Source organism: Python bivittatus, unplaced genomic scaffold (genome assembly GCF_059951505.1).
Source record: "Python bivittatus isolate LINGU-HERP-01145 unplaced genomic scaffold, Pbiv_v1 ctg000700_np1212, whole genome shotgun sequence".
In the NCBI taxonomy this organism is placed as follows: Eukaryota; Metazoa; Chordata; class Lepidosauria; order Squamata; family Pythonidae; genus Python; species Python bivittatus.
In genome coordinates this window covers 37677582-37965939 of record NW_028277098.1, presented here as the reverse complement: position 1 = coordinate 37965939, position 288358 = coordinate 37677582, and the positions used below count along the sequence as shown (strand labels likewise).

General features: G+C 36.5%; 1 protein-coding gene and 1 pseudogene across 3 annotated transcripts; one reads left to right on the top strand and one right to left on the bottom strand.

Annotated features, from left to right (window-relative positions):
- Positions 1 to 45762: 45762 nt before the first annotated feature.
- On the top strand, positions 45763 to 270087 carry PDE4B (phosphodiesterase 4B). Of its 3 annotated transcripts, XM_007424888.2 has the most exons (16): positions 45763 to 45804; positions 47244 to 47473; positions 204656 to 204850; positions 207214 to 207250; positions 209272 to 209342; positions 210966 to 211015; positions 239105 to 239217; positions 256742 to 256835; positions 257885 to 258063; positions 258874 to 258972; positions 259127 to 259291; positions 260660 to 260759; positions 261726 to 261880; positions 261988 to 262110; positions 265045 to 265227; positions 268077 to 270087. In XM_007424888.2, exons 1-16 carry the CDS (start codon positions 45763 to 45765, stop codon positions 268440 to 268442), a joined length of 2202 nt encoding a protein of 733 aa, XP_007424950.1. In that variant the 3' UTR covers positions 268443 to 270087. The 3 variants fall into 3 exon arrangements, with proteins under 3 accessions (XP_007424950.1, XP_007424952.1, XP_088009875.1); XM_007424890.3 differs by lacking the exons at positions 45763 to 45804; positions 47244 to 47473 and adding an exon at positions 104482 to 104717; XM_088153749.1 differs by lacking the exons at positions 45763 to 45804; positions 47244 to 47473; positions 204656 to 204850; ... (1 more) ...; positions 209272 to 209342; positions 210966 to 211015 and adding an exon at positions 222215 to 222397.
- On the bottom strand, positions 151353 to 203754 carry LOC148214175 (uncharacterized; annotated as a pseudogene).
- Positions 270088 to 288358: the final 18271 nt, after the last annotated feature.

Below are 288358 nucleotides of genomic sequence, written 5' to 3'. Positions count from 1 at the left end.
TCAAAATTTGTCTCTGATTCTCTGTAATCTTCCATAAATTCTGTTTATGTAAATATTCATCTACGTTTTCCTAGGAAATTTCTTGACCTTTAAATAAAGTAAAGTAATACTGGTGAAACACTTTTCGCATATTTGTATTATCTGTTATTACCATATTTCCTTCTTGTAACTTTCGTATCACTTTTTTTTTCTTTTTGCAATTTATATGCCAACCATTTCCTTGGTTTATTTGCAAATTCAAAATTCCTTTGTTTTGCATAATTCATCTTTATTTCCATCTCTCTCACTGTTAACACAGATAACTGCCTCTGTAGAAGCTTAATTTGGTGGATAATAATTGTCCTCTCTGGGGACTTTTTAAAAACTCTTCTTCCTTTTTTTAAATCTCATCCAAAATCACTTGTATTTTCTCTTGCCTTTTCTTTTTATATTCACTGTTACATTGTATAAAATATCCTCTTATAAAAACTTTGTTTGCATCCCAAACTGTTCTTACTTCTGTGCCTTTATTAAGATTATTCTCAAAAAATTCTTTTAACTTCTTTTTGCAGTTCTCCACTACTGTTTCCTTTTGCAACAACATCTCATTCAATCTCCATCTGAAAGAGCCATTTTTCCTTTTAAAAGTTAAAGTCACTGGGATGTGGTCTGAGAAAGTCTTTGGTAATATCTCCACTTTATGAACATTAGTAGCCAAAGTCGCAGGGATCCAAATCATATTCTTTTCAAGAATAAAGGTCTATGTCTTTCAGAAAAACAAGTATATTCTTTTGAGTCACCATTTTTATAACTCCATACATCAACAAGCTCCAAATTGTCCATTAAATCAAAGAAAACCTTTGCTTTAACCTTTGCCTTGTGTATTTTTAATATTTTTTTCAGAAGTTCTATATTTTTGTGGGGAAACCACTCCATTCCAATCTCCCAGGAGACACCAATTTTCATACAGAAAGTCCAGTAATTCTATAAGTCCTTTATAAATGCTGTTTTATGTTCATTTGGGGCATAAATTCCCAATACCAAAGTCTTAGCCCCCTGTAGATTAACTTCCACCTCAACTTATCTGCCATAATCATCAGTCAATATAAGTTTTGGACATAGTTGAGAATTTATAAACAAAACAACTCCATTTCTTTTCTTTTCTTTTTTCCATTCCTGCTGAAATAAATTCTTCACCCAAATTTTTGTGACTCAGATATTTTAAATCCTTTTTCCTAATATGCATTTCTTGTAAGCAAATCACATCTTATTTTAACTTTTTCAAATAATGATTTTTTCTCTCTTTTGAGGAGCATTTCCTCCATTTATATTCCACATTAAGCATTTATAATCCATAGGTAAACCAAAATTTTAGAAAAATCAATAATGTGGTAGCATCTTCAGTGTCCTGTTGTATCTGTTGTGGCATTTGTTTGGTTACATCTGTCACTGTCATTTCCATTTGCATTTCTTCCAGTTCTTTGAATTTTCCCAAGAAATCACTTGCTTTCTGCACAGAGTTCAGTCTGAATCTCTGCTGTTTAAAAGTAAAAATAACCCCTTCTAACTTATCCCATCTAAATGGAATCGTTTTCTATTTGAGTTTGTCTGTCAGAAATAAATGTTTTCTCTTGCACAGTATTCTAATTGGAATATCCTTAAGTACAATTACATCTGTATTATCAATCCTCAATCTAGTATTAAATCCTCAATCTAGTATTAAAATGCTACTTCAAAACTTGATCTCTAATCTTCTTCCTGACAAAGTGCACAAGGACATCCCTTGGAACATCTTAATTTTGCAAATTGGGTATTGATCCTGTAAACCTTATCAGTTTCTGCCTCTGGGTCATCTTCAGCCCAATTCGAAAAGTTAGACAGAGACTTAATAATCTTTTCTCTGATATCTTCCCCTTGGCCTTCTGGAATTGCTCTAAATCTTAAACAAAATTCTTTTTCTCTCAGTTCCAGTAATCCAAGTTATCCAAATCTTTCTCTATCTCTCTGTTTATAACTTCTGTCTTACTTTCCAAAACTTCCACTTTGTTATTAATTTGTTTTACATCTCCAGCCAAATTGTTCTACAGAATCTAATCTTCTTAACTTCCTCTTTCATATCCTTTTTTATCCCTGCAAATCCTTCTTCCATTTCCTTTTTAAAAGCATCCAAACTATTGGCAACTATTTCAGTCATCCTCTTGCAAAATACCTCAAACATTTTCTGCAATAAATCTGGTGTGATGCCCTTATCTGTAAGTTGTTCTAATTAACCTCTCCTTCCTTCTCCTATTTTTGCTGCTTTTCTTATGGTTGCCATTGTAATGAAGTGAAAGTACAACAATTACTAGGGTGAAAGCTTCTCCTCCCCCCCCCCCCCCGTTTTGCTTTTCTCTGTCTTTAACACGTTAGTCCCCAATTAGCTCTCCATAGCTATAGTCAAACAGTCTGGCTCATGTTACCCTTATCTTCTTATTTTGTAAACCAATTATCTACTTTTCTTAATAATAAACAATCAGCATACCCAGGAAGGTCTGGTCTGTTTGTCTAGTTAATTTTATTATTTTCAAAGGTACTTTTGTCAAAGAAAAAAAAAATTCTTTTCTTTTCTAAAATTACTGTTCGCTTTATCCATTTAAAACTTTCTTAAATCACAATCTCATTAAGCCTTTTGCTTTTAAGTCAAAATCATTTAAGAGAGTATTTTTTTCCTCTTCTTAATTCCAAAAAGAAGGCAACTCACCAATGTCTTTATTCTTTCCTGCCATTCGGAAGATCTCTCTTAAGTTGTAAATTAATTGTATCCAAGAGTGTTTAAGAAAGTGCGGCTTTTGCGGGTCAAGGGTCCAAAAAGGCTGCACAGCGGTTTTGAGCATGATGGTAATCCCTCGGTTCCCAAGCCGCTTAATCCACAATCAACTGCTAGAAACTCCATTCCTCCAGTCTCCTTGCAAGGAGCAGCTATTCAAAGCACAAGTGGGCAATCTCCCAATCTCTCCTTCTCCAGGGAGAATTTCACTGGCCAGAATTTGTTGCCTGGCCACCAATCCTCACCACTGTTCCTTTTTTACTTTTCTGACTACTGCAATAAGCCAGTTGTTCTTCAATTAGTTATTGTTTCCCATTACATTTCAGATAGAAGCCAATTTCAAATAATAATCTTTTTTTTTCTTGTTGTTTTGTACCTTGTTATACTGTTATACTGTTTTGTGCATTTGTGTTGTTGCCGACAATCCTTCCCTCCTCATTCTTGGTGAGCTACAACTAACTATACTACTAGAGCTAGTTGCAGTTCACCAAGAATGAGGAGGAAAAGACTGTTTGCAAGAACACATGTACAAAACAGTAAATTGATTCAGGCTCTCATTTTGACTCAGATCTCTGTTTAACATAGCAAATTATTTATGTAAATTAATATATGTAGATTTAGAGACACTGAACAGAAGAGATGAACTCATTATTATGACTTTGATAAGTGTTGCTTCATAGCAATATGCCGCATCTAACTAATCTGACTTCTCTCAAAAAAGCTAAACAAGGTTGTATCAATTTAAGTTTATGGCTAGACCAGCAGGACATTACTGAGCTATAGACAGGAAAATCAAAGAACAGCTTGTAGGAAGGCAATAGCAAACGACGTCTGTATTGTTGCCAAGAAAAGTAAGTGGATGTTTCCAGATGATCATTAGGACTCAAATCAAACTTGAAGGAACCTTCATTTTTATTTCCTGTTACTCATTACAGCTGAGAATGAGAAAATAATCAAGGAATGCTAGTTTGGGCTAAATTTATTTACTAGAATGAATTGTATACCCTTTCTAATTCTTTAATCTAAATACTAGGTTTCTTTATATACTTAGCCAGCTTGATACTCTTTTGCTATGTAAATCCAGATTCTACAAGTGCTACAGTACTATTAGGGAAATGATAACTATTCCCACAGGAAAACAGATCATCATCAGATATAATTGAAGACAGGGTTTTATTGTTTTAATCATTATCTAAAAAAGAAAGTTTCTAATTGAATTCAGATTTTTTGACTCCTGCGATCTATGATAAATTGTCTATATCATCTGTTCTCCTCATGTTTTTCCTTCAGCTACATTGTGTGCACGTTTAATTGGAAGCAAGCCTTACTGAATATAATAGAACTTCTAAGTAAATATGCAGTTGATATGATTCTAGGTTAGTGTTTTTAGCACCAGGGATCCTAAATTTTGCCCAGTTAGTAGCTCCTAGTAATTCATATAGCTGTTCTACAGCATGGAGCCTGATATATAACTGATTTCTTGGAAGTAAGTTCAATCCTGTGCATGATTGCTTAGAAGGAAATCTCATTTTGAGCAAGGTGACTTGTTTAGGGCTACTATATCTGGGCAGCAAAAATCTAAATGACTATTAAATGGGAGCAAAAAGAGTAAAAACTGTAACTCTGATGCTATCTACTCTTTGCCCAGTTTTATGCAGCCCACGAATGATAGACTTAACCTTGCTGCCTTGGCTTAATGTGATATGTAAACCCAGCTATGAAGTTCTTGAGTATTCACGAGCAGGTTTGTCCCCATGAGAAAGAGTTATAAATGCATATACTGTATGTAGGACATGATAGACAATTCTAGTCCAAGATAGGAAAGAGTCAGTATTGACTAAATGAGAAAGGATGTTTTAGCAATGATTTTGTATTTGATAGCTACTTTACTTCCATATTAAACTGCAAATCTTCAGCGCTGAGGTCAGAGGACCTACAACATTGCTCTTCTCTATTTATGTTCTCCTATTCATTAAGACCTTCATTCATAAAGATCCATTAAGGGTCATCTCGCTTTCTAGTAGAAGTGACATTTTCTACTGTTGGATGAATAATAGGCAACCCTTGGGCTAATTTCATGCCATCCTCAACCTAGTTCAGCTTGGCAGGGAACTACCTACCCTTCCTTACAATCAACTCTTTGTGATAGGGAAAAGATTGGCAGAAAAAAAATGTCAGAAGGAATGAAGAACACTAACCACATCTAATTTTAATAACTTTCATTTCTTGCTTCAGCTCCATCTAGCATGTTGCTTCTAACCAGGGGTATAATCAGGGTGGAATAGGCTCCTAGAAAAGAAGACCTCTTATATCTTGTATACTGAAACGAAAAGTATGTAAGGTATGTGACAATAACAATACAAACAACATCAAGCTTATTAGCCAACCATACCAAAGTTGTTGCTTTTTTGTGTTATTAAATGCAGACTGAGACCAAAAGCACATCAGATAAACAAGCCAAACCAAATCTTTAAGCTGAATACAGCAGCAGCAGCAGCAATAATTTACCATCTCTAAGATTCCACTGGGCTAATGACTGGGATTCAGCAACATCATCCCTGCAGGTAAGTGCTATAGAAGCAGGATTGTAGAGGGTCACTCAAAAGCTTTTATTTTGTGCCTTTTCATCGGCCAGTATACAAATTATCCTGGAAAGATCCAGGTTTCTGGCACATTCATTTTTAATCAAGAACACCAACAACCATTTTAGGCACTGCAGTGACCTGAAGCTTTGCAGATAGTTTCTTTTAATAAACTTAAGATTTAGAGAATGACCTCTCTGTAGCTGCAGGTGTTAGAAGTATCAACAGTAAGAAAAAAATAAGCATGCAGTGTGGAAGTCAGTAAACTTGATGACAAGAGTATGATTTTCACAGTAAGAAGTTCTATAACTGCCTTGTTAATTTTTTTAGCAATATGAGATTTCAATAATAATCAGTTGAAAGGAATTGTCTAGGAAGTAGGTTGGACTTGTCATATATAAGCCACCTGTGGATTGGATCCTTGCCCTTCCTTACTCCTCTGGGAGGCAGGTGACGATGTAACTTGCAAAATGCAGGAAACCATCAAACCTTCTCTGTGGGATGCAGTGATGCCTGCAGGCTTGAAACCTTTTCTTCTAGAGGCCCTCCTTGGTATCTGGCCATATTTGAGAACTATTGCTCAGTATCGTGGGGAGTGGATGAAGGTTGTTAAGACTGTTTGGGAATCCAATTAGAGAGTGAAGTGAATTATCCAGACCCCTTGAATCAAGCTTCAGCCAGGCAGAGGATGGAAATTTGATTGTATTGTTGGATGACTTTTGTCAGGACCTGGATGGGGGTAATGCACCAATTTTGGTCCTACTAGAATTCTCCGCAATCTTCAGTATCATAGGACATGGTATCCTTCTGAACCACATTGCAAGGGTTGAAAGTTGTAGGCACTGTTCTGCGGTGGTTCTGCTCTTTCCTTAGCAGCAATTTCATTCAGGGGCTATAGGGGTCATAAGGTGAGCTTGGTGGCTCCTCACTTGTGGGATGTTGCAGTGTTCAGTTTCCTCTACTGGTTAACATCAACATGAAGCCATGAGAAGTGGTCACCTATCAGTTTGGGTTGTGGTATTATCAGTGCCACCCTGATCTGTGATGATAATTCCATAGGAGATTTTGTTCCAGTGCTAGGAGACCACAGAGTTTGAATGGGATTAAATAGAGAGAAACTAAATCCCAGCAAGATGGAGTTACTGTTTGTTGTTATTGATTCTTAGTCAGCAGGAATGTTATCTCCTGAGATGGTGCTCCCCCTGAGAGATTAGGTCTGTGACTGAGAGTTCTCTTGAACTCATGGCTATTGCTGGAAGGTCTTTGTTCCAGCTTCAGTTGATGCTCCAATTGAGGCCTGGCCGGCATTATGAGGATCTTGCAATGGTGACTCATGCCCTCATTACCATGTGTTGGACTTCTGTAGTGGGCCACCTACTCAAAATGTGGCAGCCTGTTTACTAGTGGCTATTACTGACTGAAAGTCATGTTTGATTATGGTGGGATATTGAATGAATGAACAAACAAACAATATTACACTTGTGCTGTAGGCCTTGCATTGAATGCTTTATGGGTTGGTACACAGCTACCTGCAGAACAAAGCAGAATGTTCCTGTTCAGTACATTTGCGCTTAGATAGCTCTAGGTTGTACCCCACCTTTGTGAAGTGAGGGGAACCAAGGCCAGGAAGCATTGATTTTCTGTTTCAGCCCCCTTAGAAATGGGGCTTGCCTTATCTATTACAGTTTTCTGGAAGTCACTTAAGACAGAGCTCTTTCAGAGAGCATTTAGTAAAATTATCATTATCATCATCTTATATTATTTATGACTTGTTAATATTATTCTGATTAATTTATCGTTTTATTATATTATTATATGGCTTGTGTTATTACTGCTGCTGTTTGTGAAAAAATGTGTGATTATTATTTGCCTTGGATGATTTAATTCTCAACTGAGTCAATAGAAGATTTGGTATTATATAAATGGAATTAATTCTTGAGGAGAAGTTCTCCAGCTGCAGATAACTGCTCAGCAGTTACTGAGAACAGGGTAAATGGCTGCAGGATATAAAATGTAGAAAGTACTTTATTCCAGCCTGCCAATCTGTTTTAGTTGAGAGATGGTCATATAGGACCAGTGTTGGAAAGAATACATTCACTCTGAATTGCTTCCTTGCACATGTTGATCTTTGATCCTCACAAAGGTCATAATGAAACTTCTCTATCTGTGACATCTATTGGCCTTGAAATTCCTGTGATATATCTCACATTTGGGCCAACACTGCAGCACTACCATGCATGATATTGTCCTGACTTTTGGTATTTTGCCAATTATTCATAAATGTCTGGAAAAGCCCTGCAGATCTGCTTATGTCAGTCTATGGTGACTGCATCAGTTCTGAGAAGTGCCAAACATTTGGTGAGCAGCATAGTCAAAATGAAAAACTGGATTTTTTCCATCCAAAATTTCAGAGGGATAGCTTGCATTATGTCATTCTTTCCCAAGAGAATGATTTCAGTCAGTGCTTTGTTATCTCTTTGAAGCAGAAATAAATGGGCACAAGTGCCTCAAAGTGTGCTGATCATCTTGTTGCACACAATGACTTCAGAATAATTTTGGACTGAGATGTTATTCACAAGGAGAGTGAATCCCATTGTTTGATACTGTGTGCAAAGTAATTGTAAAAATGTTCTAAAACTCAGAATAAGTTTCTCACTTCTGGGACATCTGATAGAGCATCATTCTGGACTAAACTGAGGCTGTGGTCAGCACTGCGGACATAGGCAGCTCTTGATTATTGTGCTATTCCTCTAGCTTGGGCACCAGTATGCAGCCCACATAAAGACTCTTGTATCTTTATGAAAATTGCTATGAGTAGACAGTGAGCCAGATAGCTGAGCTTAATATCTTAGATTATATCCATATTCAGAGACAAAAACAGAGCTTTCTTTATATCTTTTATGATTCTATCCTGGGAATAGAATTAGATTCTATCCTGGGAATAGAAATAGAATAGAATTTTTCCTTCAATTAGGAAAAATGCTAAACAGTTCTGCTTGGACACTTCAGTGTTCCATCCTTCATAATAAAAAATGTGTTCTATATAGGATCATATTTTGCAAGGCTGATGAACTGAATAAAATAAAACTTACCTGAGCTTATATTTTGTGACTTCTAAAGGGCAGAAATTCAAGGTCACTGTGAGACTGATAGTTCTATCAAGCAGCTGCTGCCAAAAGCTTGCCTCTTCTAGATTCTGTATCTGTGCTTTGTATGAGTATTACTGCTCAAGGATCATGCAGCACGGTTTTGTGTTTTAGCCATGATTACCGGTCACTAAACCACTCATTCTGTCCCTGGTTTGAGGAAAAAAAAATGATTTGGCAAGAGACTTGGTCTGTAGTTAGAGAATAGCAGTGCCATTATCATTGGACTTGCACACCAGTTTTTTAAAAGCTTCTCTTATCACTGTCCTTTTGAAATGGAATGGGTGACTGGCACGACCCATTTAAAATAATGGAATTCTTCTTACCAGTATTCAGGAATTCACTGAAGTGAGCTCTATGAGCAATGCTTGAGAGGTCAAGCTGACAAGTGTTATTTGGTTTTCTTGCCTCTTTACTGATTGAGACACACACTCTGTTTTGGTCAGTAACGATCTGTGCACTCAGTGGTTCTCTGCTATGCAAGGGAACAGGGGTTTTAGGAAGATGTTGAGAAGTCAAGGTAACATTTGGTGAACAGTGAGCTTCTTTTTGCTCCTGACCACCCTGTTTACTATCTTCTCTTCTTGGACCCTGTGCATTTTCATCACTGTGTCTTTTAAAAACAAACTAATCTTTGCTTTGATGCTCTCTCTTCTCTTTCTCAGCGTTCACTTCTGTGTACCACTGTAAAATTTCATTGCTTTCCATCTCTGCTACTTGGAGTTATTATTTTAAATTTTGTCTGGTTGTCTCTTCTAATTTTTTTTTTTTAATTCTAACTTCTCAAGATTATTACTATATTCAGAGGATATTCAGGTTTCATTGAAACCTTAAGATTTTGAAGGAAATTCAAGTATGTGTTGTTCTGCATTAGTAATCAATAAACCATGTTCTATAGTTTATGACTTAGCATGCATTTTCAGCGAACTCTGGGTTATTTGATAATATGCATTTAAACAAAGTCACCAGGATCATATATAAATCTGTACTGAGGTCACTTTGGGGGTACATGTGCAACTTTTGCTATCCTAACTAAATGATTGATGGCAGAACTCATACAAAGTTCTAATAATTCAAAAGCTGATCCACTTTCCTATGGAAAAACATTAAATTGGGATATGATACGTAATTTAAAGAAAGAGAAAAATGAAAGAGACATTAAATTTTGCATTATGAATAAAAAGTTAGGAAAATTTTTCTATATGAGAGATTGCTCTGAATCTTTCCTAACACTACAGTTCAGGCCACCTGAACAAGCCTCCAATAGCAAGAGAAATAACAAGAGAAAATGATTCTTGCTATAGTGCATATTTAATTTATGGAATAAGATGAGACTAGAGGGATTGCTGATTACCAGCTTAGATGACACGATTAGAAAATTAAAGTAGGATAAGATATAAGGATTAAAGGCACTGTTTCTCTGAACCAGCGCTTCTCAGCCTTGGCAGCTTTCAGATTTGCTGGCTGGGGAATTCTGGGAGTTGAAGTCCATACATCTGAAAACTGCCAAGATTGAGAAACACTGCTCTGAACACTAGATTTGGGAAAGATTCTTTTGGAGGTAACTTTTATTTGATGCTCAGTTTGTGGGATTTTGGGGCAATGCATTTAGGTGGCTACTGATTGAAAGAGGATACTAAGAAGATGGAACATTCCAAAGTTGGAAACACTGTCTTTGAAGGCTTCATCTGATGTTGCTTGAACACTTTAAAGCTTACTTCAATGGCATGAATTCTACTCCCCCACTTTATCAAATTCCATGGTGAAATATGCACAACCCATGCTGGCATACTAAGACAGCCAATTAAAGCATCATCATCATCATCATCATCATCATCATCATCATCATCATCATCATCATCAAAACTAAAAGCAAATCAATTATTTTCCAAATACATAATTTTAAAAGGTGACATTGTTATATAAGAGTCCAGTCTATTGTATTTACCAATATATACAGTAAATACATTTATCTATAAACTACTAATTGATGCTAATCTAAATGAGCATAACATGCTGTTAATAGCATGACTTCCTGGATTGTAATTATGATTCAGCTTGTTTGCTTATTCACTGATGTACATAATCTAGATATCCACAGCAGGGTTTCACTAGGGAGAATTAGCAAGAATCTGTGTCACAGCTTCCAATTAAACTATTATGGAGAAAGAAGAGATGTTTGTATCTTGTTAAGAAGTTAATTCAGTGACTTTTTCTATACTGTCATAACTAATTTCTTTGTCTTTTTGAAACCGTATCATTGTAGATGTAATCTCTCTCAAATTGAACTTGACTGATGTTGACTACATGGAGATGTCCAGATTTTTTTTCTTTGCAACGATACAGGAGTGGTTTGCCATTGACTTCTTCACACATCTTGTGACTTCCTAGTTTAACCTACAATCCTGGGATTTTCTTATGGTCTTCTGTTTAAGTAGTAACCCAATGTGACCCTGCTTTCAGATTAACCGATAAGCTGAAATCTAGTTGGACCACTCCAGATTGGTATACACAAATATAGCATATTATTAGCTGAATTTTGGAGCTATACAAAATGAACTCAACATTTATTTCAGTTTTACTTTAAACACAACTATCTAACCCCATTATTCTTTTTTGATTCATATCTCATGAGAGAAACTGAGGGCTTGTTCTGGAATAAGTGAGACCTAAAAGATGTGCTGCCAACTTTATAACATTCAAGGAGAAAATTAGTTTGCAGATTTTATAATAATTTGTATGTGCTTTTCTTAATCTTTTGTATGTTGCCTTGGGCATGGTTTTTAGTTGATAAATACATTAAGTACAAATATAAATGTCATTTGCGAAATATTATTATCTGGCTAGAGTTACACACATTCATATTTCAAAATTACATTTGTAAAATATTGTTATGAGTGGAGGGTTAGGTTTTCTTATTTTCATGCCAACATAAAAGGTCAGTCTGATTATTCACATTTTAACACCATGGTGTTCTCCAGTTATTTTTATGGCAGTAAGTCTGGTAGTAATTTCAAGTGCATAATCATGTTGGCTGGTTATGGCTTAATGGGGGTAATCAAAGGACCAGTATAAGAAAATATTTCAGTAAAATTATAATCTTTGATAATATCACGTAGCCAGATATTATATATATATAGAAAGAGAGACTTGGAAGTAAGAATTATAGTAAGTGTCAAGGAGCACAATACAATTAAGGGACTGTAGCAGAGTTACATACTCTCTAACTGCAAGATTGTATACCCCCCCTCCCCACAAGCCTTGGGTGTGCTGCCCAATCTCCTGTGTAAATTGCCATCCAACTGTAATGCTTACAATCAGAGAATGGGCAAATCATTAAAACAACAGGCTCGTGATTTCATGGTTTGCATTTAATTAATAACATTAAAAGTAACAGAGAGTTCAATGCATTTAATTTTTGTCCTGGTCTCGCCTATTTCTTGGTCTTGTCTTTACTTATTTTTGGCAGTTCAGAGCTTGCCATGCCGTGCCAAATTGGGGAAAAAAAAAAAAAACCTCCTGTGCCCGATAGAATTGCTATTATTGTGCCATCTGCCACTGTGTGAATTCCCTTGCTTTAGCAACACTGACACTCTAGGATGCTGCTACAGTTATTTCTGTTATGCATTCCTTCCGGGTCCAACTCTGGGTCCAACTCTGCATCCAACCACAGCACACAGCACCTACCATTCAGATGACATGGCAGCAATCTCATCATAAGCCTTTATCACGCCAGTCTCATGAGTGTTCAGAATGCAAAAAGGGGAGTTCTATATTAGACACCATGAAGAAAGAGTCCATGATATAAGACAACTTAAAAAGAAAAGACATTAACTGCTGTTTTTGGCCATGTGACAGAAACATTACAAGTGCTGTATCAGCACATCTGGGATGGCACCAATTTGGGAAAGGCTTTCCAAGGAGTATGCCTTTCTTCTTCCATCTTCTTCTTGAGCTGTAAGATATGACAGATGTTATGCCAACATAACGTGATGTATATTAGCCCTCGTCCTCTGGAACAGCATCCCCCTCAGAGATAAGGACAGTGCTCTCTTTCCTGGGGTTCTGGAAAGCTTTAAAAACCTGGCTTTGGTCCCAGGTTGGGGTTGATGTTTGTTATTTGTTTAATGACCCTTGTCTTGTTTTGTAAATTTTGTTACTAGAACAGGTTAGGCTGGGCTGTCTGTTGTTTTAATGCCTCTTTCACTTTTGTGCACCACTCAGAGTCCACTGGAAATGAGTGTCCAATAAATGTAAATAAATAAATAAAATAAAACCAATCTATCAAAATAAGTAGCATTGCACTTCAAGCAGGATCTGCTTTTATTTTAGCAACTGAGATCTTTGTTACTTACTGTACATTTTCTGCACAGCTAAGTGAAGTCAAGGTTAAATACTGCACAACACAGATGGTTTCAACACCTTCCCCTTAGGTGGTTTTCTATTTCTTATTAAAATTGAACAGTGTTCCTCTGAACTTATATGATGCAGCTGCATCTTTGTTTTTACCTTTTATTATTTGCAAGAAAAGGGGATCTGAAGTATATTGATGAAATAATCTTTCCACCCCAACAATTGGGAGCATGCAATGGCTTCCATAGTGGATGAAGCAATGCACAGTAAAAGAAAAAAAAAATCTTCAGGTGTGATCAGTGTTAAAAAAACAATCCTTCCTCCATAATTATGAGACTTAAGGGGGGAAAAATCTCCAATCCATGGGAAGGGGATGAGTAATAGCAGGGAAAAGCCTACCTGAGTCCCATGGTTGAATATCTCCCATGTGTAGTTCTGGTTAACTGGAAAAGGGCAACCAACATAATAATAGAAACATTATAATATTTGATATACCAGCTGGGCTCTGCTCTAGGAAGGAGGCTCTGGCAAACCACTTCCGAAACACTTGCCTTGAAAACTGCAAGGACTCGTCCAAGCAGTCACTGCAGAGTCGGTAACGACTGAGCGCAGATTAAAAAAAAAAAAATGACATGGAAAATGAAGATAGATCAAAGAGTCTCTCATTCTTATAACGTTAGGTTTAGCCACTGAAAGTAAATGGTGGGTTATCCACTCACACTAAATATAGAGAGATTCAAGACAGGCAAAAGAACAGAACACATATTTAAATGACTAAATGTACATAATCAATCAAACAAACAATATCGATTAAATTGGAATAGGACAAACACGTGGAATATAGAGCTATCAATGGCTACTAGCTATTATCTATTACGAGCTACTATCCTGAATCATTAGCAGTTGACCTTCAATATCAGTTTCGAGCTAGCAACAGTGGAACAGAACTCTTATTCTGTTCATGTGTTTCCCAATAAGCCTGGTTGGCTAATGCATAATACAGAATATTGAATTAGATAGAATATACGAATAGCAGGACTGTTTTCTATTCTTGTTTTTAGGGTGCAGCAGCAATAGGAGGTGGGGCCAAAAGTGATATTATGTTGGGGGTCCATGTCATCCTTTTTTTCTTTCCATTCTCACCATTGCTGGAAGAGTTGCTGTCTGCTCCATCCAAATAGCTGCCTTAAGATTTGTATCAAGGCTATACTTATGGATATGCAATGTCTCTTGAATGCAGCCAGGGCTTGGTGATGTGATTAGACAAAGGTATGGTTGACCCACTCAGATTAAAATATAGTAAATCATCATTTGTTAGATCCCAGTAAATCATGCTACATGTGATATTATTTTGATTTTTAAAAAATAGTACTTACATTGGCTAGTTTTAAGTTAGAGAGAAGGCAATTTACACCATAAAAATATTGAAATAGAGCTGCCTTGCCCAGACACAAAACATCACTTTATGAGAAAACAAAAAAGAGAGGTTGGTCCTCATCTTCATCTCTAGTTCCCTCATGGTCTCAGCTACTTCAGCTTGCCTTTGTCTGAGAAGATTGTCACATTTCCAAGAGCACAGTGCTGAAACCTTCCTCTGTGTTTATTTTAGCAGAAGGCCTGTGGAGCCTAGGTCAACCTGGAGGGTTTCTTATAAATAAATAAAGATAATTTTGGACAGTTGGCACTTCACTTTGTAATATCTTTTTTAAAAAAAAATAAATTCAGGTAAGATTCCAGAGGCATTGGGAAAGCAGTTCATAGACACTCTGGTGCACCTGAGCTCCATGTTGCCAACCCTGTTCTAATTTTATTCCAAAGTTATATTAAAAAGGGTTAATCTGTGTCACTGATAAATGTGCCTAGTTCTTTGTGTACAATTAATAAAAAAAGTCAGACTAAAATAGACCCTTGCTTTGACATAATTCAAAAGCATAGCTTTTACTTAACATTAGCACAGAACTTAAAATGTGGATATTTTTTTCTATCTGAAAGCACATGCAGAGTAAAAGCAGTTTGACAGTTTCACTCAGGACTTATGTGGGGGGAGTAGGTGAGAGATGAATTTCCCCCACAAACCTTATTTTTGCTACTGGAAATTAATGTTTCCATCTCCAGTTATTGAATTCATATGATTCTTCATCAAACAAAAGCCCTGAGAATAGTAGTTGTGTAATGGGACAAAAAATAACTCAACAAGGAACACTCATATTTCCCAGCCATCAATAATATTTTATTTATCGGAAACATTTTGTCTGAGCATTTGTACTGAAAATGTCTCCTTAGAGCATCTTACTTAAATGTAACATTAAGAGAACTCCCGGCCTTCCCATGCACTGTTTACATATTACACCATATATGCAATTAGGAAATAATCTGCTTTCAAATCCTTAGCCTAGTAGGGGCCATAAAACAGTCTGATAAAAAAGGGTCTGCAGATGTTCTCCATGTGATGATACTCCATAAAAGAAGCCTAGTGTAATACTGTTTCATTGTGATAAATTGCAGGGGAGCTGGGAAATCTCAATGCTGTTGCTAATATTCCGTGAGTGGGCCTTTTCTGGAAAAGCAGGAGAGTTTCAAATCTGGGGAAATTCTTCTTCTTTTTAACCAAAACATCTGTTTAGGCAAACATGGCTACATGTTAATATTTGATAGTATCATAACGGGCCCATTTTATACTTTCCTTTGTGCAATGGCGATATTCAGGCTCCTTAAGAAGTGTGGAAGGAGGGGTGGATAGTGGAGGAGAGACTGATGCGGATCATTTCTTCCCCACAGATCTCCGAGGTTAATCTTTTCATTTTTTTCCTCCTGGAGATTAATATCCTTCATTTCCCCACCTCTCCACTCCCTAGAGATTTAGGCTGCCTTCCCATTAACTAGGGCATCTGGTGTGGGGTCTATTTACGCATGGAGTTGCCTGGGTTAGCTGGGCAGCATCGACAGGTGGTGGCCCGCGCTCTCGTGTTCTCTCTCTCTTACACACACACACACACACTTAGTCAATGCAATATTGTCATTCAGAGCAGTGGCTGGGAAGAGCAGCAGAGCTCCTCGCCGCCTGCCTGCTGCTGTTGCTGCTGGCGAGAAGACGCTGAGGGGAAATAGAGGTTGGCTGCCCAGCCCCAGGCAGCGAGCGGCAGGTTGGACCACAGCCCCAGTCAGGGAGAGAGAAAGCCCAGCCCAGCCCAGCCCCGCGCCGGCGGAACCGGCGAGCGAACCTCCTTTTGGTGAGGAGGAAGGACGCCGCTGACGGACTACTGGCAAAGGTAAGAGCGCCCAAAGCCCGGGGGCGGTAGTTAAGTGCCTGCCTTGGAGGGAAAACAACATTTTGGGTTCCCTCCTCACCTCGCCCTTCTCAGCTGAGGCAATGGCCGTGCGCTGGGTCCTGTAACAGCCAGCCCTCCGGGGGGCGGGGGGAGAAGACACCTAGTTGGGGGAAATGTCAGGTGGGGGAAGTGGCAAGCGCGCGTTTAGGTTGCAAAATGCGATATAAAGAAAGCGGGGGTGTCCTCTCTCCCCCCCACACACAAAAAGTGACCGGTTGATTTGTTTGAATCTCGTAAAGAGAGACAAAATGCCTCCCCGTCTGCGCGGAAAACGTGTATTGGCTGCTGGAACGGGTAGTCCCTTCTCTACGCCCGGGCTGTCTCGCGAGCGACAGATTAAAACTCCTCTCGCCTTTTCAGCGAAGCCCCGACAGGAAGAACATCTCTGTGAACTTTGAGGCGTCAAGGTGCCTGTCAAAAAGGTTTCTCTTTAACAGATCATCTGAGAAGAGTAGGCAGCTCTTTCCATGTGCTGACAGGTGGGATGAAGCGCTTAAAGCAGGATGTTGGAAAGAACGCTAGGAAGGGAAGGGAAGGGAAGGGGGGCATTGAAAGGGGCTGATGAAGGGAGAGGAAACAGCTTAGTGAACTTCTGCTAGCCAGGAATGGAAACACGCTCTACTGAGGGAAAAGATCATACTCGAATGTTAACTGTTTTAGTTTAAAAGTAAGCATGAGGGCATCTGATATTGTTCTGTCTATGGTGGTGCTACAATTACCATTTTTTTAAAAAATGGTTTTTGACCTACATTTTGTGTGGGTAAGATAGTGAATAGATAAATGGGTTGCAGATACCTAGAGGGCTGTGGCATTGCTAGTTAATGTATTCTAGTTTACCATATCTGATTTTGCTGTTGGTTTTGATTTAATGCTGGTTTTACTGTATCCATATTCAACTGTTCTTCTATACACTGATGACTGAACTTAGTTTATACTTTGGGCTGGAGCCAAAATATATTTATAAGATGGCAAAATATGTTATGAAATAGATCTAACTTTTGAGTTTTAGTTTTGCATTTATATAATCTTAAAACAATAATATTCATAATTTTCCCACAATAATGCACTGGGACTCTTTTTTTTGTTTGTTTTGTTTTTCAAACAAATTGTCCTGGTTTGAGTAGATGAAAACTGCTCATATAACTTCTCTTATAGTTTTTCTAGCCTGCTGCTAATAGGAGCTCATTATAGAAAGTTATGACATTGGTCTGAATATTTTGTAATTTTGCTTCTGGCAATATATTCTGTTTAGAAAAATAGAACTGATTGCCCCAAGTTGCTCTCTATTTACTGTTATACCGGCTTTCAAATTTTTCATTTTATTGTGCAATAATACTGTTTGAATAATACACTTTCCCCCATCGTTGTGAATCTTGTTACATAAACGAAGCCTAGTTGCCGCTTTCATTTTTAGAACTGTGTGAAATACTCTTTGGATATAGGAAACAGTTGAGGATTTACATCTGCACATTTATTAGACTTACAATTTTAAATGTCTAATTGCAGCTTCACATGATTAGTTCATTGTAGGGGCAATATATGATAACAGAGTCATGGATCATCAATCCAACAGATGTTCTTTTTTTCTTTTTTCCTGAACAAGAAAGATGAACAGTGATCAGCTAAATTGCTGACTAAGTAATGGTTATACAGATGCCTATATAAGTACCAAAATAAACTGTTTTGTTTACTGGAAATAAGATTCCTAGAAATTGATAGTGAATGCTTAATCAGATGATGGCACTGTCTAAAGTTTAATGTATTTTTGGAAGACATCACTACACTGAATAAATATATACTTTTATTGGATCTATGCTAAGAACTAATACTCTTAGAATGTTAATGGAACTACAGGAAGTTAATATATTCTAAAATCTTATCACAGAAACTCGCATACACATCATTAGAAAATCTCCAAATTCACCATATCCCAAAGCTACTAAATTAGAGGAATCATTTTTATATTAGATTATAAATTAGTATAAATTAAACCTCCTTCACTGATTTTTATGAAAATTTGATGTCCCACAGTATATTCTAATTTTCTTGAAAATGTAGTCCAATAAAGACAGATAGTCAGACAGACATGATTTCCCAAGTCAGATTATGGGAGAATATATTTTTTGAATCTTATTTCAAATCTAGACATTGAATAAGATAGAACTACCTCCAGAGGAACTCTTGATCGTTTGTGGAGCTCTGAACTGAACCCTCAGTCTAATTCTGCTGAGAATGATACAATTTCATAGGAAAATCACAAGAAAAAAAAATCCAATAAAATTAAAATGTAACCCTCAAAGCTAAGTTGAGGTGTTATCTATGTATATTTAACCACTATGTTATGCTTTTAGTTACCCAAGACTTTATGGCATTTCTATAGATCCTTGATCTATAGATTCCTTGATCTAAAAGATAATGGCATTTTAAATTGAACATGTCTTACAAGACATTATTCAAGTTCTCTTGCTGTTATTGTCGCCCTGTGATTTCTGAAATGCTATATTTTTTCAATATATTGCTTGTAGCATCCAGGGCATCTGGTTGTATAAAATTTCTCCTTCTCCTTCTCCTTCTCCTTCTCCTTCTCCTTCTCCTTCTCCTTCTCCTTCTCCTTCTCCTTCTCCTTGTCTTGCAATGGTTTCCCTCAAATAAATTGTTCAATTGCTGGATTCAGAGTGATATGATTCACAGAAATATTCAGTATTTTAATTTTGTGCCAATGGATATATTTCCCTGAATGAAGAGAAGCAAACATTGCTGACTACCTCTTCCTCCTCACCACTTTTCATTCTTATTGGAGGGATTCTTTCCTGCTTTCTAGTGAAAGATTTTAAGAGATGAGTATTTCATGAATAGGAGGCATTTAAAAGATTTTCACCTAGCCCTCTGATTATGGCACAAATGGAGAGCTTCTGTTCCAAACCAATATACTCTGGAACAGCACAAATTCTAGGGTTAATAACTGTGAATATTAGCATACCCATCAATCACCTTGCTTGATGACATGACAAATTTGAAGGAAGGATATTACATATATTAAAATATTATGCATGTGTCCTATTTTACTTAGGTTTCCTGATGACTGAATTGATTTAGTTATACATTTTAATAGATTTCCCCCCTGCCCCATTAGATGTAGTGAGGGTATTCCTAGCACACTTTCCAATTTCCTGGTGGTCTCTTTAAGAGTTGCCTTATTTTTAAGCTTAAGGAACTGTTGAGATTTTTTTTTTCTTTTTCTTGTTCTCCAGACAATATGCATGTCTATAGGATGTTAGAGTCAGACTTAGCAGTGTTTAATCGTATTGAAATCAATAGGACAAATTAATTGTGACTATCTTAAGTCACACTGATTTCTGGATGTCTTTTCCAAGCATAACAGAAAACTTATCCATACAGAATGGACAGGCAACTGTTTCTGAAGGGCAGAAATGGACAATGTTGCTGTCTATTAATCGCTCACTCATTGTCAAAGTTACCTCAGGAAGCGTTTTTCTCTTTTTTGTGATTGAGGCAGCATACTAATTGATGAATAAATATACACTTTTATCTATTATGTTGCCTTGAATGCTCGTTTCTGTTCGGGAAAGGATGCTTCAGTTTGCTGCAGGCTAACCCCAACAGTTCTTTGGCTATTTTGTAAAGGAAAGTCCATCTCTTTTGTTATGGTCTTTGCTCCTTATTAAAAAAAGAAAGCACAGGGGAAAACTTAAGGAAAGAAATATTATGACAACAACAACAACAACAACAACATAATAATAATATAGCAACAACCTTTTGCTTGATTTTGTACTGACAACTTTCTCTGTGCTAAGCAAAAGTTATAATCACTATGCTATTTCAGCAATGCTGGTAAAGGGAGATATAGAACCTATTAAAGTGGAGCAGGATGAAAAGAGGGAAAATGTTATTTTAAAGGTGGTTGTTTTACCTCTGTATATGTACATTTTGATGATTTAACCTTGTATATATAAATTTAATTTAAACTTGTATGTACTGTATATGTGTGTGCATGCATATATATATATTCAGAAAGACCTGCACACAAGAAGAAAAGCAATTAGCATTTGCTTTCCTGGAAAAGAAAAGTGGGAGGGTGCAGCAGCAAGGTAATTTTCCAGTGGGAAGACATAGTAGCTTCTTGTCCAGACTGCGTATCTTGCAAGCTGTTGCTAAAGTGTCCTAGTCTGGGTAGTATTTTCTTAAGCTGGTTTTGAGTTAAACTGGCATGAACACAGGACAGAACAGCTTAAGTGGTAAGTCCTGTTATGCCCTAAATCTGATTCAAACTCAGCATATAAAAGTATTATGTACTTTCGTGCATATTTTAGTAGACATTTAAAAGTATAACCTTAAAACAAGTTCACCACTTGGTATTTTCCAGTGCAACTTGCTCACATCTTCAGCTGAAAGCCATTCACAGTCCAATACTATATTTCCAATAATCAGTTTGTCTACTGAAACATATATTCATATTCCAATTAGAATAGGATGGCAAAATGATAATGATAAACCACTAAATGAATATAAGTTAATCTTCCATTTTTAGCACAGCAAGAGAAAGTTATATTTGTTTTTAGATATCTTCTTCAAGAATATATTTAAACAGAAACTTTTGTGTGACTTCTTCAAATTGAGCTTGGTGTACTTTTATTGGCAATTATATGGAAGTGATTTGTCATTGCCTTCTTCTGGTATATTACTTTGACTTTCTCGTATAGACTATAGTCTGGAGTTTCCCGATGGCCTGATCCTGCTTAGCTTCCTAATCCAGTGGCACAAAGCTTTCTTGCCTGAATGAACATTTTATAGAAAGGCAGGCACTTGAAGATGACTTGAATTCTCAGGATTAAATCCACAACATACATAATATTCAGAAGTAGCTCAGACAGATAACTTCCTAATTCACTGAACTATAAGTAGCAGGAGGAGGTATAACATAATCAGACTTGCAAAACTGATGTCAGCCTCACTAGGTAGTACAGACCAAGAACTCAAGTATCTATCTATCATTTTTAATGGTTAGATCATTCCCTGATTGCTGTGAAGTTGACTGGTGCTATGAACCCCTGCCATAAACCTCTATTTGATCAGTCTTCCTCAAGGGCCTACTGTAGGATCATAAGGACAATTGCAGTTTCACCTAGCAACCGCTTTGCATAATGACCATGCTGCCTGTCTCAATTGTGGTCGCTAAATGAGGACTACCTGTAAATAAAATTGTTCAGACAGTTGTAAAAACCAGAAATCTATTTTTTCAAACTGATATCCCTAGCCTAATCATTTCTGAAGTATTGTTAGGGTCCAGTTGTTTGATCCATTCATTCAGTTTATCGATCACATGCATAGCAAAAGGTTTTGTTAGCCACTCAGAGTTATTTTGCATAATTTTGCTAAAATAAATGTATGAATGTGTGAATGAATGTTGAGTTCAGAGTGAGTTACTGTCATGACAAAGAGCAGTCACTCCAGGATCAAATCTGCAGAGTAATAATTGATGTGTGTACTCCAGCTTTTAAATACACTTTTGCATCCAAGCCTGGAAAGTAATGAGCTAAATCAGAAAGTTAGTTCCATATGCAGGACTCTAGAGCAGCATGTTCATTGCCTATCCATTTTATGGTTAAACAAGACTTTACCTCTGTCACAATTCACTCTGCAGCTTCTGCAGTTAAATGAAAGCTGTTACTGCTCTAATTGCCTTTTGTTCATTTGAATGTATAGAATTGCACCACTTGTTGCTACTCATCTTAACTATTGTGATGGTGCACACTATACATAAGCTGCCAAGGGAAAACTGTGCTCACCATTTTAAGATTGTGCAAGAGCTGATAAGCTGCATTCATGAGCTTTCTGGGGATGATGGTGAATGATAAAAAGTGTGATATGATATGTCTGACATACTTGAGTGAAACATCAGGATGCATGTACTTAACCATGACATTTACAGCATGACATCACTATGCACATGTGTCATCATTTTGTGGCTTACCTAGGAAGCCTCTGGCTGTATTCTGCCTGCAGACCTGAATGCTAAACTTGTGGAAAGGAAGTGCCATGTCTCACTGTTTATGGAGAGGTGTATGCATTCCCAAGAGTGGCAATATGTGATTGCTTAGCTATTTATATGCATTTATTAATGCCTTCCTGGCATGGCTAATAGGCTAACTATGGTTAGTGTTATGATTTCTAGGTATTATTATTGTCAGGGATGCTGTGATATATATCTATGTGTCTCCTGTTAGCTTTTTTCTGCAGCTATTAAGCTGTTGATTCTGCTGCTGGCCACGCATAGGTTCATTGTCCATAAGGTATAATGGGGCAGGCAGGATAATCTGTTTTAACCTAAGCTTTATATATATATATATATTTATATAGACATATATACCCAGGACATAGGAATTAATGTGAGTATCATACTTAGATTTTTAGCTGGAGGAAGAAAATGGCACACACTGAACTGGCTTGTATGTAGTGCAAATCTACAATGTAGTTTGTATGAGCAGGTAAGTTTCAAGATAGCTTTCTCTTTTCTTTTTCTACTGCAAGTAACTATCAGACCAGCTTGAGCTTTTGCTTCCATTTCAAGCTAACCAAGCTTGATTTCTATAACAAAACCCAATAAACTGTAGTAAAATTCAGTTCTAGTTTAAGGAAGTAATGAACACCAGTTTCTATGAAATTTTTAAAGTTAATTGTTTATCTCTGCTCAATATAAATAATCTTTTGAATGTTATGTAAAACAATGGCAAAGAACCTTTAAATTTTTTAATGTGTGTAAAGCAGGAGTTCAGTGTGTTAATTTAGTTTTGAATATTGCTCACAACAATTTTTTATTGTTTTTATTTATTACATTCCATTTTTCCACAGCAGAGATGGACACTTGTGAAATGTTCTGATGTGAAAATGGAGAATTTTCATTATTAAAAAGCTTACAATAGTTGATGTGCATCATATGTGAGTATTTATAGCAGAGACTAGTATGATAATGTGTTGCACATTAGAAAACTGTAGAATTTATTGTAGTCATACGGTGCATGGGTGTAACAATGTTAAAGACCAGAGAGAAATTTCATTGAGCATCTATTACTCATACAAAATGCAACTATTTTTACATTGTGACTAATCTGTATTGCAGATGACAAATAGAATTGACTAAAATTTAAGACATTTTTTAAAAATTAAAGGAGTGATAGAATTGTTCAGAGATCACATTTTCTGTATGTCAATGCACTCCTGAAAAGTTCTACTGCTGTGACAAGAATATACTGATCTCAAGAATATGAAGGGAAATTACTAACTTAAAAAAAACAAAACTGTACCACTGTACCTAGCTCCATACAGTATTGTCTGTTCTAAAATGCTCCAAGTCTACAGCTTTCTCTGATATTTATAATCAGTTTATATTTTATTAGCTTACTCTTTATTTCTTCAGTGAGTGCTTCTGTGTAATCTGGCCATCACTGGTCTAAATGTTTTATTGGCTTTTGCTATGGGAAATATAAAGTTTCTATTACATTTTCATTTTGCTTTTTATTGAAAAAGGCTCATTCTTCCACCCAACATCTGAAATGGCCAAAGATACTTAATTTCCTAAGTATAAAAGTACTATGTGCTTTTCAGTCATTTCCTGATAGTAACAGAAGGTGAACATCTCATATAAATATGTTTTAAAAGCCATTTGACAGTTTTCTAGGAATAGATCATATTATTCTGTGTTTTATGAACTAATTTTACATATGAAAAACAAAAAGAATTAATGGTGTTTAGCAAATTGAATTGCTCTTAATACACAGCATACTTAATTTCAGTAGCTCAGTCTTGGGCATCTCCAAGTAATTAAATTGTTCCCTTAAGTACTAGAGCAGCTTCCTCTGATTTGTGTATCCCTAGTAAGTCTCACTGTGAGTTATGGATTATTCAAAAGATCATGTAGCCTCACTGTGGGATGCACTGCAATTGGTAAGGTTCTCAGTTCACTGTAACTGTAATATGATATTAAATTATTAGAAAGTCAACTTTTAGATCCATCATATTTTCTGTTGAGTTGCCAATTGCTAGTATTGCAAGTATAGAATCAGTTACTTTGCAATGAAGTTTTATTGTTTAAACATATAACTATGATAGCTGGAATCTTGATTCTGCATCAGTAGATGCACTGGTGATGGCTAGGGCACCATCTTGTAATATTAGCTGGATTCCTTTTGGCCTGTAAACTACAACGAATTAGATAGGATGGTGTCTAGGTGGTTTCCTGCCACCCGTTATTTGGATTCCTGCCTGTCCTGCCTGCTGTGGAGAATGGGTGGGGAGGTAGCCACTTGGTTCTGAGATATTGTCAGTGCCTCTTTGTGGGAGTGGGAGTTATGAGTAGTCTTGTGCCCTATGCTGAAGGGGCCATTCCTGGCAGAAGACAACCTAGACAGCACCCTATCTACTTCCTTGCAGTTTTTTCCCTTTTGGGGACGATTGTTAAGACAGTGGAGGTGGACCAAATTTGCAGTAACCTAGAAGAAGTGAATGATTTTGACCATTTTCAGACAGGGTTCAAGGTAATGTAAGCGGCAGACAGCATTGGTTGCTATCTTAGTTGACCTGTCATGAGCTGGATGGAAGCAGTTTACCTCTTCTTGTGTTTTAGAGCACTTCGCAGCTTTTGATACCATTGACCATGGTATCTTACTGGACTATGCATAGGCATTGGGATAGGACTGTTCTGCAGTGGTTCTATTCCATCCTCAGTAGGTGGTTTAAGTCGGGGGGGGGGGAGGAATTAAAGGTCAGGCTTGTGTCCCCTGATATATTCCCTTTCCCTTGCTTTTTAACATCTGTATGATGCTGCTGGGAGAGTCAGTTACAGTATACTGATGATACGCAACTTTACATGCTATTGCAGGATGTAGGAGAGATCCCATTGATGTCCTATGCTAGTGTCTACCGGCTATAATGGTCTGGATGGGAGAGAACAGGCTGAAGCTTTGGAATGACCTCCCAAATTGGATCAGGATAGTCTTTCCTTGTTGTTCTTCAGGGAAATGTTGAAAACAGTGTTATTCCAGAGGTTTGTACTCTTAACTTAAGCACTGAACCATCTTTATTTCTTTAGTTTTGTTTTTGTTCATTGTTTTTGCTGTTTTTGTTAGGAGTTTTATGATGTTATTGCTGTTTTAACTACATTGTGGATGTTTTAAATTCTGCTACATACTTTGTAAACTGCCAAGAGTAATCAGACTACAGCAGGTTATAAGTTAATAAACAAAAACCCAAATGAAGAAATAAAATAATCAGCATTATAATAAATGCTTGATTTTAGGGATGACCATTCAGCAGAGTTCAGATGTATTAGACAAAGTTTTAGTTTGGACTTGACCTCCAAATAATGGACAAACTCCTTGATTCTAAAGCACTCCAAATAGATGACAGAATCTTCATAATTTACATAAGTTTACATAATCTGCATAGTTAGGTAATCAGTATACATTTATGTGAATGATATAGTTACATAATTTCCATAATTAATGAATAAGTTGATGTTAATGGCTTAATTATATCAATTATGTAAAATACATCAATTATATAAATTTGGATTTATTGTACATGCAGATTTAACACATACTCTTATTCTCTGATTGGTCTGCAAAATTGAGATTTTATTGTATTTTAGTAACTGGCCTGAAGTAGATAAGATAATTTGAAAACAAGGAATATCATCAGCTAAGTCATGTTTTCTAAATTAAATATAAAATAGACTTCTAAAAACTGAAATACATTTTCATATTCCTGTGGAATATGACAATTTGGTATGACTATGATTCAGCTTAGATTAATCTCCAAGTACATTTCATATAATGTGACTCATTGAAGTAGTATGATTAAAGTAATTGATTTAATCCAAATTCAGTGGGGGGAACAGATTAGAAGTACAGTGGTACCTCGGGTTATGAACGCCTCTACTAACGAACATTTCGGGTTACGACCAGCTTCGGCAGGAAAAATTTACCTCAGGTTACAAATTCGCCTCGACTTACGAACCGGATCCGCGGCCATTTTCCCTGCTGCCACGTGGTCGTGGCTTCCTGTGGGCGAGGTCACGGTAGCAAGGAGACGTTCGGTGAGGCTTGTGGTGTGTTTTGTGGTGTTTTGCGAAGGTTTTTGGTGTGCGTGTTAGCATGGCTCCAAAGAAAATGCAGAGCAGGCTTGGCAGGAGTAAGGCTCTGAAGAGAAAATTGCCTCGGGTTGCGACCAAATTCGGGCGGAGGGTGGAACGGATTAACCGGATTTACATTGAACCCTATGGGGAAATTTGCCTCAGGTTGCGACCAAATTCGGAGGGCGGAACGGATTAACCGGATTTACATTGAACCTTATGGGAAACTTTACCTCGACTTGAGACCAACTCGAGTTGCAACCAGTGTCACGGAACGGATTAAGTTCGTATCCCGAGGTACCACTGTATAGCAAATTCATTTTAACTAGGATTAACAGTAGCAATGCTAAAAGCATCCATAGGGGTCTCGTGACCTTTTCTTTTGCAACTGATTCTTTAAAAAGTGCATTAACTTGCCTAGAACTCAGATTGCTTTTGGGCTGATGTGGAATTCTGGGGAAATGTGGTTGAGTGACTATAGTCTTAGACAGTACGTTAGCTCTTTTCATGAGATAAACACACAAACACACTTTAAAAAAACCTTTGTGGGAGATATATTTCATTATTTTTTTTGAAAAAAAAGAATATAATTGCAAACTATTTGCTAGTCATAACAGAAAAGATATTTAATGAAATTATTTAATGAACTAATAAACTATATTCTGTTGTTTATTCAATCATGATATAAGTCCAGGGTTAAAACAGATGCACTGGTAAGGTTTAAAGTGCATCTCTTCTACTGCCTCTTGAATGTATAGCTAAAATGTTAACATATAAGAACAACGTTTTTTGTGGGGTTACTATTCTTGAAGTCAGGGTTTAAATTTCTGCTGATTGTTAAAAGATAAATCTTGAATAATGTCTTGCTGTCAAGCTTCACCCAGATATTTGAACTAGAAGGCTTGTAGGTGGAGATTCAAGGACACAGCTCTTGATAAGCCAGTTTTATTACAGATATTAGGAAAAGCATAATCAGAGCAGAAAATTAGCAAGTGCAAACTATAAGCAATATGTATATCAATCCCAAGGGTCAGATCTTATATATCTCTTTTTCCTACCTATGATTCTCAACAGATCAGAATTAGTTGTTTCTTTGGGGGAGGAGCAGTTTAGATTGGTACATTGTTGTTGTTACAGTTCTGTCTAGTCTTAGGCAATCTCTGCTTTTGGCTGTACCAACTTACCCTCAGACATACATCATGATAATGCTATGTCAAAAATAATTTGAAGTTTGAATCTTAGAAGACTTTTAAGATATTTTGAGATTATAAAGTTGGAATGAGTCATCAAGTTCAATTCCCTCCTCATTGCAATGGGAAAACAAAGCATTAACAACAGCTGTCTTGTTTTTGCAGTGAAAGAGTGTTTATCACACCAAACTATTCTTAAATTAAATTAAATCAAATCTGTAATTTAATTTAATCCATGATTGCATGTCCAGTCCTCTAGTTGACAGAGAACCGATCTTGGCCTTTCTTCTACTATGTGACATTCTTTCAGGAATTTGAAGAGTCTGGTCCCATTTAGTCTTTTCTTCTCAAGGCTAAATATAGTCAGCTCCTTGAATTTCTTTTTACAGAGAAATTTTAATTTTTAGTCCCTAATTATCCTCACTGGTCTTCTCTGAATTTGTTCTAGTTTGAATCCTTAGTGGGCTGCTCAGAAATAGGCACAATACTGGGTCTGACTAGCATAGACCAAAGTGTAACTTACTCCTTGTGATTTAGAAACTTAATTCTGTTAATGCAGCCTCAAATGGCACTTTTATATTCTGAAGCCATATTACACTTAGTGACTTATATTTGATATAAATCAAGTATTATTTCAAGTTTTTTTTCCAGAAGCACTATTGCCATTGCTAGGAGTTCCTGTACATTTTATTTGTTTCCTAACTTTACACTTGTTTCTGTTAAATTTCATTCTGTTCTTTTCAACCCATTTCTTTTTCTAACTATACTGAATTTTAATATACCTTGTAGGTTATCACAATATGATGCATCTACAGCATTTCCACAATTTTCTAAAGAAGTAATACAATTACAAAATGAGATGTGCTTTCTTTGACAAGACTTATTCTTGTCAAATCCATAGTGCAGTAATTATCATACTGTTTTTCAGGTACTTCTAGATCATGGGTTAATCTACTTAGAATTTTCCCAGGTATTCATGTCAGAAAGATAACATATAGTTCTTGGGGTTCTTTTTCCTGCCCTCTTTTGAAGATAGAGACATTTCCTCTCTTCAGTCATCTGGCACTTACCCTTTCTCCAGCATTTCACAAAAATAATACATAAAGGTTCTGTCAGACCATACCAGGTTCCTTTGGTATTATAGGATGGACATTATCTTGTCCTAGGTATGTAAGCACAGTCAAGATAAAAAGGAATCCCTCAGAATATTTCTTTTGGTATCAAGTTTCATTTCTACCCCTTTCTACAGTAGTTGAAAAACTGGTGATTACTTGCAGTTGGTCAAATGGATTTAGGATTTATCTGGGATAAAAATATGATTTTAGGAATTATAGTCTCAGATATGCTGTTTGGCAATAATGTTGTAGTGCTTAAGATTATATACAGAACTGACACTGAAGTGGATTTGGTGCACAACATGGTATGCATGAATGTGTAAAAAGTAATTCATTTGAAAAGGGTTTTAGTAGAGACAAAATGTTTTCCTGCTGCAACCTTAAAATAATTCAGTTCTTAATCCTTGAATGAGAAAAGAATATTTGCAAATTCTGAAGAGCCTTTGATGTATGATTAAATTCATACATAAGCTAACAAGAGACTTTGCTTGAGGTGCTCAAATTCAATGTATGTTTAAAATATTTTGTATAAATGTCTTCTTATTAACTAAATGGTTAGTTTTTCCAAATCTGATGCACAATAAGAAGTCTGAGAGATGAAAAAGATACAGAAAAAACAGTAAATATTTTGAAAGTTTGGACCATCATTTTTTTTATAAAAAAGGTTTACAAGGCTGTAATTACAATTAAAACAATGTTTAAAATGGAATATGTAAAGCATTTATAAAAATATGAATATTAGAATATTATTAGATGGTTAATTTAATCATTATTAGATTATTAGTTTTCACACATTTCTTTTTGTGGGGCTCAAATTGTGCCATTAAAGTAGAGATGGAAGCTAACAAAATTCTAATATAAATAATGCATGATGTAATGTTCTCATGATACTGGACATTCCATTCCACTATGGTAAATGTTACTTCAATGAAATGATAGAAATGAGGGAGGAAAAACAGTCATGGATTATGATCAATGCCCTGTCATTTATAGTGGATAAACTGGCAGTATGTGGAATAATTAAATTAAGTTGTATGAAAGGTGTGACTATTTTAGGCTAAACAGAATTTTAGCTCTATATAGTAAGAATGTTTGTCTATGAACTATCCTGTTCTCTGTCTGTTAAAATATTGTTTGTGTAGCTTTATTTACTTCACACAATGCTTTTTACTTCTTTTAACAAATCAGGTACAGTATGTTTATGCATTCCTAGCCCATGCTGAACAACTACAAGTCTTAAGCTTAATTAATTTATTTATTTCTGAATGGAATGGCAGAGTAGATGATATTGTCTGGCATATGATGTCTGTTTATCATCACCCTTCAAAATGGTTATATTTTCCTGCAGTATTTAAGATTAGCAAATTTATTCTCTTGTGTCATAGTCGGCTATTCAACCCTTTTCTGCAGCAGCAAATGTATTAGTCTTTAAGATGTCAAAGAGCAATCCTTCTCCCTGCTGCAGCAGATTAAAACAGTGATCTTTTGTTGTTGTTGTTTCTTTCTCTCTTTTTGTTAATCATCACTTCATTAGTGGAAGAATGCAGGTTTCACTACTTATCCACTTCATCTGAATAATAAATAGAAGCAATGATTCCCCAAGTAACACTTGCTTAGAGAGAAACAAATCTTTTTGGACACACTTTTAATAATCTGCAGAAAACACTGATGGCCAAAAGAACATGACTGTTGGTGACCCATTCAGTATGTTTGCAAAAAGAAGAAGCCTGGAGATTGCTTTGAAATCCTTTTGGATTCTTAGTATTCAGAACCACTTATTTCAAATGCTGTAAGGTTATGATTATCCCATCATGGGAACCAACAACAGATGATGTACAGTATATCTCCAAACTTGCTGATGAGCTTCCTCAGGATATCTGCTTAACTGCTCTCAGCACAGAAACTAAGTGGGCCATCTAATACAGGTATACAGGTTGTTTAGTGACAGCCTCATTTAGCAACCGTTTGCAGTTACGATGGTGATGAAAAAGTAATGCTATGACCAATCCTCACATTTATGACCTTTGCAGGTCTGTAAAGCAAAGGAAAGCTGAAGTAAGATCATAGGCAGATTTGTGGTTTCACTTAGCAACTGCTTTGCTTAATGACCAAGTTGCCAGTCCCAATTGTGGTTGCTAAACAACGGCCACCTGTAAACCACTTGTTATGTACCATATGCTTATTGCTATTTTGCAGATATATTTTCCATTATCATGTCTGATCACATGTATATGAGTGGGGATGTGACCAAACAGGATAATGATAAATATATCTGCAAAATAGAAATAAGAAATCTTTTGCATCTTTCCTTCTGAATATTTGAGCATTTGGTACAAATATGATATTCAATGTAGGAATATCATCAGGTAATTTTCTGCTAGGACATAGGAAGCTATGATTAATGAAAAATTGTATTCAGGAGCATAGTTTGTTTTCTGCTCAAAGTGGTACTAAACCATAGAGTGCAATGCAGATGAAAATACAAGTGGACATAGACCATGGTAGAGCCAGTTTGATGTAGTGGTTAAGGCACTAGGCTAGAAACCAGGATACCATGAGTTCTAGTCCCACCTTAGGCACAAAGTCAGCTGGGTGACCTTGGACCGTTCACATTCTCTCAGTCCTAGGAAGGAGGTAATGGCAAACCATTTCCAAAATCTTGCCAAGAAAACTTCAGGGACTTGTCCAGGCAGTTGCCAGAAGTCAAGACTGACTCAAAGGCACCCCCCCACACACACACAAAGTTGTGTTGAATGGCATTTTATTGAAATTTTATTTATTTATTTTTATTTATTTATTGGATTTCTCCCCCGCCCATCTCCCCCACAACAGGGGACTCTGGGCGGGTTACAAAGACATTAAAACTATAAATATGTATAAAATACATACTATATATACAATTAAAATGTATATATGTAGTATAAATGTATATATGTAGTAAAATGTAGTAGTAAACACTATACACTGGAACTTTAAACATGTGTACTTAAAAATTACAAAATAAATGAAACAAAGAACACTAATCAGACAAAGTGTCAGAGAGATACTATGGCTACCAATAAAACTGAGACAAAATTAAATGCTAGACTGGCCATTAGGCATAGAGTGTGGATACAGATAATCCTTGCTTACCGACCACAATTGGAACCCGCAACTCTGTTGCTAAGCACTGCAGTTACTAAATGAAAAATCACATGACTGCACCGGACTTAACGATGTCACTTCCACTTCTGTCGTTAAGTAAATCACCACGGTCGTTAAGTGAGACATCACATGACTGTGACTTGTGATTTCACTTCTGCGTTCTCCATTAATTTTGCTTGTTGGAAGCTGGTTATGAAGCTCGCAAATGGTGATCATGTGATTGTGGGACACTGTGATGGCCATAAATGCAAGGATTGGTTGCAAAGCTGTTTTTTTGTCAGCTGTTGTAACTTTGAGCAGTTGCTAAACAAGGCAGTTGGTAACTGAGGACTACCTGTAATGAAAAGTGATTCACTTATTACCTAATTAAACCATTTACTAAGGTACATGACAGAAGTAAAATAACATTTTTACAATAATATTTACAATACTGTAAATAATGTTTAGGGGACGCAGTGGTGCAGAGGCTTAATGATGCTGAAAGTTGCCGGCCAGAAATGGTTGACACTTCAGCAGTTTGAGCCCAGCTCTGTGTGGCAGAGTGAGCTCCTGTCTCATCCCTAGCTTCTGCCAACCCAGGAGCTCGAAAGCAACTGCGAGTAGATAAATGGGTACTTTCACCCCGGTGGGAGGAAAAACACTGGTGGCACCTTGCACAGGAGACGGGACCAGTTGCTGGTAACACGGAAATTGGGTACGCCCGAAAACGGCACAAAGCAATGGAAAGCCCGCCTTCCTGCACTTGCCAGCTGGGCTCTGCACTAGGAAGGAGGCAATGGCAAACCACTTCCGAAACACCTTGCCATGAAAACTGCAGGGACTCGTCCAGGCAGTTGCCGCAGAATCGGCCACGATTGAGTGCAGATAAATAAAAATAATAATCATGTTTACAATATTCTCACAATAATATGTTAACTTAATTTATCTGTATCCAAACTATGTTTTCCAGGGGCTCCATCTTTTTGTGATGGAGTGTGATGATTCATTTTGCTAGTCTTTGCTAGTCCTAAACAATCTGTATAAGATTACACCATTGTAAGAAATATACATATTATAAGAAAATCATATAGATACTTTCAGCTGTAGAAATTGTGCATAGGTTTAATTACTCTATAAGAAGGATCGGTCAGTGGGTCATAACCAATAATTGATAGATATCAGGAACTTTCGTAGATCATGCAGTTTAACTTCCAAATCATTACTTAAATGAATTGAATTATGAAACTTGTCTCACTATAACTTGATAGTATTAAAATTTAGAGCTAAAAAGTTTTGTTTGCTTCATATTTTTAAAAATAAAAACCCAAATTCCTGAAATGAGGTGCAAATATATACAGCTTGGAGATAGGAACTCTGTTCTAGTAATGACTTTGTATTCAGTGCTGGTGCACATCCAGCAAAGATCTATCTTTTGCCAGGACATTGCTTCATTGTCCTTACTGAAAGAGATATCCGTGGGTCCATTCCCCAAATGTGGGAATACATGCAAGTCTGAGCCTACTCTCAATCACATATTTGAACAAAGTATGTGTTTCAAATGCAGTGTGCAATTGCTATCAATCAGCAGTTCTAGGAAACAGAAGCCTTTTATTTAAACTAGATTGCTTCTCCCACCTCTCTCTATGGGCCTTTCTCCTCTACTGAGTTAAAGTGTTATCCACGCGTCCTTAAATCAACATAAATGCTACCATAAGATTTGTTACTCCTGTTGCTAATTCCTGTCCTGCTTCTTCTGCATCTGTTCCAAAGCACTGTTCAGCGGTATTGTCCTGCTTTGTAAGTTTCTCTTCTCTTGTCATCTTCTTTCAGTGCATCACCAGCAAGGAACCAATCTGGGCCCCTTATCAAGAATGGCGAGGGACTAATTTCAGGCCTCTGTTTTTCTAGGTGGGTTTGTCTGTCTCTCCTCCAACACCTATCTTCTTAAGATCCCCCAAGTTAAACTCATGGGAAATAAAGAAATGCTTGGAAAACAGACAACATTCCTCCCAGAGAGGAGGAAAGCATATTGGAATTGCCGCTCTTCATTGTCTTTCACTTTGTGTGAGAAATTACGCTGTCTAGGATGGTGCAATATTAGTAATTTTAGCTAAAACTACATAATTTGTTTGTTCTGGTTTTCTTACAGCTATTTATCCAACTGTTTATTTATTTTATTTATTTTTATTTACACAATTTATTAGCCACCCATCTCACTTTTTCCAAGTGACTCTTGTGAGAAACAGCTCTCAAGTTCCAAAGAATTGAGACAAAGATCCAATGAAGCAGCAAGGCATTTATTAAAAGAGTACGTTATTGCAACAGCGGGTGTCCAGCAAGTAGGCACACCCCGTGATAAGATACATGTACTTTTTATTCCCTAAGCCCAAGTGGAAAGACCCTCCTCCATTTCCCCATTGGTTGGGTACTCAGGAGTTTACAACCTATCCCATACGCCTAATACAACTCCCGGAAGTCCCGCCTTAGTTTACATCTTCCACTACTCAAATTTTAAGCCTCCCCAGCCCATATTTATTTATTTCTTTTTGTAGCAGTTTTTGGCATTAGCAGTGACTGGGCTCAGTGATGTGGTTTCAGATCTAATTCAACTATTACCACAAAACCAGCTCAGGTCGGTTCTTCAGCTCCCTATTCAGAGACTCTTTTAACTACCTGTACCAGTTTCCTCTCCATGTTGCCACATCCTCTATATGTTAGCTCTCTTATTTATTTTAAGCAAACTAGTGAAAAGCCATACCACTTTATGCTAAGAACCCCCTAAGCAATTGAGGACTAGTAACTTGATTGTATCACTACATATGTTCTGCTTAGAAAAGCAGGGGTCTGGAAGATTCCCTTTCACTACTAGTTGCTCATTATGGTTTATTCTAAAGCATATGCTGTCAAATTAGTTTGCCAGCAAAAACAACATTGTGTCATCTCTCACACTCTGGACGGTGTACAACAGGGTTAAAAATCACTATAAAAATATAAAAAACCAAACTAAAACAAAAAATAATAAGCGAAGAGATGTTAAAAATAACAGAGCCATTTCACTAGATCACCCGTCCCCTGGGGTCCCCAGGCCTGCTCACACAACCAGGTCTTGAGGGACCTCCAGAAACCCAACAGTGATAAGGCCAATCTCACCTCAGGGGGAAGAAGATTCCACGGCACGGGCGCCACAGCAGAAAAGGTCCGCTTCCTAGGGCCCACCAAATGTAGCTCCCTAAGTGTTGGAACCTGTAACATGCCCTCTCTGCCAGATCTGGTAGGACAGGCAGATGAAATTGGGGAGAGGCGGTCCCTCAAGTAACCCAGACCCATGCCATGGAAGTTTATTCTTGGTGTTCTTACTGCCATATTTCCATTTCCTGGCTATGGCATGACTTTAATGCTTTCTGTGTGTCTCATTGTCATGTGCAAATACATGTTCAAAGCATTGTGAACTGAAGCAGTGAGGAACTGGCGCAGTGGTCTGCAATAGCAGATAAATCATATAGCTTTTAAGGAACACTGTGAAACAGCAAGGCAAAGCTGACAGCTTTATAGGCCAAGGTAACTTTACAGTGTTCTAATATTTACATCATTTAGAACATTGTTGATTATGATTATAAGTTACCATCTGGTTTATTTGAGATTCAATACAGAAATGGAAGAAATACTGTGTTCAAAGCTTTATTGCTGAGAGGAATGTTTATGGTAGATCAGGATTATTTTTCCTGGATCCAGTTTCTTGGAAACATGGCATGTTTTGCAGATAAAAAAAAACATATTATGCACAGAATTTTTGAAGACACCAGAAACCTTTCAGTTATTACTTAGACATATCTGGGCCGTTACATAAAGTATTGTTTTGTAAGCATTCTAGAACAGACTGTTCCTGTCTGTAATAAAACCATAATGCTGTCAACTCTGTCATATTTAATACAGAATGAAAACCGTGTTCTCCTTTCTTCAAGTGATTGGAGTAGAAAGGCAACCACAGCTAACATATATTCAATTTTTTTCATAAATACCAAGGAATATTTATGTGTACTTGCCATTATTACTACAGATATCTATATATATTCAGGAATATATATGTGTGTGTGTGTGTGTTCCTGAATGTGTTTTGATAATTGTACGCTACTTACATTTTAATACTTTGTTTTGGCAAAGGATATGAGGTTTGTTTGTTTTTTAAATATTTCAGAAACTCAGAAACTAGCATTGACCATTTGATCCCCATAATGTTTCTCTGATGCAATACGCATTTAGGTTATTTATATGTTTTTATGGTAAGACCTTTAATCTTTCTCTGCCCTAATTCTTGTTATCTTGACACTGTGGATAATGCTCAGTATTTGTGATCTCAGCTTTAATACAAGTGATGTGAGTTAGGTATTTATTTACTTGTTATATTGGTGTGAGGTTGTCTAACTTTTTTTGACCTGAGAAGTCTCAGTATACTCTCATAAGAACGTGCAACACCTTTAAATTAATTTAGATCATGCATCCATTAAAGCAATCTGGGGAATAATTCTACAGAGTATCAGACTGAGATTGTTCTCATTCTGCTACTCAAGATCCTTTTGAATGGTGGTATCAAGAATCAAACTTGGCATTTCCTTGCAAAGAGCATGCCCTACCACAGAACTACAAATACTGACCTATCTAACAAAGTTAATCTGCTCCTGTCTGTGCTCCTGCACTCTGAAGATGCCGGTCACAGGTGCTGGCGAAATGTTAGGAAACAAAACTTCCAGAACACGGCCACACAGCCCAGAAGACCCACACCAGCCATCGTATGCCGGCAGTGAAAGCCTTCGACAATACAAAGTTAATCAAGTTTTAATATATACTTTTTATTGGAGGTAGTGCTATGTTTTTCAGGAATGTACTACACTTCCAATATGTAATGTCACAAATGGAGAAAAAGTCTCTGTCAAGTATTTGATGATAAAAACTTGCAAAAATTATGCACCACAATCCTCTGAGGAACTCAACACAATAGAATGCTTGGCTCTTCAGAGAGCTATGGTGCATAATTTATCTCTCTTTCTTTCTCTCTGTATATAAAAATTAGAATTTATACCTCTTTTAATATGTTTAATATGACAAGACTGATAATATGCTGCTATGGAAAGGTCTCTCCTCCTTGATGCATGATACATTGGAAAAGCTAAAATTAATGAGAAATAATTGAATTGTTCAGCCACATTTGTAGATTTTGCATTTTTGTTATCAACTGTAGATTGCAATCCTTTTCCAGAAATAGCTTTTTAATAGAGCTATGCATGCCTCAAAAAGTGCTTTGAATCTCACACAAGCTTAAGACCTTTCATTAAAGTGGTCTGGCTTTTTTCAGGCTTTCATATGAGCCCTAAAACAAACAAGCAAGCCAACAAACAATGCAGCTTAAGGAATCCACTTATTAAGATTAATGCAAATCTTAAAGCAGAAGCACCCTCTTTCAGGTTCTTGTGAAAGCATGAAAAAGCTAAGCTAGCAGACATGGGCTGTGCTTATGTGAGGGCTGAAGCAGTTTTTCCTAATTATTTTCAAACTATGCCCAACCCTACTTTATACAGTAATAATTTCCCATTAATATAATCAGTACAGTAACTTTTAGCACTAAAGAAATTCCGTAGTGCTATCTTATATAATAACTATAATAATTACTGTTTGTGAATAAAATAGTTGCTGTGCATCATGCCGTCCACCTGTTATTTTGACTTGATCTGTGGAGTATTTTAGGATTTCTTTTGTTCTTCATGTAGCCCGAGTCTGTTCATGAAATTCTTGGCTAAGTTTCTGGCTGTTAAGAGATGGCTGTGTGCTAACTCTCTACCTGACTGAAATTCAGTCTCTGGCAGAGCAGTGTGTGCGCATCACGTTCATACACCAAAGAAAATAACTTTGGGATCTATCCTGTATAATGGAATTTTCTATTTCTTTCCTTCATCTCGAACAACTATGGAGCACATAGTTAACTGCAGGAATGAGAGCAAATCCATTTCCAGAGCTACTGTACAGACTCTGCTGGATATTGCCCATTAATTCTTAGGATCTGTGTATCTGCAATTCTGTGCCTTATTACCTGTGACTCAGCCACATTTAGTTTAGCTTTGACTGCATGGATTCAGCTTATAAAACACATTGAATAGAAACTCTTCAGGCAGATTTTGTTTTTCAGTATTATCTAATTTCTAATGTGTTTTGTTACAAACAATAGAAAAAGAATGGTTGTATGCCTTGCTCAACCAGGTTTAGTATCAGAATGATATCGCAGACTATGGGCAGCCTTGGTCACCTTCAGTGTTGGCTGATAAATACCATCATCTTTGTAGTGGCTGATTGCTACTGTTTTTGTGAAAACTGTAAGAGCTCTACAGAGGCCCATTTGTAATTGAAGCTGTAAGGCACTCTATGCTACCCAAGTTTCAGAGAGCTAAACAAAAACTTGAGATGAGACTTCTGTAAAAAGTTACAGATATTTATTGATCAATATGCATCTGGTTGGCTCAATTTACATCGTGGCAAGAAATGTTGAAAGAAACCACACCTTGCAAAGCAAACTTCAAAGGTTTTATAGAAAGGTACAGGTTTAAAAAAATTCAAATCAGATAGCATATCCTTTCATACCCATACAAGGGATTTTGGGGATGGTCTAGGGGAGGGGTAAAGGTGGATCCTGAAGAGGTGAATCTAAGTTTAACTTTTTTCTTCTGGTTACTAAGGAAACACCCCATGTCAGACCTTATCTCTTCTTTGTTCCTCTTTGAAATTCAGGGTCTCTCTCTTGGCAACTTCTCTACCTGGTACCAAGCTAATTTACAGCTTGTTTATTCCAAGACAGGCATCTAACGGCTGGCTGTTTCTAAAGGAAAATGGGATGGGGGAATGCTATGCTCTTTAAAAGGCAAAAAGCAAGTTAAAGTTTTAAACATAATGTAAGATAAAATGCACTATTAAACGGATGTTATATATTATGTGAAACACACACACATGGTACAAAACCATGTACTAAAACAATGCCCTTCAAAGCTACAACATAAGGAGTGGGGGAAGCTGAGGCTTCTCTACCTTCTTTATATATCCATTTACTGCCTTTGTAGTCTGGTAGGCACATGAGGAGTTAGCCACAGATGAAACTCCCAACCAGATTTGCATGACACAGGGAGCCATGCCTGAAGTAAGAAAACCTATAACAAACTGTAGGTACCCCTTTTGAACTTAATTTAAATTAGCTGTTGGTTCAAGTTCACACAACATGTTAGGCTTAACCATGCCATGATTTCACACTTTGTAAGAACTAGCTTGTGCTCACCTATTAGAGAAGTAGATCCATTAATTATCCAGACTTTCTAGCTGTTAAATCATTACTACTCCAGTGGAAAAAAGAAATCCTGGAGAGATGTTCTGCCCACCTGTGTACTCAAAAATAACATCCATTGTGCTTGTGTGTGAGTGATGTAAAAGCATATGAGACATCTTCAGCTGTTCCATGCTCTACCTCATTCAGATTGCTTCTAATGTTAACCCATTAGTTAACGTTAGACCAGTAAATTGCTATTCAAATTTGTATAAAGTTCTTGCAAAAGGAATTTGGATTGCTTAAACATGCAGAAAGTCTTTATGGACATTTGAAACAGTTTGATTTCCGAATTTGATCTAGATGCATTAGCAGTAGCTAGTACTCCTGAATTATTATCAATTCTAAAATGTGATTTTCTCAATTTGGACAGATTTTTTTATAGGCAAATAAAATATTTTAAGGTGGATCTTAGTTATTTGCAAGAGCTTTGACATAAAGAATTGGAATACTCTATATTGAAAAACCACTGGGTAAGAAAGAAATATTAAGTATATTTCTTATGGCTTTAAGACAATTTAGTTTTTTTTTTTTTCAATTTTACTAGACTTTTCAGAGATTGTTAAAAAAAAGGTTCGTTGTCAACTTTATTATGGGAATGTAAAACAATGGTGGGGACACTTACACGTATAATATTATTTGTTTTATTTGTCCCATTTTTGTTTAATATTCATATGTTTTTAATATGGTTTTTGGGAAAAGTAATAAGGTTTAAAGATGGGTATGTCATTTTGAACTTTATATCAAAAATGTGGAATGTATTAATATATGTGCGAGATGCAGCCAAAAAACAGATAATAATAATAATAATAATAATAATAATAATAATAATAATAGAAAAGATTTTGTAACTCCTAATTTCCAATCTTGGATTTATGAAATGGGTTCATGCTCTACCTTTAACCTGGCTCTAAGTTGGCAAAATGGAATTCAATCATCATATACCATGATGGTCAAAGTTTAATTATGTATTTTTAAAAAATTGCTGTTTGTAATAAGCATGATCTCCTGCTTTACTGTTGTCCTTTTTCTAGGCAAGAGTACATTTCCAAGCAAAGCACTGAGCAGCAGTTGCCAATTATCTTTATTTTCTAAGAAAACATATGAAATCCATTAGAGGTCTATAGGTATTCTTGAAAAGTAAAATAGTGCTAGAGGCTTGCATGTTGTTTTTCTGCATACCTCCCACTATTTTTAATTAAGAGATTAAAAAATATATATATTCAGAATAGAGAGCCTGGTAAGCTTCAAGGCATAACGTCACTCATGGTTATCTGTTTTAACTTCTGAAATGACAATATTTTAGACATTCTAACATTATATAACATAACATTTAAACATTTTGATTTTGAAAAAGTATACTTTTTATCATTTTAGTGTTGAGATTTATGCATACAGTTTAATTCTCACCGATGGAGTGGAAGAATTATTTTTCTTTTCAGTTTAACTCTGCACTTGAGGTTAAACTATGCAAAAAGAAGTAGTATAATGTAGTTGAATGAGTATTGATTTTCTCATCATAGCTGAAGGAAATTAAAATCAGTGACAATATAATTATACCTTCTGTAAGAGATCAGAATTACTGAAATGCATAAAGCATGCTAACTTGGTTGATGCAATCCTTTTAACCATTGTAAAATCATTGTAGGAAATATCTCAATGCAATCTTTTCTAACCTGATATTCTCCAGATATGCTGGATTTCAACTCCCACATTATTCAGCCAGCACAATTGGATAACTGCCAAATGATTGTGCTTTACCAATACTACACTTACATATATGTAACAATTTCTTTCATCCAAGTCTTTGCCTTGCTAAAGATTTTACCTGAATTCACTCTTTTAGGATTTTGTTTTTTTAATTACAGAATGAAGAGTTTATCATCCTTCTCCTCCTCCTCCTCATCACTATTATGTTCTTCAAAGACAGTAAAAGTTTTTCTCAGATTGGGTTGGAATAAAAGTTCCCCAGATCCAATATATCTCCCTTACATGGCTAGAAACATATGCTTTGTTCACACTTTAAACAACACCAGAAATACAGCTTGGTCTCTGTTCTGTCTTAGTAATTACTAGCCTGCAGTACTATATTCTTCTCATCCTAAATCCCCATCAGACAAATACTGCATTAAATTGGTCTTTCACTGCATGCTGGTTACAATTTAGAAACAATATTAATTTTATTTTAAAATTAGCTAATAGTTTTTTTTTTAAATCTCTGTTGGAACTAATGAAATAAGGCTTTGCAAGGACATGATTTATGAGCTGTGGGTCATCTTGTTCTTACTGATCTCTAGTAAGAGAAATCATAACTATCTTTCTTTTTAAAGGTGAAAATAAATGATTGCACTGTCTTAGCTGTAGATAATTTAGCTGTTTTTAGCATCTCAACAAATTAGTTGAGATAAGAACGTTCTTCTCAGATTATTACTTGTTTTGTCTTTCGGAAAAAAGTGATGAAAATGAAGGTAGCAATTTGGTTCAGTTTATATTTTTATGAAAACTTTAGAAATTCATACTTATTGAATCAATGAATGAACTGATACACTTTACAATATAAATTACAAAATACTGGTATATTTTGCAGTATTCACACTTTTCATAAGTTTGTAGAAATATATATTAAAGGAGAGATTTTATGAGTGTAAAATTGTATAGCATAATATGGAACTAACATATCTGAGCTGGAAAATGTAGGAATTTTTTTTCTTCTAGATAATACACCTTTTCCTTTCACATGGGACATCCAATGCCTCAAGTTAGTTCCCCCTTTGTTTCATGTATCTAAGTGAAACTTCAACATATGATTGTCATGGGGTACATGTATGGAATCTGGGGATTTGACTGAAATTTAGTACAAAACAGCATTCCAGTTTTTTTTTATTTATTCATACTATTGATAAAGCACACTGAAGAGAATAGTGAAACACTTTCAGTTGCTCAGCCTCAAATCTTGCTAACTGCATATTATTGTGAATGATTTGTTCCTGCTCCATATTCTCAGTTGATAAAACAGGAAAACCATTTGTTTTTAACAAGAGCAATATGTTTTCCTGAGGTCAAGATTTCAATATTATGCAACACTATGCCTATAGATATCTGCAGATTATGAAACAAGCTTAACATAGGTATAAGTTACTCTTTTTTTAACCCTACCTGTATCTTAATTCTAGAGTTAAAGAAGGGCTTTCAGAGGTTGATGACAAAGTTTCCCAGATGATCAGGCAACTATCCTTTCTTTAGCTGATAGGCTTTGATTTTATCTTGTGTCATCTTCTGGCACCCCAATGTGCCCTCTCTGTTGGTTGATTGTACCAGTACCAGTCATGAGAGCCGATTGTTAAATTTTCTGGAATTTTGGAAGCTGGTTGAGAACAGAGCTGAGCCATGAGGCCTAGCATGCTGATTAGCTATTTGATGGTTAGTGGTGTGACCTGTCGGTAGCAATGAAGCCAAAAGAAACAGTTGTTAAACATTTACTAGCACACCACTGCCCTTGGCACTCTTCATCTTTTTCTGATCTTCAGCACACTTCTTTGGATCATGTCCAACAACTCTCTTCAGCAGTACAACACTAATCCAACTCAGGTTTTCCAGCTCACATTATTCTTTAACAGCCATTTGCTGTCTATGTGAAGCCAACAAAAAGCCATGGTGACTGGATGTTATCACAATGATTTTAAGTAAATAGAAATATAATAGATGCTTCCATAATAATCAAACTAAGCTTCTGACATGATAATGGGCTTATTTTAGGATGGCATGGCACAGAATTTTATGTAATTGCTTTTAGATCGAGTGGGGTTCCATCTTGACTATGTGAATCTGGCTGAACACTATATACATAGTAATATTCAGTTTATTGCTAGTAAGCTACTTAGGAACATGAGTAAATCCTTAAAATACAGTATGCCTTTTCCTTACTGGATTTGGAGAACAGTAGTGAATGTATAAAATGTAATGCTCCTCAGGGAAGAGACGCATTAATATTTTGTTACTATACTCCTTTTAAAAATTCAATTTATATTATCTTTCTACTAAAATAAATACTCAAAAAACATAATAATTTCTTTGAAAAAGTACAAAAAGGTCAAAGCATATATTAAAATTAGTAATGAATTGTTAACTGCTTAACAATTCATGTACTCTCTATGTACTAAAGCTGCATAAAAGCCCAAGTAAATGAATAAATAAGTAACAATAAAATGAATTGATAATAAAAGCTAGATTTACTAAATACTGAGACCAAATGCAATCTCTCAAGCAGAGAGATTCTTTCAAGGTTAACATCAACAGCTTAAATTGTGCCTTGTAAGCAACTGGCAACCAGTGCAGCTCCTTCGGTACAAGCATCAAATTATCCTGGTATGTTGCACACTTATCAAGTCTAGTTGCCACATTTTGCACCAGTTGCAACTTCCAGACATTTTTTTCCCAGGTGCCCCATATAGACGCATTACAATAGTCAAGATGGGATATAACTAAGTGGTATATAACTTTTGTCAAATCAACGCACTCAGGAAAGTCTGCAGCTGACATACTAGAGATGTATGATCTCTCTCTCTCTCTCTCTCTCTCTCTCACACACACACACACTCCATGTATTCGAGACCAAAAAGCCAAACAAAGTAATGTTTTAGGTAAATTATATGGAAACATCTTGCAGAAATATACTGTAAAATGCATATAATACCATACTAACTCTTTAAATATCTAAAGAAAATGAAGTTTCTAATTTATTTAAAAGTTTTATTTGATGCCCCTCCCCTTAGGGCTCTGGGTGACTTACAGTAATATGTTATGAGAAACATAGGTAACATATTTTGAAAAATAGAACAAAATAAGTAAAAATAAGTAAGTTATCACACCCCAGACTGTGACAAGGAAGTGGAGGAAGCTTGCTTTAATTTCAGTAGAATGAGATGAAATTAATTTTTGTTGACAAAAACTAACAGAAACCTTTACTGATGTATTTATAAACCTGTATGAATAATTTGTCATCACATCAAATCAAATCAAATCAAACCAAAGCTTTATTACAGTCATAGACCTGCATAAGGATGGTGGGGTATAGTCAATTAAAAAGCATAGAAGATACATCAGAGTCTAAAAAAAATTATAAAAAGCCAGAAGATATTAAAATAGAAAGTATATATAAAAAGCAAGAGTCTAAAAGAATCTAAAAAGAGGGCTAGGAACATTAGATGGGTGTAGGGGAGCATAAAAGTTAGTATGTAGAAGACTATATCAAATTACAGAGCACTCTAGATGGTGAACTAGATGCTCATTAAGTCTAATTTATAACACAGGTCATCCAATGAATTTTAAGCACTGCTGTGCAGAACCTAGCAACATTTTATGTTATAGCAGGGTTGGTATTTAAAAGCAGCGGGGAAGTGTAGAATTGTCCTGTGCACCCTGGGTATTTATGCAGTAATGGTGAGATGAGGCTAGTATCATTGTCTCTGTAATACAGGCACTGGAGAAGCACATGCTCTTTGTCCAGAGTCACACAGACCCTAGCCTCCACTTTAATGAGGCCTGTCTCTAGTCTCAGGGTGGCATTAGAGATTCATTTTGGAACCTGAAGGGCTAATCTTAGAAATTTGGATTGTACAAGTTCTAAAGGTGCAAAATTGGAGAAGGGGCCCAGCTGGGCCACATAAAGAAGTTGTGCTATTTGCTTGCCTTCGAATAATTTGAGTGCTGCAGGTATATAGTAGCCACCTCTTGTCTTAAGAATTTAAGGATGGCAGATGAGCTCCTCTGTGCATTTTCAGCAATTTAGTCCCTGTGAGCTTTCCTACTGCTGGAAGAATGAAGGACTACACCCTGGTATTTGAAACAGGAGACCTGCTCAGTCTTGTGGCCAAAAATACTCCAGGAGTGGCTCTTGGTCTTTTTGGTAAATGCCATGATTTTAGTTCTCTGATAATCGAGTTCTAGCTGTTTTTCCTCGCAGTACTGTGTTAGTGCTCTCAGTGCTCTTTTAAGGCCGGTAGGTGTTCCTGAAAGTATTGCTGCATTGTCTGTATAGAGTAGAACAGAGATGTGTGTTCCAGCAAGTTTTGGGGAGTGAAAGTTAATGTTGTGGAGATGGCCCACCATGGAGTTGATACAGAAATTGAATAAAAGTGGGGTCAATATGCAGCCTTGCTTGAGGCTTTTCTCATTTTCAATGGCACTAGAGAAATGGTCCTAAGGGTTACATCTTACTTTGAGTGAGGTCTCTTCATGTAGTCTATGTATTAAATGAAGTAGATGTTGGTCAATCGAGGAGGTCTCCAGTTTTTCCCACAATTTAGCTTGGGATATGGAATAAAATACTGCTTTGAAGTCTATGAAAGCAGCATAAAGGGAGGTTGTGTTGTGGGAGAAGTATTTTTCATTGATATGATATTTACCTGGCAGTGGAGATACCATGATCATGAATAATTTGTCAAACATTTCTACTTTTCTTGGTAGTATACAAGCCAGACCCTTGTGTGTTTCCATTCTTAAATGTGAAGAAATCAGCATATGAAGACTAAATATGTACTAAAGTACTAAAATATGATTTTCTCCTTCCTTTTTTGACCAGGAAGAAACACAGTTGAAAAGAGTGTTTATCACTGAGGTGATTTTCCATCACCATCATGAAGAAAAGTAGGAGTGTAATGACAGTCCCTACAGAAGGTGTAAGTATAAACACACGTACATATGTCTGTTTCAGACAAAATATAACTAAGCACGTAATGTTGTTAGATACTTATTAAGGCTTTAATGTTGATTATATTGCTGGCTTTTCAAGCTTGTAATTTGAATGTAATGTCTTACAATGCCTCTGATGCAGAACATTGTCCAAATATAAATGTACTGAATGAATTAATGCTTTTTGAAGAAAGAAAACAAGTTATTATAAAATTAACATTATATCCTACTGAGTCATCCAAGACATTGTCCAAATATAAGTAGCATTCCTAGTAAGTCTGATGTTGATCACAGTGCTCTGATTATCTATCTATCTATCTATCTATCTATCTATCTATCTATCTATCTATCTATCTATCTATCTATCTATCTATCTATCTATCTATCTTTTAAGCCCAAACATTGAGACATTCTATTTTAGGGGGGGTGTTCTATCCTTGATCACTTTGGGTAACTTTGAGGTATCTTTTCTAGCTCTACGCTATTGTTTTAAAGAAGTGGCAGCTATAGAGTTTGAAATACAATTATTTTGTAAGGTATTAGCATTTTTATTTCCAACATTTTTCCTTACTGACCAGTAACAAAGAATTTGGCTTTTAACAACACCTGTACACAATGTTAACTTTTTCATTTAACTAACCATCACTATTCCAAGTTCTTTTTCCTGATTTGTATATAAGTGAAATTAAGATTTTTTTGCCCAGTGTACATCCCTTTACACATACGTTGTTCAATACTTCCAATTTTGTTGTCTCTTAGTTCAGTTTGGACAGATCTTTCTTGCATTTTCTCAATCCCTTTTAGTTAACATTTCATTCTTACTATCATCATAAAGTTATTGGCTCCACTCTACAACTCTTTGTGTTGATTTGAAAGGTCTAAGAGGATCTTTACTTGTATTTAGCTGAAGCATCGTTTATGATCATGTAAGCAATATAACCATATTCAGTTTCAGTTTCTTTGCCATTACATAGAAACTGAGGGGTGTGTGTGCAGACACTGATAATGCTTACATTCCAGTAATAACCTTTTCATTTAATGCTGAATGGGGTCCAGGTCCTAACTGGGATATGCAAAAGTTGAAGTGATATTTTGGAAGGACACTGAAGAAATTAATGGTTTGTAAAGCAAGAAAACAATTTGTTATAAAATTAACATTATAACCTGTTGAGTCATGTGAAAGAGTTAATGATGTGCTTAACATTTGCATTCAGACTGATTGAATTGCATCACATTTCAGTTTTCCTCATTCATTTGTAACTGTTCCTTTTTAGTGAGAAATTTAATGCTTATTTTAAAAGCCAGTTTTATAGGAACAGTCTCTGTGTTCGATTTGTAATTAGTTGGTGCTGCAAATCTAAATTTTTAAATTTAGCTTTATGAAATTGCTTTCTTATATAATTCAGTTTTCTATTTGTTCTCTTAGAACACTAAAGATTACTTAGAATGTCGTCTCAGCAAGTCTTACAGTGCATCCAGTAACACCCTTGGCATAGATCTTTGGAGGGGAAGAAGATGCTGCTCTGGTAACTTACAATTACCACCGTTGTCTCAACGACAGAGTGAAAAAGCAAAAACACCGGATAACATTTCTAGACCCACAACTTTGCCGTTAATGACCCTTCCGAGTATTGCCATCACTACTTATCAGGATAGGTAAGTTGCTTCTTTAAGATTTAATTGTAGAACTTTCTTCCTGATACTGAAGTCATAGGCATATTGAATAAGGGTTAGTTTACTATGCAGATTTTTTAAAACAAAAAAGTCACTTTCCTAATATTGAATTAATCATGATGGGAGAGATATTTTTTGAGGGTGGCAAGCATGTTTGGAGTTTTGTGAACATGTCATGAGTGCTCTCACAAAACGGCTACCACAAGTAGGTTTGCCTAGACATGGTCCCAAACACTCATTTATCAATCTGTCCAGGACATTTCCTATAGACTTCCAGGATGTCTCTACTTTTACAGTTCTCTTTCTCTTTTGTTTTTCTGATCAGTTGGGCTCATTTCGAAACAAAGCACTGGGCTGCAACTACTTACCATTTCATTTTCTAAGAACATCTATTGGGTCTAGAAACATCCAGTAAATAAAGATGATTCTAGAGAATGTTAATTTATTTTGCAGCATGCTACCTTCTTATCTGCTTTAAAAAAAAAAAAAGATAATTTCTTTTTCTTAAAAGTCATGCTGGATAGAGAGTCTGGTGGGTGGCTACATAGGGAAGTAGCCACAAGCAGAATGTTGATAGGTATAAACTTGCTTCTTCTTACATCAATGGGTTGAATTTATATCTGGTTCTCAAAGGTGGAAGAGTTATTTCTTCTTTATCTAGCAGATCATTTTTGCTTACAGAGTGGAGATGGTGGCAATTTTACCAATTCTTCTACCTGCAGTCCTCTTTTCTTCCTGCAGTCCACCTAAACTGCTGTGAGCCTATAAAAGCCTATAAAAGCAGGAAATTGGCAAACAGTAACATGTGTAAGTGCATATGTATGCGTGGAGAGAGAGAGATTATTGCTTCTTTTAAGCAATATTATATAACATGGAACTCCAAATATTTGCTTATATGATTTAAGGAAGGATATGAACATTTTATGAATGTGTAATTATATAAACCAGTCAGCCAGCCAGAGGGTCAGGTGTAGGCCCTGTTATTTCCTCAGTTTCTGTTCTCCACTAGCAACAAGGCTCCATTGTCTTTACTATCTAAGTGTGCCTCATCTTGCCCCACCTCATGTTTGAGATGTGTGGGTATATCTCATATATGTCTCCTCTGTATATGAGATGTGACTGTGTGCATATAGAAGTTTATATTATAATTTCTTATGTTCATATACTTTTTAAGATAAAACCTGAGAATCAGCTAAGATGGAAAGGACGTAGATGTAAGTCTGCCTCTGGGTTAAATTTTAACAATTAAGTAAATTCTGGGTAAAAATAATCTTTTAAGATCTTGTTATGTAAATATCTTCAGCATGCAGCACCAAAGTGTTGTGTCTGCCTCTTGGCTGAGAGAAAGGTTGCTCACTCCTACTCAAGAGGAACATCTTTCCCCCACTTAACATTAGCACATTTCCAAGGCAATTAATTAGTTTGCACAAAAGCAGTTACATAGTTTGTAATTTTTTCTGAACTTTCTATAGTATTGATGGCTGGTGTGGGTCTTCCGGGCTGTGTGGCCATGTTCTGGAAGTTTTGTTTCCTAACGTTTCGCCAGCATCTGTGACCGGCATCTTCAGAGTGCAGGAGCACAGACAGGAGCAGTTCTCTCTGTGCTGGTCACAGATGCTGGCGAAACGTTAGGAAACAAAACTTCCAGAACACGGCCACACAGCCCGGAAGACCCACACCAGCCATCGTATGCCGGCCGTGAAAGCCTTCGACAATACATTTCTATAGTATCCTTTAGACAGTTTTTTCTTATACAGTTAACAGCATGTAAAGCAGAGTTTTCACTAACCTGGGGAAAAAGCAGAAGGAAAAGATGCTGGGTTTAAACTCAAGAGGGTATAAAATATGGACATCTTATATCCTCTTCAGTTTTGTTGATGCTGTTTGTTCAATTTCTAGACCTCTTTTTAACAAGGCAAAATGAAAGCTATATTTTAAAATATTATTCCAGTAATACTGTCTATCCTTAAAAAAAAAAAAAATCAAACTTCAGTGGTTTTCAACTTGGATGTCTCTTATGGTCTATATCCTGAAAGTAAATTTGTGTCAAAATGTCTATACTCTATGATATTTTTGATGGTATGAACTGAAGGTTTTTCAGTTATATCACTTAAAATGATGTCTGTTAGATGAAAGTGATATCTTGTTGCACAAAAAGGAAATAGAAAACCCTATATTTGTTTGTTCTTATAACTTCAGAATAACAACCAAAAGATCATGTATTTTTAACTTACATTTCCTAACAGATTATGATTGAACAGCTTGTTTCCATCATACTATTTACTCTTTATAGATTTCTATTATTCTGTGAAATGGTCTTTAAACATAATATTTCTGTATACATTTTAAAAACTTAAAACATATTCAACTTAGAGATGTATAAAACCCATGCAATAAAAATGAACGAATGTACTTAACAAAGCTTCCATGTGTCTCAAGTGGGTGGATAGACATGCTTTTAACAGCCTCAATGATAGAAATATAACTAAATTCTAGGCTAAGTTTTATGATCAATTTACTTTAGGTAACATTTTTTGTATTAATTTCCAGATATCTCAGGTTACAGGAAATTATATGAAAAGTTCAGATTTTGACACATTATTGCAAAACATGTAATTATGATAAGAACTGAACTTTACGTGTAACTGCATCATCATCATAAGCAGGGTTTTTGGGAGATCACTCCATGCAAGTAGTTTTTTAAAATGTACTTTATTTATCTGAAAAAAGAAAAGGAGAAAAGAGATAAAAAGAAAAGAAAAAACTCAGAAAATTAAAACATTCATATAGTAATCAAAGCTAATATTAGATATACTCATTTTACCCAATTAAACTATTAACATTCAAGTCATTTATTTATTTAACAATGGGAGAATGGGAATTTATATGAATGATATATGCAGTTCAAGTTTCTAAGTTGTCTTCCACCTGGGATTCTCAACTGTAAAATGCGTTTTTTCACTCAGCAATAAAATGCGTATTCAAATGTGAAAGAAATAAGTTAGTTAGATCAAATATAATTGGTGGAGATTGGCAACTAAGTGTGCAATATCCATTTCAATTGTCCTCTTGCTAATTTTCAAACAATTAGGATATTCGTTGAAAAATCATTAACGTTTGCAAACTCCATTAGTCTTTTAGACGAAAATTAATATGTAAAATAACTACCAAAATTTATCTACCATATCACACAACCACATTTTATGAACTCATGTTGGTGTGTTGAGGGTCATATCTTTAGTAACCAGCTGAACCCATACCTTTTTTCATAGATATCCAAAAGACACCATCATGATCATAAAGATAAAATCTGAATTAGTGTGCTATTGCACACCCCATCTGTCTAGTAGCTAATATAAAGCACTGGGAATTCCACATTTGCCAAGATAATTGGACTCTTAATAGATTTTAACTTATTAGGGGTGTCAAATATGCCAATTCCAAGATGGTCTTTGAAGGCAAATTTCCAATATATAAAACTTCCCATTCATTAATCTGAGAAAGAACATATGCTTTACAAATTAACATGAAACTGTAAAATTATTTTCTATCTCTAACAGCTATAATATCTGCATCTGCGTTATCTGATTCTATAGGAAAACCATCTGGCCTTTGAATTAGCTGTTCCTCAAACTCGTAGTAATACATTTAATTTCTTTCTCACGGATAGGTTCAGAAAATATTTCATTTGCAAAGTATTTTTGAGATTTACTAGCTATTTGCTTGTGTCTCATACTGAACTGATTATTGGAAGAGAATGGAATTAAATCTATCTTTCATTCCTTTGTATCAATGTCAATATGTTGGATTATATATGTATGTATGTATGTATGTATGTATGTATGTATGTATGTAAAACCATGGTCCAACATATTAGACATTGCAGGCAGTCACCAGGAATCTATCTATCTATGTGTCTTTGTGTCTGTCTATAGCCTTCAAGTCAGTTTTTGATTCCTGGTAACTGCCTGGACAAATCCCTGCAGTTTTCTTGGCATGGTTTTTTGGAGGTGGTTTGCCATTGCCTCCTTCCTAGGGCCAAGAGAGATTGACTGGCCCAAGCTGAAACTAGCACCATATAGTTTGATATATTAATTCACAGAGTTGAAAGGGACCAGTTAGGTCACCAAGCTCAAGCCCTTGCTCAGCACAGGTATCCAAAATAATACATCCATAGCAGGTGTTTCTCTAGCCTCCCTGAACATAAGGTAGTTATTGGCTCTAGTGTTAAACTGTTCTTACTTTTAGAAAGGGTGGGGTTTTTTGTTTTGTTTTTGTTTTGGTAAAATTGTTCAGTTGGAATCTGCCTTCCTATAACTGAAATTAATTATTCTGTGTCTGTGCTCTGGAAGGAGGGACAGTATGTCTTGTCCTTTTGTGTGACATTTCTTAAGACATTTGATGAGTACTTTCTTATCTCCCTCTCAGACTTTCTTTTCAAGATAACACATGTTCATCTCTCTTCACAACTTAATTTTTAGACTCCTCCTTTCTCTGAAATCATTCTTTGAATATTTCTTAAAGTGTGGTGCTCAGAACTGACACAGCATCTCACAGTGGAGTCTGAGCAAAGCACAATAAAATAGGATTATTACTTCCCATAATTTGAAAATTATACTTCTTTTAAGGAGGCCTAAACTTGTATTTGCCTTTTTTACAGCCCTATTATTCTGCTGACTCATATTCAGTTTGTAATCAACTACTTTTTAAAGATTTGTTTTCCACAAGTTCTGTTATCAAGTCAGCCAATTCTCATCCTGCAATCATACATTTAATACATTTTAATTTTTGCTTCCTAAGTTAAGAATTCTGATATGTTCTGATATTCTGTTAAATCTTTATGCTGTTGCTTTCAGCCCACTTCAGGTTAATTTTGAATGTTATTTCCGTCTTCTAGAAGTTGATATCACTTGCAGAAATAAACATGTCCTGTATCCCTTTATCCAAATAATTTCTACAAATACTGAAGAATAGAAGCCTGAACATTGCAGCATCTGTTGAATACATTTCTCTAGTCAGTAAAGGAAGCATTGATGAGTTCTCTTTGAATATGAACTTTGAATCACTTATATTCTGTATAGCCAATTCAGTTTTAGCAAAGTATTTGATCAAAAAACCCCTATGGCATTTTTATTTGTATGATTGTTAAGTGAAAACTAGGTAGCATGGCAATTAAGTGAACATAAAGCTGAATTGCCATGCTACCTACAGTAGTTTACACTTCAGTCATACAACTAAGAATGTCATAGGGTTTTTTGGTCAAATTCTTTGCTAAAATTAATATTACTACATTTAAAGCATCCCCATAATCTATAAAGGGAGTTACCTGATTAGAAGAAAAGAAAAGGTTAATCTTATTGACAAATACATTGTGAACAGATTGTTTACAGAGTGACTACATATTGATCTATTCTAAAATTTTCCCAGTTATTGATGTCAAGCTGCCTATTCAGTATTTCCTTTCATTCTTTGCATTTCCTTCTTTAACTCCTCTTGGGGTTCATGTGTTATCCTGTTCCCCTTAAAACCTTCATGAATTGTTAATGATCAGTAGTGAAGCTACTGCAATTAACTAGGGCACATCAGAGAGATGATTTAGCTAACTGGCTTGTGGAAATTATGCTGAAGATGAATTTAGCTTCTATGTTGAGCTTGTGGCCAAGGTAAAAACTATTTGATGTTTCAGGAATATGTTTGGGGGATAGAAATACATAAAGCATCTCTTTAAGCAGATATGGACAATCCTTTTTCTGTTGGGTTTTTTTTGGCCACAACATAAATAACCAGACTATTTAGCACTAAGGGATTGATGTTTGAATTTCTGAACTGTAGTATCTGAAATGTAAATAAGTGCAGAAATAATAGCATGTCATTCAGTGAAATTGCTGTGTGGTGGTAGCTTTGGTCTTAAGAAAGACATTGGCATGTGGTTATTTCTGGGGTAATTTGCATTTGCATTTTTTCAGCACAAGGACTCTGTACAGGTTGAAAGCAGCTATAGACTTCTGTGATCCTATGATGACAACTATGTTCAAAAGCTGAACAATTTTTGTGTCTGCTGCAGGGCATTTAAAACTAGAACTACACTCTTTTCTTAAATGCTGAACATCTGTGGAGCTAGTGGGTGGTCCATTTTCCACTGGCAAAATTTCTGCCTCTGTATGCCTCCTTGCTTGTAGGCTTCAGGACTTTAAAGGGGAAAGGCAGCTTGAAGCATTTTCAGTTCCCTCTCATAGGAACCAATGGGCATACAACTAGATAAATGCACACAACCTGAAGTAAGGATATTAGAGCAGGCAGAAGGTAGGGGTGTTTGTGGGGGGCCTCAAAAAAATCAGGATGGCAATTCTGACCACACAGTTGAAGCCTTGCATTTTTTCTACATGAGTAAATATCATACATATGTACAAAGGGGCAGTGCTGTGATCATGCAGTTACAACTGACATTTTTACTTTTTTGACCTCCCCTACCCATGGATGCAACTGAGTGAGATTTTTTTGTTACATCAGGAACTGGAGTAGAACAAGTGGGACAGTGGTTTTTATTCCTTGTTTCAGCAGTTTTGATTACAGACTATCTTCAAACTGTTTTGCAGAAGGGTGTGAGTACGTATAAAAACAGTATGAGCCTGCTCTTAGAATATTATATTTGGTATTATAGTTTGGTATATCTCTTTCATTTTCTGTTCCACAGTATAGAGTCATTCCCAGCTTGAAAAGCAGACTTCGTATATAGTGATTTGTGTTCATATGGTTTAGATTTGGAGGTAGGAAAATATTAATGAATTAGATTAACCTCAAACTCCATATAGACTCAAAATTATGTATGGTCAGTTTCTTAATTAGCTCTAGATTTAAAATCTTTTCTGGCATCTATTAATTTATTTCAAGTGACGGAAGCAGAGACTCAGAGGTATTTCAATAATTGTAAGGAGTTATTGGCCTTGGACATCCTGTTTGATCTTTCTTTTGTTGCTGTCCTGGTGGTATGTTTTACTACCAGGACAGCAAACAGTTCAGCTGCTCCTAGGGGCTTTCTGGAAGATATAATTATTGACCTTTTAAAAATGATGTACTTGACTACAGGTAAACAGCCTGTAATTTTCTCAATAATTTGACAGGACTCCCTTTCAGCACATTTCCTTGTATATCTAGACCTTGTTTGCTGTTTTCTCTCCAACTTATTAATTCATAATGTTATGAATGTTCATAAACGTTCCATAAAATGTTTATGTTTACTTCATAGTTTTCTTTGGTCAGATTTTCGATTGCAGAGTGGGTAAATTGACAAAGTAAATCTAGCCCACTCTACTTGTTTATATAAATAATGTTAAATATGTAATTTAGTAATAATCCAACAAATTATATCAACCAGAGATGATATTGCAATATCAGAAAAGAGGAGCAGTGCCCCCTTGTGTTGTAAAGAAACTAGCTACTATATTTATTAGTATAATAAAAATAGATTAAATAATACATTCATTTTAATTCCTTCTCTTTGTCCAAGTGTAGTAAGGGCTCTTTCAGTGTAGATGTAGAGAGAGATAAAGATTCCCTGAACACATGGGTATTCTTGCCTCTCAGAAATTATATTATGTAACCATTTCTATCTTTAAAATCACATTTATCTGAACAGCTACTTCCATTGGACTGGCCATGCTAACTGGGAATTCTGAAAGTTGATCTGGAAAAGGTGAGATTGCAGAGGGCTGATCAGGAATATCAGACACAAAACCTTTTTCCTGCTTGAGAGATTATCTACATATACATAACACAATTTTAACATTTCTCTTTTCAAAGTTGCAATAGAACCCCCCCCCATATATTTGTATCTTAAAATAGTTTTATTGTAAAATCTGACTAGTTGAGCTAAAACTAGTGAGAACTTACTGCTTCTTTACAACACAAGAGGGCATTGCTGCTTCTTTTTTCTGATATGGTAAGATGGTAATATATGTGCTTAATAAAATATTTGTTCCATTGATTATAAACATGATGTATAAAATATTTTTAAAACCATCTTTTAAAAGCATGCTTGAATTTAATGTTAGATTGTTGCCTTTGGTATACATTTTCTGCTATACTGAAGTGTTTTAATAATAAAACCATTATCCTGATGCATAAGGGAAACAAATTAAATTTCATCATTAGCCATTACTCACTTTTCTGGGACCAATCAAATGTACACAATTGGTTGTTATAAAAAGCGGAGAAAAGATGGAAAAACAAATCTGACTTTTGCTCAGGTTCATAGAAAGGGATAAAGGACACATTTAAACTTAAGAACGTTTCCACATGTGGCATTTGTACTAGTCTGCGGTAAGTGCCATGCCCCTGTCTCACAGCATAAGGACTCTTCTGCAGCTAAGTCAATATCTTCTGGTTCAGCTGTGATGCAGCCGAAAATGCTAGTTTTATGTTGTTAAAACTGGAGTTGCAAGGTGGGTAGTTTCCCATGAATCCTCACCTTATGTTGTCTCTAGATCTCTTATTCTCATCCTGGCAGAGTAAAGGTAGCTTGACACCTTACTACATTTTACCTTGCTTTTTAAACTGAGTGACTGTTTTTATTTTCCTTACTGCATAAACAAACTCAGTGAGGCAGTGAAGAAGATGAGAGGGGAGATGCTAATCGTTGTGATTTCCCATTGCTGGAGATGGGATACTGGCAAGCTTGTGGATTGTACTGAATATTGTAAGGATAGCAACAGTGAAGATATGAACAGCTTCTTCTGAGACTTTGGAGCTGAAGTTGATGGCAGTGTAGAAGTGGTCTTAAACGAATTAGGTTCTGTCAGGCAATATGCCGGTTTCAAATTACACCTCAAACCGTTGAGACAAATATGTAATAGTTAATTCTCTGATGTTTGAACATTTTTATCTCCAATTTTATTTGAAACATGCAGGGTTTTTTTTTTTTTTAATAAGTAGAGCAAAAAAGAAAGATAGCAACTTCTTTTACTATTTAAAAAAGAAGGAATTAATTTCAGGGAGTGGAAGTGGTGTAGTGACTTCATAGAAGAGAAAGAAACCTTTCAGTGAAATGCTGTGGTCAGTTAATTATTATTCATATTTTCCCTACTTGCTGAATCCTGCCCCTGAATTGCTAAATTAGGTATTTTACAAGTTACACATAAAAGAAAGTAGCTTACACTGGGTCCTAATGCAAGTTCCAAATCCAGTGGCATCCAAATTCAGGATTTTAGGGTGAAAATCCTAACTGCTCAGCATTACTGTAGACAATCTGTTACAGCAGTTGTATCCATCTTGTGCCTTCTTTTTCATTATGTGATTATTTTGCTATATTTATTTCTTGCAAAACTATATCTATTACAAGCAGTGATGACCATTTAAAATCTCCAGTAAAAGATGATTATAATAGGCTGTCCTGTTGGGCTGAATCTCCTAATACAGTACCTTGCCCATCTGGGGAGTTCTTAGTCCTTTTACCAATTTCTCCCTTCGGCCCAGTCCTAAGAAAATAGAAGGGAAAATGCTCTAGATCTTATCAAACCTATAGAATAGAATAGAATAGAATAGAATAGAATAGAATAGAATAGAATAGAATAGAATTCTTAACAAACCTTATACCAGCTGTGTAACCAAGTATTCTGGCACATGGGGAAGGTTTTTATGAGAAATTCTTTTATTAAGTCAGTGAAACCTCTGTATTTTTTTTAAAAAATGAATTTATTGGGAGAAGGGAAAAGCAGAAAAAAAAAAGGAAGATCAACAATCATAGATACAGAATACCCAATAAAGCAACTATAATGAGCATAGCTACAAAACCTGCTTGTCTGAGATCTTGGGTTCCAACATTTGTTCTAAGTACATTTCAGAGAAGATGGTTGGAGAGAGATATTCAGGGTCTCCCTCATAAATGTTGACAGGCAGCTCGTCCTGGTCCTCCTCTAGCAGGATGCTCACTTTTATAGAATGCAAAGATTGAATGTTCCTTTGCAAACCAGCAAAATGCTTTGTCTTTCATGACCTGGATCTAGCCAGCCAATCTGAAATTATCTAGGGCTAAACCTTCCTTTCTAAATAACCCTTGGTGGAATGATAAAAGCCCAATCTAGTTGTCATCAGTGTAAATGGGATTACATGGCAGAAGCTTTTAAGGGAGACAAAACTGAATTCCATTTCTTCAGATTTCTCGGCATGGGATTAGATATTTTAGGAAACACTGTTGTGCCATCCCAAAACATGGAGGATGTCACAACATCAATTAAGTCTGGTTATATATTTTATTGCAACTGTTCTCCCAGATTCTGGCTCCTCCAGTGGGGAATTGATGACAGTATGTACTCAGACTTGTACATAACTGTCATACCCATTCTAGTTTCTTCCCCGTTCTCACCTCCCCCTTGCTCTTTACGCCACCTCCAAGCATAACAGTTATTGGAAACCTGTGTGCAGATTTTTGTTCATATTGGTGCATTTTTAAAAGGCAATTTTTAAAAATGTGGAATTTCTCTATTTTAGAACAATGACTGAGAACGGCAAAATGGATTGCTCTAAATGCTGTAAGTCAAATATTTCTAGCTTGCAGAATTCCATTGTGAAATAATTCATTTTTAAAAGAAAGGACTGTAAGTGTGTTTAACAATTCCTCGCTAGAAAAGAAAGGAAATTAAAGTTGCAGAACACATTTCAAAATGGTAAACTTGGAATATTTTGGTAACAGTAACCAAAAAGAAAATGGGAAGGAGAGTTCATGCAGCTCTTAAAGCCAAACATGCATATTCTGTGGAAGTAATTTTACCTTTAGCAAATTGTGGTTCTGTTCCACACTTCGGGTTTATTGAGATTAAGAAAAAATGGATGAAAAGGAGTATAGGATTACAGTGTATGAAATTATTGCAATTGCTATCATGAACTGTGGTCAATCAATGCATCTTAAAACTTTCACCTGAAAGCAGCCAGCATCATACATATATACCATAGGTGGTACTAATTTTCAGTGCCCTGCTCAAGTAGATGTTACTCTATACTTTTCAGTATGCTGATCTGGGAGATATATGCTTTTCTCCTTCTTTATTTGTAATTAAAGAAATGTATACCCCCAACTTGTTTCCAACATTAGTTGGATTAACAGTTTTCTAAAAGGATGGGCTCAAGAAAGGGCATCTGCCAAGTTAAAGATGAGTTTCTGCATTGTTTTGGTAAATAATTTTTAGGAAGCTTTTCATACTCCACTACAGTGCAAACCTTATCCCGTTATTCTACTCAGAATAAAGTTCTTTATCTTCTTCGTAGCACCTGAAATGTAAGGGATGAAGTGCTATCAATGTAAATGAGAGAGTTCAGTGAAAATTAAAATAGGAAAAAATTACCTTAAAATGAAATAAAGGGATCATGGTTGGCCATTGTGGCATAAGACACATTTTCATAGTCAGATCCTGAATCCAATATTGTGTATCTGATAGATGTAAAATGTATGGAGAATTGACTATATTTGGAGTTTGGGAGTACATAAAGATGCAGAGTTGTATGTTGAGGAGATCTTTGTACAAACTGTACAAATGAATGAATGAAAAGAAAATTTCTAGAAACTCTGAATCCATTAAACACCCCCTCCCATTCTTGATATGCTTCTTTTATTTTTTTTACCCAGAAAAAAATGGAAAAAATTCTTTTAACTTCCTTTACTGATCTGAAGTATGTTTATTAATTTAAGTTCATATAAATATAGTATATATAACTTGCTTTGCTCGTAAAATATTGTTTGGAAATTTATATTTTAAAGTGTTGTTGTTAAATATATGATTAAGAGAGTTTGATACATTACATTCAAAAGATTTATTTTTCATTCAAGAAGTACACCATGATTTCTTTTGGATCCTTTGTTCTTTTGTTTTATGGATTTGAAAGCACACTCACAGGGCCAACAGAAGTTAAAGTCCAACATTTTACAGGTATTATTTTCTGAGTAACAACTCCATAATTTCAGCAATTTCTAACCTGATTACTAGAGTTACAAATGGACTGTTGCTCATTTTTGTGTATTGCCAAACCTTTGAGGCATAGTCAGAAGGAGAAAAGCTATTTTTTCTAAATGGAAATGGCAATGTCATCTGAAAACACAGTGCATCTTATTTTTGCAAGTACTGCTTTTTTCAACATTGAAATTGTAATGATTATATAAAGAAAATCATCATGTTGCATAGTTCTTGGATATCACTCTGAGATTAAAGCATCTATGTATATAAATACCTTATCCTGAAAAGAAAGTATTACTCTTTAAAAAAACCCTTAACTCTTTTTTCTATTTTTTCCAATTCGACATGAAAACAAAGAAACAAATGACTTAGGAATATTTTTTAAAAAAGGTTTTCCCAATTTTTTTCTGATACTCATACGTCCTCTAGACAGAAAATTTATATTACCTACTTCATTATTTATTGAATTTACTGCATTTATACAGTATATAAGAAAGCTGATAAAACTTGCTCACAACCTGCACTAATATTTGTAAAACACTATGCTCAATATTTAAGGAAGGAATATGCATCCATTCCCTTTATATATCTGTTTTACATCTGATAAAAGAAAGAAAAAATAACTTTTGACAAAGCAAGGGAACAGAGCTGGACAATTACTTTACCGTTGATGCCATTTCATCTTGTGATATTCAGAGATGGTGGAGAATGAGATTAGTTTGCTTTCTATAAGATTCAAGAGTGTCAAAAAGAAAATGCAATATAAAAACCTCTTGCGTATGGACGGTTAGAATCATTAACTAATTCTTAAAACTTTTTAATTTCTACTTTTTAATACTGATAAGAAGTTTTAAAATTTACATCAAAATGATTCATTAATCACTGACATCTTCAGAAACGTAGCAATTAGTCATGTTTTGAATCATGGCTGTAAGCTTTGAAATGTGACTTCTAAGTCTACAGAAATCATGACAGGTCATTTGTTCTCACATCATATTTCTAAAAGTTGTTTTTCCATGTCCTTGGAGTTATTTTTGTACTATCATTAGCTCTGGCTACCAGAAATGGGCTGCAAAAATCAGGACAATCATTAAAGAGCAGCAAAGCACTAGAATTTCTAAGTTTCTTTGCTGCAAATTTATAGTTGCAGTCCAGACCTGGTATTCCTACATTTGCAAAATTAGCAATTAGCAAAATAAGTTTTTTTAAAAGGAATAATTCTGAAAAAGAAAATTCAGTGAAATATATAATATTGAAGTCTCCTGAGTAAATTGTGCGTGATGAAATAAAAACTTATACAGAGCAGAAAAAAAATGGATTAAGCCATAAATCAAATTTTATTACTCTTGTTTATCAGCTTGGGCTACAATATCAACAAGTAATTGAAAAGTTGGCTTTGTTCCCAGGCCTGGGTTTAGGGAGGGCCTGTTGTTTTTTCTTTGGGGTATTTTTTGGGGCCCTGGGGTTGTTCCTTCTAGATGTTCAGAAGTTCTCATAATCCTCTTTTTGTTTTTTCTGTTTTTTATCTTATCATGTAAGTTGCCCAGAGTTGTCTGGAGCTGGCCAGCCTCTACATTTAATCAATTTAATATTATCCTATATTTTTAATATGCATAATATGAATCTGTATTTAACTTAATATTTCTTAAGGAAAACTTGATAAAAGACCAACACTATGACTGCCAGTATCCCAGATGTTATACAGAGGCTTCCATTGTTTGCTTGTTCACTTCAGGTTTGATGGTTGATACTGTGTTCTAATTTTTGCAGACTCAGTAATTCTCTGAAATCCTATGTTTTGAAGATATCAAGCAGTAATTAATGAAGCACCCTGCTATATAGTAGGGAATTTAAGGGTAAAAGCATGCTTCCAAGCACTTGCTTAGCACCTGTCTGCAAGTCTTCAAAGAAGCTGCATCTTTTCTCAGGGTCATGCAGCTCATGACTTATTGGGTAATTCAGTGATGAATATAACAACAGTAAAGTAAGCTTTCTCAAAAGACAGTTCTACAGGATTTCAGGTGCATTCTATGGTGCACCCTCAGTTACATGGGGCAACAGGGAAGGTTGAACAAAGTTTACATGAACTAAAAGTCAGATATTTTTTAATGTTCCGTTTCATTTATAATATATTGGAGTGTGATAGGAGACAACTGGATCTGTAAAGAATTCTTGAAAATAAACAATTATAAGTATGTAGATCTAGAAATTTCTCTTCAAGGTTTAATGAGCAGCCGTGGCAAACAAGACCACAGATTCAAGCCTAGAGATAGCACTTAAGATTTGTAGTAAACATCTCTCACTTATGTTTGTAATGTTCTTGATAGAAATTTCTAAATTTAGTCTAAGCATTCAGTTTTATTGGATGTCCACAGAAATATCTTGAGAGAGATAAGTTATATAAATCCATAGTTATTTAGGGGATGGAGGATGAAAGGGGCAAAACAGTAAAATGAGAAGTGACACGGAAATGGCCCCATATTTCTTCTTGCCCTACACCATGTTCATGAATCATGGGAAACTTTAGATTAGCTTTGGACTGGATGTTAATTATTTCTCTTGCACCACTAGGCCCATTTTTAAAAGAAATTTTGATGGTAGAAAGATATAAATACCTTCTGTCATCATCTCAAAGAACCCAGGGCATTTTGATATTTCTGAAACTGTCTAAGCCAATGTTTTATATAGTTCTGTCCACATTTACACTCTGTTCCAGTGTATAGTGAAACCAATTATACTGTGGTAGAATTTATTCAGTCATCCATAATGTAGAGGCCAGGGAGGCCTAATCCCATCTGTAATACTATGGTAAATTGTTCTGAAGCTCTAAGAGAGCCAGATAAAGATTTGCTTTTCCTTTCTAGAATTCAAACTCTGGAAAGATTTTAGAGAATTTCCTATGATTTGAGATTTCCATTTTTTTTTTTTTATTAAATAGCCTACAGTTCAGGAATATGCATCATAACTAGAGAAGCTGTCCAGATAAAATTCAAGATTACTTAAGACAAAAATAAAAGAAACACAAACCTTTAAAAATACTTGGTTTCTAACAGTTTTGAATAGGGGAGATGAGCAGAGCTAAATTTTGTCTAATTATTTCTGCAAGGGTTCTCATGCACAGGTAGCACAGGAGTTCTGCATTTAAATGTCTTTCTAGAACATATCCTTGCCACCTCATATTCTTAATGGAAATCTAATGAGGAAAACATAACTCAGAAGAAGAGTGTTAAAATGAACAAAATGTATGTAAAGCATGTAGCAATGTATCAAGCAAATAATCTCAATAATATATTAGCATATAGTTACATAAAGAAAGAAGTGTGGGATTGGTGTAAGGACTGCATATGAATTTCTAACTACATTGAGATTATACATTTAACAGTATTGAATATAGCTTTTTAAATTCTGAGAAACAGTCCTCTAGTCTATAACATTTTAGTAATATTGTCTGATCTGTATTGCTTTCATGGACATATGGTAACTCAGAAGGTTAATATTTTTACCCATTCATCTATCTTGCCCTTAATGTCTGTAATACTTTTCTTCAGAGCAAACAGGAATTTTTTAAAAGATTAAAAAGAGACCAGAGCTGTTTCTAACATCCAATATAGTCTATAGGAAAATAGTTTTTAATTACAATCTACTGTTTCTGGGCAATATAAATGATAGCTTAGTTTGGAAAAGAGAATTACTATGATTAAACACAAGTTTCCTTGACAACCAGCTAGATGTCGTGAATGCTGAATTGTTTTGGAGCTGTATATAGTCTTCAAGATTTCATCTAGAAAGTGATCTTTCTGTTTACTTACATTTTGGTATGAATATTACCATAATATTTTGTACAAAAGGTTTAGAAGCCTTACTGATTTTCAGAGCACAGCTCATTATACTAGTGAGGATTAACTAACTGTATTGTTGTGTTGTTGTTTGTGCATTTTTTTTGAAGACTGGTTTGCTTGTCCACTGAACCATGAGAATGTACCAACAAAACTGAAAAGGGTTATTTAAGGTCATGTGCCTTTTAGATAAGCTTACTGTACTTCATTGCAAGAATTTATTACATCCATACATACCCATGATGTTATTCTCTTTCAGAGGTGGAAAATATTATGCAGAGTGTAGAAAAGTAATAAGAAATAATAAACCAAAGGAAGTAAAGACATGAGATAAAAACAAAAAGGAAACATAGATAATTCTAGTTTAAGTCAACACCATTCACTGTACTTCTCCATTTTTTTCTGTCCTTGCAAACTATCATTGTTTCTAACACATCCATATACTGCTTCATACATCTGTACAGTTCTCATTTCTACTATGAAAGGGATTCAGAATAAATATTAATGATAAATCCTTTGGGGTGGGTGACAGCCTAACGGTCAAAATCATTTTACTGGACACGAGAGAACATGAATTTAATAATGGCTGGCAGGCAATTTAAATGAATTAAGTCTAACATTTGTGCTTGTTGAATGTTTTCTGCCTGCTTACAATATATATTTTGTTACTTTAATGTTAATTTTCATGACCGCCACTCAGAGCTTACCTGATAAATGTAATTGTGTAAAGTATGATAAACAAAATTTAAGTCTACCATTTGAGCCAAGAAAAGAAAAAAAATGTGTATGTCATGGGTTTTTTTTAAACTATACCCAATTTGATTGACTTAGACTCACAAGATCCACCAAAAGCATTGGACCCTAGACAGTTGGATTTTTATATTTCCCTGTAAGCGCAAAAAAGGGCGCGAAGCAACGGAACCCCCGCCTCCTGCACTCGCCAGTTGGGCTCTGGAAGAAGGCCCTGGCAAACCACTTCCGAAACACCTTGGCTTGAAAACTGCAAGGACTCGTCCAAGCAGTCACTGCAGGGTCAATAACAACTGAGCGCAGATTAAAAACAAAAACAAAAAAAAACAAGAGTTGGAGAGATGTTTTATTTTGGAAAAAACTATCCAAGATACAAATGTGAAATATACAAACATATATGTGTGATGGCTGGTGTGGGTCTTCCGGGCTATGTGGCCGTGTTCTTGAAGTTTTGTTTCCTAACGTTTCGCCAGCACCTGTGACCGGCATCTTCAGAGTGCAGGAGCAGTTCTCTCTGTGCCCAGGGTGATGTGACCCTTTTGTGGGTATTTATAGAGATCTGGGGGGGGAAGGGGGGGTTGGCTGTGTGTGTGGGGGTGTTGAGTTACTGAGTGGCTGCTTGTTTTGGTGTCAACATCTGTGTGTATCTTCCTGGGGATTAGGCAGGGGTTTTTTTCTTCTATTGAATTGTTAACGAGGGGCTGCTGGGGGTGATTAGCAAGTTCATTGTGTGAACTGTTCACATGTCCTGGTGGTTGAGCTGAGTTCAGACCCCCCAGAAAAGTACAAGAAGTGCTAAAATCAGCAAAAGACAAAAGGGACCCCCTCACCGCCGCAGGAGTATACCGCATACCATGCAGTTGCGGGCAAGTATACATCGGGACCACAAAACGCAGCATCCATACCAGGATAAAAGAACACGAAAGGCACTGCAGACTACAGCAACCAGAAAAATCTGCAGTAGCTGAACATGCTCTCAAGCACACTGGACACAAAATCCTATTTGAAAACACAGAGATACTGGACAACACCAACAGCCACTATACCAGGCTATACCAGGAAGCCATTGAGATTCACAAACACCAGCACAGTTTCAATAAAAAAGAGGAGAGTCTAAAAATCAACAAAACCTGGCTACCAATCCTGAAAAATACAGCCTGCAAAAGGTCAACGAACTCAGCTCAACCACCAGGACATGTGAACAGTTCACACAATGAACTTGCTAATCACCCCCAGCAGCCCCTCGTTAACAATTCAATAGAAGAAAAAACCCTGCCTAATCCCCAGGAAGATACACACACAAGCAGCCACTCAGTAACTCAACCCCCCCCACACACACCCAACCCCCCCTTTCCCCCCCTCCCAGATCTCTATAAATACCCACAAAAGGGTCACATCACCCTGGGCACAGAGAGAACTGCTCCTGCACTCTGAAGATGCCGGTCACAGGTGCTGGCGAAACATTAGGAAACAAAACTTCAAGAACACGGCCACACAGCCCAGAAGACCCACACCAGCCATCGTATGCCGGCCGTGAAAGCCTTCGACAATATATGTGTGAGTTCTTTCTATGGCTATTATCTTATCCTACACTCTATTTCTATTACTAATGATACTATACAATTTTCTCTATACTACATTCTACTATTATTACTATATTACACTCTATACTATTACTTCTACTTTATGCTATATTATCTGTTACTATTACACTTTTGCTATTATACTACTACTATTACTAGTTACAACAGTGTCTTACTCTTACAGACCCTGGTCTGCCTTTAAATCCTCTCTCTCTCTGGGATTTCTTCTATTATTTTTTCTTCTTTATTAACAGGCAGCATGTAAAGCACTTGCAACTTCCCAACGTTGTGCTTGGCTGTGCTGTACTGTACCTCTTCTTTTTCCACTGGACCCTTCAGTCTCTGTGAAGAAAAACACCTTCTTTTATTTGCCTGCTTTCTCTGATTGTTGCTGCTGCAGAGCTTCCAAAACCCACACCCCTTCCTTCCTTCCTTCCATCTCTCTCTCTCCCCCACACCTGTTTCAAGGTTGCAGCTTTTATAAGCAATTCTGCCAAGGTGATGCTGGGGAGAAGGCTCAAATAGGAGGGGAGGGATGCAGCACAGGTGCCTACAATTGTTCCTCAACAGCCTGCTCTTCCACAGTACAGTAATAATTATAATGACAACAACAGTAGATTATAATGATCCTGCCACCCTGAGAGTCAGAATGGGAGGGAGGCAGTTGGAATGGAAACTCAAATGAAATGGGGGGAAAAAATCCCCCGTCCTCAAATTAAGCATGTTAAAAGATATCTCTGTGCTAGTTCTACACCTTATAGGAAGTGACAGCCCAGGATAATTAGCAACCTTTCCCATAACTTCTATTCTATGTAGAAAACAGTTAAATTAACTCAAATATTATGTTGATTGTTAACATAAATTTGTTTATGCATACTAAGAATTAAATGGCAACTATTTTGGTTTGACCAAGTCTACATTTTTGCAGGTAACTATATCTCAACTTATCTACATGAAATTTGACACAGACATTTTACATCTGCATTTGCTACAGCCTCCCACATCCCCATAAATACCAGATGCGTATTTAGAAAAAATAAAATAAAAGGGCATAGATTTAAAAAAAAATCCTAAATCAGTTAATATTGTAGAATTCATTCGGTCATAAAGGTCTTGTTTGACTATAAATTTTATCTCATTCTGCTGGGGAAAAAACGGTATTAGTGTTTATCCCATGCTTCAAGTATTGGAAAACAGTTTTTCTGAAATGTAATCTGGCTTTGGATAGCAAATGAGTTTGGATTACCTCCAGAACAATCCAGAATAGATTGAGTCCAAACTGGATTGCATGGCCTCTATGCACACCTCATAGTGTATGAATAATTTTCACTGGTCCTAATTAGTAGCTGGGAGAATTACATATACTTAGCCATGTTTCAGTCTAATGTATGTGAGGTAGCTTATACTGAGGCATAAATTGACAAGAAGTTAATTTGTGCTGTTTGTGGTTACCAGTAATGTAATTTCAACTGATAATATACTGAGAAGTGTTTTGGCTGTCTATATTTAGCTTTCATCTGTTGCTGTTACAGTTTCTCAATGTCTTGGATCTTCAGCTCAGCAGAATTATTCTGTTTATGATGACTGCCTAAACACTATACAATGATGATCTTTCGTAATGATTGTAGCTCACCATAGGCAACACCTGTGGATCATTTATTAATAGACCCTGATTCAAAACAGGACTAGTTTTTATAACTGCAGATGTCCTCTGAATTTTGATTTGAGGATGATGATTTCATCTATGGGGTTTGTTTTTGTTTGTTTGTTTTTTGGCATATATGGAAATGATTTTTTTTTAGTCTTCAGAATTTTGTGTATATTTGTCTCATTGACATTGCCAAAAATCAATCTGAGGTCTGACTATAAATTCCTCCTTAGTAGTTTGCCTTTGAATTTCATTCTATATATCAAGTAAGTCCAAAAGTCTGAAATGGATAGCATACACTGCCATTTGTTCCTATAACATTCTAAGACATGGTTTACTTAATCAAGGTTTTATCAAATAATCCTGTCTAAGGGAAGGGTTCTCATCTTCCTGCTATCCATAGTAATATGTTACGTTATTGTTATTGTTATACAGTATTAGAACTATAGCTCTAAGGTCCTCTTTGAAGCTGTTCAAACAAAATTTCTAAATGCATTGTTAGGCACACCCCATTGATTTTCTAATTATATGCTCAGGCTAGAGATGGGCCTGATTTTATCTGAGGGAGGAATGTGCCATTGCTGCTTAAAATACAAGCTTGAATTGGTGCATTTGGAGAGCCCCTAACTGTCCACGACAACTTTCTATTCATTCAGATAAAGGGAAGAAATGTAGTTCGAAGAGACTCTGAAGACTTCTATTCAATATCTAACATTGGTTGTAATCAAAGAAACTGTGTAGAGGTGAAACAGTAGATTTTTTATTTAGACCTTTAGAAGGCCTAAGCTCCAGCCCAGTGTCTTACCACTTTGGCTAACTCAGTTATGAGTTCATCTATGCCCAGAACACAGACAAGACTTTACCTTGGCTAGATACAATTTTTGGCCATCAGCCCAGTTAGAAGGTAGATTTAGTTATAGCCCTTTGCTGGAAATCTTTGTTTATGCTTCATGGAGAAAAATGAATATGTTGGCCACATTATTCTTCACTGCCTTTTTTACTTACCTTGGCGTAAGGATTCAATTATGCTGCCTTTATTGCAGAAGCCTAAATGACAAAGATTCTGTTTCCTGCTCACAGATACATCAACAAGGACTTCTGAGAATGTTACAAAATCTGATGCAATTGCCATGTCAGTCTATCGCAAGATTATTTAGAGTAGCAGAGATTACCATTGTATTTAATTTTTCTATCTGTTTTATGCAATAGCCAATAATAAATCTGCACATATATTATTGATTATTACCTACGAAATGCAATGTACATTGCCAGGTTTTATAGCTTTTATAGGTTTTTAATTGTATGACTGCTTTTGTCTAAGAAGATAATAAAGTCATATCTATCTATTAAATATCCTACAACTGGCTGTATTCACACAACAAGCTAAATTCTAAATCATGGTTACAGTCTGTAGTGACTAGGTTTACTTAACAAGTTAAGCTGCATAGATACTACTTGAATACTGGGGTGTAAACACAGTGATTTACATCATCACAGGCCAAGATTCAATAGAAATACACATAGTTTAAGAAAATATGTATGATTTAATGGTTGTCATGCTCGCATTTTACATCTTAAACACATAAAAAGGATTAATTAAATTTAATTCCAAAATAATTCAGAAATCAGAAAGGATTTTAAGGCCCTACCTAAAGAAATCGAACAAGCCACCCAGAATCATGTATATGAAATAGGTGGCCATATAAATTTATTAATATATAAATGTAATAATATATTTATTTATACATAAATAAATAAAATCAAAGGAGACCAATAGTTATAATTTAATCTATGAATCATTGGTCCAACAAAGATCAGAAGTGAAGTGAAAGCAAACTTTGGCAAATATACAAGAATATCAAAGACACAGGCATACATTCACTTGTTTTTGTCACAGTTTAGTTCACAAAGTTGGGTTACCTTCCCACCAAAGACCATCCATGTTCTATCACTATGTATTAGAATGGACTTTTTAACCTAGGCTCTTCATTATTCCAACATTTTACAACTTCTGTTATATTTTTGTCTGACTAGCAGTCTTTTTTTTCTCCCTCTGATATCTGCTTCATTATGGTCTCCTGTGGTTATCTGTGCCTGCTTCAATCTTAAATGAAAATGTAATGTTTGTACTTTCGTTATGTCAATTTAGCATAGTCTCAAGCCTCTTATTCGCATGCTACCAATCAAGATTATTTACCCCTTTACTGTCTCACAGTGAACATACAATAGACTATGTCTCTGTGCTTGGCTTTCTATCTGTAACTGTGAAGCCTTAATCAAAACTATCCTTATGGTTTTCTCTGTGACATGGCAGAAAACAATCCCAGAGCACAATACTTTTTCAATCCCATTTTTTAGCTGTCATAGCCTTTACATTAAAGATGTTAAATGACCCAGTATTAAGTGTTACAATGTTATAGATACATGGCTGTTTTACACATATGTCTGAAGTCTAGAATGTGAATTTGGCATCTCTAGAAACTGTTTTATGAATCTCTCAAAAATATTCAATTAGTGCATTTTACTCTTTATAAAAATATTTCCCCTTCTTCATGACTTGTTCAATGACTTTAGCTGAACCTGAATATCTAAGAATGCAGAACCATAAAAATATCATTAATTATAGCATGGTCTTGTATATTCAGAAGTAAATTAACGGAGTTTACTTTCATGTAAGTGGCTATAAATGGTTCAAGGTAAGTAATTGTATTACTATTGCATATTCTCTGCTCAAGTAAAGTAGGGCAGCTTGAAAAGTGTCTAAAAGTGGCAAACAGCATCAGCAGCACCAATTAGCAAGAGAATTTGAGGCTGCTGAAAAACTGCAGTATTTTCAGCCTCCAAATTTCTAAAATAGAACTAACCATATTTAGGATTATGATAAAAAAAAGAAGAATGTGTTGGAAATGTCCTGAGTTAAAACCTTTTCCCAATTTAGAAGAGTGGGGAAATGTTTTCTACTGATATTCATAGGTTTGAATCAAATGATAGATTTCTAAGAATCAAATTGGTGTGATTTTAGAACATGCAGCATCAGAAAATTTATTTTAGTAAATAATCGCCTCATTCCAAAAAAAAAACCCCAGTTAAAGTAGTTTAATTATAAAGTTATGTAATATAAGAAAATGGAGTTGCATCATATCAGTTTAAAGCACAGTATCCTATCTAGGTTAGAATTGCATTTTAATGTCATTTTCAGTGCTAAAACATCTGCCAGTGAGAATATCTAATAAGGAGCAGATGATGACCAAATATTTATAAATCTGGACTATATATAACAGGAAATGAAGGAATTCTGCATTGTTTTCCTTTTCCCTACTTTAAGGATGCACTATTTTTACAAACATAGCATATTTCTTAATGACCACATTCTACAATCTGACAGTAATATGGCTGAAGATATTTTATGCAATTTTTTGCTGTTTGAAGAATTCTGTATGATTTAGCCTGCTATGCCTCCTAAATGTTTGTTTTATAATGTAATCTTATAGAAGCTGGCCTTTCTTCATCTGGCTGCCTGGGCTAAGGTATACGTCAGTATCTTAGTCCAATTTTTGAAAAGCTTATTGATATATCAACAAACACTATTTCACTGCAGTAAAGTATTAAGGATTTAGCAGAATGATTTCTTCTGGAACAACTGGATGAAACCTACATGTAGCCAAAATTATTAAGAAAACTGATAATATCTGTTTATTGGCACTTACAAAATAAACTGAATCCAGTAAATTGTCTGTAAGATTCTTAATATCTGTGCTTGCATCTTGTGCATATCTTAAAGCTGTTGTTTCATTTGTTATTCATTATTGGATAATGATATCTCAAGATAATAGCCTGAAGTGGTCAAGGATAAATACAACAGTAAAAGATGAGTGTATCAGTGAACCTGCTATGAAATGAATTTGCCCTTTCTTTCAATGGGATAATGGAACTTCCAATTATTCAAGTGTTTCTACATATTTTCTCTGTAGAAAGCTTTCTTGGGTTTTGAAGTAATTAATAAAATATGCATCTGCGCATTTCAGAACAGTATTGCTAAAGCAGCTCATATCTCATTTTGCCAACTGTGATTACCCATCATGAATAATAGAGCAACTGTTAAATATTTTCAATACATATTCTAAACTGACTAGATTTAAATACTGAAGAAGTTCTCATTGAGGAAACAGCTACAGTTACCTTAACTACAGCTTGCTTTATGGTTCATAAAATACATCATATTTTATCACTCATTTTATCCAATATGCTGTGTAAGAGTATATTTGATGTAATTAATTCATCATATCATATATTCAATATATCATATTTATATAGCCACCCATCTCACAGATTTGTGACTTTGGGCAGGGTACAATAAAAAGCAATCATAAAAAACTAACAATTTAAAAATTCAGCAATTAAAACACAATCAAAGTTACCAATAATGGAGTAGCAGAGGCAGTTATTGTTATGGGCAATAAAGCCATCTCCCTAATGCACCACCACCTTGAGACCTCCAAACCTGTTGGCACAACCATGTTTTAAGGGGCTTCCTGAAGGATATTGGGGTTGGGGTTAGCCTTACCTCAGGGGGGATGATGTTCCATGGGGCAGCTGCCATGGCAGAAAAGGCCCATCTCCTGGGACTCCTTAGGGACAGGACCCACAGTGAATCTCTTCTGCTGGACCTGTTGGGATGGGCAGATGTAATCGGGTGGAGGCAGTCCCTCAAATAACCTGTCCCATGACATGAAGAGCTTTAAAAAGCTTTTTAAAAACCAGCACCTGGAAGCAAAGTGTTAACCAATGCAGCTTGCAGAGCAGAGCTGTCATTTGCTGTTCTAGAGGCGCACATAATTGCCTGTGCCACAGTAGTTTGTACCAGCTGAAACTTCTGAATACTCTTCAAGAGCAGCCCCATGTAGAGTGCAAGGGAGCCCCAAAACCCACAGCTACTTGGTCTTGCTAGGGTTAAGCCAAAACCTGTTCTTCCCCATCCAGATCCGTATAACTCTAGACCCTGAGAAAGAAGCTTGATGGCATCCCTTGGATGGCCCAGGACAGAGATGAACAACTGAACATCATCCACATACTGAAGATATTTAACTCTATGCTTACAGATGACCTCATCCAGTGGCTTCGTGTAGATGTTAAATAGGAGCAGAGAGAGCACTGAACCCTGTGGGATCCCATGAAGTAGGGGCCGAGGGTGGGATCTCTCCTTCCCAATCACCACCGACTGGAACCTATCTTGGAGAAAGGAGGAGAACCAGCACAATACCGTGCCGCCCACCCCCAATCCCCGGAGCCAATCCAGATGGATACCATTGTTAATGGTAGCGAAGGCCTCTGAGAGGTCAGGCAGAGCAAGAATGGATGCATAACCTCCATCCTTCTCCTGCCAGACATCATCTAAAAGTGCAACCAATGTCATATCCACCCCATACCCAGGCCTGAATTCTGACTGAAAGGGGTCCAGGTAATCTGCTTCATCCAGAGTCCTCTGAAGTTGCTGTGCAACCACCTTGTCAATCACCTTCCCCCAAAAGAGGAGGTTAGATACTGGGTGAAAATTGTCCAATATGGTGGGATCCAGAGATGGTTTCTTGAGGAGGGGATGAACCAATGCGTCCTTAAGAAGCAGAGGAACAACCCCCTCACTCAAGGAAGAATTCACCATTGCTAGAACCCAGCCATACAACATCCCCCGGGCAGCTTTAATTAGCCAGGAGGGACATAGATTGAAAGAGCAGGTGGCCCAGCTCACAGTCCTAAGGACTCTGTCCCCTTCCATTTCAATTTGATAAGAAATACCTTAGATGTTGCTATTTTAAATACTGAACATATTTTATTAAGTAAATCTAACTCTCTGTAACATTGTTTTTAAATAAGTAAATAATTACTTAAGTATAAATCATTGCCTTTAATACTGATATTAAGCATTGAGGACAGGACTGTCAAGGATAATTAGTCTTGAATACTCAATTTTACCTCTCTGGCTTCTCCATGATTTAATTATGGATGAGAGGACTGACCTGGTATGCATTACTAAAGCCTCACTGAGCACAGAGGGTTTCCCCCCTCAGATATATGTGCGGGTTTCATGTGTGGCATCAGCTACAACTCTGAGGCTAGCATGCTAAAGTGACTATTGTTACCCAAGAGTAATGTGATAGGGCACTAGGGATCAGGCCTTCCTGCTGCATAGCAACCTCCCTGTCTGAACTGCTTGATGCTGCATGTAGGTTGGTGGTGGAGCTCCCCTGACTGGAGACATCAACTTGCCTTCTTTGGGCCCAGAATTGGAGGCATTTGGGGGAGCTCAGGACCAACATGGCAACCCTGGGCCAGATCCAGATTATTGAGGTCCCATCTCACATTGGGGATCACATGCTAGATCTGGTTTTTGTCTCAAGGCAGTGACAATGTGATCTGGAGTTGGAGAATTACCATAAATCCTTGTCATGATTGGATCACTCCCTGTTAGCCTTGGATTTCTCTGTGGCTACCTACTATCACAGGGAGGAAGTATATAGTCATTCAAATTGCCACAGGTGTCTGATGGATCCAGTTGGGTTTCTAGGGAACATGGGGTTATTCCTGAGGCTTTGTTGCATGGTTTGACTGAAGCATTATCTGCTCCTTGGAACAAAAGGGTGATAGCAGCCTTGGATTGGATTATACCTGAGGACTTTCTGTGTGCACAGATCCTGAAGGTCCCTGGTTTTCAGAGAGACCCCAGGAGCTAAAATATTACAGGGCTGCTAGACTTCTCTAGGCTATGGGTTAAATAAAATTAGTCAGATTCATTCCATGTTGGATTCTAGCTGTTCATATCCCATAGAGTTCACAGAGACATGGTCATGCTTGGTTATATGGGAAGAGTTTGAGCCTGTTAGTCCTGGGTTAGTCCTTGGAGCTTTCAGCCCTGCCACTTGTGTTTTAAATCCATGTTCCTCATGGTTAACAAGGCTTTCCAGGAGATAACATGTGGCTGGGTCCATGTGGTGATGAACGTTCCTTGGGGGAGAAGCAGGTAGTTCTTTTGTGTGCTGGGATTGGGAATTGGGAGCACAGTTTTATAGTGCTTCTGCTTTCTTCAAAGCCAGTCCCAGTTGGTGTTGGGGGGATGGAGAAGACAGATCTAGACACCTACATTGTGGAGTACCTCAAGGCTCTACTCTTTCACATTAATATCTACATGAAATCACTTGGTGAGGTCATCTGTAAGCACAGAGTTAAGTATCTTCAGTATGTGGATGATGTTCAGTTGTACATCTCTGTCCTGGGCCATCCAAGGGATGGTATCAAGCTTCTTTCCCAGTGTCTAGAGGCTATAGGGATCTGGATGGGAAAGAACAGGTTTTGGCTTAACCCTAGCAAGACCAAGTGGCTGTGGGTTTTGGGGCTCCCCAAATCTGGAGATTTTCCATCTTTGATTTTGGTTGGGTAGTGTGCAAGGGTTCCCCTTGGACTCACATCTCCTGCTTGAGGAACAGGTGGCAGCTTTGACCAGGAGGATCTTTGGAACAAATCCATCTCACGTACCCATTCCTGGATTGAGAAGTTCTTCTCATGGTCATTCATGCTTTAGTCACTTCCTGGTTGGACTATTGCAATGCACTCTACATGGGACTATCCTGGAAGATAACTGATCCAGAATGCAATAGCAACTGCAATTTTAGTATGCCCCATGGCAACATGGGTAATTATAGGCACAGTTTGGTATACCGATGCAATGCCATTAATTTATGAGCTGCACTGGCTCCATTTGGCTTCTAGGTACATAATTCAAGGTGCTGGTAATCACTTATAAAATCCTACATGGCTTAGTGACAGGTTATTTGCAGGATGGTCTATTTCTGACTGCTCATCTCACCAGATCCAGCAGGGTAGACATTTTTCGGGTCCCTTCTGTGAAGCAATGACAGAAGATGTGCCTCCTCTGTTATGGCACCTGCCCTTTAACAGCATGCCTCCTGATATTGAGGTGGCCTTGATGCTTTTAGCCATCTGTAGGCCCATGAAAGTTTGATTTTTCACTCAGGCATTGAGCCAAGATGTTAGGCATGTAAGGTTCATTGGTTGTTTGGTTGTTCTTTTTCAGAAGGGTTATTAGGAGCCTTGGTCACATTGTATTGCTTATGTGTGTTTAGTTATTATGATTTTTGTTGTTGTTGTTGTTATAAATATTTAAGTTATTGCTTTTACTTTTGATGTTGTTTGCATATTTTTTAGTTGGCCAGAATAAATATGTTGGCCATATAAATCACTCAAAATAACAACAACAACAACACCTTTAACACCCTCAAACAACATCTGTCTATCCCAGGTCCTTGGGAAGGACTCGATAGGTGGATAAAAAATGCCAAATCCAGTCTAAACAACTGGCTGACAGTGGGACCAATGATAATAAATGCCTCCCAATACTAGTAGCAGGAAACATTGGGGGAGAGAGGTATCTTTTTGCTTCTTGTTAATGAACACCTAAAGGCATTTGAGTAGCCATGGTGAGAAACAAAATGTTGGACTAAGATATGTCTCAGCCTGATCCTGCAGGCTATTCTTACTTATACTAAATCTTATATTGATTGTTTGGCTTTGGCTTAGCATATTATATGAATTCAGCCACTGTGTTTTGCAAATAATGGTTTATAACTTAATGTGTGAGCCCAGTCAGTTGTGACTTATTCACAGACCATTGTTAAGTGGGATAAGTGAATCCAATCCCTGTCCAAGTGGAAGCATGCAAACAGCTTGAAACTGCACGAAGGTTGCCTTTCATTAGGAAAAGTTACAGGTAGCAGTTGAGAGGTAAATATCTCCTAGGGTTACCTATTTGCTGCTATGGAGAGTTTTGTAAAACTGAGTATTTGGATTTCCTCCAGAAATCCTCTGCATGCTTTATTCCTTCTTCCTTTCTTTTCACTTTTGCAAACAATGGTATGTTCACATGTGAATTGCTGAATGGGCTGGTCTTGCAATTGTATTTATAGTAAAAAAAGAAAAGGTTTGAAAGGGATAACTCAGAAAATATTGGGTAAATAATAATTTGACAATAATGTGGAATGGATGTTCTATAAAAAGTAACAGTGACAATTATTTTATTTACTTGTTTATTTGTTCAAGTATTTAATCTACACCTTGCCTTTCTACTTTGGGGAACCCACAGCACAGTGACCAAAAATAACATATCCAAAATGTAAAATGCATATTAAAATTAACAGTAATAAATACTAAAGTAATCTGATAATTTAAAGCCTGGCAAAAGAGACATTACACATGTCCTAAACATGAAAGAGCAGGGGCAAACTCACAAGGGAGTGTATTCCATAGCCTGGGAGCAGTAGCAATCTTTCTGCCATATGCTAGAAAGATGAGCCTCTGACAAAATGGCCTTCTGGAAGATATTAGAACCAGTTCATAATAGCAGATGTTAGCTTTAAGCTATTTAGGACTTAATTTTGCAGCAAGTGCAACTGCCAGACATTTTATGCCTAACTATAACTATGAATCTGGAGACAGAATGAAAGACACTCCCAGGCTGCAAACCTGGTTTTTCAGGAGGGGTGCAATCTCACACAATATGGGCTGAACTTCAGTGCCCAAGACCAGTTTCTTATTTACCAACAGCACCTCTGTCTTGCCTGGATTTAATTTCAGCATGTTTTCCATCACTCAGTCCATTATTGAACTTAGACAATGTTCAAGCGTATTGATTGTTTTCTTGGGACTGGATGGTAAGAAGCAATAGAGCTGAGGACACTCTAGTTCATCCTTCTGGGGGATGTCTCCCAGCAATTTCATGCAGTTGTTGTTGAACAGTATGGGGATAAAATGAACTATGTGGGGCAATCTATGTCAGTGATCTATGTGTTGAAGAGTAATTCCCTGGAGCCCTGGAAACATGGCCTGACAAAAAGGATTGAAACCATTGAAGAGCAGTGCCCCCAAGGCCTCATCCCACCAGGTACTCCAAAAGGATATCAGGTTCAATAGCGGGCCAGTGAAAGGTCCAGGAAAACTAGCAGAATACATTCCCCACATCCAGTTTCAGTATAATATCCCATCTGAAATCCTCCTTGAAATAGATCTGGAAAACAGAATCATCCAGATGTACCTGGAGTTGCGAGGCCACCATCTTTTCCAGAAATATAATATTTGAGTGGCCTGTAAACTATACAGATCTTTCAGGACAATAAAGGCTTAGAATTGCCTCCTTTAGCAGACAGGAACACTTCCTTTCCTTAAGATTACCTTAGTTAACCATGGGGCCAATTCTGCCCAGCTGATTTAATTAGCTAGGAGAAGCAAATAGGGAGGTGGCTGCCTTCATTTCTCCATATACCCTATCCTTAAGATCTGTAACACAAAAAGAATCCAAAATATTAGGACAAGTGGTTGCTGAAATTACATGCCTATGAACTATACCAGTCTGGAATCTAAATCAAGATGGAACTACTTTGTAACTTTGTCCGCAAGGAATGATGCACATTGTCCACAGAATAGACAATATTATAACTCCCTCCCTCCAACATCTTGGTGAAAGAGATCCTACTCAGAAAGGAAGAACAGTGCTGGCCTTTTGGTATGGATGAAGTGGAGAATAGAATTGAGCACTCTTGGCTGCCTCCAGTTCTAAGAAATAACCTTCAAATGTATCTCACTCCATACACAACATGATCCATCCTTAGCATCTCTTTGCTTGTACTCTAACTTAAACTCTGTTTCATCCTTCTCAGCTCTCAAATAAATCAAGGAGTTGACTTGGCTTTGCAAGAGGGAAGAGTATGCTTAAGAACAACAGCGTCAACTGCCAAGATCATCTTCATATTCTAGAGATCATCCAGGATATCCATAGTATCACTTGGCATGCTCATTCGGGGGGGGATCCATATCTATCCAATGCCTTTTAACTGGTCTTCCCTGCTATGTTATGCTGGTCATTAGCTTAAAAGTGATCAGGGAGCATAATGTCTATGACAGAGGAGTCACACAGATTAACAGCTCCTCAGAAACAGCCAGATACCCTGCTGTACATATTAGACAGATACCAAGTGGGATTGGTCCATTTCCTGATGGAGATCTTGAAGCCCTGAAGCCTCTTTTGACTGGGCAACCCCAGCAACAACACTGAAATCTTCCCCACCCCCAAAACAAGAAACCTCAGGTAATCCCAACACCATACCCCAAATAAAGCTAGCTAGCTCAGGAGGGAGACTATTAGGACAGTGGGGTAGATGGTATACTATCAGTATCTCTACGCTATCCCAATCACACAAACACAGCAGCATGCAGTCAAAATTGTATAGTTCTGTGGAGCAACTGGTCAGTGAGATGGAATTTGTATGAAAAGATATAGACATCACCCTGCTTACCAGCTCAGTGGACAAAGTTGAGAGAGAGGAATTCCTTCCTCTTCTGTGGTTCTGCTGTATATATCAGATCTCCATGGCATACTCTAGGTTAGCGCTTTCATTCAGGATTAAATCTTGGATAATATATGTTTTACCAGTAATTGAAATAGCAGGTTTTTCAGGTTTGAAAATTGAATGTTTGGTTTGATTAGCAAACTTCCCAGCATTCTTTGTCCAAAGCACTGGTTGGAACACAATTAAGGTAATAACAATGTCTCTCCAAAAGTATCTTATGGTCTTCAACCCCATGTATGGAGATCTTTGAGAACAATATGTTGACCTGAAGGTGATCTTAGTTTCTACTTTTCACTTTGGATGCCCATTAAAGGTCCAGCACTGAAAATTGAAAATACTCAGAACTGCAAATTATTATTACTGGTAAATATGATTAAAATATTTTAATTGTTACTTTTTATTTAAACATAGTATTTTTTTTAAACTGTAAGCGTTGAACAAATACCTTGTATGTTTTTTTTCTGCATCAGCCTGTTGTTGGTTGCTGTTCACTAAAACGATGCCTCCTTATAATTGTTAAAATAAACCTTTTAGTTTTGGAAAGTCTTCAGAGACCATTCAATGCAGCATGTGATAAGTTACATATAATTTAATTAACTTGAAATCCCAATTCTGTAGTGTTTGTTGTGGGATGTAGTAATTGAAGGAATTAAAATACATTTATCATTTCTTCCATTTAGATATTCAAGTCTTATTTTTACTGAATCATAGAATTTAAATCATATGCTACAGTTTCTAATACATCATCTCAGAAATTTCAAGTAAAAAATGAGGACATTCCTCAAAATACCTGCCCTTTTTTTTTTTTTTTAAAGAACATCTTAGAGGCTAGCTTCTGGAAGAATTCAGCTGTGAAATAGCAGATGTTACAAACAAACTGTGGGAAGGGAAGAGTGGGAGAATTCTTTCTCACAAAATATAAGAAATAGATACCACTTGTTCCACAAATAGCCTTCCTCCTTCACCCACAATGTATTTGCATTAGGAGCATGTTGTTCATAACTCATTTTTCTCTGCATCAATCACCCTTTTTCCTAGTCTGAATTAAAATTTCAATAGATTTTTGAGAGGGACTTAATATGTTGTTGCACATTGTGACAAAAACACCTAGTTTTGGTGGCACAGTGATGCCTTCTAAAGCATTGTAAGTTGACCCAAAGCTGAGAGGCCTCTACAAATACAGTTCAGCACTTTCTCTTGCAAATAAAATTCAGCCAACAGAATCCCATTTACACAATGAGACAAATGGTGAAAACTTTATCATTATTAGCAGGTTATTAGAGATCTGGAGTTAGCAACTATGTGATTTTTCAAGTTGCTGATTAGATCCTTGATTAGTCAAAACACAGTCAGACTCCGCCAAAGAAGGTGTCTATCAGTTTTCCTTCACTTTGGATACAAGTGGATAGTTCTTCAAAAAAGAGAACAAAGATAAAGAAACAGCAACAGCAAGGCCCTGTAACTGTATCTAAACAGAACTCCAAAACCCAACATCACATTCAAGGGAGTAATAAGTAGCTTGGTTGGCTATCTTGATTTTATTTTGAATTCTGTCTATATGATTGTTGCCTTTCCTTGTTTTTTCTGTATTTTCTTTTTCTCATTAAATTCATTTTATATCTAGGGATTTGGCCTTATTGGCTTAATACAGGGATTTTTCATTCACACCTCTCCCCATGTGCAAAATTTCATGGCTATATATTGTAGCTATCTTTTTTGTTTCATACTGGTCCATGTAAACTTCTGTACTTCTGAGCTTTGGGCAGCTAGATCCCTTTCTGTTTCTTAAATCAGGGCTGTCAGCCCTTTGAGGTAGGCCAAGTCAAGAAATAGATCCCATAGCAATGCCAGGAATGCTACTTTATTGTTGTAGGGTATTTAAACAGAAAATTGAAAGTTTGTTCAAAACCTTCACCAACCCTTTTTAAGAACAATAAGGTCAAGGCAGGGCTGTTCTGAGTCTCTTTCTCATACTTTTTACTTTTCCAGGGCTGAGTAACTATCTTACCCTTCCCACCTCCTTGTCAAGGCCAGAATTAAATTCTTCTAAATGGGCTGAAAGGAAAAGTAGGCTAAGAATCTCCAGCTGAACATACTACATGGGTCAAGAAGTTCAAACTGATTGGTGGTAGCCTATTCTGATTATACTTCCTTTGTGAACTTTAAAATTAATCCCCCTTCTATTGATGACAGCGATTTGATGAGATTGTTCCCATCATGATATCTTGCTGGCTGTTCGCATATCCATGCAAATACCCAAAGAAGCTCAGCACCAACTCTCTGTGCTATGCTTTGCTATTAAGGAGCAGGGAAAATAGTTTAGATTTTCATCACACATTGTGGTCATAGGAAAATTATGGTATAAATATATTACTTCTCAATCCCAAGAAATAATCCTACTTCCTCCTTGGTGGTTGGAAGCTACATCTTCTTTTTTGCACCTTTTCTTCTGGATTAACTTCTTGCTGATCAACAATGTAACCCAGGTAATGCAGAAAATCAGAGATGACGTTTGGCTGGATTGACAAGCTTATTGCTTTAAGACTGAAAGTAGGGAGCTGGTAGAAATAGAAGATTGTTTAGATTCTCACAGGACATACTGTAGTGCTTATGGGAGAAGCTTAGCATTCTGATGAATCTTCCGTCAACATGTACATAGAGATAAACCCCATTATCATATCATTTAAAAGACATAAATAAAAATCAGGGAAGGAAACTTAACAGCCCAGAGCATATCCTCTTTATATATATACTAATACATACATTCATTTTTATTAAAGATTTTAAAAAAGAAAGATAAAAACTAATACAAGCTAATATGAAATAAGAAAAAGAAAGAAAAGAAAGAAAGAAAGAAAGAAAGAAATCAAAGATAAAGCTAAAAGTGCAAGAAAGGGAAAAAAGTAAAAGAAAAATAGAAAAAAAAAGATACAAAGAAGTAGCTTCTGATCTTCTTTCCAGCAGTTAGAAGTACAATTATAAACTTACTTTTTACTCAATGGTTATAACACAACTCTCTTCTTTCTATAACCTGTCCTGTCTAATCATTAAAACCATACATCATAAGTTCATTTTTCTGTTTTATGCAAAAAGTCCATAAGGGGTTTCCAGTCAGCAGTAAACATAGATATTGTCTTTTCTTTGATCAGAGAAGTCTATTTAGCCATCTCAGCAAGTTCCATCATCTTCACCAACCATTCCTGCATTGTGGGTAGTGATGAATCTTTCCATATTTGTGCATACAGTAATCTCGCCTGCAGCTATTGTGTACAAAAACAAAGCCCAGAGCACATTCTCTGTAGCAACCAATATCCAGATAAGTAGGAAACAGATAAGCAATCATGGAAGAAACAAGGAAGTATTGAAGGTGAAACCACACCCCAACCAAGACTGGTAGGACAAACTACCATATATAAACAAATATCAAATTTCATTCTCCCATGTACTGATCATGTTAGCTACCCTGGTAATGAAACGTCTGTGGAAAAACAACCAAGCTCAAAGAACAGCAAGAACTCAGTAAGATAGACTCCCTACATCCATGGTTAGAAAGAATTACCTAACCAACCTCACAGATTGTATCTTATATTGCACAATCACTTTGACTTTGGCCTCTTATCTGTATTTCAGCTTTTAACAATTACGATATAGAGAACAACTTGTACTCTCTAGTCTGACATGTACTGAGGGGAGGATAAGTAGTGGTATGCTAAAGATAATTAAGATATCTTTGGCAGATGGTCAAATGTCTGGATTGTGATGAGGTGTTCTATCAGACCGTCTCCAGATGTTGTCCTTTTTATACCATTTATGCTCTAAAAAAGTAGAAAAAGTGTCAAGAAACGCTAGACATTTGAACCTTAGCATAGACCTGAAAATCTAGGAAGGTGCTATGTAGCAGCTAGCCAACTCCAAGGGGTCTGTCTGCTGTTATTTTGGGGTTCCTGACAAGCTGAAGGGACATTGTCTGGTATATATATATTTTCTCCTTTGTAGTTCTCTTAATATATGTTCAATAAAATATCTTTGGCATTCACTGTAGCACTGAGTTCATTGTCTTAGAATCCCAGAATTTGCTGGCTATCAGTTGGCCACTAGTACCAATACAATGACATATTAACATCAGAGAGAATCAGTCTAGATAAGAGTCATTCAGGTATTTAAGAACACAGAGGGCTGTGTATCTGCTAGGCATACCCATATGTTGAGCTCAAATCTTAACTGCCTAAGATATAATTACAGTACTTTGAATTGTTCTGAGGCTAAACGTTAGAGAGCAGTTTTGTAGTTTTACATGATGTTAGGCTATCAGTTGGGAGGAGAATGCAAAACAATTAAGGAAATCAGGAAGGTCAAACTGTTTGACTGTTCTGATAAAGCTTGGCTAAAATTTCTCTTTGCCGTCTTTTAAGTGAGTAAAAAAGAAAACTGGAAAAAACTTTTTCAGATTCCTTATGTATCCTGTCACAAAGTGCCCCTGTCACATTCTAACAGATGTATAAGTATTTCCAAATAGGAAAATGTGTTTGAAACCATTTTGAAACTGAAAAAGCAAACTCATATACAGGATTGTTATTTTTTTGTTACTTTTGTTTTTAATTAGGGCTAGGAAGTAACAGTGATGCAAGTCCACATGCAGTGGCAAATGGATCTGTTGTGGACCGGTTTTCAATGGAATCAGAACAGTTTTTTCCTCAGGAGTTCTGTTTGACATTGAAGATGAAGAAAGCAGGGCAAGAAAAAAGGAAACTTGAGCTGTAAACAGACTGGTCTGAGTAAGCCTCTAGGCAGCCAACAATTTGAGCAGAACCCAATTAGTAGATTCCAGACATCTTTCTAACTTCACAAAACAAGCAACATTGATGCTGTTTTCACCTTAAATTTAAAAAGGTCTATAAAGATTTTGGAATACCTAAGGAATAATATGTGAAATACATTTGCTCTCAAATCACTGTTGGATTAGAAGTGGTATACACAGATCTGGCAGATGGGTATAATTAGAGTACTGGATTAGAACTGGGAAGATCCAGGTCAAGTCCCCAGTGAGAAACTGAGCTCATTGGATAAATGTAGTCTGCCTCAGATCTCCCCATTTCACAGGAATGTGGTGGGGATTAAATTAGAAGACAAACCATGTAAGATGCTTTGAGGTCTCAGAGACAAGGTAAGATATAAATGCAATGAATGAATACCAAAAAAAAAAAAAAAAAAGCTATGAAATGACTTCCAGGGAAGCAATGGCAGACTGAAGATGACTCTGTGAGAGTATAGCTGATGACCACAGCACAAAGAGGAGCCAGTGAATGGATTGGTTCCTTGGACTTCCTTTCCAGAGCAAGGAGAGGACCAGGATTGCCCACAAGCACTCCATACAGTGGCTCCCTGTGAGGAGACCATAAGACAACAGTTTCTGGCAGGTTTTAATGCTGGGGGAAAGTCATCTCACCTAAGCTGTGGTTTGAAATTAATTACAAGAATACTTCCTGTGAGTTGTTTAAAATTTTACATATATATATATGTGGCCAAAGTGGTCCCAGTGGTGGTAGGAGCACTCCGGGCTATGACTCCGAAGCTGGGAGAATGGCTCCAACAGATCCAGGAACAACATTAGAGCTCTCTGTCCAGAAGGGTGCAGTGCTAGGAACAGCTAAGATACTGTGCAGAACCCTCAAACTCCCAGGCCTCTGGTAGAGGACCCGAGATTGAGGAAGGCACGTACCACCCATAGGGGTGAGAGGGGAATATATATGTATATATTGGTGAGATATTGAAACTAACTGTAAGAAATCTTCCCGTGGGAAAGTGTTGTTGATTGGGGAAAAAAACCATGATAAGAGGGGACTTTGAAGGTTTAGACGGAATCAGAGAGAGCTAAAGATTATAATTAAAGGAGAAGAGACCCATTAATACCGAATGGAGTAATATTTGACTCTGGAAGAATTCAAGGATATTTGGGAGCAATGCACTCAGAAATTACCCTTAAGAATGTCTGCTATTATAAAAATGGATTCAAAATAAGTTATAGAAAAGGAGCAGATTTTACTGGATAATACAGAGACTGAGGCTGATTTGAATGTGGTTCTGAAAATGGATTTAAAAATGTCAGGCTACAACAATGATATGGAAAATGATGTTACATTAGATTTACAAATGAAACTGGCTGATGTCTTAATAATTAAAGGGGATGTACAAATAATAAATCAGAAGAGTGACTTGGATAGTTTTCTTATCTTGGATTTACAAAAGAGATGTGTTAAACTTGAGAAGGAGTTTCTGAGAGGAGACAAAGAGAAGATGATAAGCAATCAACTTGTGGGACGCTATTTGAAGGCATTTAATATTAGGATTCTTAAAAATAAAAGGAAGGAATACAAGATGGGTTTATTTGATCAAGGTTAAAATATACTGTATGTGTTGTTTTTGTTAGCTCTTAGTGGACTTTTTTTTTTTACTAAGACTGAATGACAAGGTTATAAAGATTTGTTTATAGATAAGACATAAGTTTTGGGGAGATTTTTTTGCTGTATTTTTAGACAAAGATAAGTTACTGTGTTAAAAGTAAAGGAATATAAAACTGATGTATTTGATTAAGGTTATATATATATATATATATTTCTGGTAACTCTTAATGGACTTTTGCTGATTAGGACTGAATGATGAGGCTTTATAATTAATGTTTATTGATAAGAGATGAGATATGGGAAGAAGAGATCTTTTGTTGAAATATCAGAGAAGATGATATGTTACTGAAGTTGTTTCTACTTGTCTTGATGGAGGGCGAAGCCATTTCTTTTTATATCTTTTTTCTTTATTATTTCTTCCCTTTTTTCTGCACTTTGTATTTTTTATTTTTTATATTCTTAGTTTGTATTAGTTTTTATCTTTGTATTTGTAAACTTCAATAAAACATTATTACAAAAAAAATCTATGAAACTAGTATTTCAATTAGTTTACTTCCAAGTATAATCATATACAGTATTTTATATATTCAGAGCAGCTAAGGAAAATTGAGAACATGTTGACTTGCCCAAGGCCATCCAATTAGTGAACCCAGATCTCCCAAGGTGGGTCGAAACTTAACAGCATTTTTTTCATATTGGTTGTAAAAAGTTGTTTATACCAAAATGTGATATTTTGTACAGAATAGAAACATCTGTTAAATGGAATTTCCCAAAGTTCCATTTTTGTTCTTTTATATGGAGGTGGGGGAACGGGTGCCAGTTTATCTGTAATTTGTTGAAATCACACTTTTTAGTTAAGTTGACAGGATTATCATTATCATTTGGCTTTTAAAGTGCATTGTACTAAGAGGATATAGCATCTGTTTATATGAAGTTTTCTTTTCTTTCTTTTGGTTTGACTCATTGTTGCTAATCCTTTTTATATGGTACAATGACCTAAGTGACAGAAAGAGAAATCTTGTAACTAATTTTATCTAAATAATGTGCTTTCATAGAATGTACCTTCTGGGAGAAGCATCCAATTACTCTGCCATTAGTATTATAAGGAAGGAATCAACCAAACCTCCTATACTTTGTAAGCAAGGAATATAAAATGCACCAATTCTGCACTATGCTCTGTCATTATATCATGACAATTTGACTTCTACAATGCAGATAGTCAGAAAAGCTTTGGTGTTGAAAACTTTAATTAGAATGCATATTTGATAGCATACACATTTTAATAAGTGTTTTTAAAAATAAATCTAGCCTATTCTTAAGGATCACGACCAAAATACAGTCATTATTGATAAACAATATTTTCTTTCTTAATCTCTTACTTCCAAATAAATAACTTTTGTATTGATTCCATTTGCTCATTTGGGGAGTGTACACATTTAGCATAATTGCTGAGGATAATTAATGTACTTATCCTCAGCAATATAATGACTGATAGCCTGAAAAGTGGGAGATATAGCTTGATTCTACATATGTTTATTCAGAAGTTCAGCTAATTTGGGCTGAGGCTTTACCACAATGAAAGTCAAGTAGTTTATGGATAAGTCAACACCAGTGTGTCGCCTTCTGCTTGTAAATAGCAGGGTTTAGGCCTTAAAATATTTGTTGCAGTATTTTGTAAGGAAGCTACCACCATCAGAAGGCAGGACATTTTCTAATAATTACTACCCAGTTGCAAATTCTCCAATTTGGACAATCTTAGCATGGTAGCAGTATAACAAAAAGAGCTTTAACTGGGCTTGTTACTGGATCAGCCTTGATCACCTTCTCTTGAAAGGGAGTTATAGGGAATATACCTTTTTATTCTCCTGGATCCCCTCCAGCATATATTTTGGATAGAGCTGCACTCCACCTGAAAAGAAAATTCATTAGACCCAGTTTTGTCCCCAGAAAAGTAGATTTGCTAGGCCCACCTTTGTCCCTAGAGGCCTAGGTGGCCTTGATGTCATGGAGTCCTTTAATCACCTGTAGGTGATGCCATTCCTGACAGGAATGGTTTGGCAACTAAATCAGCCTTCTTTAGTCACCCCACTTAATGCTTCATTCTTTTGCACTAGGCTTTGGTTATAAAGTAGCTAGGAGGGCGGTTCATCTAATGGGGCCCTGGAAGAATGGGCAGCAATCGGATAAGGACTCCATTCCCTGAAAGGAAGGAATGTAGAATTCAGTATTATTGTTTATAATGCAATGGTTTACAACATTACATATACTAAACTGCTTACAAAACTGCTACTTCATTCTTGTGTACTTAATTAAAACAAGAACCAAGGAAATAGTCATTAAAAGATGGAAGTCCATTGAAATATAAAGTACATCTTCAGTTAAGGTTAATTAGCACCATAAAGTTTTCAATTAAGTTTAGTACATTATTATGATGGTGAGGCAAGTGGAGAGACATTGACAGCTCTTCCTTTGGACTTTCACAACTGGAACTGAATACTGTGATGCTTGCATCCTTCTGTCTTGTTCCACTTGCTCGATCACCTCACCCCTCATTTTTTTAAAAAACATTTATATATTATGTTTTGCACACATCTTTTTCTCCTGAGCATCTTAGCTCATTATATTATTATACCATGGTGCTGTATTATGCTATATTATCTAGTAGCAATAGGCTAGTAGAGCTAATTAATTGTATATGGAGCATCTTCAGAATTCACAGTATTATATGAAAATTAAAGTCTTCATATACTATAACGGAGCAAAGTATGAATTTATTGGAACCCCATAACTCCATTATATATATATATTTTTAAAAATATCATTTTCTTCTTTTTAATGTACCTTCACATGTCTTTGATCTTGATTTTGTCCAGTTAGATAGCCATCTGACCAAAAAGTAATTTGTTATTCACTGGTACTGCAATAAATATATCATAATTGTTTTCATAGATATTTTTGGCTATGTGCAAGCCTAATGTTTCACTAAGCATAATGATTCCATTCTGGTTCACCAAGGCACTCAGCTTTCTGTCTTTGGCAGACTAATGGGTAAATTTTTCTTTCAAATTGCAAAACCTGCTGATACTTTTTTCTTTAATGCATACTGGAATAATGATTCATATATTAGTGATAAAACTTTGTACCATGCATTTCCCTGCAGTGATATTGTTGACTTCATACCTGGAAAATTGTAAGTTTATAAGTTTAAGATATAGCTTATTTTCTTTAGAATTGAGATTTATCAGGTTTCTATATAAGGTCTGTTCTCCTTTGATGGTTTGCTTGCTTATGAGATTATAAGATGCATCAATCCAAATAGACTCTAGGCAGTGTACTACTAATAAAAGCAACATAATGATAAAAACACAATACAAATTATGACAAAACAAATACTGTCATCAATGACTTCACAATCAATCCTCAAAGGCCTTGAAAAAGAGCTAAGTTTCTGGAAGGGGGCCATCTTCACATGGGGGGAAGGAGTTGTTCCATAGGAGGGGAGTCCCAAAAGAGAACGCCCACCTTTAAGACCTCTCCCATCATGTTTCATGATAGGTCGGGATCCTTAGCAGTTACTGTCTGAATAAAATAAGTAGAATTGATTTGGAAAAGGCAATCTTTTAGATATTAGCTTTAAAAGTAGCAGCAGTAACTTCAACTGCATCTGGAAACACACCAGTAATCAATGTAGCTTCCACACAATGGTGTAATGTGGCAGTAACACAAGTGACCATAAATACACAGGACACTGCATTTTGTATCTGCTGAAGGTCCTAGCTGGTCTTCAAAAGCAGTCTCATGTAAAGAAAATTGCAGCACTCTAAATATGAGACAAGAAGGTCATGAGAGACCTTTCTCAATGGCCTGGTGAATCATCCAAAGCTGAGCAAAGACTTGTTCTTCCAGCAGGAACCAATAGACTGTTGACTACGGTAGTAAACTTGCTCTCTCTGGAGGAGTACAACTACATTGAGAGTCAAAGTTGGTATTACTCTAGAATCAGTAAGTTATAAATTAACAGCCACTCTGTCTTGCTTGGGTTGGATCTGAGCCTACTTCTTCCTATTCAGGCTCTGATAGCCTCCAGGCACTGGATTAGAACTTCTTCCATATCTTCTGTTGGGCCTGGGGCGAACTATGCAACTGGGTATTATCAGCATATTGATGAGACCGACCTCAAGTTGACATGATACAGTTCCTGTCTCATGCTGGGGACTGAATCCAGTCTGCCATGGGTCCTGATAGTGCATACTGTCCATGATTCTCTATAACTGCAGCCCCATCCCTTTCTCAACAGCATTCCCCAAGAACGGAATACTGGGCAGTAATTGTCTATTACCACTGGATCCAAGTGTGATTTCTTGTGGAGATGGCATACCAGCATCTCTTCAAAGCTGCTGGAACCTCCTCTTCCCTTAAAAAAGTTCTGCACATTTGGATCCAATTCCCAGTTCCCTCTCTGGATGCTTTAACCAGCAAGTCAGGGGAGGAACCTGGTCTAAAAGTGATGGAGCTAAGATCATAGAGAACTCTGCCCACTGCCTTGAGATTTACAGACTCAAAAACCTTTCAGGTAATATCATAAGGCATCAGCTAGGTCATTTCAATACCTATCTATCTACCAGCTCAGAGCAAATGCAAATGATTTATCTACAAAATCCTCAACCAGATTTCACAATTTACACTAATTTGTTTTTCCAACCTGTTCTTCCTCAATAGGATCCAGGGCACTCTAAATAATTCAACTGGCTGACAGTCCATAGCTGCAATGAAGACAGAACTGTAGTTTCACTTTGCCACTCTTATTGCCACAGAGTAGGTTTGAATTTGCACTTGTACTTGTGTCCACTCATACTCACTTTTTGTTTTCAGCCAACATTGCTTCAAGCATCTCTTCATTTCCTAGAGCTCCTAAGAAAACCCAGGAGCCAACTGGATTTGATGGACTGGGAAATGGCTGCTTGGGGACAATTCTTTCCAGCACCTTTGCCGCATCTGTTTTCAAGAGGCTAATGAGTCACCCAACAGAACTGCCCTTCAGATCTTGCAAAAATCCCCAGGATCTATCTGGAAACCCTCCAGATGCATCAGGCACTTAAGGCAGGCCATCTTAATTGGTGTCACCTCCCTATGGAGATTTGCGATTCTAGTTAACCTCATTGTAACAAGAAAGTGACTGTAGAAGGAATAGGGAGTGGCCTTGAAGGGCAGGAGTAGATGCCACTACCAAGGCACTGATCAGTCAATTGAGAAATCCTTTCCAAGAAACTAATTTGAGAAAACATCTCAGACAAGCCGCTGCCTAATTCACACAAGAATAAAGTGAGGAAGGGGGAAGCACATTCAGACTTTCAAGATTCTGTCACCATAGCTGTTCCAATAAAATTGTTTTAGACTTATATGGCATTGGTTTCTTGGTCTGCTCTATCTTACAGGGCTGACATTGACTGCCTGGCACAGTATTCAATTATGCAAACCTACCCTTCTAAACCCCCCAAAAAACAACAGTAAAACAACCTGCTCTCTTCATTACTTCTGTTCATCGACCCATTCCTGGCTATCTCTTGCTTTTTTGAGTCAAAAACTGGGCGGGGACCCTACCTCCTTGTTGTCTCACTTCATGAAGGGAGGCATCTTCCACAGATTTCTGACTCACTTGGAGAATAGGTAGTTTTGTCTTCTTTTCCTTTTTATCTTCTGGGTGTCCTTTTATCATCTCCTCTCCCCAAGACCACCTCCATACAATCGAACCCAACAGCAACAAGGCTAAGGCTACCTTCAGCTGGTTAGTTCCAAGAGCAGGGACCTGACAGATTTCACCACCTTTGCCTTGCTTTGCCTTACCATTCTGTCTTTCTAGCCTTCCTTTCCCTTCCCGCATAGCTCTCTTGAGGTCCCACCACAGCATTTCAATTGGGTTGAGGTCTGGACTTTGACTGGGCCATTGCAACATCTTGATTCTTTTCTTTTTCAGCCATTCTGTTGTAGATTTGCTGATGTGCTTGGAATCATTGTCCTGCTGCATGAACCAATGTCAGCCAGGCTTTAGCTGTCGGACAGATGGCCTCACATTTGGCTCTAGAATACTTTGGTATACAGAGGAGTTCATAGTCAACTCAATGACTGAAAGGTGCCCAGATCCTGTGGCTGTAAAACAAGCCCAAATCATCACCCTCCACCACCGTGCTTGATGGTTGGTATGAGATGTTTGCGCTGATATGCTGTTTTTGGTTTTCACCAAACATGGCGCTGTGCATTATGGCCAAACATCTCCACTTTGGTCTCATCTGTCCAAAGGACAGTGTTCCAGAAGACTTGTGATTTGTTCAGATGCAGCTTTGCAAACCTAAGTCGTGCTGCCATGTTCTTTTTAGAGAGAAGAGGCTTTCTCCTGGCAACCCTTCCAAACAAACTATACTTTTTCAGTCTTTTTCTAATTGTACTGTCATGAACTTTAACATTTAACATACTAACTGAGGCCTGTAGAGTCTGAGATGTAACTCTTGGATTTTTTGCAATTTCTTAGAACATTGCACGGTCTGATCTTGGGGTGAATTTGCTGGGACATCCACTCCTGGGAAGATTGGCAGCTGTCTTGAATGTTTTCCACTTGTGAATCATCTTCCTCACTGCGGGATGATAGACTTTAAATTGTTTGGAAATGGCCTTATAACCCTTCCCAGATTGATGGGCAGCAACAACTGTTTCTCTAAGATCATTGCTGATGTCTTTACTCTTTGGCATTGTGTTAACACACACCTCAATACTCAAGACCAGCAAACTCCTAAAACTTCGGCTTTTATAGAGATAGTCACACTTGCTGATGATCAATTGATCAAGGGCATTTGATGAGCAGCACCTGGCTGCTACTTAGTCTCTTCATACTGATGGAAGCAGTAAGGGTATACTTAATTTTTCACACATGGCTTCTCCATTTTGGCTTTCTTTTTGTAAAATAAATGATGACATGGTGTAATATGTCATGTGTTGTTATTCATCTGAGGCTGTATTTACCTACTTTTGAGAACTGCTAAGGACCAGATGATTTTTATTATGTCCTGATATGTAAAACCATAGAACTCAAAGAGGGTGTACTTTCTTTTTCACACGACTGTACCCCTGACTGAAGGGGAAGAGCATCTTTCAAATAATCTGAATGGATATCAGACAGGATCAAAATAGTCATCTACCAGAGATGCTCTTACCTGTATTTAGATTCCTGTACTTTGCTAGGTATTGGAGCTGGTAGCCTAAGTGGCCCCTTTCTGTTATTTTAGTATTCTGCCTTAAATCCTATACAAGTTTCAGTAGATCTGCTCTAAATATCCCCAAGTCTGCTTTTGAAAAAAAAAGAAAAGTTAATACTGTATTAGTTTGTTTTAAGTAAGTCAAAGACCAACTTTCAATATGCATTTCAGCCACTGCTCGTTTAGCAGCTACCTCAATAGCAAATGTTCACAGATACAATGATAATAATAATAAATCATTTTCTGACCAATGCACCAATTTTTATGACAAAATTTCATGCAACTGATAATCAAGGTGTGAAACTAATTAAGGTCTGGTCAGTTTCAGGCAGCAGTGATGATTAAATTAGTTTTTAATCAACTAATTAAGGTCACAGAGCTGAGTTTGTTAACTTACATTTAGCACTTTTTAGGGAAGCACTACACTGCGGAGAAAAGCAGCTCAGGAAGAGATAGCTTGTTTAGGCAATCTCTCTGCTCTGTGAGGGGGCAAAAAAAGAAAAAAACAGGGGTCAGGCATAGCATACTGTATGAAAGAACTTTATCTAAATGAGACAGCAGCAACCAGTGATTTTTACAGTGTCTTTCTCTCAGTCATGTGTTTGTTTAGTGACCATTTTGCTTCCAATTTAAGGAATGTATTGTGGTTGCTAAACGAGGAGAGGATGTACAGTCAGGTCCAGAAATATTGGGACATTGACACAATTCTAACATCTTTGGCTCTATACACCACCACAATGGATTTGGAATGAAACAAATACAATGTGCGTTAACTGCAGACTGTCAGCTTTAATTTGAGGGTATGTACATCCAACTCAGGTGAACGGTGTAGGAATTACAACAGTTTGCATATGTGCCTCCTACTTGTTAAGGGACCAAAAGTAATGGGACAATTGGCTTCTCAGCTGTTCCATGGCCAGGTGTGTAATATCCCCTCAGTACCCCAATTACAATGTGCAGATAAAAGGCCCAGAGTTCATTTCAAGTGTTCTATTTGCATTTGGAATCTGTTGCTGTCAACTCTCAAGATGAGATCCAAAGAGCTGTCACTATCAGTGAAGCAAGCCATCATTAGGCTGAAGAAACAAAACAAACCCATCAGAGAGATAGCAAGAACATTAGGCGTGGCCAAAACAACTGTTTGGAACATTCTCAAAAAGAAGGAACGCACCGGTGAGCTCAGCAACACCAAAAGACCCGGGAGACAACGGAAAACAACTGTGGTGGATGACCAAAGAATTCGTTCCCTGGTGAAGAAAACACCCTTCACAACAGTTGGCCAGATCAAGAACACTCTCCAGGAGGTAGGTGTATGTGTGTCAGAGTCAACAATCAAAAGAAGACTTCACCAGAGTGAATACAGAGGGTTCACCACAAGATGTAAACCATTGGTGAGCCTCAAAAACAGGAAGGCCAGATTAGAGTTTACCAAACGACATCTAAACAAGCCTTCACAGTTCTGGAACAACATCCTATGGACAGATGAGACCAAGATCAACTTGTACCAGAGTGATGGGAAGAGAAGAGTATGGAGAAGGAAAGGAACTGCTCATGATCCTAAGCATACCACCTCATCAGTGAAGCATGGTGGTGGTAGTGTCATGGCGTGGGCATGTATGGCTGCCAATGGAACTGGTTCTGTTGTATTTATTGATGATGTGACTGCTGACCAAAGCAGCAGGATGAATTCTGCAGTGTTTCAGGCAATATTATCTGCTCACATTCAGCCAAATGCTGCAGAACTCATTGGACGGCACTTCACAGTACAGATGGACAATGACCCAAAGCATACTGCAAAAGCAACCAAAGAGTTTTTGAAGGGACAGAAGTGGAATGTTATGCAATGGCCAAGTCAATCACCTGACCTGAATCCCACTGAGCATGCATTTCACTTGCTGAAGACAAAACTGAAGGGAAAATGCCCCAAGAACAAGCAGGAACTGAAGACAGTTGCAGTAGAGGCCTGGCAGAGCATCACCAGGGATGAAACCCAGCGTCTGGTGATGTCTATGCGTTCCAGACTTCAGGCTGTGATTGACTGCAATGAATTTGCAACCAAGTATTAAAAAGGGAAAGTTTGATGTATGATTATTATTCTGTCCCATTACTTTTGGTCCCTTAACAAGTGGGAGGCATATACACCGTTCACCTGAGTTGGATGTACATACCCTCAAATTAAAGCTGACAGTCTGTAGTTAACGCACATTGTGTTTGTTTCATTCCAAATCCATTGTGGTGGTGTATAGAGCCAAAGATGTTAGAATTGTGTCGATGTCCCAATATTTCTGGACCTGACTGTATATGTCTCAAAAAGGCAAATTAGAAGGAAGCAAGAAGCAATAATATTAACAGGCAATATACTGAATTGATTGATCTTATCCATGATGTGAACCATGGCCATTTTGGGGGATGCCTTGTTCTAGTCCCCTGGATTCAGCCCCAAGACCTGGTCTTCAGAGTTTCAGTGGCCCTGGTCTCTGATTGTTGCTACTTAATACAAGGTCAGCCTGTAGTATGTCTCATCTTATCCATGATTTAATCTTGGATTAAAGGGACAACTTGGTATGCATTACCTAAACCTAGTTGGGCACAGAATGGGGGTTTACCTTCTTGAAAATGTGCCCCTCTTAGTTCTGGGTGTAGGTCAGCCACAACTCAGAGCAAGAGTAGGGGTATTGCAGGATGGCCTGTCTCTGAGGGTTCCTTCCCATTCCATCAAAACTGCCCGAGCCAATTATGTAGCAAAGGAGTTATTAAATCTGCATACTAAGCAATGTAGAATCAGCAGGGCAACAAGACATGCATGACAGATTCAGTTTCCCTACTAGGCAGGGTTTTAACCAATGTTGTATAGGGAAGTTGTTATATCTCCTTTCACTAGGACAGATAGCAATGCATTGAATCTTGCCAGGGAGAAACATCTGTAGTGGGGCATGTGTGAGTATTTGTTAGTAGTTGGCTGGAATGAAAGGTCTTCCACTTTTATATCTCCACATTTTACTCCAATCTTTCTGGAGATCGGTGTCAAAGGCATATTGCTTCAGTTACAAATTTTCTCTCCCATGTCCACGTGGGACTAAATATTGGGCTGAAAGGCCCTAGTATCTGGGGTTTTGTTCAGTGTCTTTTCTCCATAATGACTGTAAACTATCCAAGAAAGCGAAGAAGACCAAATATTTTTCATTGAAGATGATTTTTTATAAGAATTTGAAGTGGAAAAGTCTCATATGAGCCTCTAAAGAAGCTAGTCCAGATTGTAAGCATAAGTAGAAAGTTAGACACACTCTGGAGACCTCAGAGCATATTGTAGCTCTTAAACATTTGGATCTGACCATTCCAAGGAGTCTTGAATCTTTGTAATTGCAGATCCATGAACCCTAAAGCAGAAGGCGAATCACCTTAGCTTTATAAATGTTTATAGCTATGAGCTTGTAGTTGCTGGCAGCAAAATACAGAATTGTGTTAGCAGTCTTAAGGGCCTAGTCATTGACAGCTCTTATTTGTTTCCTCCAAGCAGCACAAGACTGAAAAATAATTCTGGGATATTTAAAGGCCTTGATTTATTCTATGCTGGTCTAATTTATTTCCACGTGATAATTATAGCTCCTAAGCCTTTTAGTAAAAATGACTGTTTTTATCTTGGAATGATCGATGCAGAGTCTTACCACTTCATAGACCAAGGCAAAGGCTTGGAGTCTCCAGCATAAGTCTATTTGCTTTATGGGAAGGTTGGATGCACGGCATAAAGAAGAATGGAAACGGGGATGCTTGTTGGCTTAAGGGGATGAAATTCATTATTTTTAATAGCTTGAGTTATAGAGTTAATGTAAACATTGAAAATAAGGAATGCTAGGATACACACTTTCTTCATTCTTTTTTTTAATAGGGAATTGTTGCAGACAACCTGAGGCAGATAGGACTTGCATTGAAATATTTTTATGGAGTTTCATAATCAAAAGTAATAGTCTTTGATTGATGTAGAAGGCTGCCACTTTTACCCAAAACCTATCTCTGGGAATTGAATCAAATGCCAATTTTAGCCCAATAAAGGCAATGACATTTTGACTATGCCAAAAAATCATATGCCTGTCACTCCCCTTAACAGCTCTGGGTGGCTTACAAAGAACAATCAAACAATTCATGAAAACATTAAAATGTAACTGATACAAACTATAAAAGGTAAACAGTAGTATTAAAAGGCCAATAAAAATAAATATGTTTTGAGCTCCCCCATTAATTGTATTAAGGATGGCTGTTGCTTCAAATCTAGTAACAGTTTATAACATGAAATGCAACCTGTGAGAGAGAAAGATGCAGGGCTGCTGATGTCAATGTATCCCTAAAAAGTACCGCATTAATGACCTAAGAATCCAATGCAGACTATACAGGAGTAGAAAGTCCTGTACATAGCTTGGACCTAAAGTGTGCAAGGCTTTATACATCATTGTGTACAAAGGTGTATACACTTTTCATTGTTTTTGGAAAACAGTTGGCAACCAATGAAGCTGATTCAACATTTAATTAATGAGGGATGTTATGGAGGGATATTAAAGAGATCCCATTCATTGCTTACATTGCCACATTCTGTGCCAGCTGCAGTTCATAGACCTTCTTTCTCCTCCAGGTAGAGAGAGTCCCTGTTTTTCCTTTAGAGATAAATAGAGTGGTATTTCTAACTCCCAACAAGGTACCATGGTCAAAAGATACTGCCAAGAGATTTATGAGTATTAACAGGATTGTCTGGAGGTTGAGTCAGAAGTCCAGTTGCCATGACTCAACCTCCAGACAATTCCACCTGGATGACTGAGAATCTTCATAAACATATTAACAGGATCGTAAACCTCCTGTCCCTTTCTTAGGACTAATAACGATGAAGTCCATCTTTGTGCACAAAACAAGGTGAATCCTAGACTGGAAAATATAAAAGGTATCATTGATTAATCTCAGAGTTCCTGGAACTGTAGTGCCACTGCCTTCTCTATTACCTTTTCTAAATAGAGAATATTAGACATGAGTTGATAGCTCTGACGATCAGCCAGAACCAATGATTTTTTTTTTTTTAAAAAAAGCAGGAGTCTCACTTCATATATTTATTTATATTTCAAATTTAGACACTGCCCATCTCACGAGGAAGTGACTCTAAGTGACTCTTGAAAAAGAATTATCTGTGTGATCACTGGCAGGACAGAATTGTTAGAAATCTTTGTACTGTAAGTGAAACTCAGGAGGATCTAACATGGAAATAGTTATTATTGTATCAATGATCAGAGTTATAAAAAAAAGTTTATAAAAGCTTAAACATTTAAAGACCACAAAATAGTTAGAACATATCCTGGTGTATGGCATTATCCATAACCACACCATTTTAATTACTGCATATCATTCTAGTAATTTTTGAGTTACTTTCAAAAGCAACAGCAAAGACTATTGCAATCTTCTCTGTCATCTCAGAGCACTGGTCTGACAGTGGGGAGAAGATATATTTCTTTATCTTTTGTTGTGCATCCGTTTAGTAGAGGAATTATAAGGTCTGTTCAAAGGGGCACAATAAAAGGGGATGCACAACAACATATATGTGACTCTGCTCAGTTTCTCAGATTCTCATTCTCAGAATGAATTCTCAGATTCATTCAGTTTTGGAAAGGTTACTATACTTTCTCTAAAATAATAACAATAACAACAGCAATAATAGATACCTTTAACAGCCTCAAACAACATCTGCCTACTCCAGGTCCTTGGGAAGGACTCAATAGGTGGATAAAAATACCAAATCCAGTCTAAATATCTGGCTGACTGTGTGACCAACAATACAACAACAACAACAACAACAATAATATAATTTATTAAGCTTGTATGCCACCCAATCCTCAATGACTCTGGGTGGCTCAGGGTAGCATATTAAATAGACAGGATAGGATATTAAATTGGGCTAGGGAGAAAGTTCTTTGATGCAATATGTAAGTCAGATCTCACAAATACCTTGCAAAAATGAAGAGCATCCCATTAATCTTCTAGCCTGCAGTATCTATGGGTTATGGAAAGATTCTTTTAATATCAAGTACTCAGTGTTTGATTTTTGGTTTTGCTCTATGAAATCCCAGCAACACTAAAAAATTGACTTGAAAAATCACACTGTTGAAAATCCTTCTGCAGTTCTTTCTCTCAGGCTGAGATGTAATTTTGAAATATCAGTGCCAAGAAAAAGCCAGAAGGGAAAAAGAATCTGAGCCCGATTAAGACAGGCTTCTGCCTGACTCTGCCAGAAGGGAAAATATTCCTAGTCAGTGTGTGCCTTCAAGCTTGCACCTCCGAAAACATTTTCCTTGTTTCCGGAGATAGAGGTGCATTCAAAATACATCTAGAAATCTGGAAGATAGCTCTCAAAATAAGAACTGAATGATTTCTAGATAATGCATGCTTGAAAGCCACAAAGCACTCGGCTGATTAATTTTCCTTTTAAAGTTCATACAGAAATTGATATACATTTGTCCTCCCATTATAAAAAAAATATTAGGATGTCCATAATATATTTCTGTGCCTTTCCATCCATTGGTTTAATTTGTTCCTTCCAGGCTCCTGAAGTCTGGAAGATAACCAAAGAACTTGGCCTACTTTATGCTACCTGCTGGATTCTTCTGGAAAAAACTATGCTATTGCTTTTAAACTAATTTACATTTAGTGTTCTTCTTTGCAGTATGTTGTCAATTTAGGCATGTAAGCCCCTGTAAGTATGTAAGCAAGCAAATAAATGAATATTGGGTTTTTATTTCTATAGTATTGGACTGCTAATTAAAGGTAGCTGGAAAAACTTCATTCAGAAAAGCAACATTAAAAGCCTCCAGTACAGTAGGAGCAAAAATCAGCATATGTCTAACACTATTTTGAAGGCTGGCACAGTTTCTGCTGATTGTGCAAGCTTGCCACTTAATTTCTTTCTGAATGTTGATCCCAAGATTTTGACAGTGACCCTAGTGCATAGACTATAGAAAATATTTCCCTTGATACTCTTTCCTGTGCAATCTGGTTTTATAAAGCAGCAAAAAGTCTTGGGTGATGTTAGGTTACTAATTGGCATTTTAAATATGTACTCAGAAAAACAGGAATCAGCAGTGGTGAATTTGTGGAAAGGACTTTTGATATAGCACAGTTCAAATTTATGGAGTGATTTTTGGCTAAATATGGATTTCTGTGTTTATTAATTGGATTAAAATGTACGATTCACATCCTCTAGTCAGGCTTATTACAAATGGAATTATTTCTTCACTTATCAAGATATCTTATTGAAGATCTCTTTATTTCATCTTATGCTTAATTTGATACTGGAACAATCAGGCAGTCAAAGGACATTATGGACATAAAATTCTGCTGGGACTGAATTTGTTATTGTAAGTTGAGATATTATAACACATTAATAATTATGAATATTCTGTATCAAAATGTATTAATATAATACCACAGTTTAGTAAACTATTAGGTAACTCAATTAATTGGAGTAAGCCTCATATAGTTGATAGAGACTCTAATGTATCTATGAATATCTATAAAAATGGAGGCTTCATTTGGTATTAGAATTCTTTTAAGTATCTTGGAATACATGTAGTCCCTGGGTTAAGAACGCCCAAGTTACAGATAACCCATAGTTAAGAACAGAGCCTATTGTAGCAACATTCAAGTTAAATACACAATTGTTCAAGTTAATTACACAATACTACTTATACAGTATTATGGAATAATACTGTTCCAGCTTTTGTGCAAGGACAGACCTTGGGAACAGAACTCGTTCTTAAACTGGGGATTACCTGTATTTATTCTAAAGGATAAATATAGTAGTAAAGTAGTAATTTATTGAAATAAATAGGAGGTTAAAAACACCAATGAGCTTATGGCAAAGGATTAATGTAGAATTGAATATTACTTCGAGACTAATATTCATACCTAGAGGGATTCCTGTATTAATATCTTTGAAATATTTCTGGCAGATTGACAAATTATTTTTTGAAAGATTATGGGAAGATTAAACCTCTAGATTTTCTTTATCTAGGATGTAAGATTTATGTGTTCTGATGATAAACCAGTGTATCTATTAAATCACTTACCATATGATTATGCTAGTGTTAACATATGCACATATACATACATTTTTACTTCTATTTCTCTATGTAATCCAAGCAACGAAGTCCCAAAATAGTTATGGACAAAACTAGAAAATTGCTGTGTGACACCTATGACATCAACCTATGAAATAGGCCTGGTTACTTTTTTAGTTAAAAAAAAAATCTATGTATTTCCAGGATTAAAGGTTGCAAGACACATTTAAAGGATTTTGGGATGAAAGTATAATTTTTATCTTTGTTCATATATTAAACTTAAACTTTGAGATAAATCCAATGTGAAATATGTAGATTTTTTTTATGGGAGAGTAGTGTGTGAATTTATGGGCTTATTGTGTTAACACATTAGATCACTAATTGCTGATCAAGTTTCTGAGTTATTGCAAGAGGAAACAAAATAATCTAAAACTGAAATAGCAACATAATCCATTAAAATACCTTCAGATTTCACAATTTGGTCCAGATGCATTAGCAACATCTAAAACTTCTAAATTATTATCAGCACTGAAATGTCTTTTGGACTATTTCAAATGTGCAATCTTTTTAAATTGGCAATTAAAAAGTATTGTTAGGTTGAATATTAATTATTTGGAATAACTTTGGAATAAATAGTTGGGATACACCATATTAAAAATGAATCATTAAGGGCTTTAAAGTATATTCAGTATATTTCTTAATAAGGTGAGATTAATTCAACAAAAAGTTCTTTTTTCACACTTATTGGACACTTCAGAGAATGTTTAAAAAGGGTTGGCTGTTACCTTTGTTATGTTGGAAGTGTAAAATGATGGAGGGAACATGGAATATACATTAGATATGAACTTGCCCAACCATCATCCCGTTTCAGTTTAATATCCATTAGTTTGTAAGTGTGGTGTTACAGAGATCAAGGCAGTTTAGAGACATGAATATGCTTTCAAATTGCTTACTCCAATTTTGGAATCTATTACTATATGAAGAACTGTGAATATAGTGTAGGCTCAAATTATGCAAAGACCTAGCTCTCTGGAAAAGCTCTAATGCTGGGATGGGTGGAAGGAAAAAGAAGACAACCAGCAGCAAGGTGGATGGACTCAGCTACAGTGGCAATGGCTGTAATCCAATAGAAGAGAATATATGTAGCTCGGGGTTGAACTGTGGAGTCCTTGGATACCAACCCCAGACAAACAGGCAGAAAACAATGCCCTAATCAAGGAACTACCAAGGAGAAAACCACACCCCCACCAACACTGGCAGGGCAAACTACAACAGAGAGCAAACCCCACACTCACTAACACTGATGATGTTGTCTAGCCAGGTAATAAAACATCTGCAAGCAAACAACCAAGCTTAGAGAGCACCTTGAACTCCACAATGGGTGCACTGTTGGAAGACCTGAAAGACTAGGCTAGGGACAGATTGTCATGGAGAAAATCGGTCTATGTGGTCATTAGGAGTTGAAAACTACTTCATGGCACATAATCAAGTGAATGTAGTGCGTGTGGGGCATAGTAAAACATTTACTCTTTCACAGGGAAGATGTCATTTCAGGTTTAAAACCTTGGATTGATGTCTATTTATTTGTTAAATAAATATCCCCCTACCCCTTTAGTTCAGGAGCTCAAGATGACACACACACTGCTCCTTCCTCCCATTTTTTCCCACAATGACAACCTTGTGCAGTAAGTTGGTTTGAGAGAAAGAGAGAGAGTGACCCCAATTACCTAATGATCTTTCATGGCTGAGGGTACACTTGAATCTGGGTCTCTTGGGCTAGTCGAACCCCATAATCATTATACCCCACTGGCCCTCTGCTTATGACACTAATGTAATGGAAAGACTCATCAATCTTACTCTGTGGTTCACGATTTAACACAGTTTTTTACAAACTGAGATTTTTTTATATACAAAATATTTTCTTATACTTTTTCTTTTTTCATTTTTTCCATTTTGGTTTTTTATTTTGTATTATTTTTTCTCTTTATATCTGTATATTAAAACAAATACATTTAACAAATAAAATAATGTTTAAAAAGAAAATTATTTACATACAGGACACTATAGAGCCTATGAGACTGAAGTGGGACCATGGGACTTTTATTTAAGACCTGCCACCCATTTGTTTCCAATATAATCCGAACTTCTCCATTCTCAGACAAAATCTAACTTGCCATATCCTCATGTTCACTGATGACTCTCTTTTTGCTTAGGTATAAATCCAGAAGTGAGGCATGTATTTATTCATTTAAAACATTTATATAGCCACCCATATTAAAACCAAACTCTCAGTAGCTCACAACCAAAGGGTAAAACAATATGTGCGAACCGTAAAAACAGACAACAATAAAACCAAAGATAGAAAAACTTGCCTGATGCAGCCCACAACACTTTCCTCCCACTCCAACCTCACCTTATCCCAATGCATGAGGGAAAAGCCAGCTCTTACATGCTTTCTAGAAGGTGAAAGGGCAGCTGCTGGATCTCAAGGGGGGGGGTGTTCCACAGGGCAGGGGCTGCAATGGAAAAGGCACACTGCCTAGGTCCCGCAAGATCTAAGAACATCTAAGGCAGTGTTGTCCAAACTTGGCCACTTTAAGATGAGTGGACTTCAACTCCCAGAATTCCCCAGCCAGCATGGCTGGCTGGGGAATTCTGGGAGTTGAAGTCCACTCATCCATAAGTGGCCAAGTTGGACAACACTGATCTAAGGGAAGGGAGCTGGAGCATGTCCATCCTAATAACCTGGTCCCATGCTATGTAGGACTTTAAAGGTGATAACCATCATCTCGAATTGTCCTGGAAGGAAACTAGGAGGCAGTGCAGCTTGCTTTTGCCACTGAGCAAAATATTATAAAATGTAATGTTTGGCTAGCTGCAGCTAGGTGATGGGGCTGAATTTTGCAGATGAGTATCCGAAATGTAAGATAAATAACCAAAATGCAGTACACTAGATAGATCTGTATTCCTGTTTCAGTTAAAAAGGCTGGATTTAAGAATCATTAGAATGAGCCAAGCATTAACTCACCATCTCTTTGCAGTTCTGATTGTGAAGTTTTAAAGTTTTCTGCCTGATTTTAGAAGTTGCAACACTATTTCTTCATAAGATAGCAATCATTTAATTCTTAAATACGTTTAAGTGCTTTATTCCTGCCTATCTTATTACTCTTTCTTTTCAACCTAGTTTTGACACTTCCCCTATGGTCTTGAAATTTTTAGAAAACATGGAATTAGTAAAAGCCATAGGTCATTATTGATCTTTTTTTTTTTATTTTTGGGGTCAGAAATATTTTAATTTGCCATCAATTCAAAGGAATTCTTTAGCTGATTATCCTGATTTCACATTATTATGATAGTTCTGTATTTGTTCAAAGATGATAAAACTGGAGTCTTGTATACAATCTGTTCTGAAGCCGTCAGACTGATAAAATGTTGTGCTGACTTAATGTATAGGGGAGGACTAGCTTTAGCATCCAGTTGTCAAAATAATTGAACCAATCAGCATGTTGTAGGAGGAGCAGTTGCAATCTGAGCTGTGGACGGATAATTCTGAATGAAAACCCTTTCAAACAAAACAAGCTGAATATCAACTAACCATTTTCAATTAGGTCTTATAATAGGAAGGGGAACAATAATTTTTCAGTGATCAGGGAGAAACAACATCGCATTACTTCTATTTCTGTCGATCAGGTATTTTAATCCTAACATTATCTGGCAAAAGACTTACGGGGAGTCCTTATGAATTTTTCATGAGCTGTATATGCTGCTGAATGAATTCAGCGAGTGTCACACCATGTAGCTTGCAGACAAACCACATCCACAAGGAGGCTACTGAAACAGAAAGCACTTTGGTGCATTTTCAGAGGCAAAGCCAAGACTGATAAACCTCTTTCTGGCAGGATTGACTTATCTATTTTTCGATTATGCTGCCATTTCTTTAGGCAGCCTTTTCATTCAGATCTACATGCAATGAATGATTGGCACAGAGCTTGTCAATTTAACAGCATTTGAATCCCCAGCAATGTCTTTGGGCTGTGCTATTGTTGTGTTTTCTGTATGGTGAGAGCTAACATAATCTCCAAGCTATGACAGCAAAAGATTCTTCTAGGGAACTTGCTGCTCCGGAGACTGATATTTATATAAAGACTTTCAAAGAACAAATGCATTTAGAACTTGAGCTTCCAAGAGTGTCCGGGAACAGACCCACCTCTCCAAAAATATCCCCCCGCAGTTCTCCAAGGAACTCTCCATGCTTTTTCAGAAAGTTGCTGGTGAATAAAAGCATCCGTCAACGGCGACGTTTTACAGTGGCACATACATGGTAAGATGACTTTGGTATTGATATTTATTCAGAAGGGGACATGAGGCTTTCTCTTTTACACTTTAAGAAAAAAAGAAATTTTGTCATCTGTTTACAGAGCCTGCTGCAATAATAAAAGAATGTATCATTGGATGATTTGTGCAGCTCCTGTCCATATATTTTTCAGAACAAATACTGTACTTGTTTAGGAGAATTCTGATTAATCTTTACTAAACATTTTTGAAAATTATTTATCTAAATTATTCATTTTCTTAGTCTGATGTAATCAATATTATCTTGCTTTCGAGTGTTTTTAGAGTCTGAGACTGCTATATTCTGACATGATTTTCATTAGACTGTAGGGCAAAATATCCCTCTCTGAAGCATCTTGAAGGAGGGTCTTGCAGTCAGCAGATAGCTTAAACTGACCATTTTTGGCATTTCGGCTCCTTGTATGATTGATCAAAACTGGTCTGGAATGGCTTAAGGCAAGGGGATTCTTGTATTAATCAAAGTATATAATAAAGGATGAATAGTTCATTTTGATTTAATAAGTTTTTTTCCATGGATTTTCGCTTTTCTTCTATGTAGATATCTATTCCATAATTATGCCTTTTATTCCTACATGTTAATTTAAATCTCCTAATTTTTACTGTCTTAATTCATTTTTTTTTAAAAAACTTCATTTATATTTTCAAATAAAAAAACAAATTGTGAAAGGGTGGGTGTTAGGAGGAGAAGCAGAATCTTAAGTGTGTGCATAGATAGATGTTCTACTACTGCTGAATTAGGCTTTTTGTCCTTCTTCAGTATTTTTATTTATAGAGTAGATAAATAATTTAAAAGACTTCATATTACAAAAAGTTTATTTTTTGCACTAAGCAATAACTTTTTTAAAAAAGAACCCTTTATCTTTGCCTGTTCTTATATATTTGCTTATAGCAAACTCTAGAGCTGTCTGAATTCTGACCAATAGAAAGAACATTAGGAGAGGAAAGACTTAGTGCCACATGACCACAGATTAAAGCCAAATTATTCATCATGGACTGTACTGTATAGAATTATCAGTTTTGTGTAATTTGGGACCATTTTTTAAAATATAAATCATAGTATCTTGGAATACATTCTTTTGAGTAGTTTACTATCCCAGATTGAAATATGTCACAGAATGTTTGTTAGAAGTAACTGCTACCAATCTGTTCTGAATATTTCATACTTTTTCCTTTTCCATAAATATGAGCTGATATGGCAGTGCACATGTTCTAAAGGTAAGAAACTGGAGATAGTGGTAAAATAAATCAGCAGATATATGGACAGCTGTGCCTTAAATTACATAAGCATGGGGGAAAATATATACTTGTTTTCTTCTGCGATTGTCCAAAAGAATCAGAATGACTAACCATTTCCATCTGGATGAAAATAAAGATAGCAAACTTAATTTTCTACATTATAAAGAGATAATAGAAACTTACAATATCCCCCCAAAATTCTTACATATAATACATAATGGCCATGAGGAAGATACAGTTGCTTTGTTGTAGCAGTGGGAGATGACACTGTTTGACCCTGCATTATTCCTGAGATCTGTAGAGGCCAGCAGGGCTTAAAATGCTCTCTTAGCTTCAGCAGATTACTGGCTATGTCTATTGCAGAAGATAGAAATTTGGCCATTGTTCTTAATAGCTGGTTGATTTATAAATTATTTTAAATCATTCCATCTGGGGCTGTCTTTGAATATATGATTCAGAAACTTCAGGATGTGTAAAATATGTTATTCCCACCTGTTTATCACTTGATGGAGGCATGTGCCTAAATACAGATAAAATTTCATGTGAATGGAATACTTAGAGTTTCTACAGCAAGTAGTTACAGCTTGGATATAAAATAAGACATCAATCAATTGACAAAGTTATCTTGATTAAGCTACTGTTCACTGTTTCCAGAAACTGGTGTACTACTCCAAAGGAACACCTGAATTCTTATCTCTGCCTCTAAAACTAATCAGATCCTCCCAAATCAAGCAAAAATTGCACACTTGAAACTCTGACAATTTGCTATTGAATTTTGGTGATATCATTTAAGAGGGGAGCTTTAGGTCTGCAAATGGATTGCTGGGGACTATGTATGGTTCAGAGGCTATGTATTGTCCATCCCTTTGCCATAGAAAACATGGATAACTGATATTTTATATGCTGGGGAAGCTTGTAGAACCCTGTTAAAATCCTAAAAATCCAGATTTTTCTTTAAAACGTAAATTTGATCTTCATTGTTTTCATTTGATTTGAAATATTGTTTAACTTTCCCTTTAGTGCAGTTGGTCCAGGAAGGGCTAACAAACTTATTAAAACAACTATTCAGTAGGAATTATTAAAAGCAATAACATGAGGTAATCATAAATTAAACTGAGTAGTAGAAAAATATCCTGGAAGAAGATAATGGCAAACTACTTCCATACTGCCAAGAAAATTGCTTGAAGGAAATCATTTTATTTTTTTTTAATCCATAAACTAATAAAATGAAATAATTAGTGAAAACACAGTACTTCATTACACAGAATGGTCTCCTAGGGCCACTGCCAGAAAAGGGGTTGGAAAGAATTCAAGAAATCCCGCTCTACATGTTTTCCCTATTTGTTTGTTTGTTGTTTCAGGTCTTCATGTCCTAGTTCTGCTAACAATGACATAGATCCTTGGATCTAGATTTATATCTGAAGATAGGCAATCCCCTCCTAATAATATTATTTTAATTTGCAGAAATTGCTCAGAGCATACAGTGGGGTTGGGTATGCTTGTGTAAGAATGAACTGAGCATGGTCTCACTTAATACAAACTCAGAGGTGACTGGGACAATTTGAAGTAGCTTTTAATTCATTGACGCAGAACAGATGGCACTAATATTTCCTATCTCTGATTCAAAAATTTCTTTGATACTCTGTTTTTGATATGTATTTCAGGGATTCTTCCCTTAATTAATTATGAATATCATGCCAAAACAAAATGGCTGGTCTTGATGACCAAATATAATCAATACAGTAGAACTGGTAGAAGCTAATTTGAGTATTTTACTAGTGCTGCTTGAAGCCATATAGAAATTTATAAAACTGGTTTGACAAGCAGCATGACAGGAGACAGTGTGTTCAGAATTGGCAGTGACATCCACATTACAACATCCAATTTTTGTACAATTGATCATTTATACAAAATGGCAGAAATACAGTTTTCCAGACTGATTTTTTTTTTCAGTGAAGAGTTTACATACTTTTTAATCAAAATTCCTATTTCTTAAAAAGATTATTAGTACAAGCCAGGCTACTAATAGTCAATATGATTTTCTTCCAGAAGTTATTAATGCTTGTTGAAGTATTTCAGAAATACTTGGTCCAATAAAATATGTTTATATTTTTTATTAATTGTCTTAATTCAAGAAATTACTCATACTAAAATCCACTGGTACTTTTATTTTAGTTGCCAATTTTCTAAGTTTTGATAATTTCTACTTAACTATAAAATGATATTTTTCAGATGCTGACAAATTTGGGAAACTGATTGCTTTGTTGGTATGCATAGCATTACAGCCGATGGCAGAATTAAGTTGAATTTCATATTAATACAGCAGATCCTGTTGACATAAAACCTATGCAGATAGTATCTTCTTTGTTTTTGACAAGGATGTGTGGAAGGATAGTATTTATTGATAAGGAAGTTGTTCTATTTTAGCTGTTTGCTTGTCTATAACAGGTATTTCAGTTAAATATCTACAGGAAGAGTTTCTTCCAATATTCTTTTTCCATCACTGAACTGAACATTGAAAATATTAACCTTTCTATGCCTTAATGTCTTAGGGTTGGCCAAGAACCAAAACTAAAGCTAACTCTAAGAATCAGATAGTACCCTAATTGTATAAAAATGAAGGTTTTAAAGGTGAGGACTCTGTTAAGTGACATGCCAGTTACAGAACCCAAGTAGATGGTATGGGAGAAAGGAGGAAAGACATTATAGGGAGACTCAAAGAGAAGACCAAGCAGCAAGTCCAAAACAGAAGGCAGGGGAGGGGTGTGGGGTATAACCAAACCTAATCATATTGCAGAAGATCATTGAGAATATTTATAGAAAAATATTTTCAGCTGAAATCTGGGGTTTATTTTGGCTCCACATTTGCTAAATGCAAGTGCAGAGTCCTATTTTCTTTTTTATCTAGCTCAGAGATTGAAAAGGAGACAGGGAAGGTTAAGTCACAGGCTTACCAATGCCTAATGGATGTCCTGAATTTGCAGAACCCATGAGATGACCTTCAGTTTAGGGGCAAAGTTCAAAGCAAATGAACTTTCCTCTGTCCTGCAGAGATGCTTTGCATTCATAGCACCCATCTGGTACACCAGTAGAACAAGCCTGCTTCCTTTCACACATAGTTGTGCTCTGCACCTGATTGGCACACCAAAATCAGAGTGCTCATGGGGGGGCGGGCAAATAATATTCTATCCTTACATACATGATGCTGAAGTGCATATTAGGCAGAACAGGCAAACTGAAACTACCTGATGACCCTGGAGAGGAAGGAGACACATAATAAAAACCAGGTTGTTGTGTTTTCCGTGGTGTGAAGGAAGTCAATATACGGGTAAAATAAAGGACATTGTTTATGTTAGAAGGCACTAGTATCAGTAGAAAGGGCAGGCTTAGAATCTCCATAGAAGAGCAGGATGTAGAAGCGCCAGATCAGCTCCCATGATGTTGTTATCAGCCCCTATATTCCTGCAGGTCATGTTACAATTTACACTGCTTTTGTAAGTCTTTTGTATCATTTCCAAAGGTATATAACCTGTAAGTTTGTGAGCTTTGAGGCTCTTTTGCATTTCTTTGGTGGGGAGCCTAGTGATCTCTGTAATTGTGCATGCCAATAAAATATACTTTGTTGCATCTATCTCCAAATGCTTTGGTTCCTTATTTAGATGATGATTTTTCTTATTTAGGTGGGCATGTGTCTAATTTATGTGGGCTATCCTCCTCCCCACTTCCATCTCTAAATCTTGATAAGAAAGAGGATAATTATAGCCAATTGGGTAACACCATAAATAAGAGCATACTACTAATGTAGCAAACGAAGGTTAATCAGAAAATCTTTCTTACCTCAAGACAGATCTGGAGAGTCTGCCCTATGAGAAGACTCTGATGAATATTCACAAATATTTGTAGTTCACTTTTTCACAAAGTTAATTAATCCAGGACACTTCAACCATTTATAGGAAACTTGTTTTGAATTCCAATCTTCTCAGAAAGTTGGAGACCTTTGCTTTAATTTGCAAATTTCTCTTTTATTTCATTCTTAAAATTATTGTACAGATTATTATATAGTTTGCTTGAAAATATAAGCTATTTCTTTAATAATATGTCTGAAGTGCAGTAGTAGTGTATTAAGTTTATGCCTAAGAAAATGAAGCTTTACAGGAATGACATAAAGAAGCTAAAATCACACCTTGCATTGCATCAGTAATGTGAATAAGCCCTAGATCCATACTTAGGTGTCTAAATAAATGAGTCAGCCTTCCATGCTGAGTTAGAGACACCACCCAAGGATTCTTTATTGGATAATAGCCAAAACCTCTTTGTCAAACCCAGGCATAATCATTTAAACATGAATTGCCATCAGGATGAAGAGGGCTACAACAGGTGTCTCTGCCAATGCAATGAGGCTCCCAGAATCAGAAAGACTAAAATCTCCATCCTGCTTTTTGGGGTGGAGAATTTGGATGGTTTTGCTGTAATGTATTTTTACCAAGTCATTTAAAACAAATCAACATTCCTTAGCTTCAGTTATAGATCCTGTATCATAATCATACATTTCAGCTACTTTGTATTACCAATCCACATTTTATGAAACTGGAGAATGGGAATATGGGAAAAGCAATAGCCTGATCTCTCTGTTCTGACTATCCTTTCCCAAAAGATGTTATGGTAGTGTAATACTCCTCTAAGGAATTACTGCCAAAATCGTTAAGTATGGGCTTGCTTGGATCCCATGTGCACCTATATTATTAAGCTTTTTTCAACATCATGTTGTTCCATTAGAAAAACTGGCTAACTTTTAACTTTATGGTTTCACCAGATGTCCACTATGTGAATATTTTATATATGGATTTATTTTTTTTCTTCTGAGAGGCCAGGGTGACATACGTGGAAATCTCCTATAATTTTATTATGACCACCACAACAGCCCTCTGTAAGTAGGTTGTGCTGAAAGAGGGTGACTGGCCCCAAATCACATAGTCAATTTTGTGTTTGAAGAAGGACAAACTTGGGTCTTTCTGGTCCAAAACAACACCTTAACAACTGCATTTCATTGGCAGACTAAATTCACACTATAATTGCATTTATTGATAAATATTGGGATTTTTTTTTAAAGCTGTGGGAACAGAATGAACCTTTCAGCTCATATAAAGCTGTTTAGTAGTCAGTATGGCATCTCTATTTTTATTCTCACCACAAATTATTTTAATGCTGTACTTTTTGTTTTTGTTTTTCTGAAAGATTAACCTTTAAATATTTTTATTTTGAGCTTGATTTTTTTTTAAAAAAATCTCATTATTTTAAGTTATTCTTTGCTGAACTGCTGGAATTGACCTGAATTGATTGGTTTGCCATGTTTGTGCTCACTATGCTTTCCTTGGATTCACTTGTCCCTGCAGACAGTGATTGTCTCCTAGTATTAAATTTAGATCTTTCAGGGATAGCTAATTATAGGTTTCTTTGGTGAATGCTGTTTGTTGCCTGCAGTTTGTGTTAATACATGAGTGAAATCAGCATATTATACGAATGGACAGATTTAGTCTTCCCACTCTTTATTATAGTAAGTTATGAGACTCTTCATGAGAATATTTAAGTAGAAACAGATTTATCTCCATATCTTTAAAAAATGTCACTTTTTCCTTTCACTCTACAGGTTCCAAAGAGTGGATCCTTGTATAGCCATCATTTACAGAAGGCATAATATCAGTAGCATCAGAAAAACTCCAGAGAAGGAGGGGGAGGAAATCAAAACAACTCAATAGGTCTGGTCATACTTAGTGTCTGTGAAACTGGGAGATAGAGATGGAAATAAAAAGAAAACTGGTAGGAAATGGGATTGTTTTAAGAAAAGGCATGAATAAGGCTTTCTTTACCCACCAAGTGTGCCTCACCAAAGCAGGACAACTCAAGGTGATGCAGCACATTTCCTTCGGCTGGTATTTTCTACCACCACCTTTTTTCCCCTCATCTGAACCAGGATTATAATAATAAGATCAAATGAAGAAAAATGGTTTCCCTTTTCTGCTACTTGAGGAACACAAGGGAATTTAAACCCAGAATCTTGGCAGTGAATCTGGAGAGGCCTAGGCTTACTGAGGCATGTTAGCCGATTATAATTCCCCCCAAATACACAAGTTGTCACAAAAAGGTCAGTTTTAGTGTTTAGACTTTATTGTGAACATACAGGAGCAAAGAAAACATAAATGAATATTAAATTTGTGGAAAAGGATTAAGCTTCAAAACTGATGTGTCAGCCCCACTAGGTAGATCAGACCAAGAAATCAACTCCACAGGAAGGCTAAAACTAGTTTTATTGAGATTGGCTATCATAACAGAATCTTGCAAGTATGATTGTGATGAACATCCTCCCTGTTCTTATACTTCAGTAAATTAGGGAGGTGTCTGTCTGAGTCGCTTCTGAACATTATCTCTGTGTTGGAGACTTAAAATGTCATATCTCTGTCGTATCTCCATCAAGGTCATCTTCCTTACTACATAAAGTGAACAAAAGGTGGAACAATGGAAAGTCATGATAGATAATAAGCCTTACAGGAAAAAAACCCAACTTTGAAATAAATTGGGCAAAGGTTTAGCACATTCAAAAAGAAAATAAGAATACTAACATGCCCTGATTACTCACTGTATGTGGAAGTCTATGTACACTGGATTCCTTCCTGAGTCCTGAAAGATTTCACCTTTACAACCTGTGTGGTAGTAGCTTAGATTCTTTTTATCTCTCCCTACATTCAGACTTCACTCTTGGGGGAGAATTCGAAAGATCAAAGCCCTCCAACAAACTCCTTCTATGCTATTTAACCTCAAGAGAAAGAGAGTTTTGTTTGCTCAGAGATTTAGCCAACTGGCTATCATAAAATTTCTTGCATCGGGTAGAAAGGATTAACCTATAGGTTAGTTGTGTGTGTGTTCTGGTCAAATGAAAATCTCTAAAAGCTTGCATCCTCAGAGTTGCCAATTACATGTACAGAATGGAGAATTCTGAAAAGGGTTGGTTGACAAGCACAATGAACTGCTGTATTACATATTGCAATTTTTTAGGGCAGATCTTATTTTTTAATTTAATCTATCTTGGAATTTTGAAATCTCTCTTATAGTTTTAATTATATATTCAAAATCTTGTTGTATTAATATTGCCTATTTTAAGCATTTTTTTCACAACTATAGTATACAATTTCTCTAGGAAGCAGGAAAAAAAAAAGTTGAGAGCACAAACAAAGAAATATACACTGAGATTTTGTATTAGTTTGCATTAGTTTCCTGTGGTTTATCTGTCCAGAATGTATTAATGATTATTTCTGTAACGCTTCTGAACATTTCAGAAGAAAAATAATAGAAGTCACAAGTGTGGGCAATTATTTATTAAGACTTTTATCTAATTACATTTGGAAAGTTTTTAATTTATTTTATGCTTAATTTATTGGGACAGGTGGGTAGGTAATTGTCAGATAGTCATCTTCCCAATTTGCATTTGCTCTGGAGAATTGAGGGGCCCTTTGGAGTAGAGTGGGATGAAAGTGGAAGCATCATCAGTAATTAGGTGCTTCTGCCTTCCTTGTCAGACATCTCTACTAGATCAAAGAACCTTCTGACACCAAATAACTCTAAGTGATCTATTTGTTTTGCTTGTGGGATTTCCCCCCACAAAAGACAGAATACAGTCCTGCAAAAAAAAAGATTCATTCATTGATGAATTCAGCTTTCCTATTCAGCCAAATCAGGGCTAATTAAAAAAAATAGAATTAATAGAATGATGGTCAAGAAATATTTGGGAATTGTTATATAGCATCTGGTTCTGAGAAGACAAATGGCTGTCTATTAGTAAATTTTTTTATTTAATTATACTGGAGAGAATTAATACTGAAAGAAGACTACTTTTTAACAGTATATATATTATGGAATCAGGTGTATGTGTAAAAGGAAAAAATGGGTCCACTGAACAAAGATATTTTAGAAAATCCAAATGTCTGTTTTCAGAGATAATTATTTCCACAGTTCCTCTCCCAACATATTTCATGCCTTTTGATATTAGAATTACATTTGTCGGTTGTACCAGCATCAGCCTAGGAAACCTTCTCCAAACTCATTTTTTAATAGCAAGGTTATCTATGATATAAGGTGAAGGTATAAACCATTGTTCACTCTCTCAGCAAGGTCATAGATTTCTTAACTCTCCTGTTTAATCTTTCACTTATTTCTGGAAAAATGTGCCAAAACTGCACAGTTTTGGCATCCACTGACACTTGAAAGTTTCCATGAGATTAGATAAAAAGGCACGACAAGCGCGTGTGCCTTCCCCACTTCATTCAAAGCTACCAAATGATAATTTCCAGCAGTGTTTAACCACATCGTTAACAGAAGGTGTTATGGACTTACTTTCCTTTAGTTTCTTCTAAGTACTCTTAAGTTGCTTGGATTTCTATAAGAGTCAAAATTCACTATCTCTTGCTTGTGGTGTTTAGATTTTTACTTTTATCTCCTATTGATAGTAGTAATTGATTAATTTTTTTACTATTATATTTTTTTTACTGATGGATGTGTTGATTTTAATTAATATATCATTAGCCTGTGTGGTGATATTTTAACAGAAAGATAAGAGATACATACAATGAGCTGTTCAGTTATCCACTTGAAGCTGTTTGGAGTAGAATGCTGAATAATTAATTAATTAATTAAATACATTTCATATGCCCACATGGAAATTTGCATTTTCATATGCAAAGGGCATTTAAATTACTTATTCTTTCAAATATACATACATTACAGGTAGTCCTCATCTACCGACCACAATTGGGACTGGCAACTCAATCGTTAAGCAAAGCAGTTACTAAGTGAAACCATGACTGTGCTTATGATCTTACTTAACTTTCCTTTGCTTTACAGACCTGTGAAGGTTGTAAATGCGAGGATTGGTTGTAAAGTTAGTTTTTTATCGCCATTGTAACTGTGAACAGTCACTAAATGGGGCAGTCACTAAATAAATTCATCCTATCAGTTGATAATTACCAGAATAGTGGAGTCTGTTTATTATATGCATCCTTTCTGTTCAGGACCCCAGAATCTCTTCCCTTCTTAGCCTTTGTGCTAAGAATCAGGCATCATTAGGTTTTAAAATTTTGCTGATGTAATGCTCTCTAATGCTTATCTGCAGAGACTTTATTGGAAATTTCAATCATGACTTTCTATTGCTGTCCTCCAGGTCGTGTCTATAGGCAATAGTGGCCTTAGACATTTTGCTGACTGAAACAGAGCAATTTGTTAAATTAATACTTAATCAAATAAAGATGCATATTACCCAAGTATGAAATTAATGCTGGACAGAAAATCCTATAGGACATCTTTCTCCCTAGCTGTAAAAAACACACTAATAAAATAATAAAATTCTTCAGAAATTCAGAGAGATTATTAACTACACCAAAATGAGGATTACAGTATATGTCCATGTGTTCTCTCTGCAAGACGGGAGAGAAAAGTCATATATTTATCATTGATGTGCATGTTATTTTGTTTCTAGAATCCTAAGATAGGTCTCAAAATAGGGCAGTAAAATGTTATAAATTTTGGTTCGCATATTATAATGCATCTGTATGTCTTCATGAAATAGAAGGTAAGTAAGTCTGTCAAATGTTAATATTTTCTGACATAATTGCATAGTCTCTTACCCATTCAATGACAATGTCATCAAATAAATTAAAATCAGGGACAAGGTAAAATATGATAGAGTAGGCTTTCTATAGTCAAACATGCATTGATCTATTTTATTCAAACATTCTGCCTTTGCCCAGTTGGATAAATCACAGTCTGGAAAAACTATAACCGGTTTTTGTTGTGCAAATGGAGCAACGATTCTGATGACGTTTGGCTGCCATGATTTAAATGGGCTTATCCTTCAGTTGGTTATGAGCCAATGTTTTTGTTGGCTTAATAGAAGGTCTTCCTGCATGCTCAGAGTGAAGGCTGCTGCTGTCAACATTACAGCCAACAGGCTGCAAAACACTCAGGATACTGCTTTTCAGGATGCTGCTTCCTCTTTTTTTTTCTTGGCCAAGAGGACTATATAAACATTAGCAGATGTAGTCTCCATAGAACACAGATTGGAGGTTCTGTGTCATATAATTGACTTATTACTCAATTAAAGTTCTTGGAGGTACCGGGGTTTGGGGGGAGGGAGGAGGAGTCCAGCTACTCGGAAGATTCCCTTTTGCTTAAAAAAATGGCTGTGATGATATTAAATGGGTAATCAAACAACATGTATTAATCAGAAACTTGTTTATGTGACACAAATATGCACAATACAAAATGTAATTTATCAATAGACTTACCCCTTCTGTTCTTGTATCAGTAATTCAGCTAACGCATTTTATTAGTATCTTACATCCAGTTCTGTGTATTAATATTAAAGATAGTACACTTCAGTAAAGTACAGATTTTAATGCAAAGGTTAGTTGGTATAATGTTGAATTATTGATATCCAAGAAAATAGAGTGGATGTGAATTGCCTGCAGCTCTGCTGGCACCTTATTTTGTACACTATAATCTGGCTCAGTTACAATCATTTTCTGCTCTGTATAGTAGTTTTCCTTTACTTTTTTAGCAGAATGGTACATTTTAGTTAATAATCCATTGAGCAAAAGTAGTAAACATTTGGTCTGTAATTAAGTCTCTTTAATGAAGTAGCTGTAGTTGTGGTCCAGGTGACAGTAGTAATTCTGCAATGTCTTGAGTTCTTTCTTTCTACCCTAGGGAGGACCTTAGGGCAAAGCCAACAAGGTGAATACCTATTATGAGCAGAAATTCCTTAATTTGTTTTCTTCATCTTTCTGTTCTCTTGCTTCTGAGTTTTTTTTTACATATATTACCACCATTAATCAAATTAACTGACTATTCATTTAAGCAGATATTTATGTGCATAATGCATGAACTTGGTCTTTCTTTCCTTCCCCACTTCCTTTTTTATCATAAGAAGCTTGATCGCCTTTTAAAGTATATGCCATGTAAACACAAAATTGCACATCACTTTTCTAGTGCAAGTGTCTTCTAAATCTGAGAACAGATGTTCTGTAGCTTGCTTCCTGCCAAGGTCACTGAACTATTATTATTATTATTTATTTATTCTTTCCACCCGTTTCCATCCTTCACATATGCTTCCTGCCTGTTAAGTAAAGAACTCTCTCTTATGATATTCTATTTTCTTATGGAAACAGCCTCCTGTAATCTAACTGCACTGATTAATCATATAGGGAATATATAAACATAACACATTTTCAAATGTTAGAGGAACAAGTACCAACATTTTTTCAACATTCCAACTGTTTATTTTAAAAAATTACATTATCAGAAAAAAGAATATTATAACATAATGACAAGAAGAACTATTTCTGAAAACCATCAAAATAAATGTATCCAAACTGATAGCTGAGATAATGGAGGACCAATTGATGAATGATGCAAGCAAAATGTAATAAAAGGAAACCAAATCTATCTCTCAAATCTGTATTTATAATATCCTGAAATCTATCGCTATAATAAGTTCCATGTTTTTAAATATTTGAGGTCAATTTCTCTAATAGGATCAAATTCCACTTTCCCCCAGTGATTTCTGCCCAAGAGGTCTGAGGCTGATTGCCGATGGACTGCTGTTTCTAGTTGTGCTGCATACAGTGGAAGAGAAATCAAAACCTATTGGACAGTCTCATTTTCCCTGAGCAGATATGAAAGGAAGAATGAACACTACATGGAACAGAATATTGTGTTCTGTTACATTCTCTGCTGATTGCAACACAACTCCCAAAACTTTGGGTAAATTATGCATATATATATATATATATATATATATCTGCTCAGCTACTCACTCTTCCTCCAACATTCATGGAAGAGAATGGGCAACTGTTATTTAACAGTGATTAAATGCCAATAGTATATCTGTCTAGGAGAGGATTCTCAAAGATGAGCAAAAGTTGATCTAAAATATTGCTTATGTTAAAGGCTTTCCACAAAGGGTTCCAGGGAGCAAACATATTTTTGTCAGTGAACAGGATCAAGAGACAAGGAAGAGAAGAGAGTGACCAGAGAATTTGCGTGGAGTGAGGGATAGGGTGGTGAGCTATATGGAATGAAAAGATAACCTCCTGAATAGCTGCTGATTGCAAGAGGTTTGGTTAAAAGTTGCTGAACACCCATTGTGAGGACTGTTTTCTGCTGAGTAAGTAAGTTGAAGGTGAACAGAAATTGAAGGTGAAAGCAACAGTTCATTGGGAAGACAGTCAAACATAGAACAATTGCAGAAGACAAGAGAGAACAATCAGAAGCAAAAGATACAGAACATATTCTTCAGCACTGAGACTCAATTTTCAGGTCCTTGCAGAAGAAAAAGGGAAAGAAGAAGAGTCAGTGCAGAACAGGAGGCAGAACAGTGCTTCCCTGAAAGGCAAATTGGAAACAAGAAGACAAAGGGATGATTTGTAGTAACCAGTGACCAATTACTACAAAGAATAAAAAATGTGTGCTGATCAGTCCCATCAGTTCATGAGGTGTGATGCCTGTCTAGAGCAAGAATAAGGGATATGACAAAAACTTTGAAGACTTACCAAGTTCACTAATAATTATGCCTTTTTTCTAATCCATGTAAGAACAAATGATACTAAAAAGAACAGCTACAACCATATCACTAGAGACTTTGATGACATTCAAAACGCTGAGGACTCAGGTGACTGACCTCATCCATCCTTCCAATCCAGAAAAGGAGATATTACTGCAAGTACTGAGTGATTTAGTTTCTGGGATTTTCAATTATGGCTGCTGACACAAAGAAGAATGCAACTCACAAGTTTGAATCAGGCTGTAAAATGAATCCTGTGAGTACTGGTGATGAAAACGTTGACGTAAAGATTTCAGATAAAGACTTGTGTGCTATAGGAGAAAGGAGGACAGTAGTTACAGTATAGTGAGTTACCTACATTCACATCTTTCCTGCTTTCAACATAGAGCAATATTGTACAGTGTGGGAAAGGAATAAAAATTGTTAAGACAAAAACATAAGAAAAAGGACGAGGGAGCAAAAACTAATTTACACCAACACCAATCACTATACCTTTCCATACTTCTTTCTTTTTGAAGATTTCATCAACTATATCCAACCATAACCTTTTATCTTCCTCTTGATTTATTCAGTCTTCCTTCATCTATTTGTTTTACAAGTTGGTCTTCATTGATTCTGTACACACAACAAGACCACATCAATGTATTTGTTTCATACTAGTCACTCACTTTTATATTCAACTCACATTCATTCAGACCTATTTGTTCTTAATCCTATTTCTTCTTGTTTCACAATGCACAGTACACTATTGATACTGCATTTAATTTTTATGTTTCTCCTAAAATACTAATTCTCATGTCTGTATTAGCAAAGTGGCCAGAAGCACCCACTTATTATACAAAGCCATTTTCTTTCAATGTTCATTCCTTACAACACACAATACACTAATCACAAGCTTTCTATTAGCATTTGTGGGTCTTAACATTTCTCCACCAATTTTCCTATCTTTATTAAACAATTTAGCATGATAAATTCACCTACTTGCTCTAATTTTCACTATTTATGTATAACTTGCAGTTATCCACTCCATTTTCTCTGTCAAACCCATCTGCTTTGGTAAGCGATATATTAATTTTCAGATCCATACCCCCTGGATCTCCACTGGATGTGTTGAAGAAAATCTTAGACAGCCATCTGTTAGGGATGTTTTAATTTGAATTCCTTCAGTGAATAGGGGATTGGACTTAATGGCATAGGGGCCACTTTGATTCTATACCACTGTGACTCTGTAATTGAAATGAAAATATTTTGTTCCTGAGATGGATTTTAAAGCTAAATTGTAAAATTGACAGTTCTTAACCATCATAAAAACAAAAATCAAACCCTTGAGTAATCGCTTTATGGTCAAACACCATTTTTCATATTTCATTGATGCCTTACAACATATTTTAAGCTGTTCAGTAAAATAAATAACTGAATTTGATTTTCTTGATGATTTTGCACCCTTTCCAGTGACAAAGGTTTATTATTGTGGATGAAGTCTCAAATCTAAAAAAAGATCATTTTCCATAACTGGTTATATTTCATGGAAAATGAAATTTGGATGCTCTAAAAGGGGGAATAGAGGAGAAGAACGTTTTTAAGGCCATATTATGATAAGGTCATCATAGTTTAATTCTTCACTTCTGTAGCTGATAAGAATGGAATAGCATTTATCAAAGCCTTTGGGAACTCTGTATAGACCATGGATATATGGAAATCTTCTTTAATAAAGAATGTATTTAAAATATGAGGTGCCACAAGACACAAATAAATAAAAAGGGAATGGAAAGTCTTCCCTTTTTGATTTCTTAATGTTTTCCTATTTTGGAAAGCTAGAATCTTTGTCTTGTGTTTAAGCTCGCTGTAATTGTGACTGGAAGAGATTGGTATAGAAAAAATAAGGCAGAATCATAATTTCATTGAAGCTCTTCTCCCTAGCAACAGTAGTTTTAATCTTTGCCATTTATATGTCTGGTTTATCTGGGGATATTAATTTTATGAACTAATTCACCACCTCATTATAAAAAGCCAGAATATGTAAATGAGAAATAATTAAGCTGGAAGCCTTGAAGTTTATGCTGAACAGCTAACAGCATAACTATACAAAAGAGAACCAGCTTTTTGTTTACTTTGAAACCAAATAACACTCATTTGTTACCTGAAATGCTGTGTGCATTAATAAATTACCAAGCATGAATATTGATCACAAGGATTAAGAAAAAAGGTTGCAAACCTATCACTTGAGATAACTACTAAAAATGTTTTAACCCTGCTTTACACTTTTAGAAGATAATTAGTATTAATGGTATTCCTGGGTAGAGAGACAGTGATTTAAAATTAAGATTAGAGGATTTCATCCTTTGATTGAATCCTATCTACTGTACATGTTTGAACAATTCAGGTTGCCTAAAGAGTAAGAAGATTTTTAAAATTTAGATTCAATAAACCTAAATAATGGATTAGAAATATACTTTCAAAATAATAGGTATAGAAATATATATTTCAGAAAGTATAAAAATGAAAATAATCCAGTTTACTGATCTAAACCCTATCTAAACTAAACTATTTTACCAATCTAAACACTAAAATATTAATTATAGTTATGCATTCTTGCAATTGTAGGTAGTCCAAATATAAATATACACTCATTTTCAGTTTCCAGCATGTTCTCTCCAGCTGTATTACATAGTGTGGCCTGTGGTATATTGGGAAATGGTATTCAACTGTCACAGATTGTCTGTTGGGATCCCAAATTGGTGCTTTTTAGTAATGGCCTCTATTTTCTGCAACAGCCTCTTTTCAGAAGTTAAGATAGACCCCATCCTAATAACATTTTGCAAATTGGTCAAAATGGGACTTTTCCAAAGAATATATGGGGAATAACAGGATTGGGAGTGTCTCTTATTCTGCTCCAAGTGATTATTACTGTTTCATATACTGATATATTGTTTCATGTTCATGTTATTTTAATGTTAATTGTTGAGTTAGGGATTAGAGCAGTGTACACATAGTCCTTGTTTAACAACCACAATTGGGACCGGCAACTTGGTTGTTAAGTAAAGCAGTTGCTAAGTGAAACTGTGACTGTGCTTATGATCTTACTTCAGCATTCCTTTGCTCTACAGATCTGCAAAGTTCGTAAATGTGAGGATTGGTCATAAAGCTACTTTTTCATCATTGCCATAACAGTAAACAGTTGCTAAATGAGGCAGTCGCTAAATGAGAGAGAGAACACCAGCTGTCAGGCCCTGTAATGGTATATGGGAAAGACCTTGGGAGATGGGGCAAAGAGATGCTGCCTAGGGAATGATCAGATAAGGGAGAGCGTAGCCCACAGCTGGAAAGTGGGCAGGGCAAGAGGCTTAGAAGGGACCCTCTCTAGTTTCTCAGGCTAGAATTGTACGGTGGGAGAATTGTACTTTCGGACTTGCAAGATTCTGTTAATGTAGCTTTACAATAAAGTAGAATTAGGTTATCTGGTCATGTTTCCTGTCTGGTCTACCTGGTAAGGCTGACAGGCCCCCTCCCACTGTACTTCCTGGTCAGTCAGAACCCTTAGCAGATGCTCCTTGATTCTTTGCATAGGATGGGCAGAAACTGTTGGGAAAACTAGGTCCCAAGATAGCCAGGTTCCATGTCAAGTTTTTTGCAGCATTGTTTTGCTGAATTTTTTTATAAACTATAATTAAACAATTAATAGCGGTATGACAGTATATTCCTCACTGAATTAAAGATTTTTATTTGATTCAAATGCATTATTGAATGGATTTTATATGAAGAAGGATTAAGGATTAAGCCCAATAACACATAGAAATCCAATACTGTTAAATACTGTATAAAATGAGTCAGATTTTAGAAATAGTAAGTTGGTGTTTTTCTTTTTAGTGCTTGTCCCACATGGTTTCAGGATCCACCTGTTTTTGCATTGTGCTTACCTACTTCTTATAATGAAGCTATAAGGTGGCTTGTCGCAGAGCCTGATACTGATTAGGACTGAGAGGGAGTGACTGACCCAACTTCACCCACTGGTTTCTATGCCTAAGGGAGGACTAGAATCTGGGCCTCCCTGCTCTTTGTTCAGCACCTTAACCACCACATCATGGTAGCTGTCTCAGAAATAGTATATTCACTGATACTCATCAAATACCAATCATATACTTATGAATTCAGTGGCTGAGGATGAGTATACACTGAGTTCCTGCGTGGAGCAATGCTAAGGCTAATAATAGAACATGCTTCTCTGCTGATTTTTCTTTGAAAGTTTTAGAATCATATATTTCTATAATGGAAAGATTACCCATATTTTGCAGAGTTTGGAAATGGATCTCTGAACTCATTGATGTTTGAAATTATCTCTTATATTAGAGACAAGAAGCATGACTGACACTTTGTACAGCAATGTTGTAACCATGACACTAATGACGTCATTCAAATCATTTGTGAAACGAAGCTCGTGCTGCTCTGTTCTTTGTGCAATGAGGGATCCTTTACTAAATGTTATAGGAAAAATGTATACATTTCATTTAGATAGAGTTCAGCAGTTTCTATCATCAGCCTTTCGTATCTGTTTTAAATGGTTTGGAAATTTCAGATTGCACTTGAAAATGTAGTATCAATTTCAAGCATTGTTTATTTTCAGGCAGGAAGATCCTTTTTTTAGCCAAAGAGAAAGACAAGACGTGGGCACGAGCAGGCTTTTTAATTCACTGCCATCTGTTTGTTTAGTTGGTTTCAACTTGCTTCAAGTGCTGGAGGCAGGAATACTTAAAGCTTCCTTTTCAGTAACTTTTCTTCAATTGCAGCTTCACTGATTCAAGAGCTCTCCGTTTTATTCATCCCTCACTAATCGAGAAGGGGGAAGCTAATGAAAAAGCTTGCTTAATAATAGTTAATGCATTAAAGAAATCATTGAAGCAATTTTTACTATTACTATAGCAGAAAGACATAGAAATTGTATATAAACGTAGAGAAAGATGAGGCAGTAGTAGCAAAGCAAGCAAAAGAATGAAATACATGTGCTTAAAAATGGGCAAGACCATAGATATGATAGAATGGTCTAAGGGAGGAAAATCCTGAGAAATAACTGAAATGACGTTGATGTTGCTTATATTGCTAATCTTCATACACTCTGTTATTTTACATTATCTATTATGTTAGAATTCAACTCCTGCTATTGCTTATTATTATTAGTCAAAATGGACGTTTTATGCTTTATAATAGTGATGTGACCCTCTTGCCAGCAACCTATATCTGGAATTTTTATTTGCACGTGGCTCTCTGGATTGGGTTTGCAACCACAGCATGGGGAAATGGAAAAACCTCATTTTGCCCATCAATTCCATGTCCTTCCTAAATGTAAATTATAAAATCTGCCCTTACAAAAGAAAACACACCACAATGATGATGGTGTGAATTGCTCCATAGAAAAGCAAATGCAAGCCACAATCAACAAAACCGCTCTGTAATAATTTTTAATATCACCTGATTTTTTGCTGTTTGCCTCTCTGTATGGGAAGCAAACATACATCCTCTGTATGACCTGAATGACAAAGTATTTGTGATAGGAATTTAATCTGTAATAGATCAACTGTAGCTAGTATAATAAAGTCACAAAATTAAAAGAGCCATTTAGACCAACAAATAATCACCCTGCTCAATGAAGGAATCCAAATTAGAACATCTTTGACAGATGACTGGTCACTTGATTTGTTCTCTTATGTGCCTCTGTTTTTCCATGTACAGACCCAGTGATGTGGAATTGCATTGCAAATGATAGTTTGCCCTGGCTTTATATAATATTGCATATTTTACAAATAATTTTTTTAGATTTGTCAATTGATTTTGAGTATTCAAAGAAAGGTTTATTGTGTAGATCTATGTGTCTTAAATAATCTAAGATCAATAATTGGCAAGGTTGGTTTGTTTTTGTTTTTTCTTCTCTCTAGTCAATAAGTAGCTTGCTATTCAACGGAAGAAGCAATGGGCCACTTAATTCCTACTTCAGTTTGGGAAAATTGGTGCTAGTGGTTTATGCAGCATAAAGCTTAGCAGGGATCTCTAGAGACTGTAATTCCAACTAACATCTGAAGCAATCCATTGCTGTTTATACAGAAGGTAGTTTTTTTGTTTAATAGTTGCTTACTATTTTTATGTAAAATGCAATATTAATTTTTCAATTGGCCATAAAATGATATATTAAACAACAGAACTCTGATAATACTGGCCATGCAAGCAAACAAATAGTTCTCTATTTGTAATAAAGTTTGGGAAACACCAGAGCATGAAAATAATAACTTACTCTTTAAGGCTGTGTACCTCTTATTTGCTGGCTATACAGGATATTTTCTTAGTGAATAAATAAGGCCAGACTAACTTTATCTCTTTTAGGACAGAATGACTAGCACCGTAGACATTGGGTAACTGATGGGTAAGTGGTCTAGTTGGTTCTCTGGGTCCGGTAGATTTACAATTGGTTGAACAGTCATACTCATTTATGAGGGTGCTCATAAATGCTGTTGCATCCAACTGGAAGGCATTGTCAAACAGAATCATTCAGGGTTCTTTCCTTAGCCCAGGGCTATTCAACATCTTTAGAAAAGATCTAGAGGATGGAAGGGATTCCTATCAAATTTGCAATGACCTCAAGTTAAGGATATAGTTTAGAGGGTAAAATCACAATTAGAAATAAACTTGAAGGCTTCAACACTTAGCCAGATACAACTGGGTGATAGTAAACTGTGACAAGCATAAGGTCCTGTATCTGGGTAAGGAAAATCAAATGCTAAATATAGGATTTAGGACCATAGTTTGATGACATGTCTGTGTACTGGATCTAGAAGTATTAATGGCCATAAATATGATCAAGCAGGGTGATATTACAGATAAAATAATTAATCTTGGACCTAATTAACAAAAGCATCATGTCTAGGTCCAGGAGGCAATAATTTCATTTTACTTTGCACTGGTTGGAGTTCTGTATTCAGTTTTGGGCACCACATTTTGAAAAAGAACATGGAGCAGCTGGAGTCAGTTCAGGACAGAGGTACATGTTTGGTAACCTTTGGTTTTGGTATCAGAAAAGAAGAATTGGGCGTGTTTAGCTTACAAAGGAGAAGACTAAAGTAATAAATGATAGAGATCAACAAATATTTAAAAGGTTGTCATGTATGTGTTCTGTTGAAACTGGGAAGATACAATTACCAGTAAGAGCTGTGAAGCAGTGGGGGTTTGCACAACACTGTAAAGGACCCCTCATCCCTGGAGATTTTCAAATATGATCTGAGCAGCCCTATATCAGAGATGGTTTAGTGCATTTCACCAATGAGTGGAGAACCTGATGAGGTGACCTATAGGTGCTTTCACATTCACACATTCCCATTCACACCTATTGATCCTTTCCCATATCACACATCTGTGATAAATATTACATACAATTATGAAACAGATGAAAGAGTGGAATTGCAGTTTTGGACTTTGAACTCAAAGAGTAGTTATTTACTGTAGATTTATAGGTCAAATAGTGAAAACAATATTAAACATCATCTTCATGTTTTTAATTTGCATTCAGATTTGAAGAGACATTTCAGAACCTGAAAGAATTTGTTTTGCATGCATCTTACATACAACTTTTCCAGAATTTAGGACATAATTTGGATTTTTTAAAATTAATAAATATTTTCTGGTGTAGCATTGTATATAATACCTGCATATATTTTATTTTAGAGTCAGGCATGTCACACTCAAATATCTACTAATCATCTTGGCTCATTGACAAATTACCTGCAGCTTGCTTTCACTCACTTAAAGTATTTCACTAGGTAGAAGGATAAAATGAACTTTAAGTATGTAGGTTTAAAAATAGTTAGGAACTTGAAAATATAGAAAACACTTTGAAAGTTCTTGCTTTTAGCTTGTGATCTCTGAAGACTTCTTTATATTTCTAAATGTTTTCTGTGTTCCTATTCAGATGAGAGATCAAAGAAAATTCTAAGATAATTCTACCTCTACTCATCCCCAGATAATACCTGACTGAGGTTGACTTAATGAACTGAATTTTGGCTTCAATGAAATTGTATTCTTGAGCCAACAGCATCTTTGATAGTGAACAAACACATGCCATTATTTGGGTTATATTTTTGACTCTGTTAATTTTACACTTTTTATTGATTGAAAGAGCAGCACCATGCAAAATAGGCATAGAGTTGTGACTGAAAAGATTCTTATAAATCATTGCATATATCACTATCTAAATATGAAACTAAATAAACAGAAATGTTGGACATTTCTACTCTATAGATCTGAAAACCACAGAGGGAAAATATATTAAAAATACATTAAATGTTAAAGGAAATTGTTTAGTTAAATTATCTATTTTAGAAAAATAATATTTCGTATAGTTTTTCATACTAAGAGATGTTTATTGGTTAGCATATGTGGTTATTTTCAAAGTTTGCTTATTTCCACTGTGTCTATCCTTTCTAGTTCAGTAAATGGTTTCAGATACATGAACTAATATATTTGAACTGATATACCAGTCCAATCTCCTGAGAAATCTATATGCGGGCCAAGAAGCAACAGTTAGAACCAGTCATGGAACAACCGATTGGTTCAAAATAGGGAAAGGAGTACGACAAGGCTGTATACTGTTACCCTGCTTATTTAACCTATATGCAGAGTACATCATGAGAAATGCCAGGCCGGAAGAATCACAAGCCGGAATTAAGATTGCAGGGAGAAACATCAACAGCCTCAGATATGCAGATGATACCACCCTAATGGCAGAAAGTGAAGAAGAACTAAAGAGCCTCTTGATGAGGGTGAAAGAGGAGAGTGCGAAAGCTGGCTTGAAACTCAACATTAAAAAAACTAAGATCATGGCATCTGTGATCAATTCCTGGCAAATAGAAGGGGTAGAAATGGAAGCAGTAACAGACTTCATTTATTTGGGCTCCAAGATCACCGCAGACAGAGACTGAAGCCATGAAATTAAAAGACACTTGCTCCTTGGGAGGAAAGCTATGGCAAACCTAGATAGCATATTAAAAAGCAGAGACGTCACCTTGCCGACAAAGATCCGCATAGTCAAAGCTATGGTTTTTCCAGTAGCAATGTATGGCTGTGAGAGCTGGACCATAGAGAAGGCTGAGTGCCAAAGAATTGATGCCTTTGAACTGTGGTCCTGGAGAAGACTCTTAAGAGTCCCCTGGACTGCTAGGAAGTCAAACCAGTCAATCTTAAAGGAAATCAACCCTGATTGCTCATTGGAAGGATTGATAATGAAGCTCAAGCTCAGATACTTTGGTCACCTAATGCGAAGAGAGGACTCTTTGGAGAAGACCCTGATGCTGGGAAAGATTGAAGGCAAAAGGAGAAGAGGACGGCAGAGGATGAGATGGTTAGATAGCATCACTGAAGCAATGAGCATGAAACTGAGCAAACTCAGGGAGGCAGTGAAGGACAGGAAGGCCTGGCACGATATGGTTCATGGGGTCACGAAGAGTCGGACATGACTTAATAACTGAACAACAACAACAACCCGTCCAAAGCAGGTACTAAGTTCCTGATGTCTCCTGAAAGATATGATACAAATAAAATTAAGCAATAGATATTCAGCGTAGAAGACTAGTGCAATTGCATACATTAAGAGCCTAAAAGATAGCAGCATGAGAAATGTCATCTTGACTTAATATATTTGGAGCACTGAAGCACAGGAACCTCAGTTATGCCCTGAGTTCAATACTTATATATATAAGTTTGTATATATCAGCCTCAAGCAAAACATTCTGAAGATAATTTGATGCTTATGTCAGATGAATGTGGCTTTTTGACAAACAAATATTTTGATATATAGACCATGAAGAGATATGACAAGAAAACCAAAATAAGCAGCTTTTTTTTTTTTGGTGCTTTGAGTCAGTGTTGACTCCTGGCAACTGCCTGGACTAGTCAATTTTGGTTTGCCATTTTCTTCTTCCTAGGGCTGAGAGAGAATGACCCAGCTGGCTTTGTCCCTATGGCAGGACTAGAAACTTGCAGTCTCTTGGTTTCTAGCCTGGTGCTTTAAATTACTGCACCAGATTGACTAATATGTAATTAAGCTGTTAAATATTAAATAATGCTTTGGATAATTATAGTAGCAAAAACATACAGATTAATAATGCAACAAGGTTCTCTTCTTTTTTTAATATCACAATAAATATTTTTCCTCAAATCAGCTTGTGTATTTATTCATTCCTGAAATTGCTTAGCTGTTTTGCTGAATGTTTTTATTGTAAAGAATTAAGACCACTTATACTAGTGTGATTTCAATTTTATTTGCTATGATTTAATACTGTTTTTATTTATAAGCTGACTGCTGTTGCAGTCTAAAAGTAAACTCACCACTAAATTAGGTTATAGACTTTATTAAGGATGATGATTGAGTATAATCATTTTGAGAGCTATCTTGGGGTCCTCCTAAATGTATAATGTTAGAGATTGTGATGATTTTACTGGAAGCAAATGTTTAGTGAAATACAGTTAATTATTGTCTCATGTTATCTACTATATATGGTTAAAAATAGTAAATGATAAAATCAATACCATACTGAAAATTAGAATGGAAGATTTTTCAAAACGTAAAGTAAAGAATAATTCCTTCCCTGCACCCCAAATGAAAAAGTGTACTGGCTGGAATGTTCTGTTCTTTAAATTTCAATATGAATGTTAAATTGAAATGTATTGCTAATATTTTTGGAGTTGAATACTATATACATATTTACTTGGTTATTTATGACCTACTTGTTAATTCCTTTTAAAGAGATCAAACTTTTGAGAAGTTCAGTATAGCATGATGACAATTTACATGGTTTGCATTTAATTGTATGTATATTATAATGCTGATTGTTGCTGTTTTTTTTTAATTAGATAGCATGTAGAAAATTTACTGTCTGTACGGAAAATGAACTCCAACTGTAAGCACCTTTTTCAGATTAAGAAGGTATAGAGGCTTTCCATTTAAGATTTAGATGTAACTATAACATCAAATGCTGTATCTTGGGCATTCATGTCCAAGGATTCCTTTCTTTTCAGGATACTAGGACTAAATGAGCTTTTCAGCCCTTAGAGATGGATACATTTTTCCTAATCTCCTGTTCTCTCAAATAATTATTTAAAGGCTTAACACTAGTACCCTGCTGCTACATATTGAATGAATTCTTGAGTTTCTCAGGGCAGAAATGCCAAATATGTCAATAACTAATAAGTGGTTGCCACCAAATACAAAAAAAAAAAAAAGCATCAGTTCAGCTGTGAAAATGGCAGAAGAAAGAAGAGACAAGTTTAAGCCCAGGGAAACAATTGTTTACAGTGATTTCAGTCTAGTGTGCAATAAGAATTCTTAACTAGCTGTACAAGGTTGGGGGTCTGGGAAGTTGCAACCAAGTTCAAGTCAACTAAAGAGAGCCTGCTTTTAGTGGACAATAACAATGGAGAAACATTTTTATTGACATAGCATGCCAAAAGTGTGTATGTGTGTGTGTGTGTTTATTCCATTTGTTTGTGGAAATATGTTACCTGAAAGCAAATGCTGTTTATCATTTACAGTTTGGTTAATTGTTAAGATTTCTCCTCCACAACACACGATTTTAGTTTATTTTTGGAATATGTAGGAAGTTAATATTATTTTAGAAAGAATTCTGCAAATTAAACATTAAAAGTAGTAAAAGCTAATTAAAAATGTTGAATGTATATTTGCTCTTCATTTCCTCCAAAAATTAGTATGAAACTATTTGGAACAAGAAGCCAATTCCAATTCAAAGCTTACATAACTTTAGTCTTTTGCATTGTTATTATTGGTGATAGTGATGATGGTTGTTGATTTTTATACATTTATATGGTATCATTAATATTCATATACTTTTCAGAGTTACAAAAATAAAAGCAAGATTCTTACTTGAGGGGCCTGTGATCAAAAATCAGCACAAAGAAGGCAGGAAATAAAAAAAGAGAAACAGTTGGAGCAAATAGTTAACGGAAGGACATATGGATAAGAAACAGAAGATTACTCCAAAGCCTTCATGGTTAAGATAGGAAGGTTCTGAAGGAAATAAAAATAGTTGCACCTAGAAATACATGCGTCAATATGAATATAGCCTTTTTTCATGTCTGAGATAATATTCGATTTATATTTATAGACTTTTTAAAAGATCCATTCAGTGTTTGCACCAATGTTTGTTTACAAATCTCCCTATCCTATTTAACTTTTGTCTGCAGCTGTCCCTCTTTTACAGTCACTAATGTAAATTTCTTATTTTATACTGACATATACATTTCCTTGAAATTGATTCATGTAATTTTCCCCAGCACCCTTCTGTATAGATAAGTATGGCCGTGCAATCTCATTTGTGTATCAAATTTCTTTTAGCCATAGAAATCACTTGTACTTGTAATAGCGATGTTAGATAACACGTTTTTCCGATTTGAATATATCCTTCATGATAAATGCAGTTTCTTCCAAGATGGTTAGAGAACCAGTGAACATGTTGGACAATTATATGCTTAATCGCTTTTTGATAATTTCTTCTCTTGACTTGGACTGAGTATTAGTTTTCCTGAATTCTTCTGGTTTACTTCTTTACTATTCCTAAGCATTGGTTAGTATGCATAAATAAATAAATATTCAAACAAACTAGCAAACTGAGGTCATCAATGGAAACTTAGGGTAGGATGGGACTTTGAACAGGTGAGGATTATTAACTAAATCGAACTAGCATACATTGATGTATTTAGTAGCAAATTTGCTAAATATTGAGCAAGAGACTGGTTTATTTTAAAAAGTTTCCTAAGGCACTAGAGTATTAAATCTCAAGCTAAAGAGGTTTTTGATTTTTTTTAAATGTAGCTTTAAATACACTATCTTATGGTTAAAAGCAATGGCTTTTCCTAAGATAATGTTACATATATGATTGTTTATAACTTCTATTAAAATGTTGGATTTTATCTGTGTACATTGTCACATAAGGAATTACTATAGACATTTATCATGGAAACAATTACCATGAAGTATTGATTTGAAGCAGAATAGATTAGTAAACACAGGAGGGCTATGCTTGTTGTCATGGAAACCTAGATATTTAGAGAACAGTGGTACAAGAGAATGCCTTAATTCTTTCTTGTTGTATAGTCATAGAACTATTCAAAATAACTTTGTTTCTTGTCATAATCTGTTTTTTTATTAATTTTATAGAGAATTAGCTAATTCAATTCTTGATTTATATTTTTAAAAATACCATTATCTTAAAAATCATGAAGGAAACTAATTAGTTTTTTAAAAGAATTATCTTTGGTTGGAAAAAAAGCACATTTTTTAAATTTGGAAGGTTGTGATTGAATGATACATTTTATGTAATTTAATCTAATGAAACTGTAGAGACCTTCATGTACAAGATTTCCCATTATTTTCAGTAGTAGGCAGTTTAGTCACGTAAAAGGATAGATCTGGTATCTTCCACTAGGATTAATGGAACTTCCATTGTTAAAAGATGAAATTCTATATCCCTGCTGTCATGCTAGTTAGAATCAAAGAAACATGCTTTTCTTTTCTTATGCTTTGGACAAAATTCATTTCAAGTTTCAGTTTTATTATGTTTCAGAAACCCTAGGATTCAGATACTCTTTCCGTATAAGAAGCTATATGGCTCTGGAAGGATAAACATTTATTTGGATCCGTGCAGAAAAGGGGGGAAGCAACAGGGGTTATGTGAGTCAGCAGGGGGTCACTGAGTTTTTCTTCATTCTTGCTTTCATTCTTGCGTTCTGATTTTTTTTTACAGAATAAAAAGTTTTCTTAAAATGCATTAGGATGGTCCATATAATTTGTCCTCCAAAAATATTAAATAAAAAGAAAAAAGTTACTGCTCATTTATCTAGAAAATATAACTATTTATTACATGCTGAATGTAATTATCTTCATTCTCTTCAATCCATCTCTGTCCTGAATTTAAAGATGTGCAGAATGAGAAAATTTTGCTAATCCAATTGATAGATGTTTACTTTTTTTCTCCAAAAGTTCTAAAAAATGTTACCACACATACCTCCCTTGAAATAAAAGCATTATATATGGGCTACTGGATTTACTTTAATTTGCCTTAGGTGGTATTCACCAGAGTTCTAATGCTGACAAAAATAGCCTTTTTCACTCAGAGAATATCCTCCCTGTCACTGAATTTATTGGATACTTAAAAAAAATTGGAAAGAAAAGTAGATTTCAACAGGACAAAGTGAAATGGAAAACATTTCTCAGAGTAACTGATTAGGTAAATGTATATCCTTCCTTTATTCCATTAAACACCTTCTTAATTTAACTATCTGTGGAAATCCCTTCTCTCAGCAAACCTCTTTAAACAAAGTTTAAGGTTATCATGGATTTATTCCTGTATATTGCTTTAGTTTCTTTACATATGTTTACAAGGATGAAAAGATATGGGAGTTTTTAAAAATTTAATTGCAACCACCATATGTTATGTTGAAAGAAATTCTTTGGAAATAGACATTACAGGTAGCCTTCAGGTTACATTCATTTGCTCAGCGACCGTTTAAAGTTACGACAGTTCTGACAAAATCGACTTATGGTTGATCCTCAAGGTTCTGGCTGTCGCAGCACCCCTGTGGTCATGTGATCAAAATTCAGGATGGCCTGCATTTATGACTGCCACCCGCCATAGTGCCCACTTTCCCACCCATGGCACACACCCATGCTCCATAGCGCCTGCCTGCAGCACCCACCCCCTGCCCATAGCTCTTATCCACAGCTCTCACCCACCAGCCTGCTTGCCTGAGACTCCCACCTCTTCCCACATAATAACCCAGGCAGTCTTGGGGTTATGATGGGACTGCCAGGATTGGCAGCGCTAAACAATGTGGTCACGCAATACTGCATTTTATGACCACATTGCTTAGCAACAGAGAGTCCGGTCCCAATTGCCATTGTAACCTGAAGACTACCTGTACATTTAAAAATGCTGTATTTAATGTAATGTATTTTTGGGAAATATATTAAAAAAACCTGTTCTCATGTTGGTGAAATGCAATCCAATGAGTAAATTATTTTCCTGATGGAATTTTCTATATTGTTTTTCCTTGGGTTAAGATTATTGTCATAATTCATTTCATTGTGTTAGATTTTGGCACTGGGATCATACATATTTTGGGAGAAGAATCATACAGTATAGTGCATTGTTGCAGATCAAGAATGCTCAAAGAGTAATTGGATTCTAATAATTCTGAAGTATATCAGCAAAGTTTGAGCAGTATTTGTTCAGTAGAAAGAACAGCATAAGGGCTTTCATTTTTTTCTAAATAAATCTATTAAAATCATTGATACATATATTGGATGTAGATTTGTGTATGGCTCACAAATGATTTAAAGTAATTGCTTATGCCATCGGCAATATCACATTGCAATGAGATCTTAAGCTTTTTTTTTTTTTTTACTGGAACAAATATTACAGTGTCTGGTTTGTGTAATTATAATGCTCATTATACGTTCTCCTTCTTTTCTCTTTCCCCAACTGGGTGGGCAATCTGTAACCCCACAGACTTCCTAAGAATTAATTTTTATCATTCCCACTATTGGGCTTCTGAGATTAGATGTTCAGAGATATTTGGAAGGCCCCAGGTGGGTTAGTTTTGCAATACAATAAAATCATAAAGATATGGTAGCATCAGCAATAAAAAGGCAGTTAAAACTAGTCATGCTACATGCTAGAATGTGCAGTCGAATAAGTAAAAGTTCATATAGTCCTGAAATAATGTCAGAATTGGTGCTAGCCAAGTTTCCCCAGGAATGATTTTTAAACATGACATGACAAGGAAAACTCTCCCTGATTATGGCGTTGAAGACGATCCACATGGAACAAAATAGCAGAGGAAAAAGTTAGTGTTAATATGTTGCTGATATAAAAAATGAGTATGTTTTGGCAGGTAGAATTCATCTGGAAATGACAACAACAGTGGGGGGGAAAAAAAGGTTCAGCTTTAGCTGAAGCCTCACTGCTACTTTGCCTACAAGTAAGCTTACTGTAACTGTCAATGAGTACAAAGAAGTTGTTATGACCTTAATGCTTCACAGTTAGGTCTGTCACTTTATATATTAGTCAAGAAGATTCAAAAGGTCAGGTTTTATAGGTCATTTATTAACAAACATTCTGTTGGCTCTCATTGGTTCAATTATAGGCCAATGAACTGGAAGATACAGAGGGAATTGTAGGTCATTTTAAGAGGAGGAATTAGTATTTTAAAAAGTCAGCAGAAGCAATCTCTTTGTCACTGGAAACAGAAACAATTGCAGAAGAACCAGAAAACTAGCAGGGATTACCAGAAGTAGAGGCTGTGAAAACTGTTAGAACAATTTCAAACTAGAGTATGTACAGAAGAAAATTATCTTCACAGAAGACTTCAGAAAGCATAATAGAAACATCACCTTGACTTGTCAAATTTTATATTTTCAGCTAGTCTAGAAGAATCAAAGAAATCTCATTACAACTAAGAAAACATAAATAGATTTTTTTTTTTAAATTTAGAGAAGCAAATTGTTATTTAAAAGCTACCTTAAAGTGGCTGGGCAGATTTCATGTAAACCTTATTTAATCCTATTTAATATAATGCTAGTATAAGCAAATAAGTAAATGTTATTAGGTTTTTAAAATATCCTACTTTTATGCACAGCTCAGGGCAGCTAGGAACAACTAAAACATATACAAAGTACTATAATTTTTAACAAGACTTAGAAAATGTGTAAATGTGAATCCAGGTAATTATGTCTAAGTCACTGTCCATAAATGTTAGAAATTATTATTTTTTATTCTGTTAAAGAGCTGTAATCACTGTTCCTTTTTTCAGAATGACTTTTTGTTAGGAAATCAAAACAGGCAGGTGACTCAACAATTTTCTTCTGACATTTGCTAGATTGTATAAGAATATTACTGTAGCACATGTATTTAATTGACAGTATAAGATTTATTATTTAGGGGAAAAGGCTTGCTTGCTGTCTTGCTTCCTTGCTTCCCTATTTTTCACTGGTCATAAATACACCAGTTTCTAAATGTTTGCAATCTGGTCTTGACTTTATTTTTGTTAATAATGTATTACTCTGTTTATGAATTTGGTTGTGCCATATGGATGGAACAAAAATAAAACTTGCATTTAAAATATAACAGGCATTTGTAAAGCTAAAATTCATGGTAATAATTCAAACTACTAAGAGACACAAATATTAAGTATGTCCTAACTGACTGTTGTGCAAAGAAGCACAATAGTTTTAGAGTAGATGAAAAACGGTGGTGGTAATAGTGGGAATCCATTTTGTGCATGAGATAAACATTAGTAATCCTCTGGTTAAGAAGTCTTTGCTATTCCGTTTACTAAGTAATTGGTTATAAGCTCAAAGCACAGTTAATGAAACTGAAACTGTGGTAAAAGTCTTGCCTACAATGACTCATCAGAATTCTGAGATGGAAATGATAAATGGTTTAAGTTACTTTTAGGGATAATTGTCCTACTTTTGGCAGAGAACTAAGTATTAATACACAGGTGATAGAATTTACTTGGTGACTTTTCTGGGAGGTTTCTAAGGCATAATTATACTTTTGTAAGCATTATCCAAGGAAAAGAAGTAAAGGCCAAAGAATTATGTCTAAAGTAATGTCAGTGAGAGGTGATCACTTTTATCACATCACAATTTTATCTCGTGTGCTAGCAAGGCTTCTAATGTGGTAGTCAAAGAAACTTTTCTTAGGTTTTCTAAAGCTGAAATTAAACTTTCTCCTTGACCTAGCATATCTTGCTAATCGGCAAGTTTAAGTTAGAATGGGAGTCATTAACCCCAGATGGGAGTCATGAAACCTCACCCTTTGGGGAAAGGCGAATGCTCTCAAACTGAATATATTGCAACACTGGAAAGATAAATGTATGGCCCCATTCACTCAATGGACTGAAGACCTGATTACACTTGCTACTTATGAGCAGGTTGCCTATAGACATAGACTTTGTATCAACAAATATAATGAAATATTGGACTCATTTATACAAAATACAGTAGGTTAGGAAAAAGCCCGATAGTTATATAATTGTATTAGAAATAAATATATGTATATTCACAAACTATTTGCATTAGTTAAATATATATAGAATTGTAACTGTTTATTGTTGTAATGACTTTAGGGTTAGTATATTAGTAGGGTGGCAAATTCTTGCTGATGTCTGAAGCTATACATGAGGCAAATGAAGATTACTTAAACTATATATGGGGAATATATATTTTTTATCTCTTCCCCATACTGGACTGTATTTCTGTATGCACTCTTTAGAACTTACTTCCCTGTCTTCCAACTTACTACTGTAACAACATGCAGTTTTGGGCACACCTCTTGGGAAAAGTGCCAGTTGTCAATTTGGCAACCTGCTAGCATTTCTCCCTGACCACTTATTGGGACTTTTAAATATAACAGAATAATGTTAGAAAGGCAACTGGAAAGACTTTGAAGAATTTCAGTGGTTTTGTTTACCTTGTTTACAATCAATCTTTCCTCATAGAGGAATTCTGTGTTTTTGTTTTTTTATTGTTGGTGATCCCCACCCCCATGCCCAATCAAGTACACAGAAGTTCATATACTAAAAGGCAATCATAGGAGGTAAACCAAAAATGTATTTACTTTCTGTGGGGAATGAGATGAGGGGATGTTTGTTTCTCCAGAACCAGTGATGACTAAGGTGAGGAATGAATTAGTTGACATTTTTATACTCTCCTATTAGTATAGTCAGTTGGAGAAAAAGGATATTATGTACACTGTTTTCTTCATGTTGATTTTCAAGGTCAACAGAAAGGAAGATGATGACCAGTTTTGAACTCTTTTGTGAGGAATTGGGGGATGGAAACATTGGTGTGTTGAACCACTTTTAGTATAATTGCCTTTTCTTGCATCTTGGACTCCAGGGTGTAATAATTTTCTATCCCTGAGGCAAAATATGCCTGCTTGAAGATCAGTTTCACTCTCATTCTATTCAATGATTCTCTTATCAGCTAAGTGATAAGAGAATCCCAGCTAAGTGATAAGAGAACCCCCCCAAAAGGAACCCTGGTAAACCTGTGATGAACTTTTACAATATTCCCACTCCACTTCATACACTTTAATCTCACTGGATCTGAGTCACACATGACTTAGATTCTAATTATCTTGAATCATGACTCCAGTTTCTTACTTTTAGAGGTTGTGGAGTCATCTGATGTTATTAATGGGAAAATTCCATTACTACTAACTTTCTAACTAATGCTTATGATAGTTCTGCTTTTCCAAGAAGAATGTCAATAATGTCTTATATTTTTTAATCTCTTATTTTTCTTCCATCTAGTTTCTCCCTTGTACTTTGAGTAGCTCAGTCTGCTTGCCTGTTCTGTGCGTCGTGCAGCTGTTACGGCAAAGCCCATTGATAGATTTGGCATTGCTCCCATTCTCTAATTAGTGACTGTCATAGCTATCCCTGAAGATGGCTTGATGATTGTTTCCAATTGTCTTGAATAGGTTGTTAAAAAGCACTCACACCCACACTATGAAGATCAAACTTAAATCTTAACTATCTCAAAGTTTCTACTTCTGATTGATTCTTAAAGCATGGTAATCCTGTTTCAAGGCTGCTTTAAGCAGTCTTGCTCCACGGTCACATAACCTTGGGTATTTGGTTGGATGATGGTAAGGGATACTGATTTTTAGAAAATTTCTAAGCTAATAAATTCTTCCAAGCTTGTTTCTGCACAAATAATTGTAAGATTTATTCAGATAGTTGCTAAACGTGTTCACATGGTAATTAAGCCATTATGTGGCTCTAATTAAATAGGTCTATTCATTACAACTACAAGACTGTTCAGTCATTCATAGGTGTCCTAGGTTTTACTTGGTTGAACAATACTTTCCATAGTCAGGTTATATATATACATACAGGTGAAACTTGAAAAATTAGAATATCGTGCAAATGTTCATTATGTCAGTATGGCAACTCAAAAGGTGAAACCAATATATGAGATAGACGCATTACATGCAAAGCGAGATATGTCAAGCCTTACTTTGGTATAATTGTGATGATTATGGCATACAGCTTATGAAAACCCCAAATTCACAATCTCAGAAAATTAGAATATTGCATGACATCAACAACACAAGGATTGGAAATAGAACAATATCGGACCTCTGCAAAGTATAAGCATGCATATGTACTCAGTACTTGGTTTGGGCCCCTTTTGCAACAATGACTGCCGCAATGCGGCGTGGCATGGATGCTATCAGCCTGTGGCACTGCTGAGGTGTTATGGAAGACCAGGATGCTTCAATAGCGGCCTTCAGCTCCGCTGCATTGTTTGGTCTCATGTCCCTCATCTTTCTCTTGGGAATGCCCCATAGATTCCCTATGGGGTTCAGGTCAGGCGAGTTTGCTGGCCAATCAAGCACAGTAATCCCATGGTCATTGAACCAGGTTTTGGTACTTTTGGCAGTGTGGGCAGGTGCCAAGTCCTGCTGGAAAATGAAGTCAGCATCCCTATAAAGCTTGTCTGCGGAAGGAAGCATGAAGTGCTCCAAAATCTCCTGGTAGACGGCTGCGTTGACCCTGAACAGTGGACCAACACCAGCAGATGACATAGCTCCCCAAATCAACACAGACTGTGGAAACTTCACACTGGACTTCAAGCATCGTGCATTGTGTGCCTCTCCATTCTTCCTCCAGACTCTGGGTCCTTGGTTCCCAAATGAGATACAAAAGTTGCTCTCATCAGAAAAGAGGACTTTGGACCACTGGGCAACAGACGAGTTCTTTTTTTCTGTAGCCCAGGTAAGACGCTTCTGTTGTTGTTTGTTGTTCAGGAGCGGCTTGACAAGAGGAATACGACATTTGAAGCCCATGTCCAGGATCCGTCTGTATGTGGTGGCTCTTGATGCACTAACTCCAGCCTCAGTCCACTCCTTGTGAAAGTCCCCAACACTTTTGAATGGCCTTTTCCTGACAATCCTCCCCAGGCTGCGGTCATCCCTGCTGCTTGTGCACCTTTTTCTACCACACTTTTCCCTTCCACATAACCTTCTATTGATGTGCTATTGACGAGCAGCACTTTGGGAACATCCAACTTCTTTTGCAATTACCTTTTGGGGCTTTCCCTCCTTATGGAGGGTGTCAATGATGGTTTTCTGCACAACTGTCAGGTCAGCAGTCTTTCCCATGCTTGTGATTCCTACTGAACCAGCCTGGGAGACCATTTAAAGGCTCAGGAACCCTTTGCAGGTGTTATGGATTCATTAGCTGAATAGAGTGGGACACTTTGAGCCTAGAATATTGAACCTTTTCACACTATTCTAATTTTCTGAGATTGTGAATTTGGGGTTTTCATAAGCTGTATGCCATAATCATCACAATTATACCAAAGTAAGGCTTGACATATCTCGCTTTGCATGTAATGCGTCTATCTCATATATTGGTTTCACCTTTTGAGTTGCCATACTGACATAAATGAACATTTGCACGATATTCTAATTTTTCGAGTTTCACCTGTATATAGAGAGATATAGATATGGATACTGTTTTGGTAAATTTTATGTTATTCTATTTTGTTTCTAGAACATCATACTTAGATTTTATGTAATTTTATCTAGCACTTGTATTATTTGTATCCAGTATATGCCAGGGACGCACAAATAGAAAATCTAATGTATAGGTGAGATTCTATCAGCGAGGTATGGTGGAAACCTTAACCCATTCTTTCCCCACCATTTTGTTGTTGGTATGATTCAGGAAGTATTTTAGTTGAGGACAAAAATACAGCTAAAAACTTAGAAGAAGAAAACTAATCAAGTGTGATAATTTGAAGAAATTAAACAGTAAGCAAGGAAAATGTTTTCTTCAAAGTAGCTTTTCTAGGAAAGCATATTTCTGTTATTTACAAATGGATTGTATTTTGTAAAAAATAACTTCGGTTTTGTAATGCTGAGGAAAATATAAAAAATATGTGAAGATGTGAATTGTGGAAGGAGTGGATATGTCCTTCAGGGAAAGCTCACAGAAAAATTAGGATGTTCAGACTTGAACTTTTGAATTAAGCCAGGATTAGTAAGTACAATTAATACCAACACAAAGTAGCATAAAGGGATATTGCCAGGGTTTGAATATAATTTTGTGGGCCTTCAGCTGAAAACATCTGTGGTGCATTTTCCCCAACAAGTTTTTATTAATATTAATATATATCTAAATAAATTTATAATGACTATCAGGCAGGAAGATTACATCCTCAACCTCATTTACATGCATCTTGTGCTGATGCTGGAGCAAGTCCTATGATGAGTCTATAAATGTAGTTTATTATTTATTTATTTAAATAAGTAATAAAACATTTGTATAGCTGCCCATCTCAAAGCCAACCTCTGGGCTGCTTACAAAATAAAACAATATATACAATAAAAACACAAGAATCAATAAAACTAAAAGAGAAAACCCTGGTACCACAACCACACTTCCCTGATGTCACTTGCTACTTTCTCACTTTGACCTCACCCTATCCCAATGCTTGGGGGAAGACCCAGGTCTTAAGTGCTCTCTGGAAGGTTAAAAAGGTGGGGGCTTGTCAGATCTCAGGGGGGAAGATGTTCCAAAGGGCAGGGGCTGCAATGGAGAAGGCACACTTCTGAGGACCCACAAGATAACAGTGTTTAAAGGAAGGGACCTGGACTGTGCCCACCCTATTCATCCTGGTGGGACAGGCAGACACCCTCAGAGAGAGGCAGTCTCATAGATAATCTGGTCCCATGCCACACAGGGCTTTAAAAATGATAACCAGCACCTTGAATTGCACCTGGAAGGAAACTGGGAGCCAATGCAGCTCGCACAACAGGGGTGTAATCTGAGCAAACCTGGTTATTTTAACATAGAGGAATATCAAAATGCTGCCGTCTTAATTTTTTAAGTAGACAAAATCAAGTTTATTTATATTATATGACAGCATACTAGTTATGACCTTTTACTCACAGTTCAGAGAGAACATCTACTTTATATAGTATTTTATCTGTGGAGATTCCCGCCTCCCAAGTTAAGGATGGTTCCCACTTTTATACCCTTCTGGAAGATCGTAAAAACCTGGGTGCTCAAAAAGGCTTTTGGGATGTGAGTACTGTAGAGCTCCTGGTGCCAGCAATGTTGTATTAATTGTAATTTTTAAGCCATAATATATGTTGTGTTTCTTATATTATATATCACTGTGTTTTATTGTTATTACATTGGGTTACAGATGTTGCTCTTGTATACCACTTTGACTCACCTTAACTGAAGCAGTTTATGAATAGATTGATTGATTGATGATTGATAATTTTTTTGAACCTGTTGAAACTCTCTGATGCTCTTTGTCTGATACCTTTTTAACCTTCTAGTGTTCTATATGCTTTGCAACTGAACACCCTTGCCTCATATTTCTTTCTGCTAACACAGAATTAAACTGTTTCATTTATTTCTTTTCCACAGTGGTGTTTAACTCATGCTATCCACAATCCTACAAAATAGGTATCCATTTTTTAAATAGATAGGTTTCTTCTTCTGGAGAACTGATTCGTTCATTATATTACTAGCAGAGATAAATGTGAATATCACTCATGTTTCTATATTCCCTTCAGCAATAAAATATGAAATTAACTTTCTGTTGGACCAGTATTTGAACATTTGCCATTGATAAGTATATCCCAAACTTATATAGTGAAACCAATTTAATCTATTTTCTTTCTTCAGCATTTGCAGTACATTGGCACTGGTCAAATAACTGCCTTCTCCTATTATATTTTTTAAAAAGAAAAAGCAATCAAGGTACGGAATCTTGCTGGCTGCATAAATTCCATTGATTCTAATGGATTTAGATGTGTTTCCCTAGTAACCTGTGGAATCAATTAAGTTGTTATTATGGCATATCTATCTATAGATAAACATTGACAAACCAGCACAAGTTTTTTTTTAAAAAACCTGTTTTTTTAATAGAACATCTTATTTTATTCAAATGTTCTATTAATGAAGTATTTGTCAAAAGTAATTTGTTTATTTAAGTTGAAATATTTCCCAAAAGCAATATACTTCCTAAGAGTAGCACATTATGACTGAAAATGACAAACTGCAGATAACTGTTCTGTAAGATCTAAAGTTACAATTATCTTTTGGGTTCCTAACTGTTAAGATCAATAAATTGTGATGCAAATATCTATTTAAAATTGAAGTCCCACAGACCTTCCCATTATTAACAAAAATTTAAAGTTCAGCAATGCGCCTTGGATCTTTCAAAGGAACCACATCTCTTTAGGATTTGCACTGAGAAATCTTTTATTCCAAAGAGAGAGTTTATTTTGACTCTTCTGTCAACATGAAAAGAGGAATCTCCCTGTAGTTCACCATTTACAAACTTCTCTAGAGAATAATATTATTAGCTGCCTACTAACAAAATGCACTTTAGATTACAAATGTCTGTGCAAGAATAAATATGTGTCTTTGAGATGTCACGGGCATGTATTGTTCAAATCATTCTGTATTATCTTTTAAATACCACAATCCTTTTTTTATTTATTATTAGCATATTTTGCTGTGTAGATTACATAATGATCCAGTTGTAGCCATCCATGTAATTAGAGAAAATATTTAATTAATGATAAATCACATGGATAGGGGGTAAAAGAGAAGTCTGTTGAGAAGTATTGCATGCAATATTACAGTTCTGTTTATTGTAGCTTAAAAAGTAGTAATATCAAAAATTATTCCTATGCTTTAATTGTACTTTAAAAAAAAAAAGTCAGACATTGCTCTTATTTGGAAAAAAAGCCTCTGAATTATATAATCAATGATTCATTGAACTGTAGGGTTTCTATTTATTGTGTATATCTGAAATCAGCATTACTGTTGCCATTTATTGCTGGATGTTTAATCAGACAACTAGAGAAAGGTCTTGCTTAGGTGAGTGGGATTATTTCAGAGACAACTTTAGGTTTATTATGCTAAAACAAGGATCCCTGACTAGAACAGGGAAGAATTTCAGCTTGAATTAGTCATAGGCTACTACAAGTGACTACTGATTATTTATTAAAGGGAACATACTCAATTTAATCGAACTAAGTCTCTTTAGAGGTTGTCTTCTAGGGTGTTCTTTTCTGGCAAGCTATGTTGCTAATTCTAGTGCCTGATATTCTCAAACTATTCCCTGATGTTGGAAAAGAAGTCACAGAGCAATTTGTAAGGATAGCATGAAGAGACAGCAATGCTACTGTCGTATTTCAGGTGACATAAATACTTTATGAGAGCGAATGCATATTTGAAACAAAAAGTGGAGAGGGAACTCACTGGTTATAGAATCATACAATGTATTAGTTGAAAGGGACCTTATAAGACATCTGCTTAAACCCCCTGTTTAGGTTAGAAATCCATTAACCTTCCTGTTTCAAAACAACAAATGAAGAGAATCTACCATCATTCTATGCAAACTGTTTCACTGCTTCACAGTGTTGGCCACTGGGACATTTTTCCTAATATTCAACTTGAACCTCCTTCTGATTTCAACTTATTAGTCCTTGTCTTGCCCTTGGTTCCAAGAGAGGACATGCCCACCTCCCTAAGTATGTAACAGCTTTAAAATATTTCTAGGCCACTGTTGTGAGAGCCAGTTTGGTGTAGTCTTGTCTTAGGCACAAAGCCAGCTGACTTTGGGCCAGTTACTCTCTTTCAGCTCTAACAAGGAGGCAAGCCACTACTGAAAAGCCTTGCTAAGAAAACTGCAGGGACTAGCCCAGGCAGTTACTAGGAGTCAAAAACTGATTTGAAGGCACCCAAAAAATAAAATTGTCGTATTTCCTTTCATTCTCTTTTCCAAGCTAAACATGGCTAATTACATTAACTGACACTCGTATGGCTTGGTTTCAAGTCCCCTTATCCTGGTAGAAATCCCCTGAATCTGTTCTGGGTTTTCCATGTCCCCTTCTAAAGTAGGCTAAGTGTTCAGAACTAGATATAGTACTAGAAGTGCATTCTAATCTGCCACGTCAGTTCTCCCTAATCCTCTCCCTACATCTTTTATTTTTTTCCACTCAGACATCTTATACTGTACCTGTTACTGTTGAACATTATCATATTGGGCTTGGCCCAATGTTCAGGCTTATCAAGGTCATCTTTTGTCATGACTTTTATTTCTAAGGTGTTAGCCAATTCTCTTACCTGTGTTGTCACCTGTAAACTTGGTAGCATTTGCTTTAGTCCAGTTTTCTAGATAATTTATAAAGATATGAAATAGCACAGGGCCAACAATAGAGCCCTGCTGAACCCAAACCATTACCTCCCTTCAGGCTGATGCAGTACAATTTATGAGCACCCTTTTGTGCAGTTGTTCAGGCAGGTGCAGATTCATCAGACTATAGTACTCTTTAGCCCATTTTGTTGAAAAGGATTATTAAATAGTTTTGCTGAGATCAAGATACACTGCATTACATCTATAGTATTCTCTTGACCAACTTGTTTGTGACAAATCCATGTTGGCTCCCAACAACAGTAGCATTTTCTTCTAAGCATCATAGACATGCTGCTTGATTACCTGTTCTGCACCTTTCCTGGAACAAACACTAAGCTAACAGGTTTGTAGTTTCCCACCACCCTTCTTCCCCATATCAGCTCTTCTTCAGTCTTCCATCACCTCAGCAGTGACCTGGGTATTTTGTACCAGGAAAATAGCAGTTCTTTCCAAATGCACAGGCAGAGAGCGCACACTAGCCATTTGAGGTAGACCAGGTCCAGAAACAGACACCATAAGAAACACTAGAACTCTACTTTATTGAATAGGCTATATTAACAGAATCTTGAACACCAGCTCACACAACAGTCACAGTATCCCAGGGTCACATGATCACCATTTGTGACCTTCCCAACTGGCTTCTGGCAAGCAAAATCAATGGGGAACCATGTGATTCCCTTAACAAATATGTGATTTGCTTAATGACCATGTGATTCACTTAATGACTACTGTAAAAAAGGTTGTAAAATCAGGTCTGGTCATGCTTAATGACCACATTGCTAAGTGACCTAAATTCTGGTTCCAATTGTAGTTGTTAAATGAGGACTACCTGTATCTATTTTAACCTTGATCAAATAAACCAACTTTTTATTCCTTCCTTTTACTTTTAACAATCTTGATCTTTAGTCCCTTCAAATAATGTCCTAAAACTTTATTTCTTTTCATTTTTTCTTGGTCCCTTCTCACAAAATTCTTCAAATCTTTAGCAAGCCTCTTTTGTAAATACAATATAGGAAGGTTATCCAGGTCACTCTCTTGGTTTGTTATTTGTATATCCCTTTTAATTATTAAGACATCAGCTGGTTTCTTTTGTATGTCCAGTGTAGCATCTTTTTCCATATCATTCTTGTAGCTTGTCATTTTTAAATCCACTTTCAGATCAGGCTCAACCTTGTCCAATAAAACTTGTTCCTCTTCCATAACATCTTTTAAACACAGTCTATCTATAGAGGCAGATACTCTTAAAATTAACTTCTAGGTCCATTGTTCAAAAATATCCTTCAACATGTCCGATATTAAAATATTTTGCTCCATTCTGTATTAAGTGTTCTTCTCCTTTAATTGTAATCTTTAGTTCCTCCTAGTTCCCTCTAGTGTCCAACTTTCAAATCCCATCCTATCATTTTTTTAAGGAATTTAAAACAAAAGTATTTTCCCATGGGAAGAATTCTTATTGTTAATTCCAAAATCTTATTTCAAATTTACCTGGACTCTTGGTCTGTTTGTAACTTTCTAAAATCAAAGTTTTAATCACACTTTTGCTGTTTATTTCAGAAAAAAAAATTAAGTTCTTAAACTTGTAGTTAAAACTTCTTTTGCTAAGGTTTTAAGGAAACTCACCCAGTGCTGTTAAACCTGTCAGTTCAAAGGTTCCTAATAGCTGAAAAGCAGTTAACAAGCAATTTCCAATTTCCTATGTGAACCCAGTGTCTTTAAAGGCACTGACTGTGGGTTGAGCAAGATAGCTATTTGCTAATCTCTCAGAGCTCTAAACCCACTAGAGACTGCTTATGGGCGATCTCAGGTCCTCTCCTTGCCCGGAGAGGAATTACGAAGAGCCAGGCTACTTGCCAGCTCTTTATTCCACTGGCAAGGAGAGCCGTTGGCTCTCCTCCTTTTGACTTATCCATCCCAAATATAGTAGTCAAGTTTCTATAAATCCTTCTGCACTAGAATTGGCAAGGAATGTGTATTTCTCTTTGAGAAGCCTTTTCTTTTCTTTTTTAAAGAAAAAGAAATAAGTGAAATTCTGTTTTTTCCTGCGAGAGCCATCTCAAAATCAGTGCAAACATTCCCATTCCATGCCTTGCCTTGCACTTTCTGGATAGAATCTCTGGGGTCATTAGCAGTTTATCAGGCTGAGGAAATTGCAGTGCTAATTATACATATAAATCACGGCTGAACTTCAGCGAAAAAAGAGAGTGGGGTTTAAAAAATGGTAAACAATAACTAGGAAATAGATGTTTTTAAATGACACTATTTATGTCTATCCTGAACATCAATAATCAATCTTACATTAGAATATATAGGACAGAACATTACTAAAAAAAAAAGCATTTTAAACTCCTCTCTCACAAGTATGGTTGAGAACTGATCAGCAATAGTGCAATGGCGATTTCAAGATAAGCTTGCACTCTGTTTGATCTCATACTGTATAATCTGCTGCTTTTACAAATGTAACCAGAGGCTTGCTTTGTTCCCCAGTTGCTTTATTTAGCAAGATTAGAAGAAATGAGTCATTACTGGATTACCTTGAAAACCTTCTTATTATAAAGGCTATAGGGTTTCTCTCTTTTTGGTCTGTCAGTGAAAAATGTTACTGTAAAACCAGCATTGTCCCTGTGGTGCCGATAAATATAGTTTTTGCCAAATTATTTATTATACTTAATAAAAATACAAATGAAAACCAGGTAAATGAATTCTAGATACTGAAGCATTAATACTTCAGCATAAACACTATTATGCATCTCTCTACTGAAAAATGGAGGGACATTAAGAGATGTGTTTATACTGTCATGAATTTTCCATGACATTGTCAGAGTTCCACGAATAACTGTCAGAGTTTTCCATGAATTATTTTAACTAAAAAAAAAAAAAAGATTTCTTAGTTATTAGGAATTTGTTTACATTTTCCAGAAGCATTATTATCATAATGTAGTTTTTACTCTTATTGGGAAAACCTGAATATTTGATTTGCGTTATAATACAAGGCATTGATTTGGGAAAGTATTTGCTACGGACCTTTTATTTATATCCAGAAACTCATTCAAATTAAGAAGTCTTTAAATAATAACATTAATGGTTACCTTTCCAGCAGTACCACTGTGTTCCAGCAACTTTGGTTTTATTCTTCTGGTGATTATAAGTTAGGTACACTAACAGATGTTTATTAGTCATATTGGGTATGGTTTAAGGATAATGTTTCTGTTAATAAGATATGTCTTCAGGAGTGGCTGCACTAAACCATTCATTAATATCTTGATATTTAAGGACACTCTGACAGCCAGTTCTTATTTCTAATGACTACTCTTACTAAACTGACTATGATAGCAGCTGATGTATTTTCTAATACATTCAAGGCAGGAGCTGCAGCTTTAAACACTAATTCTCAAAACTTTATTTGGCAGAAAATTGGGGAAAAAAAATGTTTGCTTGCTTCACTGCAGTTTGCCCCAAGAACCATTCTAAGTCTTTCACATAAAGCATTTTAAAAGACACCTTCTCTTTCAGGGGTAGAGGAGTAAAGCCATGAAGACAGAAAGCCATATAATCTATAATATTATTTTTATAGCTAGAAGTTTTAATCTATTAATTCAAAAGAAGTAAAAGAAGTGCACCTTGCAGCTAATCTGGATTTAAAATTTGAAAAGGTGCAAATTTAAATGTTGTATTCCTTATGTCAGTGTTGTCCAAACTTGGCCACTTTAAGATGAGTGGACTTCAACTCCCAACATGGCTGGCTGGGGAATTCTGGGAGTTGAAGTCCACTCATCTTAAAGTGGCCAAGTTTGGACAACACTGCCTTATGTAATGGAATAAAAGTAACCATATTTTGCTTGCAGGTGGGAAAGACTGTGTGTGTGTGTCGGGGGGCAGTAATTAAGTTATACACCCCTCTCCTACACTGCGATTGATGAACCACTGCAGGATCATATATCTGTTTTGTCTAGTTACTCTTTCTACTTATAGTTACACCCACTTGGATAAGAAGGCAAAAATTACTGCTATAATTATATGCATTCAGTATACAGAATGTGTATATTTATCTTTCCAATAATTGTCTATCCTGCCCTATTGACTAATTATCTTGTCTTTGCCCCTTGATTCTAAAAACTTTTTAAAATTATTATTATTGTTATTGTTATTATTCTTGCTTATTACAAAAAGATAAACTACATGGTGCCAAACAAAATAAAAATAAACCAAAGGTATGAGGGGAAAAAAATATATAGAGACCTAAACAAAGCCTCTGTTTAAATATAGGGATAATGCCAGTTATTTCAGATTTTTATATAGACTGTTAGAGCTAATTTAAAATGCAAGACAACAATCATTCGTGTGTAGGCAGACAACATTGTTTAACCATAGTGATAAACAGCAATTATGAAAATACAGGCTAATCAAGGGAGGCAGCGAATTCTCTTTTCTCTCTCTCTCTCTTTGGCTGTATGTTTTATAATATTGATAAACCTCAAACAAAAATAATGTAATTAATAAAAGTAAAAAAAAATCAGTGTTACAAAAACTGTAAATTTAGACTTCTGGCTACTAATGATGATGAGCAAGGCTTCTGTTGTGTTATAAACTGATATGTTATATGTTAATATGAAACATGTAAGATTTTAAATTTTTGTAAATATATTAAAAGAGATAATGCAAATATATGCATCAGGTTCCCACTCATTTAATGTGGTGAAATGTTCACATTCATGGGAGTTAAATACCAACTAGCTATTCCTTTTTCTCAATTGTCATATTTTTATTTTATTTATTATTATTTACTTTCCCCTCATTGATTGTATTTTCAGTACAACATGAACACATTTTTGAAGTTAGGTCTTTGTACTTGCATGTTAATGAAAAAATGGCATAAATGCTGATAGCATGATTGGTTGTTTTTTTGGACCTATCAGTTTGCAGTACATGCATATTTATTAGATGGCTACAGAGTGTCTTTGGACATCTATCTATCTATCTATCTATCTATCTATCTATCTATCTATCTATCTATCTATCTATCTATTAAATTTGTATGCTGCCCATCTGCCCCGGAGGGTGACTCTGGGTGGCTCACAATTAAAGTAAAACCTGAAAACAGTTAAAAATATAAATATCCACATTAATTAGTTAAAGATCATATACATAAAAAGATTAAAACATTCAAGATGACGGGGGGAGGGTAGAATCAATTACCCCACAAGCCAATTCCAATGGTGCGCCTGGCATAGCCAAGACTTCATACTCTTCCTGAAGGCCATGAGAGTGGGGACACACCGCACCTCGGGTGGTAAGTTGTTCGATAGAGCGGGGCAATGGCAGAAAAAGCCCTCTTCCTAGACCCCACCACTCAAAATTCCTTGACTGGTGGGGTCCGCAACGTGCCCCTTCTGCTGGACCGAGTGGGGTGGGCTGATGTAACGGGGACAAGACAGCTCCTCAGATAACCTGGTCCTGTGCCATGAAGGGCTTTAAAGGTAACCAACACCTTGAATTGGATCCGGAAGCAAACCGGCAATCAATGCAGCTCGCATATTATATAGGCCCCCCGGGGGCATTCAGAACTGTCCGCACCACTGCACTTTGCTCCAGCTGTAGCTTCTCTGTAGATACTCTTTGAGGGTAGCTCCATGTGGAGCGCATTGCAATAATCCAACCAGAAGGTGACTAGGGCATGAGTGACCATGCGGAGAACCTCCTGATCCAGGAAGGGAGTAACTGATGCACAACACAAAGTTGTGCAAAGGCCCTCCTAGCCACAACTGCCACCTGCTCTTCGGACAGGAGTCGTGAGTCTAGGAGGACCCCCAGATTATGTACCAGGTCTGTCTGGGGTAGTGCAACCCCATCAAGAATCAAAGATGATAAACTCATAGATCTTGAGGCTCCCTGCACCCACAGCCACTCCGTCTTACCAGGGTTCAGTTGAAGCCTGTTGTCCCCCATCCAGGCCCCTACAGCCTCCAGGCACCACGAAAGGGTATCATCATGGAGATATATAGTTGAGTATCATCCGCATACTGATGATACCTCATCCCATGCTGCCGGATGATCTCACGTAGATGTTAAATAGTTGCGGCAAGAGGTGCCTCACAAAGTAGTGGCCATGGGATGGACCTCTTGCTCCCTATCAACACCAATTGGAATCAGCCTTGGAGAAAGGAGCTGAATCAGCACAGAACTGTGCCCCAGCTCCTGCAGCTGACCCAAAAGGATACCATGGCCGATGGTATCAAAAGCCACCGAGAGGTCAAGAAGAGCAAGGATGAATGCAATGCCCCCTTCCCGCTTTCACCAATGATCATCTAAAAGTGTGACTAAAGCTATTTCTGTCCCATAACTGGGCCTGATACCTGACAGATAATCTGCTTCCTCCAGGATCCTCTGAAGCTGTTGTGTGACCTTTTCCACCACCTTTCCTAAAAAGGGAAGGAGGGGAACTGGATGAAAATTGTCTAGAAGGGTAGGATCTAGCGATGGTTTCTTGAGGGCCAAGGCCTCCTAAAAGGCTTCAGGAACACCCCCTCCTGTAAGGATGAACTGACCACTGCCAGTACCCATCCTAATGTCACCTCCTTGGTGGCTTTAACCAACCAGGAGGGACAGGGATCTAAAACACAGGCAGCCATGCTAACAGCCCTGAGGACCCTGTCCAATTCCTCAGGTCCAACAGGATCAAACTGTTCCCAGATAACTGGGTAAGTCAGCTCCCTGGGCATCTCCACTAGACCCGCCTCACGCTTGGCCTCCAACTGAGAATGGATCTGAGTGATTTTATCTGTCAGGTGTTCAGCAAATTCCTCTGCACGGCCCTGTAGGTGGTCCTCCGAGCCCTCCCTACCCAGGAGGGACCGAGTGACCCTAAACAGGGCTGCTGGGTGACACTCTGTGGATGCCATATGAGCGGAGAATTAATGGCATTTTGCCACCCTTACCACCACGAGGTAGCCCTTAATAGCAGCTCTAACCCGTGTTTGGTCAGACTCGTCCTTAGTTTTCTGCCAGCGGCGCTCTAGACGTCTCTTGGCCCTTTTCAGCACCCTTAATTCCTCCACAAACCACGGGGAGTGCCGGGGTTGATGGACCAAGAGAGGCCACACAGGCGTGATCCTGCCCAAGGCCCCGGCCACCTCCTTATTCCAGGCTGTGGCGAAGGCCTCCACTGGATCATGAAGCAGGGCCTCAGGAACAACCCCCAGCTCCCTTTGGAACCCTTGCGGGTCCATCAGTCACTGGGGGTGGACTGTTCAAATAGGTCCCACCTCCCTGTGGAGGGGGGCAGCACAGGAGAATCTCAAGGCCACCAGGGAGTGGTCTGACCATGACAAAGGGGATAATACCAAATCCCCCACCAGATCATGCTGCCACTGCTCAGACAAGAAAACCATGTCTGGAGTGTAACCACTGTCCCGAGTTGGGCCGTGGATGTCCTGGGATAGACCCATGGCTGCCATGGTAGCCACGAACTCCCAAGCCGCCTCCGATGCCAACCCCAGGAATGGCAGATTAAAGCCCTCCAAGACCATAAGCCTGGGGAACTCCACTGCCAACCCCAAGATGGCCTCTAGCAGCTCAGACAGGGAAGTTGCTACGTATCAGGGAGGCTGGTACCAAAGCAAAACTCCCAACTGATCCTGTGTCCCAACCTCAAGAACAGGGTCTCACATCCAGCAACTTGTGGAGCAGAGCCCCTGAAGGCCAGCAGAGATTCCCGGTTGACCACTGCCACATCCCCTCCCCAACCCTGGGTTCTCGGCTGGTGTCAAATCCTAAACCCAGCTGGACACAGTTCCGAAAGGGCAGCACCCCCTTCTGGTATCAGCCAGGTCTCAGTAATGCATGCCAGGTTGGCCTGCTCCTCCCCAATAAGGTCAAGAATAAGTGGGGACTTATTATTGACTGACATCAGCAGCAGCCGAAAGCCCAGGCCTCTGTAGGTCCGCTGACCAGGGTCTAGGCTTGAGCCCAGAGGGTCAGAACATGCCACCAGTATAACACATCGGGGACATCTTCCCCTGAAATGGCCTGCCCTCTGGCTCCTGTCATTACATTAACAAAGTGATAGAGAGAAATATTTATCTTGAATGAAGCTGCATTCAAAGTAAACATGTTGGTAATTATCATGATGGATGTGTTAGGCAATGTATTATTTCAGTATTCTCAAATCTGGCTTTCTTCCCTTTTTCCCATGCCAGATTAATTTTATGGGGAAACCCAACTTTAAAAATTGGGGAAAAGATGGTGATATGGAAAAATTGGACGGAAGCAGGGATATTGACTTTGGACCAACTAATAGATGATGAAGATGAATTTTTAGCATACTCTGTGTTAAGAGAAAAATATCTATCAGATGTAACCCAATGGCAATATTTACAATTACAACATTTGTTAACATCATTGTTTGGACTATCAGCATTTTCAGCTTCTGAGATACCTGAGATACTAGAACAAGTTGTTAAATCCTTTAAAATTAAAAAATCTACTATTAGTTTTTATATTATTTGTATCAATACATCATTTTGATATGCAGATGTTAAGAAATGAGTGGAATAAAGAATTAGAAGTCCTATATTGCCTAGACAATGGGAGAGTGTTTTAACTTCTATAGCAAGAGTGTCAAAGGACCTCAAATTACAACGTATACAACAAAAAATAATATTTAGAATTTATCTGACTCCATTACGTTTGTATAGAAAAGAATAATCAAAAACAGCATTTTGTTGGAGATGTAATAAGGATAATGCTTCTTTAAAACATATGTTTCTACAATGTCCTATGCTTACCAGGTTTTGGGAGAAAGTGGATTATACAAATATGTGCAACAAAAGCTAAAATTTTCAGAGGATAATATTCTTCTGAACTATATACCTAGTATGTGGAACTTGACAACCAGACAATGTAAATAGATTCTCTGTGCCCTTATTATGGCCAAACAACTGATATTGCAGCATTGGAAAGATAAATGCATGTCCCCATTTATTCAATGGATTAAAGATCTGATTACACATGACAGATAAATGTATTAGAATATATATATATATATATATATATATATATATATATATATATATATGTAGACACACACACACACACTTGAATAATACAAGCATTAGGTAAGTATATATAGAATTGTGATTATTCACTGTTATGATGTCATATTAACATGTTTTTTCTTTGTTGTATTTCACTTTTTTGTTAAACTACTTTTAAAAAATAAAAAAAAAATTAAAACCTTGGCTTTCTTGAAATTTGATAGTCCAGCATTGGAACAAATTTAATATTTGTCCTGTTTATGATTTTGTGCTGCTTATTGTGCATTTTAGGGGAAGTTAAAATATTATTATTAATATTTACATGAAAATTAAAAGTTGGCACAGGCATTGAGAACTGCTAGTGTATGCTATTATTGTTATTATTATTCATTCTGGCCCAATACAAAAGGTGATGGCAGAATTTAAAAGGACTAAGAATACAAAATATCAAGTATGTTAACATGTTTATTACTTAAAAAATAAAAATATTATACATGGAAAGCTGGGATTCTATTGGGAAACGTGTGTGTGTGTGTGTATGTGTGTGTGTGTGTATTGAGATGAATAAGGCTTACAAATGCTATTAGAAATAGAAATACCCCCATATCCAATTTGATTAATATTAATCAACAGATTGTGATTTACATTAGCAGAAATGACATGCAGCTTGTTTCTGAAGAGTTAGCTGGTTAAATGCTAAATGAACTGAATTTTCAAATACTTTTAATATAAATTGTTTTGACTTTTTTATCTATTTGTCTTTCCAGTAGATTTTTTTATTTTCAAATGTACTTTTTTATATTAAAACTTCAAGTTTAGAACAAAGTTGAAAATGATAGCTTCTACTGGCTGTCGGTAAGACAAATGTGAGCCAAATAAATTGTGACCCCATCACTGCACTTAGCATAAAGAGCTGGCAGAAACTAATAAGCATATTTAACTGAAGACACTCAGGAAGTTCTCCGTTTTTGGGAATGCCACACAAGTTCCTACACAAGGGTAGCCAGATCTCTTACACAGCCTCAGGCTATACAGACAAATATCTCTCAGCAGCAGGATGTGTAGGGTGGGACTTGCCATCCCCAGCTTAGCTTTCTGATATTGGAAATGAAACCCACGTACTATATTTCTAGATTCTAATCATACCTTTCCCTGGCTCTTCTCATAAAAATGAGGTATTCTGTCCAGTAATTTTCACTGCATCTGATTCAGACCAATTTCATTCTGATTAAGCACTAGTAATTAAAATAAGGAGCCACCCAAATTTCTTTTATCTAATGAATTCATGATTTTCTGCACTTTAGAAATGACTTCATGTTCTTTCCATAGAGTGCTAACTTGTACGTGCTTAACTTTAAATAAGTGAGAAATTTCATGTTTGAAGAAGCTGCTAAATTCCCATGTAGTCCTCTGGTCTTCTGTCCTTTCTTAGACTTTCAGCATTTACCTGAAGTGAATTCTTTGTTATCAAGGAACTGTTTCTTTCATATATACATTGTGCACGACAAGTGCTTGAGGGATTATGGTTGAATTCTGTACTGAACACTTATTCCTTAACCAATTCAATTTTTAATTTTAAAATTAAACTAACTTTGATTTGAAGTACATCCAGACCAGATTATGAGAGAGGCAATTTAATTATAGAATTTACACTAATGCAGCATTTTGTTTACTCAAAACTTCTTCCAGATTTCCTGTCACATCAGGACATTTTGAGGCCAGTAGTTGCCTTGTTACCTCTTAAAAGTAGAAATGTTTTCTCCAGCATCATGTACTGCCCTAGGCACACCCATAGCATTTGTCAGGAGTTGGCTTTTAACTTCTGCCTGAAACTTTTCTCATTCATCTTAGGGAGAGTAAGCCATTGAGGCTTTCAAAATGCATTACTTAAATGAAAATCAGCCATATAGGCAATTGTCCAAAAAGATGTGAGGAAAAATCTTTGCCATTCCAAAATATTTATCAAGATTATTTGAACTAAAACCAACCAGACAACAGTCCCTCTTAAACCTTGCAGCTGCAGCAACAACCAAATGTTCATTTTGCACTTTGCCATTACACGTTGCATGAATAAAAATAAATCACTGAATATATATAACACTTACCTATATGCACTTTTCAGTTAGAATAGAATGATGTGTGAACAAATCTATGTTCTCTAGCTTGCAGATCAAAACTGTTGGATGTATCATCCCCATCTACCAAATTTCCTTCATGATGCAGAATAGAGGACGAGCCACCTGGTGTCCTATTTTCTACCTCTATTCTGCCATTATGCACATAAAAGTGTTAAAGCTGGAATAACCAAAGACTGGAATAATCCCTTTGGGACTGTCCATGCTAATTACCCACAGTATTTTTTCCAGTGTCTCTAGAAGGTTTTATACCTTTTGATATAGATATATAGATAATATAAATGCTTGCCTGTTGTTCATGCCTTTCTCCCTGCTTTTGCCTGCCTAGGGTCACTTTTCTTTGAGAGGAACGGCTCAATAAATAAATAAATAAATATCTCATTTTTGTGAGTTAACTTTTTTGGTGTTTGCTGATGTTTAAGAAATAAACATCAAGCTATATTTTTGGTAGCTCAGTTAAGTGGCGTTTGTGCTTGCTCTGATCTGGGTATAGGGACTGACTGGGTAGGTACTGGGTGTGAACTAAACTGGGAATTAACCACAGTAATTTTCCAATAAAAAAATATAATAAGAACTATTGTATATCATAGATTTGATTTTTTGTTTGTTTAATATTTTGATTTGCCCAATAATTGAAGCTCTGTGGCCAGACTGTAAAGTTACTAATAAAATTTACTAAGTCCCCCCACCCAAATTATAAAATGCAGCTAATAAGTAGCAAAGGAAATTTATTAAAATTCTTAGATATGGTTTAATGTGAAATTTCAGAATAATTTAGCAGATTAGAAAGGGAGTCACAAATTTAGTACCCATATAAACATTTCATACTGATTATTGACAGAGGTAAAATAGGCTATTTGTAATAATATTTTGAATTCTAGAAGCATTTTGAAAAATGTATGGTACTGCATCACTATTTCTGTAATAATAGAGAACTAAACTACAATTCAATTACAGTCATCCAAGCAAATATTTCTGTACTTAACGGACTTGGCTTGTTTGGCTGATTATCATGAGAAAATTGTTTCAATGGAGAGATGAGCTTCCTAACACATATGCATATGTCTGTGTTTGTGTATGGATTAAAATAACTTGGCCTTATATCATTAATTTCTAGTGGTTAAGTTTTGTTCAATGAAGGTGAAAGGTGTGGTTTCCAAGGAAACAAAATATATTAAGGTTTTCACTGCATATAATATTTCTGTAGGTATATTCCAAAGCTGTGCTCAAGTACATTATTTGCATAAAGTATATCTAAATATAAGTCTTTTTTCTGAAATAATTTGTGTTTTAAAATAACCATTTAAAAATATTTAAGCATATCTATAGTTGTTATTTATTTTATTGATATACAGAGAGAGAGAGAGAGAGAAATGTGTCCTTTCTCTTAGAATATTTTGACTGTCTTATGTTTGTCTCTGGGTGTATCTGTATGTGTGAGTCTAGCCATTCAATCACTTCTGACTCCCTGTGATCCAACAGACACTTCGCCAGAATTTCCTGACATTAATGGCTTCTTTGAGTAAGCTGGTGCTTCTGTTTTTTATAATGGTATCTGGCCACCTTGTTTTCTGTTGATCTCTTTTTTGATTGCCTTCGATTTTCCCAAGCATCATGATCACACTCTAGTCCGGTGACTCTTGCTTTCCCATCATGTGTATAAAATATTTCAGTTTACTGTTAGTGTTTCCAGTAAACAGCCTGATTTACTTCATCTAGTATTGAATGGTCTGTTCTTCTTGTGATCCAAGGTGGACCCATTTTTTCTTTGTTCAACCTTTTTGACAATTTGGGATTCACAGACTAATGCTACAACTGGAAACTAGACTATGAAAAAGAAAGGGTATTCTTGTTAAATATAGCAAGAAACCTGCTGCAGATGCCTATGTGAATGCAAAACAGGAAAGACAGAAACATAACAGGTGTGAGGTGATATCATGATGCAGAGCCTGTCCTGACGTAATTCTGTCCAATAGGTGACACAAGTATATAAGTATATGCATCATGGTGTCATGACATTTTATCTGTGGAGTCCTTGGTGCTCTCTGAGTTTGGTTATTTGCTCGCAGACGTTTAATTACACGAGTAGGTAACATAATCAGTGCTGTGGATGTTACTGATGGTGATGATGGTGATCAAGCTCTGAGTGCACCAAGGACTCCACAGTTCAACCCTGAGCTTCATATATTCTCTTCTATTGAGTCATTTTATCCCTTGGCCAATCTCCCTTCCCCTTTGTCCAGCTATGTGTACTCAAAACTTTAGTGGGATTAGTCCCTCCATTCAAGAACTTTTGGAACTATTAATTAAGTGAAAGTGATATCAGGGACTCTTGGAGAAAAATTGCTTTAATTTTGTTACGTAGATTTGCTGCTTTGGAGAGAGCTTAGCCTAAAGGCTCACCCAGAGCTGATCTACCAAGATCACTTTTATGGGCAAATGATGATACCGATTTTTTAAATAATATATAAAATCACTTGGCTTCTCATGTGACACTAAGTCATAAAGTGGTTTTTGTTTTGTTTTTAGCATAACAATGGAATCATGTGATGATATGAGCACTCTGCATCATCATCATCATCATCATCATTCACTCATTTTAAAACATTTATTTAATTTTGAATTTCTGATGATAGGCAGCATGGATGCAACATCACCATCCTCTGATTTAATATGAAGTATGAGTGAAGAAAAATAAGGCAGGGATGTTATCTGTCTGGTTCAATCCAGTTCATAACAATTGGTGGTGGTCCCCCCACCCCCAGGATGATGTGCCTCCCTTCCTAGATCTCAGCAGAATTTGACTGACAATGTTCTTAGTAAGGAGAAGTAGCAGTTGCACAGCCCCACAGAAGGCATCTGGTGATGCAAGTCAGAAGCACCAAGGACTAAGCAGGAGGCAGGGTGCTACCCCCCAATGCCCAGAGAGCCAAGGAGAAGGAGGGCAGTCCCTGTACTATGGGAAACTCTCTCTAAGCATATTGATCCTGCTGGTCCTGCCTCCGACTATCTGGCTTCCTCTGGTTGTCTGATTCAAACAGGATAGCAAACTACAGTTTGAAACTGTAGTGTATTTCTGGTTCACTGATTGCAACTATATAATGTGTGAACACAGAGTTTGTTTTGTCAGAAGGCCCCAAAGATGCAAATTGTTCTTTTCTCCTTTGAAATGAAGCTCTTAAGTATAAAGAATCATGCAATATTTAAAAAAAAAAAAAGCTCTGTATTAGTAACTTAGTATTGCGTAAGGCTTATGAGCAGTGAGGAAAAAAGAACACAGGTAGGGGATGACTGACCTCAAAGTATTGGCATCTTTTCTGAAAAATAGTATGGGAAGCAGTCACTGTTTTACAGTGGTTTATTCTGAAGTTAGATGTATGAAGGCTGGTAAAAGATAGTGATTAAATATTCATAAATGAGTTATCGAGCAAAACCAAAATAACTCTGAAGTGGACGAAATGGTAATCCTGAGAGTAAGCCTCATTTGCACAGCTAGGTGACTGGGAGTGCTTGGGTGGGAGAACACAGAGAAATGACAAGTCTATAGGCTTGACTGGGAAGTTGATGGCAAACCATGTCGCTAAGAAAACTCCATTATTATGTCCAGGACATCATCAGAAGTTAAAGCTATACTTTTACTAAACCCCATTTAACTTAAAAAGGCTTATTTCAGGGCACTGGACTCACACTGTATAGCACGCTGTGTATACTACCATTAGATTTCTTCCAAATTAGAACCTTTGTAAATGAAAGCAAATCAAATGTCAGAACTTCTTGGGTAAATGTTAAAGTACAAGAAGATCTTCCAAAAAATGGCAACTGTGCATAACTGAGAAATGTCATTTCGTGTAAAACAATAATGTATTTTAGATAGATGAGAGAGAGAGAGAGAGAGAGAGAGAGAGAGAGAGATCACGTGCATGCACACGCACGCACACACACACAATTGATTATATTGTAAGTTTATTCTCATTGTAAATTTTCTCTATATGAGATAGTCCTATGAAATGTCTCATATATATTCATTATGAACACTTTCGAGACTTCATGCGTATACAAAAAGGAAATGAATAATGGACTTTCCTTTTATTTTTTTTCTAACAGAAAGCATGTAACAAAATATGATCCAGATGGAGATTTTTTTAAAATATTCAGTTATCATGTTTTAATATTTTGATGTTCTATCTTCAGTGGTATGTGACATAGTTTGTCATATTTAACAGAAAGCATAAGATATGTAAAACTAATTGAAGTGACGTTAGATTTCATTTCTAATACATCTTTTGAAAACTCTTAATATTTATTGTATATAATTATTTTATAGCTTTAGTAAGGCTTTCTCCAAATCTGCCTTCTTTCAATACATTTAATACTTTTTTTATTATTCCATACAAATTATATACATTTTTTGTTGTTCAGACTTGTTAGTATCTGATATTTCATGCTGGTATAGTGCTAAAGATTTCTGTTTCCTGTTCTATCTTTTTTTTTTTTCCTGGAAAGATGAAAAAGATTGTTCTGTCAAATCTGTAAACACTCACTTTGCAGTATTCTAACCCAAAGACTTGCCACATCAGGATGTATTTTCAGGAATTAGAAATTATTACAATACAATAGCTAGGATGAAATATATAGTTGATGCTCACCAACTTAAGCTTGCCAAGTGGATTTAAACTCTTTTCTTTTGAATAGTGTTATTTTCAAGCACTGCTTTTAAAACTCCTTTGTTTCAAAACAGCCTTCCTTAGTAGCCTTCAAGGACAAAGTGAGGGGATATGTTCTTTGAAAAACAAAAATCTAGAGCAGCTTTTGACACATGGAAATAGTTAAACTTTTTTTTTTTTGGATCTAGGATATTTCTTAACTGCTTTAGGCATGTCAATGTGAAAGATGCTTGTAAAAACACATTTAAATATTTAAATACAAGCATTGAAGGCTTCTAATGCTCATATGCTATGAGTGTTACAAATTTATATCACCACCTTCTCCATCTGTGGTCCAAGATTAAGAAATTTATCTTGGATAGGGCAAGGCTGCGTAATTATTTTTATAGATCTGTATATATATTACACAAATATAAATGTACTGTATATACTGTATGTGCACTAAAACCAGCCCACAGGAGGGGAAGTGATTGCTCATCATTTTCCCAGAACAGAAGAATGGGAAAGCACAGCACCAGGAGAATTGTCCTGTGGGACGATACGGTATACTCCAGTCTAAATACCTTGCGAGTTCTCACCACAGTCCACACAGGATTTTTAAAAAACAGTGGAGACTTAAGCTACCATAAGGATAGGACTACAGCAGCTTAAATGGGAAGTGCAGATACAGTGTTAGAATATGATAAATCTAGTTGTTGAAATGAAATGGCACGGCAGAAGATTTTATCAGAGGAGATGCCTACCAGATATGCCCTGCTTCCAAAGCTTTCCTTTTCAATTGCCAGCACTGTGGTAGCCATTCAGTTTTGCTGTGATCATGATTACAGTGCCAGTAAATTGGTGCCAGTGGCATTTCATCAAAGCAAAAGTGGAAAAGCAGTAAAAAGAATCCAATGTTTATGACAGGCAGAAACATGCCCTGTGTGCCAACAGAGAAGTCACATTCTAAGACGTCATAATGATCTGCTCAGTATATAAATATGCTCAGTTCATTGCACTTTGGTATATTATGAACCAAACAACATTTCTGTCAAAAGTTCTTTGGTTCACAATATAAAATAAGATTTAGCATAAGTATGACTATGTAGATTATTCAACCTTTCTTTCCTACCTTGTCAGCGAAACTCTTAGTGATTGCTGTGAACAGTATGACCAAAAACTATTCAACCAAATTATGTGTATTTCCTTTATTGGTGTATTTCCTCTATTTATTTATTTACTGATAAACATTTTAGCTATCAGTATCCCCATTTTACTTTTTTTTTTTTTACTTTTTTTTCCTCCAAAGGTAAGTTGCTTTTGGTCATGACTAAGTTCTTTGACTTTGGTTGCTAGGTATCATTTTCAGAATCAATACGTAATACGCATGCAACTCCATGAGGAGCATGAACACTCATTACAAGCCAGGAGAAAAATCTTACATATCCTAGAATCCTTTCAGAGAATTCAAAAATACTATATCTGACTCAGAATGAAGCCAATTAATTTTGCCAGCCCACCTGCAAGAAGAATTTAACAGCTAATGGTGTTCAATGGTTGAATTGCTATGCATATGTACATGCAGATATATGAAATTAAATCATTGTTATTTAAATTGTATTACTGGAAATTTGGACAGATACCTTTTGTCCTTTCACAGAGCTACAAGAGTCGAGGGGTACTACCTTCATAAGTGCTGTGATTTCTATAACTGTTATAAGATACAGCTGCTCGCTTAATTTGCATTATAAATGCAGATAGTTTTGTTGATTTCTGTAAATTATATTACTAAGTATGTTACTTTTTAGCTCACAAGATTCTTTTATATGCCTCTCTCTTTGAAAAAATGAGCATCCAGAATAGCTCAGTGGAAGAGAAGCCAAACAATAACCAGTTGAAAATGCTTTCCAACATAATCATTGCATTTTTTAAAGGCTGACTCTTCTGTTTCTCAGGTTATGTTAAGCCAACCATATATCTGTAAATCATATGAATCAGGACATTTTTTTTTAATTGGAAGCTTGTTTTGATTATTCCCACCTAAATGGCTTAATCAAATGACTGGGTGTATCATCAGAGTCTGCAATGTTTTATTTCTCTGACAGAATATGCATAGTACAATTAACCCCAGGAGAGAATAGTAGGTTAGTTTCATAATCATAATACATGTAGGTTCCTTCTGTGATTCTTAGCATCTGTTTCCAGTGTTTGTTTCCATAATGAAGCTGCTAGCAATGACCATAAATATGTCTTGCCTTCCTAAAGGAAGTTAAAAACAAAGTATATTGCATGTAGCTAATTCCTTTCTCATGTGTAGTTTTCATTCTAATCCCTAAAAAGTTTCTACGTAGAAAATTTACAGATGCTAATTTGTAGAATATAAGGAACCAACCAATACATTATTTCACTTTTAGTTGCCGAGTAATAAAAGGTGTGCATGTGTGTGTACGTGTGAATGACAGAGAGAGGGGGGGGAGGGAGAGAGAGAGAGAGAGATGGAATGTACAGTTAAAGTTTCCAAACTAAAAACAAATAAAAAATAAATAAATTATTGATTTCCAAGATGAAATGGTTCTATTGATAGATGGCTCTTATGTGTCATTTTTACATGTATGTAGCTGCATGTCACATATTTAAATTCACTAGTTTTAAAGATCAAGGAAAACAAAACAATGAATGGAAATGTTAGTAAAAGAGACATTTAAGAGAATAGTGTATATAAAAATGGAAAGGATATGTGGCAGGCATTAATAAACCAAAATCATTACTACAATTTTCTGCATGCTCTCCATAGTATGAACATTAATTATATAATCAAAATGCTATATAGATAAAGAAGTTAATTGTTAGCATTAAAGCAAAAAAAATACAAATCTGTGGTTCTGTCTAAAAAACTGTCCATAGAAAAAGATGGTGTTTCTAGGAGTATTTTCTCTTCAATCACTGTACAGTATTTTAATCCATTAAACATTTGTTGTTATGTAGCAATATTTCCTTTTCAAATGAGGTTGGGCTGTACTGAAAAGTAAACAAAGAACTAAGAAACCAAAAAAATAAAAATGGAAGAAGGCAATGGCAAACTGTATCATGCCAAGAAAACCACATGAATATGTCTATAAATCATTAGGAGATGACCTGAAGGTGTTTACTTTTTTGGAACTTCTGTTTTAAAAATTACAATAAAAAATAGAGAAGCTTATCTTCCTTTTGATGCACGTCACTTGAATTCACAGACATTGTTGACCAACACTGGATTCAGAAGTTAAGTCAAGTCTATGACAATGACATTTTTCCAACAGTGGCATGTGACTTGTTGAAATGTTGCTGGCAGCTTACGGCTAGTTGTACAGCTGATAGCTGGGGTTCTTTCAGTAGCATCTGGGCTGTTAATCTACTGCTAGTCTGCCTATGTTGTATTTGTATGGCAGTAGCATATCATTCTACTTTTGAATCTAATGAAGCAAGCATGTTTTATAATCAAGGGCTTCTTGTAAATATATAGTTCCTTAAAATTGTCCTCATCTTCTGTTCTGAAATCAGTTAAGAACTGAGCTCATACGATTCCTATACTGAAAGTACCTATTTGTATGGATGGAGCTACCTTGCTGTTTTGGTTTTACATGTACTCTTTTCTTCACAATTAACAAAATGGTGAATGGTGAATGAACCCTTCCATGTGTGATTCCTATGAAGGGAATCCATTCATGGAAATGCATATCTTCTTTCACAATGTTCCTCCCAATATCTATCTATCTATCTATCTATCTATCTATCTATCTATCTATCTATCTATCTATCTATCACGTCTCAACATTTGAATATCTTAAACACAACCTGATTCCACAGGAATCAAAGTTATTTGCCAGTATTTTTTTTTCCATGTTTGTAGTTGCGTGAAGAAATTAAGCGTGGTAGGCAATAAACTGCTTATATTTTACGGGAGCAGCTCTCCGCAGCCAGTTGGTAAAAGCCAGCTTGTTTTGGCTAGCACCAGTTTCAGCAGGATGATCACACAAGCTTTTTCATGCTTCCAGTGTTATGAAATTGGGCATATGCATAGCTAATCCTATACACTGGGAATAGTTACTGAAATTCTTTTAAATATTTTTATTTTAACTTAAAGTGCTGGTGCTGAAATTATCATATTTCTTTTTATTTCCCTGGCAATGGCTACTAATAAGGAAAACATAATTTAAACTCTCTGCAGCTTTAGCAGCATTATCCACTAAAAAAAATTGGGACTGTTAGGTTTGTGGCTAGCAAGCTCAGAGTATAGAATCAAAATGTGAGGTATTACAGCTGCAAGAATAATACAAAGTAAAGAAAGAGGATTGTAAGTAATATGAGGCTTCAGTAACATATCCAGTGGATACTACATACTTTGAATTGCACCATGGCTTCACTTTGAAGCTGATGCTGGATTCTGAATAAACTTCCTGCTTATAGTTCTAATTTTATATTTCATTATCATTGGGAAGATATTATATAAATGCAAACAGGAAATCTCAGTCAAGATTATTCTGTGGAGGAAATAAACATAACTCTTGAAGAAATCTGAGCAGCTCTGAATAACATTTTGCTTCTTGCAATAAGAATTGGAAATATTGAAGACATGGAGGCTGTCTGTAACAGTAAAGTAGGAAAGAAGAATCTGTCTTGCAGAAAATAAAACACACACACAATCTTTTATCAGGGAGACTCCAGCTAGTACATAACTGTGTTTTAGCTTTTCATGAACAAACAGCATATTTTATTGCAGTAAAGATATGTTTCTTAGGTTTTCAAAGTTTGCTTTTACTCCTCTGTTATATCACAAACATATAGCTCCTCACTTCACCCAATCTTACTGATTTCAAGAACATCTGTCCATTCAATCTACATTAAGTTTTTTTTTTCCACATTTACATTTGTTTACATTTATAGCAGGAATTCTCAAACTTTATGGTGCCTGGAACTCCTAAATTAATCAATTTGTGTGATTACTCTCTTCTTTGAATAATATTTACAGATATGCTAGATACCACAAGAAATCACCAGCTGGCACAATTACTAGTAATTAAAAATAATCCCTCCCAGAGAGAGAGAGAGAGAGAGAGAGAGAGAGAGAGAGATCCTATGCAATGTCCCCCTTCTATTCCTTGTTAACCTTGAGTTGGCAACTCTAGCTGAAACCAGTCTAGGAGCAAGTGACACAGGCACAGAGACCATCTTCCTTCACCTCTCTAAAACAAAATGAAATTCAAAGCCAGCACTGAAATTCTTCCACTCCCAGATTTGTGGAGCTCCAGTAGTTCAAATGACAAGATCTAGTGGTATAGGGCAGTGGTGTAGCAATAAAATCAGCTTGACTGTCCATCATGAATGATAAAATGAGACCAATGTTACACCCATTTACACAGATACAGAAATGTGTAACATTTTAATTGGTGCCATGTTTTGTTAGAAGCATGCAAACAATATTAATGCATGCGTACATTGGCTACATCTTGCTAAGCTACCTGGGAATGGTTTGGGCCTGTTGATATGAGGAAGTAGACAGGGTCCTCTGTGACAGCAGCTCTGCCATATGTGGACCAGATATTTACTCTACTTGGTTTGTGAAAGCTGCCAGGGAGATATCAGGAGGCTGGGTAAGGGCACTAGATAATTCTTGGCAGGGGACTATTGGGTCACTCAATTTAGCTATTTTAAGCAACCATTAGACTGTTTCCAGCCTTTCCTTTCTGGGAAGCGATGCGTCTGCAGTTATAGAGATCCCTGGACATAGCAGATTATCGCGAGTTTTTTCAGGCCAGCGAGGCCACACTGATAACTTTTGGGAATGACCTGCGATGGGATTGGGATGGATGGATGGGTGCAACCTTCCTAGTCCTGCTAGACCTTATAGCTGCCATCAATAAAATCAGTCATGATATCTTCCTGCACTCTCTGTGAAATATCTATGGGACCATGGGCCATTGTTAGTAAGCAATTCTGTGGCTGCCCCCCGACTTTGGAACAGCATACTCTGTACAATTTTTTACAGCATACCTTCATATCTTCATGTGAGATGGGCAGCCATATAAATCTGACAAAATAAATAAATAAGTACATACCCCCAGAGATAAGGGCAGAACCATCTCTGCTATTGTTCCAGGAAGCAGTTAAGATCTGGCTGTCCCAGAGCGCCTTTGGGGATGGTATTAGTAGCTTAACTGTCCTGAAGAACTAGTGCTGGCATTTATTGAGAATTATGGTGAGTCCAGTTGTGTTGATGGTTATGATTTCTTTTGCTGCTTTTTGTGGCTTTTGATATTTCTGGTTCTAAGCTGTATTAATTCATTTTCTGATTGGAGTGGCATATAAGCTATAGTATAATAAATGTATAAATAAGCAAGATGAATGTAAATGCTAATAAAATATTAATAATTATTGATGATACAATGGAGATGATAGGAGAAAGAACAAAATGTAGCTTAATCTACTCATTCTTTCTAAGGTAAATAAATATTCTTCCTGCAAACTTAGACAGGGTAGACATCTTCCCTTATACCCTAATCACTTCCATCCACCCCCAATGATCCCTATACAGAGTCCATTTACAAGCTTTGTAGGGGAAAAAAAGCAATCCTATGTTTCTTCTTAAATGCCCCTAAAGACCTTTCTGTCTTGGGTTTTCTGGATATCCTTCTCCTCTTTTTCCTTCTTTCTGGACATCTGTTGGAATGAGTGGTACAGAAATTTACTGTAACAACCCAGCAAGTAAGTCCCAGCATCTGTTCATTTACCAACACCCATTACTCTTAGATTCCCATTTCACAAACTTGCCCCATGGGACCCCTGGGTTTGACCAGAATGTGTCTGTCCATGAAGCTTACAGCAATGTCTGGGTTAGCAGGTATATGGTAATATCAGCATATTTGGACTGCGGTGGGCTTAGCTTCCCCATCAATTTTCATGGGTGATATTGCCAAGGTTATTTTTATAGGCTATTTCTATCACTAGTGAGGAAGAAGGAAGAAGGAGCCTCAGGTAATGGAATGTTCTGGTACCATCCTCATAGGTGCAGTCAGAAATGGTGGCCCCATCCAAGAGCTAAACAAAGACAAATAATGTTTGTATCCTGGCTCTGGCAGCCTCCGCCCACCCCCCCTCAAACTGCTCATGATTTCTCAGTGCATTGCAACCACAGTTTGAGAATCATGACTTTTAATATCTGTAGTGAGAAATTGGTACTAGATTTTCATCAAAGCATGGTATAATATCATGAATTTATTGATAAGATGAGAATTAAACTACTGTCCATATTTGATATAATAGGCCATAATGCGATGGATTGATCAATTGATTGATTATATACCATGAAGTCACCAAGAGAAAGGTGATTCACTTGATAGACCTGAATTATTAGGTCTTTTTTAGTATTTCACTCAGGGGAAGACTCTTCCAGAGGGCTTATGACAAACTAAATAAAATATTTTGATATTTTATGGCAATATATAAGCCAGTTGTTTTTGTGACTATTAATGCCATGTGCCATACTGGTGCTGGCTCTGCTGCTATACCACACCAAGCCACACTGTGCTATGTCCAAATCATGCTAAATAAATGATAAATACTATTAGCAGAATTTGTTAAGGTAGCATTTTAAACAAATTCAATAGAGGCAGGCCTATTGTATTCAACCAGTTGTCAATGGAGTATTATTTCAGCACTGGCAACAGGACAGCATTCTTCACCACATCTAAGAGCAGCAGACTAATTTGGGTAGTACAAGGAAGTCTCAATAGAAGAGAATAACTGTAGGTCATAGTTGAACTGTGGAGTCCTTGATGCTCTCTGAGCTTGGTTGTTTGCAGACATTTCATTATCCAACTAGGTAACATCATCCGTGCTAGAGAGTGTGGTTTGTTTCTCAGAGGAGATGGTAGGGACATCACCCCACTCCCCTAGCATTTTCTTTCTCATTATGACTAATGCTAGGATCACCAGTTCATAGTGGATAAGAGTATGATTCCTATATATTCACACTGTACGTTTCCTAAATGATTGTAAACAAACTTGACTGATTATTATCTCTCTAATAACTTAATAATGATTAGCATTAACATCAGGTAAAGGGTAATTTGTGCCCTATACATTTGGAAGATTGTTTTAATTTTATGCTTAGCATCATAATAGTTAATTGAGAATCCTAAATGGATAATCTCCAAACACCAGATTCTGAGACTGTGAAATATGATTATATGTTTTAACATCATTGTTTTCTGCCTGAATTGTCTGTAATTCTGATATCATTTCAACTTACTCTGACTTGCCTTTGAAGAGAAAGTAAATTTTATAAAGCTGCCTTTTTTCAACAAAGTAGATTAAGACCTAGAATTCATTAAAATAATTTAGGTTTCGTAGATTTGTTCCATAATACATGCAGAGAGAGAGAGACAGAGAGAGAGATGAAGAAAGGTATTTTTATTGTAGTTTTCCTGTGCATCAAATAAAGAATAGGGACTTAAATAAATCTAGGTTAATACAAAAAGCAAACCTTGAATCTGAGATTAAATTACACATAGGGTGAATTCTGTCCAGAGTTAGACTTGTAATGGGTTTTTAAAAATCAATTTAATTTTCCTCAAAACAATGAACTATTTTGGCTAATTCTTCTATTCACCCCATTTGGCTCATAACTGGCATATCATTCCTACACACACAGAATCTGATCCTTTGTTCAGGATCTGTTGCATCTCAGGACACTTAAATTAGATCTCTGTATTACACTAAGGGATTGTCTTTCCTACATCTCATAAATTAAATTCAATCATTAATACTGGAGGTAAGTATTATTTTTTAAATTCAGTTTTATGACCATATTTTAGAGCCAGCAGATTATTAATTCTTCAAGACGTCACTAAAGAAGGTTTCAGTTGTTCTCCCCCTCTTAATTTCTATTTAGGAAAGAGAAAGGAGGAAACTGAATCTCAGCAGAAAATGAAAATATTTTCATAAACTCAGAATTTGCTTTAAATAAAGGCAAAGAATGCATCATTTAATTATTTATTTTAATTATGAAAATTCATAGAACAAATCAATCCAGAGTTCTAATTTGAAGCACAAAATGACCATGCTCAAATTAGCATATTTTGAGTACATATTTGAAGATCTAGCTCTCTTGAGAAGTCTTCATGCTGGGAAAGATGGAAGGAAAGAGAAGAAGAGGACAGCAAGCAGCAAGGTGGATGGACTCAATTACAGCAGTGAAGGCTGCATCGTAGGAAGACGTGAAGGGCGAGTTTAGGGACAGATAATCCTGGAGATCTATCTATGTGGTCACTAGTGTCAACACTAACTCTATGGGTCACCCATAGAGCTTATTGGGAAAGACAGGAAGAATGATCTCACTTTAGGTAGCTGCAAGCTGAGTATGTTTGCAAGACATTTTCCTCACAAAATCATTTGTATTCATTTAAACAGGAACAAGTGGGACAACTGGGGTCAACGTCTTGTGAAATTATCTGGGATTCTTTTGATCATGTAGACTTTGAAAACGTGTACAAGGCTCTTAGTGGCAAGACTCCTGTCCCATCAAGATCCTTAGAGCAGCTACAACAGAATGTGTGCAGTTGGATTTTGGAAGTAGTAAATATCTCCTTGAGGGAAGGGGTTGTACCTTGAAGAATACAGTGATACACCATCTATGAGAATGCTGGGTGAGATCAATTGTCCATTTCAGATGAAGTGTCATCAGTACTTGAGGAAACCCAGTTCTGTATATCCACCCTGACTGGACAGGAGGTGAAGTGGGTGCTCTTCCCCAATGATGCCAGTAAGATGAAATGAAACAAACTGATGTTGAATCCTAGCAAGATGAAGTTACTGCTTGTCAAGAGGCCAAAGATAGCACCTTCATTGGCTCTGGATGAGGAGCAAGTTCATGATTTAGGGCTTCTCCTGGATTTGTGGCTTCTGCTTGATCAGCATGTGGAGTCCATGGTGAGGGGACTCTTTGCTCAGCTTTAGCTGGTATACCATTTGCCACTCTTTTTGGAACAGGCAGCTCTGGTATCAGTCACTCATGCCCTCATTATCCCAAAAGTGGAAGAAACTTTGGTTAGGATTGCCTTTGAATACTGGAAACTCCAGCTGTTGCAGAATGTAGCAGCCCACATACTGGCAAGTCAGAGCCATTTCAGTAATGTTATATCTATATTGTGAGAGCTGCACTGGCAGCTCTTACATTTCTGAGTACAGTTCAAAGACTGATTTGGCTTGGGTCTGTGTTACCAAATACCTGTGAGACTATCTTCTCCAAAGCAGGCCTTTTTGCCTTGTCCAATCAGCCCAGGAAGCAAGGTAACATAGGTGAGGGCTCAGAAATGTTTGTCCCCCCTGCAGTAGTCTTTTTATTCTTGAACACTTAACCTCTAAGGTCCAAATGACCCCAATACTTTTATAATTTAGGAAGGTGTTTTATCTGGTTTTAAGGTATGTAAGGGAAAAAAATGCTTTTTTTTTTTTTTAGTGAAGCATGTTTTAGATTGTGTTATAGTATTTTTGAGAAATCTATATGTGGGCCAAGAAGCAACAGTTAGAACCAGTCATGGAACAACCGATTGGTTCAAAATAGGGAAAGGAGTACGACAAGGCTGCATACTGTCACCCTGCTTATTTAACCTATATGCAGAGTACATCATGAGAAATGCCAGGCTGGAGGAATCACAAGCTGGAATTAAGATTGCAGGGAGAAACATCAACAATCTCAGATATGCAGATGATACCACCCTAATGGTAGAAAGTGAAGAAGAACTAAAGAGCCTCTTGATAAGGGTGAAAGAGGAGAGTGCGAAAGCTGGCTTGAAACTCAATATTAAAAAAGCTAAGATCATGGCATCTGGACCCATCAATTCCTGGCAAATAGAAGGGGTAGAAATGGAAGCAGTAATAGACTTCATTTATTTGGGCTCCAAGATCACTGCAGACGGAGACTGAAGCCATGAAATTAAAAGACGCTTGCTCCTTGGGAGGAAAGCTATGGCAAACCTAGATAGCATATTAAAAAGCAGAGACGTCACCTTGCTGACAAAGATCCGCATAGTCAAAGCTATGGTTTTTCCAGTAGTAATGTATGGCTGTGAGAGCTGGACCATAAAGAAGGCTGAGCACCGAAGAATTGATGCCTTTGAACTGTGGTGCTGGAGAAGACTCTTAAGAGTCCCCTGGACTGCTAGGAGGTCAAACCAGTCAGAAATCAACCCTGATTGCTCATTGGAAGGATTGATAATGAAGCTCAAGCTCAGATACTTTGGTCACCTAATGCAAAGAGAGGACTCTTTGGAAAAGACCCTGATGCTGGGAAAGATTGAAGGCAAAAGGAGAAGGAGACGGCAGAGGATGAGATGGTTAGATAGCATCAATGAAGCAATGAGCATGAAACTGAACAAACTCAGGGAGGCAGTGAAGGACAGGAAAGCCTGGCGCAATATGGTTCATGGGGTCATGAAGAGTCGGACACGACCTAATGACTGAACAACAACAAATAGTATTTTTATGGAATTTGCGATATATTATTCAAGCTGGCCAAAATCTGTGGCCTGGGCAAAATGCAAATGAAATAAATATGTAAATGAAATACACTTGGACATGGCCAACTTCCTAGCATCTGCCTCCTCTTCAATGAAGCTAACCCTGTAACTATGTCACTATTGTTATTTCTCCCCAAATGGGTAAGGAAGTTCTGGCTCCAAAGACTTGAAGACCCTTTCAGTATTTATTTATTTAAAAGACTTATATGGCGACCCATATTGTAATACACAACTCTGGGCAACCCACAACAATAATGAAACCAAAGATAAGAAAAAGCAAGAAAAGCAAGAGAACCGTGAGCTGGTGCAGCTCATGCAGCAATGGTGTTATATGGGCAATGCCCACTGCTGGACCAGCTGCAGCTTCCAAATGCTCGTCAGAGGCAGCCCCGTGCAAAGCATATTGCAGTAGCCCAATTGGGAGGTGACAAAGGCATGAGATCCAGATGTCTCTGACCTTACCTGCCCTTCATAAGGTGCTGAAGACCTGGCTCTTCCCCCAGGCATTCGGTCAGGAGATTAAGTAAGCCTGTTCTAAGTGTTTAATTGGTCTAAATGGATGCATCAGCGACCTCAGGTGGGATATGTTTTAATAGTTGCTCCATTATTTGGTTGATGTTTTTAGCGTGGTGTTAACTGCCCAGAGTCACATGGTGAGTAGGCCGCCATATAAAATGAATGAACGAATGAATAAATAAATAAATGCAATCTTTTATGGGAAAGTATGTTTAGAAATATACCCATATTTATATGAGTTTGGGCAAGTAGTGGGCTTTTTTATTTTTGTTTTACTGGTATAACAAATATGGTAGCTGTTTACCAAAAAAATGGCAAATACTTATGACTCATAAAGATTACTTGCATATCTTTGTATCCCACTGTTCATTCAGAAGAAATTCCAACTGATTTCTTTATTGAGCGCTCAGTTTAATGAGTAAACAAGGGGACTCAGTTTGGCTGTGTTTGTGCTTTAATGACTCTGAACTCCATAGCAATTTATCTGACTGTGGCAAAACTGAGAATACACCAGATCATTGTATTGTCTTAAAGCAAAAAAAGAGCAGCAGTGACCTTCAGATGTTTTTCCCTATGGCTGTCAGGGGCTCATATGCAATTACTCATTGTGAACTGTGGAGAAAGCTTTAACTGCGAACTCAAGAGAGCATAAGCCATATGCAGTAGAAGAAACATGGGTTTAAAACTGAATAATTGCTTGAGGAGAAAATCCAAATGATTATGTATAGTATGCATGCATATGATGCGGCTTAAAGTTTTCCCAAACATGAATGTTGATGTCTCAGATCCTTGAAAGCAGCTGATTCTGATTCATACATGGCTTTTTAGTTTTCTGGTTTAAGATGATGTGTGACCCTATGGCATTATGGTTCAGCACTTTGTGTGAATCAGGCCCTATGGCTTGTTAATTTTTTTTTTTTTTAATCCTGGTTTAGTGTAATATGTGAACTAATCTATATTGCTCCAGTTATACTTTCTGATTTATGGAAGAAAAATGTTATAGGTAAAGACTTAATTATTAGGAAAAAACATGTGGAAGAAGATGGTCCTTCAGATAGCTCAAACAATTTGTGTAGAATTCAAATATTTCTGTAGTAATGGAAGTAGTGCTATAGTAATGTGATTCTTGCACTGGGCAGGAGTAAGACTGAATTATCTCCAAGGTCCCTTCTAACCTTACCTTCTGGGTTTCTGTTTTATGGATTTAGGTTTTGCAGATCACAATCACCCCTTTGACTAGTGTAAGAAAACAGACAGAAAACCAGTGAAGGTCTCCCAAATTTATAATTGTTCACAAAATGTTTGGATTTCCTATTTTGCACTGTAGTTTATAAACACTTTTCAAGGACCGCCTTACGTTCAGAAATCCAAATGAGGTATAATTAATGAATATCACCAATGATTGTCTCATAAGAAAGAACTTCGCTGGAATGCCAGGCAAAAGGGTCTTGACCATCTCTGCCAGTTGACTTTCTGGAGGCAACACTGGATTCAGGGAAGTAGAACACGTCTCACTGGCAATTACAAAAACTGGACATCAACCTAATCCTCCTTGAAGAAAGATCTTCCAGCAAACCATAACAACATGACTCCACGAAACCCAGGGAAGAGACACTTACAGAATTTCATTTGTGCATTCTCAGATATGTACAAAGATGTCGAGTTATACCCTTGATTGTTCTGTTGTGACTGCTTTTAAACATCACTAACACTTGTTTTTCTAAGATAAATATGAATAACTATTTTTCTCTCCAAAGCAAAAAAAAATATTTTGGATGTGTGTGTATATATTTGAAAAGTAGGAAAAAGGGAGGAGGAAGGGCAACTAAGGGGGAAAAGTTAAGCAGACTTTTCCTTATTGTTCCTTCCTTTAGATTCATAGGTCTGGAAGTGTTTACAAATAGAGAATGCGTATGGCTATCATCCATAGTTCATTTGCTGGAAGCTACAATTGGAATTGGAATTGAATCTCCATACTTCACATAACTATCCTGTCTTATCAGTGTGCGTTTGCATGTATGTTCATAGGTGTGTATATCTATCATCTATCGTCCATCTGTCCGTCCGTCCGTCCGTCTGTCTATCTCAAGACATGCAATTACAAACTTTTTTTTAAAAGTTTTTATTTCAGAATTTCTACAGGAGGATTGCAAGTGAGTTTATTTAATTAGATTGATCATATGGTTACTAATCAGGCTGCAGTTCCCCTCAATTTCACCTCAGAATGCCTGATGTGTAGTCATTTTCACAATTTAACTTTTTCTTATTCAGTAGCCTACAACTTTTTAAAGTCAGCACAGTTTTCATTTCATAAGTTGTAGCCCAATCTCAATGAAAGTACTTTCCTTCCTTCCTTCCTTCCTTCCTTCCTTCCTTCCTTCCTTCCTTCCTTCCTTCCTTCCTTCCTTCCTTCCTTCCTTCCTTCCTTCCACCTTCAAGTCAGTCTTGACTCCTGGCAACTGCCTGGACAAGACAATGCAGTTTTCTTGGCAACATTTTCAGAAGTGAGTTGCCATTATCTGTTTCCTAGGGCTGAGAGAGAGTCACTGGCTTTGTGCTTAAGGCAGGACTAGAACTCATAGTCTTCTGGTTTCTAGCCTGGAATCTTATCCACTACACCAAGCTGGCTCTCACTAATCTAATACAGAGGCAAAATTTCCTTTTCTTTCTTCCTCTTCTCCTTCCTTGGAAACTAAAAATGCATGTAGCATCAGTGAGAAGAATCTCTGAAGCACCATCCAACTTCTCATAGAGAAGTCCCCTGCTTCAATCACACATTTTCCTAACCAGAGATGCAAAAGTGTTTTACTGTTATTCCCTGCTTTGTTCCTTCATGTCTTTCCTTCCTGTAATGAGAAGAAATAAACAAGGAAGTATGACAACTGGATGATAGAGTCATCTGATGCCACTGTACCATAGTGTGAATCAGAGGCTATGACTGCATATTAAAACCTTTTCCTGGAATAATCCTTGGTCATGAATAGGAAAAGGTGAGAAAAGAAGAGGCACAGGAATTGTATGTTGGCTGCTTGTTGAATTCCCTGTCCTTAGACTGAATTTTCTTTCACCTTATATGGCCTTAAAATAAGCAGCTGCATCCATTAGATACCATGGTGATGAACACTCTTCCATGTGGAAGGAACTGTTCTCGGAAGATTGTTCTTTTGGGATAGCTTTCCTTAATAGTTCATCTGAAGAAGGAGCAAGTCTCTCCCACATTTTATGCAGGCATGTAGTTTAATAAGAGACACAAATCCTTACTCTTATATTTTATACTATCTTATATATTGTTTTCTAATGACTTCCCCAAATCAATAGAAAAGTCAAGTTTAGTATATAATTCAGGGCAGGATTCCACTGGAAAGAATTCTGTGATAGGCCAGAGAATATTGTAAAATCAATATAGTTGAAATAAGCTGAAAAGAAACAAATAAGAGTTCTTGAGTAGGATCAATTTGCTTTCTACATACAGATTTAGTGCTATTTTTAGTGCTCAGGAGAAGCTAGAATGTTTTGTAGGAACATATGTGTCAATTATATATGATTATAATTGGTCCATAATTTATTTATGTATGAGTATGTGTGCATGAGAGAGAGAATTTGTATCTAAGATCTTTTTTAGAAAAGGTATGTTTTCATGCACCATGCTGCTTCTTTACTGGGGTTTTAAGCTAATGCCACAAAAGAACAAAGGTATATGTTATGGAAAGGGAAGCAAATGAAAGCCATCTCTTTTGTTTTCTCTATAAAACAACCCCTGCCCTCTTAAAAAAAAAATGTTAGAGATCGGTAATAAGCTTTCGCAGTGAATGTCAGTGCAGCTTTATTAAAGCTACTTTTTATTTTGTTATTAATCATCACAATGGGCAACAGAATTTCTGAGATTCTCTGACCTGTTCTAATTGCAGCCATTTCCAGATTCTGAATGCAAAAACACTGTCACTTTGGTGCTGTTCCAGGAGTGTCTGGTTGATAATATCTGTCTTGGGTGTCACCATGAGAGAAAAGAATAAAGCCTCTGTAGATTCAGTGCACTGCAGCTGTCTAGCTTAGCTCTAATTTCTCTGGCCCATTGACGTCATTAGGTGGTTTCAAACCAATCCAAGAAGCCTAGTAAACTTGCTCATAAATGAAATGAAGGAATAAAAATGCCCTGATTGTATAATCCACTGCTCAGGAACATCTAAGGATTTTGTTTTCTCATTCCAGTGTGCTAATTCCTATAGTAATTATTTTCGCTTTTAAAATCAGAACATATTAGAGCTATAGCTAGAAAAAGAGAAAATGCATTTTTTTAAAAACCCAGTGTAGAAATCAACTATAAGAGGATGTGAAATAGCAAAGGAAGCTTTGCACATCAGTCTAAAATAACTTGAGAAAAATGCATCAATTATAAGATTAAAAATAATAGAATGTCAGCTTTGTGTTTCAAGAACCACAAGGTTTAGATTTAATTTGCTTTGCTTGTGTGGTATTTTAACTTTTTAGAAAATCATCTTGAGAACTATAATGTACCTTCTAGTTTATCTATATGTTATTACAAATATTCACAGTTCATAATTGATATTTTATTTACTAATGTGTTTATACTCGAGCAAATTTTTTTGTTCCTAAAATATATATTTATCATAAGCACAATTTGCACTGTAATGCTACTTTTTCAGTAATAATGGATGTTTATAGATCTGATGATGCTAAAATAATTTGGGCTAATTCCTAATCATTTATAATGCATTATTATTTAAAAGCATTCATAATAACATCAATCTTTTCCCAAATGAACTATTTAGAATCTAGGTGACATCAGATTAGCTGTCTGTATTGACTTCTTTTAAATAGCAGAGCTTCACTCTTTGGTATAGAGTAGTGTGTGTGTGTGTACACACACATACACCCCTTTCCATCCCTATAGCAATGTAGACAATTGGTAGAAAAATGTAAAAACATGTAAAGGAGTTAAAACACAATTTCATCCTAGAACATTCTGTTCCTTAAAAGAGTCAGTATGATCCATTCTGTACGTGGTCTAACCTCAAAATGGGCCATTTCCAGAACAATTGGCAGTTCTGGAAGGTCTGTTTCAGAGTTGAAATGTTCTAAGATGGAACATTTTGCACACTTTTAGTTAAAACCATAAAAAAAAAATAGATCACATAAGAGCTAAGGTTATCATCAAACATCTCAAAGCCAGCTGAAGAAAGTGAAGGAAAAAAAAAATGGGACCAAACACAGTTTCTATGGGAATGTGTTCCATAGCTTGGGAAAAACACCACAAACTTGCTTTGGAATCCAGAGTATCTTTAAGAAAGCCTCACAAGTTCATACAAAAAATGAAATGGTATAATTTGTAAACAATTTAGGAATTAAAGAAAACCAGCCTTGAATTGTGTCTTTCTCCCAAGCAAGTGGCAATATGAAGGAATGTGTTATTACAATCAACAGATACCAGTAAAATAGATAACAAAACTATAAAAAGAGTTAAAGCTAACAGTAAGGCACAGATTAACATAGTTCTGTTATGGTGCAGGCTTCTCTTTGTCATTTCCTTTAGGAAGAAAGGAAGTATTGAAATAACAAGTAAAAAACTGCTTTGTTCAGCAAACAGCCTGCAGACGGGGAAGCCGAGGCGACGTCTATTACTGTAACTATTACAAGCAGGCAAGAGGACTAGTATTCAACTACCAAGACCACAGGTTGTGGTGAGCAGCGTATCTTGGTGGGAGTCCTGCCTGGAGCTTTGTACAAAGCATTTTGTACAGCTTTGCTACACTGTGGTGTGTCCAGTCCTTGGAAAGCAAAGAACCCTCACAAAAACCTGCATTTTTTTGAGCCTCCCCATCTCTTTTCCCCATAAACTTTCTTGGAAAAGTCCTCCTGTAGCTCTTTGTGTCAACAATCCTGCATCAGACTGTCCTTCTACCATATTCTTTTTGTACACCACCTTCATACTCCCAGATCAGAGACACGGCAAAAGGATAAAAAGCCGCTGTACTGTATTGTGCTTCCACATGGGTAACAGTGCCTGTTTTTTATCTGTGTGTGATGATCTGTATCTGGGGACCCTGCAGGGGGAATAATGTTTGAGGTTTATATGGATGAAGTTTAAGGTGGTTCTCGCTACACCTGAGGAAAAAAACACCTGAAGTACAGCAAATAGAAACCACTATTCTGTAGTTCCAACAACAGGTTCTGTATTTGTTAACAGGTTAATCCAGATGTTTCATGCTTCCTTCTAACTTCTTGATTAAGGGAAATGTAAGATCAACAAATACTGCATGTAAGTAATATTTTGTTTGGGACCATTTTTTTTCCAACCAAATATGAACAATTTAAAGTTTATTCCATGGGACAAGCACCCAGGGAAAAGCCTGCTGATTCTTCTACCATGATGCTTTCTGTTTTAGTCCAATCTATCACAGAGAGTCATTGCATATATTTTATTTTTATGCTTTAAAGACTAATAAGATGATAATTAGAATGAAGCTCCATTTCATCCTTTTTTTAAGATTGGAATAATTATTACAATTCCCCAATATCTTGGAATTTGCTGGCACCCACCAGGCTAGATTGTTTTGAATTGCTTTAGCACAGATGAAATCAATACCGAGTGCTTTATCTGATTTAAACATCTTGGGTAGTGATGCAAGATCAGAAGTTGTGACAGGGAAGCAATTAAATGACAGTTCAACTGCAGCTGAAGTTCAAGATCTAAAGGTGGCTCCCTGCTTTGCTGTTTGGCATATAATTTACAAGGGTGGTCTTTCCACACAGCTGGGAAGATGTAACAGTTGTGATAGGAAGATTACCAGCAAGGCAGTCTGTCAACTACTTACTGGAATAAGGAAGAGTTATTTGATCATGGAGCAAAAATACAGAGGTTGTCTTCTCTTTTTTGATCTTTGAAAACTGATTACAAGATTTCTTTTGCTGCAGCAACTCAAAAACTGTGATTAACACTTAGTTTTATATTTCTGAAAGACTTTAGTAAGGTCTTTGGGGCATTCAAACAATCACAATCAAAAGGTAGTTATTTCTATATGTGCTTATTTTGACTCCTTGATTTGGGAGTCTTCAGCAGAAGACATACTGGGAAAACATTCAGAACGATCAAGTTCTGGAAGTAAATTGGCTCAGCTGCCTAACTCACCCTACAGTGTGAAATCTCATTGTTGTGGAGTCTGAAGAATTTCCTGGAAAAGTACAAAGAATCTATGTGGAAGTGCACCCAGTTGCCATCAGGAGCCTATTTTATATAAAGCTGGAACACAATACGGTAGCCCTGCAAAGGGGTTATAGTAAATGTTAACAAACCTTGTGTGATGTTATGCCATAGGATGCCTGGTCCCTTTCCAACCCATCATCATATCTCATAGTTAATTCTACTGCATGCATGCCATGTGAGCCTGGTAAGGTACAAGGGGGGGTGGGGCGGGGAAGGAACATGGATTGTGATATTTTCATATACACAGGGACAAATGATTCCTAGAAGTCAATAGGATCAGGAAGTTTGCTATCTCCTCAAACTATTAGTATCAGGTACAGTAGATTGTTTTTTATTTGACTAGTAGAGCAATCATAAACATGTTGGTCTATAGGGGGGGAAATCATATTTTTTCCCATGGACCAATATAGCCATAAGTGCTTTTTACTGGGTTGGAAGATGCCACATTTAGTGGATAAGTGTTATTTATTTGCAGACAAAGAAGAGTTTATATAATCTGAAGAGGATGGGTATTTGACTTACTAATTAATTTATACCAAACGCACTTCTCACTTTGCTACTGGAGAACAAAAATGTAATGCTTATTTCTGCTCTTTGTGTCAACCATGGCAAGCGATAGATGGAGACCTAATGGCCTTTGTCTTTTTAGAGCTGGTGAGATGGGGGGAGAACAACCATTTTCTTTGTCCCCAAATGACAGGCATAACCTGGTGCCAGCAACACTGAGCACTAAATATGCAAACAACCCACAGTCATAATCTTGGGATTAATGTGGAACTGCAGATGTTAGAGTTGAATTACCAGGCTTAATTTTTTGGATTTAGTTGTTTTCCCCCATTCCATTTCTTATAACATGCCCAATAAAAAAATTAAAGAACTCAAAAATACTATTGAAAAACAAGTGAACAATTTGGCACTTGACATTATCCAGAGAGATGATAATAAAAGAGAAGACTTTACAGAAATCAGAAGATGGCTGGGTATATTGCATAGGAATTTCCATAGAAATATGCGAATATTAATTTCACTTTAATTTTACAATTCTTTTAAAAAATGCATTATAGCTGATGTTTAGAAGAAGGAGCAGGGAAGGAAGGAAGGCAGGCAGGCAGGCAGGCAGGCGGCCTTGGACTAAGCTGATGTTGGATTGGTTCATCTGGTGGACTTCTGAGCTAGTAAACAGAGCTAATTCAAAGCCATTGTCCTTACTTTAGAGACAATTGTTCTTACCTTGGAGACACTAATTTTTAGATCATGTCGATTTTTCCTTAACAGAGAACTTACAGGGTTTCAAAATCCATTCAATTTGGTTTACAAAAGCAAACAACCCTTTCACATACTTCTGTTTCAGACAAGCCTAGAGATTGGCTCATTTTTCCTCCATTCATTTTGATTCATGCAGCATCTGTGGTGTTTGTGGTGCTCTATCTAGTCACATAGTCATTTTGGTAAATATTTGGCTTCTGAATTTTGTACAAGCAAAGAAAAATCTTACTGGGTCATATAATTTAACCTGACCAGAAATTATAAGGATGTGGGATATGAAATCAGATTTTTCTTATTTGGTTTAATTAGGCTCTGTTTTTATATAATGGAAGAGAAGGAAAAACAACATTGAAATATGATATAATGCTAATTTAGAAAATATTGGGGGGGGGAACAGTGAGGACCAAGTATTACCTATGAGCAATTCCATTCCTAAGACCTTAATAGACTATTAGCTGTGGGAGAAGAAAGTACAGCAGAGATTTCTCTTTTACCACAGCTTAGTGACAGGCATTACAATTGAAAAACAATAGGATAAAAATATTACACACAGGTTTTATCTGTAAAGTAAACTAAATACAACTGAAAAAGAATTTAAATGTTCATATCAATGAATGGAAACCATCCATTCATCCATGTGTTCCCATTGGCAGTATTGGTACTAGAGGATGGAAATTGATAGAAATTATTATGAAACAAAACATTTGAATCTTTAGATGGAGATAATCCACTGAAATAGAAGAGATAACTTTTATCATTTTGAGAACAAGGGACCTAGGTGCTGTGCTACAAGTAGGAGATGGAAATAATAAGGCAAAATGATGAGGCTCAGTACTCACTGTTTGAATGCATACAAATGTAAGTCTGCTTAACCTGGGTTTTTCAAACCAATCCACTACATGAACCAAAGTGCAACTGACTTATTTTGTGGTACTGTTCTCCAATCTACCTGACTCACCATGACTTTGTAGACATGTCCATATAGATTTCCTCACAAGGCAGCAACCAGTTCCAACAGTAGCTCCTTGTAACAGGCAGCTCTTTCAGAGCTCATGTTCTGTTTCACAAGGGGGTTCTGAAAGCATGGGCATATTTCATTTTTCTAATCTTGAAGATAAAAGATATGTGATTGCAGGTCCCCTTCTCCCAGACTGCCAGTTTTCAAAATTTCATGTTTCATGGTCACATAGAGCTATAGGAGAGAGACCACCCATTCCCTCTGTATCCTACCTTCTCAATAAATATGAACTGCAAATTCTAGGTCTACTTGGATTAAATATACAGAAGGCAAGGGATCCTTCCTTAGAGAGCCAAGGTAGGAAAATGAGAGGAAATTTATTCTGACCCATCCCATCAAGGCTGCGGGTGATTACTCTCACTACTTAACCATTTTCCAGAAGCTATAAACCAGGGCTATGTTTGTTTCCCTCAGTTGCAAGTCCCCCTTCAATGAAGCACATTCAAGGAAGGATTTTTTTAAAAGCATATTCAATATAACCTAGCCTAAGTCCATTTACTGAAAATTAAGCTCCTCTCTCAGCAACACAATTATTTTATTGATTAGTTATTTGACCATTTCAAGAAACTACAAACAATACTAAGAAAAAGATAAAACACATTCCTATTATATCATCAACCCTGCAATCAACCCCAATCTGTTCTAGATGGTCCATTTCTTATGGGTGGTTTTTGACAGAAAAGACACAGTGCTCCTAGTAATATGCAGATTTGTTCCCTGAAAAAAAAAAAGTCATTTTATTCTGAGTGTCCCAGTATGTCATAGATTTTAAGAAAGGACCTAGGCAATCTATGGAAAGGACCTAGTTTACAATCAAACAGGACATGTGCAATGTCTTCAACAGCTGCAGTAACACATACATACCATCTTTCTGCAAAAGGAACTCAGTGAAACCTCCCATACCTCACCATAGAACTGAGTTGTTCAATCTGTACTCTAGAGAAACCTCTTCTAAGGTGTTGAGATATGCAAATAGTTAAATACTTTTCTATATGGAAAACTGATTTATCTTGTGCCAGGCACTTCAAGAACTTAGCACATTTAAGAGTTGCTATGTAGTCTTGGGCAGTGATATCCAAGAACCTTTGTTGGAATGTTTCTTGGCTTTCAGGCCTGTTTGAACTGGGAACTGAACAGAAAATCCATATTGTGAAATGGTGTTTGTAATTTGAATAATCCAAGTGCAAGAGGACTTGTTGAAAACCTGCTCTTCAAAACATAGCTTTGGTAGCCTATTTGAGTCCATTGATTAAATCTTCAGGCAATAATTAGATACTTTAACTGTGAGGTTTTTCTTCTGTTGCTTAGATGATAGATAGATAGATAGATAGATAGATAGATAGATAGATAGATAGATAGATAGATAGATAGATCGACCGAGTAGGATGAGTTTTAAACTGGAAATGATTGAGCCCCAATGAATTCTTTTAATATGTTTGAAGATCAAACAACCATGACAAGTATGTCTGCAATCATGGTGAGTAAACTGATGCTAGTTTTTAAAGAATTAATGATTTTGAATGTTTAGTTTCTGTCTATTGAAATAAAGTCCCTTCTTATCAATTCACAAACATTTTACAGTCTAGCATAGTTTATTTCTCATAACATACCAAAAGAAACATGCTTGGGTATATAATCTTAGTAACAATGTTGAATTATCACCTGAAGCATTGATAACAATATGAGTTTATTCCCACCATTTTCTCTTCATATGGATTTTTCTCCTGCTTAGCTACATACCTGTTTCCAAGCACTTTGTATTGACCAAAATTTCATCTATTCGTCAAAGTAGCCATTGCAGGAAGAAAGAGTCAGAGGAATAAGACAGTGCAGGCAGATAGTTGAGTCAGCTGCCTGCCTCTTCAGTTTGTTATTTCGACCATTATTAACATAGAGATATTAATCATACTCAGAATATATACAGATATGCACACACACACACACCTCAAAACTTTAGGACTAATTTCCAGTGTGAGGGAGTGTTATTTCTTGATTTTACTAGCACACGTTCTACTAATAACTGGATAGGCCCTGTGCAATTTTAACATGACCTATTTCTTCAGCACTGAGATGTATATAGCACAATCAAAATACAAAGCTCTACCTTTCTGTGTAGCCAGGTCTATAACACTAACACTATTGAAGGATCATCTCCACATTGTACTGAAATCAGCGAGTCCATCCAATATTCTATGTAACAAAACATTCTAAGTGGAAAAGTAGAATCTTTGGATTTTCACTTTTTTTCCCCTTGGATTTTATTTGAGTAGAGAGACTTGAAGCCTAAATGAATCATTTAGTCCTTAAGGGCAGGAGCCCTTAAGCTCTCCTTAAATGTGATTAAATCCTGTAAGAATGCAGACCATGTTGCTTTCTTTCCCAAAAGCCAAACTGTAGTGGATAACTCTCCATTCTTGCTTTTCAAATGTATATGGTTTTGAAAGGCTAGTTCGGCACATGCTGTAGTTACACAAAGTAGCACTCAGCTGGTTGGGGGCTAATGCTTCTCCATCACAATGCACCACCAACAGATAATGGCATGCATTTATTCTTTCTTGCACTTGTCATTTTAAAGTGTTATTTAGAGCTACCGAAGGTTGAGCAGTAGCCTTTCACATTTTATTATTTATAATAGTTCACTATAGAGGATGAATAAAAAGTTATTTGACGAACAACTTTTATGATTGTATGAAATTGTTTTATTGAAAAAGGTTATACTTTTATGTACTTGTCTGCACCGTTTGAAAGATTAACTGGATTCTGCTGTATTTAGACATTTATCCAAGAACTGGCTATTTTATAATTCAGTCCCACATCATTTTATTTTAATTGGATATTCTTTTGCTGCAATCCCATCAGCAACTTCTGTGAGTCTTAAGGAGATGCTTATCAGACTTAAAGGTGGTATTTATATACTGCTGAAGTACAGACATATAACACAGAAAAAGAAAACAAGTTTCCAGCTTGAATGGGATTCATGCGTGCTGATTTTATGCCAATTTCCAAATAATTATTACTATAATTTAAACTACACAAAAGTCACATTTTGATCTACTTCTGGAAAATAAATTCATGAAAGCTTTTCTCCCATGAGAAGTACTTCTGGGAAAAGCTAGAGTGTTGATGCTGAACACAAACTTACGGCCTATCAGGAAGTCCCAGTCATTAACCAACCTGCAGCTGATACCTTGGAGGAGAATGATTCCCACTTACTTCAATCTAAGAAGTGGTATCAGTTAAAGCAGCAGCAGCAGTTGTGGTGGCAGAACAGAGAACACAGGAAAAGGAAGGAAGGAGGGAGGGAAGGAAGAGAAAGAAAAAGAAAAAGAAAAAGAAAGGAAGGAAGGAAGGAAGGAAGGAAGGAAGGAAGGAAGGAAGGAAGGAAGGAAGGAAGGAAGGAAGGAAAGAGAAAGAAAGAAAGAAAGAAAGAAAGAAAGAAAGAAAGGAAGGAAGGAAGGAAGGAAGGAAGGAAGGAAGGAAGGAAGGAAGGAAGGAAGGAAGGAAGGAAGGAAGGAAGGAAGGAAAGAAAGAAAGAAAGAAAGAAAGAAAGAAAGAAAGAAAGAAAGAAAGAAAGAAAGAAAGAAAGAAAGAGGAAGGAAGGAAGGAAGGAAGGAAGGAAGGAAGGAAGGAAGGAAGGAAGGAAGGAAGGAAGGAAGGAAGGAAGGAGGTATAGGACAGGCAAGCAGAATGAGGAGGAAGGATAGAAATTGAACTAAAGGAGAGTAGAAGGAAAGCCATCTACTTGGAGCAACAAGGGAGGACCTGAAGGAGGCTGATGAGGGGGAAAAAAGGCTGTGGCCAAGTAAAGCTGGGGACATGAGAGGGCGAAAAAAGGCTTTAGAATATAAAAAGAGGCTAGGAAAGCAGGATAAGTATGTGATCCTAACCCAGAGTGGGTCAACCTTATTCAGGGCACTAAGCATTCTCTGTTTAGCCATTTGTCCTCAAGATCATCAAATCAACCAAGTCTCTTGACCAGCACTAGGGCTCCTGAATCCACTGTTTGGGAAAGCCAAACATCCTGTTTCTTCTGAACTGTGGAAATGTAGTTGCAAAGAAGAATGAATATAGATAGGTATGTATGTATGTATGAATGAATGTTTTAATTCTGCAATGGAATTAATGAATGAGAGGGATTTGTATTGTCCCTATTTCCAGCACAAGCCAATTGAAATAATCCTCCCAAATTCTTAAATCAATTGGTCTCCCTGTCTTATTCAACTAATTTAGCCTCATATGATTCCAATTCTGCTCCACAATCAATGTATAATATTCAGTTCTAACATCAAATTATTACCTCTCTCCAAGCATATATAACTAAATATGTGTATCTCAGTTCTCATTCAATAGCAGGGCACAATATTCTTATTAGGAGATAAAGTAGTAAACTCTAATTTGCTTTTTTTAAACTAAGTTAAGCCTGCCAAGGTAAACCAGCTGAGTGTTGCTGCCTGCCATATGGAACAACTTGAAACTTTAAATATTTCTGCATAGAGAAGTGAAATAACAGGCTTCTGATTTTTTTTCTAACCAGGATCATTTGTGTTTTAATTAGCAGGTCATATCTCATCTGTTGACTTCATGGCATGCCAGTGTTTGGGTGAATTCAGTTCACAGAAGCAAGGATCTGGCCATCCTGTCCAATCTATGTATCTGATACCAGTTATATCAGAACTGGATCCTTTGGTGGGCAGCTCCTCAAAAATTAATAACCTCAACAGATAGATGTATGAGAAAGAATATAGTTTATACATATTCCAATCCTAAAGCTAAGTTTAACTTGATTTCTAAAATTTGAACATTTTAAACTGCAAATTCCTTTAATAAAACTTGTCTCCTAGAGAAACACTTCAAAATGGCCAAATATACATTAATACCTTGGAACACACAACTACAAATAGAGACTTTTCATGAAAATAATCAAATCATTGCTAAAATAGTTCAGTTTCAAATCTGACTAAAACTGCACAAGTAAAATATTTCTCCTTACTATACAGAGTATTCACTGTTTTTGTTTTTGCTCTGCTAGAGAAGAGGGGTGTCTTCTCTACAAAGTTGCAAATGAACTCTTACAATAAGTAAGAAAAAAAGTGTTATGCATATATTAATGTTGCGGCCAGAACAGGTTGCAACTTTTTCAAGGGTAGTATATATCATTTGATGATATTTTCATCAGATCTTGCCAATTTTCCTCAGCGATCAATCTTTTGAGGATCCCTCATCACTGTGCTACTATTGTCGTTCTAAGTCTATTCAGAACAGAACAGATTATTCTAGGAATCTTGTCTTCATATTCAATTTATCTTCAAAAATTGAGAAGTACACCTGAACCTGAGCTAGTATAGTTTATCAGGTTGTTTTTAACAAAGATTCTTATGACCTGATAGAAAGAAAAGAAACAGGCTGAGTACTTAGAAGAGGATCTTGACATATGATTATTTATAAATTACTCATATCTGAAACCAAACCCCTTGTCAGTTACATAATTGCATGTCTTTCCTCACAGCTGATGGAAATCTACAGAGAGATTTCAAACCAATATTTCTTATGGCTTCCATAACAGAGTGAGTTTAGTGACCCAGTATGAACTAATTTTTAAAATGTGAACCCTTGGACAGTCAACATCTGCAATCCTGAATACTTTGCCAAAATGAACAATGTGACCTAATCAACCCAACATCCTTACAAAAAAAAAAAAAGGGTGGATAGATGGGTGGGTTGGGGAAACCAAATAAAATATATAATAGCACAGTTACATAATAAAAAAAATGCTGAGCAAATGAAGTATCTTTCCAAATTTCTCACTCTTTTAAAATTGGTTGAGAAATCTCAACATCAACTCATATTTTAAAGAGGTTCACTTGCAATACTTTAAGGAATATAAACTCAAGCAATGGAATAATGAATAAAGCATGACTGCAGGTTCTGAATGTGCAGAAAAACAGTATAGAACTCAAAATAATTATAGGGGAAGCATCTGAAACTCAAGCACTACTTGCAAGATAGGATTTAATTCCTCCATATATTTTATTTCACTTCACAATACAAAGACAATTTCCTATAAAGCTAAAATTTGCAAAAAAGTACATTAATACTGGACAGAATTATATAACATGGATTTGATTTGAAAGAATCTGTTCACACATGGATAGTTCTATGAATGAAGGCCCATGTATGTTAATTTGAAAACCTGAAAATACAAATTTGCTGATCAGCCATAAAAGGAACATTTAGCAGAGAAGAATAACATCTGCCTTGCAACTCTGCAAGTTATCTTCCTCTTTGAAAAAAAGAGGTATTTTTAACCTTATTTTCAGGGTGCTTGAGAATTTCTTTTGAATATCTTTTGGTCCTGATTCTGAGATTACTTTATTGGTGGTGGTGGAAGGTGCTGCTCCTGATTCTGTTTTCTATTAGTTACCTTTCAATCACTCTAAAGCTTCTAGACCTGTTTCCAATTCCAGTGGAAGGAATTTTCATCATTATATATTTATTCTTGTGATTTGATTGTGGGAAACCTTTAAACACTTTCTTATTAAACATACTGCTTGACTATAACTTGGTCCAACCATGTAAAGAGTAACGTGCAGTGGCCTTTTTTGTTTTTAATCAAGTAATGCTTTTGGTTGATTTGACTGATTAATATTTAGCATCATGTAGTTTCATAAAGGATTTCTCATAAGTGCTCTTTCTTGCTCTTTACCAGGCTTTCCCTGAAGCTGAACTGTAGACAGATAATTCTTTTACTACCTCATAGTTGATTGGTGTTTTGGATAGCATCCAGCCTTAAGTGCTAAAATAGTTTCAGAAAGATCCTTCAGAACTGGAATTTCCATGCAATACATGCATGAAGTTTATTGCACATACATGTAACACAGGCATATGTTCAAAGGCCCTTCCTTCTATTTCCAATCATTTTGATGTGAAACAGGAATCTCCAGGTACAGTGGTTGTTAACCTGGAGTGGGTGTTGTTTGTAAAATATATGGCAATCAGTGGCACAAGTCACTTCTGAGACTGTCTGTAAGAATGAGCTTGTGGTCTTCAATATGGATCCCAAAGGAACTTAGATTTCTTGAAAATACTGATCCTTCCCTCAATGAAAGTAAAACAATTCTATTTTTCTCCAAAGACAGTTTACCCAGCATTACCAGTCATACAATGTGTAGAAATACAAAAAAGTGCTGATGTATTACAGGATTTACTTCAAATGGGCTGGAATGAAGTAAGAAAGACCTCACTGATTTATTTACTGAGTTTGTTTAATGCGATGGTTGCCGCTAAGTTAGTATTTTGTTATATACTTGCCACTCCCATGGTGTCATGGTCTCGTCCAGGTCCAAGGACTTAGGCAGAAGAGACTGTACTGGGACAATGTCAACCTCAGGATTTGGGGAGCAATCAGTCACCTTAGGCTGATTCTACCAGCAATCATCCAGAGTACATGCAAGAAGTGTCAAATACTGAAGGTCCCAATTCAAAATGACCACCCAGCCCAAGGTGTGTCCTTTTTGGAAAAAGCCAGTTCAATCTCAGCTCTGTGCTCTTGTGTCCATAATTCCTTCTTCTTAGGCCTTGATTCTTTGATTCCAAACCATCTGACTATCCTTCTGTAATGTCCAAACTCCTGGGCTGTTTATGGACTATGCTTCCCATAAATTGATTGTGCTCTGGACTATGGAGCGGATCTGTAAAAGTCATTTTGTTGTCTGTATTTCATTCCAAAGATCCTGTTCACCAAGATAAATACAAGATATGATCTTGTAGATCATAAACTGTACATCATTAAAACCTCACCACAATAATTGTAGATCATAAAAATCTCGCCACAATAGGTCTGAGTTTCTGCACTGAATAGAAATGGAAATCCACCCAAAAAGCACTTTCAATTTTCAGTTTGTATTCTGTCTTCATTGCAAAGATCTCATGAACAAAACTCTCCATAAACACTGCTATAGACTGATTTTACTCATTAATGTAAGGAATAGTTAAAAATCATTCATTCTTTTTACAGAGTAGACCCTGTAAATTGGTAACTTCATTCTGAACATCTTTATTTACTTTTAACACTGTTTCAGTTTCTATCAGAATTGCAAGATTTATCAGAATTCTCAAGTTGGGTGATGTGATTCAGTCATTAAGACTGTTAATTCCACCATTTTCTGATCAAGTGTCAAGAGTCACGTTTATGCTGCATTTCCAGAAACATTCTCTTTCTGGCCAGGAAGAAATTCAGCTTTTCACAGTTCAGCTGAGGAAGGGTAATTCCTCCTTTCTTTATCTTCTCAACTTCAGACCCATAATTTATTACCATCCAGCAGTAATTAAAATAAAGGAAAAAAAAGGACTTTTCTGTTTATGAATTAAGCAATCAAGATATGAGGAGCCTCTTAATTCAGCAGAGGACCAAGTTTGGAAATTCACATTAGCCTTTTTCTTTCTTTCGTTTCTCTCAGTTAAGATCACATCAAAAAGGAACATCAGCTTTGTGCTTTCTGAAATCCGATGGCTTAAATTATTGTGTTTGATGCAAACTGATGATCAATTTCTATTGATTGTTAGTGACTTTATAACATATTGTAATATCTGGCAGTTAAATGATTACTTCTTGTATTGCGTTCCAGACTAACTCTAGAAGTGTTTCCCCCCTCCCTTTCTTCTTCTTCTTCTGCTGAATAGCTGAGAGTTGCTGAAAGTAAGCCAGCACTTATGTGGGTGGTTAACAGATTCAGTTGTTCATTTCTCTGTTAGCTAGTCTCATTATATAGCTAGTCATATATCAGATAGAGCCTTTGTTGTTATTCAGATTTCACTGTTTTGCAATAAAGGTGTCAATATTGGTTGCTGGTACTGATTGATAAAAGTTCCTTTTAGGATCTATTTTTGTTTTTGGTATTGTAAGTATGTCCTATATATCTTTTGGCATGGAATCTACATGATCTGAAACCAGGTCATCAGGTTGGAATATAATTTCATCTTTGAACGACAAGGTACATAGTGTTTAAATTTTTCTGTCAGCTAGATACTCCTTCAATTCCTTCCTTCAACATTCCTCTCCATAAAACATTTCTTAAAATATCTCTCAGAGTCAGACTCACTTGGTGCTTTATTCTAGTGCCCATGGGAACAGCGGGTCTTCACTTTCAAAAGGCCAAAATGATTGGGACCGTCTCAATTTTGGGATGTAAGCTTTCCGTAGGACAGGCAGTGTGACAGAGAAAGCACAAAAGTTGCACTTTTTAAAAAAAACGAGATTATAGAGTGTCAGGTTAGCCCAGATTTGGAGTCAGAATTACAGTGATATGGAATTGGAAAGAAGTTTATTGATATTAAGAAACTAGAGAAATTTGTGAACCGGGCCCTGCTGATAATTGTTTTCATATAGCAGGCACAATTTTTTTCTAGAAAAGCTCCATAGCCATTTCCCTTATCACCCCAAATATGTCCACTATAACTAGGAATTGCGTCTCTGTTTCATAGTAAGCTGCACTGGATTTTCTTTTATACCAAGGAATGTTTTCTCAAAAAAGCTGTGAAAATTTTCTCTTAGGATTTATACAGTTAAACTTACAGAAATAGAAGTTTAACATAATATAGTGCCTAGACAATGTGGTGGTGTTATGTTTTTACAAACACTTTGAATGAAAGAATATGAGACTTAATACACATTTCTCTTGAGCACTGCATCTTGTTTCTCTATTTCCTAAAATATATTTCTTGAACTGTTATCTCCCTCCCTCCCTCCCTCCCTCCCTCCCTCCCTCTCTTTCTCTTTCTTTCTTTCTTTCTTTCTTTCTTTCTTTCTTTCTTTCTTTCTTTCTTTCTTTCTTTCTTTCTTTCTTTCTTTCCTCATGCATGTTATTTACTGTACAGACAAGCTATGCTACAGAGCCACCTACTGTCTTAGTTTTGATTAACAGCTAAATGATGGAAAAAATAACTAGCATGCTGGCTTTATTAATTTTACTTTAGCAGTAATGAACGTAAGGACCAGCTGATAATTTGTTCTGAAGTGATGGTTTTTAGCTTTGCTTTCTTATGCAAGCAATTGGTTAAATGTGAGTTCTAACTTCTAAACTGTCTCATCATATAGCTGTTACTGGCAGAGGTAGGATTAGATCTTCAATTCTGAAAAAAAACAAAAATAAAAACAAAACCCGGAAGCACAGCTTTGGTTTGAATCTAATGAAAGGAACTTAATTCTTTCCTTTCTATTTCAGTTTCCTATTAAAATCACCTCCCAACCACTTCCCTACTCCCTCCACCAAAATCCTGTTTATTGTTCAAGGCAAATAATCCCTAATATACTAATGTAAGGCAAAAAATGGGATTTTATTTGAGACATCTTCAGCCTTACAGCATTTCCTTGGATGTCACTATTACCTTTTGAAAAGTGGGAGCAGTGGTTGCCATCTGTCAACTCAGTGTAGAATTTTAATCCATTATCCTATATTTTCATCTCTTCTTTTTTCTTGTTCTTGTTCAGAAATCAAATTTTGTACCTCCTAGTCATTCTGTAAAACGCACCTGAGGCTGATTCCAGTTGTTTTGACTGTTTGTAGATCATTCCCCATCTTCTCTTCCTTGTAACTCTTTCCCTGTAGCCCAAGAGAAGTGAGCAGGAGTACGATTGACCTAAATTAATTAGCAATAGACCAGGTGTTAGCAAACTCCCAGGGTGATTGAAGTTTGTGGGCCAAGGTCCCCATCCGCAGAAATAATGTAGACATTTTCAGGTCATTGTAATCCCCTGTTGTTATATTACTGAGGTGCTTTTCTCATGTCAGAATTAGGACTGCACTTTTCTCTAGCATTCCTCTTTCTATATGCAATTATTCACGGAGTGTACAAAGTTGCATTATGGAAGCAGATGGATACTTTGTGCCTGTTTTGGAGTCAGGTTGGAGGAAGAAAGAGAGAAAAAGGTGTTTACATTTGTTTTTCTGCTACTAATTTTACATTGGCCTATGTGACTGCTATAAAATAACAACTGTGTACATAATCATGGAGTATTACTGACGTATTGCAATCTCATCACAACAAAAATAGTAATTCTTTAAAAAATTAAATAGTGATTGGGAGTAGGTAAAGTAGGTAAAAAGAGGAGCAAAGCATTTAAAAAATATTCAGCCATGCTGCTCACCTGATCTTTCAATGGTCCTTTTAGACTGACTGACAGGTTTTTACATCTTTAAAGTATACCTTACTTTAATTTGCTGGAGTAATGCAGATTTGATTACCAAGTTAAAACTCTTTGAAAAAGTTTAAACACTGACTATCAATGGAAGTCATTATTGCACTTGCTTCTATAGTTAGCTTATTATAGTTAGTTTTTCTCTATCTGAACTCTGAGATATAATTCCTTCCATTTGATAGATCAATGTTGCAGTCAATAGTGCTGATTGTCTATTGTGTGTGATTGGAGCATTACTTGCTGCTAATCTAGCAGAGGCAGCTTCAGGATATATATAAGAAAGCCAGTTCCCCAGAGAATGAGCTCACTGTGCAATTGAGTAGGGAGAGAAAACAGGAATTTGGCAGGGGTAGAAGAAAGGGAACTCAAGTTCTAGTCCACCCTCAGTCATGGAAGCTTGCTGGGTGAATGTGAGCCAGTCACTTTCACAGCCCAACCTACCTGATGGAGTTGTTGTTGTGGGGAGAAAATGGGAGGGAGGAATGCTGTTTGCACTGCCTTAAGCTCCTGAATAAAAGGCAAAATAAAAAGCTAATAAATAAAGTGTGTCATAAGATGGAACAAGGGGTCTACTATCCTGGATATAATGTCTATTAACAGGAAAGAATTGGTTAAAGAATCAAGGGTGACTGGAAACTTGGGTGAAAGTGTCAATGTTATCCTTGAGTTCCTAATATCAAGGAGGAACAGAGAAAAGTCAACCATCTTTGGATTTTGATGAACTCAGACAGAAGGTAGGGCTAATCCAATGGCTTGAAGTCCTGAGGGGGAAACGAGTTTGGGAAGGATGGGAAATCTGTCAAACAAGCTACTGAAGATATAATTGTGAGCAATTGCTACTAAAATGGAACGTGGGAGACATCTAAAAAGCCCAGTGTGGACACACATAAAGATCTCCAAAATGCTAAAAGAAAAAGGGACATGTATAGGAAAGGGAATGGCAGGCATACGATGAAAGAAAGATACAAGACAGTTGCAGTTACATATTAGGAGTTAGAACAGATGACCTCTGAGGTCCCTTCCAACTTTATGATCCTATGATGAATAAGTAATTCTAAAGAGAATATAAGCTATACATATATATAAAACACATGCAGTATTCTGAACAGTTGGTTAAAGATAGGATTACCGGTACATACCTGTAACTGGAAACATCTAATGAGCATTCACTCGGGGAATCAAGAATTTCAAGGCAAACAATCTGAATGCTTGAAAGGCCAATTTTGGTGAGAAATAGCATTTTAGTAGATGGTACTATGTTACTTCAGCAGCTGCTTTGTATCAGGCTTGTTCATTCTCATCAATATGGCATTATTTTGCCTGTTCGTCTTAAAAAGTTTTTCTTGTTATTGTTATTTTCTTGTTACTTGTTATTTTTCAATTGGATTTTTCAGTCAAAATTTCAAAATACATGACCATTTTTAACCCCAGGTCTGGGGTTGCTGTATTATTGTTTGTCTAGGGCCCCTGTTTTGTTTGATTGTTGTGATCTGTAAGATTATTTCAGTCTGGGCTGTCTGCTTGGTTTGACGTTTTTATCTGTTTTTTTAATGGTTTTTCTAGTTTTGTACACCACCCAGAGTCCTTTGGAGTTCAAAGTCAAATAAATATAGAAATAAATATAGAAATCTTCTTGCTACCTTTTAGCATGGTTCCTTACCTGTGTCCTTATGATAAACAGGCAGAAGGGAGGAGGCAAGATGGCAAAGAGGCAGTTTATACTGTAAAGAACTCTGGCAATTCCTTTAGATTTTTCTATTTGCCTCCTGTTACTTAACCCACTGCAGAAGATAAGACTTCGTTAATTACTGTTCGGATCCAAACTTCCCTGCCAGTGGATGTCAGATGGGGAACAGCTCTAACAACAGATTTCCCTGAAAAGGCAATAACAGAGATAAAAAGAAGGAGGATACACCAAAACCCCCAAAACAAAGGTGAAAACACTCTGGACTAAGAAAGAATATTGACCATAATCGACTTACACTTGAGAACTTTCTACTCGTCAATGCCTCTGTGGGTGAATCAAATGGTTATGTTTTGTCATCCAGCACCTTGTTCGATTGGGAGAGTGAGGAACTTACACTCCTCAAGGAAAGAGAGCAATTTGAGACCAAGGAGGAAAAAAGCTCTGAAACTCATTCCACTGAAACTGATGTGGAGCTGCTAGCTAAGAACTGTCTGTTAACAGCTCAGATGGTAATGTCAATCTGTGACCAGCTGCTGACAGCTAATAACAAGATAGATGAACTAAAACGTCTCCTGGACCAGTATATCTTGGGCCAGAGAAGCTGGCCACATAAAGACTGGCTCTCTGACAGCACTAAGACCCAACTATATGAGGATGTTTGTGGGGGGGGGGGGGGCAGAGAACCTATGGTGCTGTAGATCAATCCTTTGACATTAACACTTCCATTTTTACTAGCTCAAACAACCCACGTTTCTCACGACCGCACAGGCTCATGCTTTTGATTGCTAATAACCAATTTAATTCCGGCAAGTGGCAGACAAGAGAGCTGTAATGCTTTCCCTCTCAGAGATTCATCGCTGCCCAGTGCTCCATTGTGACTTACTGGATTTGAACTGGCTCCCCCTCCAGCCAAATATATTAGACTGATGCTTATCTTTAAATTTACACTAACCTTTCATGTTAATCAGAAGGAAGGAGTTTCTGAACAAATTTGAAACGATCCCTATTAGATGTATTGTCGAAGGCTTTCACGGCCGGAATACGATGGCTGGTGTGGGTCTTCCGGGCTGTGTGGCCCTGTTCTGGAAGTTTTGTTTCCTAACGTTTCGCCAGCATCTGTGACCGGCATCTTCAGAGAGCAGGAGCACAGACAGGAGCAGTTCTCTCTGTGCCCAGCTCTGTTCCAGAGTGTTCCTAGTCTCCATGTCTGTCGGAATGTTTCCTCCCTGTAGAGGCGTTCAATGTATTGTCGAAGGCTTTCACAGCCGGAATACGATGGCTGGTGTGGGTCTTCCAGGCTGTGTGGCTGTGTTCTGGAAGTTTTGTTTCCTAACGTTTCCTAACGTTTTGCCAGCATCTGTGACTGGCATCTTCAGAGAGCAGGAGCACAGATAGTCCAGAGAGAACTGCTCCTGTCTGTGCTCCTGCTCTCTGAAGATGCCAGTCACAGATGCTGGCGAAACGTTAGGAAACAAAACTTCCAGAACACGGCCACACAGCCCGGAAGCCCCACACCAGCGATCCCTATTAGAGTTTTTAAAGACACCTCCATTCTTCCACCATTAGAGCACAAGAATCAGCCACCATCCAGGGGAGTTGGTAAAAAAGCCAACTCACAAAACTTCAACGCTGACTCCTGCAACTGATAAGGAGGACTCAAGGCCCGCTGTGATCAGACACTCTTTTCTGACTCAGAAGACAGATGAGTATCATCATCATCGTCATCATCATGATACATCCCTTTTTTCTGAGATCACTTCTACATAGCCCTCTTAGAGAATTCTTTGCTATCTATCAAGCTGAGTCTTTTACTTTTTTTCCCTGGTATTCCTTCTCTGAGGATAAGCATGAGTAATGCTAGGTTTATAAAACAACTTTATTTTCTGTCACAATAGATGGAAAGGAGTTTTATTTGACAATTGATCACAAATATCTATCCAGGCATCAAAAGAGCTATGTACTGGATGGCTGACTTAAGGGATGGAAATTTTACTTGTTGGTTTTAGTAATTATCACTTAGAAAACATGGCTGAGTTCATTCTACTTTGAGTGACTGTAGTGAAAGCTTGGTCAATTATTACTTGCTGTTTTAAGGGAAGTTTTACTGTAAACCGCCCAGAGTTGCTCATTGAGTGAGATGGGCGGTGACTAAATTTGAAATATAAAATAAAAAGAAGGAACTGTAGTATATACTGTGCATGCTTTTCTTTATTCTGGACTGGCTTTTGGAGCACTATGTGCTTCCCAAATCCCAGATCACTCAGAAGCAGGAGAGAAGGTGGAAGGGAAAGGAACATACTACAGTTTATATATGAACAAATTTGAAAAAGAGGCTGGCCATAACAATAAATTATTCAATTTTTAATAGTCATTTCAATATACTCTTTCTGGGACTTGAAAGAGAAAAATAATTCCAAACAAATGCATCAGGATTAATTGCTGTATTTTAAAAGATTTATGGTTGTATGTTTATATTCAAAACAAAAAGGAAAACAATTTATTTTGTACTAATCAAATTATTTGTCATACAACTTCATCTCTTCCAAAATAAATATTTGTGAAAGCTTCAAAGAGTCTTTTTGATTACCCTCAAATTCTTTCACAGTATTCAAATCAGCTATTAAGGATCGTAAGAAAAATCATGAGGAGTTTTGTGCTCGTACTGTGGTCATCTATTAACTGTTTACCTGTGAGAAGGGGCTGTGTTTGTAGTTGGTAAATATAAAAAAGCTAAACCTTCCCGCATCTTCTACAAATAACATCACCACAGAATTGGCTGCAATCAGCAATGTGGGAGAAGAGCTAAGCAGGTTGATATAGCATATGAACTCTCTGTGTGTCTGTGTGTCTAAATCTGTTATCTGAATAGTAGAACTGATGCTGAAATTTCAGCTTTAAGTAACCATACCTCAATTTGTAAAGAAAGCAGTAGCTGGATGTACCATAAGCTTTATTCAAAAAGGATTGCACCTTTATTAGAAAGGCATAATATGTGTATAAACTCACCTGAAATCCTGGGAAAAAACTAGATAATGAATCATCTTTCACACTTTCTCCTGCCATAATAACTAAACAGTTAAACTCAGTTTTTATCCTATTTCTCAAGAAATGTTAGGGAGAAAGTTTTGGAAGAACTCCATTCTCTCTAACATCTCTTGGGAGATGAAGTGGAAGCTAAGTTCAAAGTTCTGCAGCTGTGAAAACATTCTCTGTTGGGCTCACATTAGATTTCAGATCTCATCCACTCATTCTTTGAACAAAGTAGATTCAGATGCTTGTTGTTGATTTCTCAACTTAGTAATGAATTTCATGGAGATTGACATGAAATATAGTTGAGGTTCTTAAAACATTATAATTATAGTAATTAAACATGAATGATTGTTAGGATTAGTCATCTGCAAGCATTATCACATAGTTGAAAACGTGTAGCTTAATGTGGTGTTAAATGAAGAGCAATGGCCAGCAAATAACAGCTAAGTTTGTAACAGGCAAAGCCAGCTATGCAAAGAAGCATCATTGACAATAAACACCCACACACACCCACACACCCACACGCACACACACACACACACCCCTTCTTGGACCTTATTATATAAGCAATAAAAAGTAGCATGAGATGTTATTAAGAAGTCAAGCCATTAGCAATTTCAGTTCAGTTCAGGGTCACTATTATTATTTAAGCTTCTAGTTTGTTTCTGATTTTGACATGGAATAAATTATAGTCATGGGTGTAGGGGGACAAGGGGGGACAAATGACATCAGTGTATCTGACACAAATTATATAATTCATGCCCTTTGTGTGATGATATCACGATACATGTGACAACATTGTGGCTTCTACCAGAGACTTACGATTCCCAGCAAATGCTTTCTGTGGGAGCTGAAATTCAGCAGCTGGGGAAGTTGACTTTCCACAAACCTTCAGTTCTTCACTGCTGCAAAAAGAAAGATTGTTTTCTTTTTCTTTTTCAAGATTTGGGTCAAGCCCATAGGCATCTGCAAAGGGGACAAATGATAAAGCCACTTTTGAGTTGTCTCAATGCAAACTCTGCCCATTTTGAACTTACATTGGAACATTGCATGTAAGTATGTAAGAAGTTGAGTTTGTGTTCTGATGCCACAATTTTCATTTCATCATTCTGAAGAAATCTTCGCTTGCTCAGATCTCAGATGAGCTGTATACAAGTCATCTCAGTGGCCAAATTCAGCCAAAGCTGTGGATCGGAGAGGTCTGGAGTTGCTTTTGAAGTGGCAGAGTCTTAGTATTCTTCTTAATATGCATTTTTGTTACAGTTCTTCCAATAAATGTTTTTTCCAGTGTCCACTTTTTTATAATCTCTGATTTATGTATTTTGTATGCTTTTTAAAAAAAATAGGGAAAAAATCAGAAAACTGCACACAAAAATTAGGGAAACCCAAAATATAATTGAATTCTGTCTCATTTATTTATTTAAAACATTGCTCACTTTTTATCATTAAGAATACATTCCAAAGCAGGGAATTTGAGAAAGTATGAATTATACTCCTTTATATTAAGATATGAGCACATATATTTTCCCTCATCTCTTCATATGAATTAAAGCTAAAAACTGGGCCTATTTTGTTTAGGAAAGGTAGATGTTTTCTTTTTGCAGTATATAGTTGGTTACTTTTAGCTTTAATCATTTAACACCATGCCATGGAACATGTAAGTAGCTTAGGATAAAGTCACTAATTGTATCTGATATTGAATGCATTTTATCTTCTCATCAATAATCAGCCTAGGAATATCTTGATTTTGACAAGAAAATAGGAGAATAGAATCCTTATCTCTTCAATGTAAGGGTTTAATATATTATTTCAAAACAGCAGTTTTAGCATCTTTTGAATGCATGAAGAATATTAGCTTTCCCGCCCCCCCCCCCCGATAAATCTGTGGAATTCTTGAGTTGTTCAGGTTGCCAGAATTCAGCTACTCACCACCATGTTAAATAATTAATGACAAAAATGTGGTAGCTCATAACAAACCCATTGCAAAGAATTCCAAGGAATCAGTGGTCCTCCAGATGAACTGTAACTCCAAACATCCCCAGCTGCACAGATGCTGGGAATCATAACTCAGCACCATCTGGAATGTGACAGCTTTTGTATCTCTGTTCTAAGTGAGTGCTGAGCTGAGTTAATGACATTGTTAGTGTGTGTCAGCCTTCCCAAACTGGTACCCTCCAGACGTTTTGCTATTTCAGTGCCCAGAAGTCAATGGCAGAATGGCAGATTTTTAAAAACTGGTGATTTAGTGGCTATTTCATTCTTGTTCCATTTTTACGGGATATTATAAAAGTTTATTTTTCTCCGTGGTTATGGACATCTAATGCTTTTCCATCAATGTAGAGTCCATAATATCCATGAATGAAATCTGGCTCCATAGTGATGGATATTTTTAATGTCAACAACTGCAGAATTGCACAATATTGACTAAAATCATGGACACTGAAAAAGGTTACAGTTCAGTGAACATTATATATTCTGTGCATATAAGGTCTTATGTTTTCATTTCAATATCTGAAAATGCCAAATAAATGATTTATAAAACATTTAATAAAAAGCTAAGGAATTATACTATATGGTGCACAGACTACACAGCATGAACCAGGTAGTGTTGAAGGTAGAATGTTGGACTTGAACCAAAGTTGTGATCAGATGCCTGCTAACTTTTTTCACATTTATAATGATACAGGGCCAAATTAATATAATTAGTTTGCAAGCTGGATGTCATCAAGTGAAGCTTGACTCTTGGGAGCTGCCCAGAAAAAATACTCATCATCTTGTCCTGCCTCTTGCAAATTTTCAAGGGCATTCTGGTAACCTCTTTGATCCTCTCAATCCATCTTGTCCATTGTCTTCCTTTTCTTCTACTTCCATCAAACTCACCAAGCATAATCCATTTTTCTAATCCATCATCTGCTCATACCACATGTCCAAAGTATGTGATTTTTTTTTTTTTTTGGTTTGTTCATTGTGTCAAGGCAGCAGTCAGACCTTTTTTTGGATAAGAACTGATTGATTGATTCTTCTTGCAGTCTATACTGCAAGCATAGCAACCCTGTCCAAATCCATAATTCAAAGGCATCTATTTTTTTTCCCTTGTGGGTTCAGTGTCTAACTTTCACAAGTGTACATTATATTTAAAGGATCAAATTATCCTTGCACAAATTACGTTTAATGCACCGATGACCAACTTTTCTGTAGAAAATTTAGCTTTGGATCAGAAGGGGTGGGAATAAGAATGAGAAGTTAGGGAAAGGAGGATAACTGTTTATCCAAAAGCTATTTGATGGAATTCCAAAGATAAATATGGAATCCAGCTGGAAAGCTGCTAGGGAGCCATTTCAAATGGGAAAAAATGACTGGGAGAGAAAGGATATCTATAATTTCTCCACAGGCTGCTAAAGGGAATTTCCCTCAGTAATTTATTTAATCTATCCTTTCTTTTAAATGGCCTACCAGCTCTTGGTATTTTCATGAATACACATGAAACGGGTATAACAAGAATCCATGAGCAATGGAAAAACTATTACGTAGGAATGTGTGGATCAGTGTTTCTCAACCTTGGCAACTTGAAGATGTGTGGACTTCCACTCCCAGAATTCCCCAGCCACCCTTGCTGGCTGGGGAATTCTGGGAGTCGAAGTCCACACATCTTCAAGTTGCCAAGGTTGAGAAACACTAGTGTACAGTAGATTATAGATGATAGCCTTCAGATAAGGCACTTGTGGATGTGTATTGCTAACTGAGTTGAGACTAGTTTACGTTGATCAACAGATACAACTTGCTGACAGAGCTTTTTGCCTGCACAGAAGCACTATTACGGAGTGAAATGAAGCAGCTGTTCCACTCCACTGCATAGAAGCAGGGTACCACTTCGTTTTGTGGAATTGTTTCAAAGAAATGCTACACTTGAATCAACAAAGTAGGAGCTCCTTCAAAGATCTGGAAGGTCCTACTGATTTGCATTCTACTTGACTCAGGGCAGGAAGGATAGGAGTATGAGAGCCACATACTTAGGTATTGTTCTCACTGCTGTATATTAAACTTGTAGCTGCAGGGAGATATTTCACTCTCTAGGTGAGAACTCACATAACTATTTCATAAACAAAATCCTTCCCATAGGAAAAAAAAATACATTAGAAAGAGTGTTCTAGATTAACCTTTTTCATAATTCCCTAATCTACTTTATCGTATACAATTTGTAAGAGAAGATACTAAATATCGTTCAGTTTGAGCAATTTATTTGCATAAATATTTATTTTAAAATGGCTATACTTAACAACAAATGGAGGAACAAGTACTGAGCCAGTTTGCTATTGCAATTTTAAAAAAAACTGCAGAAGGTTATTCTTAGCAGTAAAATCTATTAAATATAAAACCTGGATTACTTAATTATTGATTCAGTTAATACATTTTTCAGACTTGCAAGATTGATGTCAGCCTTGTGAGGTAGTCCAGACAAGAAGCACCCCCAGGATACTAGTTCTATCTTTATTGTAAGGTTACATTAACAGAATCTTGCAAGTCTGAAAGTACATCGCTCCTACCTCTCACCTTAATAGGGAGGGTCCCTTGTGAGACTTTTGCCATGCTCCCAATCCTTCTGAAGGCTCAGCTGCCTCTTATCTGACCATTGTCTAGTCTGAGGCTCTTTCTCCTGTCTCCCAAGGTCATTCCCACATACCATTACAGTAAAATGGAGAAAAACTGAAAGGAATGCTAGATACACAGACAAATATTCACCTATATACTGATATTTTTTGTCATCTACTATGTGTATTTGCTTTTTGGATTATGGTTGGGTAACAATGCTGAACCAAAACATACATTTCATTGGTTTTTTTCCCCCTATAAAATATCTCACTTTCTATTTTTTTCCACAAACAATAAGCCAACATCTAATATGAATATGCAACTCTGACTCAAGTGAAATAAAATTCTTACTACACAAAATTGTAGTCAATGACACCAAGTAACAGAATTTAAGCTTCATCTTTCCCTCTCCTCAGAATTCAATTTCTAAGCATGTTGGCAGTGGGAGAGCTTTACGTACCATCAGTAATACCATCACAGTACTCCTGGTAACCATCTCCAAATCCATAATTCAAATTCTATTAAAAAAAAATCTATATATGCCATATTTACTCCTACACCTATTAATATGCTATCTGAACCTAGAAATGATAATAACTTGCATTTCCTGAAGGAGTTAACAAAATTACATGGATGGGATTTTAAAAGGAAAGAGATTTTTTTTTCCCCCAATGGGTCTCATAAGAAAGAGGATGAAAAGGCTTGAGGGAAAAGTTCTGCATATTTCAAATTGTTAAAATGTTGACCTAAAATTTTGATTCCCTTCATCAACTGTTCCAATCCTTCAATTCACATAATATACCCAGTGAAAAAGTTAAATAAATATGGGCAGAATATGCAGCCTTGTCTCAATTCCTTACCTACTCTGAACCACTCTATTTTTACAGATTCAGTTCTTTCAGTAGCTTCTTCTTCATTATAAAATTCCTGAAGAAAATAAATCAGGTTTTCTGGTATACTCATTAGTTTTAATGTGGATCGCATTCTGCCATGATCGACACAGTCAAAGGTCTTGGCTGTAGTCAGTGCAGCAACTATAAATCTTCTATTCTCTTCCTCTTTTTTTATCCATTTTATATTAGCTACCTGATCTCATGTTCCTTTGTCTTTTCAGAATCTCCCTGTTCATCTGGCTTGTTTCTCTACATATATAGCTCTGTCAATCCTTGTAAAATGTTAAAATCTTTTCTTGTTTAAGGAATTAATGAAATGGTTCAATAATTTGTGTGAAGTCTTTTATTTGCATTGCTTTTCCCAGTGTAAGTTTGTGTACTGATCTCCTTCAATCTATAACCATATAGTCTTGTTCCATATTTGGTGACAAAGAGCTGGTAGCACTTTATGGTAATGTTCATAAATATTCTATAATACTTCAGCAACCTTAAGTCACCTGAAGGCAGGATTCTTACAGCTGAAAGCCAAAAACAGATGCTTTTATTTTTTAACAACTGTTTTAGGAAATAAACGTTGAAGTCCGTAGTTTTTCTTGTAGATCTCTGTTATGCATTTTGATATCTCACTTTTCTTTTCCCACACTTATAATCAGTACTTTTAAAGAATATTCAAAGCTGACTTTAACCTCACAAATAGATACTTACTGTATATTTCTCAGTGTGTATTAGGATAGAAGGACCATAAGAAGTATGGTTGGAAAATGGTTTGTGGGAACAGTTGAAGATACAAGCTGCTAGCAAATGAAAACTAAACAATAGCAGATGCCTTCAAGCAGATAAGATTCTGACTAGATATTTACTCACTGTTTCCCAGTTGTGGTAGGTGGGAATTCATGATATTGTCATTTTTAGCACTGAAAATATAAAATGAAGTCATAACTAAGATGATGAATATGCAATGTCAGTAATATTCATGAATTTCTTGTTCACAGCTTTGATGTCGAAAATGGCCCATCACCTGGTCGTAGCCCACTTGATCCTCAGGCTGGCTCTTCTTCAGGACTTGTGCTCCATACCACATTTCCAGGGCATAGCCAGCGTAGAGAGTCATTTCTTTATCGATCAGACAGTGACTATGACCTGTCACCAAAGACCATGTCACGGAATTCTTCTGTTCCGAGTGAACAGTAAGTAGATCTATTACAGTGCAAATGTGTAGGGACTACATCCTAGAATTTCTACTGAGCAGACTGGGAATTTTAGTTCTAACACATCTGAAGGCCACAAATTGGAAAATGTTGATCTAGAATAATCCTGGGGCAACTTCTGAAAGGAAGGACTTTGCTCAGAAAAGTGAAAGCGGGTTTGCAAACTGGTAACATTGGAAGATTACATGTATCTAATCAACATTTGGGTAGGTATCACTACCAGCTCTATGAATATCATCATCAGGCCAAAAAAAACAAAAAAAACCCCTTTCTAATAATGAATTCAGTACCTTCATGTCATCAGGTCTGAAGCCTAACCACAGAAAGAAGAGAGAACAGAATATGCCAACTTGAGAGATCTTTGTATATTCTGTGGAATCCAAGGGAACATTCACTTCCCTCCCTGCCAAAACCACAACCCAATAAAGAATGAAGTTTTAGTGATCATCAGGACTGGGGAGGTCAAGGAGTGGAATGACTGAGTAGCTGGAATTCTGGACAATTTAGGAACTAAGAATATAGTATAAATTTTGTTGCACTATAACTTCTGGAACAACAGTGGTAATGATGGAGCTTGAATAATCACATTTTATGACAAACACCTATATATTTTTTTTATTTCTTGCATACTTATCTAATTTTCCATATTGAAAATCCAGACAAATTGCCTGTGCTTAAATAGCATTATAGGCAGAGTATGTCAACGAAAGCCAGGAAATCCAAGGGTGGCCTTTTCTCATACTGCCAGGCCCTTTTTCCAACTGAGGGTGAGTATATAACCCTAACTTGGAATTTCCTAGTCTTTATTGCCTTACGTTACAAGAAGAAGAAAATGACAACTTCTGCTGGGATTATTTTCTTTCTTTGGAAGTACATTCTGATTAGAGAACCAGTTAAACTAGCAGCAGTCTTTTATGGACAAATACAATAGAATAAAACATACTACAGAAAACTACAGTGATAAAGAATGGTTGACTTAGCAAGGCTGTTGTTATTCCAAGAGTTTGTGCCACATGATTACTGGGTCAGCTCGTTTTTTACTACACTCATTGTAATCCTTACAGCAATGCCATCAGCACATGATTCAACTAGGTATTTTATTTCTCAGTGGTTTGTTGCACAGCCTGATGTTGATTTGAGCTGAGAGAGATGACTTGCCTAAGGTCACCCAGCTGCCTTCTGTGCCTAAAGGAAGTTCGAACTTGGGTTTAGGCTATCACCTAATAATAATAATTTTTAAAAAGTAAGAAACATTGTTCCAAATCAGCAACATATATTAAAATGAATAACTGGACTCACTGTGTTATTAAGTAGGACATTTAAACTGAAAATATTTCAATATTAAAGGTAAAACACTAATTCCTCCAAAATTTCTGATTTAACTTGATATACAGTTTATCCATACATTTTAAATACTAGGACTGTATATGCTGCAAAGACAATTTGCAAGAGGTACTTTATAATGCATAGAAGTTGGAACCCAGCATCTCTTTAAAGCAGCCATGTCTTTTTCGGGCCTCATGCAAGTTTATACAAAGACACGGCTGCTTTAAAGATTCACATTAAAGAGGCAGCTGCTATAATCAAACAGTTCATTAAAGCAGCAGCGTCTTCTTCATGTGGAAGCCTGAAAAAAGACACATCTGCTTGAAAGTGGTGCTATACATCCATTCCCATGCTTTCTGAAGTACCTCTTCCAATCATTTTTAAAATATGCATAGCCCTACTAAATGCATACAGTGCTGAATGTTTTTAATTTCTTTTTTTTTAATCCTGTCTGTATTATTTTTATAAATAACTCAAGGTGGCAAACATGCCTTACAGTCCTTCCTCCTCCTATTTTCCCCACAACAACCCTGTGAGGTGAGTTGGGCTGAGAGAGAGACTGGCCCAAAGTCACCCAGCTGGCTTTTTCTAAATAAAAAGGGACCTCTAGCCTGTACACTAAAAGTTGGCATTTCTAATACACCTGAAGGAAACAGAGATATGCTGTGGAAAAATGTATGCAGGATCAAGCGAAGAACCTCTTTTGAATCATTCATGAAAAATGAAGTCAGAATGCAGAACGTGGAGTCCTGAACAGCTGCAACTCTGGGGGAAAAACATATAGCAGTAAAGGACTGCATTTCCCATACTAATTTAAAATCACTATTCACAAATTTGGTTGTGTACCTTTATGATCTTAATTTGTGCACAGACAAGAAGCTTACAGCCACTAATCTTAAAATTAGTCAAAGTTTTAGAGTAAGATGAACAGATATGATGATGATTCTTGGCCGTACAGTTATTTTTTAAAACCTTCTAAAACATATGCTGCTTCTTTTTTTTTCATTTTTTATTAGACATGGAGATGACCTGATAGTGACACCATTTGCACAGGTATGTCCATATATTCTAATGCAGACTCTAGTGCTAACAAGATCTAACTCAGTGTTGTCCAAACTTGGCCACTTTAAGATGAGTGGACTTCAACTCCCAGAATTCCCCAGCCAGCCATGCTGGCTGGGGAATTCTGGGAGTTGAAGTCCACTCATCTTAAAGTGGCCAAGTTTGGACAACACTGATCTAACTGAAACATTTGAGAACCAAGCTGAACTTATGAATACTGTTCGTTGTTTCACTCTGTTGTTTCACTGGCCTCAGGATCCCTACTCCCATCACACCCACCCACAGTGTCCTCCTTAGTGTCTCTAGGCACATTAGACCTCAAAGTCCCTTAAATTCTCCACCTTTTCTCCACAACCCTTTTTGAACATTGCTAAGCTGCTGCAGTTGATTTATGTTTTTAAACATGCCATTCAATTAAGAGTTAACTTGACAGCTTGAGCCTTCTGGTTGACTGACTATTGTGTGCTTTCCTAATCCTATAGAATCGAGCTTTTCAGCTTTATGGTATTTATCTTTCCAGAGCATACCTACCATGATGTTTTTATGTGAAAGGCTGTGGAGTGGCTAGGAAAAGAAGGGAGGAGATAACAGTGGTTGAGTCCGTTGTCAGATCATCTCATAATCTGATGGGGAGAGAGCTCCCCATTCAAAAGCATTTCAAAATATTCAAAAATACGCTCCCTTAATTACCTTTAATTAATTACTTAATTAAAGAGCTGGAAAATTCCTATTTCAATTTCCAAAGTTCTGTATTTACTCCAGATGAGCATTAGACATACCTTACTGAAATCTGTGTAGGTTTTGCTCCCTTAATCGTGCCAGCTATGTGGGACTTGACCTATTGGAAAGAGAAAATGTACTTCCATTTTACTGCTCATGTTATGCTTTTCCTATAGAACAAGTGTACTAGAAGCCTAACTATGGCTCTTTAAGCATGACAGGTATTCTCAATGACATTACACAATTTACAGATATCAGACCTGGCAATAGTAAAACTAATATATTTCTGGGAAGAAAAAGCAATAGATTACTTTTGTGATGTTGCCAAAGTAATTAAGTTTCTGTGTATTGTCGAAGGCTTTCACGGCCGGCATACGATGGCTGGTGTGGGTCTTCCGGGCTGTGTGGCCGTGGTCTTGAAGTTTTGTTTCCTAATGTTTCGCCAGCACCTGTGAACTGCTCCTGTCTGTGCTCCTGCTCTCTGAAGATGCCGGTCACAGGTGCTGGCGAAACGTTAGGAAACAAAACTTCCAGAACACGGCCACACAGCCCGGAAGACCCACACCAGCCATAATTAAGTTTCTTTCTGTTGTGTGGCATTGCTGCTTCTTTCAAGTTTGTCAGTAATTCCAGGCATGGCCCTGTTTTAATTGTTGAGCCATGAACAGCTTTTTGCACTGGCGCAATACATTTTTATTCCTTTTTCCGGTTATTGTCTATTGCAAACCTTCATACCATTGCTTACTGGTAATAAATAGATTGCAACTCCTTACTCACTTTCAAACGTGTGAATGTGAAATTCTGCAGCTAAGTATGTGGTTATGCAAATCTGGCCTGCAAAAATCTATATGGCCGTTAGGTGGAAGCAGAGAATGTTTACTATCTCTTTGCTGTCATCTGGTGATTTTCCAGTATTTTGTAACCCAGATCTGGTATTATGGATATATGAAGTGAACCCTAATATTCTTTAATCAATTTGAATAAGTATGTATTCGTCCTTGTTATTTTATGGACTTAATCTAAACATAATTTTAAAAATTGAAGCCAAATTGTTATTATAATAATAATTATATACGTATGTATGTGTGTGTATGTGTATGTGTGTATACACACACACACACATACATACATGTACGTATATATGCTTAATTCTCTTCTGCTGAAATTGTGGGACTTCCAAGAACAGCTGTATATTTATATTGGAAGTCCCATAAATTAAGCATATTGGTATAATTCTACATGTTGAGTTTTTCCTATTTATTATAATATTCAATGTACTCATGTTTTAATAGGTCTTGGCAAGTTTGAGAAGTGTAAGAAATAATTTTACAATACTGACTAATCTGCAGGGAACATCAAACAAGTAAGCTACTTCTTTTCATTTTTCTTTTTAATTAGCTGCAGTGAACATACCTTAAGGCTATAAAACTATGAATATTTGCTCAGAAGTAGTCCTATTTGAAATCAGGGAAGTTACTTCTGAGTAAATATTCATTGGATTGAAATACAAGCTAATTCCCAAAGTAGTTATTGCAAGTTTAGAATTGAATTGCAGAAAGATGATTAAGGCTTTGCCCCTCATTTAGGGATGTCAATTTTGAGTTTATCTCAGTTTCTCATTTTTCCTGTTCTTAGTTTATTCCATCTCATAACTGCAACAATTTCTGTCTTCTTTAAAAAGATAAATTCTTCATGAAAATCCATATGCATTCCATCCACATTTCTCCTAATATATTCATTGTGTTTAATGTGTGTTTTAAAAAGTTTTTTCTAATATAATATTTCACACATGCTTTGTACATACACAAACAATATATACATATGTGCAATTTTACCTAATAGACATATTTTTTAGACATTTGGGGGGAATTGTACTGCAAAACTCTGAAAAATATGGATATTAATATAAAACTGTTCAATTTTACCTGTTTAAAAAAAATCAAAATTTGCTAAATTAGTATGTACAAAATTATCCACTTCTTTCCCTATTTCTGGAAATCACATTTATATAATTCTACATGTTGAATTCTCACAGTCTATCATACTGGAATGAGTTATAAAACAATATAAATTATTTTAATAATGACAATATTTGCACTGCAATTTTTCACTTTCTGCTAATTGGCAGACTTTGAAAACACCCTGTCAATGGTCAAATATAACAGAAACAAGACATCTGGTACAACATTTGGGGAAGCTTGCTTAATACTTAGTTTTAGAAAAACAAGCACTTATGCTATTTTTTCAGAGACTCTATCATCTCCTTACTGTCCTGGATGGAAATATTTGTAAAATATTTATTATTTTTTATTGTTCTGATCCATTATTTAGCTCTCCCTTTTGCTTAATGTTTATTTGAGGAAACTGTTTTTTCTATGGGATTACTAAATGAATGTCCTCTGTCCTGGGAGGGGGCTCAAATATTATGAGAGCAAAATCAGAAGGATGATACTTATATGTTTAAAAGTAGCCCCATCTGTTTGTGTCGACTCATCAGAATATCCTAGGGCAGACACATCCACCCCTCCACGTTCCTCTCAGCTCTTGAGAGTGTGCAGAATGATTTCACTTTACTGAGGCTTGCTTTATGTTCCTAAACGAGCAGTATGGAAGCCATCGACATTGAATCTCTGTGACAGCTGTTTTCTGTGGCAAGCAGTTTGTAGGCACTGACTTGCCAGATGGATAGGCATTGTTTTGTATGTTTCTCCACATAAAAAGATGCACTCAGCTGTTTTGGACTGCATGGAGGAATCACCTTGCTGGCAGCTGATGTTAAACTTACACATGTGAAGTGATTCCTACATGGAGTATCCTCCATTCAAATTGGGTTTCAGCTGGTATCCCTAGCCTTCAGCTACCCATTATTCCTATGGAGTGGGCCCTTAGTCAGCCTATATTAATAGGAAACAAACTACATTATATTTATGGGCAGTTCTGAATCCCAGTACAGCCATATAATAAACATCAATTCATTCCTCTACAGGAGGTCACCAGCAGCAAATCAGCTACCTGTCTCCAAAGTAAACATTCAAGGTATGTGTTCTGTTGGGAAAAAATATTGCTTTGTTCCATTACAAACTTATCTGGAGTTTCATATCAAAAGACCAGGGCCTGTCCTGTACATTTACAGCATCAAGCAGAGATATATCATTATACATCCCATAATGGATGGTTGCTGGTCAAGCATAGGTAGGAAAAAAACTATTACTCAGGCTGTTTTGTCATTGCAGTTTGTGTTTTACAACCCAATTGAATAGCACAGATGAGAAAAATTCTGGCTGAGGAGGGTAGAATAGAAACAGATGGCAAGATATGTATGCAAAAATTGTCTAAAAGAAGAGGAATATAAGGGGAGACTGGAAGAGGATGGAGGAAATGATTCATTTTTGAAATGCAATGAGTTCATTGTTGAAGACTTTGCAGTAAAGGGGATACAAAAAACAATTGTGAGCAAGCTTTTCATTTAACAAAGGGATGGATTTTATTGCTCAATGTGCTCTTTACAAAAACGATATGCCTAACTCTCGATGGTATATGTAAACTGAAATCCAACAGTTCTTCATGCATAAGCCTCCTAGGTCACTGCAACAGCTCCAGGCATAAATCTTCCTGAAATTTATGCAACAGCCTTATTCCTAAGGGTAGCAGTGCAACTGAGATTGCTAGAGAAATGGATTCAGATGTCTCACTCTCCTCTCTAGAACAGAGGAACAGTGGGATCAAATATATTGCCCTGATTTTTTTTAAAAAAAGTCTTCTTTTATCATCTGTAAAGCAAATTCAAAATTTCTCCAACTCTTTGTTCCTTTAAATAAGCCAATTTTCCATTCAGTGGCAACCCCTAACCACTACTGAGTGATCTCAGAAAGCTAAGCAGGGTCAGACTTTATCAGTGTTTAGAGGGACTATCGTTGGGAAATCCCAAGATTTTAGCTGAAACTGGGAAGTTGAAAAAACATCCCAAGCCAACCAGTTTCTCTACTGTTGTCGATAAAACAACATGGATGTGGATGGAGTCAAACTCAAATGAAGAGAGATTTACTTTTTTAGCACTTACTTACTGTTTCCTGTGTTTTTAGCACTTACTTACTGCTTCCTGTGTTTTTAGCACTTACTTAATGTTTCCAGGACCTGGTATCAGTTCTGGGCTGTCCTTCTTTAGATGTAAAATTCTGAGTTTGCACTCATATCACCTGACTACTTAGCTTTTTCACTCTATGACACACAATTTTCTGTTGGTATTTGGAGAAAATTGGTAACTATGGCAATGTATATTCTTCACTGTAATAATATAAGCCAGAATAATAGATTTTTTTTAAAAAAAAGGTTGCTTCTATTACACAGATTTGGAAGAAAATGATATCCAGGTTTAGTAAGTATAATTGATTTGGAAGCAGATGGCCACCTAGAACTCCAGCCAGCATCCCTGACATTCAGAAAGACAAATCCCATTCATTTTGAGAAGTGTGTCATGTAGTCTTTATTTCATCAGCATTAAGTAAAGAAAGACTAGAGTAAAATGAATTCTTGGCCAAATCTTCAATGTGTTCTGCTTCTGTTCATTGTTTCTCTAGAATTAATGGATTTTTACTCAACAAAAGGCAGGAACCTATTTAAGAGTCACTTGATAATGATTGGATCTTTGAACAAAAGTACTGAGTTATATTCCATATGTATTTGTTTTCTATCCAGTTTGCAATTCTGTTGTGAGGGTATAATATTATCCTGGAAGAAGACTACCATATTTTGGCATTGGAAAATGTTCATCATCCCTTGAATGGTCATGCATTGTTTTTGTGGTAGTTATATGAAATGTGGTTACTCAATATTAGAATGCTGAATATTGATTAGGATATCACTGCTGAAAAACTGCACAATTCAACTTCCCTTCTCTAACGCCTCCTGTCCCTTGGTTTTCTTTATTTTTAGAAGAATACAAACAGTTCTGTGCTTAGTGGCAACATCAGATTTTCATCTTGCCCTTTTTGCCTCTGCTTCCTTTTGAAGTGGAAAGCAGCTTTCAGATATCTGCCCCAATCCCCACAACAAGAGCTCTCTAGAAAATGCAAGGTTGGTTTAAACTGCAGCAATGGACGATAAATTAGATATTGGGAAATATATAATTGACGTCACCACTTAGATTATTCACTTTGTACGGAGAAAGGAGTAAGTGAATTTGCTGACTAGTGTGGTGACAAAATTCCCTTGTCTTGATTGTTAGATTAGGTGCCTTGAGTCTTGCAGGGCATAAATAGGCTTAATGTACCTACTTTACCCCCTTGTTTCTACCCGCCCCCCTCATTTAAAAATTATATTTCAAAAAAGAATAACCTACCAATGAATTTTGGCCATACGATCTTTTGGATGTGGGCATGAGTTCAGGTTACTATTCCTGGTTTAGAATTACTCAGGGAAGCAGGGCTTTTTCTAATATGTAGTCCTATAAAATTGTACAGTTTTGAGTCAGATTTGTGCCATTGTAATTGGATTTTTGTGCAGTTGTGCATCAGTAGGCAAATGAAGAAAGACTTGGACTAAATGCATGAGGATGAAGTGGACTAGCAGTAGGGTGCTTGCATCTCTTCTTAATGCTGTCCCTTGGATAGAGCTGAAGTCATCTGTGAGTCTGCCAGAAAACAAAAGAGACAAATTAAATCAGCAGCGAGCAAAACACTCCACATGCTTATTTTTCTATTCTTCATTAGTACTAAGTGCTTTCAAAATTCATGTTCTGTGGGGTTTTGTTCCCACTCTGTGTTGGCTTGAATGTGTTGTGGTAGGTGACTAAGAAAACAAGAAAGTGTGGATGCACACTCACACCATACAATGGTGTGCAGATAAGGATGGTATAATATTGGAGAGTGCTATATTTTCCTTCAAGAAACTTCTGCATGTAATGGATCAATATGTTCCATTTGCAATATAATTATCCCACAGACATGAACTCAGAGGTGAATCCCATTGCAAGCCTGGTTCTTAGACACGGTGGGGCAGTTGTCTCAAGTGAGATATTTTGTGTATTATGAGTAGGCACAAATTCTTAGTTATTCAATTTGTTATTATGTGAATTTTACTGATAGGGATAGGGAGACTTAGGAATTTTGATCATTACAAAATAATTAGATTGGTATTAGATTTGGTATACCTGAAGTAGATGGGAAATGAGCAAATATCATTTGCTGTTTCTCTTTAGGCAGCAATATTTCTTTTGCCATCCTGTTCCATGAAGTGAAATTGGAAAATAGATCTTAGTCTAAATTAACTCATTTTGCAGAAAGACTTCTGAGTAAGCATGTATCAGGTTGCACTGTTAGTCAAAATATTGAATAACAGTGATGATGATTCTTTAGTTTATATTCTGTCTTCCAGGAGCTTATGGTGTTCATAGCACTCTTTCCTCCACTTTTTCTCCCAAATGTGAGGTAGGTTGGACTGAGAGAGAGTGAGTGGCCCAAAGTCACCCAGGGAGCTTCCATGGTTGAAGGTGGACTTCTTGGTCTTTAACAGTATTATACAGTATTATTGCAATATTATACTTTGATTCATAGCATTGACTTGCTAAATGAACATATTCACAAGACCTGTTTTCTTTCCTTTTGAAATGTGATTTATATCCTGTGAGGAGACATACAAAACTCCTAAAGCTAAAATAGAAATGTATACAGCAGACTTCATTCAAGATTTTCAGTGGAGTTAAGGGAATACATTTGATTCTAAGAAGCAATTTAGCATGGTAAGCATTCAGTCAGCACTTTCTTAAAAGGTTATCCAGAATTACTTTTACCCACAGTGAACTTCTGACATTGAAACACTGCATTTCTAGAGTTGAAAACACTTCACTTTCACAATCCTTTATGAGACCGAGCCCTCTATGTTACATTAATATTATGGTCACCATATTGCCAGCATGGCTAAGAGAATTTTGGCTTTCTTGAGTCTATAGAGTGAATTTGAGTTTGCCTTTCCCTCTGCTACATCAGTTGCTGAACTAAATTTTCTTTAAACATCTGTTCAGTCTTATCATAACATATTTGTTTCATCCTTAAAGCTACAGCAAGCTATATATATATATCACACACACACAAGTTCTAGGAATACATCCCGTGTTTTGTTTTAAACTGCTGAAATTGTTCCCTTTTATTTTGTTTTAATTACAAACCACAGAAACACACAGAAATGTTTTCATTAATTAAAAGGTTCTTATGGGATAATAAAGGCAAGTATTGGACAAATAAACAAACCTAGACTGTGGGAACATGAGGTCTGCAATTGCATAATAAACAATGATTTCGAGTAGAGTATTGTGTACTATGCAGTGTGTAAGCTGAGGGTGAGGAAGGCCAGGTTGAAATCCTTGCAGTACTTTTTTGGGAATGGCCTCACTGAATGACGTCCAACCACTATCTCTCAGTAAAGTTGTTAAGAGATAAAATGGGGGGGTGGTAGGATAAAATAGAATGGAATGGAAGATGTCCGTGTGTGTGCGTGTGCACATGCACACTGTGTTTATTAATCCAAGTTGTTGAACTATTACATTTTGAAACTCAAAACAGGAAGAAGTATTACACTCTTCCACAGTAGGATCTTTTGAAGGTGACTTTAAAACGAACAAAATACTACACATTTATGAAAACAAATGAAACAAACACATTTCTTGGTACTGAATTATGTTTTGCATTCAAGTGGCACCACCTAGGAACCTTGGAAAGTGGCAAATCACTTACATGAATACTGTCATGAAAACTGCATGATTTGAAGGCATCTTTACCTTGTATATAAAACAAAAACTTTATTTTTTAAAAAAAAATAAGAGAACCCAGTAGTAGCTAGAAACTGAATCACAACTCTGGTTTACATGGTACCGAGTAGAGTGTTATTTTCTCTATTATTTAGAGAATATAAATAATGGAAGGATATATTTCATTTTAGATAAAATAGGAGAAGGTGCAGTTCTTAAAGACTTCAAAAAATTGATTGGGCACTAGGAAAATTTGGGAGTAGGCAGGCAGGCATGGTGAGACATAAGCAGCAGTGGCAACTGAGGGGAGAGAGGGAAGTTTTGGCAGATTGAAGGTGCATTGGCAGATGGGATATGCTGTGTTGGGAGATCAGAAGCTAAAGGAAGGAAGGAAGGAAGGAAGGAAGGAAGGAAGGAAGGAAGGGAGGGAGGGAGGGAGGGAGGAAGGGAGGAAGGGAGGGGGGAGGGAGGGAGGTGAGAAGAGAGAGGGAACCAAGGAGCAAGCTTGCTCTATTTGCCCAACCTGGATTTTGCCTGAAATCCTGAGCAATCAAAATGTTCAGGTTTGGGCTGTGAGTGCTGGCTGAAAAGAGTTTAGAAACTGGAATGCAACTGTTTTGTTCCCATCTTGAAACCAGGCATTTTTCCTGTTCTGTGCATATTCCTACAATTTTGTCTCCCTTCGTCTGAATATACATGAGAGTGTAGGAGAAATGAAAGATCCCTAACACCAGCTGCATCTCTGTTCAATGTACTTCTTCCCTTCTCACTACAGACACACTGCTGTCTCTAAGCTCCCAATCTCTTGTCTCCTCCCAATATCTTAGTTTTATGTCATATGAAGGCAAGCAGGGACCTAGAACACCATAAGCTGATTCTCCCAGTTTTCTCCCAAGTGTCTTACCTTCCAGCTGGGTGAGAGGCTTGTTTTTATAGCCATGTTCACTTGGTTACTTTTAGCTTGTGCTTGCATAGGATTAAACTGCATGTTAGGAAAATAGTAGAAGCAAATTCTTCTGCAGCAGGCCACCTAACTGTTAGCCCTGCTTCAACATTTTCCAATGCAACAGGACGAAGCTTTGCATTTAACACCCCTCCCCCTTCCACACACAAACTAGGCTGCTTCTATCTCCGTGTCCACACTGAAATTGAAACCTGGTTCTTAGCTGTCTATTGGGTGGAAAAGCAATAGACAGAAGTTTGCAGATTACAAGATAATCATGAGATGCTTATAATTCTTCCAAAAAGTCCCCAAGTAAATATTTGGAGTGGAGGAATAGGGACAAGAAGGGAGAGCAAAGCAGTTTTGGAATATTTCTAGCTCAATGGTAGAAGTGCTTTGCATTCAGGAAATAAATAATATTTAGGTAATGGGAACCAGAGATAATCCTTTCTAGTTTTTGCCCCATCCCTCTGGAACACTGTCTTTGGATAGTGCTGAGAGATTTTAAAATATAATGTTGCTGGGATTGGATACCAAGAAGGGAGGATTTTTTAGTAGTTTTAATAGAATCTGTTACTACTTTAAATATTTTTATAGGTATGTTATAAACCCCTAGTAATTCATGGGAGTTGGCTGTATATGACTAATAGGTTTAGACTTAACCTCAATTTCCAAGTGAAGCTAAGAGAGGCCCCTCAAACTCTGCTGTGACTATAGATAACATTGAATTAAACATATAAATTAGCTAACTTGATTGAAAAAAAAATTCCTATTGTGCAAATCAAACACCTAGGAAACTCATCAAGACCTTCCAAATATTTAATCTAATTTTCAGAACAAGCAGGAATATGCTCATCCATTGCCAGAAAGTTTCCTTTATATCAATGACATAGCCAAAATCATAATTTTATTTTCTGACTTTGACTTTTCTGACTTTACCATATGTTTGGTATCAGTATGAGTCAATACTGAGGTTTTCAAACTTTTTTGGGCACAGAACCTGTTAGTTTAAAAAAAAAAAACCAAGAACCCCTGATCAAGAAGGAAAGCTCTAGTGACAGTAAATTAGTTGCATTTAAGTGAACTTTTTTGTTTTGTCCTAAAGTTCTTGCAGAATGTTTTTCAGAATAGAGTTTGAAAAACCTTGCTGTAGATTATTATAAACTCCTCCTGGCAATGATTTAACATCAATATTTTGTGAAGGAGTATTTGCATATAATGCTCTGCAAACGTTATTCAACATTCAAATGTTGTCCTTCAGTACATATTGACGAGAATCAACACTGTAATAGCAGTGGTTGCAAGAAAAGTGAGGAAATAATGCAGCTGTAAATCAGGGATAGTCAACATGTAGCACCTCATCTGTGGTCTATAGAATCTCCATCTGAAGGGCTGAATTTTTCAGACATTATTTCATTTGTGGGGATTTGGCTTGGTTTACAGTGCATCTATTAAAAAGTCTGAACCTTCCTTCCCAGAGTCAGACTATATTTCCCATATAGGGAAGGCTAAAGGCAACAGATCTTAGGAGATATCTGACCTTATCTGGGTTTGGAAGCTAAGCAAAGTTGGGCTTGGTTAATATATGGATGGGAGCAGGGAATCGCAAGTAAAAAAAACAAAAAACACCCTGGAAAGCAGCAGCAAGCCATTTCTGTATTGTTATCAAGAAAACTCTATGGAAGTGTCCATGAAGTGATAAGGAGTTTATTTTCCTTTTTGAGGAACAACATGAGAGCCTGAAAACTTTCCTCATCTTAAGGCATATATTTTACTCTTTGAGGCCATCCCAAAATGCAAAAAAGTTCTCAGGTTACATCAGGGCATAAAATAAATAATCTCTCAAAATAATGTGAAGTAAGTCACTCTGGTGAAATTAATTGGAATGGAATGGAATGGAATGAATGTAACCTTCAACCTAAAAAAACATTGCTTATCCCTCTTCTAAATAAATAGGATGGATAAACTAACCAGGCATTAGAAACAGGGATAAGCATAGAACTATTGGTAGATCTCTGGTTGATTGGCAAGTTCCATAAAAGGAATTAAAAATTTTATTCCTTTCACATCCTACAGAATCTTGTTCATATTATTTTGTAGTTAAGCAGTAGTTTTCTGTGCAGAAGGTTTGTGAGCTCTGTACAGTATTGGTATTCAACACATTTTGGAGTTCAGAATTCTTTTATTCTTTAATTATAATTGTATTTCTCTTACACCTGGTTCTAGGTAGTGGATCTTGCTGTTCTAGTTAAAGGACAAAGTAGATCTTCAAGTCTTAACCATGTCCAGCCTTATTCATTAATATCCTGTAGCAGTTTATAGGTTAAACATCTTCATTTAATTTAAGGAGGGGTATTGTGACGTTTAAATAATGAAACTAATTTATCAAAACCATGTGTTATAACATAGGAGAGGAGATAGAAATCTTGAAGTTCTTCCAAAATAAAATATAGTTCCAGTCAAAGAGAACATATGTAGCTCAGGGTTGAAGTTCTTGGTGCTCTTTGAGCTTGGTTGTTTTCTTACAGATGTTTCATTATCAGGCTAGGTACCATCATCAGTGAGAGGAAGAGTGGGATTTGCTATTTTTTAAAATACAGTGTATAGAAGGAAAGATATGCTGAACAATAAATTATCTTGCTTCTGTGCTTGGCAACATTAATGTATGGATGCATGCAACAACTCACAAATGCTTTTCCTGGATTCATGGGATAAAGGTATGGTAAATATTTCCTATGTGTAAGAGTATCTATCCTTCCTTGTTTCTTCAACTGGTCTTTCTAGTAAATCTTTACAATTGTTGAAGCTCTTTGAATGTCTTTATACGAAAAATCAAATATGTACAAATTCATGTTTTAAGTCGTGTTTTTGTGTATAAATTACCAAAAAAGTAAGTGAATAGTTAGAGTGTCAATTAGCTGTTGTAACCATTCAAACTATTCATATAACCTCCTGTGGAGCATTCTCAGGATTGTCATGAGATTTTAGGCACTAGCACCAGAGTCTCATGGCTAATTTACCATAGATATATTAAATAAATCAGCCATGAGACACTGGCACCATTGCCCAAAATCTCATGACAACCCTGAGAATTTTCTGACCTAGCTTAGGGAATAAGTAATGATGTAGATATATTGCAGTACTTCCACACAAGTAATTTGTCCTAATTTGGAATATGCTGAGAAGCTGTTTCATCTCCTGGTATCAGCTGGTTTTGAGAGTTGCTTTTCTTTGTATTGCTGAGTTTGTGGATTAACTATTTTCCCATTGGTGGGAATTCTCTCTTCAGCTGCTTCTTGAATTGGAACCAGTCATTACTCTGTCTTTTTAGAAAGACTCAGCATCCTATTCCTGAATTATTTAGAACTTAACCCACTCCTCCACCAACTCAATCCTTAGCAATATGAAACTCTGAGTACTGGTATTGGGGGGGAAATTGGTTGCAAAATTGCCAACATGCCATCATTTCACTCTCACAACTAACCATGAACCAAGGATTTTAAATGCAACACAGGAACGGTGGCTTGATTGCTGGGTTACCTTTGCAGAATTTCAATAGTTTCATTCATTTATTTATTTTTTTTACAACAGACATTTTCACACGAAGCTTCTCACTGCTTTTTGCAAAAGATCAAAGAAATACACACAAAGGCATGACCTGAAAAATGTGGATCAGGTGGCTGTTAGCAATTTATTTTATTTCTTTTTGGTGTTCTGGGAAGTGAGGGAATGCTTGTTACTCCAGGATTCAGGGTTGCTGTCAAACTGCTTTCCAGAGTATTGGGGAATGAAAACATTGGTGGTATGGAAGTGTTCTTGGTTATGTTGATACTGCACCAGTAAAGGACTGTCAAGCTTCTTTCAGCAATCCCTAGAAAAGGAAGCAGGTACAGGCAGGCATTCCAGGGTGCATATTTCTGGTATGCAGGTTTACTGTATTGTAAAAACTAATTAAGCCATTAGTATAAAATTACAGTGACTGCTAGTGAAATCAAGGCTCAACCCCTTAAACCTTTTTCTGGTTTCATGCTGTTTGCTTCTGATCTTGCCAGAACTAGTCCTCACAAGGACTTCCTAAGTTTTGTATTGGTTTTCTTGCACAATAATGTCGATATACATCGAGTTTCTTTCAGGCATTTGTATAAATGCAAGTACATCTTTCAGTACTATTCAGGTCTCAGATCGCATGGAGAGCATTCAAGTCAATGTGAGCAATGCATTTCACATTCAGATTTCCCCCTGAACACATGAAGGCTGGACAGAGACAGGGGAGGGCTGTGTACACACAACCTCTTTCTCTAACTTTGAGCTGTCCATGTGTTCATGTGAACCCTGAAAAGATAAGTACAACAGACGCAAAAGGAACTTTCTGTCACCAAAGAATGGCATGCTCCATATCTTGCTATCTAGCCCTCATTTTTTCTTATTAAAAAAAATTAATAAGTAATGTTTGTATTATTATTTGTAATGAAACTTGATGTTGCAGACAGCTGGAACCAGCAGATATATAAGCTATCATTTTGTGCTAGAAATCAGTAAGAACAATCTTTATAACAAATTAAGAAATTAATAGTTCTAAAATCTGCAGAGATAAAACAGTTACTTGATTATGTCAGTGCATCTTCAAATTCTGTCCTGCCACATGGCTAAGATTGAATTGACTAGTGTTCCAAAGACACTACTTACAATCTAAATGCTGTTTCCTGCATTGCAGACATAGTTCATTCCCACAGTGAATCCACTTCTCATTTTCCTATTGCTTAGACACAAGCTTCCCCTGAAAGTTGGAATCATGCATCTTAGTAAGTATTTCAGTTATGCTATTGACGTCAATGCAGTCATTAAATAGATTGCCTGCCCTCATGACAGTAAGCTTATGCCGAAGACCTAGAGGCAGACACATTTTAAAAGAAGAACATCAGGTTTTCTTTCAGCAGTTTGAGAAAATAAGGGAGGGGTGGGTTCTTTCTTAGTATTTCCGTACTTTACAATTTATCTGCATTTCAAAATGTCTTTTCCTTGCATTACTGAGAATCGCTGGTAGACTCAGATGTTGCTGTTCAATTCTTAGATACACAATTTTAAAGGAGTGACTCAAGAATTACTTCTTATGATCAGCTTCAACTGGAAAGTGCCACAAATTCTGTCTTGGAGTTCATTTCTCTTGCATTCATCATGTAACTTTAATCAACTAAACCTTTTTAGCCTTTGACTCCAGACCTTCTGGGATTGATTTCATGGAGTCTATTAAAAAATAGCTGCCATTTCTCCTGTGGGCTCTGAAGACATGTCAGCCAGTCATGTATCCATAGCAACTGATGTAAACTGTTCCCCGTCAGCCACACCTGTGAACTTTCATGTTAGACATTCCACACGTGCTACACTCATCATGCGCTCTGCCATTCCGTCCAGTCCAAATGCCATCTATGGCAGCTGAGCAAGTTATGATGATGTCAGTGGGACTCCCCAAGTGTAGTCAAGGAACCCTTCTGAGGTTCCAGTGGGAGGGAGGGGGACTTTTTCCGGGTAAATTACTGACAGATTCATTCATTATCCTGACCAGTTACAGTTTAGAGCTTCCCATTTTCTGTCAATGCACAGTAAAGGATATGCAGCTGTCCGAAACTGACAGATCAGATTTTTCTTTAAAAAGGCTATTAAAGGTCCACAGCTGAGGATATATGGCAGCTGTAAATATGTGGCAGACAACTTTGCCCTTTGGTGGAATAATCAGGTACGTTTCAGAGAAAATTAGACAATTTTCCAGTGTTTTCTTATTGGTTGCTTTTCTTTATCGCTCCATGCTTTTTCTCTAGGTTAAGAAGTGTTCTTCCTACTTTGTTGTTGTAGCTTCTTTCAGAGTCTTCACTAATAAACCTGAAACTCCAGATATTCTTCTATAATCCATATCTGAGGTTCATAAAACTGATATTTGATCTGATTTACAGATAAGAAAAGTTTACGTAGATAAACTCAGCTTGAACAACAGTTACAGTTCTAACTGAATGTGCTTTATTGAGATGGTAGCACCTTTACCATAATGACATTTTTAAATAGTGCAGTTCTGACTTGAGAGATGATTTCTACAATTTTCATTTGCATTTCCGCATCCAATTTCATTTGACTCACTGATGTGATATTGCTTAAAAGCAACATGGTCCTACCTTGAATCAACCCAACAAGCAGTCCTGGTATCATAGATTTATGCCAACTGGGAATGGGAAAGATAAAACCTAAACCTCCGCAAGATAGTAGATACATATCAATTTTATGTAAGGAAGGATTTGCACATGTTGAAGAGTTAGTGAAGCAAAATTTAAGCTGTGTGAAAGCAACTTCAAAAGATCCTATTTATACAGTATTTTGCAGCTGAGCTTCAGGGAATAAGTTGCCACTGAAAATTAATTCAGGAATCAAGAAAGCAGATGGCAACAATTACTGCTAATTCTTTCATTAACTCTCTTTCTTATGGGATCCATGCCATGTCTTACTCCTGCTAATGTCAGTGACTGTCAGAAAAATCTGGGAAAAGACTAGAACCCATAACGTGAAACAATTATGGAAACATAAAAAAAAAAAAATTCTGATGCTAGTCACAGAACTCAAAAGATTCAAAGTTAGTACCGCTGTCTTCTTTCCAGCCCATTCCATAATAGGTAGAATAAAGAGTTTTTCATATGCCTTATTAGCTGTTTGGTAGGAACTTCTATTTTTTTTTTTTTTTGCCAAGTTTATAATTACATGTTAATCCTATAAGGAATCTTAGGGTAATTCAGATAATAACTACAAGGGAATTGAATTAAAGCCAGGTCAATAAATAAGAAGAATAAAAATGTAGTCATTATGCTTATGACTACACTTTTTAGACAATCACTACAATGGTTGTAGACAGAATTACTAGCACCTCTTAATCATATATCAATATATTTTGTTAAGACCTACAAAACATAAATTATCGTTTTAATTGATACTGTACCATACCATGCTTAAAGTTTTCAAAATAAGGTATTTTAATCTTTAATGGATGTTGACTTCTTTGTTTTACTCATCACAAAAAAAAACTTATGTATGATTTATACAAATGGAAATAGTTTCTACATGGACATTAGTCTGTACAGAAAATATACCCATAAATATTAATTCCTCACTAACCTTAGAATTTCAACCATGTGCTTAAGTAATGTCAATACTGATTATGTTCTCATTGGATTTAAAATAATTATCTTTCCTTCACTTGTTCAGTTAGGAGCTCTTGGGATGTTTACTCAGAAACAAGTTCTATTCTGTCAATTGGAATTTAGTCTTAAGTCTGTTTAGAATAATAACCTTAAACATACAAAAATAACTTTCAATGTTGACATCACCTTTCATCTTTTGGATTAACTTCTCCATATTTTAAATAAAATTGAAGGGTTTGGTACCGAGATAAATTCTATCACCGTCCCACAAAAAAACAAAAATAATGCCCCAGGTGCACTCAAACATGTTTTTTGGGGAGATGTTCCTGTAAGAATTGTTTAAAAACGGTTGTATCAAATCTTTCTCTCATTTTTGTTTGTTAATGCATTAATAAATTGCATTTAATAAAAATTAAAACAAAAAGTAGGGGTAATTTTTTTTTTGCAATATTTTTTCTTGTTAAGAGCAGTAATGTCCCTTCCTTTGTTTTGTTTTTACTTTAGTTTTGTACAGATTCGGCTTCCATCAGATTTTTTAAAGCTATGTCATATTGTTCCCAACTCATGATTCTAAGGACATTTGCACTATGATCACTTTCTAAATTCTTGAAGCAGTTTGAAGGTGATCAGTGATTGCCTTTGATGCTGACCAACTTGAAATCTTGAAAATAAGGAATGAATATAATTGCCCCACTCCAAGCTGCTACAGATACTGCAAAAATCACAGTACCCCCATTTCACTGAAAAGAGAAAGAGAAGGGGATATAGCTAGGTCTTTTGCTGGCTTTTGACCAGTGCTGAAAAGAATGGGGAAAAACAGATTCATCTCTGCTCTTTTTGCCTGCTATGCTAAGTAGATCCAAAGCTATCAAGTTAACATTTTCTCTACAGGACCTTAAGCTCAGAAACCAAAAAAAAAAGGGAGGTAGGAGTTCCTTCCAATGGGGAAACTGAGCCACAGTGTCCCAAAGAATAATAAGCTGGAAATAAATCAAGTCCATCTCCAACACCTTGAAGATCATGGGGGCAGAGAGGTTTCCAAGTGGCCTAGAATCCTCATTTGAAAGTGCCTACCAGTAAATTGCTGCCTGGTCAAGATTCTCAAATGAATGTACGGTTCTCTTGATTAACGTCTTAATTTTCATTAAAAAAAACCCCCATAAATAAATCTTAAATAACTGTAATTCTTAAAGAAGTTCTAACAACTGATTTAGAGAGTTTCAGGATTTTTTTTTTTTTTTTAAACTATAACACTACAAGCCATTTAACAATTATAGCCAGATCAGGTAGGAATCCTCAGAATGATATACCATCACTATTATCCTGATGCTGAGTTAAATTTTTCCTCCTTATCTCCTTCAAGTAAGCTGGGAATCATTTGTGTGCTGCATGGGGTTTAATAAATGAAAACACAATTGAGCTAAAGCTGAATTCTTGTTGATAGATGATTCAGGTAGCTATGGAAATGGCATTTGGTCCCTTCTATATTGACAATAGTCCAGTTCATATTGGGAGGCACTTTAGATTTATCATGCTTATATTTCATTCAGCAGTGTTGAATGCTCTGTCCCAAATAAGCTGCTGGGTGCATCATGATTATCATGTCAAGACATATCTCTGGGTTTACATAAAAAGGGGATGGCAAATAATGCAAGTCTGCGTTATATCTTACTTCAGGTTCCATGGAGCTGACTGGCATTTTAGGGCTAGTGTACACACTAATAGCTAGAGAACAATGCCAACATTAGGTTTAAAAAAAAACAATTAGCCGTGCTTTAGGTTTCCCATCCTGAGTCAGACATTGCTAAAGCGTATCTTCCACCATTTCTGACCTTTGGTTATGTTGGTTGGTGATTATGAGAACTGTGTTCAAGCAATATCTGGGGGCTCAGGATTGGGAACCACTGTTTTAATAGGATATAGTACATTTACCTATGTCTCTTCTACGTCTCTGTCACACTGTTGTTCAAGATGGTGAACAATAGGTAGGTCAGACTAGGGTCCAAAGGCCTGCAAAGAATACTGACTGAGTCATGTTCCAAGAAGCACAGTTTGCCAGAATGTTAGGCATAAAGTATTTCAATGGACAGAAATTAGGTACTAGGGAAAACAGAAAATAGCTGGACTGAGGATAGTCTTTGATCTAGCCTTGAGCTACGACCAAGTGAAGGCATTTATGTTCCTCTATTCAGTATTTTAATCCAGTCCAAGGATCAACAAGTAAATGGTGCCACTTAGAAGTAGAGACATAATCTTGATAGACCTCGTGTCTTCCCTTGCAATTTAGCACTCCAGAGATTCTGAAAACTCACAAAGATCCAGTGATCATCTACTCATTTTGCAGATCAGATAGGTAGCCTCAAACACCTTGTCTGTCTAGGATCTTCTGAAGCATATTTGTGAACATATAGAGGATATAGAGAGGAAAAGGCAAGGGAAAGTCCTCTTATAAACACACTTCTGTAGTATGTAATCTATGATATGTAAAAATGAATAGTCTTTCATATAATCATAGGCATACCTCAGTTGGGCTGCAAATATCCAGACATTAGAGCTTTCTGTATCTTGTTGCTGTCATCTAGTAGTGCTCCCAAATTTTGTAGGCCAGATATGCTATGCCTACAAGCACAGTATATGCATACCTACCCATTATGTTATTCCCTTTTTTAAATAAAGAACATTATATAAACCATAGAAAAGAAGAAATAAAGAGTAAGACAAAGAAAATAAAGCTGTAAGTAAAAATAAAGGACTGTTTTACACCAATACAATTTATTATTCCTCACCATACCTTTCCATACATTGCCTTTTGTTCTTTAAACTTCTCACCACTTCTCTTTCTGAGGATCTCATCAGCTCCATCGAATTATGACTTGGTTTTCCCTTTCCTCTTGCCCATCTTTTATTTCTTTTGATAGTCATTCCTCATAGCAGGCCACATACAAGCCACTGTCCTTCTACCAGTATTTGCACATCTGCCCAGCATAAAACTATACTGCACTTCCTAAATTTTGCTCATTTCCTCCTCTTGTACTCTTTCAGTCAGAATTCTCTCAAATACTTTCCCAGGCACACTGAACAAATTAATCCTCCATACGTTCTGCACTACTTCTTCCTACCTTTCCTTTTGCATGAGGTAACAATAATGGCATTCTTCCAATCATCAGGCACAGATGCTGTCTTCACACACACATTGAACAAGTCAGACAGCTACTTCATAAACAAACCATATCCTTATTTTACCACTTTTAGTTGCATTTTCCCAATTTATCAACATTCTTACAGCATTTATAACTTCCTTCTTACCATTTTTTTCTTGGACACTAACATTCACAGAATTTATACAGTGTATCACTGTAATTCCCATGCAAATCTTTGAAATACCCCTTCCAGCATTTACTTCATTTTCATCCAAATGATTTCAATCACTTGCATTACTAATTCCACTCACTTTGCTGGAGGATCCTTGCTTAGCCCTTTTCACTCACTTCCAAAACATTTTTTAAAAATTTCCATCAAACCTTAATTATTCCTTGCTCTCTTTGACTAAGTTCTTTGCAACTATCTTTTACTCTCTATGCACATTATACAGAATATTTCTTTCTTCCTCATTTTTTGAGCAATCATTCTCATACATGCATTTTTTCACATCCAGAGCCATTTCACTCTCCCACTAAGCTTCTTTTTCATACTTCTCTCAGGTATAAGCGAACTTACTTTCCTGGCACTCTGTAATATAATTCTTTTCACTGTATTCCAAGCAGCTTCCATGTCCTCCTTCCTTATGTTCCTTTTCAATTCATTCTGTTGAGATATTAATCTATCTCCCAGTACTTTTTCTTAAAGGACTCTACTTTCTCTTCCTGCAGTTTTCTATTTTCACTGTTCTTTCACTTTTTCTTTTCTTTCATATCCATTTTTTCCTCTAATTCACTGTTGACACTACAAAAAAAAAAAAGAACTTGTATGCCTAATCCATATATTTGAAATAAACAAGCCTTTTCTAAGCAGATAGTCACCAATCTTCATTCTTATTCATTCTTAGGTCTCTGAATGGCCCAATTACTTTTTCTGTATTGCCTCATTCTCACCCATTCATTTATGTCACCTACCAAAGTAATTTTCCTCCTAGATTGCACTCATTCAGAATGTTGCACAATCTTTCCAGAACATATCTGATTCTTCCATCATTATTATACAGTGGAGTGTAACTTTCATCTATCACCAGCCTGTGGAGTTATACTTTCATATGCATCCACAACAATCTAGATGACACCCATTCAAACTTTGTCATACATTTTAGCTCTTTGATTCAGAATTAAGCTGACATCTTCCCTTCCCTTCATGTATTCAACATCTACTCCACAAGATTAAGCTACCTTCCTTCAGATCTGTTACCCTTATCTTAGTTCCGTGTGTGTGTGTGTGTGCATTCCATTCCATTTCTTACTATTTATTCCTCAAGTTCCATATTCCATGGTTGTCACCAAATGGGCCCATACTTTTGCTACCAGTCATGACTTTGGTCAATACAAGCTTTCCTATAATACTTTTTAGTAAGAGAAGCAAAGAGTGGATTCGGCTACCAGTCTTAGTCTTGCCCATGCCAACGGGTAAAGATGGTACTGTTCAGTTTTGGCATATTTTGGCCATAAAACCATGATCACAGTCAAAGCCAAGTTTTGCCCCAGGCATGCTCACTCTATTTTATACAAACTCCTATCTCTAATCTGGGGACAACCTTGAAAGCCAACATACTGTTGACTGCATCCCACCAACTAAGGTAGAAACATACAATGTAGTGAGACACACTCAGGATACACATGCCTAGTTATTATTAATTATAGCCCAATACCATTCCTAAAAATAAATTTGGATTGTGTATAATGCTTTACGTTACATTTCATTTTGCCTACAGAGCAGTATTAGTACAGAGCATTTCATGTTCTGGCACAGTTATGCTTTACAGAACTGCACAAAGCAAACAGTGTCCTGAAGCTACCACAACTCATAAAGAAAAATGATAGTAATTGGATGGCATACAGTGGAAGTCACAAAATGCAGGAAACTTCTCATTTCACATTAATATCTTAGGAGGCCTTAAAGAATGAAATTTACCTGCAAACTTGAACTACTTTGGTCAGTGAACAAGCAGGAATAGCAAGAAAAAAGGGACTTATCTTGGGGCATGACTGGAAGGAAATGTATATAGATCTGGCTCCTTGAGCAAATGATATTTGGCATATAATCATTTTATTGACCCACCTTAGTTCTCCAATGCCCAGTGGAATTTTTTTAATCATTCATGAATCAGTGAGGAAATGACCATTTGCCTGCAAATTCTATTAATTTAGGGCATTGAGGGAAACCCCTGACAGTCATCAAGTGCATCTTTTAGAATAACATTTTAAATAAAGTAATTAGATGTAGGATATTCAGAGGACAATATTGGTAGAGACAATATAAGGCAATAAAAATAAATTACTTCTGCATAATTCCATATGAGAAACAGCATCAACCAGCTCAAATGTTTGGCCTCTGAAGGTCTCATAACACTCCTGAATCTTATTGAGTATATATTTTTATATTACCTGTGTGAAACACATCCTTGTGTAAATTTCTTCAAATTAAAGGCTATACTATGGATCATCATATAGGATGATGGAGGCCGCACTCTAAAAACAAACAAATAGATGGGACCAGAACAAAATGTATCTTTATCAGAAAATAATGTGATAGCACATTTTAAAAAGAGCTAATTAAGTGAATCATATAATTTGAACATATGTATCTAAATGGTATTCAGAGGTTGCGAATATAAACAGAGGCAGTTTAAGAAATGTGCAGCCTGATGCAGAGGCACAAGGAAGCAAACCCCGTTCCCTATCGTTGTAGATACCTGTGATTGGGATGAAATAAAGCCACAGTATTAGGCACACGTGCCTACTTTTATTCAAGATCAACAAAAGAATGAAATATTTTGGAAAACATTTATCCTAAAATATTCAAATAAAGGCTGCATAGCATTCAGACTAACTTCCAATACATTTCAGGTCGATGTATCCCTTTTTAATGTCTGAATGTAAGTATTATTTAATGTAAGTACAAAGTCTCAGGTATACATTCACTGCAGGAGGCCCAGAATTGATGTCGGCTATCTCATATACTGTAATTTTATTTCATGTTTTGGCATGTCAAAATAAGATGCAGCTCTTGGGCTTTGAAAGTTAAATGAAGCGTGTTTCTCACATACATGTTTAATTTGGGATTATTGAACGATCACCTAAACCCTGCCCAAATGTCTGCTGTGGAAGATTCTTTTGCTTCCTTCTCTATTACCTCTCTAAACTCCAGGGTGACATTCAGGCAATGGTTAGTGCTCAGTAAAATGTTTAAGTGGAAATAACATTTATAGACACCCTTTTCATTGTATGGGGGCTAACTCTGATTTAATTGTGTTCTTTTTTAACAGGTATCTGCAAACGAAAATGCAGTGATTAAAATGTAATGATAGGAAATACCCATTTAGCCTTTTCTCATATTTATACACAGCTAAATAAGGGGTTACACAAATGACTTCTTCCCACTGGAAAATCAGTCAATCAATCAATTAATCAATCAATCAATCAGTACTTTTATTTCAGCCCTTAACCTGCATGAAGTAAAAAGCACAGTGAGTATGGAACTATCTATGTCCAGGTGCCTTAAGCATAGTAATTATAGAGTTAAAAGCTGGTAAGATAAAAACTATAAGATAAACTTAATCGTTAGATTAGCTATAAGGTAAACTTATTTAGTTAAAAATAAGTGTTGAATAAAATATAACTATATCCAGAATTATCTAAAAAAAAAAGAAAAGCAAATTAAAAGTTAAGAAGGAGCAACAAAAACTATATTATCTGAATAAATGGAAATTAGAGACAGCATTATAATAGCCAGGCATTTGTCAAACCTGATTAGCTCTACCGTGCAGTCAATACCCAGAAAATCTTGCATGCTGCTGAATGGAACTTGGAAATGTTCTGTGTGAAGGGATTAGAGTCTGAGAGTAGTACAGAGATGTAAAATTGGTCTTTGTGGCCTGATAACCTGGTAATGCAAGTAGTGGGAGAATAAGGGTACTGCGGATGTCTTTGTAAAATGAGCAGGAGAGAAGGATGTGTTTGGTCATTTTGACTTGCTTGGCATTGTAGGGACACCGACGTTAGCGGAAGGGGACCTTCCTGTATCTTTCATCTAGCACAGCCAAAAGGGCAGTGTTGCAACAAGCCAAAGTGAAGGTCATTCTGCAGTTAGGGCCTTCTAGCTGCATAAAATATACAACTGGCATTGTTATATACCTTAGGCTTTCAGTTCTTGGGATGGGGGAGGGATTCTTGGGGATGGGAGAGCCTTGGCTAAGGCACTTTGGCATTCTGTATCCAATACATTCTGCTCCTAACCCAGGAAGAATAGTTTGCCATGGGGGAAGCTCAAGTAATGTTAATTTAGCCAGCAAAGTTTGCTTCCAGATAGACTGATATTCTCCAGGTAGGTCCACTGAGAAAAAGAATAGTCTTAAGAATCTGGAGTATTGCTGTTAGGAATTTGAAGTGGATGAGTTCCAGAGAGGCACCTTTGGAAAAGGGACCAAGACAAGATCATCATCATCAAGCTGAACTAAAAGCCCTGGATAGGAAGACCAGAAAAATAATGACAATGAATCATGTCCTTCATCCACACAGCAACATTGACAGACTCTACTTATCAAGGAACATAGGTGGGCATGGAATGTTGCAATACACCAGATAGTTGGAGAAGAAAAAAGGGCATTGGAAGAATATCTGAAGAACAGTGAAGAAGATGCACTGAAGCTAGTATATCTTGAAGGCTTACTGAATACCAAAGAGACCAAACTGGCCTATAAGAAAGACCAAATGAAGAACAGAAAAGAGACACAGCAAGGCAAAGTATTACATGGCTAGTATATTAAAAAAAAAAAAAAACAACTAGCAGGCAAAGCAGATAACAACAAGACCTGGCAACGGCTAAGAGCAGGAAAGCTGAAGAAAGAGACAGAGGGGCTAATTCTGGTGGCACAAGACCAAGCCTTAAGAATAAATGCATACAAAGCCAGAATTGAGAAGACAGCAACAGACAGCAAATGCCGCGTCTGCAAAAAAGCTGAAGAAACAGTGGACCTCCTAGTTAGTTGCTGCAAGAAGATTGCCCAGACTGACTACAAACAATGGCATGACAAAGTAGCAACAATGGTGCATTGGAGTATCTGCAAGGAATACCATTTGCCTGCAAGCAAGAACTGGAGGGACCACAAAACAGACAAAGTAATAGAAAATGAAGAAGCTAAAGTGCTCTGGGACTTTAGACTTCAAACAGACAAGCACCTGCCACATAACACCCCCAACTTAACAATGGTGAATAAGAAAGACAAAAAAGTCTGGACAGTGGACATTGCAATACCTGGAGACAGCAGAATAGAAGAGAAAGAACTGGAGAAAATCACAAAATATGAAGAGCTGCAAATAGAAGTAGAACGACTGTGGCAAACGAAAGCAAAGATAGTGCCAGTAATAATAGGCTGTTCAAATTTCAGGGGGAATCTCATTCCAGAGGGCAGGTGTTGCTACAGAGAAGGTGCACTTCTGGGTTCTTGATAGGTGGCAATGTTTAATCGATGGAACCTGGAGTGTGGCAACTCTGCCAGATCGAACCAGTTGGGCAGATACTATGGGAGACAGGCAGTCCCTCAAGTAATCAGGCCCTTATGCCATGTAGGGGTTTGTCGGTAGTGACCAGCTCCTTGAATTGCACCCAGAAGCAAACTGGCAATCAATGCAGCTCATGAAGCAGAGGAGTTACATGGGCATACTGAGGCATGCCCATCACTGCCCACGCTGCTGCATTCTGGATCAGCTGAAGTTTCTGGGTAGTCTTCAAGGGCAGCCCATTTAGAGTGCATTGCAGTAGTCAAGCTGTGAGGTGGCCAGGGCATGAGTAACTATCTGAAGGGCCCCCTGATCTAGGAAAGGGCACAATTGGTATACCAGATGAAGCTGGGTAAAAGCCTTCTTGGCTGCAAAGTTCCAAAGTTTCATAAAAAGTAGTGCCATCAATTTTATTTCAAAAAGCTTGGTTGCAAGTTTGAAAAAGCCTCCTTTTCATCAGAAGAATTTTAGAATAGTGGTAGCTGTCAGGACATTTTGGGCAAAATAGTTGTTGTAGACCTTCCTGGAGTCAGAGGCAGAGAAGGTCACCCCCAAGGTGATAATTCCTTCTCAGTTCATTGGAATAATTGTTATCAAATAGAGAACCAATGCAAGTCTATCCTGCTTTCACAAAAAATACAAGCTTCCATCCTTCCACAAAGAAAAGGTGGGAGGAAAGAGTCAAAAGTTTGACCACCTTAACTGTCTATGTATAAATGTCTCATCTGAAAGCAGAGGACTCACTGGGATTCATGTTTAAACTTCCTTCTAATAAATGTTCTTAATCAAAGTTCTTGAATTCTTGCTCCTTGGATTAACAGTTTCCAGGTGAAGCTGTAAGTCTGACACCAAGGTGTTTAACCATGAGATCTGTCGAATTACATTCCAATTTACAGGCCAGGAACTCCCTTTGATGTCCTGGCAAAGTCCATGATTATGGTTTTATGCACATTTATTTCCAGATGATCCTCCTTGCAGTATTGAACAAGGGTCCCCAGTGTTCCTCCAAGCCCTATAGAATTACCACGCCACCTGCATAAAACTGGATGGAGATGGATTTTTTTGTGGACTTAGGGGGTAGAGGTGAACATCCAGGCCATCTAAGTCCACAGCATTTAGAAGGGGCAAGAAAGATGTGCAGCCTTGTTTGACACCCTCTCTGGTTAGAACAGTACTTGGGGGGAAAAAAACCTAGGGGGATTGCCTGAAGGGATGTACCATCATGGAGGGTGTGGATGAAAGATAGCAAGCACTATCTTTCAAAGAAACTTCCATTTTTTCCTGCCGTATGGGTCTAGAGATGGAGTCAAATGAGGACTTGAGAACTATAAAAACTAGGTACAAGGAAACTCTGGGAAGAATGGAGTATTTCTTAATTAAATGCTGAGTCATTAAGCAGTGACCAAAGGTAGCTTGGCCCTGAACCCAACCTGTTCCTCTGCTAGGAACTTTTCCTAACATTTCCTAAGATTTTTTTATTCCAGCTAGTCTCTTTGTTTCTAGTATAGATGTCTCACATAGTGCTTACTGACTATGCTGAGTAACCTAATGATCTGTAGATTGCTAGATCATTCCCCTACCATTTTGAAGATGGGAACAATAACTGCTGTCTCCAGTTCCTAGAGTTACAACTGTACTTACTGACAGATATTAGCATGAAGGCAAAATAGGATCCCATCATGCTGAATTATTTTTTATTAGCTCAGAGGGGATTAGCTTGTCATCATGAACCTTCCTAGGTGTTAGTTGAGGGATCGGATCCAGGATCTTTGCAGGTGTCACTGGCAGCCAGACAAGCAGGCCATCTACAACATGCTGAGGATCCTGTTGGAAAATAGGTTTTGAAGTCATTTTTTTCTGTAGGATGGTTTTGCAATGGATTTTTAAGCAGGATCCAGTACATTGGGGCATCTCAGACTGAATTTCAAGAGCAGCTCAAGTAGTGTGCCTGAGGATGGTGCAAAAGGCAGTAATAGTTGTACTTTGTCATTATTTTTCTGGTGGCTAAAATAGAGATAGAGATAGATAATAGCACTTTATTGATTAGCATAAAGCCATATCATAACACAGATGATTAAATAAAATAATCCACAATGGTATAACTAAAAACAAAATCTTAGTTCATATATCCTTATCACTCTTACAATTTATTCCAAGCAGATCTACATGCGTGGCTCTCAACTGCGCTGCTTTATTCAAAAAGGAGGCCATTTTATATGTGATATATGAGTTCTGACCCCACATAAAATATGTTGTTCTGAGATGAGTCCCAAGATAAAGTTCAAGATAATGATCTCTTTCTATGCTATACAACTGGCATTCAAATAATATATATGCTATATCCTCAACTCTGATGTACCATGGATATACAGTATGTATGTTTTTGAAAAGGGACTTGATTAAACCTTCCATAGTTTACCATTATGTCTATTTGCTCAATTCTTGCATGGGTAAACCCCTCCTAAGGTCTTTGGACATTTTGATAAGTAAATATTTTTCAATTTGATTTTTCTGATTATGGATTTTGAGGTCATTTTGATAAGGGCAGGATCATCAAACATGGTAAGTAAGCCCCAGACTATGGTCCATGCTTGTTCACTGTATCTTATACATACATTCCAAAAATTAACTAGCTGGCTAAAGACTTATGGGTTCCCAAATGTAATGTTATTTTAACAGTAATATGGTCCTGAATATATATATTTTTTATAATATCTCCCTTGATTTGTAGCAAGAAAAAAGAATAAGATACCAACAATAAACAAATATATAACTAAATTTAAATAAATAAAAATAAATGCACCATAAAGATATAACCATCTGAAGAACTCATATATATTTCTGTAGCAATTTATATAATCCTATATAAGGATTATATAGGATTAGACAGGTTTAATGATTTGCTTTCTTAAATAGTGAAAAAGGAATATTAGCATCTGCTTAAAGCAGCATCACTGATCATGTACAGAAATAATATGGTTGCAATATGAGTAAAAATATCTTGAAACATCTGCAGGGCTGGGAATGGTGGAAGGAAGAAAGAGGCAACCAGCAGCAAGGTGGATAGATTCAATTACAGTGGTAATGGGTGTAACCGTTGGAAAACCTGAAGGACCAGGTTGAGAACAAATCATCCTGGAGAAAATTATCTAAGCGGTTACTAAGAGTTCATGCTGACTTGATGGCACATCATCATCATTATCATGAATAGGAAGCTAAACTCATTTGTGTGGGTGGGTGTCAAGTGTTCTACCTTTTTTCAAAATTAATACTGAGATTTTCATTTCGCTTGTTTGCGCTCAGTAAGTTCTATATCAGCTATTGTTTTGCATGCGGAATGCGATCACTGAATCTTCTTATTTTATTCAGACATAATGTGAAACCAACCTTTTTTTCTGATGGTTGAATTGTACTCCAGCATAAATTTTAACTTAATTTTACTCCAGCTGTGGCGTAAATGTAGGGGAGGGGGATGGATGAGGGAGGTCATGCTTCCCCAAATAAGCCCCATCATCTGCTCGCATATTTCTTTCTTTTTATTACTTATTGACCTTTCCACCCACTTCAACACGGGTAGGACAACTGGGAGTTGCAGCTACCTGCTGTTTATTAAGTGAGATTCCCCCTTTAGTGCTTATACACTAAAACTGCTTCTAACAGTCTTGGAACAATGAACAAGAGCTCAGGCAAGGTGCCACTGCTAACCTGACTGCAGTTCCCAAAGAACACTGCAGAAACACACATGTATCAAATATCTAGAGGCCAGCTTAAAACTTTTTCTTCTATTTTGACCGAAGAATCTCATAAAGCTTAAAGTTTGATTAGCTTAAAGTTGATTTGACCAGAGTGTGACTAGATGGGGCTTCAGGTTAAAAAAAAAAATGCATGCTTTCATTGGGTTGGGTTCATGAAATAGGATCAGGAGCTGAGTCCTTATTATAGTAGACTTTTGATCATGTATTTCTGTGGGGGTGTGAAACCGCTACTATGAAAAAACCTTGGAGAGGCATCTCACATAACCCCTGGTTTTGTAAGAGGTGGTTTCTCAAACTAGCCAAACTTCCTCTTGCTCAATGTTATAAGAAATTGAGTATTTAAAGTGAAACAGCTGAGGTTTAGAACTTCTCTTTTTTAAAATAAGATGTCTAACCTTTTCAAGAAACACTACTTGACCCTAACCTTCTGTTTTCCCATAAAGTCTATTTCTGCTATTTCAGTTAGAGTCTATGAACAGTAATTTACCTCAAACAAGGAGCATCTTTGTAGCCATTTTTAGGCTTTTAGCCTGCCTATAGTTGATTAACTATTCAATTAAAAAGAAAGGTGCAGTGAAGATGAGGGCACATCAGCTACTGTAGTTGCAAAGTACCCTGTTTTTCCACCAATTTTTGATTACATGGGAACCAGTGAAGAAGTTGGACCAGGACTGGGGAGATCCAGTTCCTCTGAAATTCCCTGGGTGATTTTGGCCCAGTCATTCTCTTTCAGCCCAGCCTACCTCACAGGGTTCTATTGTGGGGATATAAAAGAGATCCTGTATAAATTACCTTCTGCTCTTGGATGAAGAGGAAGGTACAAATCCAGCAAATTTACAAAATAAACATATTGAGATGAACATGCTAAAGACTGCAGGGTCTTTAGTTGCAAATATTTCCAGCTGAACAGGCTAGAAACAGTGATCACAATTATATGAGTTCAGCCAAATGTACTTATAACCCTCCTGGAGACATTGGTAGTCAATTGATATAATTGAAGATGAGCAGACTTATATGTGTGTCTTCTCAAAATACACGTATAATGCCTGCATGTGCAGGTTTAATATCTGCAGGTGGTCCCAGTTATAAACATGTACATATTCAAATAATATTATAGGTGTATAAAATACATTTTTTTTTAAAAAAAGTTCTTAAAAATGCCAACCCTATAGAGAATCTTATCAATTAATACGAAATCAGCAGGATATATTATGATGATTAGCCTTATCCTTAGGGTGGTCCTAGTGCATGAAGTTTCAGATCTTAAAGAATAAGGAATATTCAAGCCTTACAACCCAGAGATTTTAAGGTCTAAACTAAATCTACCCTGCCACTGTCATTATCAACAGTCATTCTCCTGGTTGTACCACATCTTGTAGATGTTCATTTGGCATCAAGCAGAAAAGGTGACTTTTCCTGTTGTGGCATCATTCTGTAGGACAGCCTCCTGCTAGACATAAGATATTACCAACTTTATTTTTATTTAGGTATATGCTAAACATTTTTATTCATCTTGACATCTGACTGATGGCATTACTCCATTATGCATAACCACTGATTTATGTTTTAATATTTTAAATTCTATATAATGCCATTTGTAATGTTGAACAATGCCTGAAGATGCATTGCATGGCAGGAATAGCATTGTAGGGCTCAGCTATTGTAACTGGAATAGCAGCAGGCAAGAAAACAAAACAAAAAAGATAAAACTTTGCTATTTATCACCTTTGCCACTACCTTAAATTAGGTGTACTAGATCTGGGTTGCAAAATTCTGAATGTCCACTAGTTAGTAGAAAAGAGGTCTAGAAGTCTGGAATTCTGTAGCTCAGTTCTGGTAGCTTTCCCAAGACCTCTCAAGCAACTTGCCTAAACCATTTCTTCCAGAAGGGTTTTTATACTGCCACTCAGAAATATACCTCAGTGAGTTCCATAGGCATATTCAGTCCTATATTTAAGACTACAACTTTAGAAAATCTTTTGAAAAATTCTGTTGACAAAAAGAGCAAATGTTTTGGAAACCTCTTCTAGAAATCCAGTCTAGAAGTTCTTTGTGACTTTGGCATGAACAAAATGGAACTTTAATAATAATTTAAGAAAAGCAATTTCATAGTTTCCATTTGTTTCCCATTAGATAAATTTCATCAAAGAACCAATGAACTAAACCTTAATTAACAGGGTTTTTTTGTAACACTTGTGAAAATACTCTTTGAAACAGATTATCAAACCTGAACAAGTTTATGAACTGAACTTTGACTTATTTCTGTCTTTCTTCTTAAAAAAAAATATGAATCTGTTTTCTAAGAGGGAAAAAAAGAAGAGTTACACTTTGATTGCCTAATATCCCTTGATGACACTTTAAATGTCTTATAAAAATGTCATCACTTAGTAGTAGAAATGGTGAGATGAGTAATGTTAAGTGGAGAGGAAAAAAACCTTTGCTTTTTCTCGGCTGTTCTGTGAGTGCACACATATGCAGATGAGCCTGTCAGAGAGTATCCCTCCTCCTACACCACTTTCTAGAGGAAGTTTGTTGATATATTACTGAAACTGCTTCTTCAAAGCCTGCCCGGACAAAAAGAGAGCAAGAAACACACACACATCCCACAAAACCACAACGGCCATTCAAAGGCCGGACGTGCATTGATTTGTTCTACTAGAGAGTGGAACAGAGCCTGCAGAACTCATGATGAAAGAGCACTGTAGTACCTACAGCAGTGTCGGACCAAGTCGTGTCAGCCACTCCACCATGGAAAGCCTGCCATCACTCAAGCCTAACTACAGGTCTATGTGTTTATTTGCAGAAGAATCTTATCAAAAATTAGCAATGGAAACTTTGGAGGAATTGGACTGGTGTTTAGACCAACTTGAAACTATTCAAACCTACCGATCTGTTAGTGAGATGGCATCCAATAAGGTAAGAGAGAAAAATTACACACACACATGCATTTTAAACATCAGAACAGTGAAAAGTTATGAATTCTTCCATCCTGTCTCCCCTTATTAAAATAGGGTTACTGCCCTATTTTAAAAAAATGGAGCAATGTAAATGAATGATTCCAAACTTTCAAAATCCTTAGCAGAACTCTATTGTATTTAATTATCAAGTTTTACTATTTAATATTATATAATTAAATATAACATATGTTATTTTTATAACAAAGCAATTTATAAAGCTAAAGAACAAATTCTAGCATATAACTGTATACCAAAAGTAGTTCTGGAAATATTCTTACATTATTTGTACAATATATAGCAGCAGTAGCAATCATCAGCAAATCAACTGAAAATAGTTGTACTTTTGATGTGGATCAAAAGTATAACTATCCTTATGAAACCTTTGCCATTTTTCCCCCCCTCAGTACATTAAATTGCTTGCAATGGTGTGAGTTTCCACCTGTAATCTTTATTTAGCATGGATTGTATAACTGGGGCTTGTTTTAATTTTAGTTATATATTGTATGTATATGTTTGCATGTGGTGACAAGTCATATATAATACTGCTTCATTATTTCTAAATTATGTAATAAGGTATGTTGAGAAGTTGATAGGTAATCCTGAGTTACCTGAAATATCTGATTCTTATTATAATTTAGTAAGGTGTGTGTGGGTATACACTTTAAAGAAGTGTTTTATACTATTTATCCTCTAAAGACAAATGCATTTATCTCCTTTTCCATGTCCTTAAAATCTAAGAGTTGGATATTATTTAAAATTGAAACCACACCTCAGCTGGATAATGGCCTGAATGTTGACTAACAAAAGGCCAACCTATTCCCTGATGCCATGAGAACCACCTCAACTATAATCTCAGGCACTTTTTGAGAGAACACATGGCTTGTGTCTGACTGAAGAGCTCAATGCATTCTTCCCCAGTGATAATGCAAAGACTCCACACTCTGTGGTCTGATCAGTGAACAACATGGATAACTTTCTTCAGGTGCTTTGTTAGCTCTCTTTTATCAGTCTGATCCAAAGTGTGCATTCAGGCATATTTATTAGTATGGTCTAGAAGCCATTTACAAACTAAGGATGGCCACTAGGCGGGAGCCTTATGCAGGTACCATTTTGCAGTTTGTTTCTACTATTAAGAGTAAGAAATAATCACCTTCAGTGAGATGAATATTATACAACTGCTTTCCATAGGAAAAATGCTATATAAGCAAATAGCTAATTTTTGAATACAAATAAAACTGTCAATACAAATGAAAAAAACCTCACAAATAAAATTCCATGGTTTCAATTTTGCTTCTCTTAGATCTTATCACACCAGTTAAAAAAAAAGAAAAGAAATGAGATAGCACTGCCCTTCTCATTTTGTCTAAACTTTGTCATATGTATTATTTATTGCAATTTTTAAAAAAGAATTTGAATATTTAATACTGACAGCTGAAAATATAGTAAAGAACAAATTAAACTTCTTAGAGCCTGCTAAGAAGCCTTTTGAAATATAATTGAGTTATTGTCAAATTTCCCACATCTGTGAAGTATCTGAATAATCTGTCTTCCTTCCGTCAAAGACTACTGCATAGAAATTTGCTAATTGCAAAACAATCTAATGTTTTGAAAACAGGATGTTTCTAGCTCCCCATAGTAAAGAACAGACAAACAGTAGAGAAAGGAAGGCAGCAAGTAGATCCTGCAGGATTCCAAGTGTGAGGGCTGAAAAAACAGTGACCTATCTTCCTGACCTCTGCTATTGCTAAGTTCCTGGCTCCGTGCCACTGAAGCCCAAACTACGTCATTTCAGAATGATAGTGGGCATGGCACAGCTGTTGTAAGTGTGACTCGAATTTCCTGTCTCCTTCCTGACAGACGTAGTTTTAAAAGTACAGCATTGCAAAAACAGGAGACAACAGAGGAAAGATTGGTTTTGAATCGTTCTTCAGAACTGTTTCCCAAAAGATGTTTCTTGATAATTTGATAATAGCCAAGAGACCCCAAGTGACAATATTCAAGGTTTTTTTATTTTATTTTACTTTCAGTAAATAGGATGGAAATGTTTCTTAAGTAAAACAATTACTAAGAAATATGAGCAATTTATTCTTGCCCATTCAGGAGCAGAGTTCAGAGGAACCTTTAAAAATCAGAATTCTGAGAATGCAAAAAGCAACCATCCTCAGCCACCATCATAGCACATCGATGTGCTGTGCTTTGGCATGTATCAGTTTCATTAAAATGATACATCTTTTCAGTCCTATTCAATCACGATATCAATTGGAATATTTGCTGCTTCTACTCCTAAAGTTTCATGATGGGTTTTTCATGTAGGTTTCTGTGTTTCCAATCCCTATTTTGTATTTCATTACATTCATTTCTGAATCCTATCCATAGTCTTAGTCGTCCCTTATTATTTAATATACAGCTGTGGTGCTATTTGGAAACCTCATAAGCTATTATATGCATTGGGCAAATGAGTCCTCCTTTGTTTTCCTGTTATTTGATATAACCAGAGGACTCTCTAAAAGCAATATCTTCATATTATGAAAGGCAGCAGGTGGTACAAATAGAGAATGGCCAAAATTGACAGTAAAACTTTAAGGTCTGTTCATATAGGTGTGTGAATAGAGACAGAGGGAGAGGGAGAGTAGTTTAACCATTTTGACTAACTTCTTAAAATTCAGAATACACACACATGCTCTCATATGCCCATACACGTTTAGTGACTTTGGCATAAATGTTTAGTAGGACTGGTTAACGTCACTCATCCCATAATTTGCACAGGCTATATGTATTTCTATTTCATTAGTAAGCAATAATCTATATGATCACTGTATTAAGGAATAGGAATAATAATCAGTGTTTGTGACTTGCGACTTTGTGGATATAGCTTTATATTATATAGAATGGCCTCTTAAATAGAAAAAGTGGACCTAGTAATATGCCCAACATATTCATCTGTCTGCCAGTATGAAAAGTGAGTTTGTAATTCCATGTTTTAATGTGACCTTATATAAAGCTGAGATTAGTGCATTTAAAATATTATGCTCCTGTTAAATATTTTTTATTATAAAATTAGGACCTCAGTTTGCCAAGGCAGCATATTCCTAGTTTTCCTGCACAATTATTTTTACAGCATTCAAGTCTTTAATATAATTTTGCTCTTACCTAGGTAGCTGTATATTATGTTTAATTCATATGCCTGAAGAAGTTTTCTTTTTCCACCTATGAGTCCAGCTGTTTTATATATGGTGTGACTAATGTAAGGAGAGCAGTAGCATTCACAGAATCAGACAGGCTGCGATTTTTAGAGTCACCCAAATGACCCCAAAGGGGATGCATCCTTCCATCACGTAGGCACTTTTTGAAATGTTTCGTTACACCTCCTCTCCTTTGTTAGCAATGTCACATACTAGGCCATTGTCCTCGTTATCTGTAAACTAAAATCTATTGATGTATACAAAACTTTCGCTGCACTCTTTCTAAAGGGTTTTCAGTCACATAGGACACTCACAGTCACGCCTTGGTTTTAGGAGGCTAAATAAACTAAACATGAGGACTCTAATGTAAACTTTGGAGGTAACTCCTGGCTGTTTGCCCCTTGTCTATGTGCTTCATTGCACAATGTCCATATTGGGAAATGTGGGGTTGGGTGGGTTGTCTGATGCGAGTCTGCCAGCACTGAATTTTGCTCATTTGGTACGTGATGTTTTGCTTAAGGTGTGCCAAACTGTTCTTGCTTTTGGGTTTACTGTAACTTCCTTTGTTTAATCTGCATTACAAAATAGTCCTATGTCTCTGAAAGATTTACTTGGATTAACTGCTGGCAGTCACTAGAAAACCTGCTACTTCCATTCTCTTTGTTTCTTAAAAGGGGGCTTTAATAGCTGTGAATCACAGAATTCTTTGGGATTCCCCTTTGTTAATGGCCATTTGTCCTTAGAAGAGCAGAAACTGAGGCCTAAGCAAAGGGAAATGTTTCTGCAGGAAAGAAAGTCTAATAATCAGCCATAAGAGTTGTGTCATAATTATCAATACTTTTGTAAACAGCATAATAAGCATATGATAAATCTCAGGTGAACTTGAGCTACAGCAATTTAATGTTTGTAAGTATGAATTTGCTAAAAAATGCATTATTTAATTAATTTTAAATTTGATGTGACTATATAAAGACTTGTTTTATATGGAGACTGAGGAACATTTAATCTGATAACCTCTGAACTGCATTACTTAATTTTCAGGTGGGAAAAGAAGCAATATTTTTTTAATAGAAAGAGGTGAATAGTGCAAATTTATTTCTATTCTATGTATTATTATTATTATTATTATTAATATTATTCTATATTTTATTTCTATTTAAGGTATTTAAGGTCTATTTAAGGTATTGAAAGTTTGCTTAAATGATTGTATACTACTAGAAAACAAACAGGATATGTCAGAAAAAGAGCTGCTAATATTTCATTAGTTGCTTTACTTGTAACCCAGTTCTGATATTTACTGGATTCAATAGCTATGCATCTTAAACAGAACATTTTCTATAGAATCCATAGATTTTCCTTTACTACTGTTGTTTACTCATACATGTATAGGTCCAAAAGCCTTTATTACTGGGCTTTATCCTTTATGCATGAAGTCAATTCTTAGATCTCACCAAATTGTGTCTCTTCATATTGCTGGTTTTGCCCTAATCCTTACAAGCACTACCCTTTTCACCACTGGATTTCTTTCAGAATATTCTTTTCATGTGTCACCTACCAAAATGAAGCTTCCCTAACTTCACTTTGACAACCCACTGCAGTTGTTTACTTTTAATATCCTAGAATGTGGATGATGGAGGATGCCTACCATTACTTTGGGAAATAATGGTTGCCCTGATAAAATGCATACGTAGCCCACAAGTTGCTAGTTGATTATCCTAAGCTTTGTACCGAAAGGCTGAACAACCAGTAAGCATGTCCTTGAAATAGGATGCAGTTTCATTCTAGATGTTTAATACAGGTAATACTCTGTTTTTTAACTAGTAATTCATAAAGATCAAATTGTGCCATAAAATTTCCTCCAGCCAATCAAACTCAAGGCTTCTATTAAAGAATGTTGTAAATTAGCACAATAAACATACAACAGCACAGTCAAGAAAGTCAGCATGCAGGAGCTTCTGGAATGGATATGGTTGAACAGATGAACCATTTGCATTCTTGCCTGATGTCTTTAGATGCAATTCCTCCTCTTCACAAACAGGTTTAAAGAGTCTTGTCATGCCTCATTTTTTTCCATCTATAACCACATTTTTAATATGACTCTTGTTTGTCTGGATTTAAAGTTCCATGCTTTCAGCTGGTCAATTTTTCTAAATGGTGTGGGGGTTTTTTGGAGGTGATCTTAATAGGTGGCAGCACCTGGTTGACCTTTCCTGGGCTGGAAGCTAAGCAGGGTTGGACCTGGTAGATGGGAGATCAACAGGGAATCCCAGGGCTGTAGGCTAGACTGGGAAGCGAAACGAAAAAGAAATCTCAGAAGAAGGCAATACCAAACTACTTCCATATTGTTGTCAAGAAAACTATATGGATATATCCATAAAGTACACCAAGAATCAAGCCTCATTCAGAGGAGACTTGTTTTTCATATGTATGTATAGAACACTTCAGACAGCAGAAAAAGCAAAATATTATGTGAGCTGGGAAGTAATTAGTTGGGGAACAGATGATTTAATTATTATGGCCCATTATTAGTCTTTCCTTCTATAAAATGTACATTTACTGATTGTCTGAATCCTATTTAAAAAATATCAGCAGCAGAAGAACAACTTTTTGGCCCTTGTTGCCAAAATGATTCTTCAGAGGAGAGGGAAGGATTATTTGTTAGATTGGAAGGTGATATTCAAGGAAATGTGTGCTTGGTCTTGAGCCAGAATTCAGTGATGTGCATTCGTGCATAACTTCTAAGTCTGTACTATTTATTATCCTTTGTTTAAACTTGATTATAGGGCCAAATAAAGCATTTAGTAGAATTAAAATTTCCCAAATATACCACCAAACAATGCCAACTTCTCTTGCACGTTTTCTTGTATTGTGTTTCCTCTTCATATGAATCCTCATACAGGTCTTTTAATAAGACATGTATTTAAAGGCAGGTGCTAAATTAAAAGAGCACTAAGGTCTCCCTTTGTTTACTGAGAAGGAAACTCATCTTGGAAAAAAGAGATTTTACTCTGATAGGATTCCCAATGCTGTTACACTTGACACTGGCCCAAACTTCCATATAATATAGTAAATTCTATCTAAAAATATTTTGGTTTTCCTCTATATCAAAAGTAGAAGAAAAATGTGTAGAAGAGCTAAACATGAAACAATGGGCTTGTATGTAACTATATATTGCTTCATTAAAATGGTATGAAACAAAGCCACTGTAGTATGTTCATTTTGGCACTCTACCTTCTTAATCTCTTTGCATGATACAATATTCTTCACCTCACAATTAACCATATACAGGGGATGGGGGAGGGGGAAAACTTTTGCTCACTTTTCTTTTAAATATCTTACTGTCTAAAATTAATCTAATAAACCTATGCTATTCTGTCTTGGTCTAACTCCTGGAAATTATTATAAGGGAAAATTACGTCTTCTTTTCATTTATTTTATGATGATAAATTCAAGAGTTCAATAAGTTCAAGAGACTATAAAAATACATCCTACCTCCGTATAATTTTCATAGTAAGACAAAACAAAAGACATGAATTGCTGGTAAAGGCTAAACTTCATTAAGACCAAGAGATGTAAATTAAAACAATTTTTAAAATGTTTAACTCTCACTGAAATCAATACAGCTTCATCTTGCCTGGAACATATCCAAAAGCTGGTGCAAAATGGGCATCGTGTTTTATTTCACAACCATCTTGATATTTAGGAAAGAAGCATTCTGCCCAAAGTTTACAGAGATTATTTGGGGGGGGGGGTGTCAGGTTATAAGTATAACATAATAAACTAATCTGTATAAGCTCGTAAGAGCTTTTCCTTCCAATCATGTGTTTACATAAGTAATGAAAGAATTACTGTTAATGTTTACAAACAGAACCACAATATTTAGATTTCTGCACACAATGCTCACCCAGAAATCCTGGCTAATTAAACCAGACTCTGTATGTACTTATTTTCTAGAAAGAAGGGAACTAAGCAAAAAAATCACTATTATCCATTACTTTCTGAGTGGCCTTGGAGCTACTTACTTCACAAGCCAGTTTTAAACCATGGATTGAATGTGGCTGATTCATCCTAGCTCATTTGGGAGCCATTAACCATAATTCAAGCTTACATGTAATGGGAAGCTCTTGTGAACTATAGATTTCCAGATACTTTCCATGTCTGTGCAAAAGAAGAAAAAAAAATGAGAACAAGGAACTTGTACGTAATTAAATGCTGTTTGTGCATATTCTGGCTTTGCTACATTGGTATTTTTTAATTCATTACATGAATGAGCTATAAAATAAGTACAAAATATGGAAACATACCAGAACAGAGACCCTGGTATTTACATTTACATACGTGCAGTCACATTATCTACTTCATCTGCAGATCCACTCATGCTATAAACTACATTAATACTGTACTTATTTTTATTAGATTTATATACTGTCTTTTGTCCAGGAGCTTAGAACAGAGAAGATAACAGGCCATCTACCTGTTGTTCCCATAACTACCACCCTATGAAGTTGGTTGGGGTGAGAGATAGCAACTGCTGTAAAGCTACTCAGTGGCTTCCATGGTGGAGCATGGACTTAAATCTGACTTTTCATGGTCTTAAACCACTGCACTATACTGGGTCTCCTTTATGTCATTTAGTAATGTATAGGGTTTTTTCTTTTTAAAAAAAATGCTAAACAGTTTGATAACATAATAAGCAATATGTTGATATGTTTTTGGCTAAGTTAATCTGTCCAACACATATGTATCTGAAACAATTTAGAGATCTCTAGCTATTGTTTATATTCCAGAACAATGGCTATTATGAGACTGTGTGAGCCAGGTTTCAGCAGATTTTGCCCCTTAGAGACTGGACTCAGGATGTTTCAGCAATGTCATACAGTGGTACCTCGGGTCACGAATGCTTCTGTTCACGATCAATTTGGGTCACGGACAGCTCCGTTCGCAAAATTTTGCTTCCATTCGCGAACGCCGGATCGGGTGACGAACAGGATCCGCGGCCATTTTCCCTCCCGTGACACGTGGTCGTGGCTTCCTGTAGGGAGGGGGACTCTCCCTCCAAGCAATAACTGCCTCCCCACCCACCTTCCTGTCCTCCACGCCAGAAGTCGCATCGAGCAAGGTTAGCGTTCTCTCTCTTCGTACTGTATTTTGTTTCATATTTTTGCGGTTTGAAAAAAAAATACATATGGTTCAGAATGGATTAACCGTAATTACATTGAACCTTATGGGAAAATTTGATTCGGGTCGCGACACGAATTAAGTTCGTAAGCCGAGGTACCACTGTATATGTGAGATAGACAGACACACACGCAACATGCAAAATATAAACACACACACACACACACATAATATAACAACATGTTTTAGGGGAAAAAAGAAGCTTTTCTTTCTGATTTTGTTTTATGCAGCATAACATTATTTTTTATTATTATTACTACTACTACTACTATTATTATTTCAATTTGTATGGCCGCTCATCTCATCTAAGCGACTCTGGGCAGCTCTCAACATAATAGATGATAAATAACATTACTTTTTCATCTACATATTCCTCAGTACTCACTGTCTGTAAAACAATGCTAGTTCTTTTAAAATTGTTCCAACCAAAAGTATTTATTTTGTAGTTTTCTTTTAATTGTCAGGCAAAAGCCTGGAAAGGGTTGCACAATAACATTTTAATGTCATTTTAAGATGTATTATATACATTACTTTTCTTTGTGCAGATAGGATGCAATAACTGAAACTAAACTTTATAAATCACACATATTCTATATGGGATATATAACAAATGCTTTTACCCCCAAATAATAGTCATTCTTCAGGAAAACATTTAAAAAATCAAAGTGAAGATCAATATATCTATCCTTCTGGAATTTCCATTGCACATATATAATAGGCAGAGTTGCACAAAAGCATCGCTTTCCTTTTGTCCTTACTCAGCAGAAATTTCAGGTATATTGTTCATGCAAGCAAGTAGAAACTAGCTTGTTTAAAAAAGCATATTCTTTAGGGATGTCTAGACTTACATCTAACAAAATTTCAATAAATATCTCATTTGGTGCTTGTATCTGGAATATAATTAACATTAAAATGTGATTACCTACATAGTGATTAATCATAAGGAAGTTTTATATACCTGGGTCTTTAGATGAGAAAAATCTGTAGTTGCTTCAAGCAGGTGATTTAACCTTATTAAAAACAAACCAGCCTATAGAATTCTAAGGAGTACTAAGCAAGTAATTTCAAGATGAGAAAATACCTCTGCAAAAATCAAATTACACACAAACACTGGGGCCAAGATGTTAATGGAGCTCTGGTGTGGGTGTCAGTGGGATGCTGGAAATGAGATTTTTATAGGGGGCTTTACTTGTTTTTTGTTTTAATTGGTTGGATACGTTTTTATCTTTGTTCACTGCCCAGAGTTCCACTGGTTAAATGGGCAGCTATATAAATTTAATTAATAGATGTAACTAATAAATGAACTCTTTTTCACTTCATATTTTTGTTGATTTATTATCATTTTATTATGCATTGTGTATGTACTTCTGACACTAATAATCTAAAGTCAGAAAAGGATATTTGCAATTGGAGAATCTTTACTTAACCTTTTTGACGCAAATGCCTCCTACCCAAGATATATTTTCTGTTTTGCAAGTTATTTTGATGCAATTGCAAGTTACTGAATAGGGCTTGATAAACCTGTACTGAAAGGGGAAAGGTACTATTTTGAAATAAATGTGTATTGTGTAAATAGGTATTGACTTTTTTCTGTAAAGAAATGCTGCAATCAATGGTACTCTACAACTTAATTAAAAGAGAAAATCTTCAAATTGAGGTCAGCTCCTGGTAAGACATCCATGTATGGAATATCTTTAGATCTGTATCCACACTGAACAAATATCATGAAGTTTTTCAGAATCTGTGCAGGTTATTTATTTACTCTGAAAGTTTTAAAGCTAATGTTAATGGAACTTACACAGCACATACATTTAGGTTATTTTTTTACACAGAAGGAAGCCTTCCCTAAGTTTAAATGGGATTTTCTCCCAAATAAATTTGAAAAAAAAAATTAGGTGTAAATTAATTTATTCCAGATGAAATAATAATTAGATTGCTATAATATGAGGTTAGGAGGAGGAAAAGGCCATTGAATCTAGCCAACCGCTGTAATTTTCTACTTTTTATAAGTAGATTAGGAAAATATTATTTCAATTATTGTCTTATAGAAGTTTGCTATGCTTTTTCAAATCCAGTGGTACTTTTCCCTACACCAATCAACCACACTGAGTAGATTCATAGGTTAGCCACTTAACCTCTATTTTTTCACTTGCAAAACTTGAATTTAGCATAACCCTAACCATCTGGAAACTGGAAGCTCGATTATATGGGATATAGTCACTCTATATAAGCCAAGCAAGGAAAACAGAACACTAGAAATGCTTTTAGACAACAGATACCTGTTTAAGATTCTACAGAAGAGATGTCCTTCCTTTCATTTGGAGAATCATGTTGGGTGGATATTTTTATACCAGGACCAATTATTTCTCTGTCACAGTGCACAAAAGAGCAACCATGGGGAATGGTGTGATATAAACTCCATTACTTACATACATATGTGCAATGTGCCAACACAAATATGGAAGGGCAAAGTTTCTGATGTCCTAATGTACACTGCATCATTTTGGCATCATTGTGTTAGGAATTAGTGCCTACAGTGGGTAAGAGTGTATTATATACTGCTTAGGATCTTCTCTTTTTAAGGACAGCATCATGCAACAGTCTGTCTATAATCTATTTCAGTTTGCTGTATTCACCTGTTATCAGACAAATTGTCAACTGCCCTTTGAATCATAAAAATACACTTCTCAGTTATTTCCTATAAGTATAAAATTAGCTTCCCCAAATGGCTGCTCCTGTGATACATTGCATCTGTACCTTTAATCATTCCTAGCCATTCACTGACTGTGCTGGCTGATACGATGAAAGTTGCAGTCTATCATGCGTGGATGTCATCAGCCTGGAGAAGGCAAAAACATCAGTAAAGGTACAGAAATGGGAAATGAACCTTTACCTAGCTCTAATGTAAATCTAAAGTAGTAGTGCCCAAAGATTTGAAAGTAATAATAGTCACAATGTTTTTAAAACAACAACCAAAGCAAGGCCCTCATCACACTTAGTCACTGTTTCAATAGGCAGATCCATTTGCTGAATGACTCAGTATCAGGCAAACATAATTAGGTCATAATTACTTTACAATAGTTTGAAAACATGCATAACAGGAAAATGACACAACTAGAATCTGTTTTTCACAGCCTTATGTATACTTCAACCATTGTTTAAAGATTTTAGAATTTTAGACTAATCATCTAATCAGATGTGATACATGATGTATAATCTTGCAATTCATCATTGCAGTGATTTCATTAAAATCATAAAACTGAATCTAATTTTGTATGAAGAAAAACTATTATTCAATAGTTCTGCATATTCTTTTAAATATATAGTGTTCCATTATATGAGACAATGCAAAATACTTAATCCAAAGTATTTGTTATTTTCTTAGCTTTATTACTGATTTTACAAATGGATACACTTCAGAGCATTCATGGATTTATGAAACAAAAAAGACATTGTTCATTGTGTAGGCATAGCTGATTTTCTATGAAACATTTAAAATCACCTGATAATCAATAATAGGGATTGGTAATCTGTAACCCATAGCCTGTATCACAGTAGCTGTCAACTGCTTTTTTCTATTCCACAGAACCATATCATGCCAATGAAATATGGTCCTTTCCTGACAAAAATAAGAGGAAACAGAATTTATTTATTTCAAAAGTTTGTATACTACTTCCCATTAAAAAAACAACCTTAAAATCATGTACAATAAAGGTCAAATAATTAACACAGTAAAGTAAGACAATTGATAAAAACAAGCATTAAACATAATATAAAATGTACAAAATAAACAATAAAATAATAACATAATAGTAGGGAAGTTAAATATCTATTATGACAGCAATGATGCATTTTTAGGCCAGGGAGAATAAAACTGTCTTTGCTTAATATCAAAAATATAATGAAAGTCAATGCCAGACATCTATCACTGGAAAGAGCATTTCAAAAGCAGGCACCTACCATTGAAAGAGCCTACTGCTCAGCAGCCTCCTGTGGGCATAGCCAGAGCAAGTCCTCCAAAGATTATCTTAAAATATGGGTAAGAATATAGTGGAAGATTTTCCTTCAAATACTGTGGCACAAGCTGAAAACATTTATCTACATGCTGTTGAAAACAATGGAACGATGTGTTCAGTTAAGGACTTGTTTGAATTCAATGAGATTCAGGTATCCCTAAGTTTCTTTCATTTGGATTGATTTTCCTTTGAATTGCTACATCCTGAAGGAACTATGTTAGTGTCAGGCTCAATGACAAGATGAGAATCTTTACTGCATACTAAAACCACTAAAACCGTTAAATGCTCTCTGTCAGCGTGAAGGTGCAGTTCCCAGCTTTATGTACACTATAGTTTAATTCCAGACCTTCTTACTCACACCTCTGTTATTTAACAGTCTTTCCACACTGCAGTTCTTGGCCTTGAAGCTAGTTGTTGATATACCTGGCATCTCTAGTCTGAGAAACTCGGAGTCTCAACTCCCACAGTTATGAGTTAAGTGAGTCAATGGGTATTAAATGGTTCCTGGACCATTCTTGCTGTTCTCATGAAAAACCTTGTGCCAATTTTTATCAACTAGATAGGTAGCTAGGCTCTCAAAATATGAACAAAAGCAATTCTCCGTTATAAACTTTTAGCCGAAGAGACAATCCCTTCTTATAGATTACAGTCTCCTATTCAATTTTTAACATTTATATTTCAGTGCTTTCTTTTGTGATTATCAGTATGAATCCGTATTAGGCTGCATTTTTGCTCCAGTTTTCAACATAAAAAATCTGGGATGCTTTAGAGTTTGGCTACCGTCTAGTCATACCAGTCCATTGATGTGAGTCTTAAATGAAATTCATAAGCTGAAAGTCATTCTCCCATGTGCCCACACAGCTAGGATTTCTGACCTTCACACTCAGCATCGTTTACACCTTTTCTTGCCTATATCTTATGACATTTTCAGCAGTAAACCTCCATGAGCTAGAGGAGAGTGACGCACATCAGAAGTTACCCCTGTTCATGTGACTGCTTCTATACTATCTTCTTTGAAGCAGAAATGCAAACAGGCAATTCCAAGAGTTCTTATTCACAGTCTCTTTGGCATTGTAGGCAGTTGTACGTTTAGCCTTTAGCTTGCCAAAGGAAATATTTTATAAGCACACTGCAGTTTATATTTCAAAGCCTCACAATTACATGTTGCTGTTATATAAATACAATGACTGCGTCTGACCTCCTAGCATTTCAAATTTTGGTTACAGGTGTAGTTAAAATTCAAAGCATTTCCACATTCAATGTTTAAGATAGAAATATAAATAACATAACATTATTAGCATAGTACACTATCAGCATAAGGTAGCTATGGTAGTCATGTTTGCTGCTTTGAAGAGATGTTTTATCAGGAAGTGTGGATGGTAGCAGAGTTAATAGGAATAATAGCCCAACGATACTAAACACTGGATGTTTTCCTAAACCATATCCTGACACTTGCTTTTCTTCTGACAAATTATAGATAGGCTGCATCTTCTGTGACCATTTATTCATTCACTGAATTTTGAGGCCATCTAACTCCCAAAATTTTACATCAATAATAATATATCAAAGCCTCCTATTAGCAAGGCTTATTTTAGTATTGAAACATTTATTGGCTTGATTTTCCAACCATGGGAGAGTATGTAATTAGTCTATAATATTATATTTCCTTTATATGCCAAAGTAAAATGAGATAAGCAGTAGATAGAGAATGCTGAAGAGTATGTTCTGATCAGATGGCTATAATCACTTGAATTTGCAGTCCCTGATGGATATTTCTGAGATCAAAATACTTCATGATTACTGACCAGCTGCTTACAGAAGCTCCATGAAAATGAAAAGCAATATTAAATTTTACAGGAACCTATTTAGCTCTATGAATAAGATGAAGCATCCCCAACTTTTATCTGTTATGATTCATTGGAATATTGTTTCTGGTGGTTAGGAAGAAGCAAATTTCAAATAATTTGATAATGAGTGATCATTCTTATTTACAATGTAGGGTTTTTTGGTCAGGTTCCTATAAGATCACTACTAACAACTTTAGATACAGACTGAGTTATTAACTAATTATGAACTATGTCATTCCACAGTGAATTTTTTTTAAAAAAACCCTTCTCAAGAATCATAAGTACCTTTTCAAACTTTAAAGAACTGTATTTAGCAAATTGGAATAGGATATTCTTACTTTATAAAAGAGAATCAGGGAATGATTTACATGCTATTCATATAACTCTTGACAACAAATACATACATTTCTGCATGTACTAGTTTCTTGTTGTGAAGACAAGGAGCTGGTTGTTTTGCACACAACATCTATATAAAACTCATTTATCTTAACAGTGGCTAAAACATCTGCATCTTATTTTTAATTTTTGATGAATAAGCAACAATTTTAAAAAGGTGAAGAATCTTTGCTGTATGTTTCGTAACCTGCTCTACCTTCTCTCTATGTCATGAGTGGGACAACAGGTGAGCCATAGGATAAGAAAGGCAATAAAGACATTAGGGTTGCCAAAAATCCTTGCTTCAAAGAGTCATTCTTATTCCAGACTATAAAAGCTGCTGGAAATTGAGTAGAACATTTACAAAATGGTTAGAATCAGATGAGTCCTTCATTTATGATAACTTTGTTATTAATCAAAGCTGAACTTTCCTGGCATGTAGATAGATAACATAAAAATAAGCAGGGAGGCAGCCAGGCTTATCCCACAGAGGCAGCAGGCATACAGTTGCTATCACGCTGTTACTGCCCTATCACTTGATCTCCCTGAGGTATTCATTCCATTGATTTCTGTAAGGGGAAAGGCATGCTGTCAGGAAAGGCAATGATGTGAGAAATGGTGCTCATCTGTGGCTATGGTTAAAAGGCTAGGTTAAGAGCAGTTAAGGTAGCAGCTAAATAGGGGACAGATATAAATTCAGGGCACCAATAAGTTAATATCGGTGTTTTCTGAAATTAATGCAAATCCATTAAACAATTTAGAACTCTTAAGTATTCTGTTGTGACTTAAATTATGGTGCCATGTTTACTATTAGGCTTTTAATTAGCTTTCCAATAAAAGGGGGAAGAATCAGTTCCTGAAAGCAGCTTTTATAGATCCAGTTCGGGCCTGCTAATTAGCCTTTCTCTTTCTTTATCATAAGAAAGTTTATGCTGGGATACCTGTTTGGGTATCTTTAAATCTTTAAATCTTTAAATCTCTGAAATTAGCTCCTAATTGGTTTCCACCGCTCGCAGAGCTCCTTCGGCAGAGCCATTATTGCTGCAAGACGGTTATCTGAAGGGAAGCCTTCCAGTAAAGGAGGCTGGCTGTCACGTGGCCTGTTGCCATGGCGTTCTCTTGACCAGGGACAGGCCTAGGGGGGAGGAAATCTTAACGCTGTGAAATAACTTCGGCTGCTAATTAGGAAAAGGAGCATTTGTGCATCCACATTTATTCTTAGGAATTTCCTGACACTTAAAGGTAGAGAGGGAAAGAAAGTAGTCTGCGTACGTTTTCATTGGCAATCATTATTTCATCTTGAATTATTTCCACTTAGTGGTAATACTTTCTGCTTCAAAGGAGCTGGTTCTGTTGACTCTTGGCACGTATGTGAAACACGAAAATACTCCCCACACCTTGTAAAAAACCAGGAATCTCAATGAGTTGCATTTAGACTGGAATTCTTAACAGACTTATGGGAAGAAATGTCTTATGCCCAGGAATGGAGTGTTAGCAAAGATAATAGGAAAACCATCTCAAATTTTGAGCTGCATGAATAATTTATATTCCAGGAATGAACTTGATTTGGTGTTGCTCAGTCAAACATTGCTAATACCTTGAGATGCATTCTCTCTATAATTTCAAGATACTAACAAAAGAGAACATGATGTAACAGAGAATGAGGTATATGTGGAATTTGTGCAAAACACTGGCTGTAAAAACCAGTGTGGATGGAGAGAGATTTAATGCAATCATAAAAGCCCTGATCGTGAGAGGAGTGACTGCTCACTTCCTTTTGCGTTGTTTTAAATAAACACAGGGATTCCTTCATTTTATCTTTGGAAAAGATGGGTCTGTTGCTAAAAACAGCAGTATCTGTGAAAAGCAATCGGCATTCCTTTTTTTTCTCTCTCAGTTCAGCTACAGAATTCTTTCTGGAAGGGGATCCCCCTTCAGCCCGCCAAACATCAAAGGGCTTTAAGATAGCTTGCTGCAAACATTTGGATTAGCTCTTCTCATTCCTTCATGCAGCCTGTGTGTGCAATCTCCAACACCACAGTCTTCATGCAAAGCTGGAATTCAATACTTGCTGTTGTCGTGGAGTCGCGAGTAGCCATGATTGCTGGAATTGTAGATATACACTAATTAAGGCTCCAGGCTGTTCTTGTTATTGAGGAATTCCTCCCTCTGATCTGCAGATTCTGCATAGGAGATTTCTTGTTTTGGTGTGCAAAATCTTCCAAAAATGCCTGAAGCAAACTATTTGTTATCTGTATCTTGGGGATACATTAAGGTGGGTTTAATTAATAAAAAATAAATGATCAAGTCATTCTGTATATGTCAGATTAAGTATAAATTGTGTTACTGTATATCATAAACAGAAAAACAGGTTTATCACTATACAGTAATAAACTCATAGACCAGATTAAATACAAATAACTTTAAAATATTAATAGGATGGCATGTAAACTGACAGCATCATTTTAAGTTGAATAGCAATGCATTTAAACTGCACACAACATGATACTGCATTAATGTTGTTCCTGTCAGAAATATCTGCATGTTGAAATTGCCTTTATATTATAAGTAGAAAAATGACAGACATTACATGACAAGTCTTTAAAGGACTCCTATAAAGTATGAAATAAAAAAAAACTGTTCTAAAATCTAAATAGTTTTCCAGAATTATGTAAAATGTAACTACCTTTTTCTAAAAATGATATTTTCCCAACCTTAAACTTATTATGTAACAGTGAATGGTTGCACGTCATCGAGAAAACATTTCTTATATGTGTCTAGTGTGGTATATGTTCTAATTAATACAGATTTTAATGCATTGTGTATCTATCAGTAAGATAAGCAGACTGTCTTACCCTGAATTTCTATGTTTTAATTACCCACAGTTCAAAAGAATGTTGAACCGGGAGCTGACGCACCTTTCAGAAATGAGCCGATCGGGGAACCAAGTCTCTGAATATATTTCAAATACTTTCCTAGGTAGGTTAATTAACATTGGACCTGTCTCCTTGTAAAAACCCTCTGAGCAAACTCTGTCACTCAAACCCAACCTCAAAATTTCAGTATATTTAAGGAAACAATCTCCAGGGTAGTGAAAGGACCTCTTTTCAGAGAAGGAGATTGCGGAAACCCTCGTGCATTCAGGAAGTTATCTAGGAAGCTATAAAATCAACAGGGCAAAATGTCATGGGACCAGTTCTTTGATAACTTTTCCCCATCTGGGTGCTCTCCAGCTGAGTGTAATTCAACTCTCTGACTTTCAGAATTCTCAGCCATGGCCGTGGGGGCTAAGGAATGCTGGGAGTTGGAGTCCTCTCCTCTGGAGAGTACACAACTAGGGGAAGGTTGTTTGGTGTCTGTGCTATAGATGCGCATAACATAACCAAGATGGAACTAAGCCTGGGCAGTAACACAGATAAATGTTAATTAATTATAAATATAACAATTGTGCGGACAAACATTTAATTAATTTGTTTGTTAAATTTATATAGCTGCCATCTCATTTCCATGACTCTGAGCGGCTTACAATGTTAATAATATTAATACCATTGTTAATTAATAACAATAATATTTACAAGTAGAGGAACATTGAGGAAGACTGTTACTTAGCAACCATTAATGCTTTCCAGGATTCTGGAAGGGGTAGAGAAAGGGGAAGTACTTCTTAGCAACAGACTCAGTGTTTTCTCAAGAAGTTTTACTCTAGCTTAGGGATGATAATCATGGAGTGTTTGGGGCTAGTCATGCTCTCTCAGCCCAACCTACCTCACATGTTGTTATAAGGAAAAATAGGTGGAGGAGCAGGCAATGTGTTGCTGAGCTCCTGAATAAAAGGAAGGATATAAATCTAATAAATAACAAAGGAACAAATGAATTCTTCATTCTGTGTTGGACAATTTTCAGAACAACTCTGAAATTCTATATCTGCCCATTTTCAAAAGCTTGAGGGGCACAAAATAGTCTACTGGGATCTCACCCAATGTACTTAATAAATATTAGAAATTCGTTTTTATCTTTTTTTTACGTAGACAAGCAGAATGATGTGGAGATTCCTTCTCCTACGCAGAAAGACAGAGAGAAAAAGAAGAAACAACAACTTATGACACAGATCAGTGGTGTGAAGAAGTTAATGCACAGTTCAAGCTTGAATAACACTAGTATTTCAAGATTTGGTGTGAAAACAGAAAAGGAAGACCATCTAGCTAAGGTCAGTGTGATTCATTTATTTTTTAATGAAAGATTCAAATACATATATAGATGTGGATTAGACATGTTAGCATAGTGTTTCATACTCCACAAATACTTTTTGTTTTTCCATCTGTTTTGAGGAGACTGTTTTGCAAGACAGAAAGGGTAATAGTAAGTTCCTCCAAGGAATATGTTGCTAATTTCTAAAAATAAAACTATTGAAATAATTTAGCTAATGGGGATAGTTCAATCTGCCCACCCCCACCATTCCTCACACACATTATTATACACACATACATGATCTTGGTAATTTTCTACTGTGGTATGGTGTAAAAAAGTAACTCAGAGGTTAGATGCAGCTTTGGAAAATAAAAATGCAAGGGGCTCAGGACAAATGTGTTCTTAAGAAGAAGGTTTCTAATCCTGGAGTGTTAGAAACTATTGATAAGAGAAAAAAAATTATGCTGATATACTTATCTGGAAAACATGTCTTCAAACTAATTTCTGAACCATATCCCAGCTCTGAAACTAGTATAGATCAACTCCCAGTCAAACAGTTTCAATGGAAGGGATAAGGAAAAATTCAAATGGGAAATAGGGAATGTCACTCTTTCAGAAACTAGATGGCATGATAAATTATTTCTCCTTTCATATGCCATATTTTTGGGATAACTGTATTAGTTAGAATTTGTATCCTTAACATTTAAGGAAAAAATTATTTGGTCTCTCTATATAAATGCAATTATAACCTACATATGGCCCCATTCTCTTTGTGGTGGTATTATGTATTCATTAATTTGTTGCTCTTCGATTTTTCTTTTCCTTATAGGAGCTAGAGGATCTGAATAAATGGGGTTTGAACATATTTAATGTTGCAAGATATTCACACAGTAGACCTCTCACTTGCATTATGTATGCAATTTTTCAGGTTGGTAATTGTGATGTTATTATTATTATTATCATTATCATCTTCCAGTTGTCATATCTTTAAAAAACAGCACTAACTTCATCTTTTCTCGGTAATGAAAGCCTTGGGTTTTTATCAAATTCTGACCACTTGTAATTTCTATTACTCTGAACAGGAAAGAGATCTATTGAAGACTTTCAAAATCTCATCAGACACCTTTATAGCTTACATGATGACTTTGGAAGATCACTACCACACTGATGTAGCTTACCACAATAGTCTCCATGCAGCTGATGTAGCCCAGTCTACTCATGTTCTTCTGTCCACACCAGCTTTGGATGTGAGTTGCTTTCACCCCCAGTCAAATAATACTTCCATAATGACTTAGTTGCACTTGCTAATTTCTTGTAGCAGCATGCCTTAAATAATAGTCTGAATGTAAAAGTAAGTAAAATTATACAGGTAGCCCTTGACTTACGACCATTCATTTAACAACTGTTCGAAGTTATGATGGGACTGAAAAAAGTGATTTACAACCAGTCCTCACACTTACAACCATCACAGTGTCCCCATGGTCACGTGATCAAAATTCAGGCGCTTGGCAACTGGCATGTATTTACAATGGTTGCAGCATCCTGAGGTCCCATGATCACCATTTGCAACCTTGCCAGGGGGATTCTGACAAGCAAAGTCAACAGGGGAGGCCAGATCCACTTAACAACTGTGTGATTTGCTTAACGACAGCAGCAATTTGCTTAATGACCACAGCAAAAAAGTTTGTAAAATCAGACGCGACTCAGTGACCTCATTGCTTAGCGATGGAGGTTCCAGTCCCAATTTTGGTCATAAGTCAAGGACTACCTGTATGCATAATTCATTTGCTTTGATGATACCTCTGGTACAGTGCAACTGTTGCTGCAAGTTCTTTCACATTAGGCAATGGCATCAATTAACTGATTTCTAAACTATCATATCAAGAAAATAGGTAGGGTTATAGAATTTCACAGTGTAGACTGCTGTCTTGACACTGATGTAAATCCATGGATTGCTTGAACCAAATATTATACATAATTCCATAATATTTTAGAAAATTACAAAACACATAGTGAGAAGTATTGTAGACATCCATCTCTCCAATTTCCTACTGTGTCCCATTTAATGTTTTCTTTGTTTATTCATAGCAATCACATCTTTCTGCATGCTCAACTCCTTCCTAAATATATGGATTCTTATACTGTATAATACATCTTCATGTTATCTCATAAATACAAAAGCTAGATTTTGCACTAACTAAGGTTTATTATTTAGTTCAGATTTATTTATTTCAGGCTTATTGATAACAATATGAATGTGGGTTTTGATTTTTGTGATAGGATCATATCAGTAAGCTCCTTTACAATATTCTGCATGTTATGATATCTTACAAAATTTTATTTTAATATGAGATGCAAAACTTACATTTTTACTTTTTTTTACTCTTTTGCAGGGGATGTGTTACAACTACTGCATCCCCAAAAAATAGTGTAAAAAACCAGATATAATGAATTGGAAGTAGCTGATAATCTTAAGGAAGATTTCAGTTCTTTCTTATGTGCAGTTGTAACTGGACAAAAACTTTTCTGTGCAGGTTGTTGATAAGTTGGCAAATACTTTATGAACTATGTAGTGTTTGTGACTGAGGTCTGTTTGTTGATCTTTTCTGTTCTAGGCTGTATTCACTGATTTGGAAATTTTGGCAGCAATTTTTGCAGCAGCAATTCATGATGTGGATCACCCTGGTGTCTCCAATCAGTTCCTTATTAATACAAGTGAGTCCTGTGTTCATTTAATGTGCGTGCACATGCGCACACACAAATAGGTATAGTGAATTCTCATGAAATCCATGTAAATGATTATATTTCACATAGTCTGATAGAGCATACCTTATTACAGGATTGCTTTCTTATTAAGAGTAGACAAGGTGGTGTAGCAAAATCTAAAGTACTCATAAAAAGTGAGGTTGAGAATGTCAGGGTTAATTTATCAGTGCAGGCCACATCTGCACACTTTCCCAGTTTTTGTGCTACTTGCTGATAGTACACAGAGACAAGCACAGCTAGGAAAGTATGCAATCAGTGAAATTGTGCTAAATTTACACACTGGGAGTTTATCTGAAATGAGTTGAGGGTATCCTCATGAATTAATAAACAAAGTCTTACAGTTCAAGGGCTTTTGAATACCAATTGGTGGAATACTAGCAGTAAGGGAGGGCTGATTTTGAGCTTCCTATATGATGCTGGGTGCAGTTTGAACCCAGATTTTAGACTGCACAGACCTCTGATCTGATCTTTCAGGTTATTATTATATTTTAAAATAACATTAATGAAATAAACTAGAGAACCAAAAGGAAACTTAAAAGATGCATCCTATTAGCTGGAATGCAACACGAAAAGAACATTAATTATTTGCAAGGATATTTTACCAGATTCCTTATTAGTTGTTGAAAAACTATATATGTAGTCAAATCTTACCGAACAGGTGATAATTATCATTTGCAGTGAGAAATTACCTCAAAATAATTAATGAATTCTAATTCTGAAGCCTTTTATTTCAGCTACCATTAGGATTCTTTTTAAGGTTGTTAGCTTCATTGGTTTATTTACATTCTCTTTTAAAAATGAATTATTTCAAGCTTAATGAAGAATACCTTAGCTATAAAAGCCATAGCTTAGATATAAAATCATGCATGGTACTTAATGGAGTCCTTTTACTTTCATCACTATTCCTTTATTCAGATTCTGAACTTGCTTTAATGTACAATGATGAGTCCGTCTTGGAAAACCACCATCTTGCTGTAGGTTTTAAGCTTTTACAAGAGGAGCATTGTGACATCTTCCACAATCTGACCAAGAAACAACGTCAAACTCTCAGGAAAATGGTGATAGACATGGTAAGAATATGATTCTGTCTAACATTCTATCTGTTCCTTAAAACAAAAAATGACACGTTGCTCCCTAAAACAACAACAACAACAAAACCCTTTCTCCTTTCATTTAGGTCTTGGCAACAGATATGTCCAAGCACATGTCGCTTCTGGCAGATTTAAAGACTATGGTAGAAACTAAAAAAGTTACAAGTTCTGGAGTCCTCCTCCTAGATAACTACACAGATAGGATACAGGTCTGTATGGGAAATTATCTTGCTGTCATACCCCTCTCTCTCTCTCTCTTTCTCTCTCCCCCCCCCCCATACTCAGTACCATGACATCCTTAAGGTCAAGGCAAAAAAACAGATGAATCACTAAGCTCTTGGATAATTGTGGATATGATGTATCCGGTGGGCTTCCCATGGGAGACATTCTTGCTCTGGTGCAGGGAACTAGCCTTTCCATTGCACATGTGTTTTTTTCAGTATTGCAAGGAAGACCACCTGCAATGTTTAGCAGGTAGTAGTGAAAGAACAGTGCTTGAATAAGAGAAAGAGGATAGAGAAAGATAGTTGGGAATTTTAGAGGGAGTCATCTGGATGCCACTGAGGCTCTTCCAATATAAATTTCTGCCTATGCTGCTATTATTGTTAGGGACAGGACTGAACTGATAAGCTCTTGTGTATGTAAACAATATAATCACATAAATTACTCCTCAAGGTAGTAGCCCGTGGTGTCTTGAATTCTTCTTTCCTCCAAACTATTTGGAAAAGACAAGATCCTACAGCATAAGGAATACAATTAGTTTAGTGTTCCTTTGGATGAATAGTGTGGTAAATGTTGTGTAATTCACACATTTGTTCCTTACATGTTGATGGGATTAAGGATTTAGTCTTGTCATGGGGAACTGTTAAAAAAGGATATTTTACTTAAAAATAGGGAATCCAGTTGAATGTTTTCTCTACTTATTTTTCTATTCAATGGTGATAGACACAGGAACATTTACCTCATTATTTTCCTATACTGAAATCTCTCTATGTTTTTAAATACAGAAATTTCACTTCAGGAAAATTTTAAAAAGGATGTTTAAAATCCTCAAATAGGAAACAAAGCAGAGAAAATATTGGAACAGGTTTCTTCTCTCTGCAAATCCTTTTTATCCCATAGTTACACAAATTCTAATCCTTTGTGCTTCATATATTCATGCAACAGAATATAATTGCCAGAACAGGAGAAACTAACTAGGTAGGAGTATATAGCGTAGAAGATACTTGTTGTTCTCCTGTTTAATGGTAACCTGACTGATACAGATTTTCCATTTCTAATGTGGCAATAGTTAATCATTAAAAACAAATGCCTTTAGTATTGCAATAGTTAATCTCTTTTGCCCATAAAAATTTCCTATCTTATGTTCATTTTCTACATAGAAAGAATTAAACTGAAGAATTTTGCACCAACCTGGAATGACAATCTGTAGTTAGATCAGATCCAAATATCTTTAAATTATATCTTTTCATTAGTGTGGCAAGATGTCTGTTGGGCCCTTTTTGACACTAATTAGTTAATTTGACAGTAATTTCGCTCTTCCATAGTAATTTGGCTCTTAAAATGCTGCTGTCCAGAAAACCCTACCAACTTAAGGAAGGGATGACTACAATTCCAACCCCTGTTATGTCTCAGCACTGAAGCAGATCAGTGATTCTGTCCATACCAGAAACCCCAGAAATAGAGGGAAGAGAGAGGAAGGGAGACAAATGCCTTCTTTGGTGCTAGTGGCTAAACATTCCATGGGATCAGAATTCTGCCACTAGAAGAGCTACTCTCTACTGCTTCTTTCCCTCTACTTCTGCCATTGATGGCAAGACAGGCGAGGGAGAAGAGAGACCTTTTTTCCAGCCCTTGGTAGTCCCGCTATTTTTCTTCTATTCTAGAGAAGTGTATCTTCTATTATCAGTTCTCCAGTCCTACGGCATGATCCCTCAGTAGAATTGGAGAACTGATTGCAAGCAAAGCACCAAAGCTATGGGGAGGTGGGCAGTTGTACTTGGAGGTGCTGCTTCCTCATGCATACACTTGCCACCAGCTGGTTCTCAAGATGGAATGGCTTTTTGGCTCTGTCTTTCCCACGCCAAAAGGCAAACAGCCCTGAAAATCAGTAGCCTGCCATAGCCTCATGTAGCCAATAGGAGCAGAGCAGGCTCCTACCCTAAAGTTACCTCAAAACAGTTTGCCACTGAGTGACCATTTGGCATAGCTTTTGCTGGCAGAAATTTTTTTAAAAATTCACTTTTGAAGCAAAGGAAGAAAGGTGGAAGCTGTCTTCAGAGTAGATCTGGAGTGAAGAAGATATGTCTTCATGTCCTTGACAAAGGGCTAATAGCAGTAGTGTTTTCACACTGCAGCAAGCAGGACATGAGCCCTAGGAATTATTTCAGATAATCTTCCAGTTTAAAAGACACTTGCTGGGACAAGTGAAACATGTCTAGGCAAATACTTTGTATAGAGTCCAGTGGATAGTCAGACATCATTTTGCCTATCCCTGATCTCCTTGAATCTGGGCCACACATTCTTCATCAAAGTCATGAAAGCTACATGTAACTATTTTCTCTTCACTGACTATATTTTATCTTCACATAAGATTGAGAAATACTGACTAGCCCATAAGCATTGAGTGAGATGATGAAATGTAATCCTAGACTACCTAGTCATAATCCCATTTGTTTATTGCTACATTAGTCTGGCGTTCTTGCTGATTTAAATAATCTGTAAGAGGTGTCAATGCCTACGATTGAACCAGAGATCTTTAAATCTTCTGTTTATCTCGAATTATTTATTCTCCTATGAGTGTTTGTATAATAAGACATGAGAAGAGTAAAATAATATCCAAAACAGCTTTCCACTAAAGAAAATGGCTTGAGGTTATACTTGCATAATTCAGGTGACTAGTTGTACAGTTTGTAACAATTTATTCTGTATATCCATGGTTGGCCTCCCATCAAATAATTTGCTATATCTCTTGATAAAAATGTATCTTAGTTATCTTTCATAAAATCTTCTAAAATAAAACTCTTTTTGATCAAAACGTTCTTTCATTAATGTGAAACTGTTTTCAAAGTACCAATAAGTACAGAACAAAATGTTGCCCTATTTTACATGATGAGTTTCAAATTACAATTTTTGCATTGCAGGTTCTCCGAAATATGGTCCATTGTGCTGATTTAAGTAATCCTACAAAATCTCTTGAGCTCTATCGGCAGTGGACAGACAGAATCATGGAGGAGTTTTTCCAGCAAGGAGACAAAGAACGGGAGAGGGGAATGGAAATCAGTCCAATGTGTGACAAGCATACTGCTTCTGTGGAGAAGTCTCAGGTATTTAACTTTTCTCTTTTTGATCTGTGATCAGTGTTCCAATTTACAGTTAATAATGTTGATCTGCTATTGCTAAGTTTTAAGGAAAGACAGCTTTAGAAAAATGTCATGGTAAAATCCCCAAAGTTTTCTATCTTTAGTGTACAAGGCAGATTAATCTCACATTTTCAAATGCCTCTTGCACTTTTGTGAAAATATACCTACAACATATATGCCATCCTACTTCCAAATTCCACTGAATGATAGAGGATACTACAGACATTTTCCACCACCAGCACAAAGAGATTTTGTCAATAGAAGGTGATCTGTCCGCCATAAATTCCCCATTATGTTTCTGGAAAACTCTGAAAGGCTACCTGCAGCAGTATTCCTATTGGCAGAGCATTTTGGTGATGCTGCTGCTCCAGGTCAGCTGGGTCCAGTGTGTGTTCTTTAGCAAGGGCCAAGGTTAGGCACCAAACATTTGCCAGTCTCTGCCTGGCAACATTATTTCCTCTCTTCTAGTATATTTAGCAAGTAGCAGAAATTTCAAGAATGGAAAGAGTAACTCCTCTTACTCTGGCTGCTTGCGTTTTGTCGAGTCGGGATGTAGCAGCTTTTCTCTTGGCTTATATGACAAAGTTTTCTGCTCTCACTTTTTCATTTTGCAAGGAAATAACCAATTCTAACTGTGAGCACATCAGAGTCATTTTCATGCAGTGGTTAAAGCATTGGGGTTTAAACTGCAGAGGCTATTTTTGTTTGAGCCAATGGGAGACCAGTCTCTCATTTTCCCTCTAATTAATTTAACACAAAGGATAATATGAAGGGACTAGGTATATTGAATTCCCTTAATTCTTTCAAAGAGGAAATATAGTCATCATTATCATAAAGAAAGAAACTATATCATTAACCAATATCTTCTATAATTCATTTTGTTTGCTTTTTTGGATCTGAGCCAATACTGCTGTAAAAATTAACTCTCAACTTAGTTCTGGGGGTGTTTCTTAACGGATGTAAAGAGCAAAAGATCTCCAACTTCTGATAACCAAGCAAAGTGATTTAACTAAAAAGTCTCCACTGAGTACAGACTACAGGAAACTTTTGTCACTTTTTGGCTTAAGGTACCTCAGCGGTTACAATAGAATTGTACTGGCTTGTTCAACATCCTGTTGTGTCTGAAGGAGGCAAATGTGATTTCCAAACCAAACATCCTAGCAGAGAGATGGGTTCCTTTGAGAACTATTTTCCTGTTCTGTTGAATTGCCATCCAGCAGCTTTTGGAGTTGAGCAAGGAAATCCAGTCAGACAAGAAACTTTTCCATAGCTTTTACTGTCCATTCACTTTTCTCCATCCCGTTGATCCTGCTTGTCAACTAACAAGCAATTTTATCCTGAGCTTTATTACTTATTGGATAATATCAGGAACAGTCATTATTTCCCCTTAACATCATACATTTCTCCATTTAAAGATAGTATGTTGTTCAAGTACGTTAACTATTATAAATTCCACAAAACAGTAAAATAACATCAAAGTTCTAAAAAAAAATCCCAGAAAAACATCCGTTTTTAGAACACTAACACTAAAAAACGCAAATTCTAAGGTTTCAGTCAAGTAAGATTTTCATCAGAATGTCATAGCATACCAGCATTTTTATCTACATTTTTTGCTTAAGTGATACTTGGAAGAGTCATATTTCTCCTTTGGTTTTTTAAATAGATACGATTAGTTTAGCGACATGGCAATTTTCATTAGAGCGCACTGATATGGTAACCACATCCAATAAGCATTTCTTTTGTAGTTAACACTCTTCATTCTTTACATTGTATCAAATAATTTAAAGATTAATAGGTCATTTCATAATACACTGTTTAAAGTGCTCTTAACAAGTTTCTGTCTGAGTCCTGATATCTTAAAGAATAGTTACTAACTAGTTTTAAATTTGGAACAGAAACTTAAGAACTCCTCCATGTTCTTCCTCCACCTCCGAGGAAGGCATCCGAGGCTCACTTCAGCTCAAGCAGGCAGCAGATGCCATGATTTCCATTACATCTGAACTATCCTAATAATTAAAAATAGCTCCCACTGACAGAACCTTGTAGTTTCTTCATATGCAAATACTATTATACAGACATTTGTTATATAATTGTCATAAATTATATAGCAACAGCATGACATGATTAAGAAAGTAAAACGAAACTTACTGAACAGATGTATGCTGCCACAGTGGATACAGCATTTTATTTAGGAATTTTGTTACAAATGTTTCTTTTGAGTAAAGCTACTTGGGCCTTGTCTAACCTGATTATAGGATAGAAAGAGTCTTGATCTTGGCCTACGCTGAGATTTAGATAATGGGTAGAAAATCAGTGTTAGTTCCACTGGATGTTTGATTCTAACTTCAGAGTATCATTTTGTGATTGTATTGAATGTTGCAAGCTCAGAGCCGTATTTGCAGGGGGACTCCTGGAAATGCAAGTATTCTGAATACTGATCTGTAAAGTGTAGTGGCAATAGGAGTCAGTCAGGAATGCTTTCATTTAGCTTTGGCTGGTGTAATGTCTGCATCCCTTCCTGAAGAAAACAAATCTGGCCATAATGATCCATGCCCAATAAATTTCTATACATATACCATAGCAGAAAGATTATATTATTCCATTTAGTTTTTAATGGTTTTTAATATCCACTCTGTTTTACCCTTAAAAAAAGCAATGAGTGGTGTGATATATTAGTGTTTTTTTCATGCTGCGATTTATCTAATTTCTAATTGCTTTGAATGTAATCCTGAGAGAGAATTCATAAATAGAGTAAGTAATGTTTTTTCATAAATTGAGCATTGTAGTAACCACTATTACTACTTGCGTTACAGGTGGGATTCATTGATTATATTGTTCATCCACTTTGGGAGACATGGGCAGACCTAGTACAGCCTGATGCCCAAGATATTTTGGATACCCTGGAAGACAACCGCAATTGGTATCAAAGTATGATCCCTCAGAGCCCCTCCCCTCCCCTCGAAGAACGCAACCAAGACTGTCAGGGCCTGATGGAGAAGTTCCAGTTTGACCTTACTCTTGAAGAGGAAGATTCTGATGGGCCTGAGAAAGAGAGTGACAGTATCCATTATTACGGCAGTACCAAGACACTTTGTGTGATTGATCCAGGAAAAAGAGATTCTCAACAGGACGCTAATATAGAAATTGTGACAAAAGATGCATCGCCTATTGATACTTAACATACTGCATCCATAATGGTGATTTTATTCATGTACATGCAGGTTGTCTCATGTACTAGCCTGAAAGTCTGGGTCTTAGGCCAGCACCTGTTATTGGCTAGAAGACTTTACAACTACTCGAGATTGGAGTCAGGGTTAAAGAGTGTGTAATGACTGCTCAGGAATTAACAGGTAATATCTATTGCAGCTTAAGTTTTGTCAGCCAAAACAAAATAGTCCTGGTGATACGAAGGCAGTGTGAGCTGTTACAGGATAAGCCTGATAGTGAATGACACACAATCATAATATTTTCTATTCTTAATAGATTCTGACATCTAGATAAGTCCGACAGCTCAAACTACTGTTTCCTAATTTTGCATTTAAAATTTGTCTATCTGTCTGCAGACCCGTGTGCCTTTTTTATAAACACTTCCACATCTTTTCGAGAAGCCTACTAAATACGCAACAAACCTGTTTGATATCAATGTATATTTTATATTATTATTAATCCTGTTTAATGAAAAAAGTCTTCCTCTCTATGGGCAATACGTATTATTTTACTGCAGTTTAATTGTTTTGACTCACTAAATAAAGCAGGGTGCCCTCCTCCTTGCATTACTGCACCACTGATCATTTTATTAGTCCCACAAAACCTAGGTTTCTCCTGTGTTGCTTGTCACAAAAAACAGTATTTTCCACTCAGCTGTTTTTGACTTCGTTGTACACAGGATAAAGTGTAGCTTTGTGTTCTCATTGGACAATGCAGCATGTATAAAAACTGACATATTGTAATATGATAGACAATCTCCCCTTTAAACAACAAAACAACACTCAGTGGAATTTGTGTGCTTGGTCCTACTGTGCTTTTTCCCCATATTCTTCACGTTCACTAGGCTGAGTCTCCTTTTCTTCTCCTCAACTTGCCTTGAGCTATTACACGTCCAGTACTGTTTATAACAGTGTATTTATTACCTAATGTATATAATGTAATGTTTTGTAAGTATTAATTTATATAAATTAACATTGCCAGTCAGTGGTGATGTTATTTATGTAGAAGACTCTGAATGAGAGTTGCCTTTCTTGTAATTTTTTTGTATTGCATAAAATGGAAAGAACCAGAGCACAGTGAAAGAGACATATGGAACCCAGAGAGGGCATTCAGATATTGGCTCCCAGGGATTTCAGTTTCATTTGAATTCTGGAAATCATGATTTCGTAACTGGTGAAGATTTAGGATGGTTTGTTCAGCAGAAATGAAACTACCGAAATGTTGAAAAGGTCACACCCAGTAAATGCCACAAAACCTCCTGTCATTTCCCAATTTTTAAACCAGCCAATGTGAATTTCTATGACAAAATGTGAACTGATACTATAATTGTGCTGTGAAACTTCTTCCAACAAAGCTTGTGAGGCATGTATACAGTGCCGATTTCAATTTGTAAAGCTATGTTTCAAGCTTTCAGTCCAACTTGTGACTAACTAGTTGATGAAAATAGCACAGCTGTGCATGATACATGGGTTTGTATGTCTGTTGAACACTGCGTTGTTCCAGGTGGTTATTTTATTGTTTGAAAGTTTCACACAATGTATGTTGTTAAAGTATTATATATTGTGTTGAGATGCATTCTTAAGAGATTTTTATATGAAGTGAATAAATGAAAGCATGACTTAGGCTGAGCTTTCCTGCATGGTCTTTTCAGTTACACACACACACACACACAGAGCACTTCCTTCCTTCAGCCTACCTTAGTTTTTATATGCTTATTAATATAACATGAATAAATTCACTTGAAACCAAAGGTACCTAAATTCTTATAATAGCAATATTAAAATATCAATAAGTAGATTTAAATTAAAAGACAAGACTGAGAAATAAAGATAACTTCATGCAAATTTTAAAAAATTATTTTAGGTTCAAAATTCAAGTAAACATCTCCATTAATCTATCATTGCTTCATAAAATATTACATTACAGTCTATCTCTTTGGAAGTCTCACTGAATTTGATGAGATGTAATCTGAATTAAATAGATACTCAGTTGCAGGCCTTACCTTTAACACTTCATGAACCTGATGAAGTAGTCTAATTTGCAAGAGTTCATGATCTTAAATAATTTATCCTTTGAGGTATTCAGGTACAAATACAGATTATGGATAACCAAATCAGTTACAAAGCATGTGTCACATTTGCCTCAGTTTTAAAGTACATGTAATCAGTTACTAGGAAAGAAACAGGCCGTTCCTTCAGTGTATTTTAAAGGGAAAATGTAGCTATATATGTATAGCATCACAAACTATACGTATAGCTTGTGAAGAAGTTCTAAGAACAATTATTAATTGCAATTTGGAATCTGAAGTGTTCCACAGCCCCAACTGACCACTTTAGAAGTAGCTACTTTCTTATTTTATATAAGAAAGACACAATGTTTCTTATTTTCTATAAGAAATACAGACTGTATCATGTACATACAGTATCTCAACTTTAGAGATGGCCCCTTGTTTCCATGTCTGCCGTATGTAAGCATTTCAGTCTGTGCAAGCTAGTAAGGATAGAAGACAAACAGGCAATTTTTGCAGTTAGACAAACACTTGTTTCAGTTTTTAAACATATTTAGTAGCTTTTAATCATCTATTGCATTGATAGTGCTCTGGACTGGAAAGCTGCAAATAATACAAAATGTCATAACACAATTAAAGGTTACTTCCTCACCCCAAACTGGTCATTTTTACAGATCTGAGAATACTGAGAAAATGTACAGACCACCATGAGCCAATCATTCTTCTCTCTGCCAAGGCAAAGAATATAATTCAGAGTGTCACCCAAAGTTTTCCCTGGTTCTGCCACAACAAAAATCCCCCCAGCTTCATTCCACACAAAAGGAAACCAAAAGTAAATTGCCAGCACCTTCCGCATTTGGTATTTTTAGCATGTATTGTTGTATGCATTTGGTCATTTTCAAAATCAAAACAGTAATACTAAATCTGCACAGTTGCTATAGGAAAATGCCTTGGCTGCAAAGCCTCCCTTCTCCTGCATGGAAAAGCCCCCCAGTTGGTGCCTATGCAACTGGGTGCTTTTCCCATTAGCTAGAACCACGGTTGCATACCGTGGCAGGGTTGGGAGACAGGCCTCCTAATAGGCATCAGGAATAGAGTATAGGGCAAGCAGAGCCAACAGGTAAGAGTTGCTCTGAGCTGAAGAGCTGGGAGGTGGGGTGAGGCAAGAGTTCCCATCAGTGAGAAAACGTCCACAGTGGTGCAGCCTTGCAAAGGGAAAAGCCACTTTGTTCTGGTTTTAAATAAACCATCACTGAACCTGAAAGAAGTTGATCCAGCTCCCCAGGATCAACCATAAGACAGGACAAGTCTATGGTTACTTCTGACTTGCTGTAGAGTTTAGAGGTGCCCAAACAAGCCACCTTCAAAAACCCAGCAAAACAGGCAAATCAGGGGTGTACTAAAGTCCCACTGATTTTGCAGCACTGTTCTGACCACTGTGGTCCTTGCCTTTCTTCAAAACTATTGGCTATGTCTGCACAACTCAATAAATCAGAACAAACTGCAGTGGCAGCATTCACACAAGATGCTAAAGCAAAAACAAACCATATTATGCTTAATGTGAAAAGGCAATTCATACAACATGGCAAGCCAGCATGTGCTTGCCAGCATGTGTTTACTTTTGTGGTAGCCATTAAGCATGATCTTCACCAGCAAAGCAGTGTCTACTATAGGCATAGCCATGGATAATAAGCCATCATGGCTATATTCACACAATACACTGTCAAAACCGAGGTAGATTGTCCTTACCTCTGGGTTTTTTGTTTTGTACAAGGAAGCTGGCTCTGAATTAGGGTTCGGTCTGAATAAAATGTGAGGAGACCACACCCTGAGGAAGACTAACTTTAAAAGTGCAGAATTAATCTGAATACAAGTAAGTGAACATGTACATAGGGTGCAACCCCACTCATTTACTAGTAAGTCAGTCTTCCTGAAAAGAATGACCTGGTATCTGAGTAAACATGCTTACATTTGTTCTATCATCCTACCATGCTACCAAGAGATATTTTGTACAATTACTTTAAAAATTTCACTGAGATGGAAAGAGATTATATTTGTCCCATGGAGGTTAATTACAGTTGACATTATACCAACTGCATGAAAATAGGAAGGACAATTCAGACTTCATATACCATTTCTGTCTCCTCCTTGGTCAAAGCAGCTATTATGCTTAATAGTTACTCCTTAGTAGCAAAGCAAATTATCACTAGCTTTTTTTACATGTATACTTTCATCCTTTTAAGATAGGCAAGGTCAAAAAATAAGCACAGCAAGGACCCCGGCAATTCTCTTTATTGCTGTAGGGTAAAATAATAGAATCCTGAATCCAGGTTTCTCCCCACCCCATCTTATACCAAACAAAATCAAGGCAAGGTTATTTTGATTTTCTTTCTCACACTTTCCTCTTTCTCAGAACTAAGATTTGTTTATTTTTTTTTAAGTTCCCTTCAATGGTTCACTCATTCCTTCCCATTCCCAAAGCCAGGTCTACATCCCTTCACATATATTGAACCACAAACTAATCAAGCACATTTTAGCTAATATGCTGAGTGAACCCAGTTTGTGGCTAGTGGATCATGCAATTTGAAGTAATGGAATATAATGAGACTAAGTGACCCTAGGTAAGTATATCTTCAAATACTATTAATATAAATAGAAACACAGTTGTGTAGTTACAGTAGCACAACTACTGTATAAAACAGACTTCTCCAATCTAGTATCTTCCAAAGGAGTTAGATTTCAACTCCCAGAATCCCCCTATTAATCATACCCTGAGGGATTATGGGAATTGACCCAACACATTTGGAAGGCATCAGCTGGTGGAAGCCTTAGTTAAAGTTAAAAACAGGACAATCAGAGCAATGTACTTACCTAGAACAACTTTGATCCATCTTTCTCCAGATTTTCCATTCTGATGGAAACACTGTCCTACTGATTCCTAATAGCATTACATTCTTCTCGTGGAGTCACAGCAATATTTGACTGTCATCCTATCATCAGTAGATGTTCCTAACAAGCAGCAACAGCCAGACAATGTTGAAGGACAGAGTTGTGTATACTTAATTACCCATCTTACTTTCTTGGCTGTCCTCAGGTGCCCTGTTGTCAAGAAAGACTCTGTTGTCAGTCGGATTAGTTTCCCTACTTGAGAGTAGGAGTTGCAACTTGGTATTCACTGAGAGTGGCAAATGCCTTGTTGGGCCTGATAATACATGCCTTCAAGTCAGTGTTGACTCCTAGCAACTACCTGGACCAGTCCCTGCAGTTTTCTTGGCAAGATTTCGGAAGTGGCTTGCCATGGCCTGCTTCCTAGGGCTGAGAGAGAGGGACTGGCCCAAGGCCACCCAGCTGGCTTTGTGCCTAAGGGGGGACTAGAACTCACCGTCTCCCTGTTTCTAGCCTGGTGCTTTAATCACTACACCAAACTGGCTTTCTAGCATTTATATAGCACTTCTGAACGTTTAAAACAGTTCAGACATTTGTTTTATTCTTATTGTATGGATTCTTCCTTGGTGCTTGCCAGGTTCTCTGCCTTAATGGGCTTTCTCCTTTAAAAAGTTTATTTTAAATGCTGAATAGAACCCATTTTTAATATCTTGAAAAGAGTAGAATCCTTTAAAGATTTTGTTCGTTTGGGTTTGTTTAAAAAATTATCCCCCTGACCCTTAAAAAATAGTTGTGGGTAGTAGAAAATATCCTTGAGGGCAGGTTAAGGGAAGACAGGTAGAAAGACAGGTAGAAGACCACACCCTCCTCTGTCTGCCTTTTGGTAAATAAACATTTACATTTTGTTAGTGTTGCTGCTGTTACTGCAGACCATTTTGTGACCAGATAAGCCCCCAATACCAACTTTTTTTTTTTTAGTCCCCACAGCATGCTCTCAAAATCAGATACATGCTCCTGGTTTCATATAACATGTTATATCATAAACCAACTATATTGTAGTCTACCAGGTCATGGAAACCCAGAAATGTGGATTGAGTGAAATCCCACAGATTTATGGTGGGAATACAGAGCCAGGCTCAAAAAGACGGCTTTATAGCATTTTTGTAAAGAAGATCCATAAACGTGCTGCGAGCCAGAGAGAGCAGCCTGAAAGAAATTGTGGCTGTCTAGTGATTTCATCTTAAAAAAGAGATTCAAGTCTGGGATTTCCTGATTCATAGCTAAGTCTCTAGGCCTATAATTTTATACCAATGTGTCTCAACCTCGGCAACTTTCAGATATGTGGACTTCAACTCCCAGAATTCCCCATCCAGCATGCTGGCTAAGGAATTCTGGAAGCTGAAGTCCACACATCTTAAAAGTGCTGAGGCTCAGAAATACTGTTCTATACCAATTTACCTGAAAGTAAGATCATTGAACTCTGTGCAGATTATTTCTCAGTGGAGTTGCACAGAATTGTCATTATGCACAATTAGTCATTAAACTATACTAAATCCCAGTTCTTGTTCTATATTTTATACCACTTACTGCTTAATCAATAGGATTTTAAAACCAAGAGCATCTGTTGCTCTTTATTCCCTATTATGACATAGAAAAGAGTGAACAACATGCATTCAGTCACAGGTCTCTAGCACCATCTGGTGGGAAAAGATATAATAGGTCTTTACACAGGCATGTTTTAATTTTATTATCTAGCAGTGGGAATGGCTTCATAGTTAGAACAAGAGGCATTTTCTGCAAAGCAATTAAAGTATAAATTCAAGATTATTTATGTGATTGATACAAGGCTAAGATAGTTTCCCACCCCATTTTGCATACAGAAGCCAACTACACTAGCAGTTGAATATTTCTTCAAAACAATAATGGGACAACCACATTGCTGCATCTGTGACCAGCCTTTTAGCACATGTCATTTGCTATAGGAGGGTGTAGTCACACTTCCTCTAATAATAGAGCCAATCTCATTTTTTTAAAAAATAAAACCAAATGTATTTCTTAAGTGAGAAGTACAAAGTGTCTCCATTTCAGAGAAATTTAGATGAAAAACCGCTGTCCAAATTTCAAATTGTGTGCTAAGTTCTTTGAAAACCTATCCAGGGCTTCTGAAGAAGAAGGTAAATGTGGAGAGTCAAGCTTTTCCAAAAGGGTGTTTCTCAAGTGATGTTGCTCTTCCTAAATGAATGAAACTAGGACTAATTGGTAGGTGAGTTCCTTATGGATATTAACTTGCATATGCAGCTTATGACTTTACCCTTGTACTCCTGTATTCTGAGGTTCCTGGAAGACTTGTTCATGTGAAAAATAATTCCATTTGTCAAATCTATATCCTGCCTGACTTCTAACGCTCCAGTGTGATTAACAATTGATTAAAGCGAAGCCACTAACAAAAGCAACCACAACAAAGATATGCTATAAAGCTAGTATATTGTTACATGCAAAAACTCTATAAAGCTATCAGCAGAGCATCCACTGAAATCTGAAAGCATTTCAGCTCACTAACAAGCAGTACTGGAAAATTCTACATAACATTGTGTGTCAACTGTGAAATGAAGCCTAGTATGAATGGTTGTATATTTAAGACACCTCAGAGCCAGAAAAGCAATGGCCAAGGAAGCAGAGTAATTTGGAAAGAAGGCTATGTCCACTACTGAATTGAGTCATACTCCATCTAAATAAAAAGAGGTTGCCATGGGTGTTCTTTTGGGCTTCCTGCAAACTGTCAAAGTCCAAAGTGTTGCTTGCCAGTTTAGGTTGGTAACTGTTGTACTCCTAGCCACAGGAAGCACTATCTCAATCATGCATGCACTAGTTATAGTCAGACTCAACTAAAAGGTGAAAAATTCAATGGGTACGTAATCTGACCATTGGATTAAGGCTACCATCTCTGGGCTGCTAAAATTGGGACAGTCACTGGACAACAGCCAACAGACACATAAAAGCTTAACAATTTTCGCCCACGTTGTGGTCTTCTGGATTTTTGGAGCCCAAATACGTTTGTCCTAATCTGGCTTCTCATTGACTAGACCAAGATTTGGCAATCTGTATTCTCAAGATGTTTTGAACTTCCGCACTCACCAACCAGAGCGTCACTGTCAGGTTTAGCCCAAGGAACTCCAAGAGACAATGCAAAATCAGTTCAGCTATATTTATTAGCTTCAACCTCTAGCAAGAATCTTCCCAGACTGAAACCCCAGCTCCCAAGCCAGCCAGCCACAACACTGTGATTTCCTCAGGGAGGTGCCAGCCTCATCCTCTTGTAGTTCCCACGCTCTTTCGGTGAACTAGGAAAACGCTTATCTCCCTGAGCCTGGCCTTCATAATTCCATTCCATCACAGTCACCAAGGAATTGTGATAGTTAAAAATACCTGGAAGGCAGATAAAAGATTTCTAGTCTAGACTGCCAGATCAAGTAATAACAGTACTGTACCAGCTGCACTGGTGAACAGTATATTAAACAAAGATTGCTTTTACTCATTTTGCTTAAAGTTCACTTTTGAAAGGTCCAATTTAACTTACATAACTTCCTTATCAGTGCTAGATTTCAAAAGGTCTTTTGGTATGCATTATTTTTGCATATGGCTCTTAACTAATTTACAGCAATCCTCTATGTATCGCTGCTTCAAACTTCTTACATTACTCAGATTTTTTTAGTCTCATAACTATTTTTATAATGGATACTATACTTTTAAAAATATTACTTACCGCTTGTTGGAATCTATTTTTAATGCTAGGTTACTGAATAGTGCTTTTATTTCTATAAACTGCTTATTGTCTAATAAATATAACTTTTACATATACTGTATATAAATAAATACTAAAGTAATATGCTATAGTGAGACAATGTTTGTAATTTCCAAAAGTTCAGCCATCTACTAGACATCCAGATTTTGGGGACCAGATCTGGGAGCTCTAATATTTCATACTCGGAAAAGTAATTCCTTTTCTCCACTTCACTTCCATTCTGATCATCTTAACTAGCCTGATTCTCTCTCTGTTGTTGTAAACGTCATTTACGTAATCGTATTTTGCAGCTACTCCAATTTATCTCAGTAATGATGTGCTATGCAGTGTTAAACAAGAACATTTCATCTTTTAACTTTGTTACTGAAAATTAAAAAAAAAAAAAGGTACAGGATGAAATTTCAGGGTCCAGCCCACACTGCACACTGCCGCCATGAACAAAACAGAAATGTTGTGTGAGAATGTTGCACGTAGTTACACAGGCAGTACCGTGATCAGAAGCAACATTACAACAGAACAGAACAGAAAAGCATCTCCCAGAACAGTATTTAAGACCAAATAGACTCATGTGTAAAGTTTGACTTCCTGATCACTTTAGATGCCAATTTTGGTCTTCCTGGAATACAGATTATACATGCTCATAAAGATAAGAAGTTCAGGATCTTGGCATAGCTATAGTGAGTAACAGTGTAATTGAAGCTTGTGCTCCTTTCATCTCAAGTTGTATTTTGTGTGGACAAAGCTATTTGTTTTAAAATACAGCATTTTAAAAAGGGCAAAAGTCTCATTCAGTCTTAAAGCAATCTGGGCTAGAAATTCAAACAACTCTCAGCGTGATTTCCAACCTGCCTTATTACACGCATAGATTTTCCAGGGAAGTTGTAAGCTATTTTCACTCAGTCAGAATAACCAATGATTACTGGAAGTAGCTAGACCAATGGTTTGTTTTTGCAACAAGCACCACAGATATTATATCATAAATCAGTGTTTTTTCAACTGTTTTCTCTATATTAGCCATTATTCTGTCACTGAAAGCTTTTGAGAACCACCACATGTCAAGAGACAACAGCATGATACCATTATGTACTTGCCCCTTACTTGACTCCCCCAATGGTGTCCACAGAACATAGCTTGAAATCTTACAAGATAACAGATCATGAGATTTAAGCCTTATTAAGGTAAGAAATATTCAGAGGTTTGGGGCAAAAGCAAAAACTGCCCAGAATCACTTGGAGTCAGGTAACATATACAAGTAATCAATTAATTAATTAATTAAATCAACATCACCGTGAGAAAAGTAGTGTTCTCTGAGATTTTACCCATTTTAAAAATACTTTTATTTATTTAATTTCTATTTAATTTGTTTGGCTCACACACAGATCATCAGCAATATTTTCACGGACCACCAGTGGTCTTTGGACTGTAAGTTGAGAACTACTGTCAAATACTTTTGCTGCTAAAGATAGATAGATACAAGGTAGAAAGACAGATTTAAGATGTCAACAGGGTTGGAGTGTACCTCCAGTTAGGTCTTGCAATCATGGATGGGTTTTTTTTTGTTTTTTTGTTTTTTGGTGTTTTATGTTGTTTTGGATGTTTTTGGCACTTATGCCAGGGCCTTCTGGATGTTGGAGACTGGAAGCCAATCCATGGTCTGTTGTGAAGACAGGTATTACAAGAGATTTTTGGTATAAAAAACCAAGAACAGAATGGTTGGGCACACAAGGTTAAGGAAGAGAGACTGGATCATGAGGAATGTTTAGAAGGGACTGAATTGCTTTATTTATTTTGCCTACAGCCTACAACCATGGGGACCTTTTACTACCACTGTTTGGATTGGAGAGGTCGGAAGCTGTAGAGAGTAAGGAAGATGGCTTTGACAGGATATGCAGAAGTGATGCCTAAGCAAAAGGTACTGAAGCATTTTTTAAGTCCAGATAACATTTGGAAGTGGCTCAGACAGACTCCTCCCTAATTCACTGGAGTATAAGAAGGAGGAGGAGATACAGTACAATCAGACCTACAAGATTCTATTACTATAGCCAATCTCAATAAAAGTAGTGTTAGCCTTCCTGTGAAGTTGATTTCATGGTCTAGTTAACTAGTGGGGCTGGCAGAGGTGATGTTCTTTAGACTGGATGGTAACTAAGTTGGCTTAGCAAGCATGGGCATTGCTGCCACACTGCCAGCATTGTGGCCTGGTGGAACCAGCAAGTGAACAGAGTGAAGAGTCCTGAAAGAGCAGTTGTTTGGGCCTGAAAACTTGGGACTAGCTAGGCTTATCTTGCAATGGCGCTCCCTTTACTTTGATTTTAATTAGCCGAGAATAGTTGGTTTAGACTGTTACAGGCATTTATGAATTGCTGAGTAGAGTTTAGGCTAAATGGATGGTAGAGCTACTGAGTCCTGGGTGGCTGGCTGAGTCACCATTGTTGGAAGGTGAAGAGAGGCAGGGCACTGTAGAGCCCCAGTGACTTTTCAGGCAAGAGACAGGTGGTGACCAATGGTGAAGCCTTGTACCTGGATGTGGAGATTTTTCTCCATGGAGTATCTAGCCCATTCCCCTTTTTCTGCCTTCTTAGGGACTACCTTGGGTGGGAGATAGGGCAAGGAGCATGGAAGTCCTGTTTAAGGTGAGAGGAAAGTTGGGGTGAGACTTGAGCTGTGAGAGGCTGTGAGAAGGCAGCTGGGATCTTAAAGCTTTGTACCAGTTGATTGGGAAGGTTTTTAAAACCTGTAGTTGGCATAAGTGTGGTTGTGATTGGTCATGTGGTGCCCAGCTGAGGAAGCTCTCTGATAATTGACTGGGGGTGTTGGGTCTTAGTTGGGATATGGATTTTTTTGGGGGGGGGTTCTTTCTTCTAGTGGGGAGAGAACTAACTATCCTTGTCAGGATGTGGACTTTGATAGTCATATCCCCTGTGGTGTTGGGTCAAGGGATATATGGTGTGTGGCATCATACAGGCCATTTCAGGAGAGACCTCCCATTTGGTAGCAATCTTTGCTTCTGACCCAATTACCCCATCATGGGGACCAGATGGCTGGAGTGCTGGTGTTATTGGCCTAAGGATGTGGCAGCGCTTCGAGGTAGAGAAGTCTAGGGAACCAAAGTTATGAATGCTAATACTGCTTTTAATATAGGGTTACAGTAACAGAATCTTGCAAGTCTGAATATGCTTCCCCCTTCCCTCCCTTTATCTTCATGAGAACTAGGGACAGACATGTCTGAGATGCTTTCTCAAATTGTATTTCTGCCTCAGACTCAGATTTCTTTTATTTGACAGTTGTCTTGTTTGTGGTGCTTCCTCCTGTTCCTCAGGGTTATTCCTTCTTCCCATTACAGGATGCTGATGGCTAATGACAGATCTATTTGCAATAAGACCACTTTCGTCCATGATTTGGTGTTGGATGATGCAGCAATCTGGCATGTATTACTGAGACTAGGCTGGCTGAAGATCACACTGTGTCAGCCCTATAAGATAGACCAGACTAAGAAATCAATATAGGCCAGGACTACTTTTATTGACAGCTATAGTAACAGAATCTTGCAAGTCTAAATGTGCTTCTCCCCTCCCTCACTTTATTTTTGAGTGAAGTCATGTGGGCCTGTCTGAGACGTTTTCTCAAATTAGTTTCTTGGAATGGACTCAAACCCCCCCCCCCTTCTGGGCTACAGAGACAATCTTGGGATGCTGCTGGTGTACCGACCGCTCTTCGGCATCTCTGTGGCACACAAACCAATGAAAGCCCTTCAAAATATCTTAAGAAGACCAAAAGGCACAAGATGAAAAAACAGGAGTCATCTACAACATACAGTGTAAGGGCTGCAACAAACTCTATGTAGGACAGACAGGCAGAAGACTGGCAGAGCGCATCCACAAACACCGCTAACAGTCAGAAGACACGATGAAAACTCCTTAATCCCACAACACATGGACAGATATAACCATAGTTTTAACTGGGAAACTGTCAGCATTTTAGACCAAGCTAAATCCAAAAATGCAAGAGAATTCTTGGAAGCTTGGTATTCAGACAAGGCAGTGATTAACAGACACATAGAGATAAACAGCATCTACACACTATTCAAAAGAGGCAAAAGACCAGAACAGCTCCTCACCAGGAATGATCACCCAGTAAGCAGAGGTTACCACAGGGCACTCAAGCAAGCAGCAAACAATATCCTAATCAAGGAACTACCAAAAGATCAAAACAAAACCCCCACCCCCACCAAGACTGGCAGGGCATGCAAGAGTATATAAACAGAGACCAAACCCCATCCCATTCCAGCAGTGAAGATGTTACCTAGCCGGGTAATGAAATGTTTGCAGAAAAAGGACCAAGCTCAGAGAACCCCAAGGACTCCACATTTCCATCAGCATGTTGCCATAGTCAGGTCATGCCCTGTTCCAGCTGTGACTAATAGCCAACCATGCCTGCTGCAGGGCTGACAGACCTATTCAGATGGTCCATTAATGGATTCCATCGGTTTTCAAAGGATACTTGAGGAATTTCCCAGCTGTCTGGAAGATAGTTCTGTTCAGTGCCTGGTAAACAACTGGCAACAGAAATTGAACCAGGCACTGGACATTATTGTACCTAAGTGGCATCTTTCTGGGGGTTGATCCTGGTGATCACTTTGGTTTACTGAAGCCCTCCAGTGGCCAAAACCACACCTGCTGGTGGAGAAAGATGACACGGGCTGGTCTGTTTTCTTACTATTGCAAATTCTTGCCATATTCTGGCCCCTGTGCTCAGTCAGGCATCATATAGCAGCTCCAATAAAGCTTCTTCATTCCTCTTCTCCAGGTTTAGCATTGCATATATTCCTTCTAATGGGCCTTATTTCATTCTCCCTTTCCCCAGTTTAGGATGCTATTGGGAAAAGCCTTTGAATTAAACACTGCCAGCATTCCACTTTCATAGATCTGATGCCAAGCCAAACAGATCTATGAAAGTGGAATGCTGGCAATTTTAATTGTTGGGGTTTTCCACATCTTTTCTGTTTTCTGCAACCACTCTTCTCCTGAAACTATCCCTTTAACAGCCTTTCATCAGGATTTTTTTGCAACCTGCCAGACGAATGTTGAAAAATACATAAACAGAGTGGGATGCGGGAAAGGAAGGAATGTGAGTAAAGTACCTTTTTTTCTTCTTGTGAATTGGAGGATGAAAGGATATTTGTTAATTCATGGAGTTAGTGAAAGCTGGGAGAGGGAGGGGCCCTCTGTTATTGGCCAGTTTAGATGGGAAAAGAGCAAGCTTAAAGAGGGAAGGTGTGAGCCCTGACTAGGAGCCTCCTGTGCAAGCTCTCCTCTGAAAACAACATGCTCATAGTGTTTGAATGTTAGAACAGATTTGTAACTAATGAAAACAATTGGGAAAAATCACAGGTTGGTTCTAAACTGGGCTGTGAAATGAGTGCTATAAGGCTAAAACAGATTCTGAGGTTGAGGTCACACAGCACACCAAACTTAAATGGTGTTTGCTTGCAATTTAACATGTGGTATGAATCCAATGGTGGTCTATAATCCATGGTGAACAGTGTAATTTTGTGTGATTCCAGTCAATTGTGATTTATTCTGACCTGGTTGAGGAAACCATGGCTTAGTATGCTATATGAATGTTGGGAATAATTTGCACTCAGTTGGATGACCAAATATACTGGGTATTATATTTTAATTCCTAACTTTATTTACTCAGAAAAGAAAATTCTACAGATCTCAATGACATGATGACTGAGCAAATGTCTAAAACTGTAGCTACATTTGGAAATCATAAGAAACCATGGTCCCAAATATTCCTTTCTGGAAGAAGGTGATTGAGCAAGACCTAGGCTTCCAACTCCAGATCCATCTGGATGGAATTGATTTTCAGGAGTCTGCTGCTGCCAGAAACAAGACTATCAGATATGCAGAAAAGGATTTTCTTCTCTGTGGCTGTTGGGTTATTGAGTTGTTTTTATTATTGATTACTGGTGCTTCTATGCTGCTCTATAGAGGCATGTTTGGCTCCTGCTCTCCCAGTAATTAGGCAGGTGGTAAAAGATACCTTTTGCCAAGCTTTCAAATATTGATTGTTAATTTTGGTAAATATTGATTTTAATTTTGTTTTTTATGAAAAGACACCCCGTGTGAAGCCTCTTCCCTTCAGAGATATTTACTGCTTATGACAGCTTCCTATTAAGAAATTACATTCAAATGAGTCCATGGAATTCCATGCAGGTATGAGGAAGCATGCTGAAGACAGATGTTTCACAATCACCCTTTTTGGTGTGAGTCCAAGAACCAAGGGATTGCCAGAAGAGCCAAATTATCTGTACCCAACATAAAAATATCTAGCAAGCAATACAGGAGAGAGAGGGTTCCTTCTCTGTTCTGTGCTTGTATTTCTGGTGGCTAGCAGGTCAAAACATTTGGTAAGTACAAATTTCGCTTGTTGTCATTTTATGACTGGGTGGCTATTGCCTGGGGGTTACACCTTAAAGGCTCTGGCTTCTCGCGTCATAGCTGAAGTCAACATCTTGGGTGGCTTTTGAGAAGGATGGCTTTAAAGACACATTCTGAAATGCAAGTTCTCCTAAATCTTCAATGCTCATTTCAGTTCATAGGGTGTTAAGTATTATGCTGAAAGGCTGAAGGAGTAAATTTGATGCATTAGCCGTTGCAAGCTTAGACCACACTCTAGGAAGACTTGGAAGTGGCTTCTTATTCTAAATGTTTTTGAAGGACATATCATTTTTTCCTGTTCACAGAGGAATAATGATAAACCTTTAGCATATATATTCATATGGTTTGCACTTTTGATTCTGTTCACTAAATTCTAAGTGCTTACAGTATTTATCCCACTCCAGGAGGGTTAATTCTAGACTTGGGTTGTTTCTCCACCAGGGTCTTTTAATGCAGCTGAGACATTGCTCTTACGCAATCAGCTAAAGGGGGATGTAAACACTGTGCCAAATGGCATTTTAATAATCCCACTATAGAATATTGGGTTGGGTCCTGCTTTAGTTGTGATTCAAAAAAGGTGGTTCAGAGCATGAAGTGGTACAAAGGTAGCTTTGGTCTGTACCTCTTTAAAGCAGTTGCATCTTTTCTTGAGATCACATAGCAGCTGCAGAAGGTAGCAGTGTAATCCCAAGAAAAGACATAGCAGGCTGGTGCTATGCCTGCACTCCATCACACTTTATTGGAATTGCATCTGCTCCACTGCCCTACAATATTACTAGATGCTTAATAGCATAGCCGATATCAGTCTACTGTACTCAGAAGAAAGGAAGTCCTTTGCATTGTCAATTAATCATTTCCTTCCTGCAACCTCTGACATGTTTATGACTTCCTGATCTGTGCAGCAGTCTCTAACTTGTATACTCCTTATTTCATGCAGGGAAGGAATTTTTATTACGTCCTTTTTTCAATCATTTTTTTTCCTTACACAACTGCAATGTTTTGCAATTAAAAGTGACAAGATGGTAAAAAAAAAAAAAATCCACAATTAAAATGTTCACTCTGAACAAGGAATTGGAAAAATAATATAAATAATATATTATTTTATAAATAATAATATAAAAATAATTTCAAATGAGGTAAGGTTGGCAAAATATGCTAAAAATAACACACACACACCAAAACAACCCTTCTTTAAATGTTTACCCAAAAAATAGACAGAAAAAGAATCAACATACTGGTGGTTCAGTAAAAATGACAAACTGCTAATAAGTAACAAAAAAAGGCAGAATATCTTAATAACTGTTTTGGTTCAGTTTGCTCCAACAAGGGGCATGTATTCTTCCAGGACCTTCTGAAGACCAGGAGTGACACTGAAGAGAGGGAGAAATAAGTTTGGGAATGTCTATTCATTTTAAATTAATTTAAATCCCCAGGGCCAGATAAATTGCATCGTATAGAATTGAGGGAATATGCTGATGGTCTCACTGAAGCTTCATATACTGTCTTTGATAAGTTCTGGGAAAGTGTTGAAGAGCAAATAACCCAACTTCAGAAGATGGGGGAGAAGAATCTGGGGAACTCCAGGCCAGTGAGTCTGGTACCAATTATTGAGAAGCTTCTTAAGGAGATCATAAAGTTCTTCATGACTTTTATAAATTTGCTTAATAAATAAAGTTCAGTGTAAGTACCTTGAAAACAATACAGTAATTACCGGAATGGATTTGTCTCAAGTAAATCTAGCCAGACCAATCTTTGCATATTTTTTACTGCAATAATTTTCTCAACAGATCGTGACATTGTGGAAACATATCAGCAAATCATTTCACAAAGTAGCCCATGACATTCTGATTACCAAACTAGTTGTGTTGGCTGTATGGCATGCAAATTTAAGGTACATAGCTCAAAGAGGGTTCATCAAGAGTTCTTCATCATACTAGAGAGAAGCATTAAGTGGGTCTCTAATTTCAATACTTTTTAAAATTAACCTTTAAATGAAGAAGCGGGGCAAATGCTTATTCAGTCTGAAAATGACACAACATTGGATGAGATTACTAATTCTCTAGAAGATAAAGGTAATTGAATGAGATGTAACAGACATAAATGCCAAGTGATTCATACAGGATAATGATCAAATGAACAGCTATAGGACAGAGGATGCCCGGCTTGGTAATACTACTTGTTTCAGAATAGTAGTTGCTTGAAAATATAAATTATAGTGATGCAGTTGCAAGAGAAACCAAGGGGATGTTTGAGTCAACGTAGTTGCCAGACCAGAGGAAGTAACTTTTTTCCTCCTTTTGCTTTGTACAGACTAGACCATGTTAAGCTCTCGGCACCATATTTTAAGAAGGAACTGGAACAGGTTCAGAGAAGGGCAGCAGTGATTACTAGGGAACTGGAAGCAATGCGTATGTTTAGCCTTTTCTGTATTAAAAAGATCTTTTAAAAATAGATTATTAGTCAAACTTAATGAACAAAATAAATAGTATATCAGCAATAATGCAGTTAAGAAACTGCATGCATTAATCATTACAATGATTCAAATAAATATAAGTGGAGAAATGTAGTGAAGAACTTAGAAAAAGGAAAGAAAAAACACAATATCCATATGATATAAATATAATTAATACAAACCTTAACATTATTAAATCTAGACCATATGGAAACATTTTGCTGTACCTTCTCATTTTTAGAATATAAGGACATTTCAAGGATGGACAAAAATGCATATCTTGAATCCATTCCTTAACATCAGGGATATACATTTCTTTCCATCTACATAAAATAATTCTTCTTGTTGAACCCCAGGACTGACAAAGCCAGAGTTCTTCATAAAAATGTTACATTCCATATTTTAGGAGTATAATTCAACATCACATTTACATCTTTAACTACTCTGTTTTTTTTCCCCCAAGACTATGCTCACATATGTAGGAACTTGAAACCAAAAGAGAGCCACTAATGGACATGGCTAAATCACATGAGTCACAAGGGCCCTAAATTCTCTTACGATGCCAGCACAAGAATGTTCAGCCTTGAGAAGACCCAGGTGGTGGAACTATGATAGCACTCTTTTGATATCAGAAAGCATGTTGCATACAGGAAAGACCAACCTGCTATCTACTGCTCTGGAGTGCCAGACATAGAATAAAGCTATGAAGTTATAGAAAAGCGAGCTCCAACTGAATGTTAGAAAACAGCTTCATAAGATAAGAGCAGTTTGATAGGAGAACCAATTATCCAGAGAGGCCTCGGCTCCCCTCCACCAGATGGATAGCTATTTGTGAGAGATGCTTTAGTCTGATTCCTGCACTGACCAGAGGATTCAGTCTGATTCAGCAGGAGCATCTAATTAATACTACAGGAATCCTGAACTGCCTTTATCAGGTTATGTTTGACACAGGAGCATTAAATGCCACAAAAATGACATCACTGAGATTCTCTGTAAAAGGTATACCAACCCAGGATGGTAATTCTTGATTAAATTGTTGCATATGGAAGCAGGGTTGGTATAAAAAAGATGTATATTGGTGGAAATAAACTTCTAGAGATCATTAAAGTTAGGAGAATGGGAGGCAATTTGAATTTGGCAATTTGGACTATCTGCTGGGACCTTATCGCATGCCAGCTCTACTGAAATAGACAAATCGCAAGAGAGCGAGAACATTGCATAAATATTTAGCTGAGATTTCTAAAATATGTGGTAGAACTACAGGGGAATTTGCAAAACAAAAATATTAACCCCCCCCCCAATAGGCTTATTCCTGTGTGGTCTTGGTCTCTCTTTCACTTGGTAAAACCAGGAGTAATTTCATCTTGCATTCATTTCTCGAGGCATGCCAAATGATAAGGGTGAAATTTGTTGTTGTTTTTATCTGATTTTATCATAGGCTGATTTTTCATATGAAAAAGATGGCATGCAATTTACATTGGAAATGAATAACTATATTCTCTGCTTGGAAGTCATTTAGTCGGTACTAATTGCTATACAGGGATGATCCCACCTATTGTCGAATGGTGTTTGTCAGATTTGATTTTCATAAGCTCCAGAAAGAAAAGCCACCATTTTATGTCAGTGTGCATGTATGACTGTGAATAAAATGTGCAGAGTGAAATATGAGCTGTTTCAGATTCAGAAAGGTCAAATGCATCAAATACAACACGTTAAATGTGCTTACTTGAATAATAGGGTAGGAACATAATAAACACGTTGATGTTATATAGAACGTGGCTTCGTTTTAAATATGTTACATAGCTTTCGAGCCAAAAAATATATTGCGTGTCATTCTTTCACTAATCAATTGTTGAGCTGTCAGAGCTGAATATGGGAAGCCTCATTTACTTCTAAACAAGTACGCTAATGAGCAAGCCAAAAATATATGGATTATCTTGTTTTTTCATTTGTGCTCTAAGTGTCTACTGTCACTATATTTTGACTGGAGATGAAGCTGGTGGATTTGAGCTTTATTTAGCAAATCCCTTACTATCAGGTGTAAAGCTCCTTGTACTTAGCTGGCTAACAAGACAGGGAACACCACTTTGAGCAGTTAGTGAACAGGCAAAGGTACAGTTGCTTCAGCATGACTTTGTCACATCTAGTAAAGCATAATTTCATTGTTGGCTTTGATGACTATCTGACACTTTTTTTTTTTAATGTCCCTTGTGGTGAATTCAGTTTGCCTTGAATTTCTGTACATAGATTGCAGAACCCAAAGCCTTTCTTAAAGGTTTAGATTATAATCCAAG

Bases quoted from the DNA above. Each gene is read 5' to 3' on its own strand.
- PDE4B (XM_007424888.2), top strand. From the start codon at position 45,763: ATGAAGAAAAGTAGGAGTGTAATGACAGTCCCTACAGAAGGT. The intron at 260,760-261,725 runs GTGAGTCCTGTG...TCCTTTATTCAG, and splicing joins TCAGTTCCTTATTAATACAA to ATTCTGAACTTGCTTTAATG. The intron at 262,111-265,044 runs GTCTGTATGGGA...TTTGCATTGCAG, and splicing joins ACTACACAGATAGGATACAG to GTTCTCCGAAATATGGTCCA.